The sequence below is a fragment of the Citrus sinensis genome, chromosome 4, assembly GCF_022201045.2.
Source record: "Citrus sinensis cultivar Valencia sweet orange chromosome 4, DVS_A1.0, whole genome shotgun sequence".
In the NCBI taxonomy this organism is placed as follows: domain Eukaryota; kingdom Viridiplantae; phylum Streptophyta; class Magnoliopsida; order Sapindales; family Rutaceae; genus Citrus; species Citrus sinensis.
In genome coordinates this window covers 25,420,255-25,637,910 of record NC_068559.1, presented here as the reverse complement: position 1 = coordinate 25,637,910, position 217,656 = coordinate 25,420,255, and the positions used below count along the sequence as shown (strand labels likewise).

At 35.7% G+C, this 217,656-nt stretch overlaps 31 protein-coding genes, 1 long non-coding RNA gene and 1 other non-coding gene across 60 annotated transcripts; 18 read left to right on the top strand and 15 right to left on the bottom strand.

Moving 5' to 3' along the window:
* The first annotated feature begins 1,413 nt into the window (after positions 1–1,413).
* Positions 1,414–4,800, top strand: LOC102616033 (pentatricopeptide repeat-containing protein At3g04130, mitochondrial). Of its 4 annotated transcripts, none has more exons than XM_025101625.2 (4): positions 1,414–1,577; positions 2,069–3,683; positions 3,963–4,060; positions 4,153–4,800. In XM_025101625.2, the coding sequence occupies exon 2, from the start codon at positions 2,114–2,116 to the stop codon at positions 3,659–3,661; it is 1,548 nt and encodes a 515-aa protein (XP_024957393.1). In that variant the 5' UTR covers positions 1,414–1,577; positions 2,069–2,113; the 3' UTR covers positions 3,662–3,683; positions 3,963–4,060; positions 4,153–4,800. The 4 variants fall into 4 exon arrangements, with proteins under 4 accessions (XP_024957393.1, XP_024957394.1, XP_006484038.1 ...); XM_025101626.2 differs by having other exon boundaries at positions 3,963–4,070; XM_006483975.3 differs by having other exon boundaries at positions 3,960–4,060.
* A 1,516-nt stretch (positions 4,801–6,316) lies between these two features.
* Positions 6,317–9,975, top strand: LOC102616512 (uncharacterized). The gene is made up of 2 exons (XM_006483976.4): positions 6,317–7,637; positions 8,520–9,975. Exons 1-2 carry the CDS (start codon positions 6,930–6,932, stop codon positions 9,807–9,809), a joined length of 1,998 nt encoding a protein of 665 aa, XP_006484039.1. The 5' UTR covers positions 6,317–6,929; the 3' UTR covers positions 9,810–9,975.
* A 1,066-nt stretch (positions 9,976–11,041) lies between these two features.
* LOC102616810 (lysine histidine transporter-like 2) lies at positions 11,042–13,353 on the top strand. Its single transcript, XM_006483977.4, has 7 exons — positions 11,042–11,211; positions 11,303–11,686; positions 11,806–12,199; positions 12,310–12,415; positions 12,531–12,622; positions 12,758–12,826; positions 12,925–13,353. The coding sequence occupies exons 1-7, from the start codon at positions 11,051–11,053 to the stop codon at positions 13,021–13,023; spliced, it is 1,305 nt and encodes a 434-aa protein (XP_006484040.2). The 5' UTR covers positions 11,042–11,050; the 3' UTR covers positions 13,024–13,353.
* Positions 13,354–13,885: 532 nt separating this feature from the next.
* Positions 13,886–19,572, top strand: LOC102617108 (uncharacterized). The gene is made up of 16 exons (XM_006483978.4): positions 13,886–14,053; positions 14,139–14,214; positions 14,453–14,584; positions 15,445–15,802; positions 15,887–15,982; positions 16,085–16,164; positions 16,567–16,642; positions 16,715–16,891; positions 17,381–17,485; positions 17,591–17,686; positions 17,766–17,858; positions 17,963–18,001; positions 18,097–18,138; positions 18,617–18,747; positions 18,838–18,964; positions 19,129–19,572. The coding sequence occupies exons 1-16, from the start codon at positions 13,978–13,980 to the stop codon at positions 19,285–19,287; spliced, it is 1,863 nt and encodes a 620-aa protein (XP_006484041.1). The 5' UTR covers positions 13,886–13,977; the 3' UTR covers positions 19,288–19,572.
* Positions 19,573–19,643: 71 nt separating this feature from the next.
* Positions 19,644–20,912, bottom strand: LOC102617404 (TLC domain-containing protein At5g14285). Its single transcript, XM_006483979.4, has one exon. It carries the CDS (start codon positions 20,576–20,578, stop codon positions 19,838–19,840), a length of 741 nt encoding a protein of 246 aa, XP_006484042.1. The 5' UTR covers positions 20,579–20,912; the 3' UTR covers positions 19,644–19,837.
* Positions 20,913–21,522: 610 nt separating this feature from the next.
* LOC102617700 (3-oxoacyl-[acyl-carrier-protein] reductase 4) lies at positions 21,523–26,503 on the bottom strand. Its single transcript, XM_006483980.3, has 11 exons — positions 26,115–26,503; positions 25,090–25,232; positions 24,784–24,837; positions 24,018–24,098; positions 23,881–23,926; positions 23,706–23,800; positions 23,595–23,627; positions 22,940–23,074; positions 22,727–22,820; positions 22,166–22,248; positions 21,523–21,805 (listed from the first exon to the last, which is right to left on the bottom strand). The coding sequence occupies exons 1-11, from the start codon at positions 26,287–26,289 to the stop codon at positions 21,773–21,775; spliced, it is 972 nt and encodes a 323-aa protein (XP_006484043.1). The 5' UTR covers positions 26,290–26,503; the 3' UTR covers positions 21,523–21,772.
* A 1,177-nt stretch (positions 26,504–27,680) lies between these two features.
* On the bottom strand, positions 27,681–29,287 carry LOC112499006 (putative F-box protein At1g67623). The gene has a single exon (XM_025101434.2). The coding sequence runs from the start codon at positions 28,583–28,585 to the stop codon at positions 27,764–27,766; it is 822 nt and encodes a 273-aa protein (XP_024957202.1). The 5' UTR covers positions 28,586–29,287; the 3' UTR covers positions 27,681–27,763.
* Positions 29,288–29,436: 149 nt separating this feature from the next.
* On the bottom strand, positions 29,437–31,824 carry LOC102617981 (protein Iojap-related, mitochondrial). The gene is made up of 4 exons (XM_006483981.4): positions 31,496–31,824; positions 31,201–31,294; positions 30,825–30,922; positions 29,437–29,760 (listed from the first exon to the last, which is right to left on the bottom strand). The coding sequence occupies exons 1-4, from the start codon at positions 31,778–31,780 to the stop codon at positions 29,689–29,691; spliced, it is 549 nt and encodes a 182-aa protein (XP_006484044.1). The 5' UTR covers positions 31,781–31,824; the 3' UTR covers positions 29,437–29,688.
* Positions 31,825–33,581: 1,757 nt separating this feature from the next.
* Positions 33,582–40,195, top strand: LOC102618260 (uncharacterized). The gene is made up of 6 exons (XM_006483982.4): positions 33,582–34,668; positions 34,802–34,910; positions 35,275–35,395; positions 35,509–36,264; positions 37,017–38,973; positions 39,492–40,195. The coding sequence occupies exons 1-6, from the start codon at positions 34,473–34,475 to the stop codon at positions 39,917–39,919; spliced, it is 3,567 nt and encodes a 1,188-aa protein (XP_006484045.1). The 5' UTR covers positions 33,582–34,472; the 3' UTR covers positions 39,920–40,195.
* Positions 40,196–49,034: 8,839 nt separating this feature from the next.
* LOC102618543 (ATP-dependent DNA helicase Q-like 5) lies at positions 49,035–56,685 on the top strand. Of its 3 annotated transcripts, XR_008054358.1 has the most exons (21): positions 49,036–50,153; positions 50,234–50,287; positions 50,396–50,508; positions 50,602–50,817; positions 50,930–51,008; positions 51,334–51,387; positions 51,483–51,557; positions 51,697–51,750; positions 52,234–52,278; positions 52,366–52,460; positions 52,542–52,671; positions 53,154–53,252; positions 53,528–53,583; positions 53,681–53,783; positions 53,916–54,044; positions 54,545–54,714; positions 54,938–54,962; positions 55,048–55,163; positions 55,489–55,631; positions 55,709–55,763; positions 56,426–56,685. XR_008054358.1 is itself a non-coding variant. In XM_052440337.1 (19 exons), the coding sequence occupies exons 1-19, from the start codon at positions 49,107–49,109 to the stop codon at positions 55,574–55,576; spliced, it is 2,748 nt and encodes a 915-aa protein (XP_052296297.1). In that variant the 5' UTR covers positions 49,036–49,106; the 3' UTR covers positions 55,577–56,685. The 3 variants fall into 3 exon arrangements, 1 of the variants encoding a protein (XP_052296297.1); XR_008054359.1 differs by lacking the exons at positions 54,938–54,962; positions 55,048–55,163 and having other exon boundaries at positions 49,035–50,153; XM_052440337.1 differs by having other exon boundaries at positions 55,489–56,685.
* Positions 56,686–57,262: 577 nt separating this feature from the next.
* On the top strand, positions 57,263–60,109 carry LOC102619129 (uncharacterized). Its single transcript, XM_025101375.2, has 5 exons — positions 57,263–57,730; positions 58,607–58,763; positions 59,100–59,150; positions 59,364–59,456; positions 59,767–60,109. Exons 1-5 carry the CDS (start codon positions 57,588–57,590, stop codon positions 59,842–59,844), a joined length of 522 nt encoding a protein of 173 aa, XP_024957143.1. The 5' UTR covers positions 57,263–57,587; the 3' UTR covers positions 59,845–60,109.
* A 58-nt stretch (positions 60,110–60,167) lies between these two features.
* Positions 60,168–64,825, bottom strand: LOC102618827 (uncharacterized). Its single transcript, XM_006483984.4, has 11 exons — positions 64,515–64,825; positions 64,012–64,094; positions 63,796–63,931; positions 63,130–63,623; positions 62,985–63,032; positions 62,548–62,722; positions 62,111–62,223; positions 61,923–62,019; positions 61,571–61,790; positions 61,072–61,225; positions 60,168–60,839 (listed from the first exon to the last, which is right to left on the bottom strand). Exons 1-11 carry the CDS (start codon positions 64,708–64,710, stop codon positions 60,411–60,413), a joined length of 2,145 nt encoding a protein of 714 aa, XP_006484047.1. The 5' UTR covers positions 64,711–64,825; the 3' UTR covers positions 60,168–60,410.
* A 4,955-nt stretch (positions 64,826–69,780) lies between these two features.
* Positions 69,781–77,064, top strand: LOC102619419 (cyclin-dependent kinase G-2). 5 transcript variants are annotated; one of them, XR_008054314.1, is made up of 10 exons: positions 69,782–72,052; positions 72,190–72,325; positions 72,423–72,511; positions 72,705–72,816; positions 72,898–73,004; positions 73,114–73,295; positions 73,368–73,494; positions 73,676–73,755; positions 75,093–75,178; positions 76,636–77,064. XR_008054314.1 is itself a non-coding variant. In XM_052440279.1 (6 exons), the coding sequence occupies exons 1-6, from the start codon at positions 70,311–70,313 to the stop codon at positions 73,211–73,213; spliced, it is 2,286 nt and encodes a 761-aa protein (XP_052296239.1). In that variant the 5' UTR covers positions 69,782–70,310; the 3' UTR covers positions 73,214–73,627. The 5 variants fall into 5 exon arrangements, 1 of the variants encoding a protein (XP_052296239.1); XR_008054313.1 differs by having other exon boundaries at positions 73,114–73,494; XR_008054316.1 differs by lacking the exons at positions 73,368–73,494; positions 73,676–73,755; positions 75,093–75,178; positions 76,636–77,064 and adding an exon at positions 72,598–72,611 and having other exon boundaries at positions 69,781–72,052; positions 73,114–73,156.
* LOC127901944 (uncharacterized) lies at positions 74,584–74,887 on the bottom strand. Its single transcript, XR_008054317.1, has 2 exons — positions 74,773–74,887; positions 74,584–74,674 (listed from the first exon to the last, which is right to left on the bottom strand). It is a non-coding gene; the product is annotated as an uncharacterized LOC127901944 (long non-coding RNA).
* Positions 77,065–81,277: 4,213 nt separating the features above from the next.
* LOC102620652 (uncharacterized) lies at positions 81,278–84,843 on the bottom strand. The gene is made up of 4 exons (XM_006483992.4): positions 84,044–84,843; positions 82,726–83,157; positions 82,148–82,454; positions 81,278–81,825 (listed from the first exon to the last, which is right to left on the bottom strand). The coding sequence occupies exons 1-4, from the start codon at positions 84,512–84,514 to the stop codon at positions 81,686–81,688; spliced, it is 1,350 nt and encodes a 449-aa protein (XP_006484055.1). The 5' UTR covers positions 84,515–84,843; the 3' UTR covers positions 81,278–81,685.
* A 3,057-nt stretch (positions 84,844–87,900) lies between these two features.
* LOC102623270 (4-coumarate--CoA ligase-like 9) lies at positions 87,901–91,042 on the top strand. The gene is made up of 6 exons (XM_006484276.4): positions 87,901–89,204; positions 89,763–89,952; positions 90,042–90,187; positions 90,305–90,372; positions 90,482–90,584; positions 90,681–91,042. The coding sequence occupies exons 1-6, from the start codon at positions 88,146–88,148 to the stop codon at positions 90,804–90,806; spliced, it is 1,692 nt and encodes a 563-aa protein (XP_006484339.2). The 5' UTR covers positions 87,901–88,145; the 3' UTR covers positions 90,807–91,042.
* LOC102620930 (lipoxygenase 6, chloroplastic) lies at positions 90,941–95,758 on the bottom strand. The gene is made up of 9 exons (XM_006483993.3): positions 95,279–95,758; positions 94,722–95,005; positions 94,370–94,607; positions 93,930–94,262; positions 93,573–93,658; positions 93,375–93,482; positions 92,607–92,908; positions 92,145–92,411; positions 90,941–91,966 (listed from the first exon to the last, which is right to left on the bottom strand). The coding sequence occupies exons 1-9, from the start codon at positions 95,664–95,666 to the stop codon at positions 91,207–91,209; spliced, it is 2,766 nt and encodes a 921-aa protein (XP_006484056.1). The 5' UTR covers positions 95,667–95,758; the 3' UTR covers positions 90,941–91,206.
* Positions 95,759–100,868: 5,110 nt separating this feature from the next.
* Positions 100,869–109,107, bottom strand: LOC102621210 (urease). 2 transcript variants are annotated; one of them, XM_006483995.4, is made up of 19 exons: positions 108,878–109,107; positions 108,525–108,695; positions 108,360–108,433; positions 107,955–108,000; positions 107,672–107,777; positions 106,769–106,911; positions 106,235–106,345; positions 105,130–105,293; positions 104,614–104,992; positions 104,404–104,512; positions 103,746–103,885; positions 103,458–103,595; positions 103,269–103,360; positions 102,672–102,801; positions 102,439–102,597; positions 102,137–102,304; positions 101,776–101,910; positions 101,303–101,374; positions 100,869–101,215 (listed from the first exon to the last, which is right to left on the bottom strand). In XM_006483995.4, the coding sequence occupies exons 2-19, from the start codon at positions 108,648–108,650 to the stop codon at positions 100,994–100,996; spliced, it is 2,514 nt and encodes an 837-aa protein (XP_006484058.1). In that variant the 5' UTR covers positions 108,651–108,695; positions 108,878–109,107; the 3' UTR covers positions 100,869–100,993. The 2 variants fall into 2 exon arrangements, with proteins under 2 accessions (XP_006484058.1, XP_006484057.1); XM_006483994.4 differs by having other exon boundaries at positions 108,525–108,706; positions 108,878–109,106.
* Positions 109,108–110,910: 1,803 nt separating this feature from the next.
* On the bottom strand, positions 110,911–112,991 carry LOC102621885 (AAA-ATPase At3g50940-like). Its single transcript, XM_006483997.3, has 2 exons — positions 111,602–112,991; positions 110,911–111,514 (listed from the first exon to the last, which is right to left on the bottom strand). The coding sequence occupies exons 1-2, from the start codon at positions 112,586–112,588 to the stop codon at positions 111,011–111,013; spliced, it is 1,491 nt and encodes a 496-aa protein (XP_006484060.1). The 5' UTR covers positions 112,589–112,991; the 3' UTR covers positions 110,911–111,010.
* Positions 112,992–113,419: 428 nt separating this feature from the next.
* Positions 113,420–117,184, bottom strand: LOC102622174 (adenylate kinase 4-like). Of its 2 annotated transcripts, none has more exons than XM_006483998.4 (6): positions 116,119–117,184; positions 115,542–115,687; positions 115,306–115,425; positions 115,042–115,209; positions 114,406–114,495; positions 113,420–113,753 (listed from the first exon to the last, which is right to left on the bottom strand). In XM_006483998.4, exons 1-6 carry the CDS (start codon positions 116,228–116,230, stop codon positions 113,652–113,654), a joined length of 738 nt encoding a protein of 245 aa, XP_006484061.1. In that variant the 5' UTR covers positions 116,231–117,184; the 3' UTR covers positions 113,420–113,651. The 2 variants fall into 2 exon arrangements, with proteins under 2 accessions (XP_006484061.1, XP_052295261.1); XM_052439301.1 differs by having other exon boundaries at positions 115,306–115,380.
* A 140-nt stretch (positions 117,185–117,324) lies between these two features.
* On the bottom strand, positions 117,325–126,353 carry LOC102622684 (probable pre-mRNA-splicing factor ATP-dependent RNA helicase DEAH4). Of its 5 annotated transcripts, XR_371199.3 has the most exons (17): positions 125,987–126,343; positions 125,615–125,707; positions 125,408–125,512; positions 124,910–125,127; positions 124,256–124,308; positions 124,026–124,142; positions 122,824–122,915; positions 122,033–122,119; positions 121,699–121,913; positions 121,242–121,334; positions 120,587–120,710; positions 120,060–120,207; positions 119,416–119,485; positions 118,588–118,748; positions 118,114–118,289; positions 117,711–117,964; positions 117,325–117,619 (listed from the first exon to the last, which is right to left on the bottom strand). XR_371199.3 is itself a non-coding variant. In XM_006484000.4 (16 exons), exons 1-16 carry the CDS (start codon positions 126,184–126,186, stop codon positions 117,802–117,804), a joined length of 2,115 nt encoding a protein of 704 aa, XP_006484063.1. In that variant the 5' UTR covers positions 126,187–126,343; the 3' UTR covers positions 117,325–117,801. The 5 variants fall into 5 exon arrangements, 4 of the variants coding, with proteins under 4 accessions (XP_006484063.1, XP_024956793.1, XP_024956794.1 ...); XM_006484000.4 differs by having other exon boundaries at positions 117,325–117,964; XM_025101025.2 differs by lacking the exon at positions 122,824–122,915 and having other exon boundaries at positions 117,325–117,964; positions 122,033–122,088; positions 125,987–126,344.
* A 441-nt stretch (positions 126,354–126,794) lies between these two features.
* LOC102623570 (uncharacterized) lies at positions 126,795–131,407 on the bottom strand. Its single transcript, XM_006484277.3, has 4 exons — positions 130,627–131,407; positions 128,815–129,090; positions 128,569–128,706; positions 126,795–128,475 (listed from the first exon to the last, which is right to left on the bottom strand). Exons 1-4 carry the CDS (start codon positions 130,954–130,956, stop codon positions 126,916–126,918), a joined length of 2,304 nt encoding a protein of 767 aa, XP_006484340.1. The 5' UTR covers positions 130,957–131,407; the 3' UTR covers positions 126,795–126,915.
* A 3,879-nt stretch (positions 131,408–135,286) lies between these two features.
* Positions 135,287–139,151, top strand: LOC102623084 (NADH dehydrogenase [ubiquinone] flavoprotein 1, mitochondrial). 5 transcript variants are annotated; one of them, XR_003066313.2, is made up of 4 exons: positions 135,287–135,490; positions 136,487–137,958; positions 138,316–138,355; positions 138,578–138,898. XR_003066313.2 is itself a non-coding variant. In XM_052439542.1 (3 exons), exons 1-2 carry the CDS (start codon positions 135,488–135,490, stop codon positions 137,942–137,944), a joined length of 1,461 nt encoding a protein of 486 aa, XP_052295502.1. In that variant the 5' UTR covers positions 135,287–135,487; the 3' UTR covers positions 137,945–137,958; positions 138,900–139,151. The 5 variants fall into 5 exon arrangements, 4 of the variants coding, with proteins under 4 accessions (XP_052295502.1, XP_024956645.1, XP_024956646.1 ...); XM_052439542.1 differs by lacking the exons at positions 138,316–138,355; positions 138,578–138,898 and adding an exon at positions 138,900–139,151; XM_025100877.2 differs by lacking the exon at positions 138,316–138,355.
* A 15,595-nt stretch (positions 139,152–154,746) lies between these two features.
* On the top strand, positions 154,747–161,094 carry LOC102623857 (uncharacterized). 4 transcript variants are annotated; one of them, XM_052439796.1, is made up of 10 exons: positions 154,747–155,080; positions 155,532–156,303; positions 156,790–156,876; positions 156,967–157,733; positions 158,026–158,305; positions 158,416–158,622; positions 159,467–159,640; positions 159,915–160,112; positions 160,236–160,349; positions 160,500–161,094. In XM_052439796.1, exons 2-10 carry the CDS (start codon positions 155,602–155,604, stop codon positions 160,833–160,835), a joined length of 2,865 nt encoding a protein of 954 aa, XP_052295756.1. In that variant the 5' UTR covers positions 154,747–155,080; positions 155,532–155,601; the 3' UTR covers positions 160,836–161,094. The 4 variants fall into 4 exon arrangements, with proteins under 4 accessions (XP_052295756.1, XP_052295754.1, XP_006484067.1 ...); XM_052439794.1 differs by having other exon boundaries at positions 155,524–156,303; XM_052439795.1 differs by lacking the exon at positions 154,747–155,080 and adding an exon at positions 155,166–155,187 and having other exon boundaries at positions 155,524–156,303.
* An 82-nt stretch (positions 161,095–161,176) lies between these two features.
* On the bottom strand, positions 161,177–164,093 carry LOC102623357 (OVARIAN TUMOR DOMAIN-containing deubiquitinating enzyme 4-like). Of its 4 annotated transcripts, none has more exons than XM_015531963.3 (6): positions 163,780–164,093; positions 163,067–163,188; positions 161,938–161,978; positions 161,760–161,858; positions 161,480–161,644; positions 161,177–161,367 (listed from the first exon to the last, which is right to left on the bottom strand). In XM_015531963.3, exons 1-6 carry the CDS (start codon positions 163,835–163,837, stop codon positions 161,352–161,354), a joined length of 501 nt encoding a protein of 166 aa, XP_015387449.1. In that variant the 5' UTR covers positions 163,838–164,093; the 3' UTR covers positions 161,177–161,351. The 4 variants fall into 4 exon arrangements, with proteins under 4 accessions (XP_015387449.1, XP_015387450.1, XP_006484065.1 ...); XM_015531964.3 differs by having other exon boundaries at positions 163,813–164,086; XM_006484002.3 differs by lacking the exon at positions 163,780–164,093 and adding an exon at positions 163,513–163,758.
* A 1,043-nt stretch (positions 164,094–165,136) lies between these two features.
* Positions 165,137–166,081, top strand: LOC102623859 (uncharacterized). Its single transcript, XM_006484278.4, has one exon. It carries the CDS (start codon positions 165,137–165,139, stop codon positions 166,079–166,081), a length of 945 nt encoding a protein of 314 aa, XP_006484341.1.
* Positions 166,082–169,911: 3,830 nt separating this feature from the next.
* Positions 169,912–172,182, top strand: LOC102620898 (AAA-ATPase At3g50940-like). The gene is made up of 2 exons (XM_052439965.1): positions 169,912–171,429; positions 171,511–172,182. Exons 1-2 carry the CDS (start codon positions 170,452–170,454, stop codon positions 171,784–171,786), a joined length of 1,254 nt encoding a protein of 417 aa, XP_052295925.1. The 5' UTR covers positions 169,912–170,451; the 3' UTR covers positions 171,787–172,182.
* A 357-nt stretch (positions 172,183–172,539) lies between these two features.
* Positions 172,540–177,276, bottom strand: LOC102620445 (U-box domain-containing protein 6-like). Of its 2 annotated transcripts, none has more exons than XM_006495143.4 (6): positions 177,028–177,276; positions 176,096–176,190; positions 175,551–175,736; positions 175,311–175,418; positions 173,774–174,945; positions 172,540–173,508 (listed from the first exon to the last, which is right to left on the bottom strand). In XM_006495143.4, exons 2-6 carry the CDS (start codon positions 176,144–176,146, stop codon positions 172,698–172,700), a joined length of 2,328 nt encoding a protein of 775 aa, XP_006495206.1. In that variant the 5' UTR covers positions 176,147–176,190; positions 177,028–177,276; the 3' UTR covers positions 172,540–172,697. The 2 variants fall into 2 exon arrangements, with proteins under 2 accessions (XP_006495206.1, XP_024950217.1); XM_025094449.2 differs by lacking the exon at positions 177,028–177,276 and adding an exon at positions 176,264–176,970.
* Positions 177,277–187,238: 9,962 nt separating this feature from the next.
* TRNAL-UAA (transfer RNA leucine (anticodon UAA)) lies at positions 187,239–187,321 on the top strand. Its single transcript has one exon. It is a non-coding gene; the product is annotated as a tRNA-Leu (tRNA).
* Positions 187,322–187,541: 220 nt separating this feature from the next.
* On the top strand, positions 187,542–190,858 carry LOC102624332 (proteasome subunit beta type-5-like). Its single transcript, XM_006484007.4, has 8 exons — positions 187,542–187,709; positions 188,069–188,191; positions 188,298–188,427; positions 188,827–188,933; positions 189,540–189,674; positions 189,761–189,864; positions 190,286–190,386; positions 190,476–190,858. The coding sequence occupies exons 2-8, from the start codon at positions 188,078–188,080 to the stop codon at positions 190,601–190,603; spliced, it is 819 nt and encodes a 272-aa protein (XP_006484070.1). The 5' UTR covers positions 187,542–187,709; positions 188,069–188,077; the 3' UTR covers positions 190,604–190,858.
* Positions 190,859–192,598: 1,740 nt separating this feature from the next.
* On the top strand, positions 192,599–196,653 carry LOC102624795 (receptor protein kinase-like protein ZAR1). The gene is made up of 2 exons (XM_006484008.4): positions 192,599–194,691; positions 195,954–196,653. Exons 1-2 carry the CDS (start codon positions 193,206–193,208, stop codon positions 196,589–196,591), a joined length of 2,124 nt encoding a protein of 707 aa, XP_006484071.1. The 5' UTR covers positions 192,599–193,205; the 3' UTR covers positions 196,592–196,653.
* Positions 196,654–201,132: 4,479 nt separating this feature from the next.
* Positions 201,133–211,510, top strand: LOC102625079 (pre-mRNA-splicing factor ATP-dependent RNA helicase DEAH7). 2 transcript variants are annotated; one of them, XM_025100704.2, is made up of 18 exons: positions 201,133–201,305; positions 201,523–201,590; positions 201,675–201,813; positions 202,634–202,849; positions 203,866–203,939; positions 204,171–204,423; positions 205,050–205,214; positions 205,332–205,477; positions 205,708–205,805; positions 206,207–206,315; positions 207,568–207,745; positions 207,859–208,088; positions 208,176–208,352; positions 208,753–208,824; positions 208,924–209,100; positions 209,342–209,403; positions 209,507–209,659; positions 209,742–211,510. In XM_025100704.2, exons 2-18 carry the CDS (start codon positions 201,585–201,587, stop codon positions 211,339–211,341), a joined length of 3,855 nt encoding a protein of 1,284 aa, XP_024956472.1. In that variant the 5' UTR covers positions 201,133–201,305; positions 201,523–201,584; the 3' UTR covers positions 211,342–211,510. The 2 variants fall into 2 exon arrangements, with proteins under 2 accessions (XP_024956472.1, XP_006484072.1); XM_006484009.4 differs by having other exon boundaries at positions 201,134–201,305; positions 201,531–201,590.
* Positions 211,511–214,179: 2,669 nt separating this feature from the next.
* On the top strand, positions 214,180–216,313 carry LOC102625368 (uncharacterized). The gene is made up of 5 exons (XM_006484010.4): positions 214,180–214,330; positions 214,430–214,471; positions 214,569–214,675; positions 215,243–215,277; positions 216,089–216,313. The coding sequence occupies exons 2-5, from the start codon at positions 214,469–214,471 to the stop codon at positions 216,154–216,156; spliced, it is 213 nt and encodes a 70-aa protein (XP_006484073.1). The 5' UTR covers positions 214,180–214,330; positions 214,430–214,468; the 3' UTR covers positions 216,157–216,313.
* Positions 216,314–217,656: the final 1,343 nt, after the last annotated feature.

The following is a 217,656-nucleotide window of genomic DNA, read 5'->3' as shown; positions in this document are numbered from 1 at the left end:
TCAAATGGGGGCTTCAACTTGCAGGGAATGTTTGTATAGAGTACTTGATTGTGGAATCAGATGCGCAAGAGGTTGTTAAGTTAGTTAACAATAGTCGAGGCTGCAGATCCGAGATCTTCTGGACCATTTCAGAGGTGCAGAGAGTTTTGAAGAGCTTTAGCTCAGTTTGTGTCCAATATACTCATAGATCTTGTAATGCAATAGCCCACTCTTTAGCTAAATTAGCTCTAGAGAAGCTCGAAACGATTATTTGGTTGGGTTCATACCCTCCCTACTTGTTGTACTTGCTTTCTTCTTTAAGGTGAAATGAAGGTACTTTCCATTCAAAAAAAAAAAAAAATCAACCACAATCATTTAAAGATGGTAAAATAATAATTTTAGAAATTATCAGAATTCATCATCCAATAATAATAATTGCAAGTCTGATGTGGCATTAGTAATTTTGCATTAATATTTCCAAAATATTGCAGGGAGTATAATGACATTTCTCGAAGAGGCCAATTATTGTTTAAAATTGGATCAGGATCCTCTCCTGATCTGATCTTCATTTGAGTAAGTGTTATTAATATGATTGGTGGTTAACAAATTAAAAAGAAAAAGTATTTAAATTTTAATTATACATTAATACTAAAATAAAGGTGGCACAATATCTGTAAAAGATCAATAGTGCTCAGATCACGAGAGAATCTCAGTCCTTTAAAATTATATGAGGTGGGGCTAGCGAACCTACTAATTTTCTTCAACACTCACTTTTTTAATCAATAATCATCATATAATAACTTATTATTTTAATTCATTAGTTCTCAAAAATTATAAAATTATCTTTAATTAATTATTTTCTTTTTACTGCAACAAGTATTAGAAACTAAACTAATTTTGCTTTCTTTTAATTTTTTTATTCTTTCTTGGTAAATTAACTTAATATTTCTTTTATTTTTCATTATAACATTGCCAAATTTACCTATTATTATCATTTAAACTTCAGACAAAAAACAAACAATTCTTAAGACTTCGTATAACTTTTTAAATAGAGTTTATTTAAGTATTTTATTAGTAGAGTTTTATAAGTAGAGTTTTTACCCAAAATATTTTAGTTATTTAGTTGTTAATGAGAGTTTTTATTAAAAATTATAAAATTACTTTTATAAATAAATTTTTTAAAGTTATATTATGAAAAGAATGAAATAAGACTGTTAAATAAGTAGAGAATATTTTAAATATTTTAATATTTAAAAAATTTCAATCTCTACTTTTAAAAATTAAGAATTTAAACTTTTATTAATAGAAATAAGATAATTTATATAATCTTTAAAAAAATTATTTTAAAAAATAAATAACAATAAAAACTTTTATAACTTTGAGCCATGAAAAGAACGTGCCAATTGTCAAGGGCCGCTCGAACATACTCATCCCGCGACACAATACAATGCACACTAAACCCATTGGAAAGTTGCACGTAGCAGCTGAGCTTAAAAACCTCTAAAATCCTTTCAATTAAGTCTCAAGCTCTATCTTGTACTCATCAGTCCTTCTCCGGCATCTCTATCGCTCGCTCTCTCTCACTGATCCTCACCAAGGTAGCTCATCTCTCTCCCTTGATTCTGTTGTCCATTTATATTTCCCACAAAAATGATGATCAGTAGCTTTCTTTTCTACTTGTTTTTTTGGTTCTTGGGAAAGATATAGTCAGTATTTCAGTCTCAGAGTGAGCTGCATTGTGTTGTTTTAGGGTCGATAATAGAATTGATTCATTTGGCTTTTTTTCTTCAAAATAATGGAATTCAATTGAAATTCGTTTAGATAACATCCCCAAATTGGCTCCTTACGTAGTTTATGAGTTGAAAACAGTACAATGTGATGTGATAATAGAGCTTTTTAAATGCTTTTGTAAAAGCAACCACTAAATAGGATTTAATAATTTAATCTAAACATGAAATCCATTGAATCATAATTAATTTCACGCCCTTTCTTGGAAAATTCTAGGTTTTTCCTTTTCTTTTTCCTGAAATAATGCATTTTTTTTTAAACTCAAGTTACAATTGTTTTTTTTTTTCCACTGGAAATGCAGGAGTGATAATAATCCATCTCAAATTCATATCCTTGTTTATTATACATGATCTGCCATCTCCAGAAATACCTTAAGCAGGCACGGATTCCCCTAAATCCATTAACATCTCGTATCCGTTTCCATTCTTCCTCCGAGAATTGCTCTCATGTAGTTTCTTCTTCCCCAATTGAATCTTATTGCTCTGATGGCGCTAGATTGGATCACCATCAAGTCCTATGTGTAGACTCACCAAGGCTGCCTGACATTGATGTTATTATTTCCAAAGTTCATGTTGGAAGCAGCGAAGATGAGGTTTTTCAGTCTCTGAAGCAAGATCATGTGTGTAATGCTATACAGCCTTCTCACTACCTTGTTAATAAGTTGATCCACCGGTTCAAGGATGATTGGAAATCTGCGTTGGGCATTTTTAGATGGGCCGGGTCATGCCCGGGATATGAACATTCATCGGAGATATATGAAATGATGGTGGACATATTGGGGAAGGTGAGACAAATGGATCAGATGAGAGCATTGTTGGAGGAAATGAGCAAGGGTCATATTGTCACACTAAACACCGTTGCTAAGGTTATGAGAAGGTTTTCTGGTGCTGGTCAATGGGAGGATGCTGTAAGAACATTTGATGAGTTAGGAACTTTTGGGTTGGAGAAGAACACAGAAACCATGAATTTGCTGCTCGACACTCTTTGCAAAGAGGGCAAAGTTGAGCTGGCCCGTTCAGTTTTCTTGGAGTTAAAATCGTGCATTCCACCAAATGCTCACACATTTAACATTTTCATCCATGGTTGGTGCAAAATCAATCGGGTTGATGAGGCTCAATGGACAATTCAGGAGATGAAAGGACATGGTTGTCATCCTTGTGTAATTAGCTACTCTACAATCATTCAGTCTTATTGTCGCCAGTACAACTTCAGCAAGGTCTATGAGCTTCTTGATGAAATGCAGGCTCAAGGTTGCCCTCCAAATGTTGTTACTTACACCACTGTCATGTCTTATCTGGCAAAGTCAGGGGATTTTGAAGAAGCTATACGAATAACTGAGAAAATGAAAATTGTTGGATCTAAACCTGATTCACGTTTTTTCAATTGCTTGATTTATACCCTAGGGCGAGCTAGCAGAGTCCAAGAGGCAGTTTATGTTTATCAGGTGGAGATGCCAGAGAATGGTGTTGCCCCTGATACTTCGACCTTTAATACGATGATCACAATGTTTTCTCATCACGGTCACCATGAGAAGGCCTTTCATGTCCTTGAGGAGATGAACAAGTTAGAACATTGTAAGCCTAATGTTCAGACATTCCACCCATTGCTCAAATCATGCTTTAAAACTGGAAAAACGGATGAGTGCTTGAGTCAGTTATTGGATGACATGGTTAATAAGCATCATCTGAGCCTTGATATCACAACATACACACTTGTGATTCACGGGCTTTGTAGAGCAAACAAATGTGAGTGGGCCTACCTCCTGTTTAAGGAAATGATTGGTCATGACATAACACCTAGGTACCAGACATGCCGCTTGATATTGGATGAAGTCAAGCAGAAACATATGTACGATGCTGCTGAGAAAATTGAAGCTGTAATGAAGAAATTGTAAATGCCCAAGTGACGAGGTCCAGGTGAATATATTGATGCTTAATTGCAATGTGATTTTTTGATTTCAACCCTAATGTGGTTTTTATTGTACCACAACAAACATATTTATAACCAAATTTGGCATTTGTTTTGTACTTGAGGCTTCAGTAGTCCTGATGTTTAAAATTATTTCAATGTGCGGTTGACACACATAATTGACTACACTTGGAACTGAAAAACATAATTTCATATAATATTCCATGAAAATAACATGTCTGGTGAAACACGTCAATTTAACGTAAACATTACTTCTGATGCAGCAGGTGTACCAATTATGAAGTCATAACATCTGAGGGAACGAGTCAATTTTACCCAAGCAGTGATCTTTATGCTGACTGAAGAACACTTGCAGCAGTTAGTGGTAAAGCAACGTGGGTTATGAATGTAGACTTTCTAGTTTCTATGCTATCTAAATAACATGCCACTTCAACATGAACACATCTGCTATTGCAGGTGTTAAAAATGATGTATCAGTTTTACCAAACTGGAAGTTGGGGCACAAGCCGCAGAGCATCTGCTGCAGGTGGTTACAGAAAAAAGGGCTGAGGAAGGGGGAAAATATCTGATTTTCTGCCGGCATTATCAGTTTATTACTCTGAACAGTGTTTGGTATTCTGATCAGCCTCCTACTTCATAACAGTGCCACCATTTTGTAAGTTCTTCTCCCCTGAGCAAACTGAAAACAACATAAACACACTTGTCTCTGGATTCAAGATCTCCCCTGTAACATTTTACCGTCTTTCTTATTAAAGTATGATTAGAAATTATGGTTATTGGTTATGTGTATTTAATCATCCAACTTAGCCTTGGGCTTCTCTTCGGCTATAAATTGTGCAGGAGAAGTGTACTACCTTGACATGTTATAACTGGTGCTGTAACTTGCACCCCATACAAAAATCATGTGGGTCCCACCACCTGTTACAACTTTTTAAGTATTTTTGAATGGGATGTAAGTTACAACAACTGTAACGTGGGAGGATTCTTTTTATATATATGTTGTGCTATTTTCTTCTCTAGCACACCTCTTCTCTAGCACACCTCATAGCCTAAGTAACAAAATAGTTAACAAGTCGCAATGAGATTGGAATTAGAAGCTTTGCATGAGTTGGCCCATGTGGGATTCTCTTATGTGGCTTTGTTATCAATTAATTACCTGGTGAGGCTTATCATTTTGCATTAAAAATGAGTCCAATTCCTGAATGTGTTTTTTGTGTGTATGTTTCTTCTTTTTTTTCAGAAGTTAGTTTGAGTCGTTTAGTGTAAATTGCATCGGATGCAGTATGTGTATCACGTGATCTTGTCCATTTGAATGCAGTAAATAACACTCAGAATCAGACATCTCGTGATCTAATGACGCTTTGATATATCTATCATATTGAAGTTAAATGGACCCAAACACAATAACCATGTGACAGATGGTCCACTTCATTCTACTTTAGACCAAATGTGCAAGCTGTGCTAAATTCCATAACCTAGATCTTTTCTTTTTGTATCATTCGGGGCCGAGTGATCAGACAGATCAAGCTTAATGACCCTTGTCTGTGGTGCTGCGCATGTTTTTTAATACTGAAGGTTCCCCGTTTGCGAGCTTTTCCTGCTTTTCGTTCATAGAAATTGTCAAACTAAATTGGGAGTGTTGCTTTCATTTTCATTCTACATATTGATCAATATAGAATTTAAAGGAGTGTTGCTTTCGGAAAGTCTGCAACGGAACACAAGCCAAAACTGGGCGCCAGGAAATAGGTACAAAAAGAAAACCACAGCAAAAAAAACACAATTTGACTCAGAAACTGCCAAGCGGCAGTGCTTGAAAATTATCGTGGCCGGTAATAGGAAGACTACAGAACTATCATACGTTTAAAGATTATTACAACGCCAGTTTGAACGAGTCATTGTCATTGACTCTTTTGGAGGTGATTGTAATTAAAACCCAGTAAAGCAGCGGCTGCATGAACTTAAAGCTTTGCATGTGCTTCAGATTAAAATGGTTTCGTACTTACCAATGGAGAAAAGGGTCGCCATCATGGATTGTTCCCTAACTACTAGCCGACTCGTCCATCCATGTAGCTGGGTCAGCAATGATGAAATCAAGCGTTCTTCAATTGCACCCGCAACAAGTTCGCATTAACAAATTAGCCTAATTGTGATATCGAACGACATATTTATTACAGTGACGTTTGGTTTGGTGGGGTTCATACGGCACGCTCAATTCCATTTTCAAGAAATAAAGGAACCACACGTCTTTTGCATTAACTCACCTTTTATTCCGATGGATTAATGAGACATAAGTTCGTGATTCATGCAATTACCTTTTTTAACATCTAATACAAACACTTGAGTAGTATATTCGCAAAAGACTCTTTGGATAGATTCACGTATTTTTTAATTTAAAAAAAAAAACCTTATAAATAGCATATAGAGGTGCAAAAAGACAATTTAAAATTATGGGGCGCGTGCAAATGGTATAAATTCCACATAAATAAAAGAAGATTTCGTGAAAGAATCCAATGAAACCAATGATTTCCCCACCCTTCTCTCCTGTTTCTTGTTTTCTTCTCATTTTCATTCTACATATTGATCAATTGCATCAGTTTCAGTGAAAGTTATCTAGTTTACACGAATAAGTCACCTAGATAATTATTATTTGTCTCTTCATTCTTGTTTTCTTCTCGTTTCCATTCTCCATATTGATTGATTGAATCAGTTTCAGTGAAAGTTATCTAGTTCACACAAATAAGTCACCTAGATAATTATTATTTGTCTCTTCATTGGCCTAAGCCTTTCACGGGCAAAGGAATCTATAGCTATATTATGTGCTCACTTTGTTTAAATTTTTTCTCCACCATGAATAAAAGTACAGTACCGATATTCTCATTTTCCATAAAAGTAAAGGCAACTAAAAATTTTCAATCACGTAATCGTTATCTTTTTGTTGTGGTCCGCAAACAGTTAAAAGTAGGTACTTTCTTGATTAGCTCTAGATTCTTGAATGTCTTTCTTTGCTTCAACTGGTCATTGAACAAGCATTAAAGGATTCAATCTCATGCAGTCATCTTCCGACTGTCAAACAAAAGCTCTCTAATTTTCTATTTCTTTCTCCTGCATTCCAAGATTCCTTATCATTATAAACCTTACCTTATAAAGAATCATTTTTCCCAAGCTCTAAGATAAAATCTCGATTGGGTTTCACATCTGAATCAAAAGCTTGTTTTTTTATCTTTGTTTCTTTGATGCCTCCTTCCTACTTTCCTCTTCGTTGGGAGAGCACAGGTGATCAATGGTGGTATGCATCACCTATTGACTTTGCAGCTGCGAATGGTCATTATGAACTTGTAAAGGAACTTCTCCACCTTGACACCAATCTCCTCATCAAACTCACTTCACTTCGCAGAATTCGCCGCCTTGAAACTGTGTGGGATGACGAGGAACAGTTTGACGATGTTGCAAAATGCCGTTCTTCTGTTGCAAGAAAGCTGCTCCATGACTGTGAAACAAAAAAGGGTCACAATTCTTTGATTCGAGCTGGCTATGGTGGGTGGCTTCTGTACACTGCTGCCTCAGCTGGGGATGTCAGATTTGTTAAGGAGTTGTTACAGAGAGATCCTCTTCTTGTTTTTGGTGAAGGAGAGTATGGTGTCACTGATATTCTATATGCGGCCGCTAGGAGCAAGAATTCTGAAGTGTTTAGGCTGCTTCTGGATAATGCTGTGGCCCCAAGGTGTTGCCTTAGCAGTGGAGGAGAATTCGAGGAAAAACTGAGTGACAGTTATTCAGTTTTTAAGTGGGAGATGATGAATAGAGCTGTTCATGCTGTTGCTAGAGGTGGGAATTTGGATATTTTGAGGCAGCTGCTTGGCGATTGTGAAAATGTTTTGGCTTATAGAGATGTGCAGGGATCTACCATCCTGCATTCAGCCTCTGGAAGAGGACAGGTTGAGGTAAGGGACCTTCTGCTTTCTAATTGTTAGATGCCTAATTGGTCATTTGTTCACACTGCAGAGTCTTTGATTTTTTGGCGAGCAGATACCTAATTAGCTAGCAAGTTTTTCCCTCTTTCTTGTTTACTGGAACCTTTTTATAGCTAAGTTTGTGTGATGGTTATGCAATGCATCAGCATTTTTAATGAAAAAGTCTGAGGAACACCTAGACAGCTGGGTTTTCCGAAGTAAATGTTGCCGGTGGTCCTTGTAAGAGACAATTTTGCTCTTGTTTTCAAATTTGAGTAAAATTCTAAACGAATGCTCATGTCTTTTGGAAGTATGTAAGATCGAAACTATAACATTCTATTTGAGTTGGGAGAGATTCGGAATTCGATTCATTCATTCTGACCAAGGAATTAAATGTTGCAATTGAAGTGCATGTAACTTTGTGTGCCACAGAGTTAGAATTCACTCTGTTGATAGGTGATGCTATCCTCATCTGCCTGATTGAACTTGCTAGGTCATATAAATGGTAAGCCCGAAGTGGTGAAGCTGCAAAATGTGTTTTTCATTAATGCGTTTCTTGGATGCACTGGAAAACCAGTGCAATGTCCCATTTGTTTTGGCTTCAAAAGTCTCCCTCGAAGAAAGAAAATTTTGACCACTGCATGACCAAGATTGGAAGACAAAACAGATTTCTTAAATTTGGATTGGAGAATTTAAGATAATTTTTTTGGCTGTTGCTTTCCATTTAGAATTACAAAACCTGCATATTTTTATGAAGCCTATGGGAGAACAAGATTCAGTTTGTTTTTTCTTGCCTACCGAAACAACACGCTTCATTGGACCACCAGCCACCTGAGAATTGCTACTTACATTTCTGTTCATCTGTTAATGTAGGTAGTGAAGAATCTTGTAGAATCCTATGACATCATCAACTCTGCAGATAGCTCAGGGAACACAGCCTTACATGTTGCTGCTTACAAAGGTTACTTGGCTGTGGTGAAGGTTCTGATTGCCAAATCACCCTCTTTGATCTCTGTAACAAATAGCTATGGCGACACTTTTCTCCATATGGTAGTGGCTGGCTTTCGGTCCCCTGGCTTCCGAAGAGTGGACCACCAGATTCAGCTTATGGAGCAGCTGGTGAGTGGTAAGATTGTAGAGGTGAAAGATATCATCAATGTCACAAACAATAATGGCAGAACCGCTCTACACTTGGCTGTAAGTGAGAACATTCAATGTAATCTGGTGGAACTTCTAATGACAGTGCCATCGATCAATTTAAACATCCGGGATGGTGAAGGCATGACCCCATTAGATCTTCTCAAGCAACATCCAAGATCAGCATCTTCCGAAATTTTAATCAAACAGTTGATTTCAGCTGGAGGAATCTCCAACTGTCAGGATAATGTTGCAAGGAACGCCATCGCTTGTCATCTGAAAGGGCAGGGCATAGGTGTCAGTCCTGGATCTTCATTTAGAGTCCCTGATGCTGAGATATTCTTGTATACTGGTATTGAAAATGCATCTGATGCAATTTGTGATGCAGCAAGTGTGGAATACAGTAGTTGCCTCAGTGAACAAAGTGACTTTGACTCAAGTAACACGCCAGATGATAAGAAGTCAAGTCCTATAGATTATGCTGCAAGGCGCCTCAAGTTTCTTCTTCGGTGGACAAAGAGGAAGGAAAGAAAAGCTACTAGCTCAGAGTTGGGAGATGGTGATACCTTGGCGACATCCAGTATATCTACAAATTGGGGAAACAGCCCCATTTCACTCAGGCAGAAGTATCAGAAATCTGTATCCCTTCCAAACAACAAAAGAATCCTTTCTCTAAGGAGTGATTTTCCAAGTCCAGACACCAAAAACAAATTTACTGCAGGGCTAATGCATGGTGTGATCCAGCCATTGCCACATTTAGCTTCTCCAACTCAATCATTGCCGAGTCCTTTATCTGGATCATCCATTTCTTCACCTACATCAATGGAGAAACAAAACGGTGTGGATATTTCAGAACCCTCTTGCATCAACGGAACTCCTCAAATGAACCGAAAACAGACTTCCTTCGATAAGAAGCTGATGAATCAGTATCTCTGTTTTGGTGCACAAGGGCTGGCTGGGGAAGATTCCATAAACAACTTAAAGCCAGGTAGGAGGTTCAAGCATGTTGGTTCTTTAGTTACTTGATCTGTCATGCGAGGCTTTGAGCTTCAAACCTGTGTTCTCTTCATCCGTTCCCACTTTTCCAGCTTTCACTTTCAGATTACATGCTTGTATTGTGAGTAAATTATGTATAAAATTTCAAGCACTTTTACTGAATTAACAAGGAAAATGCATTTTTATAAATTTGATAGCAAGTTTCTTCATGTTATAGAATGCCTTTCAAAATTTGGGTTAACTCTGGAACAACAACGAATCCAAAGACACGCCATATAATCTAGTTCTAATTTTGGGTTAGAGCATATTTGGGATTATTTTAGATTGACTAACACTTAAAATATGCTTGGTAAATCAACTTCAAAAGTGATTATTCAGCAGTTTGATTATTGAATGATCAATTTTTGTATTGATCCTTAAAAATAAGAAATTGTAGCTTTTCAAAAGTTGATCATCTGATAATTTTGGAAGTTTTGATTTCCAGTTCATGAGAAATTTGAGATTAAGGTATCAAAATCTCTCAATTTAATGGAATTTAAAATTCAATGGCAATACCAAACAATGGAAAGGGAAAAGGGTTTCACATTCCTTTCTCCTTCTCCCTCCAACTCTTAAGGTCTAACTGAAGGACTAGGGATTCCAATAACGACCGTGGTGCATTGTAAAGGAGGCTCCATCGCCAGTGGTGATCAATCTTTAATTTCTTAATAAATATTTTTTCAATTTTTAAATATGAATATAAACACAATTTAATTTTTATTCATTAGCACTTAAATTAATGTCTTTTTTTAACCATGAATCATGAATATGTTTAAAAATATAAGTAGAAATTGGTCTTATAAAGTCCCAGGAGAATCACAGAATAATGAATCATACTTAAAAATCCATACTAATAATAGGCAAGAATAAACACAAACGTTAAGTTGTGAGGGCCATTTTAATCATTCAGCAAACGACAGAATGGCTTTCTGAATGAACGGTTATCCAAGATTCAAAAGACGGTTGAAAAAGAAAAAAAAAGCGGGCCACCAATTTTAACGACATAATTGCCTATTTGGAGGAGTAGCATGATATTATTAGACATTAATATTCAGGGTAGTTTAGCAGTCTCTAGTCTCCATATTTAAACTTGCCCTCATTTCCGTAACTTACTTAAACAGGAGACACAAGATTGCCCCGCCCATTTATAAAAATACATTTCACAAAAAAATAAACAGGTCTGCCATAGTTGAATCTTGTTTGAAGATCACACTATGGCGCCTAATAACAACATGTCGCAGGAAGAAGAAGCAAGGCAAAAGGCCATTGATGATTGGCTTCCAATCACTTCTTCCAGGAATGCTAAATGGTGGTACTCAGCATTTCACAATGTCACCGCCATGGTTGGCGCCGGTGTCCTCAGCCTTCCTTATGCCATGTCTCATCTTGGATGGTATCGCAAATATATGTTTTATGTAATGTTCCTGTGCCGTGTTGATTGATCCGGTTACTAATTAATACAATTGTTTTACTATTCATCTTAGGGGTCCTGGAATTGCTGTGCTGATTATATCATGGGTTGTCACCTTGTACACCCTCTGGCAAATGGTTGAAATGCACGAAATGGTGCCGGGAAAGAGGTTTGATAGGTACCACGAGCTAGGGCAAGGAGCGTTTGGTGATAAGCTTGGACTATGGATTGTGGTGCCCCAACAGGTTATTGTGGAAGTGAGTACTAATATCATCTACATGGTCACCGGAGGAAAATCGTTCAAGAAAGCACATGAAGTGATTTGCCCCAGCTGCAAAGAGATTAAGACCTCTTATTGGATCATGATCTTCGCTGCTATCCACTTTGTTCTCTCCCATCTTCCCAACTTCAATTCCATCTCTGTTGTCTCTCTGGCTGCCGCGGTCATGTCATTGAGGTAGGCCTAACCAAATTAAATCGATATGCGCTAGTAATATAGGCTAGAATATTAGTGATTGGTGCTGGAATATGTATCATTGGTATGCTAACTACACAGTTTGATAATTTGTGTGACAGTTACTCGACCATTGCTTGGGTGGTGCCACTTGAGAAGGGGGTTGAGCCTGATGTGGACTATTCATACAATGCTAAATCAACAACTGATGCTATGTTTAATTTCTTCACTGCCCTGGGAGATGTTGCATTTGCCTATGCCGGTCACAATGTTGTGCTGGAAATTCAAGCAACAATTCCTTCAACCCCTGAGAAACCGTCAAAGGGTCCAATGTGGAAAGGAGTTGTTGTTGCATACATCATTGTTGCCATCTGCTATTTCCCTGTAGCTCTCGTTGGATACTACATTTTTGGAAACACTGTTGAGGATAACATCCTTCTCACACTTGAGAAGCCCATTTGGATCGTTGCAGCAGCTAACTTGTTTGTTGTTGTCCATGTCATTGGAAGCTACCAGGTAATCGAATCGTTAAATTAATAGACCTCAAACAAATTTAATTTGTATGCATGGCCACCACAACTTTTCTGACCTTATTGCTTCCTTGTTCTTGGGGCAAATGAATGCAGATTTTTGCAATGCCAGTGTTTGATATGATTGAAACTTTCCTGGTGAAGCAGTTGAAATTCACACCTTCTTTTATGCTTCGTCTTGTCACCCGTTCTTTATATGTTGGTAAGCTAGCTAGCTATGACGCGACTCCGACATTTCGATATATTCTTCTACCATTCGTTTAGCCAGTTAGCTGCATATATACTAATTAATCATTTGTTCTAATATTCATTTTCAGCATTTACAATGATTGTTGCTATAAGCGTTCCTTTCTTCGGTTCACTGATGGGATTCTTCGGAGGATTTGCTTTGGCCCCAACAAGTTACTACGTAAGAACTACACTACTTATTAACCTTATTGCCAGTTGACCTTTTTTTTTTTCATCTTGTTTACACACACACACACACACATATAATAAGAAACACATTATATGTGCTAGAATTAATGTTGCTCTCTTCGTACAGCTGCCATGCATCATGTGGCTTTGCATCTACAAGCCAAGGAGATTCAGCTTATCCTGGTTCGCAAACTGGGTATGTTTTGATTAACTCTTTTAAGAGAAATTTAAACTCAATTTGAGGCTAGCTTATTGAGACACTGATTATTAATGAAATACGTTTTACATTTCCAGTTCTGCATTGTTCTTGGTGTCCTATTGATGATTTTGGCACCCATTGGTGGGCTGAGATCAATCATCATGTCAGCCAAGAACTACGAATTCTTCTCGTAAATTCCTTGCTGCTTCTTAGATCAAGATTCAACAAGCAAGCAGCTGCTGCTTTGAAGTTGGACAGTGATGGTAGCAATATTGTTCGGTTAATTATTACTTCTCGAGCCCCCACCTGGTTGATCCAATAGTCAAATTAAAGCTTGACTTGATAGAATTTATATTGGCTTTTGTAAAAATAAATATTTGACTTTATCATTTCAAATGTTTAGAAAAATGGATCAGGCAACGTAACAAGAGAAGGAAGATCTTCTGTACTTGCTAGTCCTAGTTAAGCTTTATTCATCAATTGTAATCAACATTTATTGTGACATTGTGGTCCAATCAAGAGCTCCTTTGATGTTAAACTGGTTCACCTGTGTATTCTTTTATTCTTATTTTACCATTCCTATGCTCTTAATAAGATTGTATTATCTTTAAAAAAAAAATTTAATTTTATCTGTAGCAAAAATTATATAAGAATTTATCCCATTCACAGGTTTCAACCAGAAGCTTCCGTCAATATTATTTTTATCTTATCACATGTAAATCTTAACTCAATCAATGATGTAGCGGTAGATATAAGCGTGGTAAAAATTCAACGGATAAAATTGTGTACATCGAGATTCGAGAGTGAAGGTAATGGGCTAATGTGGCCAAGCGAACGAAGAAATGAGCTACTGGGAAGCATGAAGCCTGGCAAGGGGTATTCTGCCATAGCAGCACCCTTCACTCACTTGAATGATATTAATGTAAACATTGGGGCTTGGAAGTATTTTCACTTTTTATTTTGGGAAGTTGAAAAAGGGTATTTCCGTCACCGAAACAAAGGTAGGGGTATTCATGTAAATACCTACAACCGCGCGATATCCTTGACCTCATTTATTTTCCCGCCATTTCCCTGTGTAGCACTCCAAGGAAAATCAGTGAAACCCTAGACTGGAGTAGAGTGAGCGAGAGTGACAGACAATAATCGCCATGGAAGAAGAAATTAAAGCAGAATTCCAAAAGAACGGATTCAATTTTGTCGACGAGGGTGAAGTTCTAAAGAAATGTAACTGCTTTACCACTTTTGCCCTTGAATTCCACTCGAATTTTCAAAAGCTGATACTCCCGATTTTAATTATTTGTTCATTTAGGTCTTACTTTCTGCATCAATTATAATCTTAAGCCCTCGGATCTCGTCTCAAGCTGGGAGGTTTATTATCTTAATCGGTAATTTTTAATTTAGTTTCTTTATTAGCTAAAAGTTGCCTCTTTTAAGTTTATCCTTGAAAAAATTAAATTAAATTAAAATGAACTCTGTATTCGGTTAATGGGAAGATAATTTATCTGTTTTAGAGATTAGAAATCAATTAGGTTTTGTGTTTTATTTCTTATTCTGTTTTACTTGGATGGTGTAATGAATAACTTTTTTGAAATTTATGTTTGTTTAATCGATGATTTTGGACAGGCAATTGGATGAGTCGACAGTTAAAGATGATGAAATGGATGGGTTTATGCTGCATTTGCAAAATGAGCAGAAAGAAGCAATTATTAAAGAGGAACCCAGTTTGCATATCTACTCAAGTAAAGATGTGGACATGTGAGCAGTTCTGATAATTGTTCTTATGCATTTTGTTTGCTTGGTTGTTTGTTTAACTTGATAAATGGATGCTTCAGGGGTTGAATTAGGTGATGTTAGGTAGACAAGATTGTGGCCTTTTAAGATTTAGGGTATAATCTAGTCATAAGTTGATAAGTAGAATGATTCTGGAATCATTTATTTGTCATTTTTTTCTCCATGGGTAAATTATTGTTATTTTTGTTGTTCTGATCTTTTAATTACTATTTTAACAATCATAATAGTTGGTAATTGGTCAGCTCCTTCTTGTCTGGTAACTTCATTTGGAAGGAACTTGGAGTAAAAGTTTGTCAGTGAAAGAATTCTGTCCTCTTTATAGTAAAAGTTTGATGTCATAACAAAGCTCCAATTTTTCTATTGTTGAGCTGTACATTGTTAATTTTCAGATTTGAGGCAGAATAACTCTTAGTTTATTAATTCCTTATAGATGTGAATGAATAATTATGAACCTGTTGTGTAGGATTTTGAATGATGAAGATGAACACATAGCAGAAGATATTTATTTGTCATTTTTTTCTCCATGGGAAAATTATTGTTACTTTTGTTATCCTGATCTTTTAATTACTATTTTAACAATCATAATAGTTGGTAATTGTAGTCAGCTCCTTCTTGTCTGGTAACTGCATTTGGATAGAACTTGGAGTAAAAGTTTGTCAGTGGAAGAATTCTATCCTCTTTATGGTAAAAGTTTGATGTCATAACAGAGCTCCAATTTTTCTATTGTTGAGCTATATTTTGTTAATTTGCAGATTCGAGGTAGAATAACTCTCGGTTATTAATTCCTTATGATGTGAATGAATAATTAAGAACCTGGTGTGTAGGATTTTGAATAATGAAGATGAAAATATAGCAGAAGATATTTTGGGCACGCCAACAGACAATCTGAAGTTATATTCAGATGCATTAGATTCAACTTATAAAGCTAATGCGAATGGTTATTCTTCGGATAAACCGTCAAAACTCGCGACACCCTTTGGGCGACGAACAGAAAAGCTTGTGGTGAAATTCAACATCAATAATCTGCCCAATACAGAGAATGGATGTATTGAACATGATGATGAGAATACTGAAGATGATATCATTAAAAGGGTTAAAACAGGCGAGAAATGCTCCTTGATGGTACATGGATCTGGACCAGAACCAGGCTGCAGGTTCATGTATGACAGGACTGAAGACAGGGTATCTGATTTTCTTTATGGTAAAACAGTTCTTTTTCTTTTGCTCCATTATGTGTTCTGCTAATGCAATTTTTTGGTTATGTAGTTTAATGCACTTGAAAATCGCATTAGAAAGCATGCAAATGCACTTGTTTCGTCCGGGCTTTATGAGGAACCAACAGACCCCACAGTTGCTTCACAGGTAATACTTTTGCTGCCTTGTTGGTTCACTATGTCTCTGTTACTATGATGTATGTTATATAAAGCTAAAAATCCATGCATCTAATGGAATCTATTTCTTCAGAGGACTTTATTTGCAGTTGGAATGATCTGTTGTGATGGGGATGGTCATTTGAATGATAAATCCGTGTTGCTACAAAGTAGGTAAAATAACTTTTCCTTTTCATGTGCATCAAAATGGAAGCAGAACCTAAGGGGTGGCTTACTTTTCCTGACACACTGAGTGAATGAGAAAAAAACAACCGAATGGAAACACGCTTAACAATGAGGCCTTACGTATATAGCTGTAGGTGTCCAGGCCAAGCAGGGCATCAATGCGCCTGGTTTGTAGGTGTATTAATTTGTGTAAGACCAGATGATAAGCTTCATCTTATTGGATATGTTTATTTATTGGCAGAGAACTACTTGATAAGCACCTGATAAATCCAAAACCTGACCACTTGTTTGACATCTTTCATGAGTCGGAAAGGCATTACTAATCATAATATGGCATCTATCTCTTAGTGTCTTCTCGAATTTGAGTCTCATTCTGATCACATTTGACAGTGTTGAACATTCTGGAGGGCAACGTGTTCGTCTAGACTTGCATAAACTGGGCGAGTTTTCCCTTTTCCCTGGCCAGGTAAAGACATCGGCTAAATGCATTAAAGATCTTGATCCATTTATTGAAATTTTAAATACAGCATTGCTACAGGTAGTAGGCATTGAGGGGAGCAATCCAAGTGGTCATTGTTTGATTGCATCCAAACTAGTAGATCAAATTCCTTTGCCTGTTGATGCTGTTGTGGATGTGCATCCTTCAATGAAGCAAGCTTTGGATCAGGAGATCCATTCAACAGTTGTGATCTCTAGGCCAGAAGAGATATCAATGGTGCGCAAACTTATCTCCTACATCATTTCAAGACATTAAAATAACAGCATGTTTTCTGCTTAACCGTGTCAAACTGTGTCTCCAGTTGCATGTGTACACATATGTTGGCACATCCTAGACCAATAAGATTAAAACTGTGAGAATTTGAAGAATTTATGTTGGACCACAAAGTGATGCACAAATGACTTGAAATATTGTAGAAATATTCTAGGGATAATGATGCATCAGTAAGAAATGAGTGAGTTGAAGACCTTTTGAAGGGAAAGGGTGATTTAAAAAACCTAGAGTTAGCAAAATATATGAATTTAATTGTCTGACTGGAGATCGATTTTTCCCAACCTGAAAAGGCAGAGGGTTCTGATTGGCTGTGTTATATGGTTGAGAGATTTGCGATAATAAAGAAACCAAAACTCAAGCATGGTTCCTCTTTGATGTTCTGCGATTTATGTAGATCCCTGTGGAATCTTACATTTTTTATTTTCAAAATAGATTATTGCAGCAGGCCCTTTTACCACAACAGACAACTTATATTTTGAGCCTTTGAAGGAGCTTATATCATATGCAAAACGAAAGCAGCCTCAATTGCTTATTTTGGTATAGATCCATAACTCTTTAATTGAATGATCGTTTGAAGTAGATTGCAGTTTTTACTATGGAACCATGGAAATTTTACATCATGACTCTTTGACTTTTCTTCAGCTGGGCCCGTTTGTTGATTCTGAACATCCACAGATTAAGAAAGGAACTACAGACTCAAGCTTTGATGAAATATTTCATCTGGAAATTCTCAGAAGGGTATTGCTTTTATTTATTAGGGATAAAGCCTGGTTGTGTTTCTTTAATCATTGCAATTTTTTTGTTTCTTTTTTTTCAGTTGCAAGATTATGTAGAGTATATGGGTTCTGAAGTACGTGCGATTCTTGTGCCTTCTATACGGGATGCTAACCATGATTTCGTTTTGCCTCAGGTAACTTTAGTGCTTAATGAAGGATAAAATACTATTTTCTGGGCCTATTTTTGTGATTTTATATGTGCAACATAGTAATGACAATGAAATGGTAAATTGTGCAGCCTCCTTTTGATATTCAGCCACCTGATATCATACATCAGGTACATGATTTCATGTCTAGTTCATGTGAACTTGTCAGAGCTACCTCCATAATTTTCGATTATTTGTGGTCTCAAAACTTGTATTCTGTGTTCAGATAACCAGTCTTACAAATCCAGGGACGTTTGAGGCAAATCAGGTAATAGCAGCTACCTTGTTCAAAAAAATTTCGGTTCTTTCATGCTTTTATCCACTATTTATTTTTGTCCTTGTTGCATTTTCAAATGTAATGTTGATAATAAAATCCTTGATTTTGCTATTCTAAAATCTCATGGGAAGACCAAGACCTCGAAACCATAGCTATCTAAGAACCACTGAGCTTCTTCAGGAAATAGCTAGTCAAAGCTGCTACTACGCATACACCAAAATAAAATACCCCATATTAAACAAATATGCCATAGCAATATCTGTGATGAGTCTAATGCATTAAGTTCTTACAGTGGCTGTTACAGACCTTGAAATTTCCACACACTTCACAGTGCAGTCTGTCAGTTTACATTATAACTCAGATTTATGCATGATTACGCCTTGCTTTATTTCTTGGTTAAGTGATCTTACAATGTGCTAATTGGAGATACAAATGTGTGTTATTTACTGTTAACGGTTTGGGCTTTCAGATCAAAGTAGGTTGCTGCACTGTGGATGTCCTTAAACAGCTTAGTGGAGAGGAGATGTCAAGATGTTCCAAAGATGGAACATCTAATGATCGCATGGGTAGGCTTGCAAACCATATACCCAACCAGCGCAGGCATGTATAAATAGAGATCTATTCACTTGATATATCACTGATGGGTCCAGCGTTTTTGTAAGTTTTTAACTCTTTATGATTTTGGAGCAGCTTTTATCCTCTATATCCACCTGCAGAAGGCATTCCATTGGATTTTTCACTTGCTCAAGAAGCTCTTACTATCTCTACAATTCCAGATATAATCATCCTACCTTCAGACATGAAGTACTTCATAAAGGTTGGTAATTGAGTCCAGTAAATAGGGCAACGCAAATCAGATTCTATTATTACAATGATGAAAGATGGCTTTCAAGTTTCTAAAAACTCAATTTGATATCTCAAAAAAAAAAAAAAAAAAAAGCCCGACATAATGCATCCTATGTAATTTCTCTTTGGGTACAGGTGTTGTCCCTTGGTGGAAGAAATGAAGGGGAAGAGCAAAAGAAGTGTGTCTGCGTGAATCCAGGAAGACTAGCCAAGGGAGAAGGAAGCGGCACCTTTGCAGAGATTTACTACCATGGGAGTCCTGAGATGATGCATGCTTCAATTATCAGCATATAATTCCTGGAATGAAGTCAAACATGTCTACTATCGTGCAGACTTCTTGCAGTGATTCAAAGATGGGCCACAATATCCAACATTAAAGATTCGGGAAGCTGTTGAGTCAACCTTCAGGGCCAAACTGCTCCAGAGGCTGCAATTGACAGAACCAGCAGAAGCAATCGGATTGTTTAGTGGAGAGAAGAGGTATTTGTCATTGCCGCTTCTGCTAACAATTAACACTTCATACATTCTACAATACAATGTAATTATTTTTCCCAGCTAGTAGGAGTGGCCTTATAATTATTCATTTTGTTTCCTTCCTACGTCTATTGATTCTACTTTTGGAATAGCCATCTAACAAATAGTCCAAATCAGAAGCAAATAAGAGATTTAGACTGCACTGTTCATATTTACTGAAAATAGAAATCCCATTTACAATTCCACTTCATGTATTAACAACTAATGCTGAGAGTACAGAAGAACAATTCAACAATATGCATATAGATCCTAAAATGAGAAGTCCCCATGAGACGATGTTGCAGAAGCCAAATTGAAAAACCCGTTAGTTCTAGATCACTTTCTTTCCGGCACTGTAGCCCAGATTTCTATACCACCCAATCCAATTACTGAGAACCCACAACAGGCTGAGCAAGATTGCACTTGTAATCACAACCATCCAAGAAAGCCACGCCCAAATAGGAATCAAATTATCAGCAGCCCCAGAGATATAAAAGAGCCACAGCTTGTACACAAAGAGAGGTCCCAGAATTCCTCTGACAACAGAATAGAAGGTATAAAAAGGAGCAGACAAGAGGTCATGCAATCTGGCAGAAGCCGGTACATCAGCTTTCCAGAAACTGGAAAGAGACCACACATTCTGGCAAGGACTCGTAATTTCAGCAAGAATCAGAAGTATAAGAAGTTCAAATGCTCCGTAATGAACCACATAACGACAAGTCACAAACACGTACAGCGTTGCTGCATGGTGGAGTATGAAGAGGATATCACGAGGGGTGAATATTATGTAGTGAAGCAAGTCCATTAAGAAGTAAGCCATGCTGAATTCAAGAACAATGTCTTGGAGAGTAGTGTTTGGGGAGGCGAAAGTAGTTTGGGTGCTTGTAATTGCCGCATGGCTAGAGAGGAGAACTGCAGGTGTTCCATGAGCTAAGGAGATGAAGCAACTCGAAGCTTCAGCTCGATGTTTCGGCCAACCTCGGAAAACTACAAAGTAGGCAAAAACGTAAAGTGCATAAAACATGAGAAAGAACGTCGAGAAGTTTAAACTATTACTACGGAAGGGGTCCATGAAAACCCAGTTGCAATAAGAACAACTGCGGATCGACAGTTTACAGAAATTCGTGAATCTATTGCTATTAGGGAAGAGAATTCCCACTTGTAACTTATCAGTCTTCAGAAAGAACTGATTTGAATTTTGATAACAGGAGCCGTGAAGCCTAGTGCTCAATGCAGTTTGGCTGTCACGGGGTGTTGTTATTGGAGTTGGTTGGCTTGTGGGTTATGGCTGTCCCTGTCTGTCCACTTGATAAACCTTAGCGGTTTGGCCATTAAATTGAGTTCACGTACAATAAACCTTTTTGGAGTTGGTTGGCTTGTGGGCTGTGGCTGTCCCTGTCTGTTCGCTTGATAAACCTTATCGGTTGGACATTAAATTGAGTACACGTACAATAAACCTTAATTTTCGATATTTTTACTACACGAATACGCTATGCTTTATGCTCGAAGGATATTCGAATATTTTTATTGTTCGGGAGGTAACTATCTGCCTCCTCATTGTTTATATTAAAAAGGAGAAAAAAAAAACCTTAGATACTACAAATAATATTTTTCGTACAATTAAACAGCATCGCTTTGAATTTTCACAACCAATAGTTGGTTTAAGATATTGTTGATGAAATGCTTTTATCCTGAATTATAGATTATCTACAATACTAGCAAATAGCAATGTCATCGCATGTCCGCCGCTTCTACGGGAAATAAAGAACTTGCGTGGATTCTCATGATTCTAAAATTGGCGTTACCAAAAAAATATTACCATGCGCTTGATGAGATTTAAGTAAACAACTAGCCCTTCACTTATTTGAACAGCAGGCGGTGTCCAAGACCCAAAAAAAAAATTATAACCTCTATTATAAATAAATGAAGGCACGTTATCCAATATGCTCGGCTACGACTACCTAAACCAACTTAAGTTTTTGAAAGCAATTTGAAGACAACATATAGCAGAGTATGTATCACCCAAAAACTACATTCCATAATGCCAATTTGAAGTACAACAAATGTTACGCGCCTCATGTTTGGTTTTTGCAACATGCTTAGCTTAAATTCTACCAAAACTTACCTGAATTTTTATTTCATAACAACACTTTGGCAACATTTCCTCATAGGATCATAAAGCAGACAAAGTTTCAACCCAGTCGATCTTACATATGAGAGCTACAGGTCAGAACTGAAACTAAACCAGGCAGAATGGGTCACTGACCTACATAACCATTCCTCCGTCAATAGTAAGCACCTGCAAGATAATAACAAAAAACTGAGAAATCAAACGCATAAAACAGGATAAGGAAGACAGGTAAGGAAAATAAGAACAAAGGAGGATATAGTCACGACGTGGCTATGGCAAAGGATGGAAAAGCATGATATTGCATTGTCAAGTCAAAGACAAAACCAAGCATGGAATAATAAGTTATTCCATGCCAGCCACTGCATGTCCAGAGCCACCGCCACGACAAGGCGAGAATTGATTAATGGTGGGCTACATGTGTAGCCAATAAAATAAGTCACCCTGTGGGGCTGATCGCCTTCAAAAAATAGCTGAGATCCAACACCAAATAGAATTTATAGTAGCAAAATAATGAAATAGATTCAAAACCTGTCCAGTAATGTAACCGGCAGCGGGATTGAGGGCCAAGAATTCCACCAGTCCAGCAACTTCTTCAGGTTGGCCATACCTTCCTGAAAACATAATAAATATTGTTACTATCTTCAAGCACTCGATTTCATTTGCTAAACATATTTTCTGATATGTGAACTGTTTTGTAAGTGTGTTGTTAAACTTAACAAACTCTTGATTGAAGCAGTGAAAACAAGAAGGTGATAGAAGGGTTCACCACAAATTCTTTTCAAGCGCCATCAAAGATTTGATTGAAGCAGTGAAAACAAGGGAGTGATAAATTTGATGCCTTTAGTATCTCTATGTATAATAAATGAGGACACAAAAATATTCACATGAAAATTGCAAGTTTAAATCCGCTGCTCATGATGAATGCTGAGGACTATTTAGTAATATTTTCCACAGAAAACTTCAAATCCAGCAAAGATTCAGGCTCGAGAAGATTTTGCTTGACAAAAGACAAGGCAGTGAAATAAAAAATTTGAAGAATCAGAAATGGAAAATCAGAAGAAACATATAGCTTGTAAAATCATCTTTCACCTAAGGGGATTTTCTCCAAGATCTTCTTTTCTAGGTCTTCGCCAAGCTTGGCGGTCATATCAGACGCGATGAATCCTGGTGCAATAGCATTGACCTGAAAGAATGTACATAGATAAATGAGGATTTCATATGCAGCATCAGCTGCATGAATTTTTTAAATATATGATCACTAGAACCAAAATAAAAAAATAAATAAGGAATCTGGATACTCACATTAATGTTTCTGCTTGCATATTCCTTTGCAACAGTTTTTGTCAGGCCAATAACACCTGCTTTTGCAGCACTGTAATTGGCTTGGCCAATATTTCCAACCAGACCAACAACTGATGCTATATTGATTATTCTTCCCTGCAAAATCAAAAGTTGACTGAGAAGGGATATTTTAATGTTGAACAAACATACATAAAGCAAAACCACTCCTGTATTAATACTCTTCCCCCCCCCCCCCCCCCCCCCCCTTTTTGTGATTCTTAATACAAGAAAGCATTTAGTTCAGATGCAAGAAAACCAGTTGCCATTTAAAAGTGAGAAAGTAAAAGCCTTCAATTGTATAACAATGGTTCTAGTCCTAAGTTTGTTAAATTTGTTTAGAAAACAACACCATGTCATATTGATAAATCACAGTGGAAAGCCCCATAGTTCAATCTGACTGTATTTCTGCACAAAAGAAGCGAAGGAGCTCCGAAAAAGGAAAAATGCAAAAAGAATGCAGAAATCAAAAACATGGAAATCCAGAAGAGAAACAAGCTTAACAACCCCGTGTGAGAAAACAACACCATGTCATATTGAAACAAGCCTGTAGACAGTAGCTCAATTGGTTGATCTAACGGATCTATTGAATAACCCCAAGATGGACCCATTATTATACCTTTTTCTTCTTCATCATGATTTTGGCTGCTGCCTGCAAAGATAAATGGCCTCAGTTCCAATATACTTTAGCATCCATTAGCATAACTAGTAAGATCATAGGAATGTGCACCTGTGTACACAGGAATACACCTGTAAGATTCAGATCGATAACGTCCTGCCATTGTGACTTCTTCATTCTCATGAGCAATGTATCTCTAGTGATTCCTGAAAACATGGTAGATATTTAGGGCACTGGATTGAAAAATCTGAAACTCATGAGACATGAAGTGAGACTGTTGTATAACCTGCATTGTTAATCAATATATCAACAGTTCCCCAAGCATCGACAGCCTGCAGATTTCACAATCATCTCTCATGAGCATTCCATAAGTAATTGATGGCAATCAGAAAAACTTAATAAGCCAAGAGAACATTTGCTCACAGTTTTGATCATTGATTCCACATCAGCTTCTTTGGAAACATCTCCACCAAAAGTAAGAGCCTGACCGCCAGATGCCTCAATCTACAAAAATATTGTAAAAGCAACTCCATCAGTCATTTTAAATCAAGCAGGATGACCACCAAACGTCACTAACGCCTGAAGAACATGAGAGATGACACTAGCAGGTGCAGGAAATGCAACAATCTTTTGAGTATAAAGCATAAAACAGTGTGAATGAAATCTTATGGATAGAGAAAACAAATGCGATAAGAAGAATTGCCTGTTTTAACTTAAAAAAGCGGGGCACATTTGTCTTTCCTTACTTTTCAGGTTACACTTGACTAGTTCATAATACATGACATGCAGCCAAGAAGATGTAAAAAGCAACAGTAGAAAGTAACAACCAAAAGGATCCTGCTTTTCAAAGAGCCAAATGTATCAACTCTTTAAAATACATAGCATCATATATTTGGGTGACTTTATAGTATTCTTCTACTTATATAGGCAAAAGGACACTGCAGCTTCTTTAAAACTCTAAATAATGCATTAGCAAATGAAACATGCGGAAGTATAGCCTTGAATAGTTCAGAATTTACTAAACAAATTGCTGAATCTAGGATTCAGGAAATAATATCTTAGAACATGTGGAAGATCTCTTACGGTAGATTCGAGATGCATAATTTTTTAAGCATACTCATCTAGTTTTCTTTCAAAGACAATTTTCATAAGTACTTACCTATATTTCTTTCAATACAATTTCATTTACCTCTTTGCAAACTTCTTCGGCTTCCTTTGATGACCTAGCATAATTTACCAGGACCTGTAATGATGCAAAAGTAACCACATTCACTAATACAGTATCAAAAGGTAACAATACTAAAACAATCATTTAACATGATATTCGACAGAAGGCTTCAAGATACTGAATACTTGGCTTCAGCCATCGAAGGTTAGCTGGCTACAATATCACAGAGCTATTTATTTTCATTCTTGGGTCAGACCCCTGACCAATTACAGAGCGCCTGCATGTGTACACATGAGATGAGCCTTCTCTAGTTAATAACTCACTAACCTTGCAACCTGCTTTTCCCAAGGACGTCGCTACTGCTCTGCCAATACCCCTAGAGGCACCAGTCACCACAGCCACAGGAGCTTCCACATTTTGTGCTGCTTCATTGGTTGCTTGTTCTATGGTGGCAACCTGAGCTCTGATTCCTGCGTGAACCATTACAATCAATGAGATCTAGATTTAAAGATAATTGATTTTATCTATACCAAACAAAATTGCCAAAAGTGGAAGGATTTGGGACATGATGCGATGTGTATCTGTACAGAAAGCCTATATTGCAAACAGATATAGAAGCAATAGCATGCTCTGGATTAATTTCCCTAAATATTTGCTGAAGTGTTAGACGGGTCAAATCAGTAAACCCATTTTCTTTAAGAATGCAATCAACTAATTAACTTTTTTCCCCCCATCTCATATTGCGGCAGAAGTAGTGAACTTGCAAACAGCAGGTCGATCAGATGAAACTTTTTGCAACTATAGTGGCTAAGTAGCCAATCCAATTTTTCTGTTTTCCAGACTGCTCCCTTTAAGTTAAGGGAAATCCGACTGAGGGCAAAAGGACGGGATGATAGAACTTGATCAATTACCGGCCCCGTTCCGTACAATGTATAATTTTATTCTTCAACAAGATGAAATGGATTCAAAGCAGTTAGATACTGTAGATTAGTTGCATGTCACTGTCAAATGCACTTTCAAATAGACAAATTTGGTTGGCCTTTATTTCATATTGTCTGGGTAATAAAAGAAAAGAATGAAACAAAAAAATTGGAATTCTTCTTGAAGGAACACTTGAAAGATGGTCATATAGAGAAAACCTCTGACCATGAAATTACTCCCAATGCCTTCCAGAAACGTACTTGATAGGTGCCTTTAAGAAACGGGCTTTAATATTTTCGGTGTCAATAACATCCAAAAATCTAAAAGATATCACCGCATATATGCCTAAAACGAATGCAAATTTTGCTCCAAATAACACAACAAAACAATGAATTGAAAACATAGAAAACATGAACAAGAAGAAACGGTACCAGAAGAAGGGAAGGAGCTGTTCCATCTACTCTTGAGCTCAACGGAAGGGCGAGGCAGAGCCTTAACCTGAACAGGAGACCATTGACGAAACTGCGGGATTTTTCGGTCACCGAATTTCGCGGAAGTAGCCGCCGATTTGAACGCGACAATGTTGGATCCGGCGACGGCAGCCATGAGAGGTTTTCCGCGAAACGAAATAATCCAAGACAAGAGGGTAGCCAGAAATGAAGTTTTGTGGTAATGGCTTCGAGAGACGCTTCCTTGCTCGCTCCCTTTTATACAAGCCAACCAAAAAAAAAAAAAAAAAAATTGTTTTTGCTTTGGAAAATCCGGAGACTGTTTTGGAGTGGCGATGTGAACGAAGTTCGTGTGGCTTTTATGTGATGCGAATGAGGTTGCTGGGGAGCCACTGTGCTCTTCTGTATACTTACTTTTGTCTTGGTGGACAGTATCAGGCCTGTTTTTTTATTTATTTACCATGCACCCAATGGACCTTGTAGATCTCAGCCGTCAGCTACTTATTGTGTACGTGGCAAGATTGCAATTAGATGATATTATTATGACTTATTCTGCCGTTTCGGTAATTAGTAATCAAAATTAGTTGATCTGCTCATCTAATGCTCTTCTCCCGGGCATGATTTGAGAGCGCCCGGGGATTCTAATATTTTGATCTCAATTTATATTTTTATTATATGAGTTATTTATTAATAAATTATTAATTTTAAAATTATTATTATATTATCCAATAGGTAAGTACCGTCACGTTACAAGTTAAAATTTCAATGTCAATATTCCTAATATTTATTCACCCACCACAAAATAACTCTCCTAACTTCGAACAAATATTTTAATTTCTTTTCAATTTAAAAATAAAGAATTATTCATTTAACGATATAAAAAATTTGAGTGAAGCCATTGGCACCTCTTTATCAAACTAATAAAATCCTTTTTCTTTGGTAATTACATTTGAGGACACATGTAAATTTAGTTTTTTTTTTTTTTTTGTCTCTAAAATCACACACCCGTATAAATATAATTACTGTTGTTTAAGGTTTTTGGGTATTGATCATTAATCCCATTCCAAAGATCAGTTAATTGTTGAGTTTAAGGCATCTGAAAAACCAAAACAAAGAGTTATAAGGACGACAATCTTTTGTTTTAAAAAACCATGATTGTCCAATAGCTTAGCATAAATCAATGAATGGGAACTAAAAGAATTTTTCTAATAGCAAAATTGCAAGAGAAGAAAAACTCAAGAGATGGACCGAAAATTACATGAATGACTGGGCCAAAAACATGGCAATATTGCCGATGTTTATTGTAGGGTGTTGGAGAGAGAGAATCAAATTTAGAAGGAGGACAGTTTTGGAATTAAACTGACTACTAATAATAATAATAATAACACAATTTCTAGCATTGTTTAATGGGGTGTACTTATAATAGCGTTTTAAAAGAATATGAGAGGAGTGCCAATAGCTCCGCTCTGAAAAATTATGTCAGTAAAGATATCAAAACTAATAAAACCATAATGGCTATGTGAAAAAGAAATTCCAGAATTTCGAGGGGCATGACACCGCTTTCGCTTTGAGATGTCTACTTTCTGAACAAATTCTAAAATTTCGAAATACATATAATCAGTACTAAAATTCTAAAAAGACCACTCTTTACAGCAGGATGAAGACCTAAGCAAATCACAAAAGAAATTAACTTCCGTAACACACAAGCAAGATTCACAAGAACCAATAAGTTTATCTAATCCATCATCCCACCCTCTCATCCTTGTGCGCAAGCAGTCGCAGGTTTCGGCACTGTACTCCCCATGTTGATCAACAGTAATATTACGTATCCACAAGCTATTAATAACTCCAGCACGGATCTTCGTTCGGCATTCCCTGATCCCATAAGTACTCTTCAACGAACTCAAAAGCTCGAAACCCTGTTTCTTGAACTGACTCCCACAGCACAAAAGCATAATAATGGTGTACACATAGGTCGCCTCTGGGTGTTTCTTGTCGGCAGCTCGTTTCAGTAGCCTGAAACCCGAATTTGTAAGGCCAAGACTGAAGTAGTCGTGCATGCCTTGTCTGTAAAGGGCTTCAGGGTTTCCACTCTTTTTGCAGCGCATCAAAAATAAGCTAGCATGTCTGTCAGTCATAGGCCAGACTACGTAGAACTTGTCCAGGGATGCATGCTCGAAGACGAAGTCGTCGTCAGCAGCTTGAAGAAAGTATTTGCAACTCAATTTAAGGCGAGAAAGATCGACCAATGAAGTAGAGGCGACTTGAGCCATAACCTCTGTTAGCAAAGCGTGTGGAAGAGACTCAATGGACGTTCCCAATTTCTTTCGTTTTTTTCTGGTTCTCTTCGTTATTGAGAGAGAGCTACTAATCCAGGTGCCTTCAACTTTGTCTCTTTTCTTTCTGGTTCCCTTCATTATTGAGAGAAAGCTAAACATCCAGCTGCGCGCCATAACCGAAGCAGCTTGTTTAGTTTGGGAAGCAGAGAAGAGAAGCGGACTTAAATACAAATAAATATCCGGGATACTTTTGAGCCCGTTCAAGCATATAACCGTATAGCTTGAACCCTTTACCCGAGAGCAAATATATATGGACACTCTTGTACCAAACCAAACCGAATTTCTGTCGATTTCCTCTTCTGTTTTGGATTTCTGTCTATTTTCTGTCTTGTTTTGGATTTGGATTTATTATAAATTAAGAAATTAATTAGAATCCGCTATCTGTTAATTCACTTGGGAGGGGGGGAAAAAACAGAGCTTTTTAGGAGAATTTTTTAAGAGAATCTATCAACGATTCCAAAGCTCACATGAAATTTCAGTTTTCAATACCCTATGACTAACTACTTTCGACAGAAAGATAAGAATAATTTAAGAATTTAGAGAAGAGAAGAACTGAGAGGGAGAAAAGATTTAAGAGAGGGGAGTAGCTCAACACATTGTTAATTCTAGTCTAATCGTAACCCTAAATTCTAATTGCAATAAGAAGTCCTAACCCAGAAAGGAATTAAAATAAACCACGGTCCTAAAATACTACCACCCAATGATTAAAAAAAATGTGGGAGGTCAAATTCAATATCAACAATAAGGAAAATGACTTGTCTGTGAAGAGGTTGATAGTGCCTCAATTGGGAAAATTACACCTTTATTACACCAAAACCCATACCTTATCAAACATGTCATCTGTAAATAAATTTTCAATTTTTAATAGCAAATGCTGGTCAAAATATGAGCTTCCGCCTTAAAAAAAAAAAAGAAAAAAAAAAAGAGGCAAAATCATTACAAAGTAAACAAAGGCAAAGTTGATCTACGGCTTGAAATGAAAAGCTCCAATTTACTAAATATAATAATAATGAAAAAAAAAAACCGACAATTGAAAGTCACCAATATATACAAACTCTAGGAAGAGGCTACCAATTACCAGATAACATTAAAAATGTCGGTTCACATATCAAACATTGATCTTCATAATGTAAGAAGCTATAATTGCAAAGAAGAAAACTCAAACGACACTCTCATTACACCAAAGTGAGCGTGGCTTTTTGGAATTATTCTTGTGACTAAGCACTTTTTTCCACTGGCTTTTTGGAATTATTCTTGCGACGAACCTTAACAAATGCTTTTTGCAAATCCTGAACATGCCAATCAAAAGGAAGAATGTTAGTGAGGGAAACCAAACAACACAGGTATTTGACATCTATATCAAAGCATTTTCAACAGGAAACTAACTGCTGTTGGGGGAGTTTTTTTTTTTGGCCCCCTCACCAACTTGCAGTCTACACAATCTTTGAAAAAGAGAGTGGTAATAATATTTGAATTTCAATTATACATAGTTGACTGAGTCGAAATTGGTTACAAATTAATCCAAAAACTGTTTAAAACTTTCCTTAAGAGTCGTTTGCATTTATTTATGCTCAATATTTCAGCAGCAGATTGTATTCAGCTAGCCCAACATAAAAATCAACCAATTCCTTAGAATAGATACAGAGAATATTTCTCTTATTTCTGACTTCCATTGCTCAGATTTCAGTCAACCAAAATTTCACATTCATGCCATCATCTAGTTTCTGCTCTGAACTAAGACCATAATAGTAATGAATCTAACAAAAAGGATTAGTGCATGCTTTCTACACAATCCAAAATCCATTTAGATTTCTGTGATCTATAACTATATAAGTTGATGTTCAAATGAATTAAAAAAAATTAATAATATTAAGTAATCTTTTAAGATTTTGGCAAGTATATTGACATCATTATAATAATGGCTGATCAAAGGGAGAAGATGTACAGAATATTCACAATTACATATTGATAGCTCAGTTCAAAGGGATTTGATGTTAACATATCTATTATACTATGGTAATCGAGCCGGCTTCCCAAGATCAGACAATGTGTCAACAACAAATTAAAGGCCCATGTACATTCCACATCACAGGCCTCTATCCACATTGACAAGCTCTTAAGATGCTAAATGATACTTTGAAGTAATTAGTCTCAGTTTATCTTTCAAACCACATTGACAAACTCATAAGATGCTAGCTAATACTGTCTGTAATTTTTCTAGGTTCAGCTTTTATGCTGACAAGAACAATGATAGTTCAAAATATAAGGGATTCAACTTCCACATGATCGAGTAAACAGCTCAAAAGGCGAGAGATCAAAATAGAGTGTCTTTTTGAAGTAAATATTGACTTACCTGAACTGTTGCTGATTTAGATGGCTCTGAGGTCCAAAGGTCTTCCAAATTGTAGTAGGCTCTAGCATTCTCATCAAGTGCGTGAACAATCACTTTGCCTAATGAAAAGGGATATCAACAACAGTAACAATACATATGCATCATTATTACCACCACTTAGCTACATAATGTCAAGAATTAGCACTTATGACAAAACATTCCAAATTTCTAGTGAAACATTACAATCATTAAGTTACATTAGTCAATTTGATATTTCTATACAAAATTTAAATATATCATTAAGTACTACGATTGAATTGATTTCACATAATAGCAAGCACATCACTTCAAAGCATCTACATAACTGGTTATAAAGAGTTGATAATCTGACACAAACCAGAGTCGATGATAACCCATTTTCCTGTATCCTGCCCTTGAACACTGGGTAGCATCATCTGCTTAGCTCCTACCTCTCTCTGCCTCTGCTTAGCCTATTCATGCCAACAAAATATATCAATAACAATAACCAATACCTACTGCCCTAGTCGCACAATTAATCGCCAACAAAATATTAAACTATAAAAAAAAGTTAGAATTTTCATCTACATTTTAAAGAGCAATACTCAAACAGAATATTAGGGTTTTAAATTTTATTTTCTAAAAGAAAAAAACGAGGGAATAAATGAAACTGCCTTGTAAATAATGGCTTGAGCGATATTCTTGACGTGCCACGTGGACCTACCGGTGGCAATCACCATATAATCTGTCCAATCACATTTCTCTCCGACCGGTATCACCTTAACGTCGTCTGCTCTGACGTCAGTCAATATCTTCTCCACATCTTGTAAATTCAGCAACCCGTCGTCAGTTCCCGAAACGGTGGACAAAGACGATAATCTCAGACACAGCTCTTGCTGCTTCCATGATGATAGTGATTTCAAAAGATTGAGAGATCGGTTTCTTAGGGCCGCCAACATCTGATTCAGAACCCACACAGACACATCTGCACTGCGCCGGTTTTTGTATTTTAATTTTAAATCCTAAACCCCTGCGGACCCAACGACGTCGTTCTTCAATTAAAAATCTTGTTTTCGAGAAGCGCCCAACAAACGACGCAGTTTTTCTCTTTTGACTTTTAAAAACATAGTCAGCGATGATATTTACTGTTTACCTTGGGCTTTTAGGGAAACAAAGTAAAAAGTTAATGTGGTTTGTCCACCGTTGGATCTATTATTAAAAGTACGATTTGACTTAAGATCGAATGTCGGATTGACGACACTTGTCATTGAAGGACGCTTTCGAGCCAAAGTCTCACTTTCTTTAGTAACTCCCGTCATTTCATCATCATTGCCTTGTAGGCTTGTGGTAACTTGTACCCACCGAAGCCCACGGGCCTCACGTGTGATCCGAAAAAGAGAGTTGAAAAATGAGTTAAAACTGCGGTCATTGAATCATTGTCAAGGACTTCTCATGAATCAAAAGCACTATCTGTGAATTATTTTAATTTTATTTTCTTCTTAAATCCGACCATGATTACGAATGCAATTATTATTAAAAAGTAAATTAATGTACAGTATGAGATAGGGAATGAGTCGTATTCGCATGACGAGCCCACCCCTCTTATAAATTATTACCGTCCGGTGAATCTCTTAAGTTGAACATTACATAAAATTTTATAATCTTAATTTGATAAACCATCTAATGGTCTATCAGCAAATTGTTAATTTTGATATTAAATTATAAATAAAAAAAAGTATCTTATCAATGTTGATGTCACAAAAAAGGGTTAATTGGCAGATCTCGCGTCAACTTCTTGCCAAGATTTATCTTTATCCAAGCGACGTGACAATAGAAAGCTTACTAAAATAATTTAATAGAACAAAGTGCAGCCACCTAAAGCAAGGTGGTGCTAAGTGATAAAAGGTGATATGGACGTATTAATTAAACATATGCTTACTGCTTTGTCTTTCTATTTTCTTTTTTTTTTCTTAATTAAAATTTGGTCGATGATCAAATCTTTGGATACTATTGGAGCTGTTATCATTACTGTCAAGCATTTTTTAAGTTTTCTCCACCCACCAATTAAAACGACATCATTCTAATCTTTCCCTTATTTGAAAATTGGAACACTGCTAATGATCACGTAATACGTTAACATGATCACTTTACTGCTAATGTTACATTTTCCTTTCTTTTCTTTTTTTTTTTTTCATAATTTGAGACCAAAACATTCGACCGTTATCGTTAAATTATATATTCATCTAAAAACCATAGCTGATATTTACAAGTCACGCTAAGTATAATATTAATTAATTAAAACAATGATAAATGTAATTAATCAACACAAATTTCACTATTTTATAATATGAAATATAATATTTGTGAATTAGACTAACTGATTCTAATGTTTTATTTATTAATTTTTATTTTCCATCTCACAAGCTACAAGCCTCACAAAATTCCCCTGTTAAAGTACAGTGTGTATTGATGATACTCGTCAAATTAAATCATCATCATAAAAGACTGTTTAAGAGTTTTCGAGGGTACATTGGAAATGAGTAAAAATGAGACCGATATTATTAATAGGTTAGAATTAAAATCATCAATATTCAATACGGCAAATCAGACAATACTTTAACGACTCGGAGGCCTTTTAAAGATATGGTTGAGCATTTATTAACCTAAGCTTTCATTTTATCTATTTTGCTTCTTAAATAAAGCATTTATTTATTTATTTAAAATCAAAAAATGGAAGAAATTACCGCATTTTATATAAACTAAAATATAAATTAAGGGGGGGAAAAAAGCTGAAAAGCAAAAAAGAAAAGAAAATCACAGGAAGAAAAACGAAAGCTTTGGTAACGGAGGAAAGGAAAGAAGCAAATCTGAAGAAAAACAAAAGCGGCAACAGCAAAAACGAAAACGGGAAAAAAGAAAAAATTGAAAATGGTTTCAGTTCATTGAAACAGATCGATCTCGACAGAGAGTCAAGTAGTAATCGATCTGTGCCTGCATGACAACGCATTCAATGCGATAGATCCGAGTGGTTCGGTACGACATTCGTGGCAACTGTAATTGAGCATTTAAAGTTTAATTTTTTGTATCTCTCCAAAAATTTGAGATCTTAACTTTACTCCCGCCGCTCAACGAGCTTTCACATTATCTGTTTTGACTTCAATTTATGGTAAGTCGACCGGACTGACTCCAGCCTATCTCAAGCTGAGTGGGTAGTGTATTTTAGGTGTGTATGTATTTCACTTGTTTGTTTTGAAGTTTAGCTGGAGGCGAATTATAGAAGTTGAAATTTCAGTTAATTTAGGGTTTGGCTTTTAGTGACTGCCGGTTATCGGGATCTTCTGTCTGAGGATAATTTAGGGTTTCGAGATTCAGGGAATTAGCTTCGGGATTGACTAATGAGTGATTTGCGTTTGAATTTGGTGGCTAAACTTGGAATTTAACTAGTTTTGTTGAAGCTTGTGTGTTGCAGCAATTTGTGGAAATAAGCTGTTTCATTTGTAAATTATATCTGGATGTGAATTTGTGATTGTGAATGATGAGCTGTTGGGTTTGGTGCGGTGGTTTTTTTATTACGGATTGTGAGGGGTGGAGGGGGAGGTTGGAGAGGTGATTTTTGGAGCGGGTGGGTTTGGTTTGGCTTGGTTTACAGCGATGCCTCCTTCTCCGGCATTGAAGTGTTCTCCTGGGAGAGAGCTGAGAGGGGAGAGTCACAAGCGAGGGCGAAGTTTTGAGAGCGGAATACTGTTCAGAGAGAAAGATGATGACCTTGCTTTGTTCAATGAAATGCAGACCAAAGAAAAGGAGACCTTTTTGCTTCAGTCGTCTGATGACTTTGAAGACACTTTCTGTAATTTTCTAAACCGAGTTGACGTCTTTATTTGGATTTATGTTGCTACAAGTGGAACAATTTCCATTTTTGTCTGATTCCGCGGTCTAACGATGCTGAATTCTTCTGTTTTGTTGTGGACTGTTTTTTGCAGCTACAAAACTGAGACACTTTTCGGATATCAAGCTTGGAATCTCGATTCCTGTTCGAGGAGAGAGGAGTGACCTGCTAAATGCAGATGGGGAGAAGAATGACTATGATTGGTGGGTCATTTTTATTTTCTTCTCCTACTTTTATTTTGAGCAATTTTATCCTCGTATTTATTCTCCGGTTCTCTGACACTCAACGAACTTATTAAGTTTGCAAGTGACTGACCAAGAGATAAAGATTGCGCCTAAGTGAGTGTTGTGTATGCTACACGTGTAATTCAATAATGCATTTTCCGGCTATATATTTTTCAAGAAGATAAACATATGCCTGTCAGAAACTTTCAATTCCCAAATGCTTTAAAGTGAATTCTTATTATTTTACTGCTAGCACCTAGAAATTATCTCCCCTTTTCTGTTCTTAAGCTAATTATTATTATTCTTGGCATTGGTCGGATCCCTAACATCACTGATTTTGAAGGTTGTTGACTCCTCCCGACACCCCTCTTTTTCGTTCATTGGATGATGAGCCGGCACCAGTTAATGTTGCACGGAAGGGCAGGCCTCGGAGCCAACCAATTTCTATATCGAGATCATCAACAGTATGTCATCAGACTCTATGTCCTTCTCATAATTCCATAAAAAGTTGCTTAAAGTACTCAGTACATACATCTCTGTTCCATGTCTTTTACATCAGATGTGCATTTTTATGTAGATGGAGAAAAGTTACAGAAGCAGTAGGGGTAGTCCAAGTCCAAATCGCTTAAGCCCATCACCTCGATCTGGGAATAGTTCATTCCAGTCAACGAGAGGAAGGCCGTCTTCAGCGCCTCAATCCAGTCCAACTCCTGCTCTGCGGTCTGCTACTCCAACACGGAGGCCATCTCCTCCCCCAAGTAAATCCTCTACATCTGCACCGAGGTCTTCTACTCCAACTCCACGGAGGATGAGTACAGGTTCAAGGGGTACTGCAGTCTCACCAAGTGTGAGGGGAACTTCTCCCATAAGGACAAGTCGAGGTAATTCTGCCTCTCCAAAAATTAGGGGATGGCAGTCAAATATCCCTGGCTTCTCTTTGGAAGCACCACCCAATCTTCGGACATCCTTGTCTGATCGACCGGCCTCTTACGTGAGGGGTTCCTCACCAGCATCGAGAAATGGTAAGGATTCAACTTCAAAATTCAGCAGGCAATCAATGTCTCCTACTGCTTCTAGAAGTATCAGTTCTTCACATAGTCATGATCGAGATCGATTTAGCTCTCATAGTAAAGGTTCTTTCGCATCTTCTGGTGATGATGACATGGACTCTCTACAGTCTATTCCTATTGGTGGCTCCGACTACTCAGTGTCAAAGAGAGTTGGTGCATATCCAAATAACAGAGCTCCAGCCTTCTCTAAGAAATCACCAAGAATTCTGTCCTCAAGTTCTGCTCCAAAGAGATCATCCTTTGATTCTGCCCTTCGCCAAATGGTATTTTTATTGCTTGGGTCATTTGGTCAATGTGCTTGACTGCTGACAATGTAACTTTGGTCCTTTGTTTAATTGTTAAATTCTAGATCTAACTGGTTTATGTGCTTGCTTTGGGCAATGGTTAAATTCATAATTCTACCCATGAGCTGTTAGTTTCTTTAACTTGTCTTCTGAGTCTGATGTGGGTGTGTGAGTATGTGCTTGCCTTCTGTCTCAAGTAAATACTGAATAAAATTGGCTCTGCGTTATTGATGGCAAAAACAAATAGAGAAAGGTAACATAAGTGGCCGGTTTCCTTGCAAGGTTTCTAATGTATACTTAGTAACTAAATCACATGTAGATTAACATATCTATTATGAATAGCTCAATCTAAACAGCAGATGGGAAGCCCTTTGCATGTGTGCGTGTAAAGCTTGACAAGCTCTTTGTGGTATAAATCGATTCTAAATAATAAGTGCTGAATGCTGACAATAGTAATCATTGGTAGGGAAATGAAACAAGATTTGTGTAACATCAGAAATTTAATGGCTTTAATTCGTTTTAACATTTTATATAATTCACTTAAATACTTGATATGGTACATGGTCCATCTTCATGTATTAAGGGAAACAATTAATTTGGTCTTTGTAGCCAAATCCGTAAAAAATCTCATCATTTACTTTATTCTTGTGTTACTATTACACCCCTCAGAAAATGTTCGTCTATAGGTTTTGAATTTCAAGGATGTTACCATAATGAATGTTCTTGTGCAGGATAATCGAAGAAGTCCTCAGAATATGTTCAGGCCGCTCTTATCTAGTGTCCCGAGCTCCACTTTCTTTGCTGGAAAGAGCAGTTCTAACCATCGCTCTATGATATCCCGGAATTCTTCAGTTACAACCAGCAGTAATGCAAGTTCTGATCAAGGTATAAGTGTTGCACATGACACTGAAGGAAATGAACACTGCCAGGATGATGTGACAAGTGGTTGTGGGAAAGTACTGTATTGTGATGTTCAGGAAGAAGTGTTTTCCTTTGATAAGGTGGATTCGCTAGATGAAGAAGATAGGCATGAAAGACATGAGAAGTCACCTAACCATCAGCTTAGTGGCTTGGACACGGATCCTTCTACGAAATGCAATTCTGATGCCTTTGAAGAGTTCAATCATCATGGCACTGATATTGATGTAGATCCAACTTCCAAAGCTTTGACTCTTAGGGCTGATTCTTCTGAAGTTTGTAGTTCTGGAACTACTAGACTGTGTTCTCGATGTAATCTCCAGTATCGTGTCATTGAAACAGTAGAAAGGGACATTAATCTTTGTCCAGATTGCAGAAAGCAAAATGATCTTGTGACTGTCACTAATCCAGAGAGAGCTGTAATAGCTGCAGAAAATTCCTCAGTGTCGTCCATGAAGATTTCTGAAGATAATAAACCATTTGATGAATTAAACCCCCAAATGATCATATCTGAATTGCAGTCACAAGTTTCTGATACGGTTGAACCAAGGGTTTCTGAGGTAGAAAAAAATGTTGCAAAAAGCCAAACTCCCAACTCTGAGCAAAGCCAAATATACTGGCGTGAAAATTCTACAGCAGGTTCTCCTTTGGAATGGGGTGAAGAGAAGCGTAATTATCTGCAAGATATGGGACAACCTGATGTTGGTTATGATCTGGCTGATAGGGACACGGAAGGTCAGCGATTGCAGCTCTCTAATGACCATTTAGATATGAAAGTTTTCACTTCAGAAGGTGCTGGCATTTCCTTATTGCTGAAGAGGTCAACCAGTATCAAAGGGCCTGTTGTTCAAGGCAGGACTTTCACTGCTACTAATATACCTTATGAAGATCTGTCTTATGCAAGAGACAGTTCAAACAGTTTGAGAAGCTCTGTCGGACATGGAAGTGTCTCTGCTTCATCTTCAATTGATTTCAGCTCATCTAGACAATCAGACACTCGTGTACAGCGGCAGTTAAGTGGGAGGAAATTGGACATGGAGAATTACAGATGTGATTTGAACACAAAACCTCAAAGCATTGGGTCATCATTACCTGGGAGCTCAATCTATACTCATCAAGTTTTTGGTCTCGCAAGAAGCACACATGAAAATTCTGAGGCCTCAGTTGGTGATGTGAAACATGGTGTAGAAAGGATGCCAGTTACTTCTCAATCTGAAGTGCTTGCTTCGGAAAATAAAGAAGCAGGCATTAACAGTATAGCTTTTACTGACGTAGCAGTTCTTGAGGAAGGTATTCTTGGACATAATGAGAGCAGTAGAACAGTGGATGCTTCTACCTCAGAGTTTTCAAGCCATATGGCCGGTATTCAGTCAGAGCAAAATTCAGTGGCATCATTTCCAAATTATGAAGACCGTACTTCATGTGAAAATGGAGAAGAGATTCCAAAGATTGCAAGGAGTGCCTCTGATGTGGAAGCATCTGTTATCATTCCTGAGTCTTCTTACGAGGAGGAACATTCCATGCTGGACAATGGTCCTGATGGGATGGATGACGCAGAAGTTCCTTCTCATAGCGCTTTGGCTACAATATCAGAAATAGAAATGGAGAACAGCTGTCAGAATCCCCTAAGTTCACAGATGGCAGAGGTCTCTCCTAGGTCAACAAGCATCACGAATGAATTTCAGGAGCCTTCTGTTCCTACATCTTCAGATAAGGATATAACAGCTGTTCCAAACCTCAATATCTCAGATCATGCACATGGCATTTTAGGTATGCTTTGTCTTGCTGTTTTTTTCCTTCGAAATCTTACTAGGTTGGATTAATTTCCTCCTGATAACTATGGGATTTAATGTTCACCTGCGATAATTTAGAACTGATTATGATGCAGAACAGGAAATGTTTTTGTTGAATATGTATACTGTTAGAGTTATTGGGATTTTTTTTTGTTATTTTTTGGTCTATAATTTGAATTGGTTTTCATCGTTGCAGAGTTCTGGATTGGTGTGGTCCTAGGGAGTTCTATTGCTAGTCTTAGAGGACTGTTTTTTTTTTTTTTGTGTATTCCTCTCTCTTTGTTTCTCCGGGATAAAAACAGACACAAACACACTATTCATCTTGTTAGTCCATTGAGAAGAACAATGTGTCATTTCTTTTTTCATTGATAAATTTTCACAAAAGATAATATATTTTATGGTCTCAACATACTTTTATCTGTTAAAGCTTTGTTGTGATATAGGAGCTGTAAGTTTCAGCACTGTCTTGATAAGTTTTCTTTTAATGCTTGGTAGAGGAGTCAACTGTATTGGTAGAGTCTCGTGGAGGAAGTAAGGCAAGAAGCTTGACACTAGAAGAAGCAACAGATGCAATACTTTTCTGCAGCTCCATTGTCCATGATATAGCCTATCAGGCTGCAACCATAGCAATGGAGAGAGAAAGTTCGGTGCCATTGGAAGATTCCCGGCCAACAGTTACAATACTGGGAAAATCCAATTTGGATAGAAGGAACCTACGTGGTAGGGCTGTGGGTAAACAAACTTCGAAAGCCCATAAAGCCAGGCAGAGGCGAGTAGAAACAAATGAAAAGCCTCCCCTTATCGAGACTGAGAACGACGAGAATGCTGATGAATCTTTGATTCAAAATGTGGGGCTTCCTAATAAGGGGGATAATCTGAAGCCTCCAAAGCTGGAATCCAAGTGCAATTGCACAATAATGTGAAGTCTTTCGCTCAGACCATGCTAGCAGTTTCCACCATTGTTGCTCTGTTAGTCCGTCCGGACGGGAGGATGCTGAGATGAATGCTTGTATTTTATTGGTTTTGTGTTTGAAGGGCTGTTTGAATTATCGCCAATTGGTTTTTTGTTGGGTCCAATTTATTTGTAAAAAAAGGGGAAAAAATCAAAAACACCACAGGCTGTTGGTGGCATAATTGTAAAGCTCCTATTTTAGGCTGATGATATTAGTGAGAGGCATTGGCGGATCGTGTTTGTTCCAGTCGCCCCATTTCATTTTGTTTCAAGCCGTCTGTTACAGGTATAACTGGTAAATGCCCTCCTGGTCGATTGTGGGGGCAAGGAAAGCGTAGATTTGCTTGGGGGTAATAGAACAAAATCCGTAAATTAATCTGAAATTATTACATGGATGTACTTACAAATAATTTCATATGCGGATAAAAATAGGTATTTGAGTAAAAGAAGATTGTGGGTGCTGGTGATCTAAAATGAGGGATCAAATATGAAATTATTTGATAAATTTACGGATTTAGTTCTGTTATCCCCAAGCAAATCCATGCTCTCTTTGCCCCACGAATTCCATCACTATATGGCTATAATTTCATATGAGTCAGCAAAGCAATTATTAATGTTTTAGGTACCAATTAGCTAATATAGATGAAAATAGAACACGGTCAAAATGATGGCAGCACGCCAGTATCATTGCTTTTTAACATCGGGCAGCAATAGAAAACCAGTATAGGATAAAGAAGTCATTTGGAGGCGATATGAGAGTTTAGTATTCAAGTTTATTTTAAAGTTTTTTGGAGGTGGGGTGCATGAAAAAAAGGATAAATTAGGAATTAAATGTGGTATAATGAGATAAAAAAGTTATTTTAAAAATTTTTAATGAGATTAATTGAAAAATGGGGGTAAAGGAGATAAAATGAAGAGTCAAATATCAACGTTCATTATTAAGGATAAAAAATTAATTGTTTGACGAAAATACAGCCCAAGTTTTTTATTTAAAATGCTCCCACTCCATTGTTGAGCACTTTATTTCATAGTTATTCACTAAAATAAATTAAGAAAAAACATTATATATCACATTCCTTCTAAATACAATTTTAAGTGTGATTTATTAATTTTCTTTTTAGATGTTTTATTGAAATAACTAATTTTTTTTAATAGAAGAAATAATTTTTTTAAGATAAAAAAAAAATTTCAACCCTAGAGTGGTGGAGGATGTGAAATAATTAAGGCTCTTTTCGCATAAATTTTTAAATAAAACATATTTAAGTTGAGTTTTATTTATAGAATTTTTATAAGTATAGTTTGTCTTGAAAAAAAAAAGAAAGAAAACATTTAAGTTGTTCTGTTGTATACTTTGAAAGTACTACTACTAGTTTTGTTAGTATGGAAATGTGGGCCTTTTGATTGGACTTAAATTTTTTATCTTAATTATGAGGCTTCAACTCGTTATTGATTAGACCCAGTACACATAATCTGGCCCGTTATTGATTTGGCCCATGACCCCAAAGAGAGGTACTGTACTACTGACTACTGTACAGGAGATGATTTTTTGATCTTACGTTCTTGCTATCTTGTTTAATGAGGTGATCTAAAAGAGCTTTTAAAAGAATTTGGATTCGATAGGATTTTGTACCTTTTTCTTTTCTTTTCTTTTTCTTTATTTTTTTTTTAACAAGACTGTAATAAATTAATAATTAATCCTATTGTAACCATTGAGTTTACAACGCCTTTGTTTTAGAAATTTAACAAACTACTGATTTAATAATCCTAAATTAACTCTGCTGGTTTTTAACTTCATTGAAGTCATTTTCTCAATCAGTATGATTAATAGTTAAGATTCAAGACATATGGTTACGTAAATTAAATTTAAATCCCATATTAAGTTAGATTATATCATAACTAGTAATTAATCTATATTAAACCCATTGCCAATTTTTTCTTTCATATAATTAAATTCAAATTATCTTTTCTTATTTATCCTTGAAACTTAATTGCATCTCATATTTGAGCCATCCCAGGTCAATTATAAAATACAGGATTTTGTAATATTATAAAATATACCATACTTTTAAATTAATGCGCACTGTGTTAGTCATTTCAAGATAATACGCGTTACGTTAGTCAAAAAATCCATACTTATCTTTAATATTACTATTGAATTAAGTCGCTCTGATCTAATACGGAATAAGACGATGCTTGTTTTCTAATGCTTTAAAAGTATCTATATGCGTATTTACGTATAAATAAAATGCATGACTTGTGATTTTCATTCCCATAATTCCTTTAGCCTCTGGTATAATTTTTATAGCCACTTCCAAAATTGCCTGTATAAAAAAAATATGGGAAATTTTTTAAGTACAACCTTCTCGTTTCTTCATAAATATTTTCCTTACCGAATATTGATCACTTCTTTTACAAAACAAAATTGCCCATACGAAAGAAGTAGTTGCAGCTTATTTATTGCAATTTAATTAATTTATGAATTGAAGGCAAAACTAACAGCAGGTGTAAAATGGAACAGGTGACTTGAGCCCAAAAGGAGGATAATCCAAATCCTCACCATCTTGATTTTTTATTCTTCTAAGCTAAAATTATCTTGGAGTCAAAACAGAAGCCAAATAATTAAACAATCGAAGTCTCAGCTTGGTAAAGGCACTGGAACTTGAAGTGATCAAAACGACAATATTTTATGCTGTTTTGATTTCACTTAAGTTGACGCGTGAATGGCACCTGGTGGTTTGTGACACGATTTAAAAATGTTATTACTCCCAAGTCTAAAAGTGTTTAGTTATAATATAACCGGGTGAATCCCGGGTCAAACAACTGAGAATTTAAAAATCTAATTGTCAATTTGTTAAACAAAAACAATTAATTGCCGGAAAAAAATTACTATGAATCAATTTAAAAAAAACTAAGGTTATAGGATTCGTTCTCAGTATTCAAACTATAATTTTAATACTTTCTTATTTTTATATTTTGTCTCACTTTTACCAATTAATTTTTATATCATTTAATTCTCAACTAACTATGTGTGTGGATAAATATGGAATCAAGTACCTAATGTGCCACAACTATATTAATGTGTCGATATTATGTCAAAATACCATACAAATTCAAGGAAATCTATAAATTAACATGACATAAAAATAACCAGAAAAGAATAAAATAAACTTAAAACTCACTTGAGAAAGTAATTAATTTTATGATTTGAACTTTAAGCTTCACCCTTCACCTTAGCTTAGTAAAATTAGCCACTCGTATTGAAAAAAAAAACACTCTTTTTATTATTTGACAAACTTCTGGAATATATTACAAGAAAATTTATGCAAAAAAAAAAAAACAAGAAAAGAATAGAAAGAAAGAAATCCTAAGTTACACTCTATCCTCTCTCGGTTTAGCTCCTCTCTACTCTTGGCTCTCAGCTTTCTCGCTCCTGGCATCTCCTTGCCTTTTATAGGCAACGAATGCATCCTTCTTTATTTATTTTATTATTATTTTATTTTATTTTATAATATATATTTTTGAAAGGTGTGATGGTCAGGTGGCCAAGATGGCCACTTAACCATCATGAGCATTGTTACTCTCTTATTCCTTTTTTTTTAATTTTTTAATTTTTTAATTTTTTAATTTTTTTTTTAATTTTTTTTATTTTTATTTTTGTAGTATTTATTTATTTCATCTCCTTAATGATGCATTCCAAATTGCTCCAACAATCCTTCTTTGTTCCCGCTTTCAATTCCAATTTCCTATTTATTCCTAAAAAATATTTACAAGATAAAAATTAACATATTGCGAATTAATTTAACATAAAAAATATTTGAAGAGTATTAAAATAATTTAGAAATACTGAGCGCATTAATCAACATAATAAATGAAAAACTAATAATTTTATCCTTATTAAATGTATATTTTTTAGTGTCAGTCATTTTGGTTGTTGTTGGAGCTGATTTTGGCCGGAAATGCATTTAGTGACTAACAAACCTAGAAACAGGATATATAAAGCTGCTTCTAGTGCATTCTCATAGATTCCATTCGAGAAAGATTAGAGTGAAAGAGAAGGAAAGATTGTTTATTGTGTTCTTTGTAATCACTTTATAATCTCTGGGTTCTCTTATTGTTTTTTGTGTTTGTTTGGTTCTCTAATTGAGATCAAATTTGAGTTTTTTTTTGTGCCATTTGATTAATCTTGAGTCAGAGATAGGTCTTGCATGTATTGAATTTAGCAAACAAGGGGATTTAATTCATAACACCATAGAAGCTCCCCTTATAACTAAGCTGAAGGTGCTCAACTTATGCATGGAGAGGATAGACAAAAATTTCAATAGTTTGATCAAGAATTGTGATGAAGCATATCTTGGTGAAAGATTACAGGCGCTGGGAATTAACGACTGGATTTCTGAATCAAGCAAGTGAATGGATATTCTGAAGAATGAAGCCGGTCATTTTGAGAATGAACTGACCGCACTCACATTGAAGTTCAAAGTTAAGATTGCATGAACGTGGTTATCGATCTACTGAAAAAGACATATGAGTGCTGGAATGTGAACTAAATACTTGATTTTGACATGTCATGTGTCATTTGTTTGAAAGCATGATATGTCATTTAACAGAGCTTAAAATGAAACCCATGTTATTGAGGCTGTCATCTAAGACAATAAGCAGCACATAAACTCAGTGAAGTATTTGATCACTTGAAACGACTGAGAATGATGTCATTTCTTAAAGCCCTGTTATGAAGTCATGCCGAAAGCAAGTGGTCAAGGCTGTTAAGTTAGTTAGAATAAGCGGGAAAATCAGCTGGTAAAGAAAACCAAGAAACTAGGTTATAAAAGGCTAAGCTCTGGAGTCGTTCAGAAGTATCTCAAAAAATGAGTAGTGTGGAAGAGAAAAAGAGAGAGAGAGAGAGAAAGACAGAGAGTTAAAAGCTTGTATTCTCTGTATTCTTCTGATGCTCTTTGTAATCCTTGAAATCAATAAAGGAGAAAACATAGTGTTTGTTTCCAGTGGATGTAGGCACCATTAATTGGTGTTGAACCACTTAAATCTTGTGTGTTTTGTCTTCTTTTTGTTTCTAATTCTTGATTCATTAGAGCTACGTGTGTGTGATTTTTGGTAGATCTTATGTCTGAGTTAGAGGGTTAATTGGTCTTGGGATGAATTTGATCTCTACAATTGGGGTCAAATTCACAACAATGAGCTTATATTTCGAATGCTACTTTGTTACAGGTAGAGATTGAGAAGCTTATTGGTCTCATGTGCTTGTGTAGTATCAAGAAAATGGCTTTTAAACTTGCGCATGAGATGGCCTCATGGGTTTCAAATCTTTTATCGTTAGACGAAGACATTCTGGAAGAATTTGTGAGGATAAGATCGACATTAAACACGAATCTTTATGGTAGCGCGGAAAATTGTGTGCTTAAGAAATTCGTTTTTATATTTGAATATATGATGGCACGCCTGTAGGAAATGGAGCCTTCTCAAAGAGTATCCCATCATCAACTAATAGATCTTAAAGATTTGTTGAACAAATTCTTGAATGATGTTATTGAGCTAGACAATATTAATGAGTTCCATATCGAGATTGATGACGTCTTGAACAACCCTCAAAATGCCGTCAAGGTCATGAGTGATAGAATTCACCGTTCTGAAGAAGCCTTTCAAAAAAGGGCTTCTAGTGTTGCTAAATACATGAGTTCATTCTCGGTCGTGGAGAAACAGATGCAAAATTTGAAAGTAGTTTTTCTTATGCTTAGATTGTTTAGTAGAGTTGTACGCGTTGAGTTAGAAAATTGTTAATTTTTAGTTTTAAAATTCTGGAAACTTGGAAATTTAATAGATTGTATGTGGGGCTAATGATCCGGATAGAACTAGGAGTTTTTGAAGGCTCAAGTTTTAAGTGTTAGGCAGAGTCTCAGTAAATGGTCGTTCTAGGGAGATTAGTTAAGGATGAATTTGTATTAAATAATATATTTTTGTTTTTGATTATTGGGATGTGCTAATGACGTGTTAGATTAATAGGTGGAAGTTTAAGGGTTATTTTAGTTCGAGGTAAGTAGACGCATCCATGATGAAATTATGGTTTCATTTAAATGTTCTTGAAGTATTACTATTATTATTTTCAATCAAATTAATCATTTTTCTAATATGTTGTGTTGTACCATCTACTATTATAATTGTTAATTGCTGTAAGCCTTTTGATTTGTTGAATGAATGTTCATTTTTAACTAAATATTGTTTGCTCAAAACTTTGATAAAAGTCTAATAGTTGAAAAGTTATAAGCCTTTGGAGAATCTGAATGTTACAAAGTAAAAGAGAAACTATTGATACTCTTTATTATCTAAATCATGCAGCTTGAAATTAGTTTATTTTCATTTTGTTGTGTCCTGCAAAATTTTTACTGTTTTACTACGATCGTATGATTTGAGTACTTTTGCGTTTACTTGACTCCACTAAATGTGCACTTTTGCGCTAAATGTGCACTTTTAGTGACAAAATATTTCTTCGTTAAAAAATATCAAAATTTAAAAACTTTTTACCAGGTTATTTTCAGCAAAAATTAAGTTTTAGCGACAAATTTTAAATTTCATTGCCAAAAATTCATGTACCCTATTTATATATACATTTATTTCATTCTTTATTTTTCTAATTCTCTCATTCCCCTTGCGTTTATTCTTTAATTCTCTCATCTCTAAATATATAATTCTCATTTTCTAATTTAATATCTACTTATTTTCCCTTTTATTTTTAACATGGTGTAATTTTTTTTGCTTATCTTATTTATTCTAACTTATATTATTATTATATTTGTGTTTATTATGTTAACTAATAATTGTGTGTTTATCTGTAGGGAATATTGAAGATCAATTACATCAAGATGAAGAAAATCAAGAAATTTATATTCATTTGTAACAATTTTCTTTCAAAAATGGGATATTAAATTTTTTAATCATTTTTGTATTGTTCATCAATAATAATCATTCTTTTTAAATTAATTAATTCTTTTTTTATCATAATGGTGTTAATTGTCATTGTAATTTAGTATTAAAAATGATAATATTTTAACAATAGTAATTATAAATAAATGAAATAAAAACGATACCTTTTAATGATGAAATAGTTTTCATTGCTAAAAATACTTTTAGCTACGAATAGGGATGGCAATTTAACCCGGACCAGACCCGGACGAACCCGGATAATTCGGTTCGGATTCAACCCGTACCGGATTAAAATAAATCCGGTATCCGGATTAAATTTTATTGACCCGGACGTATCCAGGTCCGGTTCCGGGTTTGGATAAACCCGTATATCCAGAACCCGTACTCGGATATCTTTAATTTAAAATTATTATTTTTAATATAAATAGAAAAAAAAAGAGATGCCCTAATTTCACACTTTCACAACCTAGCCGCCACCTCCATTCTTCTATTCTCTTCTCATTCTTTTCCTCCTTCAACTCTTCTCTTCTCTTCTCTTCACAAATCATGCTCTTCTCTTCATCAAATCATCACCGTCACTCGTCATATCTTCGTTGTGTTCATGCTCATCAGCACCATCAGCCTTCATTTGGCCGCCGTTTGTCCACCTTTGCCAATCGTAATCGCGGCTGTGACGTTGTGGTCGTCATCATCGTCATCGTCCGCATCATCATCATCAATAGCCGACGTTTGTTGCTTCGTCGGACACCGATCCTTGAAGTTCATGAACTGAAGTCGTGAATCGTGAGTTTGAATTGTAGTCTGTAGACATGAATTTTGTATTTTGTGAATGTTGTGTTATAGATTTGTATTTATGAATGGTTTATTGCTGTGAAACATTGAATTGAATGGTTTATTGCTTTGAAACATTGAAAATTTTACAAATTGTATTTGATTTTTAGGAATTTGGGTTGTATTTGATTTTTGTAGAACTGGGTTTGTATTCTTTTTATTTGTATGTGATTCGGGTTTAAAAACCCGCAATCCGGAAACCTGGATTTTTTCGGGTTTAACCCGGACCAGACCCGTACTCATAAAAGGCGGGTTTAAATCCGGGTCCGGTATGACTTTTTGGTGTCCGGGTTCGGAACCGGAAACACCAAACCCGGACCTAGACCCGGAAATTGCCATCCTTAGCTATGAACATTATTGTTCATTGCTAAATGTGTACTTTTAGCAATGAAAAAGATTCATCGCTACAAAGTTTTTTTTGCGACGAAATAAGATTTGTCGCTAAAAATACTTTTGGTGATTAATTTGTTTTTGCTAAAAATACTTTTACCGCTAGAATTTAAAAATTCGACGTAAAAAACCTAACGCGACACTCTTATGACGACGAAATGGGGACAAAAATTCTAAATAAAATATATCTAAGTAGAGATTTTATTTACATAATTTTTATAAGTATAGTTTTTATTAAAATAAAAGAAAACATTTAAGTTGTTTTGTCGCTAATGAGAGGTTTTATTAAAATTAATAAAATTACACTAATAAATAAGTTTTTTAAAGTTATATTATGAAATAAATAAAATAAGAATGCAAAAAAGATTGTTGTGATAATTTAATTCTTTAAAAAAGACTCTACAACCTTTAATCTCTAAAATCTAAAATTTGAGCTTTAAAAAAATAATTTAAATAATGTCAAATAACTCCATTCAAAATGCAATCAAATAATATTAAAATTTAACTTATAAAATCAAATAAAACTTATGATTATCGATAAGATATTGTACAACACGAGAGATGCGCTAAGCCAATTAGTTAAGTTTACTGTTTAGACCATGTATTGCCACATGACCACATTTATTTAGGGTGCGTTTGAGATTGAGATTGAACAACTGTATCTTAAAAGCTATAATACTAAAGTATTTGTTAAACACTAACTGTTGTAATTTGAAAATTATCTTAATATGATTTTTCACTTGTGTAATAAAAAAATTATTATATTTTTAATAATTTTATTAAAATTATTATTTAAAAATTATATTCTTTTATTAATTTTTATTTCATAATTAAATTTTTTTTTTAAAGCAACAATATTTCAATCCCAAACAAACTCTTACACAATTGCACAGCCACGGCCCACGTAAAAAATTAAGAAATAAATAAATAAAAGATTTGGCGGGAAGAGTAAAGCGAAAAGGGTACATCTCAAAATTTCCCACGCATTGCTCCAGACCTCTGAAATGGAAACCGATTCAGACTCCGGCGGCTCTCACATCTCCGCCACTCCTCCCAGATGCCAAAATCCTCCGTCACCGCCGCCGCTGCAGACGAATACTCTCAGTTCCAGCAAATCTAAAGTTCGAGTGGCTCCATCCCATCTCTCAGAAACCAAAAAACCAACCAAATCTAAACCCTCTCAACCGGCCCCGCCCACACCGCCCCCACCGCCATCCGACGCCACTCCTCTTCCAACTCTACCCTTCCAGATCCGCCGTTCATTTTCGCAAAACCCCTCAATCTCTGCCTTTAAGTCCCTCGAAACCCTTCCCGCTGGATTCTGCTTTAGACTCGCTTCCTTCACAAAAATCCAAAAACCTTCTCTCCGGTTCGAGAATGACCAATCTCTCCCTACACCGTCAAATCCCCAAGGTATTAACGAAATCAAAAGTGATGCATTTGCTAAGAAGAAGAAGCAAATTAATTTAGTAAGCGTTGATGTTCCCTTGCCGCCGGCAAAATTGCGAAAATGTAACGGTGAAGGTAACTTCGTGAGGTTGAATCTGAATAACAATAAGCGTAAATTCGCTAACAAAGGTAAAAGAAATAAGTCATTTAGAGGTAAACTCTCTTATAGGAGAAGCAAGAAGAAGTTGAATAAAAATGAAACAGAGAGTAAAGGAGATGAAGATGAATACGGTTTGATTATTGAAAATCTTGAGCAGAATCAGAAGAATAGAAGAGCTGCTAGTGAGCTTGAGTTGGTTGAAGAGGCGGTGAGAGCCGTCAGAGACGAGGCTTCCGATGAGAATCTAGGGAGGTTGTTGAGGCTTGTGTATGGTTATGATTCGTTTCGTGATGGACAGCTAGAGGCCGTAAAGATGGTCCTTGATAAGAAGTCAACGATGCTGGTTTTGCCAACTGGTGCAGGGAAATCGTTGTGTTATCAGATACCGGCAATGATTTTGCCAGGGCTGACTCTGGTTGTTTGTCCCTTAGTGGCGTTAATGATTGATCAATTGAGGCATCTGCCTCCTGTGATTCATGGCGGCTTTTTGAGTAGTAGTCAGGTGGCTTGTTAATCTTTATCTTTCATATGTATATGTATTAATTGATTGATCGCTTGATGCAATTTTTTGTGTCGTATTAGAGACCTGAAGAGGTTGCTGAGACGCTAAGGCTGATTCAAGTAGGGGCAATAAAGGTGAGTTCTTCTACAATTTCACACACACTGATTTGTTTTAGTTAATTCTTTACTTCTTTCTCTGTTGCCAGAAGCTAAATATCTTCTTTTGGCTGACTTGTTCATCAGGTGCTTTTTGTTTCTCCAGAAAGATTTTTAAATGCAGATTTTTTGTCAATATTTACTGCTACTTCATTGATATCACTTGTTGTGGTTGATGAAGCTCACTGTGTATCTGAGTGGTAAGTGGTTGTGCCTTTTCTTGTTGAAAGTTTTGTGGATATTAATAGGTGAAACCTTCCATTGGAATTCAGTAAGAGTGAATCCATCAACAGGTCACATAATTTTCGTCCCTCATACATGAGGCTTAGAGCGTCCTTACTTCGAGCAAGGCTCAATGTTGAGTGCATTCTTGCAATGACTGCAACTGCCACAACCACCACTTTGCGTGATGTTATGTCTGCTCTGGAGATTCCATTAAGCAATCTCATTCAAAAAGCTCAATTAAGGGACAATTTACAATTATCAGTTTCTTTGAGTGGTAATAATAGGCAAGTGCAGATGCTTCATTTCTTTTCCTTTCCTTTCTCTTATCTTTTATCTTATATGGGTGATTAAATGATTTTTTTTTTAATTTACTGATTAATATCTTCGCTTTTCTAGAATGAAAGATCTGCTTATGTTGATGAAGTCTTCTCCTTTCACAGAAGTTCAAAGCATTATTATATACTGCAAATTTCAGGTAAGCATGTGCATAAATGCTTTTAACACTTTCTACATTGTTCCTGATGCTTATTGAGAGACGACCTCATAACCCTTTGAGTTGGTTATTCTCAAGGTGCTTTGGTTCCCTATAATGCCATTTAGGTCTTCCTGTATATTTGCTTCCGATATCCAGATTTATGGAATCTGCACCTAAATTCTGGTAGCAAGGAAACAGTATATTGTTTGTAATCCTCAGTGGACACATGTATATATCAGTGTAACGATGTTTTTTTGAATTGGGTCGCTGAGCTCTGTTTCTTGACAATGATTGGTAATTAATAGTTGTGTATGAATTTTTGCAGTTTGAAACTGATCTGATAAGCAGATATTTATGTGATAACAGTATCTCTGTGAAGGTGAGTACTCTTGCCCCCCCTCCCCCCACATTGGAATATTCTCCATTTAATTGTATTTTAATATTAAGTGGACCTGACATGGTTATTGGTTTTAGAGTTATCACAGTGGAATCCCTGCAAAGGATCGAAGTCGTATACAGGAGTTGTTTTGCTCTAACAAGATTAGAGTGGTGCGTCAAATTTTCTTGTAGTTTTGAAGCATGAATGTCCATCCTATTGGAATAATCATGGATATGTAACTCCTTTTTGTTCTAGAGTTTACACAACACTAGCAATGACAAAATAACTGCCTTCATTTTTTGGTGAAAGGTTGTTGCAACTGTGGCATTTGGCATGGGACTGGACAAGAGGGATGTTGGAGCTGTAAGAAAACTATACCCATGAGTACTATTTAGATTCAGCATTACGTTCACAAGCAACATTCGGGGCATCTAAGAAGTAGACATTGGTGCTGCATGCTGATTTCATTTTAAATCTTGTGGTTCACATAAGGGCAGGCCAATGTGGGAGGCTTCTCTGCTCCTGCTTTGTGATGGTCATCTTATACAAGTTTGATTCTAACAGGAGTAGAGTTTCCTGAAAATAAAATAAAATAATTGGCCTAGTCACATAATGGAATTAGTTTAGTGTAGAACTCCCCCGACTCCCCTTTCCCCTCCCTCAATATCTTCTGTCCTGTCTGTGCCCATGCTTTGGTAATTGTTTGATTATCCTTGTGGAATTACTGGTACCCTCGATTTTATTCAGCTGACATGTTTATCTGTCCGTGTAGATATCCTTGTATCAAAAGATGTGTTGATCATACATTCTCTTAGATATTAGCTGAAATACTTTGTTTTTTATCAGGTAATTCATTACAGCTTGCCAGAAAGCTTGGAAGAGTATGTACAGGTTCATATTTACTTCCAAAGTAAAATCTATTTGATTGGATTTTCTGTCTATCACATCTTAACAAAATAAATTGATGACATTTCATAGGAGATAGGACGTGCTGGACGGGATGGGAGGTTGTCCTATTGCCATCTGTTTTTGGATGATATCACATATTTCAGGCTCCGTAGTCTTATGTACAGGTGATTAACTCTTAATTATATCCTACATTGATTGTATTAGGGTTTAAAAACTCTGGAAATTGATTTTAGATCTTTTCTCAGTGACGGAGTAGACGAATATGCAATAAACAAGTTCCTCTGTCAAGTTTTCACCAATGGCATGAATTCACATGGGAAACTTTGTTCATTAGTCAAAGAATCAGCCTCCCGCAAATTTGATATAAAAGAAGAGGTTCTCTCCTTGTACTACTGCTGCATTAACATTATGAATGTGTATAATTCGCCAACAGGAAACTTTATGTTTCAGAAGTTATTGATTTGCTTCATATAACTTGTGTTGATAATACTCTGAGTTAGTCTTTTATTATCACACAACAATTTGCTACTGTTTCCATTTTATGTTTGTAGTCTGATGATTATCAAAAGACCTCTATTTTACTTTGAAAAAATGTTGACCGTCAATAATGTGTGCACATGTTTCCTTATTTTATGTGCTTTACTTTATGGGACCATGGCCACTACATTTCCATTCATAATTCATTGATAGATATCTTTCCACACACACAACACCATGCAAAATCATATTGGCGCCTGAAATTTGCTGTAAGTAGTGAAGGAAATGTTGACTTGCCTTTGACATATTCAGTAGTAAGGTTTGCTGTGTTTTGATCCTGCCAGGTGATGCTTAATTTTGCTGTGTTTTGATCCTGCCAGGTGATGCTTACTCTTTTGACATGCTTGGAGTTGGGTGAAATACAATATTTGCAATTACTCCCAGAGCTGAAAGTAACATGTACATTAAATTTCCATAAGGTAATGTCTTCATAATTATGTTGCATGTCCCATTACTTTATTATCTGGCTTGCATGCAATATCTATCTGGTTTAGCAATTGATATATCATGTTCAATTTCATAGAATATGCTAACAAAAACATAGATAATTTCGCTTCAAGTCTTAGCCTTGGAAATTTGTTTTTAAATGTTGGCAAAGAGAGAATTGATAATCCTCATTTGAACTTTTCATTGCATGCTATGATGTTATTGTATTTCATCTTGCAACACCTGATGGAAATTTGTAATAGTGCAGACCACTCCAACTTTGCTAGCTGATAAGGATAAGATGGTTGCAACAATTCTAAAGAAGTGAGAGTTCTTTTCACTTCTGACCATTTAAAGATGTCAAATCTACTTAAGATTGTAAAACTCTAGATAAATTCAGTAATAATTCATAAATTTTCAGGTCTGAGACTAAACAGGGGCAATATGTGTTTGACATACCTACTGTGGCAAATAGCATCGGAGCTACAACTATTGATGTATCAAACCAGTTGCTGAATCTCAAGGTTTGGATTATTCGAGAGTGTTTGTCTTTTTGGGAGTTGCATAACTTATTTTAGCGGAAGCTTCTTTTTTCTCACCAACTTCATTTTGAAACATAATATTTATGAAACTCTCTCTTTTGTTGGGTATCTTAGATGAGAGGAGAAATAACATACGAGCTGAAGGATCCAGCCTATTGTTATACAATTGTGGAAGTTCCTAGTGATTTTTGTGCTCTATCAGCACATCTTACCAAATGGTTGTCAGAGGTCGAAAATTGCAAGGTGATTGTTCTAGCATAGTCAGTTTCAAGTTGGTTTTCAGTTGCGTTATGCTGCTATATGGGACTCAAATATCAGGTTGTCTATAGGAAGTATCCATGCTGCCTATTAGGACTACTGTTGTAGACTAAACTTTTTTCAGTAAATGCTGTCTTCCTGATAATAAAATGATATGGTCCCTTCTGTTGCCACTTTTGTCCCAGGTTTTGTAAGCCAGACAAAGTATCAGGTTATTAAGCACCCAATATAAACACCTATCAGTTGTGAAGTCCTTTTCTCTTCTTTTGGCTATCTTTCTAAAGCTTACGAATTGATAGCAATGAGAGTTGGGGCTGGTCATTAATTAGGCATGATCACATAAGCATACACATACCAATAAATATGTTCTCTTCATGAATGCTACAGACTAGGTGATTGGCTTGTATTGAGTTTTTTTCTAGTTGTGTTTGTTTCTGTTTCTTTCTAATTATTTTCCTCAACCTGATACCCTCTTTTTGAGTTAGGTACGCAAATTGGATAGAATGTTCCATGCAGCAGTCTTTGCAGTGGATGTTTGCGAGAAGACGCACGGTTGCAATGGTTCACTGCATACCCCTTGCTTGCAAAAGAATATTTTGGATTACTTCAGGGGTGATGATAATTGCGATGTTCCTAATAAGATTGGCCAGAGCAGGTAAATACATTTTCTTCCAACTATATTTAGCATGCATAGATAGCAGAGAAGAAAATATTGATCAGCACTTGTTACTTTATTCCTAATGATATTCAATGGTGCTAGTTCTTGATGTAAATCAAGTGATCACCCCACCTGTACACTGAATTTTTGACATTCTTCTTTCACTTGTAGATGTTATTGATCTTACTGACTGAAATTTCATATATATATATATTTGCAGCCCATTTTTACGAGCAGATATAAAGGTGATTTGCTCTGTATTTATTTTCCATTCCCAAGGAATCTCATGCTTGGTAGTGTTGAGATATTTGTTCTTTTTCTGGATACCAGGTGTTTTTGCAGAGCAACTTAAATGCCAAATTTACCCCTAGAGCTGTTGCGAGGATATTGCATGGCATTGCAAGCCCAGCCTATCCATCCACAATTTGGTCTAAAACACATTTCTGGTATCTTAAAAAAGAAAACCATTTTATTTTAAAGCACATTTTTTTCCCCTTTCATCTAACTGAAAAATCTAGAATGCTGAACTATTAGTCTAATTAGTAATATGTCAGCAATAGTTGATATATCTAGTTGAAAACCAAACAGACGTCATATTGTACGAGCAATTTATTGATGTTGTTTTCTCATGCAACTTCTAACATAAGAAATGTAAGATTTTGAACAACTAACTTTGACTGTGTACTGTTGTGATTTGCTGAAAATTCATCAGAATAATTTCATGTTTCATCAATTGAAAGCTGAACTAGTTATGCTGATAATGGGTTACAGGGGAAGGTATGTGCAAATAAACTTCCAAGTCGTAATGGAAGCAGCAAAGGCTGAACTCCTGAATTTTGCTGGGAAGGATGTGCTCTAGCCGCTAAAGAATCAGTGGTACATTGTGTAGCAGTTGAATTGGAGACCATTTGAAGGTAACACCAAAATAGCACTGTGAACTATTGTTACCTGGTTGAAATAAGAGCTTTTTCCATCTGTTTTGTACTTTCAGATGTTCCTGAACTTGTCAGAGTCTCGGTAATCCAGAATTGAATGCACAGTTTAATGTAAGCATCCTTCAACCAGATCATATTTTAACAATGACTTGACTAATCAACTTGCTGGCATGTTAATATCTATGGGTGGTAAGATGCTTAACACCTCTGTTTTTATCTCTCTTCTCTGTTTTGTACTAGTTGAGCCTCAGCAACTGACCTAGTACATATGTCTGAAAAAACAAAAGAAATATAATCCACATAACATTTTCAGTTTTGAATCATGAATGAGTGGCAACATTAAAAAGTGTTGAGACTGTAAATACATTGACAGGATCTGCTGCAGGATTATAGCTCTATTGACTAGAAAATTGTAACTCCTGTGCCATTCATAGCTGTAACGATAAGAGTGAGATAAGCATTACTGGATTCTAAATACAAAATAGATCATTAATTTGAAAAAATCCATATATATTGGACTTGCATATTACAACAGTGAATTTTCACAATTTGATAATATTGCCTTTTCCCCGAAAAATTTTGTAACATTTTAAGAGTAAAATTATAGTCAGCAGCGGTATATTACAAATCACCGTAGAACCAATTATGTGAAAATCTATTCGAAAATGATATGGCAATAATCTTTCTAAGTTATTCTTGGCTTCAGTCAATATTATACAAGTAAATGCTTGAGCATTAAACACAGCTACTGATGGTGGATATTCAATGTGTAGTGAAGTGTTGACGGGCAGTGTCCCTGACTGATGATGCTTTAGCCTTGAGTGGCTGCCTCAGAACTTTGATATCGAAATGTCAGTTCATAGTTCCATGTTAAGTGACAGTAGCGAACGGTTGCCTTGATTAAGTTTGTGAGATGTAACTTGATTGTGTATATATTATTATTTACATGTTTTTAGTTTTTCAGTTGCCTTTAATTGGGAATGACTATTGAGTGAGCCAGAAACTATGGGAATTGGCAGTGTTTATACAGTGATTTTCCTTCTGATCCTATTGAGTTTTGATAACAAATCAAATAACGAAAACTCTATACTACGAATTTGTATATATTGTTGGAAACAAGTAAACAATTTTACCAGTTAAAAGCAATTATCAGTTCAGTTGTGTACGCAAAAGGATCTTTGGCAGAAGAAAATGCCTACAACAAATTAGACTAAATCGGAAGCTAGTTCTTTTTTTGGCAAAATCATATAGTTTTTTTTTTTAAAATAAAATAAAATAAAAATCCTATAACTTTGTAATAATAATATATTTGTTTATTTATTTACAAAATTGAGATATAAAAAATTCTCATTCCAAATGTAGTGCGGCCAATCAACAAGTATCACACAGTAAATGTCCATATAATATAATAAATGTTTGTTTACCAACGCCAACCTTATAACTAATTATTTAATACCAAAATTGAGGAACGCGTTGCGACTTAATTACAAGTGACAGAAGAGCACGTTATAAAAATAAATAAATAAATAGTTTATTATTATAATTCCGAAGAAGAGAACAAGTTGAGTTGGGGGGTGGGGGGGTTTATATTCGAGCAAGATTTGAACTAGTGAGCATATTCAGTCGGGTGAAAGAAGGCAACGACCGTTAGTTGTTTTTCCAAGAAAAAGTTTCCCCAAACTGCAGGCCTCAACAACGGGCACGGGCAACATCAACGAAACAAAAGAAGAAAGAAGAAACCAGACTCATTACTCTTATTAATTAAATATTTATTCTTCTTCTTCTTCTTATTAATTCTAGAACAGTCAAGCTCTCTCTCTCCCCTTCCGAAGAATCAAACTAAACACCCGCCTTTAAAGAAAGAAAGATATATCCAATTTTAACCTTTTTTTTCTTTTTAATTCATTCATTCATTGCAACCATTTCTTGATTGAGATGGATGATTTTTCTGACTCTGTTTCGACGACATCTTCTTCTTCTTCTTCTTCGTCATCGTCGTCTATAATTACGAATTTTCCTCTCATTTCAGCTTTTGTCGCCTTTACCATCGCCCAATGCGCCAAATTCTTCACTGCCTGGTATTTTTTTTTTCTTCCCTTTCTCTTCCTCTCAATCAATTGGGTTGTTTAATTTCGATTAACCTTGGAATTCGGATCTGGTTATGATCTGTTTGTTGGTTTTGGATTTGTTTGTTTACGAGATTTGTGATTAGTGCCCTGCTTACATGTGAATTAAGTTGTTTGTGATTAGTGCCCTGCTAGCAATTTTTATGTTTTAAAGGTGGTCTTTATTTTCTCGATTTAATTTGTTTATATGATTCTTGTAGGTAGAGATCAGTTAAAACATTGTCCAAATTTATTTATTTATTTATCTTGGAATTATGGCTTTGCTGAGATCTTGAAATGAATAAGAACTAATAATTATTTTGATTAGTCATGAATCAAACTCATGGGTTTCTGCTGGATAAGCCCGAGTTCTTGGGGTGGACGCTGTAATTCTTTTTTCACTTCAGAATACGGTCATAGGCAGCTTGCTGAATTGTGGGGTTCCTCAAGTCTTTTCTTGTTACTTTGAACAGTTTTTATCATGTTTGGAATCAATAATGTAGGGAATTTGTTGGTTATCAATTGTCTTTTGCAAGTGAGACTTTTCTTTGTTTTGCCTTTTCTCATTTTGGTGCTGTCTAATTATTGCAAAAAGCACCTTTTTCCTGGGAGTCCCAACCGTCTGTTTCTTGCGAAATGTTATGCAGGAGAGAATCCGTGCCTAGGAAACTTTACCTGATAATTATGCAAATGGGGAATTTCTTTGGTAAATTTTGCGTTATGATCTTAGTAACTTTTAGATAGCTACTTTCCTATGTGTATATGCTTACAGCTATACTCATATTGGTGAATCTTGCTTTTTTGTAATTTAAATTATCCTGAGAAGCTTAAGCTTTGCTAGACTTGCAGGTACAAGGAAAGACGATGGGATCTCAAGCAACTTATTGGATCTGGAGGAATGCCGTCTTCCCACTCTGCAACTGTCACAGCTCTAGCAATGGCAGTTGGGTTTCAAGAAGGTTTTGGTGGGCCGCTGTTTGCTACTGCTCTGATATTGGCATGTGTGGTACAATCCCTTTCTCCATCTTGTTTTACCTGGCATATAAGTCAACTGCTAATCAAAGTAATAATCCCGATATGACAGGGTCCACCGTGATTGACATATAGGTGACATTTATTTAATTCTTATAGAACAACTCTCAATGTTTTAAAGTAGTATTATTTTAAGATCTCATTATACCTAGTGTGAGTTTTTATATGTACTGCTCTCTCATTGTCAGCTGTGTGAGTGACATATTTCATACTAGGATGATTTTATTTTATTTGCTACAATCATGATGTTGTGGAAGATGTCATTCTTATTGATGAATATTGCTATTCTAATGTTGAATAATCATGGCAGGTGATGTATGATGCGACCGGTGTAAGATTACAAGCCGGGCGCCAGGCAGAGGTTTGATGCTCTTGCTGCTTTTAGTTTCTCCCCTGCTTCCCCATTGTCACCCCTATCACGAATCTTTATATAAGAGAAATGGCATGGCATAGAAGCTTTATTGGTTGATTGTATGCCTTGTCCAAGACTTATTATTTTATTAATATTATGAAATTCTTGTTTGAATTTTGCTTCATTTTTATTTTTCATGTATTTGAACTGGATATTCTTCAGGTCTTAAATCAAATTGTATATGAACTTCCTGCTGAACATCCTCTGGCTGAAAGCAGACCATTGCGTGAACTTCTTGGTCACACCCCTGCTCAGGTATGGTAAATCGCAACGAATTTTTTACCCATAAGTTACTGATGACTACACATTATATATCTACTGCCATTGGGTGTCTTTAAGTCTGTAGTTTCCCCATCCGTTGTGGTCAAAATTAACCCCAACCTTGTAGGCAATACATTCAATATCTGTAAGTACTTTAATTGACCTTCAATATCTATATATACTGATGGAAGTTGTAGGTTGAGAAATCTTTAGATATACATATATAAATTCATTTGCAGAATGTGTGAGTCTTGTATGAATCAATCTTTTTTTAAAAAAAATTGTTTATCCCTTTTAATTGCAGGTCATTGCTGGTGCGTTACTTGGAATTGTCACTGCAGTTATAGGCCATGCGATCATCCTAGTTTGTAGCCAAATTTAAGATCAAATAAATCCTTTATATCATCTTAAGACATCGATGATATTTGATCATGCCATATAACAGGACACTGGCTAGATCTATGACCGGAATCATTTTCCATTTCTAATGCTAAATCTCTGGTCTTTATCTTGGCAAGTTCTTCCAATGAACTACATTGAAATGATAGCATTTCTCAAATGTAATTTGATTGATTGTACTAGTTAATGTAATGGCAACGTCTGTCAAATATGAGCAACGAAATGGCAAAAATACGCAGTTTCGATCAGTATACACTCTTTGGAATGATATGCACTCGACTTTGGCCCCACGTCTCACCTTAATAATAATACCACTACAATCTTTTAGAAATGCTCTATAAAATTGGTTGTCTGAGTGGGGAAAAGAAAAAAGAGGGGAAAAAAAGGACATATATATTTTGACTACAATATTCTAATCTATGCGACTTTATTCCTCTATACTTGCATGCATCACAGTGCGTGGATAAGTAAACATGTGGGGAACAGCTCCTTCCATCGAATTAAGAAGTGGCATCAGTAAACATGTCTTCAAAGAATCATGGTTCATGGTTATGTTGTTCCTTCTACATTGACTGGCTTTATTCCCAGAACAGCGGAAAAAGCCATTTCCATCTCCAATTTGGGGTTTCCAGAAACACCTGATTTTGAACGCCAGGCAATGTGGTCATCAGGTCGGACCAAGATGGCTCCCTTGTCAGTCATCTTACAGATCCTCCACCATGACAATGAATCTGATGACTTTTTAACTTCTACAACATCTATGTAGTTCTTCCAAGGTGCCAATTCTGCAGCACTTCTGAATTCAACTTCATTCGTAGTACCAGCAGGCCACAACACACATACCTTAGTAGGAACTTTGAAATCCTCGGCCACCTTCAATGCAGCACGAGCAAGATGGTAGGACTCTTCTACTGGTGCTATTATGAGGAGGAATTCAACTTTATCTCCAGACACAAGATCCAGTGTAGAGATGATCTCCTACAATGTGACAAAACATGAATCAGTTATGCTGCCATCTAAAATGGGCTTGAATATCATATATGCAATTGGCCTTTTCAAAAATGATTGATTCCAGCTAATCAGTTGCTGAGTAAATGGAACTGGGAACTCCTGATTTCAAAAACTGTGAACTCTCCATGGATGAAAAAAAATGCAAGGCCAGCCATATATATAGAGCAATAAATAGTATAGAAAAGACTAGTTACATTACCCGATTTCTTACTGTTGACAACACCCTCACATTCATATGGGGCAGCCTTGATCCTGGATTTGCAGAAGGAACAAAGTCCCTCCGATGACCCGTAGGTGCCTCTGGAGCGCCAACCTCACAATCACTATCAGGAACAAGTGCTCCTTTAAGGTACCTTAAAAATTGATAAATAAAGACAGTAGTTCAGAAACTCCGAAATTGAAAGGGCTTGTCTGAAGGGAATGACCGAAGACTAATTCTGTTTCTCTTGAAGTGGAAATAAAACCACAGAATAGGGAGTTTGAAGGGTGAAATAATAGAGCTGATCTTCTGTTTAGAGGAACTTTGCATCACATAGCCATGTTAAGGGGACACCAAAATAAGCTGATGACCAAAACTCCCAAGTTTGTGATACCGAAAATATATTTTTTCAGAATTAGATTGATGTAGAAAGGAATTTGAGATTGAAGAAGCCGTAACGTGTAGAGCTGAAAGGTTATTATGAAAGTGAACGTGACACCTGAAACCAAGATCTTCAGCAGGAAACTGGAGTTGGAGACTCTTTCCTTCTTCAAATATATGCCTCAATTTGGCAAGCCTTGAAGATCCAAGAGGGTTGCTTTCGTTCAGAAGAGATTCTGATAGCTGTGCACGACCTACCTTAAAAATTCCTTCCAGCAATGCCTTCTGTAGTACAGATGGCAGAACAGAACCAGCCACTCTATTAATTAGTTGATGCACTGCAAAAGCAGAAAATGATAATATTTCACTAATATGTGGGGGTTGGATAAATGTTTGATGAGAAACAGTGGCTAGAAAGAAAGACGGATGACTAAGATGAAAGAATTAAAGCATTAGTTGTATTGGCTTACCGGAGTTTGCAATAGTTGGGTCAAGACCAAGAGCAGAAGGAACTTCCATGGCGGCTCTAAAGTTCTGAACACTAAGTGCAGTGTTGAATTCAGCAATCTGAAAACAGCATATCATGTCATCCATCTATGACATCCATCTATGTCAGAATAGAGAGAGAAGGAAGAAGGCAGAAAGACAAAATCAATACCGGCTTACGTTCTGTTTCGTAAGTATTTAGTATTGAAGCCGGGGCAATATCCTTAAGTACGGAAGCTATTTTCCAGGCAAGATTATGAGCATCCTGAACGCCAGTATTCATTCCTGCACAAAAAATTTTCACAAACTTTTTTATTGTTATACCAACCAATGTAATTAAGAACTTTTTTTTTTGTTCTTTCTTATTTGGTAATTCCCTTTAGTAGAGAATATGAAGCAGGATCTGGACTCTTCATTTCAATTTGCACCAAGGAGGCTTTCTACACCAAACACCATTTCGAATATGATTCTGAGGATCCAATGCAAATATATTTTTATTTTCTATAATTATTTCTCAATCATCAAGAGTTTAAAAGTGTAATGATTCAGTTGCTATCAGTTAACAGAATAGGAGGCACTTTACAGTGTGCACAAAATTTAACTACTAACCAAAACCACCAGCAGGAGGGAACCTATGACAAGCATCACCAGCAAGTATAATCTGATTGTAACAGCATAGAAACTTCTCAGCAACTTCAGCATGCATCACCCATGGCTTTATATCAATCACATCGATGTCTGAAAGTTCCCAACCAACTAATTTGAATATTAACTTCTCGCATATCTACAACAAGTTGTATCCTTCGAAGAATTACTAACAGAGGAGAGAACTTACTTATTTGCATGATGAATCTTATAACTACATATAAAATTGCCCTGCAGGCTTGCGATTTGTATTAATTGAGTTAATGAATTTCTGTCATTCACTTTATCTAACTCTTAACATTGTCATCCTTCACACTTTCCCACACAAAAGGAACTGTGAAGGATGGCATACAAATATTCAGTCTCAAAAAAAAAAAATATCAACAATGAAAGGAAATCACCTCGGGGCTGAAATCTTCAAGGTTTTGCTGAGGAGGGTAAAAAGGCACCTGAGATTATTAGCAACAAGTTACAGATAGTATATCACATTAAAGAAGTACAAATCAACACAACAAAATTCCAAACAGCTTCTACGGCCCACAATACCTGCAATATAAATTCTCCTTCCTTAAGGTCATGAGCTACTAGGACTCCAATAGCTTCAGTATTGAAAATGAAAAATAGCATTCCAGGTCGCTCATTGAGTAGGTAGTCTCCAAGGTCTTTGCTAAGAAAATGAACACTGACAAGCTTTTGCAAGTCTTTTTCACCTACTAGATCTATTCCTACAAGCTTCCTCACAGTACTTCCAGCACCATCTGTACCAATAAGAATATTGCACTGGATATTTCTCTCTGTACATTTCCCTTCCTTGAGAAATGAAGCAATCACATTTATACATTGATCAGTAGCACTGACAGATACACACTCATGCCCCATTAATATTTCCCTTCCCTGGAGCAAGTGGTTGTGAAGGCCCTCCGTACCTTCTGATGTACAAATTTTAAAGTTGAGCTTTTCCAGCTGCTTAAGTAGTAATTTGTTTAATTTGTACTGTGAGAAGTGTGCAACAGAGACTGGGCTGACAACTTTCTCAAAATCTGGTGAGAAATAACAACATAATCAATCAGCAAATTTACATTCTTTCGAAAATTATAATCAGAAAATAAACCATATCATACGATCATAAAATGTGACAAATCTCGTAAAGATGATAAATATGCCTTGTAGTCTTATAATCATGGTCCTATGATGCCAAGAGATGTATCATACCTTGAGGTTGCATGTGGTCCACTGACCCAAGAATTGGACCCGTTACTGATGTACAATATATGAATTTTCTCCACAAATCAACTGGCGGTTGTGACCTTTCAATCTCCTCTGCCAAGCCATCCAATTTCCGAAACACCTAATCAATAATCGCACCTCAATGAAGCCTGAAATCGTTTAAAGCAAACCAATGCATATCTTGCATACAAGAAAATCAACCTCCATAGACCGGTTATTGATAAAATGAGCCTGCGGGTGCGTAGAGAAGGCCTTGTTTTTCTCCAAAACCGAGCATTTTATCCCTACAAAATGTCATTAATCACCAAAAAAACGAAAAAGATTAGAACAAAACCTCCAGTTTTCCCTCTTTCCATGGTAAGAACATGATCTTTTAAGTCTGTAACTATCAATTTCTCTCTTGGAGAAACCAAATTTAAATGAAAACAGATTGAAAATATTATTTCAATTAGTAAATCCTAACCACTCGTGAGAGAAAAAAACTTAGAAGAAACAGAAAAATAGTAAAATGGATCATAAAGTCACCCAGAAGAAGGGAAAACAGAAAATGAAGAGCGTTCAATAACATTCTCAGAGACCACAAGTCAAACATTTTGCTGACAAAATGTTTTATTGCTTTCCTTCATTTCCACACACTTTTCTCAGCAACCAACCACTGAAACACGATTTAATGAAAATGGAAACCAAGAAATTTTAAAATATACCTAATTTTGTGAGAAGTATAGAGAGAACGAGACCGACGGGTCCTGCACCAACTATCAAAACCGGAACCACAGCTTCATTGCTAACGATAGTTTTGGAGTCTGATAAGGCTCTGCATGGAGTATACCCATATGGATATGGGAATGTTTTGATTCTGGAGAAACAGTTAAGTCTTCTCGTAAACGCTACAATCCTCATTGCAGAATTAAGAAAATGGTTTGTCGAAGTGAATGGTAATGGACGATGAAATTTGAAGGAAGTGAAGCTAAGTGTCGCATGGTTTTATAGTTAGTTGATTTTGTTTAATGCGCTCTTTTTTTTTTGTTTTTTGGGGTTCAACTGGGCTTGGCCCGGCTTTCTTAAATGTCCGGCTCTCCTGCCTCTCATCACGTGTGAAGCTTGTAGCTCACTTTAATGCTATAACTGTTGTAAGAAAATAACATGAAAATACTAATTGTAAATTAAAAATTGATGGTGTTTGATAAATTTTTTTCTTAAAATAATAATTTTTTTCATCAAATAACTATGAAATAAATTATCTTAGCTTAAAATCACATATATAAATATTTACTAAATAAAACCTAAATTTTTCTATTGCAATATCCCCAATTCTTTTAGGGTATTTTAGTGAAATTGTCTAAGGTCATCTTAGTCATTTCATTAAAGCAATGGTATTTTTTTTCCCCTAACTCTTAGCTAACCCTAGCCCTTAAGTATATCTAAAAGAAAAAGGACATCTCTATTTTTACAAGACAAAGAAATTGATAAAGAGATGAAGAAACAAAAAGAAAAGAGAGAGAAGAGAATTTCGCCATTGAAATTAGTTTTTAGTTATGCTCATTTTTTTCATTTTTTTTTTAATTTTGCCACCGAAATTCTTCTCCAGATTCAGTTGTGAATGAAGGCATGTTTACTGAGTAATAAAATAAGGCAGTGGTTACGGTGAAGCTGCTCCATTGTAGAGCACTGATAATGCCCGTCAGATCATAATAGTAAGTGCATATTTAATATTTATTTTTATAATCGTACGGTCATCAACAGTGCTCTACTGTTGCACAGTTCTAACACAGTCAGACCCATAAAATACAAGGTTGCTACTTTATGTATAAACAGTTACTTTATGGAATATTTTTTTACTATTACTGCCATGTATGTTGGTTGGTTCAAGTTTTCACGAGGCAAAGTTAATTTATAGGTATATTTTAGGGCTAGAATAGATCTAAACTTTTATTATTATTGTTTAGGGAATGAAATAGGGTGACCAAGATAAAGGTGTTTGCTCATACATTATCGCGCTCTCCTCCAGAGTAAAAGTGAGCAAATAGTTGAGCAGATCACCTCGAGCAGATCACCTTGACCAGGATTTTATTGGTCACCTCGACCAGAATAATATGTGGTGACCTCGAACAGATCACCTCGACCAAGATGTTATTGGTCACCTCGAGCAGATCACATTGACCAGGATATCGTTGGTCACCTCGACCAGAATAATATGTGGTGACCTCGAGCAGATCACCTTGACTAGGATATTATTGGTCACCTCGACCAGAATAATATGTGGTGACCTCGAGCACATCACCTCGACTAGGATGTTATTGGTCACCTCGACCAGGAAGTTACCAGAAAGCACGATTCAGTCAAAACATTTTCTCCGAAATATTAGGGACCATATTCTTAGTGGATGAAAACCGCTATAGTTTTCTATAAAAACCCTAGAAAAGGAAAGGAAAAGGGGTCTTGGGGCTAGCTCTCTCTCTCTCTAAGCAACTGAACCCATTGGACATTTTTCTCTCTCTACCACAGAGAAATTTCTCTTTCGCCTGTGATTTCTTTAAGATTGATTATTTTGAATTCTTTTCCTTTAAATTTACTTAAGAGCTTTTTGTTTAAAGCAATCATAATTAAGCCACATGAATTGTGGTATGGGTTTTTCCAAGTAAGACCCGAATCCCTGACTTGAGCGTCGGAGGGTTCTCGTCGGAAAAACTTCCGGCACCTCCTGACCGTTGGTTGTGTTCACCGGCTCACAGGTTATCTGCTCATGGATTGTCTGCTCATGGGTTATCTGCTCACGGATCGTTTGCTCATGGGTTATCTGCTCATGGATTGCCTGCTCATGAGTTCTCAGCTTATGGATCGTCTGCTCACGGGTTATCTGCTCATGGATTGCCTGCTAATGAGTTCTCTGCTCATGGATCGTCTGCTTATGGGTTATCTGCTCATGGGTTCTCTGCTCATGGATCGTCTGCTCATGGATTATCTGCTCATGGGTTTTCTGCTCATGGGTTTTCTGCTCACAGAACATCTGCTCATAGAAAATCTGCTCATGGTGCTAACTAATCATCAGCTTCCCACCAAACAAATTTAATGATGATGCAAGGATCTAAGATCTGACTAACTTATCCGGATTTCGGCATCAACAATTATTTTGTTTTTTATTTTGCAAATCTAAAAAATCTATGGTTTTAAAGTACATTTCTTTGTATATTAGAATTTTTCTGAAAAACCGTTTTGGCTTTTTTTGTTTTTAGGTCTGAGTCTTTCAGTGTGGTTGACTAAACATAATTATGAAGCTTTGATTAGTACTTGTTTAGTTTTAGATGTTAGTAACACACATAACATAGACTGTATATAAATGCATACTGCTTTAGACGTTAGCTTTCTGAATAATTCTTTTGTACTTGTAAGTGAAGGCTGAGAGATCGAAAGCTTGAGCACAAGAGCGATTGATAAACAAACTTGCAACTACAAGGAGAATAGCTGAAGAAAAACGTGCAAATGCGGAAGCCAAATTGAATGAAAAAGCTATAAAGACCTCTGAGAAAGCAGACTCACTACATAAAAAGGACTGGGCACGTGCCCTCTTCATTCTCTTTCAAGTTACCTTCCCTTTGTTGGTGTAATTATCTACAGCAGCACAACAAAATGCTCAAATCTACCAGCGACTGTTGTTTTATCTCTTGTTTTTTTTTACATAAATATGAGCTTGCATATTCACTTTGGTATTAAAATAATGCCTCTCCAATGAGTCAGTGCCTAGAATAAATATTGGAAATGGAAACCCCCCCACTCTAAGTTAGTCTTTCTACTAATAAAAAAGCATAAATCTTAACACAAATGATTTGTGATTTTTTATTTTTAATTGGATGCATATGCCTTTATAAGCGTTCCAGCTATTTCTTAAGCAAAACTGACTCTTAAAGGCAGCGGTAGAGCATTGATGAGGAATCTGTTTAGAGTGGGTTTTTACATTTATTACTATTAATAGATGCAAATATGGATAGCAAATATTTAATAAGGGTAGCAAGTCCAAAATCTTAAAGGCACCAGTAGAGCAAATTAATATGGGATCAGGCACAAAAATAAGGGCAGCAAGTCCAAAATTACGCAAAATGATTAATGACTAAGACTGGGAGGGATACAATATTCACAATTTCTTTATGTTGTAGTTCATGAGTCCATGACAAACCAATCATACAAAATGAATAATGACCTATCTTACATGGCGGAAATCATAGAATGACAATTTGCAGTTGTCGTCTCATGTATCCTAATTACCTAATGCTTTGATACTGATTAGCTTAGGTAATTTTATGAGCTTGTGTCTGTTCTGCTCCAGGAAATGGAGAGAAATAGAATGTCTTTTATATATACGTCATAAACTAAAATTTCATTAAACTAAACATAAGTATGAGTATAGTAGCACAACTCTCAACTCGCAGAAGCATACAACTAGTACAAACGATTAATGTATGTGGCAAATTTAAATTAGATGTGTGTACATCTAGAAATATCACTATACCTAAACATCCATCATAGATAGATAATTCTATCATGGCACCCCTATTTGGTCATTCACTTATACGAAGATCTTGACCTCTTCAAAATGTGTACTGACTGAATTTCCTGTAAAATCTTATTTTGGCAAATACACAACTACTACCAAGTTACAACAAAATATGAGCAGCAAAATTGGCAATTTGGATCGCATGCGATCTTATGTTCCCCTTTGGGATAATTGAGAAAAAGATGGTTAATATTATTTCTTGTGGCAATATATTCAATTCAGATTCAGAGACCACAAAATATGGCTTTATCCAAATCATCATAAATATTTTCAACCCTTGATCCATTAGAAACTAAAGTTAAAGGTGTATTCTAGAGGAATTAGACACATTTTCCCCATTTCATTTACTAATCATTTTGTAGATCTTGCTCATTATTCTATACTTCTCACATCTTTATATTCTCATTCTTAAATAATGTTTCATATTTTAATTTATAAAATATTACATAAAAAAAAATCATTTCCTTTGTTTAAACAAATTTAAGAAACACCACAAGATAATAACAATACCAAATGCACCTTTTAGGGGTTGTACCACATTATCCTATGCATAAGATAAGTTATAGGCATAAAACATAATATATGTAAGAAGAAAATAAAAATTATCTCTTAACCAACTCGGTAGCTCAAGATATTGGAAGTATAGATAGCCACCATGAGTTTTTTGTAACATTTTAATAGCCACCTCAAGTTTTAGTTTTATATTAACTTATCACTTTTGCATTAACTTCATTAACCACATTTAAAGAATTTAAGTTAAAAACTATTTTACTCTTGAATTTATTTAAGAAGATAAAATTTTATTTTGGGAGGCTCACTAGCTCAAGGAGTAAAAGGATATTTTATCTTCAATTATTTAATAATAACTAATATAGGCACAAAACATAATATATATATATATATATATATAAGAAAAAAATAAAATTATCACTTAACAGCAGCTCAAGATATTGAAAGTATAGATAGACGCCATGAGTTTTTTTATAATATTTTAATATCACCTCAAGTTTTAGTTTTATATTAATTTATCACTTTTGCATTAACTCCATTAACCAAGTTAAAGAATTTAAGTTAAAAAATTATTTTACCCTTGAATTACTTTGGGAGACTCACTCGCTCAAGGAGTTAAATAGTATTTTACCTTAAATTATTTAATGGTAACTAATATAGTTAACTAAACAGAAGTTGGTTGGTATAAAATTAGAACTTGAGCTAGTTTTGAGATATTATTATAAATGCATGATTAGTATCAGTATCCTAATGATGGTAAATTTCTCAAAAAAATGAACGAAAATTAATTAAGGCCTAAAATTGTAATTGTGATGGAAGACTGGAATGGACCAATGATATCATGCCAGCACAAGTGCGTCCTAATGATATTTTACCACATCCCATAATAATTCGAAAATAAAAATAAAAACCGAGAACCCATCATCGTATCGCGATCACAAACGCGACCCAAAGTAAGTATATCTATATCTCGTTGCCTCTTGATTAATTTCTCTCTCGAAGCTGCAGTTAGCCGCTTTCTCCCAATCTGTGCCTGTCCCGATTGGCAAGCGCGATCCAGTGTTATCTTCGTATGAGGGATCAAAAAGATTGTATCTTTCATTTTCCCCAACTTCTAGGAAGCGTTTTTTATTTGCTCTTTAAATTCTAGGGTTTCACTTTCGATTTCGCATTATAAAGCGGATAATCGAGTGATTTTCTATTCATATTTCCTTTCTTGTTATCCTTTCTGTATTCATAAAGTGCTTGGTTAGTTGATTTTGTGCTACCTGTAGATCTGAATTTGGGTTTGACTTAGGGTTTCATTTTACCTTTTCTCTAATTCTTGAAAAATTGAAAAAAAAAATATTTATTTGATTGTTCCCTAGAATTGGGGTTTTACTAGAGGGATTTGAATTGAAGTAAGGGTCTCCTACTCAAAGTTAGTTATTGATAAGCATATATGGCGGCTGGGAGACATGGGGTTTATAGAGATAATGAGTTCAGGGACCGAGAGTCTGAGCTTGATGTGTCAAGACGTGAATACACGTATTCCAAGGACGAATTTGCTTATGAGAGGATTAGGAACAGTAATCATGAAAGTAACGGGCAGGGTCATGTTCCTTATGCAAGAGATAGGGTAAGGGTTAGACAAAAGGATGTTAAGGAGAGGGAAGTGATAATAAATGGTGGCTTCTGCTCCTCTTCTAGTAGGAGTGATTCAGGTAGCAGCGGAGGTGGAGGTAGTGGTAGCCGTGGACTTCGGGAACCTGAGTTGTCATTGAAGGCTGTTGATAAGGAGCCTGGTGAGTTGTCAAGTGAAAGTGGGTCTGATGATGCAGCTGAAATTGAGTCTGTTTCAAAGGTTAAAGATAATGAGGTTTCTAAGGTGGTAGAGAATGGGAATCAGTCTCCTTTGGAGAGAAAAAGGAAGTTTTCTCCCATTGTGTGGGACAGAGATGATAGTGATATGGGTAAGAGTAGGCTGGTTGCGACAGCTCTTCCTCCTCCTCCATCTTTGCCTAAGGCATATTGGAAATCACCTACTGTTGTCCCAGAAGGGGGTGTGTGTGTATCCCCCATAAAGAGTAGTTTAAACAATAATTGGCAGTCTGTTTCACCAATCATTCCTCCTGTGGCTGCCAGGTCCGTTGAATATGCTGCACCTGAATCTCCTGTGGGTTTGGCTTCTTCCCCGCCAAGGGAGCAATGGCATAATGAGCAGGAAGTGGAGCATGTAGATGATGAAGATTATGCACCAACCCGGAATATATCATCTTCGAGATGGGCAGCTGGAAATAGCTCTCCTGCTGATGAAGGTGAAATTTCAGAAGATGAGGAACTGCCAAAAAGGAGGAAAAAAATGCCTGTTTCAGAGTCTTTGCAAACCAGAGCACGAAATAAATTTCTCAGTCCCGAGCTCAGTGAAATTAAGAGAATAGGGTCTGAAAGATCTAGATCAAGGTCATCTGAATCTGACGAACGAGGCGACCGTGCTAGGTCATTGAGTGGCGATGAGTATCATGGCCATGAATCTGAGAAGGGCGACTACATGGAGATTGATGAGGATCATAATAACAATGATAGTGTTGGTGGGTCTGATACAGATTCTGAGGATGAAAATGATTCTTGTGGGACACCAGAACCTGCGGGACCTCCTCAAAGAAGTATAAATATGCTTCAGGGATGTAGAAGTGTTGATGAGTTTGAGAGACTGAATAAGATAGATGAAGGCACTTATGGTGTTGTATATAGAGCTAGAGATAAGAAGACTGGGGAAATAGTAGCACTGAAGAAAGTTAAGATGGAGAAAGAAAGAGAAGGTTTTCCGTTGACTTCTCTGAGGGAAATAAACATACTTCTTTCTTTTCATCATCCTTCAATCGTGGATGTTAAAGAAGTTGTTGTAGGCAGTAACCTAGATAGCATTTTTATGGTAATGGAATACATGGAACATGATCTCAAGGGACTGATGGAGACAATGAAGCAACCATTTAGTCAGAGTGAAGTAAAATGCTTGATGCTCCAGCTATTGGAGGGTATTAAGTATCTTCATGATAATTGGGTGCTTCATAGGGATTTGAAAACTTCCAACCTGCTTTTAAATAACCGAGGTGAGTTGAAGATCTGTGATTTTGGGCTGGCTCGTCAATATGGGAGCCCACTGAAACCTTATACTCATTTGGTAGTTACCCTTTGGTACAGGTAAGCTGCATTTGCCCATTCCCTCCTTTCAAGCAACATTTTGTGAAACATGCTTTAGAATATCTTTTTCATATTCTATTTTGCTTGTAAGCAGACACTATTGACATAAACACTAAAATACACATCTGCTATTGCAGGGCACCTGAACTTCTATTGGGATCAAAACAGTATTCAACGGCAATTGACATGTGGTCTTTGGGTTGTATCATGGCTGAGCTATTATCAAAGGAGCCACTGTTCAATGGGAAAAGTGAATTTGATCAACTTGACAAGGTAAATTTAGTTCTTCAATGCCTCAGATGTAAGGTGAAACACCTTGATAATTTTCCTTTGGTCTAATTTTATTATATGGGTTTTTCTATTTGTTTAGATCTTTAAAACTCTTGGTACTCCTAATGAGAAAATTTGGCCTGGGTTTTCTAAGCTGCCTGGAGTTAAGGTCAACTTTATCAAGCATCAGTAAGTATTGACTTTTAATTATTTCTATTCAGAACAAAGTTGAAAATGACACTGAGGTTTTCTTATTGTTGCCACTGTTTTCCCAGGCGTCCAGCTTTGGGTGATTCTGATCTGGCTATCTGGCCTCCATTGGTGACACTTTCAGTTACAATGTTTTCCATGTTTGTATTAACCACTGACGTTTACCTTTCAGGTATAATCTATTGCGCAAGAAATTCCCAGCAACATCTTTCACTGGATCACCAGTTTTATCTGATGCTGGCTTTGATTTATTAAACTCACTGTTAACATATGATCCTGACAAGGTAATTATTGGTCCTCTGTAGTCTTTCTTTATGATCATCATGATTGCTTGATTGTATTTATGCCCATGTTGTTATTTGCAGCGGATAACAGCTGAAGCTGCACTTAATCATGATTGGTTCCGTGAAGTTCCACTTCCGAAGTCCAAAGATTTTATGCCTACTTTTCCTGCTCAACATGCTCAAGACAGGTATCTTGACATTTTGAATTCAGAAGTTGAAACGTCAGGAGCCTTAATCTTTTCTTGTTATTTTTGTCTGGATACTTTGTATATTCAAGTTCCTTTTGTGTTACGTTAGGCGTATGCGAAGAATGATGAAGAGTCCAGATCCTTTAGAAGAGCAGCGTAGAAAGGAGCTGCAACAAGGGGAACTAGGTACTGGTGGTTTATTTGGTTAGGAGAAATTAGTTGATTGAGCAACAATGGCAAAGATCCCTGTGCTTTAGATTTCTGTAGTCGTTTGCTATGACCATGGTTGAGGTGAGGGATATGCATTCAACAGAAGTTCCGAACATTGCTTGTCAGACGATCATTCATGCTGTTTTTTAGCAGGCATCCACAGTGATTTGTATGGAGAAATTGTTTGCACCATCCTGTCAACCAGATTTCTTGCAGGTTAACTTTGTTCAGTGCTGGGGATCATGTAGAAATGCATCTGTGACATTGCTTGCATCGCAAGGTGTGGCTTAACAGCTTTTCTTCTTTAATAGAGCAATTTCAGCTGGAACTTGTGTATGTAACATATCTTCATTGGCACATTGTAAACAATTATCTCGAAATTTGGTATTGAATTTGAAATATTCTGGATTTTACTGGCGGCTATCTTCTATCTGTTTTAATATTCACGTTGTGTTTGCAAGAGACGATTGGTGTGAAGTGGAGGGGACGTTGTTAGCTTTTCATTGATGAAGAAATTGACTGTAACCCTTGTGCTTTGAAGGTAATTTATCAATTTAATATCTGTGGAAATGTTAGGTGGGACTAGGATTTTGCTTTCCATCCATGAGGAGTTGTATCTTCATCTTGAAAATGATTGTTCTGGCATACTCCGGAATTCAGGAGTAGCTTTTCAATAGCTCAACTGTAAACAAATTTTTAACATTGCAGAAGAGATATTTTACATTTTCCGTGAACTTCTAGACTAGGAGTTGTCTTGAAATTAGTTCATGAAGCTGTGATAAAGTCATTGAACAAATTCATTGCATTTTATTTGATTAATAATGTTAGATTGTTCTGGCATGCTCCGGAATTCAGGAGTAGCTTTTCAATAGCTCAACTGTAAACAAATTTTTAACATTGCAGAAGAGATATTTTACATTTTCCGTGAACTTCTAGACTAGGAGTTGTCTTGAAATTAGTTCATGAAGCTGTGATAAAGTCATTGAACAAATTCATTGCATTTTATTTGATTAATAATGTTAGATTAGGAAAGAGAAAAAGAGGAGTAACTTGTGTTTGACAAATTTGTCACAAGGTGATGAGAACTATGGAAATACTGAAAAACTGGAAACCATTCCAAACCCCCCCCCACCACAAAAAAGAAAGAAAGAAAGAAAGATTTGTGAACTTTCTTCACTGGATGCACTCTCAATTCTTTACTACTTGTATGATTTAACCGTATTTTATGAATGAATATCTATTGATTGCTTATGATATCTGAAGTTCTAACTGAAAGGATTGGAAATGGAGGAAACAGTTTGTGCTAACTAACATAATGGATTTTCAATTTCTAACCGAGGCAGGGTAGAATTACTTTTTAAAAAAGAAAGGGGGGTGGAGATACTAATGTGCTTCTGGAGACCAATCACGTTATGATTCTTATTTGTTAATATGGTTCGATATTTAAGTAAAGAAGTGACCTTTTGCTACTGTTAGATGAGTTTGTTATCAAATTGCGTATTCTGCTTGTTCTTATCTTATTTGTTAATATGGTTCGATATTTAAGTAAAGAAGTGACCTTTTGCTATTGTTAGATGAGTTTGTTATCAAATTGCGTATTCTGCTTGTTCTTATCTGATTTTCACTGATATTGTTTTAACGTCCAAATTCACCAATGGACTCATTACTCAAATGAAGACAGAATGTCATTTTGCAAACTTATGTGACTATTTGTTCTCTTGGTAGAGCTTAAGTCACGTGCTTCTAGTTATGGTTCTCTGCTTTCTAATATTTATATTTATCCCTTTCTATTCTTTTTCTCTTTGATGGTATGAGAAGAGTCAAAACTTTTATTAGCTGCAGAATTTTTTATGACATTGTCTGCAAATGCCACTGCAGTCTCAAAGCAAGCAGGTTGAGGAGGTTACCTGTAATCCTGGATTTTATAGAACTTCCAATTAGTTGTTCCTTGAGGCTCACTAGAGGTACCATACAATTCTTGGTTTGTTTATCATGTGTAAGAGCGATATATTTGGTTCATTCTTATTCAATTTTTTGTAAGTATCTGTTTCTTGGCTATCCTTTGCTAGTATTTTTCTGACAACTAGTAATTCCTATGATGTGATTGGTTCTTGTCATCACCGTAATGAGAACTCTTGGTTTGAATACCTTACGGAGAAGACATGGAGATAAATTCTGCATTTTTTTTTTTTTGGGTGTGAACGTCTTTTAATGCAAAATGTTACTGCCAAAATGTGTTTCTGTTACCAGTACTCTGAAACTGGGAAGTACTGAGATTTGTTATTCAAGTTTTGTCTAGACAAATTCCATATTCTTGATTGGGAACTATAATGCCTTTGTATAGTACCTGCAAATACTTTAATGCTGAAATCACATAAAATAGCCATAACTAAAGTTGATTCAGGAGCTGAACAGTTCACTGTTGATACATCTCGTCATCAAGTTTACATAATTACATTCATAAATTTCAAATGTGAATTTAGTACGCAAACTGAAGTCACTAGTTATTAAACATATATTTTTCTGGGTATATGCCTTGGCTTCCCTGATATATTTTAGAAGATAAATGTCCAATTGCATGCTAGAGAAGGTAAGACATTGGGGTGGGACGGTGGGAAAAAGTTTGTAACACCAGAGTAAATTTAGCTTGAATTGATGAGGTAGAAGTTGTACTTCTGTATGTTTGGTTTTAGGTTTGCATTTGTAACAAAAATCTATTTAGAACATACTTTTGTGGTGGGTCCAATTTATAACAAAGTGGTAGCTCGTTGTAGACCAGACCAGTGAAAGTACTAAAAACTTTTTGGACTTAATAGTTTGATTAATTTGTAATTTGTTCTATCTTAATCACTGGGTTTTTATTCATGACATCCTTTCAGCTTGTTGAGTCCTTGAGAGTAAGGCAAAATTGGTGACCTACAAGTGATTTGGTTTTTAGTTTCATACCTTCTAGAAGTTGTGTGACAGACTCACTGTCTTTGTTTCAACAGTATCAATTTACTCGAAATGCTATCACATAAATTTATTATTATTATTATTTTGCTATTCCTGTTCTCTTCATTTATGATGACTGACATGAAGAAATGGAGTTAAAGGGAAGGCATATTTTATGTTATAGTTGAGTCACTAGCAGTGCATATTTGTCAGTTAGTGTATCTATCTATCTGGAACTAGGCAGGGGGACTTATTTTGTGAGATTTATATTTTGTCTATTCTAGTCTTGTTTTGTTCAATTCTGTTAGCAACTTAAATAAGTATCTACTTTTTGAGTGGGGCACTTCAATGTATTTCATTCTTCTGATGTAGTTAGCTTTGCGTTTTGAGGAATTGCTCAATGATTTCTATTCTGAAAGTAAAATTTTCTTTGGAGATGATTTATTTGGCTACTTTTGTTCATATGATTTATGTCATTTTATTTTAGGCGTGGCTGGAAGGATGGGTTGCTTTGGGATTGAAAACCATGAAAGCTTCCACTTCCCATTCACAAATTTTAGGATCTCAGAGAGTAAGTTTGTGATGCGAATTGAACAGAAGTAGACGGGTATGTCACCACATATTATGGTCATAATTTCCCACGTGGATTAAAATCTGGCAATATGATTAAGCAGTTTGTATCTGGGTTCCTTTAAACCCCTATCGAATCATTTTTCCCGTGGGTGGATGTTCACAGATTTTATCTTGTGTAGTCTGAAGAATAAACGTACAAGTGCAGAAGGTGTAAGTGCAGGTTTTCAAAATTTCTCATTAGACTTCTTATGTTCTGGGTTACGCCCCACTTTCTGAAGTTTTATGGTAGAATATCAAAATATGATTTAAAATTTGGAAATTTAAAGGGAATATTGGGACGGTTTATTAGTTGTTGAAAACCAGCATACATGACAATTCAAAGTAGGGAGCGGTGAAATAATTTTTCAACTTCGTAGTTGTGTTCCCAACTTATTTTGTAATTTTATAGCAGCTACCTTAAAGCACACTGCCGTTGTACCTGTCGCATTTTTGGAAAAAAGAAATGACAGTGGAACTGATACGGTCATGGAACCATTCTGAAGAACAGATATTTTACAGAGATCTGAGATTTTTGTTTTCCTGTAATTAGCAAATAAAGTTAAGGACAAGAAAGTATACCCAATAATTTTAGGGGGTTGAAGAGCATTATGACAACATTTGCATCAGCTTCTTGGTGGGTGGGTCCCGGACATTTCACGACGCCTCCAATTAAAGTCCAATTTTGGGCTCTCCCAAGCTTCAACGTTAACGGATGGTGTCCACCCTCGTCATCCAAATTTTGTGACTAGTAAAAATCATAAAAAAAGAGTAGTAGCCGAAATTCCAGTGCGGTATCTCCGGGTGATACACGTACAAGTAGCTCACAGTAGTGGGTACCTCAAGCTTAATCAACCCCTCTGCCTTAGGCCCGCTCCATGTGTTACTTGCCGATTCAATAACTGCAGCAAGCCTTAGGACTGCCACACATTTTGGTGCAATACCACGGGGATTGCTACTATCCAATTGAGTGTCTTGTTCAATAAGTTGTATCGTTCACAAAAGTCTGTTTATTGATTGCTGAATGTTATTTTCTGAACTTCTAAGCAAATGGAAACAAGGCAAAAGAGACCAAAATAAAACGCAATATATAAAACATATTAGAAAAACTATGAGCCGGCAATACAAAATATAGAGTAAAATTAGGGAGCAATCTATTATACAGTAATTTTATCCGTTCTAACTGTGTATAAAATAAATAGATGAGCTCTCTTTTAATAGTAGCACAAGCACTATATGAAATTAATGAAAATATTATAGATCATAACATCTTATGAGATAGTGGCAGTCATGGGAAAGTAAAGAGTTGCTGGTGAGGAGATTAAGAGACCTATATTATGAATATCCATATTTATTTTAATAAATTTATAACATTCCCTTTTTATGTTCATTATAAAATAAAAATGTCTCATTAAAACATTTACTAGAAAAAAAAAACTTATGGAAGAAAAATATTATTAAAGAAAAGAGCATATCAAATTATTTTGAAGACATAAAGTTGTCTCATTAAAACCTTATTAAGAAAAATGCAAAGTAAATTTCCTTCAAGATTAATTATTTTTCCCAATAAGTATACTTCCCCTTGTCTTGATGCAGAGATTTTAAGATTTCAATAAAAATCTTTGTGTTGACACATACCAATATATGTACCAATTTTTTTAATGTTGCAATTGATAGGAATTTTGTAAATAAATCTACAAAATTGTTACTTTGAGTGTATTTGTTGAATATTTATATCACCATTCGTTTAAAGCTCATGTGTACAAAATAATTTTGGTGATGCATGTTTGGTCCTATCATCTTTTATATGATCACTTTCAATTTGGGCAATGCAGGTTGCATTATCCTCATGTAATATTGTGGGGTTATTTTTAATTGACGATAATCCATAAATTTCTTAATATATGTTGTATCATTGATCTTAGCCAAATGCACTCATGACTTGCTTCATATGTAGCAAGTAATTATAAATGATTTGAAGATGTTGCAACCATTGTTTGTTTCATTAATCGCTATGATACAACACTATTACTAGAGGTAAATAAATAACCCATTTGAGATCGGGTTTTATGTGGATCAAAGATATATTTAGCATCTGCATATTCAATTAGTTGTAATTTTGATCCATTTGGATGAAATAAACTAATGTCAGTCATTTTGCAGAGATAGTGAAATATATGCTTTACACATTTCCAATGCCTACAAGTTGGTACAAAACTATATCTTGCTAATGAATTAATTGAAAAGCAATATTAGATTGAGTACAATTTACAAAATACATAAGTGCACCAATTGCACTTAAATATGGTACTTCAAGATTAAAAATTGCTTTACAATCTTCTTCATGATGAAATGGATCTTTTGTCCATAGCAAGTGGTCATACCACCATTGGAGTACTTAATGAATGGACTTCATCCATATAAAAACGCTTCAAAACTTTTTTAATATAGTTAACTGATGTAAGAGTATTCCACTTGGCAAATACTCAATTTATAAACCAAGATAAAATTTTATTTTTCTAAGATATTTATCATTTCAAACTTATTTTTCAAATAAGAAGCTGCTTTTGAAAGCTCTTTAAGAGTTCCAATAAAATTTAAATCATCAATATATATTGCAACTATTGCAAATATAATTTTAGATTTTTTAATAAAAACACAAGGGTTAATTGGATTATTTACATATATTTTTTTCAATTAATAATTGTTTAAAAGATTGAACCATATACGCCCATATTGTTTTGATCCATATAAGGATAGTTGTAGTTTCAAAAATATAAATTACAAGGTTTAAATTTGTTTTCTTCCAGCATTTTAAATTCTTGGAGGATTTTCAAGTCACAACATTCACAAGGTGCATATCAAACCCTTTAGAGGTTGCGACTTGAAGACTAGATGCACAATGCCAAACAAAATCATGTTCAACTTCTTTCTAGGAATTGCTTTTCCAAGAAAAAAATACACTCAACCTTTTTACAACTACAAAATTTCGTGAGTTTGTAGTCATCAATATGCTCAGAATAACCAAACCCAGATAATGTCCTATAAGAATCGCAAGTCTGTGAGTGTTTGATTGGAAAATTTGGTATTTCTTGATACTCTTCGGCAGAAGGATTCATGAGTGAAAACGAAGAACAATGGATTGGATTAAAACACAAGCACACTCGACCCTTACAAGAACCATACACCCTAACAACGCCATATGTGTCTGATGATCATAAATAAATCTTTTCACAATTTTCCAATCTTATAGTGGCAGCCAATTTGTCACCATAAACTGTTTCATCATCTATCAAGTAAAGAGATATAGTGCAGGGATGATAACAGTAAGGACAGAGGATGAGTCTTTTTTTCTGGCTCTGAGTAAGTAGGTGGGCTTTAGCAGAGTGAGGATTGGTGATTACAGCAAGCCATGACTTGGATAAACACTTGAAGGCATAGAGATTTGGCCGGTAATTTCAGGAGTATGTCCACGATGAGTTCTGATGGAAGTGTCGCCATCTCTTGGCTTGCTTTGATTTTTGTCGACATAGATTTTTATTGTCCTAGCTCTCCCTATCTCTCTCTGTCTATATATAATCAATTTATTTAATCCCAACTCCTCTTAAGGAAACCGAATCAACCATGAGTTTTTTATTCCCAAACAAACACTATTTAAATAAGTAAAGGCCATAAATCTATGTGAAGAAAAACAAGTTTAAATGAATTAAAATTTGATATGGGTTTAAAATATTGCTTTAATGCTCTTCATTTTTTTTTTTCCTTCTGATAAAACATTGAAAATAATTAGGGAATCTTCATCACTTATTAATTTCATTGTTCATAATAAATATTGGATCTCAAATTTGAATTCGAGAAATATTGGTACCTTTTTTCGATATTAATTTTCGATATTAATTCATTTCTGTTTACCATACGATATATCTCATTGTTTCACTATCAATGATTTCTTCAACATATATAAACAAACAGATCATTTAGCCTATGCAAGGGGAGTAACAATTAAATTAATGATCAATCACCAAATTGAGAAAGAACTGCAGCAACAGCAAGAAGTGGATTTTCCCCAACGCGCCTTGTAATAAATCTATGTACCTCTTTTTTTATTTTTATCCAAGGGATTATCTCCATATATATATATATATATGACAATGGAAGAGTTCATGCTTTGGTTCATGGGAAAACAGTGTTGATGATTTCCAAGACAAGTTCAAGATCTTACTGGGTGTTGCTTAAGCTTTATGATTTACCCAAGTTAAGATGACGACGATGCTGCCTACGTGACGATGGGCATCTTTCAAAGAACCCGACTTTGGAATCCGCTGGAGAAGATCGGCTTACACGTCAAAGATTGATGTTTATTTGTTCTTTGAAAATTATCAAAGGTTGATGATTTAAAAATCTCTCGGATTACCAGACGTTGAAAGTTGACTGAATTCTTTTAACTATTGCAGAAACCCTTTGGATCGAGGGGCTGCTTTTCTTGTTACCTCAATTGTGGCTCAAAGAGATTGATAAGCTTTTAACTTCGGTCCAATGTGGGCTATATTTAAGCAAGCAAAAGCGGAAAACTGGGCAGGATTTTTAAACTGCCCGAGTGTGTGGGTTGGCTGTATTGAAAATTTTTGACAAAACTTTTATCAAATAGCAAGTTCTCAGATTGTAACTTACAACAGTCGAGAACCTCCTCCTCACTGTCTCTCCACTTTCCGGGTCTGTCTTCTCTCTTCTCTACCGCTGCATGCAGTAGGCTAATATCGCCACGTCTAAGAACTGCATCATTAGTTACACCTGCAACTCACAACCAATGTGGTGGAAATTGCCTCAAAAGTGGTGATGGTTTCACCTCATAAATTTTAAATTGCGAAAGATTTTCCGTTGAGTTACACAGGGAAGGAATCGTTGAGCAATCATCATGATGTAGATGGTCAGTTGGAATTAACTATAGTCTTCCCAAGTACAAAGGTAACCAGAGAGAGTTCAATAAAGAAGATTGTGTTGATAAGAGCTCGATCAACTGTCCATCCAAATATGGTAATGCCCCCAGGATTTGCCTGCAAATACATAACTGCACAGAAGAAAAGCCACTTAAAACATAAGTTGCCTGCTTTTGGATGTTTGCCCAAGCATATGTGACAACCAATGAAATATATTTTGTTCTTTTCCTAATATCATATTGCAGTAGAGATTTAACAATATAAACAATTATCGTTTAGTCCATTCAATTCTTTCACTCATGTTGCCATGGTAATATTGAGACCCATATGCATAACCGTAAAGTAGACTGAAAATGACTGAATTTGATGATAGTGTAAGTTCTTGATTTTTCAATTGAGAGATAGTATTATAGGAATAGTAGGAATGTTATAGGACAAGATTTGAAACCATACCATAAGCTTGTCTCCTGTGATATGAGCACATATATGAAGCCAATTGTGTATTTGTTGGCATTGCAACATAATCTAAAGAGACCAAATCACTTTCAGAATAATTCATATGCACTGAGTTCAATGGACTGGAAGCTTCCAAGTTTCCGAAACTGTTTGAGACTCTAAGTTGAGATGAATCAGCAGAACTGCATGTTGCCAATGCATGCCATCTACTTGCTATCGATGCAATGTTTTGGGCTCTGTGGGAAATTTTTGTGGCTGCATGTAAGCAAAGAATTATGCCAACAACCTGCACAACTGAGGAAGCCTGGAAAGTTGTCGAGAAATGAGGGTAATGAGAATTGAATTATGATGCAGCCAGAACATAAAAGAGTGCAACAGTATGAAAACAATTGCAAAGGATCCAATTTTCTATCTGCAGATTGTGGATGCTATCAGAGTAATATATTTTTTAAAAAATCTCCAATCAATAGAGCTTTTAGACAGCTTTTGCAAATCCAAGAGCATGGAAGCTAAAACCACTAAGATCTACCCACATGGTTATTTAGCTAATATATAAATAAAAAAGAGTAACTCACTGCAAAATCACCACCGTTTATGAAAGTGATTTTTCCGCCATACCCAGTTGTCTGGAAAAGACTCACAATTTGACTGGCTGTGACAACCAAGAACTCTAAGAGAAGATAAATTCGGAATCTGTGGCTTATCTTAGACAGATGATAGCGTAGTCGCATATGCTCTTCTATCAGTACCACAACATCAGATTCCATTGCCAAGAGCTTTGCATAATCATCAAAGTGCATAACTTGCAAGTTGCAGACTACATGAAACAAGATGCTGGCTGATAGAGATATTGTACTCAAGTAAGTCCAGGATAGAATCAAAGCAAATAGAATAGCAGCAGATTGCCACCATGATTCATGATGTACATATAAAATGCGGATGATCTCTCGTGCAGTCTTCAGAATGAAACATGGAAGCGACCAGACTATAAGCAAGCGTAAAGAATCCTGCATAGATCGTAGCAAACCAAATATCTTATTACATACTGATTGCCATTTCCTTTAAGGTACAGAAATGACAGGAAGTGCAAAGACCATGAAATTGAATAGTTGAAAAAAAAAAATGCCATTTCGGAGGCAACATGGTACACAAATCATGACATAGACGCTTAGAAGAACTAGTATTCCGTGATCTTCATCCATGTCCAAAATTTTCAACAACATCAGAGGATGGTCCTGGAAGTGGAGGGTTGGAAATGAAGTGAATTTAGCCATCTATGTGTCCATATTTACTAGGACACCACTGTACTAAAATTCTAAAATACTTAATTAAGCCTTAATCATAAATCAGTGGGGATCATCTACATGCATCCCCTTTCCCAATCTGCACTATCCTGTGCTGGCCAAACAATGAAATATATGATGAAAAAATGAGAGTGGTTTCTAGACTCAGCTTCTGGCCTTTTTATGTAAGGTTAACATCATAATCTTGGTAAGCTTATCATAGACAGGGGGAATCATATAACCTTTACTACTAGATTCTTGTCTACAATACATATTCAATTCTACTATCCATTTGAAGGAAAAACTAAAGTTGGCAATTCAAACCCCAATATGTACACCATAAATCAGGATTCTCAAATTTCATGTCTAACATCACACACACACACCCCCATTTAGATGGAATTATTTTTTTCTGCAACCCAAAGACCCTAAAACCTTGTAACTTACAGTCAACACCTACCTCTCCAGTCTCCACCTTAACACTCGACGTTCAAATCATAATTCAAAACACATCATTTGAAAAAAACTACTCGAGAAAGCTGCAAAATCTATCTCAATTCTCAATTAAGCAAAACAGACAGTAAACACAATCAAACTTAGAAATGCTCACCTTTATTTGCTGAATATACTGGTAATGAAACCTCTCCATGTGGCCACTATGGCGATCAACAAAAAGGAACTTCCTGATACCATATTTACGCAGATTATGGGACATACAAATCAAAGAAATAGCCGCTAAACAAGCTTGGGAGGCCACAATACACAACTCAAAATCCTTAATTTGACCCTTCTCACATCCGGGACAATTAGACAACTCAAGTATCACGACTGGGACCAGCACTCCTGTTACTAAAAAAGCTGTCCAAGACAAGACGAAGCTCAAAACTGAAGAGTGGTTGAAGCCCAGAAACGTCAAAAAATATTCAAGCTTTTGTAGCGTCCGATCAAGATCAGTTTCTGGGATTTGGTTTTCCTGCTGCTGCTGTTGTGGAAGTTGAGTGTGATTTTGGTTTGAATTATTAAGAAGAGGTGTCTGAGCGGGAGGTGGGTCTGTTTGTATTTGTATATGAGGATCAGCCATGATCACGAACTTGTTTGAGCTAAAGTTCAGTTTTTTACTTCATCAATAATCAAAATTTATGATTTTGGATTAGGCCCAGCTGAGATTTTGTCAAGAAAAGTTTGATTGTTTAATTTAATTTATTTGTTTTTTTTGTGGGTTTCAGTTGCTGAGAGACAACTGGCTTGCAAACTGCAATAATAGATCAAAAGTAAAGTTGTGATCTTGTCTCGGTTCGTTTCTTGTTTAATAATCAAACCAGATCAATGATAGATGAAGAAAAGAATTAAAATATTATATTGAATCTCGACGGGTACAAAACAGGGGGGCATTGGGCAAATTTAAATGTTTTTTTTTGTCAAGTTTCAACAGAACATATTGTATTTTGTGTGCGCGTGTGTGTGGACAGATCATTCCAATGGTCCAATGGTGCTTTCTGCTAGGTGAAGGAACATGTACTATGATAGTGGGCGAAGTATGCGATTAAAATTCTAGATTGTGCTGACTCGTGTTTCAAAAAGCTGTGTCCTAGGAATTTGGAGTTTTTTTTTTTCCTTTAATGGAAAAAATATAAAAAAAGAAGAAACAGACAAAAAGACAAATATTACCACCTATTTAATTAATTGGGAAATCTATCCAACTTCTAGCAAAACTTCTAAAAATACACAAAATATTTGTCACCAGATCCATTTAAGTTTTTGGAATTGTATCAGAGTTTTTCGTTAATCCTGGAAGTAAATTATTAGGCAAAGAAAATCATGGTTTTTACTTGAACTTTTGCTAATATTTTAGTGGTTAGGTGATAATTATTCAAAAAGGAAAACAATTTGGGCAGGTAAATGGTCATTTTATCATTGCGACAGTGGTATACACTAATTGAGGTAACACGAAAATGGTTTAATTGTATACTTGACAAACTCTAGGTGGATCATTAATTAATCATCAAAAAATTCTTTAAATAAAATTATATATTTTTTATTTAAAGAGTTACATTAACGTTTTAAATTTCAAAAGACAAGTCAATTAAAATTTTTCAAAACAAGAGATAATTCTCCCTCTTCAATATTATGGAGTGCTTTCCTCATTTTCAATTTATATTTTATTAATTTTTATTGGAGGAAGAGAATTGTTTTAGTTACTATTTATTTTTTCTTTAAAAAGAATAGATATATTTGATTAAAATAATATTAGCTTATTTTTATTTCAAGAGTTTTTTAAAGGATAATATATATTTTCACTCTTCTATTTATCACATAAATAAGTAAATAAATATTTAAGGAGTAAAATTAGTAAAATGTTTTGGTCATGCTTTTAATAATTTTTAAAAGTTTTATGTATTTTTAAACTTCCAAAAAAAATTAGGTGGGTCACTAATAACATTTTTATTTAAAATTTTTTTCAAACTGTTTTTTTTTCATCTATGAATTATGGTTAAGTATACGTTTAAGATTGAGGTGCTCTAACTTTTAAGTTACAGTTGGGAAAAAAAATTGTAATTATGAAATAAAAATTAGTAATATATAGTAAATGTAAATTTTAAATAATAATTTTGATAAAATTATTAAAGATATAATAACTTTTTCATTATACAAGTGAAAAATCATATCAACATATCTTTTAAGCTACAACAATTAGTATTTACCAAGTATTTTAGTACTGTAATTTTTAAATTACAGTTGTTCAACTTTAATTCTAAACACTATCTAAGTCAAGACTCAAGATTTAAAAAAAATCTATATAATTATTTGATTATTAGATTAATATAAATTTACACTATTAAAGTGTGAAAAGTTAATATCTAGCGAGAGGGAACTGGGAAGTGCTTTGGATTGTAAAAACTAATGAGAAAATTGTGATAGACAAATTAATTATAGTGATCGGTAACCGCGTATATATGTAATTTAATGTCTGGATGGATCATTTATTGTTTTGTTCTATTTGGATCGTCTCCCACGAGGGCACGAGGACCTAGGGAGGAGAACATTATAGTATCACACACATCGTGTATTTTGAGTTACAAAGCACAATACACTTGTGAATGCACATATATATCAACTAAGTAGTAGTAGTAGTAGTAGTAATAGTAATAATAATAATAATTTCTGTTAATTAACTAAAGTTGGTTGATATTAGTAATTTGACACTCTCACTTCTTAAGAGAAGTCAGTGATTAGACACTCTTACTATTTTAGCCAGCACTTTACCTTTTACGGGCCGATCTGGTGCGAGCGGGGATTAATCTGGGTTGTGGTACGAGACTTAAATGTGCCTTCTATAGTTGGAGCTCACTCAGGACCGCCTCCTGGTTCAGAAAAAAAAAAAATCTGTTAGTTAAATCATTAAAAAAAAAATTAAAAGAGAAAAAGGGATTGAGTGACGATACCTATGTGAAGTAAAGATAATATTCAGACAGGCATTGCGAAAAAACGTTAGCCCTAAAATCAAGCAATTTAAAGCGTAGCTTGCAAATTAAAGTTGGGTCTACATTTGCTGTGTGTAATCTTCGTTTTTGAACGATGTTGAAGCGCACTTCAAAAATTCATATACATTCAAATTTCTTTATAGTTTATAGTAATATTTTACATATTAATAATTTTTTAGATAATCATAAAAAAATATAGTTTCAGTTTAGGAGAGTTATAAATTAGAATTAAGGACATGTTATTATAAGTTATAAGTTTTTCGGAATTCATCTTAAAACCTTATCTGCACATAATAATAATAGCTATATATCATAAAAAATATATGACACTAAAAGTTAAAAATATAATAAAATATTTCTTTTAAGTTGTTTGGAATGATGATCTATTTTTTACAGTTATCATTAAATATTTTTATAATATTTTATAAAAATTACATTGAGAGAAAATATTAAAAAATATAAAAATATTTTTATATTTTAAAATGACTTTACATATTACTAGGATCCAGCTATGGTGCCACAGTTGTATGGTATCACAGCTGGATCCAACCATTGGATCTAGCTTTGGTGACAACTGTGGGCTAGATCCAATGGTTGGATCCATCTGTGGTACCATACAACAGTGGTACCACAGATTTGTCCATATTACTAATAGCATGAAATTAATGTACGGAATATTTTATCTCTATAACACTTGAATTAAAATAACTAAATTAAATTAATAAATTTTATAATTAGAGCTCAGTAATAAAAATAATTTGTCTCATCATTATTATTATTTTTTATTTTAACCATGAGATATTCTAAAAAGGATCCCAATTATACGAGGCACCTTTAAGTCTGTAGCATAACCCCTGTTTGAATCAGAAGACACATATTCTCCTAACAAAGACGATTTCCTTGAGACTCGAAGCAAATACATTCAAGCCACTTAAGCCACTCAGGGGAGTCCACTGTATTATAAAGGAGTCCACTGTATTATAAAGAAGGTTTTGCTTGTCAACTAGTTTGTTCTCATATTTGAGTTTCAGATGAAAGCGCCGAAGCCAAAGACGGCACTGATCGTGGTGACGCTGATGCATCGTGAGGGAGAAACGCTACTGTGAGATTGTCCTGTCCCCTCAGCTTACTGGTGCTGGTAAAGTACATCATTTAATTATTTATTAAAATTCAAATTAGCTTAGCCGTGTTCTCTCTTACTTAAAATGAACAGACAAAATTCGAATTAAAATGCCAACTGCAATCTCAACAACTCCTCCAAATCATCCAATGGCGATCATCAACTCATTGTCAATGGATCCCAAAAACGGGTTCTGCTCCGAAACCAAGATCTTTCACAGCCTTCGCCCCTCCATCGCGTTCCCACCCGAAACGACGTCGGTCACCTCCTACGTCTTCTCCCTCCTCGAATCCCACGCTCCGCCGCCCGACACCACCGCCCTCATCGACACTGCCTCTCGCCACCGCATTCTCTATCCCGACCTCACCCTCCGCATCAAGACTCTTGCTTACTCCCTCAAAACCAAGTACAAGCTCTCCAAATACGACGTCGCTTTCCTCCTCTCTCAAAACTCCGTTCACGTCCCCGTTCTCTACCTCTCCCTCTTCTCCCTCGGCGTCGTCGTTTCACCTTGCAACCCTTCCTGCACCATACCCGAAATCCTCCGCCAAATCCATCTCTCCAAACCGGTCATCGCGTTCGCCACTCACGACACCGCTCACAAGATCCCCCAGCTTAAATACGGCACCGTTCTGGTCGACTCCCCCGAGTTTGAATCCCTCTCCGCCACCGATTCATTAGACTATTATGATGATGAGGAGAGAGTTAGGGTTTCAGTGTCGCTATCTGATCCGGCGGCGATCTTGTACTCTTCGGGGACGACGGGGATGGTCAAAGGAGCGCTGCTGACTCAGCGGAACTTGGTTGCCGCCGTGGCCGGAGGTCATGCGGTTCGTGCGGCGAGGAGCAGGCCGGCGGTTGTGCTGTGTACGGTTCCGTACTTCCATTCGTACGGCTTTACTTGCTGTTTGAGGTCGTTGGGGATGGGTGAGAGTTTGGTGTGCATGGGGAAGTTTGACTTCGGTAGGGTGTTGAAAGCTGTTGAGGAGTTTAGGGTTAGCCACGTGGTCTTGGCTCCACCCGTTGTTTTGAGGATGGCACGAGACGGCGGCACGATGGGCGGTTATGATTTGAGCTCGATTGAAGTCGTGGCGTCTGGTGGGGCTCATTTGACTTTGAGTGTGATTCGGAAGTTTAAGGAGAGGCTGCCTAAAGTGAATCTGGCCCAGGTTAGTAGTTTTGGTTTTACCTCTAATAAAGGGGGTGAATGCCTCCTTAGTCCTCAGTTTGCTCCGCTACAAGACTCTTTTTCTTTTTATTCGTCACTATCTGTCAGAAAAATCTGCTACAAAAAGATTCAGCTTAAATTATGTTTGATATTTTACACGTCATACATAAAGACAAATTCTGAGCTCGCATAATTGGCATCTTCAGATTTGGGATATGTTGAGTCAGTTGGCGTAGGTTTTGTCTTTTTTCGTCCATCTCCAATAATTTTTAGGAAACCAAATCTAAAAATACTACTCATCCTTAATTTCTCTCACTCTCTCTTTTATTTATTTATTTTTAAATTTAAAATTTAAATTTTGGTATGTTTTGCATTATGTGAGCAGTTGGCATCTTTAGATATTTACAGTTGAACCGTACTGTCAACCGTCAACTGTGCTTGGAATTCGGTGCACCTATCATCTCTCTTTCCAAACAACAAATTTAAAATAAAAGAAAAAGGGGAAAAAAAGGATGCTTTAATGTCGTAATAATTAATGATAAAATAAAATTTGATGAAGGGATATGGGCTGACAGAAACAACGGCGAGAATATTTGGAACAGTGGGTCCAAAAGAATGCCAAGTAGTAGGCGCCACAGGAAAGCTTTTATCAAATTGCCAAGCTAAAATTGTTGATCCCGAATCAGGAATTCCTCAGCCTCCTTCCACGCCTGGAGAGCTTTGGGTTAGAGGGCCTTTCATTATGAAAGGTAACTGCTTTTGCACTTCACTCCCATTTGGACCTGGACGATTGCTCTTTATATTTTCAGTTTCATAATGTTCATATATATATACATAGGCTATGTTGGTGATGAGGAAGCTACTGCAGCCATTCTGGATTCTGATGGATGGCTAAGAACTGGAGACCTTTGTTATATTGACGATGAAGGGTTTCTGTTTTTCGTGGATAGGATTAAGGAAATGATCAAATACAATGGCTACCAGGTTTAATTTGGAACCCCTTTTCTTCTCCCTAAATGTTATTTGATTTGTTGTCAGTCTGATCATATCAGTGTAGTATTAACAATCAAGTTTCATGTGCTCATGTTTGTACTGCTTTAGATTGCCCCAGCAGAACTAGAACACCTGCTTCAATCCCATCCGGATATAGTTGATGCAGCTGTGGTTCCGTAAGTCATCATCTATTTCCCTTATTCTTCTGTTTCATTATAATTTTTTTTAAGGAATATTGGTTCTTTTCGGAACAACAATTTAAAGCCTCATTTGATGGATTGGCAGGTTTCCGGATGAGCAAGCAGGTCAGATACCAATAGCTTTTGTGGTGAGAAAACGTTGGAGCATTATTGATGAATCACAAATACAAGACTTCATTGCCCAACAGGTATGCATGCGATACTTATTCTCTCATCTTCTGAACAAAAAACTGTATTTTGTTTGACGGATTTTTACCATCTACTTCATTTTTTTCTGCTTGTAGGTTGCTCCGTATAAGAGAATAAGACAAGTGACCTTTGTTGATTCCCTGCCCAAGAATGCCCCTGGTAAGGTGTTAAGGAAGGAGTTGATCAAACTTGCACACTCAAAGGCAACCTCCAAGTTGTAAACTTATATTTCTTAGCCAAAAACACAGTTGCTAAGGCAGAAAAACCAGGTAATAAGACCTTCTGAACAACTGTACTTCATTTCTTTCTCCTCTATGCAAAAGATGCACTGTTTCACTTTTCGTGGCCAAAGACAGTCAGAAAACGATATGTTCAATATAAGTTGCAGCATCTTATATGTTGCTTTACAAAGATCAGATCAGATCCAATATCATGATATTCCAAGTTTTCTGTGTCCTATCATATCTTTTACCCACAAATTACAGAGCTTTAATATCAAATACCGAACCCCAAAAGATCTATTGAAGGTCCATACAACCGCACAGCACAGAAATAAAATGGTATGCACTAACCGATAGTGACAAAAAGGCATCTACCAGTGTCTCAATTTAGCTAAGTCCATCAGATAGAAATACTATTGGGGATTCCTCGACCAGTTACTCCCGGACCAGAGGAAGGAAGAAGCAGTTCATATGGTGGAATGCCAGCACCACATCTGCCTTTAAGACGGAAATCTTTATTTCTTGTATTTATTATCTTTTCAATCTCCTCCAGATTAGCAGAGAACTTATCAAACATATTCAAAACTTCAGGGTCATTGATCCAGTGGCTGTGTAACTGGTTCACCTGACCTAGATACTCTTCATCAGGAGAGTGAGTGGACAGAGTGTCTTGGACAGCCATCACTTTAGTTGCTTGAAGCTGAGTGGGCAGTGAAGACAAAAAAGTATGCTGAGGGTTTAAAAGGAATTTCTCATAACCAGGATCATTTTCTTGTGGGACGAGTTTTCTCATAAGAGTAGGACGGTTAGGAACATATCCTCCAAAAGGATATTGTCCAAAGTTTATGGCAGCATGCTGACCTGATGCAGTCCAGATCATTATTGTAATTATCCCAGACAAGTCCTCTTTGGTTTCAAGTTTGGGCCACCATGCCTCATTCCTTTTGTCATGGTGCCCTTTGTTCTTAATCTCACTCCACCATGCTTGGAGCTCAACATCAGACGTGACAGAATTTGGTTCTGAGTAGAAGTGTGCAACATATGATTCTACCCACTCTTTTATAGCACACCAGATAAGAAGCCCATCTGCTGCATACGGGTAGTCTTCAATCACAAGTCTTACACCGCTAGGCATTGAAGGATCCTCCTCAGCCATACCCCTGACAATTTTATCACTAGTATCAGTCACTCAGTATGTTTGCTTTACCAGAAGGTAACATTGACCTTAAGGTAGAAGAGTTGAAAATGGTGATAATGCCACCAGAACAAGCAAACAAAAAGGAAAATTGGGTGCATGTAACTCAAGTTTTAGAGGTTCAAGAGTGATTAGGTCCCTACCTGCGCAAAAGATCTGCAGGCAATGCCTCCATGTCAAACCTCCAAAAACTCTTGTAGGCTGCAGAGCTTAGCTCCATGGCATACCTTCCTGGGCTGAAAGAAGCCTCAATTATACCCCCTCCGTTTATTAAACTTTGCCGTGCAAGTGCATTAATTTCTAGCGTGTAGCGCATGTGAGGATGAAGCAACTTATAAATGGGGTGCATTGAACTAAGCTGTCTGTGTGTTGCAATTATATAAGGCTCCATAGAAGCATGAGTCATCAACCTGAGAAATTCAGATCAACATGTTGGAATGATACCAATGTTTCATATTTTTGTTTTAACATCACTTGCTGTAGAAATATAGACACGGACTGCACCAATTTTAAATATCAATAAGGAAAAAAATTACATATATAGATATTAAAAAAAATTACTTGATTATGAAAGCAAGGCTTGAAATTAATTTTTTATTAGTTACCAGTGATTTACTAGTTGGTGGACTCCAGCATCATTTGAACAGACATGAGCTTTGGCCAGCTTCCAAATCCAATGTGTTGTAGCATCATGCCCATGAGTGTAAATGTGTTTATTCTGAGGCGAAGAACGTGTTGGAGGAAGGGATAGCTCTATAGCTAGTGGCCTCAGCATGCCAGCCTTGTTATAGAAGAAAACTGTCCTAGAGGCATATGTTTTTCTATCTGGCAAGGAGTTTATTTTCTCGATAAATGGCAGCAGCAAGTCATGATAATCAAGTATAAACAATCTCTTCTCCTCAATAGCCTGTATCATCAGATAGTAGAGTTAAAACAGGAATTCCCTACTTGAACAAGAGCCATACATATATTTTCCTTGGAAATATGCATTGTGTTTGGTGGTGTCTCAAGTAGACCAATAACATGATGAGAATCAAAGGAAAATCCTAAACGCGGGCTCTGCTATTGCCAGAAACTAAGCCGGCAGATATGATTAAGAGCATTTCTGAATAATTTGGTGCAATGGATAATGTTTTGTTTCTAACCTACAACTAGACCTGGTAGCCGACACCCACATTAAAATTTTGGGTCAACTTGCTGATATCAATAGGAACAACGCTGGAAAGTAAGCCAATATATCATAAGCACAGTTTACCTTTGACCACAAATGCACCTAATTCGTCTCACTTTTTATGTGTCCATGAAATGAAGCATTGGATTAGAAAGAAAGAGGATACAAAGCTGTTTAACATAGTGCATGTCAATATCAATACCTTTTCCACGCTCAGTCCATGAAGTTCTTCCTCTATTAATTCCTTGGTGATTGCTGATTCTGGAGGTCCATAAATAGCAGGGTCTAGTTTGCTGAGGATTGGAAATTCCTGTTGGAAAAATGTAACCTAAGACTTCCCAAAAGAGAAAATAAAGCATGATATAAAAAGTAACAGATAGCAGATTTACCTATATCTTACCTTCAAAAACTCAATGTTCACTGGGTTGACACCAGCCAAAGTCTGGCGTGCAAATTCGTTGTCTCGCAACCATGCAAATCTGTCCCCTGGAGACAATAATGATAAAAGGCAGAATGAAAATACTGTTCCAGGAATTTTTTATTCCTTTTCTTTTTCCTTTTAGACTGAGTTATGAATGCTATGTGTTCAAGGAATTGAGCTGCTAAAAAAAGGAATGTCCCAAGACTATAAACCCAGAATCAGTAAATGATGGTAACAAAGATTTGATCCAAGATTGTGATGTAACTGTATTCAGTCAGCATCGCTGTCAACTGTTTTGACATCTCTAGGAAGAACAATACAAGGTGAAAAACTTACTTCTTATAACTGCTGGGGTTTCATATTTAAATAATCTATCACCGACATTCAGAAACTGTTTAATGACAGTGGCGAGAAACAGCTTGCTCCTCCCATTTTGTTCATCATCATCTTTTAAGAGAAAACCACTATTATATAACTTATCAATATCGGAGAAGCATGTGAAGGGGATATCCGAACTTGACAATGAAGCAGCAATTGATGGTATAAGATTATGGAGTACAGCTTTCAATCTCCCAGAAGAGAAAGTGTTCTGCTTGATCTCCTCAAAAGTTTCATCCCGAGGTACATAGACTGGATGGGGCTTTTCAATTCTACTCTCACAAAGAGGATCTGGAAAAGGTCAACGGCATTAAACAAATACCCAATTACATGATGGTTACGCAAAAAGAACTGTAACACACATGGATTGCCCTACAATTATCTTGCAAGCAGAATACCTGTCTTGGTTGGTGGTCGGCCAGTTCTACAGCGCCTAGGATAAGGCCTTTCCTCACCACTCAGAACTGGCCGGGCAAGGTCTTTGTCTTTATCAGGATTACCCAAATCATTATAGACCGCATAATCATATATTCTCTCATGATGCTTTCTCTCGCCCTTTCCATTACCGCGAATACTCAGCAAGTCTTCACGCCTCAGATCTTTTATGCCAGCAGGTGTTTGTGATGGCAAATAGGCCTGTTTACAATAATGAAGGGATTAAATGCTTAAGCAAAACCATTCATCATAGATAAAGTGGAGGCCGCCAGACAAAAGGGGATAGTGCTCGCAATGCTCCTACAAAATTCTCACCTGATTTTTGAAGATTATTCTACTTTCAGCATTATCTTTCCGTGAATGGATCCATGTATTGGCTGGGAAGAAGACAGGGCCTCCATCAAAACCATGAACGACAATCTCCAACAAGTAAAACTCCTTGCCGTGAAGATTAGTAATGAGAATAGCCCCTGGGTTACCAAAATCAGATGGGACACCGAAATTAGCCTCATATTGAAAAATGTTGACATTGCTTGAAGTTACCGGCTTCGGCAACCAGCCCCTAACTGCAGATTCTACACTCTTCCCTGAGTTGGTAACTGCAAGAACAAATCTATTAATTAGTTTAAAGCAAAAAACCTGCCAAAAAATATCTTAAGCAACAGAGGAAGATGCAGAGAAATAGCCATGATGCATGATCGTCATTTATGAAAATTTTAGTACCGTTATCCTATCCAAAAAAAAAAAAAAAGAAAGAAATTTAAGAAAAAATATTTAAGCATTTGACCCAAAAAAAAAAAAAATTTCCCACCATAAATGCAAGAAACAGAAGATATGACGGCTTAAAAAATAAGAAAATAAAAGAAGCTAACCAGGATCAATGTCTTCACTTATAAGCTGAATCATGATTCCTTGTCCAATCCCATTTACAAAAAGCTCCCATTGATCCTCAATCTTTTCAGTGAGCTTTTCTTTCAACTTCTTCCTTATCGTGATCACTGCTCTCACATCAACTAACCCTTCCTTTGAACTCGAGCTACTAACCAATAACGACCCGTTAACGTCTTTTGCGTCCACCGACTTCGTAGCAGCCTCTGTAGCTTTGTTTTGATCACTGTTTACAACAGCCCGAATCGGGCAGAACTTGGACTTGGTCACTCGGGCCGGCCGGAGATTCCCATTACTCACAGCGCCGGGTATAGCCGGAACCCGCCGGAGGGCAGGGCCGGTCAAGAGCTGTGTTTTTAGAGCTGAAGACATTGGATTCACTGCATACAATTTTCTTCCAAGTCTTTTTTTAAGTCAACACTTCATGGACAGCAAAGAATGAGAGAAAGCAAGCTTGCGCATATTCTAGACGACCTCGTTGTCTTTCGCTAAGAGCCAGAACTGGGCTTTGAGAAAGACATTTTGTCTGTTCTCACCGCAAAATGAAGCACTTTCGACACTAAACGCGTGTGCGTAACGAACCAATGAATCATCAGAAAAGCGATACGTAGATCCGCACGAAGCTGTGCGAAGGTCACGTAGTATTGAAGAAGCCGGTGAGTGGTATAGGTGTAGTAAAATTTAACACGACTAGATTATCCAGCACCAACACCGTAGGAATAAAAAGATATAAGTCATTAAATTTAATATAATTATTAAATGAATTGGTTCCAGTCAATATAATTTTTCTTTTTGTGTAGGGTTAAGGTTAAAGTTATTAATTTATTTACTTAATTAATAATATAATTATATTTTTTGTTTTAAATTAATTTATAAATTCTTATCATCAAAACTCAAATATTAAATATGCTCTCTTTTTTATTTTTTTTGAAGGATAAACATATATATTTTATTTATAAAATTTTATATAAATTTAAAACTTTAATAATATAAATGTCTAAAATATTGATTGACATATATATATTTTATAATATCGATTTATATAACAGTGTGTGAATGTTTAATGTAAATTTTGTTAAATATATAAATATTAAGTGGGTTATTAGGTAATTTGTTTATTTTCTGTATTAGGTTAGAGTCTCAATATTTTGATACGATTATTAAATCAGTTGTGTTTGGATATATCTAAATTTGACAAGACACTAATTTAACATAACACGAACACGAATTGTTGACCCATTTTATCATTCCTAGAGTGATAGGTATTATGCAACTTTAACGCCACAATCACCCGTTAGTTAGAAAATTACTGTTATGAATAGCATGTGATGTTTCAAAAAAAATTATAGAGAGGAAATTATAATTATTTTTTCTCAATTATTTAGTTCAAATTGAATGGGAAACTAAGTATCAACACGATGATCCTTTATCATATCAAAATGAGCTGTCTAGAGCAGCCAATTTTATTATTTGAAGTACTTGTTTTTTAATTATAATAATAATTAAAAAAAATTATCATTACACCATCTTTATTTTATTTTTTGTTCATCAAACCATTATAAAATTCTAACATGTATTTTGTACCAACTTTTTTTTTTTTTTACATTTGTATCAACTAGCCACTTTTGCATTAACACAATTAAATAATTTTAATAAAATGACAATTTTACCACCAAATAAATTAAAAGACCATTTTATTTTATAAAAAACTTTAAAAAATAAAAAATTATAATGATAAAAATCCCTAAATTTAATAAAAATAAATCCCAAAATTATTATTTTAATATAAAATTATAATTATAAAAATAATTACAAAATTTTGGGATTTAATAAAAATCCCCTAAATTATTAAAATTTTAGGATTTATTCTTTTAAGAAATAAATTCAGTTATTTTAATAAAATTTTACAAAATTATAATTTTTTAATAAATAAATTCATTTATTTTTATTAAAATTTTGTAAAATTATAATTTTTAATAAAAATAATTTTTAAAATTTTGTAAAATCTAAATTTAGTAAAAATCAGTTGAGCATATCTATTTGGGATTTATTTTTAATTAAATTTAGGGATTTTTTTAATGATTATAATTTTTAATTTTAAAAGTTTTTGTAAGATAAAATAGTTTTTTAATTTATTTAGGAGTAAAATTATCATTTTATTAAAATTATTTAATAGTGTTAATACAAAAGTGGCTAGTTGATATAAATATAAAAGGAAAGGTGGTGCAAAATACATATTATAATTTTGTAATAATTGGATGAATATAAGATAAAATAAATGTGGTGTAATGATAATTTTTCTTAAAAAAATTTGAAAAAAAAAAAAGACACGTCTGCCATATTCTAATTTCTAAAGATTGGTATGACCCACAACAATTGGTTGAATAGTTTGAAAAACGTGGTTCAATTAAAAAAAAAAAAAGGGAGAAATTTTTTATGTGCCCTGTTTTTCCCACTCTCCCTTTATTGTATGCATTTTTTTAAGTGTGCCTTCCAGAAGTCTCAACATCTACTAACCTTAAACAAGTATTATTTAAACATGATTATGTTGAAAATACTTCATTTCACGTTTATTTTATAATATTTAATTCTTATACTGTATAATCGTTTTTTTTAGAAAATATATTTTTGTAAAACTGAGATCCAGAGGATTTTCATGCTTATGTCACGTTCAGATAAGGAATTAAATTAAGTTTCCCTCACCAAATGTATTATCCTAAATTTCTAATTAAAATTTTTATTAGACCATTCAATAAAATTGCGATACGAGTTTTAATAAATTACTTAAAAGAATTTTTTTTTTTTTTAAATTAGACAATGGCAAAATGAGCGGATGAAATGCTCTGACGAAAATGCCACCACAACAACACCACGTGATGTATAATTCTGAGGGCCGCAGACTTGCAGTTGGGTCCCACTTATCCAATCCGGCAAAGAACGGCGATTAAAATAAGCAACACGAGGGACGTACATGCAAAATGAAACAATAATTCACCGCTACGCCACCCTCAGAATTGTTTAATTTTATCGAAGAGATAATCACTAAATTATTGAAACATCACATGGTATTCGCAGACACGTATAATATTTTCTGGGGTCAAATCATGATCATATATTATTTATATATATATATATTCAAGTGATCTAATGTTGAAACACATGGAAAGGCTTTCCTTTCTACATAAAGTTTCACACGTACATATGATACAGGATTGTAAAAATAGATCTATGAAGACTTCGATTCATAGTCTCTGTCGTCTTTTTCACAAGTTGAGATTTGATCCAATTTATCGAGGAAAAAAGCTATTTATCTTGAATTTTAGTCCGGAATTTACATCTCTAAAGCTAAAACGCACTGTTTGATTTGATTTCATTTACTTTTCACTTTCTCTTACTAAATTAAACGGCGTGTTTTGACTTTCGAGACGTAAATTCAGGATCAAAATTCGGGATAAATAGCAGCACTCTTTATCAAGATTCATCGGTTTGTATGCACATTAGTTTAATCCAGCCGGGTTGATCTTTTAACTAAAAATCGGACAAATGGTTCAAAACAAGTACACCTTATCTTAGATGAAGCAACCAAGTTCACCAGATTAAGAAACTAAATTGGATTCATCTATTCAAGTCATAGATAATGTGAAAAACAAATAGAAGTCACCCGCAATGGTTAAATTAAAATTGAAACCTTTTTCTCTTACGAAAATGGTCCAAAGACAAACGCACCACAACAGGCACCGCCTGGTTCTGCAGTTTTTTTCAATTTGGAATCAATGATGGCTAATGGTCCCAGTTATCTTGTGTATACGTGGGCGCGTCACTAGAACTGATACTTCTCTATCATTAGGTAAAGTTAAGGAGAAAACAAACAGACAACATGCGTCACACGCACCAATGAGTCGAGACACCATTATCACTTGTTTATACATTGTACCACTCGTATCACATGTAAACCAAGCGCCACTTCATTAACTTCTTGACGTTGATTGATTGATTGTCTCTGTCTGTTGCCAACTCCTAAGAAAAAAAAAATCTTTCAATTAGATATGGTCAAAGACTACAAGTTGGGAAAAATAACAGTGGAAGCCCAAGGCCATCTCTGATATCAAAATTAACACTAAATTTATTTTATTATATTGATCAAATAATTTTTAAAAAATATAATTATTCATATATTTAGTTAAATATAATCATAATAAAAATAATAAAGGATTGAATATAAATAATATTTAATTTATATATCATTGTTTAATATTGTAGGAATAAAGGTAGATGTGTCGTGGATATTAGAATGATGAAGGAGATAATAGAATATTAAATTGATTTTACTCCTGCAATTATTTTGAAGAATATTTTATTATCTTTCTTATTTATTATTTTGGTGTAAAAATATAAGTTACAATATTTATTATATTTTTGAGAAATTTTATATAATTTATTTGTTATCAATACATTTTAGCCTTAAATTTTCATTTAAAAAAATTATTACTTTTTAAATGCTGAGTTTTAGAATTCATGACGGATCTAAAATAGATTTATATTTTAATTTTTTTTCGAATTTGGAACATATATATATATATATATATTTCTTTTTTAAATTTGGATATAGAGCGAAAAATATGGATTCATGACGGATCTGGAGCAAATACGGATCTTGATTTTTATTATAGATCTAAATATGGAGCAGAGTAGATCCAACTCATATCTACCTCATTGTCATTCCTAATGCTGGTTGTAGTGGAACTCTAACTATTATTCTGGAGGTTGTAACTGATTATGATCTTTGGATATGGAATGCATATTTTGGTTTGCCTGGTTCAAATAATGACATTAATGCGTTGAAGGCATCCCGTCTTTTTGCCAACCTTGCTTCAGGTATTGCTCATCCTGCTCATTATGTCATTAAAGGGAACAAATATAATATGGGTTATTATTTAGCTGATGATATCTACCCAAAATGGTCTACTCTTATACAAACTATCAATGATCCACGTGATTCTAAAAAGAAATTATTTGTCATAAAACAAGAAGTATGTTGGAAAGATGTAGAACATGCATTTGGAGTCCTTCAATCACATTTTGCAATTATTGTTGGACCATCATGTTTTTTGAACAAACATGTGTTACATGATATAATGATTGCTTGCATTATTATGCACAATATGATAATCAAAGATGAACGTAATGTTAATACAACAATTAATGATTGGATGCAAGCGCCAATACCAACCGTTGATATAAGGGTAGATGAGAATACTAAATTTTAAGAATTTCTTACTCGACACAAACAAATTAAGAATAAAGAGGCTCACATTGTACTCTAAAATGCACTAATTAATCATTTATGAGATGAATTTAGTAATTCGAATAATTAGAGTATTATTATTGTTATTGTATTTTTTTATATTAATGTAATATTTAATTTTCATAATGTCTTAATTTAGTTAATTAAATGTAAATTTAATAATTTTCTATATTTTTTTTGTTAATCGATATAAAATTACTTATTACTTAATTATCTATATTAATACTAATATTTATTGTGTTTATTGAATTAATTCTTGAGAATTAAAAGAATAAAAAGAAGAATATTTTTTTTGGGTGTAAATGGATTAGAGATGAAATAGTAATTTGGTGTGAAAAAGATACATTTTTTGTGTTGGTGTTACACCAAAATGGTGTTAAGCATTGGAGATGCCCTAAAAGAGGAAGTAATTTCTGGAAAGGGGAACTTTGGTGGCAGCAGAGCAAGTGAGAACTTCATTGTTTGCTGTAACTGTGTATGTCTCCGGGTCTACTGTGATGGTTGGGAGGGAATCATTGAGCTTCATGTCCAGTTTTGTGAGTTTCCTCACGTTGCTTACGGCTTCTACCCTCTTGTTCAGTCCATATGAGCTTTTTATTCCACATTCTGCAGCTGCCTGCTTGTGACAAAAATGAAATTTGCTAAAATGTAATAAACGGAAGGAGTGTAAGAGAGTGGGTTAATGCCAGAATGAGAGACGTACCTTGCTGACAAATGCAATAGAGTTGGCACTTCCAGCTCTGCCAAATGCTCCAAACATGGGCCTTGATAGAACCTGAAATAGATCATCTCTTCCATATATAAGGAACCAAACGTCATGCTGTAGAATTTAGAAAATCCGGTTTAAGTTCTAGCTAGTTGAGTATCCGTACATTCCATCATGCTCCAACATTATAGCAAATTTATGGTTTATGACCCTCTTTAAGTATAACGGTCATGTGTTCTTTTCATTTAAAACTAGTTTGATATTCAAATGTGACCAACAGGGGCCTCAAACTCGAACCGATCATCAAGGGACAGATTCTGATAACAGGCAATTTTGCATCATCAGATACCCATTAATAATTAAAGTGGTTAAAAGAAGTCAATGCCAGTGCTGGAGGTCTTAATAACAGGGCTAGCAGGTTAAGCTGACATGTAAAACACATGCTTAAAAGGATTATAATGATTACTTACCGGTTCAGGGGTGGGGATGCTTGCATTTGGATCACCCATATTAGCCCATGCAATTGCACCACCTTTAATAACCATCTCTGGTTTTGCCCCAAAGAAAGACGGTTTCCATAGAACAAGATCAGCCAACTTCCCCACCTGCAGAAACATAATTATAAATTACATAAGATTCTTAACACCAAATGTCAAATGCAGTGCCTGAAACTTGTGAAATAGCTGACAATTTACGGTTATCATCTAAATATAAACACTTCAATTAACCTGTGCTAAATGCCTGGTTAATTACATGATTTATACATATAGGCTGATTTTCTATTTTGGATGACTAAAATGTGATCATATCAAATATTTTAACACATATTACCTCCACTGAACCAACAAACTGGGAAAACCCATTAGCTATTGCTGGATTTATTGTGTATTTTGCGATGTATCTTCTGATCCTAAGGTTGTCATTGTCAGCAGCACTTGGACCAAATGATCCTCTTTGTGACTTCATCTTGTGTGCAGTTTGCCAAGTTCTGCTTATCACCTGGTAGAAAGAGATTTTAACTCATCTAAGACTTGGATCATTGAAAAATCTTGGCAGTTAAAAGCATTACTGACAAAAAGAGTATTCAATAAAATAACGCAGATAATTCTAAACCCGATGTGAATATCAATAACCTCGCCAATTCGACCCATAGCCTGGGAATCAGAAGATATGATGCTAATTGCCCCCATATCATGCAATATGTCTTCTGCAGCAATTGTTTCAGCTCTAATTCTTGATTCAGCAAAAGCTACGTCTTCTGGAATGTCCTTATGCAGGTGATGGCAGACCATCTGCAATTATTCAAAGCAACTAAGAATGACACATTCATATACACTGTATCATTACCGGCATTTTCCTTTCATACCAGCATGTCAAGATGTTCATCTATAGTATTGGAGGTATATGGCCGTGTAGGGTTTGTTGACGAGGGAAGGACATTTTTGACACCACAAACTTTGATAATATCTGGAGCATGACCACCACCTGCACCTTCACTGTCCAAGAAGTTATCAAATGTTAGAAACATAAAAAATCAGTAAATGTAATGGGATTTTCCGAAAAGAGAATATATGTTTTTATTTACAATTTTAAACACAGATCTAAAATAACAAATATATCCTTTCTTTACAAGCCGTAGTGCTTATTCCCTATGGCAAGTTATGTAATAAAATGTTCATCATATTCACAAGCCATATATCTTAAAGCTTACTGAGGATGGGCAGAAAAAAGTAGAAAAACCTCAAGCATGAACTGTAAATATTATGTACAAAATCAAATGCGTCAACAAAGAGGACAGCAACTAAGAACATTCTCTTTACATGCGAAATCGAAGTCACGAGGCATCTTGAAAGAAGGAATTTTGCTATTGTGAGAACAATATTGATTATCTAGTGGTCTAATGATGTGTTGGAACTCAAAGAATATCGAGAAACAAATTGCAGAGTATGCATGAAAATAATACCTGTGGTAAGTATGAATTGTTCTTCCTTTAAAGGCAGCGATTGTATGTTCCACAAATCCAGATTCATTCAAAGTGTCAGTGTGGATATTAACCTGCCAAATCATCATGCATAGAAAAGGATGGCTATCAATGCAAAACTTAAAACAGAAAAAACTTCTTTTTGTAAGATTCAGGAGAGGAAAAAGAAACCTGGATGTCATATTCTTCTGCAACAGTCAAACAATTATCTATTGCAGCTGGTGTACTTCCCCAATCCTCATGCAACTTCAATCCCATAGCTCCAGCTTTAATTATTTCATGTAGCTCATCAGGTTTGGCACTGTTCCCCTAAAGTAGACATGCATAATAAAGGAGAAGGAAGAAGGTGAAAGGTCATCTAGTTATCTTATAGATTAACAGAGGATAGCTCTGCCTCGAATTGGTCTGTAGAATAAATGAGCAGAAGAAAGTTCACAAGTATACAATCTATAAGTTTACTTTTCCTGTGAAGCCAAAATTTAGAGGCAGGTCATCAGTTGATTGCAGCATTAACTTCATCTGTGACGGAGCTGGTGTACAAGTAGTTGCTCGTGTCCCATCAGCAGGTCCTGTTCCACCTCCCACTAATGTTGTAATGCCTACAAAATGGTTAAAGTACTTGGAGTAAGTCTCGTTTAAAATTTTACAAGGATATTTGGTTAACATGTTTCTGTTTCTCTCACTCTTTTCTCCTAAAATGAGTTTTAAGAATTCCGATAAACACTGAGTCACAGATAACAGAATCTAAAATGCAACTCCATGTCCCATTATTAATGGAACAATCTGCAGGATGGTCACTATTGTATCCAGATGAGTTTTTTCAAGTGTTTTGGATACCATTTGAGCACATGTGATTATTCTTTCACATCTTCAATTGCAGGTTTAATATGTTCATGATCCTACATACTGTCTTTGTTAAAACTTAAAATATACAGGGTACAATCCACTCTACTCCCAACTCTAATCATTAAAAAGGAAAGACATGAAATGCATGAAATTCAATAAACTCACAGATATCTTCGACAGTTCAGATATTAAGGTAATGCAGTTTTATGTGTACATGCAAGTTGTTTATAAGAAAGACAGCAGCTAAAGTATTTCTAACAATATTGCTCACCACTTGCAATTGCATCATGTGCCAATTGAGGGCATATGAAATGCACATGACAGTCTATGGCTCCTGCAGTTACTATAAATCTTTCTCCAGCAATAACCTCAGTGTTAGCCTGAGAAAGAATGAGCAGGTATGAGTATGTCGCTAGAGACACAGTGGGGAATTATAACTTCTACACTGCTAACTGCTTTCACATTTCAGTATGAAACTTACCCCAATTATCATATTAGGATGGACATCGTTCATAATATCTGGATTGCCCGCTTTACCAAGGGCAACAATAAGACCATTTTTAATACCAATATCTGCCTTGAAAATTCCAGAATGATCTATAATCACAGCATTCGTTATTACAGTATCCAGAGACTTAGCATAGTGATGGCCACAGGCCTGGCCCATGCCCTCTCTTATGACTTTTCCACCTCCAAATACACATTCATCGCCATAAACAGAAAAATCGCTTTCAATTTCAGCATACAACTCGGTATCTCCAAGCTGAATTTTATCACCTGTAGTCGGGCCATACATGTTAGCATAAGCCTCCCGAGAAATGACAGTAGTGAGATAACGATCTTCTCCAGCTATGCCTACACTGCAAAATCACTACTAAGGTCAGCCACCTTTGTTCAATTCTTCGGTTAGACTAGGCTATCTAAATTAAGAATCTTATTGATAACTAGAATAGAAGTAAACAAGGTAGCAGAAATTTGCTCAGAAGAAATTCCAAACCTAGTGTTTGCTTCTTCTTGGTTGCCAAATTGTCTCAATTTTACAGCTTCCATAGCTGCTGAGCATCCAGCATCATCAGTTGGACCATCCACAATTCCATTTCCACCTCTGATCACTTTCCTACCTCCAATGCTTATAAGTTTAACAATTTTACTTTCCCCTGGCTGTCAAAGTAAAAAAATTCCTGTAAAAGACTTAAAATGCACAGAATGCTTTGACTAAAGAGATGAAGACGTCAAGCCCATGAATAAAACTAGGAAACACCAAAGCTTCAATGACATATTCAATGAACTACTAGTGAACTCTTCTCAAAACAAAAGACTAACTAATATTATTCAATCTTAACATAAAATCACAAATAATTTTTTTCACAACTATCAAACCAAATCCTCAGAGTAGGCTTGTGTCGGATACTTTCTCACATAATATCTCGATAGCAGCTCTCTTAAATCGTGCGTACCGACACAGCACAACTTATTTAAAAAAGGAAAATTATCATTCGTATACCCTTAATTTACTCCGTTATCAAAAATACTATAACACTTTGAGGGTGTATCAATCGTTCACCCTAAGTTGACAAAATGTATTTGCCGTCCACCAAACCGTTACTTGCTGTTTAAATAGGATGATATCAGAGGAGTAATTTGGTATTTTCATATGATACAAGTGATAATTTAAGGGTATACAAGTGATAATAAGAGAATTTAAGGGTATACAAGTGATAATTTTCCTTTACTTTAATTTAAGTTTCAAGGGTAAAATTGTCAATTTGATATAATTCCGTTAACTTTCAAATGGCAGCTAACGGTTTGGTGGTCGGCAGATAGCTTTTGACAATTTAGGGTGGCCAATTGATATACCCTCAAAGTGTTGTAGTATTTTTTATAACAGAGCAAATATAGGATATACGAATGATAATTTCCCTTTAAAAAATTGAGAAATTTGCTAGCAGGCAGCAGCTGAAACTTTTTGCCACGTGAAGGAATCAACAGGGCACGTTACTTCAGTAAATAAAACCACTTTTGAACAGAAAACGAATCTCTTAACATGAAATCATAACAAAGAATTATAACTTTCGTAAAAGATAAAGATTACAAGATTGGACCTCAAATCGTGTAGCTGTTCCTGCTGCTATATTCAAGCGCATCCCAAATGCTTTTCTTCGATCAAAAACCAAGTAGGGGTTCACCTCAATGAAGTGATAGTGGCTACCCACCTGGAAAAAAGAACGCTTAATGATTTATGTACAGAGAGGGTTTTCAAAGCAAAACAGCAAATCAGAGGTTGTCAGTTGTTAAAATATGATGCTTTTGGAATGCATCTTCACAGATTGCTGAATAAAACTAAGCTTGTACCACAAAATTATACATTAGTCTAAATAAACAGACAAATCATACAACTGGCTCTGGCCAAATCTTGCCCAACAGATAAATAAAAAGCATTTGATGTACTCTTTTAACTGACATAAGTAACCTTAACATTTAAACAGGTAAACTGCACAAGTTTCATGTAACTACAAAATAATAGAAACTTGATTTTGATAAGTAACTTCAAAATAATGTAAAATTAGTCCAAAGGTATAATTCAACAAGGAAAAAGTACATAACAAGAATAGAGGAATTCAGCTAAAGGCAAACACCTGAACTGGCCTGTCTCCGGTGTTAACAACTTTGAGGATTACAGCTTTCCTTCCATGATTAAGTGTAATACTCCCTCCTCCAGGGATAATCCTACCAGGAACATTATTATCTTCTATTCCAGGAAATTTGTCCATTGCAGGAACTACAAAATTAACACTCTTCTATCAATGTTATTCAGACTCTAAATGCAGCACAAATATACATATTTTATTACTAATTGTGGAAAACTCAAGTGTATGATCGATAAGATTATTTTAAACATCAACCGTGTTACAGAAGTTTGAAGAATGTTCATTAACAAATAAGCATAAGCTTGCAAATTTCAAGGAAATTGTAATTGGATAGGTAAATAAGGCCAAGGTTCAATTGTATTTTGGCACATGAAAGGGAGTTGCTTACATTGAATTTCAATCAATTAAGCTGTCCTAGATGATGAGTCATCACAATATTCTTTTGTCCAACCATCCAGATATTTTCTAGATGATTTTTCAAGTTCTCACAAGTCTTCCAGGAAATGACTTGTGGCTATAAATTGCATTAAACATACCCTAGGTATTTACAAGTTAGTTTCAAGCCATTCAAAACTACAATAATAGAATGGGAGTAGTAAAGAGTGGGGAGAAATGAAAATAACAATATGCAGAAAGCGTTTGCTGAGTGCAGATCATTGTTGGTGGGGGTGGGGGGGGGGGGGGGGGGGGGGGGAACTTATTGCCTAGCAGAATTGGATTATAAACCGTATAAACAAACCCTTGACTTTAAGGTAACTAGGTAAGGACAGGCAAAATACCTTTAATGAACATAAGATGATTAGCTGATAAAGCGAGTTCAAAAGTACAAATTGCAGAGGCCAAAAAAGAGGCCATTGAGGAATTCCCAATCACCAACAAAGAAGATCTCACCTGGCAGAAAAGAACCATGCAGAGCTAGCTCCAGATTTCCATTTTCACTTGCTATTGGATCATGTATGGTGATTAACTTTGTCCCATCAGGAAATGTGCCTTCAACCTGTATCCATAGTTCCTTAATAACTAAAACTCAAAACCGAAATGTTTTCATAAGACTACATGATCATCCATTCTGGCTATTCTGTACAATCAAATTGTAACTCAACCTACATTGTTACCACCCACGCATTCATAAAGAAGCTTTATTGTTATCTAATAACTAGGAGACACTTAATACCTGAACAGTGTCCAAAAGATGTGCCACAGCTGGGAGAACTTGTCTTCTGTTAACAGAACGAGATACAGAACTTTAGATTTTTAATTGCAAACTAAGGCTGCATTTGAGAATGTTTTACAAAAACACTTTTAATTCCTTTCCAAGATCCGTTCAAATTTTTTTTTTTAAAAAAGACCTTTTTAAGATTGTACTTATCAATAGTGTCTTCATAAAGTGCTCAAAGTGCTTTCTTCAATTCAAATAGTGTTTACTAAACAATCACTTACAAAGTCATTCAGGCCTTTTGGATCTCTGAAAAAAACCTTTTTTTATCTATTTTTAACTAAACAATACAAGATAGAATCAAAACTTTGTTAATTTAAAAAAAATGAATAAAAATAAAAAAATAAAAGATTCACATATTACCTTCCTAAAATTTGCTTTCCAATATCCATCAACTCAGCAACAGTCTTATCACCATCACGAACAAACTCCAAAGTCTATTGAGTGATTAAATATCATAAAAAAAATATGATCATAAAAAAAGCAGAAATTAAAACTTACTAAAATTGATTTGGCAGGAGAAATTACCTGAGTAGCTATGAGTGCAACAGCTTCAGTGTAGTTAAGTCTTAAGCCACGCGCCAATCGTTTCTGTGCAAGGTATCCTGCATTATGGAGTCCTAACTTCTCCGCTTCTCTCGGAGTCAACTTCATTTTTCAATTTTTCAATTTTTTTTTTTACGTCCAAACAATCACCTCCTAATCAAAAACTAAAATGAAAAATTCATATTTCAAATACATTCAAAATCAAATAATTTATTAAGCAAATTTAGTAAACGGAGGCTTAGCTGACGATTTATTTCAGAAATTAAAAGGAAAAACGCATTTTATTATTTTTAAATAACAATGACAGTAAATCAGAACGGAGCTTTTAAACCGACCTCAACTGGTGGCAGAAAAGCCGTTCATCGGATAACAATGAAAGACTACAGAGTCGCAGCGGCGAGTTTTTCGAGTTTAAGGAAGGCACCGCTTAAAATGCTCGTACTTTTGGACTGCAGTCTGCAGATGTGTGCACAGACGTAGGGACCCCCCCCAAAAAAAAAAGAGATGCTTGTATTTTTCAATTCATTTTTAACTTTTGTATTTTTCCACGAGTCATGATCTCGTCGTGTACATTGGAAAAGGCGAGTGGAGCTTGAAGACGTCAGCAAAATGTACTAATCAGCCGCATATCTACCAATCTGACACGTGCGATTAGATAACGACGGTGAAGAAAAGGATTTTCCGGAGTTGTTGTGAGGGCTGGTAATATGAGTTGATTTGATGCGAATTAAATAATTTAAAGCTTCTTCTCAAAATAATAATAATAATTTAAAGCTTTAAAAAATTGATTCGATCAAGAAACAAGTGAATTTGATTCGATGCGATAATTAAACGAAGCAGATTTGAATTCGAAGATATTGATTTCTTTACTCATTTAGTTTCATTTAATAGATAGATCATAAACAAATCGGTCTATTTATTTATAATTCATTCATTATTCGCTTAATTAAATTATTTATTATCCTTAAATATGTATTTAAAAAATTTTAAAGTTTGAAGGCTAATATAATAATTATAAATGCTAATAAGTTTGTATTTTGTAAGATGTTAAATTTGTGGTCTTTTTATATTTTATTATACTTAATTTTTGCTTATTAAATATATTTATTCTTATACAATTCGATTTGTGATAGATTCATTATAGGATAAAAAATAGTAAAAGAATCTAGATTCAATTCAATTCGATTCATTTATTAATTTTGCTAAACAAACTAAATATTTATTTAATAAACTAATCAAATTCGAATCTTGAAATTTTAGTTTGTTTAATAAACGTATCGAAATTGAATTAGCAGAGTTTTTACCCCTGTTCGTTTATAATTTGATTCGTTTATTTGTTTTGCCACCCCTTTTGTAACTTACCATTAGGTTTTTCCGGTGCTAAAAAAAAAAACCATAAAATTAGATGAGCAAGAGCAAGTAAGTGAACTTTATTTGGTTATAAGTTAAATTAAATGTAACATATGGAGACTCTAAAGAAACTTAGCAAGTGCTGACGAATTTTTAATCGAATCATAGACATTTTCGATACTTGAACTTGTTCGAAATATGAGTTAATATTGCTTTTCCCAAATCTGCTAGAACAATGAACAGTTACTTGAGTTTAGCATTCTTGTTAATTAACCCAGAGTTGTATGCAACGACCTTAAACCAAAAAGTTATATGTCATAACTCGAAATTGTTACTAGATTAGTGGACATAAATTTATCAAGATGCACAAAGTAGACCAAATTCCGAGCCTCTAAAGAATAATTTTCAGTGTAAGAAAAACAAAATAAGGTGGAGAGCCTCGAAGAAAGATTTTTCAGTGCAAGAAAAGAACAAGGCAATTTGATCCCTAGAATACAACAACATTGTTATGAGGTTGTACTCTCAAACATAATAGTTTTAACAACAAAAATAAATTAATGAAGAAATATGAGACAAAAAAGAGAGTGATAATTAGAATAATTGAATTATTTTCTTCTACTTTTGTTGTTGTATTAAACATCTTTAAAGTCTTTTTAGGTCTCTCTTATATCGAGAAACCTCAATAGATTGTTTCTTAGTTTAATTTTAATAAATCACTCGCTACTTTCTTATTTTATTTGAATTAATCATTCATGTGAGATATTCATATTTAAATTTAATTTATTCAATTCTAATTTATAATAAAAATAAATAATTGCTCTCATTTCCCTCCTCAGTTGTGAGATATTAGTATTTCAAAATACGTTACCACAAAATTTGCTTTGTTTTTCTTGGAATCTGGCTCCACAATCTCTGTGAAAGGGTTTCTTGCTCTAATTTTGATTGAATTTTTTTGGGGTCGAGTAATTAAATTTTTTTCCTCATGTAATTTTTTTAATCTACTATCTGTAATGCATAGTTGATTTAACTTAGATTTAATTATTGATTCCAACAAATCTTACATTACATATAAAAAAAGAAGGAAAAATAAATAAATCTTACATTAAACGCAAAAGATGTTAAAAACTCTTCAATTTCTTCTTCTTCTTCTTCTTCTTGTTGACGTTATTTCTCTTCTGACCAGTACAATCTTCCTCACTTTTCAGGCTTTCGTTTTCCTCTTCATTGCCTTGGGTTCCTTCATCAACTTTGGGTTCCTCACATTTCATGGTCTGCTCTTTCTTCCTCAGAAGGAAATCAACAAGTCCATTAAGTGCCACATCAGCATCCTCACTCTTCATAAACTCCTCAGCAACCTCAGCCGGGGTCACCTCCACCTCCTTAATCAACTCTTCAATTTCATCAAACATAGAATGAGACTTAATTTTCAGATAATTGAAAGCAAGAATTTTGAACCCGCCCGGCGTTAGATACGACATATGAATGTGCATGTCCATGCGGCCCGGCCTCAGCAATGCGGGGTCTAGTCTCTCCTTGTAGTTGGTTGTGAACACAATAATCCTCTCATCCCCGCAGCTTGACCACAACCCATCAACAAAATTAAGTAAACCAGATAGTGTTACCTGCCATTGCCATTAACAGAAAACAAACAATGAGACTTAGTAATTGCAAATTGCAATGCTAGTAGCTTCACTAACGCATGTACTCACTTGACTATTATTTTCGTCATATCCTCCTCCACACTGTCGATTCTCCAATTCAATGCTGCAATCAATATCTTCTATTACAAGAATTGATCGGTTTCCTGTAGAGACTAAGAGTCTTCTGAGATCTGAGTTGCTTCTCAAACTTGCAAGCTCCATGTCATAGATGTCAAACTTGAGATAGTTAGCCATGGCTGCAATCAAGCTTGATTTCCCAGTACCGGGAGGGCCGTACAACAAGTATCCACGTTTCCATGCCTTGCCAACTCTGCTATAGAACTCTCTTCTCTTCACAAATCTGTCCAAATCATCAATCAACGCCTGCTTGAGCACCGGGTCCATTGCCAATGTGTCAAATGTTGATGGATGGTCAAGGTTGATTGCATCTGCCGCGCAAAGCGAGTATAACTTGATCACCTTTTTAGTTTCTTTAATGGCCTTCGATCTTTCTGCTACATATGGGAGGTACTTGTTCAACACCTTGTCCTTGAATATCTTGCTGAAGCTGAGGTGAAATGATTTGTGTTCGGCTGTTTCCGAAGCATAGAGACCGATGTCGTAGTCAAATGATGTCTTCTGGTTTTCGGTAGTGACAAGCTCCCAAGTGAGCTGCATTCCTTCAAACGTGTCCACGACTTTCTGGCCTTTATTGATGGTGACTGAGAGGCTCTTCTCTCGCGGTGATTGAGAAACCCTGAGCTGCTGAATTGATGGGGTGATTCTAGTGCTCAAGTACAATTCGGCAGCTTGGTAGATTTCATTGACAGAGAATCCTTCAGATTGTTCAATGATGAGTGTCAGTTGATCGGAAAACTTCCCAAAAAGACCTTCCAGTTTGGATGATAAAATGTCTTGAAGTTTTTGGGGAATGAACTGGTTGGTTATCGTCTGGACTTCGTTAAGGATGGTTCGCACAAGCATTGCTGATGCGGCGAAGGTGGTGTAGGTTGATAAAACCGATGATGTTGAAGGCATGCTTGAGAGAGAGAACATGTTTGATTAGTGGGAAAGTGATTGTTGCGGAATAAAGGAAGTAAGTTTAAAGTTGTTTGTGTATTTGCTGGCTTGGATTGCAGCGTGCATATGTCAAATGGGTTTTATAGGTGGAAAGTAGCTTCCCCATGAAGCCGTTGGATGAGAAACAGCGACATAACCCAAATGGACTGGTGGACAATTACAAGGCTTCCACTACAATTTTCAAGCCTAGTCAAGTGTGCGTACTGTGCAGCGGGCAGCACATAACAAATAAGAAATTGGCAAGAATATCTCACCCACCATCACTTAGTCAATCTTCTTGAGCAATTCTCAGCAAAGAATGATAGCTGGGACATTCCGGCTCTATGGCAATTAAATCTCTCTTTTAAAAATCTCAATTCAACACTCCCAACTCTTTTTAGTTTCAGGTTTGACCCGCTGCTTGCGGTTCTTTTTACTTGGTCGTGTTGTTTTTCCAACGTTTGTGCCCTCTGTGTTGTCATTAGTCAATCGACGAGTAAAATTGAGATCCAATATACAGCTGGTGGTGACAGACACCAAGCTTGGGATACAATTTTCAACGAAAATATCCTACGCTTGATTGGTTTGGTTGTTTGAACAATAAAAATGATCTTACAGAACCAGGGCTAAGGAACAAACACAAGTAAACGTTTTGCATAAATTAAGGATTGTAAGCTGCTTTTTCGATACAGTTTCAGCTTGAAGAAGATAGGGTTTGACGAAGGGATAACCATTTGATGGGCACAATTTCATTTTCATACTAGGAAGTGATTGTTCAGAAAATTATTTTAATGTAAATAAAAGGAAAAAAAAAAGATGCTGCAACAATGACACGCTAACGATTGTGAAAAATAATCACTTTGGTATTATCACAATTTCCTTGCATCCACAGAAACTATTATTTTGTAATGAATGAAACGCCTCAAGATTTCGAAAATAAAAGCTCAGTCTAGCATGAAGTACGTGGCTAACAACCACTGATCAGCCAATCCAACAATGTGTCGGAATGAATACAGGCATGTAACCAAAAAAGGGAGAAAACAAAATAGATGATTCACTCCTATGAAGATAGAACCTTCTGAACCTCAACAGTGACTTCTTTTGGTGGGTTCTCTGCATGAAGTTGGGCAAGAACACCTTTCTTGGCATAATAATCAATTACCTGCAATTCAAATTTAGCATTGTAAGAGGGATGCTTACAAGTCGACAAAACGGGCAGGAGCAATATATTTTTCAAGAATTGAGACACCACTGTATAGAATGGACACACCACTGTATAGAATGGACACATGATATGCAAACAACCAGAAAGTTTTTTAGTTAAAAATATTTATTCCTTCTTTGATAGGAGACAAGCAAAAATCTTTCCATTCAAAGTAAAATGAGAGTATAAGACCCAAAAACCCCAAGCCTAAAATCATCATATGTAGAAATAACAGTCAAATTGATGCTGCAACATGATTACGAGGAAAGTACAAGGATATCATGTTGTTGGAAGAGAGTAAAAAGATGTCATGTTACTGATTGCTGGATATCAATCAAACATTTCCACAGACCCAAAACTTCAGAGGTGCACCAAGGTAGAAAGTATTAAATGTCAAATACAGGTGACACTAAAAAAAAATTAGAGCATCTCTAATTTTCCTTTACCCATCTAAGTGACATCAACTAGTCAGATACAACTTCAATCTATTAAGATGCTGCTTCTACTAGAATAGACAGAGTTGCTTCTATTTTATCTTGTGTATTTATTTTTGACGTAACTTAGCCACAATGAATTGACCCATTTCAGGGGGGAAGAATTAAAGTCCTACCAGTTCAGTCTGCTTGTGAAATGCCTCCAGCCGTGACTTGAGAACTTGTGCAGTATCATCTTTTCGCTGTATTAGAGGCTCTCCTGTGACCTACAGATTATATTAAATGTGCATTATTATTCATGAGAGTGGAAATCCCACTTCATCAGTCTGGTTACAGGCGTACAAATATAAATGGAAAAATAAGGATAAATCCAACTTGTAAGTATTTTGTGCATGCACATTTATGACTAATTTTCAGAATTTTCATAGGTACATTCAAAAGGTCGATACTGGCATCTTCATCAGCCATGATATAGAATTAGGTTAACTGACTCCATTCAACGACAGATCAAGCTTTGGCCTGAGCTTATTGATGCACTACAAGTTAGAAGTGTAAATCGGTTAATTGCCTTCATGCCTAATTGCCATAGATCTGAGCATATCAATGAATCACAAGTCTGAAGAATGTGAAGTGATAGCCTGGAAGGCACATTTTTACTTCAAGCACAATATAGATTGCCAGAAAGCCAACATGTTGTGAAGCTAATAATATGTCAAACTAAAATATTGTTAGTTCTCTTACCAATTTCAATCATTCATCAATTTATAAGTGAAACAAGAGATCAAAAAAAGATGGGACCAATGCCAACTTACATCATCAAAACCATAAACTTTGGGGGGTGCAAATTTAGTGTGGTAAGACCGACCACTGGCAGGGTGTATCCAACGACCTGTGATCCTCTCCTCCAATATGGAATCATCAATTGCAAAGTTGAGAACTTTATCAATTTCGGTTCCCTGCTTTTCCAGCATCTCATCCAGCTGTATCAATTTTTTTTCCCCAATAAACATATCATTAGAAATCAATGAGGAAACCTGAAGAAAAAAAATCAGAGATATATTGGGAAAGGGAGGAACCTTTTCCGCTTGTACCACAGTCCTCGGGAACCCATCCAGAATAAATCCTTTTTCACATGAAGGTTTCTTCATCGCCTCATTGATAATTCCAACCACCAAATCATCAGAGACAAGTTCTCCCTACATGAACAAAACAAATTTAACCACACAAACAACCTACCAACTAAATATGCTACAGAAAATGCAGGCACATGATTCAAACTGGATGTGTAGAATGAAATTAAAAAGAAAATTACCTTATCCATTGCTTCCTTTGCCTTAATCCCAAGTGGGGTTTTTGCAGCAACAGCGGATCTAAGCATATCGCCGGTGGCCAAATGGCACAAGCAATACTCGTCCTTAATCACTGGTGACTGTGTACCCTTGCCAGATCCCGGTGGACCTAAAGTATTCATTTCATCATAATTTAAGTGCATTCCTATTGGGTTAAGATTAAGACAGACTAGAAGCCAACTCACTTGCAATAAAGCTAATTGTTTAGTCATATAAAAAGCATTTGTACCACTGGGGCTTCAATGCAAGTAAAATCCAATCCTTTTTTTTTTTCAATAAAATTAACTGGGAAAATTTACGCCATATGGGAAAATTCATAAGCATCGTCACATTTGGAGCACAGAGAAATAACAGATCGAAAACCAAACACCACAACCGTAAACTTAAAAGCGTAGCAAAATATATCAACAAAGAGCTACTACTTCTCAAAAGTAACCCAAAAAAAAAAAAAAATTAAACTTAAACCTCATAAACAATCAAACATTCCCTCGCAATTATCAAATACCGAACAATCCCCAGATTAAAGACATAGAAGACTACCAATGAGAACGAGACGCTTGTCGGGCTTAGAAGAACACTTGAAGCGACGGAGTAGCTCCGTCATCATATCAACCGAAGGCACATCCTCCAATGCCACTGCAGAGCTCGCCATTTTGCTCTCTCTGTTCTGTTTAAACTTTCAACGCCTGTTGTGTAGTGGGCCTATATATGGTTATGCATCATTATATAAGTGGAAATAGAACAACTGAAACCTTTAATACAAAATTAAACAAAGAAATAAATAACTACACAGCAGAGATTATATAACTAATATATGGGTTGTGGCCTTGTGGGTAGGTGATATATATTTATCTAAGTTTTGGTGAGGTTTTAGCGTTGGTGAAATTTGGTGGGTTGGTTTTGGTATCTGATTGTGAACTATGTTTGGTCTGAATGTCTGATGATGTTTTGGCCTTTTGATTGGACTTCCCTGATCTCACATTGCCGTTTGGTAATCGGCTTTAACTCTTTTAATTGTTATCAGCAATGCAATGGATTGTGTCGCCAGTGGGTCAAAGGATTTAGCCAAGATGAGACGAAGCATGGAATGGATCCAGATTCCACTTCGCTCAAGCGCCAGCGGGCCGTCAGGTCAACCCAATTTTATATATTTACAATTTTTATCTTAAGGAAATGCAATCTACACAAGTACACTCTCTCTCTCTCTCTCTTCTCTCTCTTAAAACTAATTTCTTAGGGCTGTTCGCACTATGGACTACTGCTACATAATGCCACTTTATTTTTAATTGATCTCACTTGTTGGGTTCAATTTGGTGAGGGCGAAGTTTTGTAATTTGGAAGGTTCCATTCATCAATTGCATTGAAATTTGAGCACCAGGCTTCTTAGGATTGGGAGCGAGTCCATAGGATAGCTGACACATTGGACAATAATTTATTGGCTAATCTAGCTAGTCAAAAGTCCAAACAACGTAACAGAACTTTCACTGCATTGGATTGTGAACCTCGCTGCTTGGTGGTTTCTGGAACAAAACCTTAACAAACAAGTCTTCTTTTTCAGAATGGTGACGACAGAGTACAAGGGAAAAGAGTTGGGAAGAAAGGGGGGGGGGGGGGGGGGGGGGGCGCCGGGCTTGTGGAGTTTGAATCCACAGGTGATTGAGAACAATGACTTTTGACTACATTGTCGGTTAGAACTTTTCCACAGCATACCAATGACTCAGAACAATGCTACAAACCTCCAAAAGATAAAAAGAATTAGCACCGCCGTAAAAACTAGAGAGTCAAAAAGACTATTATATAGTACAGTTATATTGCACATTTTATACAATAAGATGTGTTTTTTTCCCCCTTTCAGTGGAGGTGTATCAGCATACGAGACTATTTCATGACTAGATGTCATCCCACCGCTGGCATTTGTAAACAGTTGATACAAAATAAGCCAGTCTTGGAACCCGGGAATTACTGCTTGGAGCTGAAAATAATGAATCACAACAATGAGGTTGCCTCACATCAAAGGCACATTAACTGAGTGCCACAAGGCCTGTAGATCACAAATGTAGAAAGGAACATAAAACTCAGGAGCAAAGGAAGGATTGGCAGTCAAAAACAGAGTTACTTAATCCAGGTCTCACCAACTTGATTAGGCCAGTGCTAATGCCTTCCTGAAATGGAGCACCAATGCAGCACCTACATGCCATCACTGGCTTCATATCATAAAACAATTTATATTTTACTTAATTTATTTGGTTTTCGAGCAAGAAAACGCTCCCTGGCTGCCTGAATTCTACTTTTGTGATCATTAGCAACCACAGCAGCATTGACCTCTGTTTCTGGCATATCTGTGAGTTTTTTCTCAGATGCCTCTTCCATCTGACCAGCTCCACCGCTGTTTCACAAAAGCGAAAAATTAAAGCTCAACTTGGTTCACACAAGAATTTTTTTGGGAAAAAAGGGGTCATGTTCATGTGTAAAGTCAGATGATCCACATTCTCGTTAAATATAACTCAAGAATAATCTCTAAGATTATCAATTTACCTCAGTTTGTTAATATCTATTTTTTCAAGCTTCTTTAAAATGGGCATGACCCATTGCATCTCCACAGCACACACATTGCGCATATATGGACGAGAGGTAGCAATGAGCTCATGGTAAACAACATAATTCGGGAGCAGTCCTTCTTCATCTGTTTTAAGCTCAGATGATGGGTGTACCTAAAAAAAAAGAACAATCAATTTACTTTCAGTTGTATTTGAAACAAAATTTGACTGGATTATTCAAAACATACAAGCAGCTAGTACTAGGATACTCCAAATGTTAAATGATTTCTAACTTAAATCAACACAGTTCTAGCATTCTCTTTCTTGATCAAATACAAGGATTTTGAATGTCATGTGGAGATGAACGTCAGTCATTCATAATGTAGCATCTACTTGTCTAACTGTATATTGATGGTCTCATAATCCGTAAACACAATACTAAATCTGGTGGATGATAAGATTAAACAAATACCTGAACCAGTTGAGGCTTAAAACCTAGAGTTCGATAGCCGTTGTGATGAATCATTCTTTCAGCAAGCTGGTTTGCATATCCTACACATAAAGCCTTCCTCAATTTCCTATAATCCTGTCGGCTTTCTTTCCATCTATGATTGGCTCGTACATCTAATGATCCTGGTTTCCCCATACAATACAAACTATTAAGGAAGTTAAGAAAGGAGAAAGCAGCTAAGGTAATAGGATGAAAAGATAAAAATAAACTTCTGTGCACACAGTACATAAATAGTATCAGTGCATAAACTCCTCACAGGTAATTTATTCTCCAAGTTGGAAAAGTGCCTCCACTGTTATACTGAATGCAGTAATTTCCAAAACAGAAAAGCACTATTTATAAGATATCATCCACAATTTCCATATTCATTACTGTTACAATTCCCAAACATGCTGAGGCATTGTGTACCTGGTCAAAACTACTGAGCCAATTTAAAATTAAAGGACTTTTCTGGAATATGTTAAAATTAGAAAAAGGACTTTTTTGATGGCCCCTTGTAAAAATTGAACAGGGAGTTAGCTCATGTCTGAAAGGGAATCTTATCCAAAATAAACAAAATGAAAAAAAGATTGTGAATGATGGACAGCCATTCCTCCCACAAAGTTACAAAGTTATGCACTTCTTTAGCAGATATAGAAATGAAACTTTACCAGCAACAGCCTCCCATATGGAACATTAGTCCCAATACTTGATCAAATGCCCTTTTAGGAACCAAAACACCATTAAGACATCTTAACACATGTAGCAAGTTTTATGCAAGTAGGCCCCTCAATAACAAAGTATACTGACCCTTAGCTATTTTCTGCATTATCTGACATAGCTGTTTCCGAATGTCTTTGACAAACATCATTCCTCGCACCTACAGTTGTACGTTCAAAATGTTATACAGCTTCAAATACTAGAGCAGAAAAACCAAAAATAAATAAATAAATAATGTGAGCACTAATTTGGTGCATTCCCTTAGCTTCATCACCCAAAGGCTGAGGTTGCTGGAAAGATACTCAACCATTCACAATCATCATGTATTCTCAACAGATTCTGCTACCTTGTCCGCCAAAAGGCAACTAACATCTACATGGAGTATAAATTATAGTGTCATACGATAGTCCCTACATAATTTCAACCTTCATGCTAACAAGATCACTACTCTACTGAGAATCTAAGGTTATTATGCTCATGGCTTGCAGTTTTTATGATTTTTGAGGATTATTGTTCCTTTTCAGATTATTAGAAACATCTCTTTTGGGAGTTGATTTTTGACGCCTTGTTTCTTAGCTTTCCACATTCTAGTTTAGCTCAATCACACTCCCTCTGAATCAACATACATAGGTTGTGCCCGCTTGGACCATTTTTTGTTTTCAGTTTTATAAAACTAAAAGGGTGTGTATTTCAAATATATCGCAAGCCTTCAGAAGCATAAAATAAGTAGGTACCTGCAGGCCATTATCCTTGACCCAATTGACATCATAATCACATTCATCCCAACACTCGTAAATCTGTAGCAACTGAATGTGATCACCCCAACCAGAACCATCAGGAAGTTCCAAGGGAGTGTGCTTCCGCTTTTTCTCAGTACTCTTGCTGCAGTTAAAAATAAAACTATCACCAATTCACTATTTCAAAACAGAATGTTCTTTATAGTGAGTTCAATTTTTGTCATTGTGATTTCAATGTATCTTTTTTCCAATTATCCTGCCAACCAAGTGGTATGAAACACTTTAGGCCAAACATACATAAACACAGGACCGCGTTTTTATTGATTCCTTTTTAAGTTTTTAACTGCAAAAAAAAAAAGTATCAAATATCCAATCAACTAATATTAGATGACTTTTATAAATTCACTGTACACTAATCTAAAAGGTTCACAAAATTTCCTAATAAACAATTTTACAGAGAAGCTGAAACCATCGATAGCATCTAAAGCAAAGGCCTACAATAAAAGGATTCCAGATGAACTAACCTTCGACCAGGAAGCAATGTGGTCTCTGCTGATAACATGGCAGCTACAGTCAAAGCCTGAGATAAGCAACCATACTCATTTGCCTCCATTAACATCCGTGAAAGTGAAGGTTCTAATGGAAGCTCTGAGCACAACCATAGAAAATACCCAATAAGCTCATATATTGAATTAATTGCAAGGTGAACTAAATCTATAACTATAATTATTATTTCAAAGATAGAAAAATTTGCATCTCCTAGACACGAAATTAAGAAGCAAAGATATAACACTCAAAAATATGAATTGCTATCAAGAAGTAGACTGCACAAAAATTTAGATGGGTATTTTAATCCGAGGCTATAAGTTAGAAAGTCAGATAGTTAAGAAGGATCTCAGCAATCAAAATAAACGTGCAATGTGGAGATATTTGGCTTTATGAGGCTCTGGAAAGATAAATTCTCATTATTGAACATCTAACATCTCTGAGAAAACTAATCAGTATAACAACTAGCTGATTCATAACCTTCTGTTTTGCAAGTTTAAAGATGTTGCAATAGTCAAAAGAAGTTAGCAAGAAAATTTGTGCAAATTCTCAAATGAAAATACCCTAACAAGGAAAGTGAGTAAAAAGCTTCTTGATCAAAGGACAATTATGGAAGGGCAAAAAATGAAGTACCAGCCATTGTTCTTCCAATACTTGTAATGGATCCATTTTCATCAATAGCATCAATCAGATATAATTGCTTTAGTGCATCTTCTAACGACTCAGCTGCATCAAAACATACAGATTTTAGTCCATATATTCAAGTTCACAAAGGAATGTAATGCCATCTCGACAACTTTCAAGATTGATTACAATAGGAATCCTAAACATGTGCCTTACCCTAAAGGCCACAGTTCATGTGAACAATAGTTATATATAGTACACATGAATAGTGATAAATTTGGTCACATGTTTAACAATTTTGATCATGAAATACATAAAAGTCAAATACATCCTCCCTCTTCTCTTTTTCCAGTGCTTTCAAGGAATGGTGGAAGATATATTGAACAAAGTATGTACCAGTGAACAATAAAATTAGCATGCATGAGAGCATAAACAATGAAAAACTGCAGAAATAATGCTTCCTTACAGGAAGGGGGATCGAGAAAATCAAACTTGAGAACATTAATATCAGAGAGGTCCAATGATTTCAGATAAAGAACACTGCCGGCGAGAGAAGATCGCTGTATTTCAGGTACTGTTACATCAAGAAATTCATCGTGGTAAACAGTGGATGGGTACAACCGGTAGCACTTTCCAGGGCGCGTCCTTCCAGCTCGTCCAACACGCTGATTAGCTTGCACTCTGAAATATTATAAAGTCAGTGAATCATTATAATTACAATCACAACAAAAGACATAAATCTGATAGCTAGAATATCTGAAACATGATACCAAAAGCATAAGTGGCAGTATCCAACTCACTTGCTAATTTGAACTACATCAAGGGAATACATGCCTGACGATGGGTTGTATTGCCGCTGCTTCACGTAACCACAATCAATAACATACCTGTTTAGTACCCATAAGTTCCAAGCATAAATAACTCAAATTTGACAAATAAATAATTTGGACCTACTAACCCAGTGAAATGTGGTGCGAGAAGGAATTTAAATTAAAAAAAAAACTGGATTTTCATAAATGCAGAAAATAGTCGGCGAGCCTAACAGGAAAGGAAACGGGGAACTCTTTCATAGAAACAAGACTTTTATAAAACTACAAGAGCAGCTAAAAACTTTTTGAGGCAATTCTAAATGCTCATCCCATAATTCACTTAACACTGTCAAGTAAAACAACTTCCTAATGGATTCTGACTTCCGTTTTCGTTTCTCTTTTCCACCAATCTTACTTTTCTTCTAACTACAACCTTCATATGTACAAACCTATTTATTTAACTAAGGGAAAAACAACTACCCCACCACAGTTGCTTCCATGTATTTTGCATCATCCAAAAGAATCTTCATCAAAAACATTTCAACCCATACTAAAAGATCAATAACTTATGTAAAGTTTCCAATGATTTCTCAATAAATCTAACCAAATTTTGAGTCCAACGAAAGAGTAATCACCGCATCTATAAGCTCAACTAAAAAGTGTAAGGCATACATGAACGAGAAAATGTGAAAAAAGAATTGAATAATATAGTATAACATGGATGTGATGGCGTGAATACAATCACCAAATCAAATCTTCATGCAAGTATCAAGTTTCCTTACACTACACCATCAACGGTCAAGGAAGTTTCAGCGATGTTTGTGGAAACAATAAATCGCCTACAATTTGGAGGTGGAGGACTAAATACACGCACCTGTTGGGTCATAACAAACATGAAACATCAACCACATAGAAAATTTATCTAGATTTACATATTCGAAAAATTAAGCGAAGTAGTTTCTTGATGGGATAGTCGCAACATTTGGTAAAAGCATATTCTCATGAAGGCTAAAAGAATGCGCGCATTGATTATATCTGAAATGTCAATAATTTTAATTACTAGTTGGTCAGTGCAGCGAAATTGTTTTATCCATAAGTATGGTATCTACATTTCTGCAATCACTTATAAATAAATATTATTATTGGGCATGGAGTCTCAGAAAGTGTACAAGCAATAAGTTCTCAAATTGGACACACTGCAATTTTGGTTTGACATTTACTACCAGTAACAATTTTTATTAAAAATTAAAAAGAAGAATTAGTTTATTAGAAATTGGCTTCATTTTTTTAAACAAAACCCTTGACAATTATATACTACTCCACAGAGGTACTTGGAGAAATGATTTGCTATTGACGAGGCAGTTAATAACTAGAATCTTTTACGTTTGCTACATATCTCACCCAATGAAAAAAAATTACACCACCAAATCATCATTGATCTGGTTTGAAATGGAAAAGACTTGTGATTTGAAGAATAATACATCATCTTCTATTTCTGCAAACTAGAACTTTACTCCTGTAAGACTATGCAACCCCAATGAGTTATTGTACAGAGTAACAAAATTGATTTAACATGTAGCATCACAGTTCCAGTTAGATAAGGATAAAGTTTATATTCCAATGGATGCAATTACTGTAGGTCTTTCCCCAGCTCTACCCATTTCAAATAACAAATATGCTACTGAGAAACAGCCAACAATGACCAGTCATGAAGAATTTTCTATGCCGTCAATACTGATACACAATGCCAATGTAACTGATAAAGGCGATGCATATCGCATGCATGCAAATAAGCCAGAAGCACACAATTATAAAAGAGACTGGAAATTACAAATCGAAAACCTAAATCTGAAAGGTGTGCCATTTAAAAAAAAAACTAAAATCAAAAGATACCTTGGATATATAACTTTACAAAGTTTCATCAAGAGATTTAAAAAAAATTAAAAAAAAAAAAGAAACAAAAAGCCAAAATTGACAAACTTGCCTGCATTTCGGGTGGCAAGGAACCATGAAGGGGAAGGATTACAGCATCCATGCAGGACCCTTCATCCAGGCTTTGAATTTTATCTTCTAACTTTGAAACTAGCTTCTCTATATCATCCTATGAAAGACAACAAATTACAACCAATATAAACATGCACAACAAACATTAACTGCAGTGCAGTACTTACTATGTAGATCTCATTCCTAAAACTGAATATAATCAAATCTTACCTGTCCAGTCATGAATATCAACACGTCACCTTCTGGTTCTCGAACATGTATATCTGTAAGCACAATTTGATAATAAAAACTGTGAAAAACGATTGGAACGTTAGAAACTACTATAAAATTTTAGCAGCATCAGTAACATAGTGACCACAAGATTTATCTAAAGGTTGAGATTAACATGAAAAAATTTCCATTCCTTTTTCTTTTCGGTAAAAAGGTGCTTCATTTTCTGCTCCCCTACCAATCAGGCAGCGAGCTCAGAAATATTATAAGTGACAGAGGATGAATTTCAACACTGAATGCACCATAGAGTGTCGCATTCTGTGCACATACATGCATAACATTTCAACACCCTCTATCTAGTTGTCTATCTAGGGCGATCGATCTACATCTTTCTCCATAGCCCTGGGGCTCTGTCTCGATCTCCTACGATGAAATCTGAGGGACTAGTCAAAATTCTAAAAACTAGCAGTAATACTGCACAACAACCCAGGTTTGACCAAGTTTAAATTGGAAAAAAAAAAATAGTATGTTCTTCTGGGCATTATATTTCAAAGTCTTTGCTCTATCAAGATCACACAAAACCAATACCGTAAACGACAGAAACAAACTGCTAAGCTTCTATACACAAGGAGTTGACAAAGATATCAATCGTACCAATTGCTGTTTTCAAAGCAGACTCAAGATAGCTTGTAGGACGCTCCTTGCTGTGCAATATCTCCACAGGATACAACTTTCCAGGGACATTCAATGTGGGGCAATTTGAAAAGAACTTGGAAACTTTTTCACCATCAAGAGTTGCTGACGTGATCAAAATCTTTAATTTTGATGCTCGCAAATTAACCAAGCGTTTCACAAGACCCAGCAATATGTCCCTACCAATGGATGCACTCATTAATATTGTGGATATAAAAAATGCAGCAGGTTGAAAAAATATAACGTCAGATGTTTTTTTATATGTACTTTGACAAGGAATGGAATAAATCAAGCCCCACAGTGACTAAATCTCAAAACCACTCATTCAAATGAGATATGATCTCACTTACCGGTGAAAAAAAAAAACCTCAATAACATACATACATGTAGTGATCAAAAATGGCATAGACATTTAAAACAAATGATGATACAAACTGAACAAAATAAACTAAGTCTTACGTGTTGAGACTCCTCTCATGGGCTTCATCTAATATGATAACTGAATACGGACTAAGATCTGGATTAGACAGAATTTCTCGAAGAAGAACTCCATCAGTAAGGTATCTACAGAGTCGAAAACCTAACATTAGCCACATTAAACTATGCAAAATATTAGAGATAACCGTATCAAAACCAAATCCAATAAAAAGCAGTGGACTTCATTACTTAATAAGTGTTCTTTCCGATGTTCTATCCTCAAATCGTATTGCATAACCTACTTCCTCCCCAAGCCGAACACCAAGTTCCTGTGCAACTCGTCTTCGTACAACAACATAATAAGTCAAGGAAAATCTTCCAATTAGGAGAACAAATAAATAAACACGGTGAACAAAGTATGGTCCACTAATTAGCAATGCAACATTTCAAATGAACTCCTGCAATCAATTTTAAAATTATAAGGTTTCAAAAAGTCAACGAAATTAACCTTAAATTTTCAAATAAGAACTTGTTACTCAACAAAAGAAAAAAATAAAAAAGACAGTTAGATTAATATAATTTAATTTATGCATAGAAGAATTAACATTTTGAGATAATAACCTGGCAACGGATACGGCAGCGACTCGGCGAGGCTGAGTAACGCCAATAATTCCGGATTTGGTGTAGCCATGTCGGTGGAGTATCTGAGAGAGCTGCGTGCTCTTGCCGGACCCCGTCTCTCCGATAACCACCACCACTGGATTCTGCTCCACCGTTTCTACTATCTTTTCTTCATATTGGAGAATCGGAAGATTCGCCATCGATCAATTAACTCGAGGTTTGGAGCTTTCGAGCAAGATTAGGGTTTTAGGATTTTATCGTGGAGGTTTTGATTTTTGAGTTCTTTTCGCTCTATTCGATTTTACTTTCTATTTTTTCCCGGTTCGCGCTGCCGGTGCCTCTGTACGGTCAATTAGCATAGTCAATGAATCACGGGGCAAATTTTACCGTTACTTTTTGTTGGTTTTTTTTTTTTAATTTAGAAGAAGAATAAGAAGTAAGTTTTTTTTCCTATTTATAAATCATTTTTTATTTAAAAATAGAAAAAAAAATCTCTTGGATTTCAAAGTATATATTTATATACTGTGATTTGTATAAATTTTAAATATAGTTTCATATATTTTGAAATGAAAAAAATTTCTCATAAATACTGATTTTGATTAATTTTAAGACAGTTTAATTCTTGAAGTAAAAAAAAAAAATCAATAGTGAAAAATTTTTTAAAAAAAATTGCCCCAAACATTTTTTTGACGCCCAACGACAGCGTGATAGCTGAAAAAAACATCACTCATTAAAGCTTTTAGTTTTGCAACCGTTAATTTTCTATTAAATTATCACTAAATAACAATGCCCATCACAAAGAAAAAGTTTGTACTGAGAACCTAAATTCTTTTTTAATTTTTTTCACATGCATAGAAAGGAGCAGCTATTAAAATACAATGAGATGAAGTAATTCTCCATATTGCTTGACAGAAATCAGACAAAACCGCTTACTTATGATTGACTCTTAATTGCATCTTGCCAAAAATGGCTTGCCCGGTCACAAGCCTAATCCCTCTAACCCACAAATCAGCCATTTCAAGCCCACCCTGGCACACAAAATGCACCTCCTTATTCTGTGTAGTCACAACATGAAACATTCCCGGTTCTTCAACGTCGAATTTCCTCCGGCGGTTCCATCGGAATGTGTCGCTAGGACCAACTTCAGCCGCCCTGCATACCACATTTCTCTTCCTTGACTTCCCCCACTGCAAAACGCCGGCGGACTCCACCATTTTAAGTAGTTTGACATGGGGTGATCCTTTGCCACACTTTGTGTGCTTCTTTACATAAGTGCCGTCTAACACAAGAGTTAGAGCAAGCTCATCTAGTATAACATTTTCAGCTTCATTTCCATTACCATTTTCCCTTGCAAGCGCAAGTGCCGTCTCATTTCTTGCATTTTCAATGTCACATTTTGCCCCACTTGAAATTAAGAGTTGGCACACACTGCCATGGCCACTCTTTGCTGCAAACATGAGTGGGGTGTATCCATCAGCATCTGAGGCATTTACATCGTAACATCTACTAACCAGTGTATGAACTAAGTCAAAATCTCCACGTTTAGCTGCTCGATGTAGGGCATAAAACCCAGCAGAACCCTTTTGACCTTCTTCCAGTGCATACTCGAGAATTACTTGTTCGAGAACTTCGCCGTTCCGGTTTAATTCTGCTAAGGTGATTGCTGTCTCACCATACTTATTCTGCAGCTTTATGTTAGCACCAGCATGAAGGAGCAACCTGAAGGCCTCTACATGGCCAGCTGCTGCAGCTATCATGGCAGCTGAAAATCCGTCAGCATCCTGTTCATCAAGATCAACGTCTGCCCACTCAATGAGTTTTTTCAAGGCATCCACATCATTTGCTTGAGTCACAAACATCAAAGGAGAAAATCTCGAAGCATTACTTGATTGAATAATATTCCCTGATCGAATTGAATCAACTACTGCTTGCTGAAAACCAAGAGTCCACCTACTTGACTTTGCAATTGAATTTGCACAGTGACCAGCATAATTGATCAATCCTAAATCAGCCCCTTCTGAGGCTAGAAATTTAAGGCACTCCTCATGCTTGTACCTTGCACAAATCATTGCTGCAGTTTCTCCAGCTGCTGTTCGGGAATTGATATTGCAGCCCGCACTGATAAGCCTTCTAAGAATTTTAGCGGATCCAAGCCTTGCTGCCAAATGAATGGGTCGGAGCTCTGTTTTTGAATATGTTTGCACCGGAAATTCTTTGTCAACAGCACAATTTAGCAGCAGCTCTGCTGCTCTTGCATTATTACAAAGGATTGCATGATGGATGAGAGTCCTCCCATTGTGAAGGATGTTAGGGGAAATGTGTTGGAAGAGCATGTGCAAAATAGCACCACTGGATTCAAAATACTCCACAGCACACCAGGTGATGCAGTAATCCTCAGCTAGTCCAGCACCCACCCGAAGTTCTTCTCCTGTATCCATGTCCCACGACCAGGCTCCCATTCTCACCTTGATGTCCGTCTTGACACCAGCCTGTCTCCCCATATCAAAGATAACAAAAATCATATACATTCTGCCAATAAAATTAGGCTCCCAATAATGGTGATTGATTTCCAAAATGCTTACCTGCAAGAGCAATCTAACAACAGAGATCTGTCTGCTAACAACAGCCCCAGCAAGTGCATTACAGTCAAAATTGGCATGAAGAGCTGGCTTGGAAGACTGAAGCAGCACCCTATCAATAGCATTGGCATCTACTCCACACTGCCAGCGATCAAATGCATCAATGTGATTTCAATACATCAACTCCAGACAGAAATATCTGACTTGATCATTGATTTTGAATTTTGGTATCCTATGTTCAAGAATTACCTTAATGAGTGTGTCAACTACATTGACGAATCCTCTGAAGCAAGCAGAAACAAGAGCGTGCACAGAAACTTGTGGCCGGATTAAGTCAGTAGCCATCAGCAACTCGGCAGGCCTGGCCTGCCCCAAGTAGCTGGTCTCCAACAAAGCCTCCTCGCATGCCTCCTGGCACGCACCTGCTTTGATGAGAAGATCCAAAATCTCCAAATGATCCTCCCTCACTGCTGCAGTGGTTGCATAGCCTCGGAATAGCTTCTGATTCACATTGGCACCAAGACTCTGTCACATTATGATAATAAACAAACGTTAGTAGTATCAAAAGGACATCCAAGCTATTGGGCTCCATCTAGAATTCTTACAAGGGGTAAGGCAAGTCAGAATCAGGCAATAATCTATCGTTACAAATATTGGGGCATCTTCAATGACCGGAATAAAGGAATGATCTAAATTCACGTTGAATCGAAAAAACACAGTGAACTTAGTAGGTTAACACTAGTCGATTTCACGAAATGTTGAGAATTAACTAAACTCAAAAATTCACACAGATCTTTGAAAATTGAAAATATTATCAAACTCAAATATAGAGAATGTTCCAAAAAATAAATCAATAACAAATAATCTTGTAAAAATTACATAAGACATTTTTTTTATACTATCTACCACATCATAAAGTAAATCACAATTTTTTCTATTAAAAAAACATTGTTGTTGTTTTCCTAACTCAAGGACCGTTAAATAACAAATGAGTGAAAGAAATATGGAGATGAACACTTTACTACTATATTTTTACAATACCTTACATTTTATATTACAATTTTGTTAACATCGTTATTGAAAAGATGAGATCATGCTAATGTCACTGAGGGTCAAAATAACTTTGCACTTAATTTTGCCTAAAATTGAAACATATCATAAACTTGAAGGACAAAACTATTTTCTTTCAAACCCAAGTTCGCCGCTATTTTTAACCCATCATATATTTAATTTTGCCCAGTAAAACGAGTGATATTCTCCATGTCATATCTTTCTTGTTCATTGAAGGTTAAAGTTTTTTTTTTTTTTTTTTAAGACATGAACAGAGCAAATTTGAAATTAGTTTCTTAATCCCCTATTTCACTTAATAAGATTACTTGAAAATCACTCACACAAAATTTTTTATTTTTTATTTTTTCTTCAGTCAATAAAGCTATACGGAGTCGTTTCTGGTGTTTTTTCTATTATTATTATCACTACAAACACATTTTGTTCGTGTAGTCCTTTTCTTTCTTGGGACAGTGACCCCATCCATTACAACACGTGCAAGAATCAATTAGGTGAAAATAAAGCCAAAAAAAGTTCTCTATTAAAAAAAAAAAAAGCCAAAAAAAGTTCTGGGCACGAATCATCCCAGCTTTGACACTCAGTAACAGTGAGATACGAAAATCTGCATCGTCAAGTCGCTTCTCAGGTGGTCAGGTTATCTGTCAGGATTCAGGAATACACATACACTGTCGTACAAACTTGTATAAAAAGATCACAAGATCTATAATAATAATAATAACCATTTATTCATAAAATATACAACAACATTGCCAAAAAAAAAAAAAAAGTTTCCAAATATTGTTTCAGATGGGATATATATCCTGTACAAATGAATAAATGATCATTAAATAAAAAGATCAAACCGTAGATATCGAGCATTAACTCCTTGATTTATCAGAAATTTTGAATCAGAAGTGAAAATCTTGAACGGTTAGTGGATGTTCCAAAAATGGATGGATATTTAAAAATTAAAAACCTTTTTCTTCGTATGAAAAGGAAAAATAAATGACGTACCAATAGCTTCCTGACAAGTGTAAGGTTTCCGGCGTGGGCAGCTAGGAACAAAGCGGTGACTTCGGTCTTGAACTCCTCGTACACGACACGAACTTCGTGAGCCGCTTCATCGTGCAAGACAAGCTCAGTCTTCTTGGCCCTCAAGCTCACCGTTCCGACGAAGTTAACATCGACAAAAGGATCACCTATACATTCGTTAGCTCGCTTAACGTCGTTAACATGCACGGCGTCAACGAGACGTTGTGAGACTTCCGCTTCGTAATCCAACGGAAACACCTGCTGCTTTCCAGCGAGAAACCCCGCGCCGGCAGGGTTTCCAAACATCATCATTTTTTATTTTTTATTTTTTATTTTTTAGAAGAAGATGATGAAGAGTGCAGACCGGACACACGAGTTGTGTTGTGTACGTCTTTGAAATGGTTTAGTTATGTTGTATTTGACGTATGAGACAATGAGAATGAGAGGAATTAAGGCGTGAGAGGGAAGCGACTCAGGGAGAAGGAGGAGGAGGGAACCCAGAGGCAAGCTTTTTATTGGGGGCTAATTTTTTTTTTTTTTTTTTTTTTGTGAATGAATAATTTATATTAACTTAAAATTTGTTTGACCAAGTCACAATTACGTTAACTCGTAGCGCCGGAAAAAGACATTTGGGTCCCTAATATTTTGTTTTTCTCGAAGGAAAACATATTTTGTTCATCTCTATTGAATAGGTCTCTCCCCTGGAGATTATTATTATTTTTTTAACCATAATTTTATAATCCACTGAAATTCGATACAACAACAAGGGTCTACCGAAGTCCAAATTTACCACATAAGTATGTTATGCGTAATAAATATAAAATCAATCCTACAACCATAAATATTTATAAAAGTTAAATATGAGTTTGAGATTTTTTTATAAGAATTTAAAAATCTTGTTTTCTATTATTATTATTTTTCATACCAATAGTTTTATTGGAGTACAACTTACACTCTTATTAGATGGAATAAGCGCAAAGATAATATAGGTCTCTATCCAATAATATTTTAACATGTATATTATTTTGGAGTTAATCTATCATAATGCAACAAAAAATCATGTAAAACATATGATATATATGTTCTGGATGATCCATTTGGAACCGCTTTTACAGGTCTGTGTCACTCTTATTACAAAAGTTACCAAGCTGGGGACCTGCTTAATATAGACTGAAAACTTATGTCGTTCTTTGAGAAATCATAATAAATCAGGAACCCAAACGCTATTATCTAGTACAGCATGAAAAGAGCGGACGATGAGATTGAGTGGGTTTTGGTACAGAATATCTTCTCATCTCATAAATTTGTACAATCAGTTATCACTGGCAAGATTTTGCCACAGGATCACACCAATAAAGAGATTTTACATGGATATGTTTCTATTTTCTATGAAATTATTTTACATGGAATTCTAAATTGACTTAATATAGGATAAGTTTCTTCATGAGGTGAATAAAATTGTCATAGAAAAGCAGTATATATATTTTTCCACATTGAGTTTTGAAAATGTTAGCAGCGGAATGATGGGAGGTAGTTACATAATTACATATTTAACAATTTAAAACGATCTTAAATATGCTCGTAAGCTGATAAATATTTGGCGCCTTTGTGTAAATTAAAGTAATTAAATGGATGGAGAGACAATTACATACATTTGGCCATTCCAATAGACCAATCTACTTCGGCATTGTCTCTATTCGAAAAGATACGAGTATCCAAAGCAAGAAACTTGTATCTATATTCAGCCGGATTCGGCCTGCCTTTTTTGAATAAGCTAATTGCTCTCTTGGGCAATTAATAACAATACAATTGACTCCCCAAAAGGAATGACATTTTTAGATCCCATTTTATACTAAGAAGTAGATAGACGTTGGATGGCCAGCAATTTCTATGTTTCTTGCGTTAGGTTTGGCCGGAGGTTCAGTTGTCTTTCTTGCACAAAGAGTTCAAGACAAAGATTTAAGAACTCTTCAGTTGATCAACCAACAAAATCTCACATATAATAGTTGTTGTTTGGGGGGAAATTTGAATGTTGACATGGGCTTATGAATTAATGACACGTGGCAAATAAAGTCAGTGAAGTGAAATTAACTTGTTTGACCGAATTGTAGTATAGCCCTCAAAGGTCAGGAGATAAGCTATTTGAGGAAAGGATAAATTTTGTAAATATGTCTAGTATCAAAAGATATTATCAAAACTCAAATTTCGTTGATTAGAGACAGCACGTGAACCGTGCACGCCATCATAAAAATAAAATAAAATATCTTCTTTTTGGCTAAGAATAAGGAGCCAATAAGAATAAAAATTATTTGAGTAAATCAATAGAAGCGGATCACGTCAGTTGTCCTTTGCACTCCTTAAAAGTAGTAGGACAACTGCACCAGCTTCTGTCATGTAGCAAAGAACAAGGAACACATAAAGGATAGAAGAATTACTTACTCACCAAGCTTTGTTAGTCACTATCAAGTGAATAAAAGAAAAAGATAATAATAGCTCCACTCGAGGAAGACAACACTAATAAAAAAACTCAATTTGGCAAAAATGATAAAATTGTCCTTAGGGCACCAATCTTATCATTAAGCTCAAAACACAACACATGAATGATCTTTTTTCAAATTTGATTTCTTGATGGGCTGTTTCGTCTTCTCCTTCCTTCGTTTTTACACCTTCACATAAGATTTTGCCCATCTCATTTCTCAAAGAAACTTTTCCCTTATTATTTTCTTAGAAAACTCTCTAATCTCAATAAAACTCACGTCTCCCTCTTGTTATTATTCATTATCACCAACCTTTAATAAGGTTTTGCTGATATTGTAAAGTAAAACATATAATACATCACATATATAATAAATTGGAGATGATCACTCCCATGGATGTAGCCCAAAGGGCCGAACCACGTAAAATCTTATGTGTATTTTTATGTTTATACTTATTTTCTGCTTATTACAATAGTTTTTTTTTTTTACCCAAATCGCATTTCCTTTATGAGTTCACATGAGTTATACTACAAGTCTCAAATAAGTTATCTGGAGCTATCCTCAATTTCACTGGAGTTATACATTGAGCTCTCTTGAACTTCCCACATCAACTCCTTAAATTAACCTCATAGAGCTCCCATGTTATTTTAAACTCAGAACACCTCAATTCACCTCCCAAATCACTTCGGCTCACCTCCCGAATCACCTTAGCTCAACTCTCAGATCACCTCAACTATTTCTCCTACCTTAAATAATAGAAATACACATTTAAATCCTAATCTTTGCTAGCCCAATCTCCTCCTAAACATAATAAATTTATTTGTTTTCATCGGATTTGACCTAAATCTGATGAGAAGCATTGCTTAGTGGTTCGAATCACATCCTAGCCAAAATTCGATTAAAATAGTTGCTATTATGTACTTTAATATGAAAATGCCGAAATAATGGTTATCGGTCTATTAGTATTTTATTTATCAAATTTCATTATTTGTATTTAAGAGGTTTCATCCTTCACGACGATCCCTGGTCCAAAATTTCACTATTGATCTCTTTTGCATTAGTTTTAATAATATTTTTTATATGATAGAAATACAAGAAAAGTGGATTTTACATTATTGACCCACGACCCATTACTACACATGTAAGACGGAGCATGTAGGGGGCCTCCGTCAGAGTCCGTCTATTAAGAAATATACACACTCACAATGTACGAAACTGATCAATTGAGCCCTTGGCCAATATGGCCATCAATTAATTTCAATCCCCAATGTCTTACACAACTGGAACACCGAAGCCACTTGGTGATAATTTTTTTCAGTCGCTTGCAGCATTGGACCCCTCATCTCTGGAAGCTATCGGCATGCAGATCAAACACAATGAAGGTGGCCAAAACACCAACAATTGTTTGTCAATGAACTCTTACAAAACATGCCCAAGACATTTCGTGTACTTCGATCATTATTATCGGTGCCATTTGTCTGATAAGACGCATCATACGCGTACTTTCTTCAAGGAATAGAGCGTGCCGCGTTCTTGATTTGCGCTACATTGTCTTCAACATTATCAATAGTAAATGACTCATGATTTGTTCCCGTGCCGTGAGATGTATATGTGAAGTTTGAGTACCTTTAAGTACCTCTCCTTCGCTGAGTAAATTTCACTGTAGCTGTAATTGTAATTTGTAAATATGACTTGAATGGACTTAGATTTGCTCAAAATGAGTTTAGACATCGAAATTATGATATAATGAGATCATTTCCTGTTATTACTTAACAAATATCTGAGTAAATGCCAGTAATTAAAGAAAGACCCAATCGCCCAAAATGATACTTACAAGGGAAAAAAAACATAAATCTACAAACTGAATCAACATTCTAATCATTATTATTATTATTATTATTATTATTATTTTCCAATTGCTGTGTCAAAAAAAATTGGTTTTCCCTAAAAACAATTAAAATCCAATTCATTCTATAATTTCAAATCGCCAAGCAGACACAATTGATTAGTTTTGGGTTCCATTCCAATTATTACAAAGGGCCGAACACAATTCGGATCGATCCAATTTTCAAAATAAGCCCAGCCCAACAAACGTGGTCCGCAATCCGCATGCATAGCTCCGCAAACAGGCTAAAACGTATCATCCGAAATCATCACAAGCCTTACCGACTTACATATCCACCGCCCGATTCATTGCGGGTGAGTTGATGTTCGCGATCAATAAATCTCCACCGTCCATCTAACAACTCCAGTGCTGTCGAGAGTAGGAAACAATTGCCTCCTTCAAATCTCCTCTCCATTTCTTCTGTGGTTTCTCGATTTTGAGCTAGAGCTTAATCGGCGACTCTTCTTCGACGTTTCATGCTATGGTACGCCATTAATTTTATCTCACTTCATCTTACATTTTTCGTTTCTTTGGAATATATATCTTTTACTGTCTTAGGGGTTCGATGATTTTTTGTCAAAATTACGATATTATCTACACTACAATACTGAATGATCGTGAAGATTATGTTGGTGTGAGATCTAATGTTGCTTTATTATCATTTTTCCGTTTGTCCTTCGTTGGATTGCTGGGAAACACGAGGAATTTAGAGCTAACAGTGACGAGGAAATTTGATTTTGACTATTCTTTTAATTTCGTTTCCGAATTGAGATACTTAGGTTAACTAAATTAATTTTTTTTATTTATGCTCAATCTGCGGGTTTTCATTTTCATGTTTGGCTACATTTATTTTAATGGGAGTTGAAATGAATGGCTAACAAACACAGCTTTGCAGCTTATCAAAATCAACATTTTCTAGCTAATTGTACTGGAATCATAACGTTTAAATAAGAGAGGGTGTTGAGAAAGAAAGTTTCAACTTAGGAAGTCATCAACAGACTCTTAAATTGTGTCTCAGATGATTTTTCTTGTCTATGAAATGGAATTTCTGCTTTCTTTTTTCCCCTCTGGTTATTACATTTGATCGTGCTTCCACAGGCCTTGTGGTTTACGGGTGTTATTGCTGCAGTTATGTTTGCAGTAATTTAGTTATTCTAAAATGGAACTGTGGATCTTGTTTAGTTAATATGGAATTGGCAACTCACATCTGGGAGCTTTTATGTTCCTATCAGATATGTCTCACTTGTCTTCTGTAATTTACTGTTCTTCAGTGTCATTGTCTTTCTTGTTCTTGAAATTTTGTGCTTCTTATGGTGAGGGATTTCAGTTCATCTAACTCTTCGTCATTGTGGCACAATGTGTGTGTGTGTGGGGGGGGGGGGGGGTTACGCGCGCACACACACACACATGTATTTATGATTTTTTTTTTTTTTGACAACATTTTGTAACAAAATAGTCATTTGTCCTATTATGGCATTAGGCACCCATGAAGGGCGTTTTATCCCTGCAAAGGGCATCATTGGTTAGATGCTACAGTGAGAGGTTGAGTGTGGGCTTAAGATCATTTAGCACTCAAGGTGCATCAACTGCCAGTACTCCACAACCTCCGCCACCTCCCCCACCTCCAGAGAAAACCCATTTTGGTGGCCTGAAAGATGAAGACAGGATTTTCACCAACTTATATGGGATGCATGACCCTTTTCTCAAAGGTGCCATGAAACGGGGTGATTGGCACAGAACTAAAGACTTGGTACTCAAGGGTGCAGATTGGATTGTCAATGAAGTCAAGAAGTCTGGTCTCCGCGGACGTGGTGGTGCTGGTTTTCCCTCTGGCCTCAAGTGGTCCTTCATGCCCAAGGTGTCTGATGGCCGTCCTTCGTATCTTGTTGTCAATGCTGATGAAAGTGAACCTGGAACCTGTAAAGACAGGGAAATTATGCGGCATGATCCACATAAGTTGTTGGAGGGCTGCTTGATTGCTGGCGTAGGAATGAGGGCTTCTGCTGCTTACATTTACATAAGGGGTGAATATGTAAATGAACGTAAAAACCTTGAAAGAGCGAGGCAAGAAGCTTATGCTGCTGGATTGTTGGGCAAGAATGCCTGCGGATCTGGTTATGATTTTGATGTGCATATCCACTATGGTGCTGGTGCTTATATTTGTGGTGAAGAGACAGCTCTTTTGGAAAGCCTTGAAGGTAAACAGGGGAAACCAAGATTGAAGCCTCCTTTCCCTGCTAATGCAGGTTTATATGGTTGTCCCACCACTGTCACCAATGTGGAAACTGTGGCCGTTTCTCCCACCATTTTAAGGCGTGGACCGGACTGGTTTGCCAGTTTTGGCAGGAAGAACAATTCTGGTACAAAATTGTTTTGTGTGTCGGGCCATGTGAATAAGCCTTGCACAGTTGAAGAGGAGATGAGTATTCCCCTCAAGGAGTTGATAGATAGACACTGTGGTGGTGTTCGAGGTGGATGGGATAATTTACTTGCAGTAATACCAGGGGGTTCTTCAGTTCCTTTGCTTCCCAAACATATATGTGATGATGTGCTGATGGATTATGATGCTCTGAAGGCTGTTCAATCAGGATTGGGAACTGCTGCTGTGATTGTCATGGACAAATCAACTGACGTTGTCGATGCAATTGCTAGGCTCTCATACTTCTATAAGCACGAAAGCTGTGGGCAGTGCACTCCATGCAGGGAGGGAACAGGATGGCTTTGGATGATCATGGAAAGATTGAAGGTTGGAAATGCAAAGTTGGAGGAGATTGATATGCTTCAGGAGGTGACCAAGCAGATTGAAGGGCACACAATCTGTGCACTGGGTGATGCAGCTGCTTGGCCTGTTCAGGGTCTCATACGACATTTTAGGCCTGAGCTTGAGAGAAGGATCAAAGAGCATGCTGAGAGGGAGCTGCTGGAGGCCACAGCTTAAATTTTTCTTCTCAGGTTGCTTCTTGGATCCTTTTTGCTAACATTACTTAAAGTGGACATTTCCCCCAAGAATAAATTACCGTGAACTTGTGTGATTTGGATAATTAATTATTACAAACATGAAATGTGTTTGGAAATATTATCTGGTTATGTATGCAATTCCATGATCGAGGCCATTCTTTTCGTTGCATTTATCCCTCAGATAATGGTTCTGTTTTTTCTTTGGCTGTAAGATGTTTGTCCATAATCACAGAATGGTATAAGGTTCTAAATGATGTATGGATAAATTGTCAAAGAATTACCTTATTTGTTCAAATAATTTGACAGTAATTTCAGGAATGTAATCTGTTTTCTTTTGCCCTCGGATGTCAGGCATCTTGAAGGGTGCTCCAGTGCTTTAGATGCCTACAAGGTGAATAGACCTCAGCATTTGTGAGCAAATTGCGGGCAAATATTATGTTTCGTACTTTCATGTAGTTAAACTTCATTTTCTATGTTGGTCTTCTTTTGGAAAGGACAGTATATCAGACATAACATATTGAATAAATGTTTCACATATTGTCTCACATTTTCTCACCTCCACTTTGGCAAATATGTGAAATTTAATACAATAATGGATGTTTGTGCTACGTAGGTAATTTTTTTCTTCAAATGGTCGATATTGTGGAATAAAACTGAGGAAAGCATCCCAGATATTGGGAGTAATTCAAGCATCTGAAGATTTTGTTAGAATTTGGTTTGTTTTAAGCTGTATGAATTATGGATTCTTCATTTACTGTCCTGGAGAAATGATGGTGTATGTATCCTCTGTATCTGGGCAGGGATGCTACCCTTTTTTTTTTTTTTTTATAAGCTGGGCACGGATACTTAAAAAAGTTGTTTCATGTATTTCTTGAACATGGCATTTTGGCTCATCTGAGGAGCTTTGTTAATATCTGCATATGTTTTGGTTTCAGATGCCGATCATATTTTCTGTCGTCAAATAAAGATGAAGCTGCAGTTGAAACGTCACTGAATAGAATTAAGAGTTGCACCAAAGCATGTTTAGAGAGCATAACATGGGTAAAGATCAAGCTAAGTAAAAACTTGGTTTCTGTGACCCGGAGGACTATTACTGGCCCAATATTTCATTCGGCCCTAACTCATTCGATTTCGGCTCATCAAATTGAAGGCTACTTTCAAAAAGCTTAATAAACAAATAAATTAAATATAGAACTTACCAGCGTAATTTGATTTGTTATTTGTGGAGAAAGTCTAAAACGAAGATCAAACAGTTGACAAAGCAGCAGAAGGTAAAAAGAGTGGGGGAAAAATAAGAGTCAATCGATCCAAAGGGCACATAATCAATCCAGTGGTTGAGGAATTCAATCAATTCTCATGTCTGGTAATTCGTCACAGCATATAATAATAAAGAACAAATTATATACATTTTGATTCCGTGTGATACAGAAAACACCAATCTTTGATAATTTTCAAATAAAATAAACATTAATCTTTGAGGCGTAAACCGATCTTCTCCAGGGGATTCCAGAATCGGGTTCCTTGAAAGGCACCCATCATCACTTTGGCAGCATCATCGTCATCTAAACTTGGATCAATCATAAAGCTCAATGAACACTCAGCAAGCTCTTGAAGTTGTCTGAAACTCTTAAGATTGTCTTGGATATCAGCGCTGTTTTCAATCTTGTGCAGTTCCAAACGAGCAGCTTGTCTTTGGGATTGAAGTTGAAGCAGCCTCCTGGTCCCAGTCGTGCTATGAGCTTTGTATTTTTCTTCTCTTTCGTGATGATGCTGTGGATTCTCTTGCAACTTCTTCATCACCAAAATCTCTCTTTCCCGTTTATCCTGATGACCTTTGATAGTTAGGCCAATAATCTTCTCCAGGGGATTCCAGTGTTGACCTCCCCGAAAGACACACATTGTCACTTTACTATCATCATCATCACCGTCTTCACTTATTTTTGGATCAATCATAAAACCAAAGGAACAACCGGCAAGGTCTTCAAGTTGCTTAATCGCCAGAAAGTTATCTTCGGCTTGAAGAATCGCATTCTTCTCCATGTTCTCCAGTTCCAAACGAGCGGCTTTTCTCTGGGCTTCAATTCGAATCTTTTTCCTCCTTGCCGCTGTTTCTTCATCTTCACGATCATGAACGCGGTTTTGGGCTTTCGAAATAATATCGGCAAATCTGAGTTTGAGCATGGCAGCGCGATCAACAACATCGGTGCCACAGCCAGTATAAGTAAGACTCGTCGTCTTGAGTTTCTTCTTCTTTATTGTTTCTTCATCGTGAGGATGTATCGAACAACTACGCTTACCAAAAGTAGCAGGCTGGAAGGGCAGAGGCGGGAGGGTTTGGGCTAGCATCATGATGATTAACGTAGGGTTTGTGAGTGAGATAAGGAAATAACGTTTCCTAATTTATGATGGGTATATATAGTGTATTTAGTTTCCTAGTCGATTTAGGTTATCCTTGACAGTTTAGGATTCAGTTAGTTTCCTATTCCATTTGGGTAATTAGGGTATCCGTATCCTCGCCAATTTAGGAAACATGTATATCCCGAGCCGAGGAGGAGTTGTTTTGGTGACGCATCTATGTGTTTTCCTTGAAACAAACTTCCAGGTTATGTAGTAAACTGGTGGCAAAATTGGAAATTGATTTTCCGGTGTTGCTTTTGTTTGGTTGAATAATGTAATGTGGTAACTTGTGGGTCAAGAAACTGAGTTTGTGGGTGGCGCTTTGTTTTAGCATCTGCTGCCAATCTGACGGTTGCCATTTCAGGAGTACGGCACGTGTGATGTACTTCATGTAAGTTTATGTTTGGATTGATAATGCGTAGTGATTTTATTGAATCGATAATATCCCTTAATTAATTCTTCTTGACAAAATTTTCGACACAACGATCTTCATATATACCAACATTCGCATTGAGCAGAACGGCTGACATTAAAATAAATATTAATAAAAGTTTCGCGACTAAACAAACAAAGTCAATAATAATTAAAAAAAATAAAAAAGATAAAAAAAATAAAAACTGTTACAGTGTTGGTAGGTTGTGGCCCCATCAGTTGAGAGCAGGAAAGTGTGATTGATCTTCACGGTTGAGATTTTTAATGATGCTTGAATATTTGCATTTGTGATCGTTCCTGGGGGCCACGAGTAGCATTAGCAGCAGCTAACTCTTCAAGATTCGCCATAGGCTTTTGAGTACGGCTGTTATAGTGTTTGCCGATTTAGGATGGCATCGAAAATCATTTTATATAGCATTCATTAGATCGAAAATCCCTCCCTCTAATGAGAGTGGGACCCACGTGCACACCCACCACAGGCGCCGTTGCCGCCCTGCTTGGTCGTCGTCATCGATATCATGGGCATGGCATCAGCATCGGTCTTATTATTAGTTTCTAAACGTTCCTACTTTTTCATATTCTTCTTCCCTGCATCTGGCAACAAAGCTGAAGGCTTCTCGGAGTTGAAGGAGATCATCATATCATTATTGGCGCCACTGCAGATGAGATTGGGTTCTACTTCTTCTGCATCAGCCCGTGCCAAATCCCATTAATTATGCAAGTTTTTATTGAAAGAATTATACTGAAATTTTATTTTTTTTTGGATTTTGTTTTGGCAACTTACTTACAAATAATTAGGAGGAGCAGCGTCTATATATATAGACCTACATCTTCTCCTTCCATGATCTGAAACGGATTTGGCCTTTTACTTGCAATTACCAATTTGCTATTCCCAATAAGAATAGGAATACTCTTTTCTTTTTAAAAAATAAAAAATTAAATGCATTCTTCATTGCCCTATATAGATTATGAGAACCCACATATTTTGTTATTATTAATATAATATTTAGGTTTAAATTTTAAAACAAGCTACTTGAGTAATTTCAAGGTTATTTTAAAATTTAATTGAGTCATTTTGTAATAATAAATGATAACTCACTCGTATCAAAATAATTCAAATTTAAAGATTAAATTTATATAGATTGACAAACTTGTACCAAACAAAAATAGTAAATAGGACAAACAGTAAGAATCCTATCGAGACTACTTAGTTAATAAATATGAATAAATTACTTTTTTTGAAAAAAAATCCTGCTGCATGTTTTATTTTCTCCTTGATCCTATGAATCTTTCTATTAACAATTATAGTGGTATGGTCAAATTTTAAATTTGTAGGTTCGAATGAATGCACATAAATTTTTGTAAGTGTTTGTTCATGGCATCGTTGTAGCAGTTAAAATTAAAGGCTTCTCAAACTCTTTTAAGCCCCATCTAGAGATAAGTGAAACATGCATAACGGCACAAGGTAATAGAAAAAAGGAGTCCATCGATCAAAAGGGCACATAGTCAATCCAGTAATTAATGAATTCAATCAATATTTCTCATGTCTGGTAATTCATCAAAGCATATGATAAGAAATGAAGATTACATACACTGGGATTCTATGTGATATATTAAACATCAATCTTTTATAATTTTCAAAAAAATAAATAAATAAACATTAATCTTTGGTGTATATGCCAATTTTCTCCAGGGGATTCCAGAATTGGGTTCCTTGGAAGGCACCCATCGTCACTTTTGCAGCAGCATCGTCATCTAAACTTGGATCGATCATAAAGCTTAAGCAACACCCAGCAAGCTCTTGAAGTTGTTTGATACTCCTGAAGTTGTCTTGGATATCAGCGCTGTTTTCAATCTTGTGCAGTTCCAAACGAGCAGCTTGTCTTTGGGATTGAAGTTGAAGCAGCCTCCAAGTCCTAGTCCAGCTATAAGCTCTGTATTCTTCTTCTTCTCTTTCATGACGATGATGTGGATTCTCTTGCAACTTCTTCATCACATGAAGCTCTCCTTCCAGTTTATCCTGATGATCTTTGACAGTTAGGCCAAGTATCTTCTCCGGTGGATTATAGTATTGACTTCCTTGAAAGCTACACATTGTCACCCTACCATCATCACCATCCCCACTTATTTTGGGATCAATCACAAAACTAAATGAACAACCAGCAAGGTCTTCAAGTTGCTCAATAGACAGAATGTTATCTTCAACTTGAAGAATGGTACTCTTCTCAATATTCTCCAGTTCCAACCGAGCAGCTTGCATCTGGGCTTCAACTTGAACCGTTTTCCTCGTAGCTGCTGCTTCTTCATCTTCATGTTCATGAACGTAGTTTTGGGCTATAGAAATAACATCAAAATATTTGAGTTTGAGCATGGCAGCGCGATCAACAACAATATCGCTGCCGCTGCCACTGGTCTTGAGTTTCTTGTTGTTTGTGGTGGTTTCTTGATGATGATGGTGAAGCAGAGAACAATTGTTGCTTCCTTTACGCTTACCAAGAGAAGGAAGCTGCAAAGGCAGGCGGGTTTCGGCAACGATCGTGATTCCAGGCTACTGGGCTTAATTAATATGGAAAATTGGGTTTCCCTTGAATGTCTGAGACAAGGGAGACTCTTACAAGCTTTCTTTTTAATAATAATAATAATAATTTTACATTCTCATCATTTTAACAAAGTAAGAATATCATTAACAGATAAAAAAATACAATCTTTTATTGAAATCTGTATATTTTTATATTTTAATATGCATTCTCATTTTTACAAAGTGAGGATACTCTCTCCAAAGAAAAATTATGTGTGTGTGTATAGAAACTAGAAGAGAGGAAACTAGAAGAGAGCACAAGATGAGCATATACTTTATCAGTATTCAAAAGGGTTTTAAGCAGTTTCCAAACAAGAATAAGATTTACCTACTTGTTACTATATTTATGTATTCTTCATAGAAGAGAAGCTAATCATCATCATCATTATTTTCAGAAGAGCTATTTAATTACTTGGAGGAAATTTTTTTTTTTAAAAAAGAAAATTTCCCTTCAAGTTTCCTAAATTATTTCATTCCTAATTACTTGGAGCAATTGTTGACTGTTAATCTGGTGCTCAGCACAAACTCTTCTGCTGAGCACCGAATCTGTTTCCTTTTGACTTTGCTAGCTACTCCATAACTAAAATGGAAAATATTAATTATTTCATTGTCATGTACGAATTGGGAAACCGTAGTTTATTTTGCTATCTTTTGTTGTTAACAATGAATTGCGTGACTTCTGATTCAGTTACCGGTTTGTGCTACAAAAGCAATGTAGCTTTAATTTTACATTTTGTTTATTTTTAATTGTTTCAACTTTTTAAAACACAGTTTTTTTTTACTATTATTATTATTAAAAAAGAATTAAGCTATTTAAGGTTTGAGAATAACGTTCCTAAGAAACTAAGAAATGTGTTAAAAAGATTTTTAATTTTTTTTTTCACATCCAACATTTAGGTCTGTATCCAATACATACATACATACTTATATATATATATATATATATATATAGACGACGACGAAATAAATTTGGTAATATTTGCAACACAGTGATATTGAACAGACTACATAGAACGTTGATAAAATTATTTAAAAAATAAAAAAAAGGAAAGAAAGAAAAGAAACGGGAGGCAAAAAATAAATCGTAAAATATTTTTTCAATTAATTTTTGTGGCGAGCAAGAAAGTGAGATTGATCTTCAGGGTTGAGAGGAAAATCAGCCTTGATTTCAAAATTAAGCAGCAGATGTAAGTGTAATAGTGTGCTGATTTTGCATGTGCATGGCATTATTAGTATTGCCATCTAAGCAAATGATCAGTTTCTGTTTAGGTCTTGAACGAGAACGAAAGATCTCCATTTGTCTGCGACTGTGTCTGTGAGTGTCACCCACAATAGGCTTATTATTAGTTTCTCGTTTCTTCTTTGCAGCTTGCTGCTGTTTCTTATGGAGGCGCAGGTATGTCAATTATGTCAATATTGGCGCCGAGCTCTTCATCAGCAGCGGCCAAGACATCGAAATAGCAGGCCACAGCTTAAATTTTTCTTCTCAGGTTGCTTCTTGGATCTTTTTGCTAACATTACTTAAAGTGGACATTTTCCCCCAAGAACAAAGCGCCGTGAACTTGTGTAATTTGGATAATTAGTTATTACAAACATGAAATTTGTTTGGAGATGTTTTCTGGTTATGTATGCAATTGCATGTTTGAGGCCATTCTTCTCGTTGCATTTATCCCTCAGATAATGGTTCTGCTTTTTCTTTAGCTGGAAGATGCTTGTCCATAATCACAGAATGGTATAAGGTTCTAAATGATGTATAGATGAATTGTCAAAGAATTGCCTTATTTGTTCAAATAATTTGAAAATAATTTCAAGAATGTAATCTGTTTTCTTTTGCCCTAGGATGTCAGGCATCTGGAAGGGTGCTCCAGTGTTTTAGATGCCTACAAGGTGAATACATCTCAGCATTTGTGAACAAATTGCGGGCAAATATTATGTTTCCTACTTTCTTGTAGTTAAACATCATTTTGTATATATGTTGGTCTCCTTTTGAAAAGGACAGTATATCAGACATAACATATTGAATAAATGTTTCCAATATTGTCTCACAGTCTCACCTCCGCTTTGTCAGATAAGTGAAATTTAATACAATGATGAATTTTTGGGATGCTTAGGTAAAACAATTTTCTTCAAATGGTGGATATTGTGGAATAAAACTGAGGAAAGCATCCCAGATATTGGGAGTGATTCAAGCATCTGAAGATTTTGTTACAATTTGGTTTCTTTTAAGCCGTATGAATTATGAATTCTTCATTTACTGTCCTGGAGAAATGACGGTCGGTCCTCTTGTGGCTGGGCATGGATTTTTTTTTTGATAAGCTGGGTACAGAATCCGCAGATACTTAAAAAAGTTGTTTCACGTATCTCTTGAACATGACATTTTGGCTAATCTGAGGAGCTTTGTTAATAATATCTGTATGTTTTTTAATATCAGAAGCTGATCCTATTTTCTGTCGCCAATAAAGACGAAGCTGCAATTGAAACATCACTGAACAGACTTAACAGAGTTACGCACGTTTGAGCGCATAAGATGGGTAAAGATCAAGCTGAGTAAATACTTGGTTTCTGTGACCCAGAGTACGATTATTGGCCAATATTGCATTCAGTCATAACTCATTCGATTTTGGCTCATCAACTTTGAAGGGTACTTTCAAAAAGCTAAATAAACAAATAAATTGAACATAGAACTTACCAGCGTGATTTGATTTGTTATTGGTGGAGAAAGTCTAAAACGAAGATTAAACAGTTGACAAAGCAGCAGAAGGTAAAAAGAAGGGGGAAAAATACAAAAAAGAGGAGTCAATCGATCCAAAAGGGCACATAATCAATCCAGTGGTTGAGGAATTCAATCAATTCTCATGTCTGGTAATTCGTCACAGCATACAATAATAAAGAAAAAAGTTACATACATTTTGATTCCGTGTGATATATAAAACATCAATGTTTGATAATTTTCAAATAAAATAAACATTAATCTTTGAGTCGTAAACCGATCTTCTCCAGGGGATTCCAGAATCGGGTTCCTTGAAAGGCACCCATCATCACTTTGGCAGCATCATCGTCATCTAAACTTGGATCAATCATAAAGCTCAAGGAACACCCAGCAAGCCCTTGAAGTTGTTTGAAACTCTTGAAGTTGTCTTCGATATCAGCACTGTTTTCAATCTTTTGCAGTTCCAAACGAGCAGCTTGTCTTTGAGATTGAAGTTGAAGCAGCCTCCTAGTCCCAGCCCTGCTATGAGCTTTGTATTCTTCTTCTCTTTCGTGATGATGCTGTGGATTCTCTTGCAACTTCTTCATCACCGGCATCTCTCTTTCCCGCTTATCCTGATGACCTTTGATAGTTAGGCCAATAATCTTCTCCAGGGGATTCCAGTGTTGACCTCCCCGAAAGACACACATTGTCACTTTACTATCATCATCATCACCGTCTTCACTTATTTTTGGATCAATCATAAAACCAAAGGAACAACCGGCAAGGTCTTCAAGTTGCTTAATCGCCAGACAGTTATCTTCGGCTTGAAGAATCGCATTCTTCCCCATGTTCTCCAGTTCCAAACGAGCGGCTTTTCTCTGGGCTTCAATTCGAATCTTTTTCCTCCTAGCCGCTGCTTCTTCATCTTCCCGATCATGAGTGCGGTTTTGGGCTTTAGAAATAATATCGGCAAATCTGAGTTTGAGCATGGCAGCGCGATCAACAACATCGGTGCCACAGCCGGTAGAAGTAAGACTTGCCGTCTTGAGTTTCTTCTTCTTTATTGTTTCTTCATCGTGAGGATGTATCGAACAACTACGCTTACCAAAGGTAGCAGGCTGGAAGGGCAGAGGCGGGAGGGTTTGGGCTAGCATCATGATGATTAGGGTTTGTGAGTGAGATAAGGAAATAACGTTTCCTAATTTATGATGGGTATATATAGTGTATTTAGTTTCCTAGTCGATTTAGGTTATCCTTGACAGTTTAGGATTTATTTAGTTTCCTATTCCATTGGGGTAATTAGGGTATCCGTATCCTCGCCAATTTAGGAAACATGTATATCCCGAGCCGAGGAGGAGTTGTTTTGGTGATGCATCTATGTGTTTTCCTTGAAACAGACTTCCAGGTTATGTAGTAAACAGGTGGCAAAATTGGAAATTGATTTTCCGGTGTTGCTTTTGTTTGGTTGAATAATGTAATGTGGTAACTTGTGGGTCAAGAAACTGAGTTTGTGGGTGGCGCTTCGTTTTAGCACATGCTGCCTATCGGACGGTTGACATTTGAGGAGTACGCGCGGCACATATGATGTACTTCATATAAGTTTATGTTTGGATTGATAATGCGTAGTGATATTATTAGATCGATAATATCCCTTAATTAATTCTTCTTGGTAAAATTTTCGACACAACGATATTCATACATACCAACATTCGCATCGAACAGAACGGCTAGCATTACAATAAATATTAATAAAAGTTTCGCGACTAAACAAACAAAATAGTAAAAAAAAAAAATTAAAAAAGAAAAATTGTTTAGCGTTGGTAGGGTTGTGGCCTTATCAGTTGAGAGCGGAAAATTGTGATTGATCCTCAAGGTTGAGAGTAAAATCAGACTTGAAGAATTTGTATTTGTGATCATCACCTGGGCACCACGAGTAGCATTAGCATTGGCAGCAGCTAACTCTTCAGGATTTGCCATTGGATTTTGAGTAGCAGCTGTTATAGCGTTTGCTGATTTAGGATGGCAACGAAAATCAACTTATATATTTTTGGTTTAATCGAAGACCCACGTGCACGCCCGCCATAGGCGCCTTCACCGCCCGGCTTGGTCGTCATCATCGATATCATGGGCATTGCATTGGCAACGGCATCAGCGTCAGCATCACTCTTATTATTAGTTTCTAATCGTTTCTAATTATTCATATTCTTCTTCCCTGCATCGGGCAACAAAGCTGAAGCTCGCCTTCTTGGAGTTGGAGGAGATCATCATGTCATCATTGACGCCGTTGCAGATGAGATTGAGTCATCATGTCACTTCTGCTGCATCAGCCTGTGCCAAATTCCTTTAATTATGGAAGTTTTTAATCAAAGAATTATATTGAGTTTTTTTTGTTTTGGATTTTGTTTTGCAACTTAAGTACAAATAATTAGGAGCCGAGCAACGTCCATATATATAGACCTACGTTTTCTCCTTCCATTATCTGAAACGGATTTGGCATTTTACTGGCAATTACCAATTTGCTATTCCCGATAAGAATAGGATTATTCCTTTCTTTTTTTCTTTTTTTTTAAAAAATAAACGCATTCTTTATTGCCCCGTATAAATAAGGAGAACCACATACAGTAGAATTTTTATAAATTAATAGAGTTGGTACATATAAAATCTATTAAATTAAAAGAGAAACTAAATGATCGATAAATTAATAATTTATTAATTAATCAATAAATTAATAATTGATTAATTTATAAAGTTAATCGACAAATTTATTATATAATAGAAATTACTAATTTATCATATATTAATTTATAGAGGTTCTACTGTATTTTGTTATTATTAATATAATATTTGGTTTAAATTTTAAAATAAGTTAAGAATGTTATTTTAAAATTTCATAGAGTCATTTTGTAATAATAAATGATAACTCTATGGTATAAAATAGTTCAAATTTAAAGAATTATATTTGTATAGATTGACAAACTTGTATCATATACAAGAATGATAAATAGGACAAACTATAAGAGTCCTGTCGAGACTAACTAATAGATATGAATAAACTATATATTTTTTTTAAATCCTATTGCATATTTTGTTTTCTCCTTGATCTTATAAATCTTTCTATTAACAATTATAGTGATATGGTCAAATTTTAAATTTGTAGGATCGAATGAATGCACATGTATTTTTTTAATTGTTTGTTCATGGTATCGTTGTAGCAGTTAAAATCAAAGGCTTCTCAAACTCTTTTAAGCCCCATCTAGAGATAAATAAAAAATGTGAAACATGCATAACGGCACAATATAATAGAGAAAAGGAGTCCATCGATCAAAAGCGCACATAGTCAATCCAATAATTAAAGAATTCAATCAACATTTCTCATGCCTGGTAATTCATCAAAGCATATGATAAGAAATGAAAATTACATACATTTAGATTCCATGTAATATATAAAAGATCAATCTTTTATAATCTTCAAAAAACAAAAGAATAAAATAAACATCAATCTTTCATGTATAAACCGATTTTCTCCAGTGGACTCCAAAATTGGGTTCCTCGAAGGGCAGCCATCGTTACTTTTGCAGCGGCATCGTCATCTAAACTTGGATCGATCGTAAAGCTTAAGCAACACCCAGCAAGCTCTTGAGGTTTTTTGATACTCTTGAAGTTGTCTTAGATATCAGCACTATTTTCAATCTTGCGCAGTTCCAAACGAGCAGCTTGTCTTTGGGGTTGAAGTTGAAGCAGCCTCCAAGTCCTAGTCCTGCTATAAGCTTCGTCTTCTTCCTCTTCTCTTTCATGATGATGATGTGGATTCTCTTGCAACCTCTTCACACCAGAATCTCTCTTTCCAGTTTATCCTGATGGCCTTTGATAGGTAGGCCAATAATCTTCTCCAGGGGATTCCAGTGTTGACCTCCCCGAAAGACACATATTGTCACTTTACTATCATCATCATCACCATCTTGTCTTATTTTTGGATGAATCATAAAACTAAAGAAACAACCAGCAAGGTCTTCAAGTTGCTTAATAGTCAGAAAGTTATCTTCGACTTGAAGAATCGCATTCTTCTCCATGCTTGTTCTCCAGTTCCAAACGAGAAGCATTCCTCTGGGCTTCAACTTGAACCCTTTTCCACCCAGCCGCTGCTTCTTCATCTTCATGATCATGGTTTTGGGCTTTAGAAATAATATCAAAATATTTGAATTTGAGCATGGCAGCCCGATCAACAACGACATCGCTGCCACTGGTCTTAGAGTTTCTTGCTGTTTGTTTTGGTTTGTTGATGATGATGGTGAAGTAGAGAACAAATAGTGTTGGTTCCTTTACGCTTACCAAGAGAGGGAAGCTGCAAAGGTAGGCGGGCTTCCGGCAACGATCGCGATTATAGGCTACTGAGTTTAATTTGGAAAATAGGGTTTCCCTTCGCTATCTGAGACGAGAGAGACTTACAGAGCTTTCTTTACATTTTTTGTTTTACAATGTACGAAGTTTATAGTACCACTACTAGAAGTATATGTATGTATGTATGTATGTATTTATGTATGTGTATATACATACACATATATACATATAGCGAGAATGTCTTTACTAGAGAAAAACAATATATATGTGTGTGTATATGTGTATGTATATAAAAACTAGAAGAGAGCACTAGATGAGCATATACTTTATCAGTATCCCAAAGAGATTCAAGCAGTTTCCAAATAAGAATAAGATTTACCTTTTTTTCTGTTTTTGAGAAGAGAATGAGCTTTACCTAGTTAGTATATTTGCATATTCTTCAAGTAAGAGAAGCTAATTATTCTTATTGTTATTATTTCAGAAGAGCTATTTAATTACTTGGAGGAAAAGTCGAGAAAAAACGAAATGAAATTCTCCCTTCAAGTTTCCTAAATTAAGTGAACAGCGCTCTATTGCTAGCTACTCCATAACTAAAATGGAAAACTATTAATTATTTCAGTGTCATGTACGAAGTGGGAACCGAAATTTATTTTGCTATCTTTTATTGTTAACAATGTATTGCGTGACTAATGATTGAGTTACCAGTTTGTGCCACAAAAGAAATGTGCCTTTAATTTTATATTTTGTTTATTTTAAATTGTTTCAGCTTTTTGAAACACAGTTTTTACTATTATTATTATTATTAAAAACAGAAACCAAGCTAATTGAGGTTTGAGAACATTATTCCTAAAACTAAGAAATGTGTTAAAAAGATTTTTTTTTCACCTCCAACATTTAGGTCATTTTAAAAAAAAAAAAAAAATGGTTGAGTTGATCATTCATAGACGAGGAAATAAACCAAAGTTGGTTGGTGTGAGCGGTTCGGCACTCTCACTCCTTAAGAGAGGTAAGGGGTTCAAGCCCTGCTCTCGTATGGAGTCACCACTTTGGCTAGCACTTTACCCCTTACGGACCGACCCGGTGCGAGCTGTGATTAGTCTAAGTTGTGGTACGGGCTTAAAGGTGCCTCCCACAGTTGGAGTCTACTTAGGACCACCTCGTGGTTCAAACCAAAAAAAATAGATGAGGAAATAAATTTGATAATATTTGCAACACAAATATATCGAACATGCTACATAGAACATTATTAAGATTATTTAAAAAAAAAAGGAAAGAAAGAAAAGAAAAGGGAGACGAGAAATAAATTATAAAATATTTTCTCAATTAATTTTTGTAGCGAGCAGGAAAGTAAGAATAAGATTGATCTTCAAGGTTGAAAGGCAAACCAGGCTTGATTTCAAAAGGTGCAGGCGTAAGTGTTATAGTGTGCTGATTTTGCATGTGCATGGCATTGTTAATATTGGCATCAAAGCAATTATTCAGTTTCTGTTTTGGTCTCGAACGAGAACGAAAGATCTCCATTTGTCTGCGACTGTGACTGCGTGTGTGGCCCACAACAGGCTTATTATTTTAGTTTCTTGTTTCTTCTTTGCTGCTTCTCATTCTTCTCTCCGGCATTCCTTTTGGAGGCGATCGAGATGTCAATTATATATGTCATTGGCGCCGAGCTCTTCATCAGCAGCAGCCACGACATCATCGAAGTATATATTACTGCCGCACATTCAAGAGTGGCTGACGGCAACTAGCGTAGGTGAAATCGTGGCTAAAAGTGGAACAGAAATTTGACACTTCTTCCAGGGACAAGCAGATAAGTCAAACCTTTTCTTCAAAAGCCATCAACGATTTCAATTTTCAAACCTGCTTTTCTTCTAATTTCTTTTACACGATTTTTAGTTTTTTGGTTTTGTAACATATATATATATGTACGATCGAGGAGTATATGGCCTCTGTACATATATATGTATCTGTGTGTGTAGGTAGCTTGTCCTTTCAAACCTTTCCAAGTAAGATGAATTACCTGCTTAATTATAAGTACTAATTAATTGTTCATGTTGGTTTTGATTACGATCTAATTAATTAAATTGTAATTGGCATCTGCTTACTTTATTAGTTATTACAGGTGATCAAAATGAACTGTGCGCACTTGTATTATGCCTCTTTGAAATTAATTGGAGAAATTACGACGTGGGTAATATTGTTAGCATATTGCATACAACTCTCCATTGAACTGTACTTCTTTCGAAAACTCAGTGCGCTTGTCTCCGCATATCATGGCACTTTTTTTGGTGAGAACAACAAAAGAAGGCATTGAGAGGCCCACGCGGCCAACCCTAGACACTGTTCTCGGCAAGCGATGTGATACATAATTGTAATTTGTTGATTAGTATTATCAATTTAGTAATTAAAAAAATTAAAATCAACCAACACGATAGGTATATATAGTATAATATAATTATAAATTTTTTATTTATTTTTATTACTTTGCATGGGCGGAGATTCTACTCAAATATCTGCAAAAATATTACTGATTAGTCATTTGGGTTCGGTTCTGATCTAGCGAAAACAAAGAATTTGGTTTCACCGATTAAAACTCACACCACTCTGCGATAACCATAATTTACATTGACATTAGTTCTCACCACACATATGTATACCTCTTGAGAAAAAAAATAAAATTAATAATAATAGTCGTTGGACTATTTACAATAGTAATTAACCATCTAACTGAAATTCTAAGGCGGTAATGAAAGCGACATCATACAAGAAAATCCATGCAGATGCAAGTTTTAATACCTAAACACATTTATCTCCGTGAAGATTTATCAACACCTAACACTACGTGACAAAGAAGTTTTCCTAACTCAATGTGGACACTTAGCCATTTCTTTTTACTTAAAATCTTTCACAGTTTCTACAAAATTTTCCGTCCAATAAGATTACTAAATGGTTTAATTAGTCATATCTTAAGTGAACGTACCGATAAGAAATGAACTGATCACCCACATGTTAATTTCATTTTTAGAACATAAATGCAAGCCTTATACTCTTTTCCTGTTTAATTAACATTAAAATTACTAACAAAAAAAAAAGATGTGAACTCGATGTGTGTATTAATCATTTTAAAATTAATTAAAGTGTGTTTAGTTTATAGATTCGGGAATGAGAATGAGTCCCAACATTTTCTTTACAAAATTGAATTAAGGAGCGTGGGATCCACAAAAGTAAGGAACGGTAAATAAGGTTAGGAACGATTCCCATTCCCATAACTTGCTATTATATTCTCATGGAAATTTAAAAAATAAAAAAAAATCCCTAGTTTGTCCCCATATAAATTAAATTTTGTGAGTCCTAAATATTCGAACACCCAGTTCATTGTGCATGTTCCTCACCGCAGCTGCTCCTCTCATCACTTCCAATTGTCTCAGATTCCGCTATTGTATGGTGGTTCCATTGTGGTTTGCTAGCATTACTGGTGAGGATAAATGGGTCTCGGCATTTTGGATATTTCAAGAGAAATTCTAAAATATCTCTAAAGTATCATTTGAGCCATCATCGTAAATGAAGTTATGGCATATGTACATTTATTTTTAAAAAATCAACATGTAGATGGTGATTATATAAAATTTAATCACACATGTCATACATGTACTAACTGGCTGTATTATTTCTAATATATTCTAAAATTCCTCGTGTTTCATTGTTTTCAATTTTAGGTTTTAGCAATTAGGTTTTGTTATTTAGTTTTTTTTTTCCATTTCTTTAATTAAATTAATTTTTTTAAAAAATGAAGCCAGAGTGAAAGTTAAATTGGACTGGGAGAGAGGTGGCTGGCCTTAGGACCGTGGCCTTGGGTTAATGTGTTTAATTTTTTTTTTTAATAAACAAAAGTTAACATAATTAAAATAACAATAATATAAATTTATTATTCAAAAAATATAATATTAAGCTCAATGTTATAATAAACATGGATATATTTTATTTTGAAAATATTTACTTATTATTTTGTTAATGAATAAATACAAAATTTTAACCAAAGGTGTTTTTATAATTTAGAATAATTTATTTTAATTCATTCTAATTTCAACACGAAATAAATATATTAATAGAAATGAAGCTCATCTCAATTTTGATTGGAATTTTAATTTTTATAAATCAAATAAATAATTTATTCCAATTTCATTCTCACGTCCGTTCATTTAATTCTAACCTATTTTAATTAGAGGTCACCTTAATTCTGAAGAAGTAATGGCACCATTAATATAACTAGGATGCACACAAAATCACTTTTAATTTAAATAATTCTATGCTTTGCATGTACGTACCCCACTGCCAGCCACCGCTCACCAGCCAAAATGACAAAAAGTAAACGACAGACACCTCTACCTCTACCTTTTACCAACGCACTAGACAACAAGGCACCAACAACATTCTTATTCTTCTTATTAGTCCTTTAATTTCTCTTTCAGTCGTAGTTACTCTTCCAAAACTGTAATGTTAGTACAAAGTAATCTGCATTTCCATTCTTTTAAAGCTTTGATCTTTCACTTTGTTTCTTTTAAGTAGTTGCTTTCTGCAGCTTCTGGAGCTTTGCTTGTTTGTTTGATTTCTAGTCGCTTTTTACTGGATCCGATGCTATAAAGTCATCAACTTGTTTGATTGCAACTAAGCTTTGATTTAAGGTAAAACCTTTTTTCTTTTCTTTTTTTCCTTTTGTGGGAACTGGGTTGGATTAGATATTTAGCTCGTATTATTCATTTGGCTACTCATTTGTGGAGGTCCTCTTCAGGTTCATATAATTATACAATATCATTAGTCTTGGATTCTGCTTACTTTATTTAATGAAAATGCATGAACTGATTGTATATTAATATTTTTTGTTTCTGATACGGACCCACGTTCTGGTATAATTTCATTTTTCATTATTTTTATAATCCGAACATGTCATTACTTTATTTTTTGGTCAAATGAACTTGATCACGGTTCTTTATGTTCAGATTCATTTTCTGCATTTGAAGTTATGCTCTTTCGCTTTATTTGATTATCTGTTGTGAAACATGCAATTTCGATTGCTTATGGGGAGTATTATCTCTGATTCTGCCATTTCCTTTTGTTTCTGCTTTAGCATTTAAGGGTTCATGAATTGAAGGCTTTGTAAATTAAGCCTTTCCACTTAAAGCAAGATCACCGCTTTTTTGCAATAATGGTTCTTGGACTAAAAACAAAGAACAAAAAGCGCGGTTCAGTTCAAGTTGATTATTTGATCAATCTGCAAGAGATTAGACCTTGGCCTCCATCACAATCTTTAGTATCTGTTCATTCTGTGTTGCTTCAATGGGAAAATGGGGATCTGAATTCTGGATCCTTAGCATCCAGTGTTGGCGGTGGAAAAATTGAGTTTAATGAGCGATTCAGAATTTCGGTTACTTTATATGGGGAAGCATCAAGAAAAGGCATTGCTAATGATAGTTTTCAGAAGAATTACTTAGAGATATACTTGTATGAAACTGGAAAGGAGAAGCGCGTTAAAGGTCAACTCTTGGGATCAGCTGTTATAAATCTTGCAGATTATGGAATTATCAAGGAAGGCATAGCCATAAGTGCTCCGATTAACTTTAAGAAGAGTTCTAGGAACATGGCTCAACCCATTTTTTATCTTGTTATTGAGCCATTTTACAAAGACAATTCCTCCGCGGCATTAAACAGCAGCTTGTTGAAAGAAGTGTCTTTGGACAAAGATGGGAGTGAAACATTCTCAGAGTTGACGAATGAAGGAAATGATGAGGAATGCGAGATTGCCTCTTTTACGGATGATGAGGTGGATGATGTTTCCTCACATTCATCACGGACAATTTCATCTTCAACCTTTGAGATTACGGGGGGTTCACCTGCTCAAAATTATAAGGTACTCAAATTTATTATTTTGATGTATTCTCTGATCCCTTTACACTGACTCTCTATGCTCAGCAGCACCAAGATTTTTGGTAATTTGACCTGAAAAACAAGTAAACTTTCAAACTGGAATACATTGTCTGTGTCCAAACAAAGAAAGCATTAATATGTTCAAGTTTGATTGTAACCATATAAATTTAGCTCTGCACAATTAGGTATTATGTTTTAGTTTCTGGAAACTTTTATCAGGATTTTCTTTGGGATGAGTAAACCAGCTGCACATGTGACTCATACATATGTCAATCTATTCCACCTTTGCTATACTTGTGAATCATATTTGGGTTTTGAGCTGATAGTGGACATTAATTTCAAATCTGTATGGATGACATCATAGTACCACAGATTTACTGATAGGTGTTTTCCTTCTGTTTTGGAAACTGTACTTGTGTAGCTTTGTACAATAGCAATTTTAAATAACATTCTTCAAATAAGATTGTAGAATAAAACATATTCAGTGAAGGATGTCACGAGAAGGGTTAACAGGGACCCTGCTCTATCTTCACTTCTAGTGCCAGCAAAGGAAGAGGTGAATCAAGTGGTTGGACTACATAAAACTAGTAATGTTGGTTCATCCTCTTTGTCATCAACTAATCTATCCTCAGACATGCATATTCAGGTGGGTACAGACACAGATCAAGTCAGCTTAGAGGACTCCCTGATCAATCTTGAGGATGCCAGAATAACTGGAAGGCGTGGAAAAAATGGTTTAGATGTAGTTGGAGCTGGTAGCTCAAATATTGGTATTTTGGAGTACAAAGAGAAAAAGGATCAGGATGGAAACGGACAGGACAAACAGAACTTTGAAGTAAAGAAAAATTCTTTTGATGACAAACTAGGTATTAAATTTCCAGAAGGTACTTCAAAAAGGGAAATTAAACTAAGGAGTAATACTCTTGCACATAGCCGGACATCACCTGAGGCACAGAGAGGTATTGCTACAGGTGATAAACTAAAGCATGTGAAGTCTCAGTTGCACTTTGAGTCTGCTAAGAGCAATAGGCTGCTCAGTAGTAGTGAATTCATGGGGAAGGAGAAGAAAAATGATATTTCTAAAGATGTTTATAAAGCTGGCATGACTAATGCTCATAATGGATGGGAAGAAACAACCAAAGGACTTTCCACCAGGAATGTTGGATTGGAATTTAAAATTGAAATGCTTCAAGACGAATTGAGGGAAGCTGCTGCTCTTGAGGTTGGCCTTTATTCAGTTGTTGCTGAGCATGGGAGTTCTACAAGTAAGGTACACACTCCAGCACGGCGCCTTTCTAGATTCTATTTTCATGCTTGCAGAGCAATGTTCAAAGCTAAGAGAGCAAGTGCAGCGAGGACTGCTATTTCAGGATTAGTTTTGGTTTCTAAAGCATGTGGGAATGATGTTCCAAGGTACGTATTCAATGCTTAGTGAGAAACTCTTCAATCTCAAGCAAGTTGAGTTCCAGTCACTTTGCCTATGTAAGACTTTCATCATAGAGATTTTACATATTGTAGAATCAAGAAGTCCAAGTATATGTGGTATAAAGGCATTTAGTTGTCAATTCGTCATATAAGTCCGGTCATGGAATACATGCTTGTTTATGTTTCTGTTTTATATGCATAACCTGTATGTAAATAGATAATGGACGTCTGTTTTCTGATCTGTTTTGTGGAGATTGATTATTCTGTTTTCTTCTTACAGGCTGACTTTCTGGTTGTCAAATACAGTTCTGCTTAGAGCTATTGTCAGCCATGCTATTGGAGGAATGCAATTGTCCGACGGACCAAGCACTAACAATGGAGATAAAAAGGGATTGGCGGAGAGGTTTACACCAAAAAGGCAAGAGTCTATCAGTGAGATCGAAAAAAATAATGTGATAGGTGAGTCTGATGATTGGGAGAATCTGCAAACATTTATAGTTGCATTGGAAAAGTTGGAAGCTTGGATCTTCTCCCGAATCGTTGAGTCTGTGTGGTGGCAGGTCAAATTTTTCTCTTTTTCTGTCTGTTGCCACTGCTAAATTCTCCTACTTTTAGCTTGAATGAAAATTCTTGTCATGCCTAATGTGGTTTCCTTTTTCAAACTCTCCAGACTTTGACTCCCCACATGCAGTCTGCAGCTGTGAAAGGCTCAAGCTCAAGGAAAGCCTCTGGAAGAAGAAATGGATTGGGTGATCAAGAGCAGGGAAATTTTTCTATCGAACTCTGGAAGAAGGCTTTCAAAGACGCATGTGAAAGGCTTTGCCCGGTTCGAGCAGGAGGACATGAGTGTGGCTGCTTGCCTGTGCTGGCTAAATTGGTATCATTGCTTCTGTTATTTCCTTTTTTGACATGCATATGAATGAGTTTAATTTCAAGATTAACTAAATTGTCTGCAAACAAATGTGTTCCTTTTTGTTTTTATTTCTTGAAAGTGTACTGTGGTGGGATGAAGCTCTTCCTAAGTGAGTTCTTTATGAGTTATTTTATATCTCCAAGAGTTTTGTCTATGAATGTGAGTCTCTTCAAGGCAATCTTAACTTGTTATTTGATTATATTCTAGCAGCATTGTAGGTTATGGATGTAATTCTTGGTAACTAAGTGATCTTCCATCACATGGCGGAAATGAGATATTTGGCCATATACCTAAAGAACTCCAAACTACACCTGAGAGTAATTCTGTTAATTCTCTGTTATGATTGGAGTTATTAAAAGATAGCAAAAAAGGAACTTCTATCCTACAGTTGGTTCTGAATTTTATGTAGTCTGAACAGGTTGGGTTCTGGACGACGTTGATTCTAAGCATATATAAATTATCTGCAATATGCTATTTTGCTTGATAGAGCTTGCGGTGAGCAACTTAGCAACCTACTATTTCTGGTCATTCCTAAAGAACGCTTTCTTCTGATGGTTTATGCATATGATCTCTAGTATAATTCCAATATCATGTGCAAGAACAGTTGGTCTTGAGCTATGGGCCATATCAGCTGTTTGTACCCTGTAGTTTCCTAGGAGACCTTCTCGAAGAACTTTCTGGTGTATCTGCTGGTTTATGTTGTATTAAAGCAATATAATATGCCAGCATGGTTGGATCTTCTGCAGCATGATTGACTGTCGTTGAAAAGCATTTGACAGAAATGTGCTTTTGCTGTTGTTTTCTCTAGGTAATGGAGCAGTTGGTGGGTAGATTAGATGTGGCAATGTTCAATGCTATTCTTCGTGAATCAGCTGAAGAGATGCCAACAGATCCTGTATCTGATCCCATAAGTGATCCGAAAGTTCTTCCTATTCCGGCCGGAAAATCAAGCTTTGGGGCTGGTGCACAACTAAAAAATGCTGTGAGTACCAGAAAGTTTGTTTTATGAGTCTAGTTTGGTGTTTGTCAAAAGACGGGATTTCATATTTACGACCCCAGTGTGCAAACCATGCATCTATTTCCCAATTTTACAAGGATTGTCTTTTTTGGCATTCTCTTTTCACTAATGTTCCTTCGTAGAGTCGCATGTTGGACTCTCCCTGGAATATGACAACAAAAGATAGTCACAACTTTTATTTACTTTGTTTTTATTTTTTGATTTGAGGATTTTTCTCTTCTTGTTTTTATGTTTTCAGATTGGGAACTGGTCCAGATGGCTTACAGATTTATTTGGTATTGACGATAATGACCCTCTTGAAGACGTGAATGAAGTTTGTGATGAGAAGGGCATTGAACGTGATAGATCTTTCAAGCCTTTTCAGCTCCTTAATGCATTGAGTGATCTCATGATGCTTCCATGTGAAATGCTTGCTGATAATTACACAAGGAAAGAGGTGAAATTCTTGACCGTACTTGGTGATATATTCATTAATGATTCAATTTTTGGGTGCGCAAATCTGATGGTTTCCTTCTTATTCCCTCAGTAATCTCATTTTCCTTAAATTTGGTCTTTGAAGGTATGCCCTACATTTGGTGCACCATTGATTAAGAGAGTTCTTAACAATTTTGTTCCTGACGAGTTTAACCCCGACCCAATTTCACCCTCTGTTTTTGAAGCCTTGGATTCTGAGGTTAGCTGATTTGCAAGAAGCCAGTGTTATTTTTGCAAAATGTGTTTATTCGCTAGTTAGCATTCTGCAGACTCTTGAATACATGGTATGTCCATTATATTTTAGAGAGAGAACCATTGCCTGATCATTTTGGTTTTGATCTTGATTTAGGTCCCCTGTGAGGATGAGGAAGGATCTCTTACAAGCTTCCCATGCATGGCTACTCCCACAGTCTATTCACCAGCTCCTGCAGCTTCATTGTCTGGCATTGTAGGAGAGGTCGGAAATCAAGCTCTGCAGAGGAGTGGATCAGCAGTGCTTAGAAAATCATACACTAGTGATGACGAGCTTGATGAGTTGGATTCATCCATTACTTCAATTATTGCTGACAACTCCCACCCTTCTCCTTTATCAGCAGCTCCCAACTGGATGCCTAAGGGACAAGGTGGTCGAAAAGTTATCAGATATAAACTCCTTCGGGAAGTATGGAAGGATGGGGAACAGTGATTCTGTTTTCATACCTCTTTGTTACATGGTTTGTATATAAATGTATGTGTGTGTGTGTTCTAATTTATATGATTCTATATATTAAATTTTTCACTCTTTTTTTTTTAGAGTCCTCCAATGTTCACTCCAGTTACAGTTTAACGGAAACAAGTTTCTTTCTTCCGTATGGAATGTTGGCATTTCACCTTTGTGTACATCAATTATTAGCTTTCTTTCATGATTTTCAATAGAGCTGTTTTTGGTTTGTCGTTGCTTAAAATCCTTTTCTTTCTGCCGTTTCCACTGCTTCCAAGGGAAACTTTGATCCGTTCTCGGAACATATTAGAGGGTTGCAAGATTCATTCTGTAATTACATGCATTCATCAAGTATGCACATTAGTGATTATCACCAAATATTCATTGTATACACGATAGGAATTCATCAACTAATAGATAATCTCATCCATGAAGGATGAAATGAAATTAAACAGCTTAGGAATCTGAGCACTATTGTGACTGCCTACATAATCATCTTCATCATCTTTTCTTGCACCTGCCAATACCACCAAAACAAGTTTTTAAGACTAAAAACAAGTTTTATGCCTTATTTGATGTTCAGATAGAGAGAAAGATAAGATTCTATGATATGCGGTCAGTCATCTTACAGCCTAGATTGTGTGGTAGCGTCATGACCCCGCAACAAGTCGTAGTGTCCATAACCATGATACAGAACACGGATAGGGTTTTCTTTGCCATATTCTTGACCATATTCAGATAAATTTTTGAGGCTGCCGGAAGTTTTATCCCGCATATAAACTGTGATTGGCATCCTGAAAGTAGAAGTCATAAGTACTGATCAGTAGGCAAGAAACTTTGGTATGTTTACAGTTAAAAAGAGTGTCATTTCAATCTAATAGCAAGTATGACTTCAGGATTGTGACTTACTTGAGTACATGAGAGGACATTAGCAGCTCAGGCTCTCCTCCCCAACTGTGTGGCTGTCGCATCTGTCTAACATATGCGTCGAAATCACCTTCAACAAACCTGCCAACCCAAGAAGTTCTTCAACTTATATCTTCCATCATATGACAACATAATATAGGCTTTTCTCAAGAAATTTTACCATTCAGTTTCTGCCCGTCTCAACAAAAATTCATCGGCAACCTGTCCCAACAACATCATGTCCTCTGTAAGTTAGGTGAAAATGAAATATATGCATTTATGAAGGTAAACACAGAAGGACAAGTGAATTCATATTGATGAATGTAAACAAAGGAGAACCAACTAATCAAAGAAGGGCTGAACGTATCAGGGCCGGCTTTGGAGTTTGGAGTAGGAAAAAAAAATTTGTGGCGCCTCTTTTTCTTTTATAATTTCAATACTCAAATAAACATAAAAGTATTCAAAATTCACTCCATCTTTAATTCTTAAATTTTAACAGTAATAAAAAGATAATCAAGAAGATATATTTTTTACTTCCACTAGAAATATTACAAAAATAAACAAAAAAATAAATAAGAACAATATTATTTTCAAGTAGAATATTTAAAATGATAGCACATAAAAAGTTGAGATGGTAAATTGATTATCATATAATAGATATGAGTTTTGTATTTCAATAAACTATTTTCTTTTTCTTTTTCATAAATGAAACAATGAATGTGATAATTTTCTTTGTAAAGAAAGGAGTAAGAAACCATTTTTTAATCTACTTTTTTTTCTTAGATTATAAGGTTTTAAGAGAAATTAAAAGAAATATTAAAAGTTAAAGATTTCAACAGTAAATAATCAATTTTTTTACGAAACTGAAAAGGTAAATAATATAATTTTTTTTTTCAAACAACTAATAATGAATGAATTATTAGTTAAACAATATTTTTAATCATATCTTTTTAACATTAAAGTTATCAAATATTAATTTTCTATTAAAAAATTTTTTAATTGTAAGATAGTTGTTAATTATAAAGATGTCTAATAGAATTTTTTTACCATACATAATTTTAAAAAAAATTATTAATTAGAAAATTACTAAAACAATACTCAAAAGACATGACGCGTTAAAAAAATATGGAACTTTAAGCAACTACCTTCGCCCCCTAGAGCATATAACAGAAACCGAAAAGAAACAAGAAAGCATAATCAAAATACAACATCAATAGTACCCAGGCAGAAGATTGAAGCATGCAAAAGTTAGAAGCATACTTTAGTCTCGTTAAAAATCAGGGAAAGAAGAAAAAGAGTTAATTCTGTACTTTAGCTCTAAGCTCATCGGCAAGTTCTCTTTGGAGGCTGTCGCTTGGAGATTGCCTTCCAGCTCTCAGCCAAGCACCATGAATGACGGACCGGAACAAGCATCTTCCATCACCAGCTATGCCTGAATCAAGCTAACAAAAATCCATTCATTAAGCGATCAAGACGACAATTAAGCTTTTAGCTATTCAACATATACATCCACCCAACCATATAGACATGCACATATATATTTTAACTACGTACTCATAAAAAATTTATCAATGGATTAATATTTTGTCCAACGATGTTAACGCAATTTCAAAACTATACTTTTCCAACACTCATGTTCCGGTTTTGTATCTTTGAAAAAAAAAATAAATGCAAACAAACCATTGCCAAGAATTCAAAGGCTTCCACACATGGCAATATAAAAGAAAATACAAAGACAGGCGAAAGATGAGCAAACCTTCGGCATTATCCATAATTAACTACCAGGGTGGTCTTTACAAAGAGGTAAGAATAATTTAAAAATCACCCCATCCCGACAACAACGAGATAACTTGAATACTACCAAAAGCAAAAAGAAAACAGGAAAAGCAAGCAAAGAATAGATTTGTTATCAATTTCAAGAAGAAAAGCATAAAGAGGAGGGAAAAAAGCCCTTCTTTACTAGAGAACGCATGCACATTACAATTCTTTGTTAAAACTAAGCTAATTTAAAAATTAAACATACGGACAGTAGTTTGAAACTGGGACGAGTTGTTACCAACGGAAGTTTGTCGTTTCAGCATTTTGAGTTGCAAAGTTGGAAATTCGCTTTTGAGCCCTGATTCATTGTGAAGTGGAATTCGAGCTGTGAATGAATTTGACAGTTCAGCTGGCAAGTGTTAATAAGAGGACACCCAGTGCGTGAATTTGCCTTTTGGAGTTGTGGCGTGTGAGTGAGAATCAGAGAATAGAATAAGATGCTTCGGCTCCTTTTCACATCCGTTGATGGAAAATTCTTCGAATCTTTACTGACAGACCGAAAGTGCTTCTGCGCAAAAGCATTTTCAGTTTCTGCTCTCTGTAGAAATACTCAAAAAGTTACTTGTGACAAACCTACTTGAAATTTGTAAACAGTTTCAGCAAAACACTCATCTAGTCTCTCTTTTATTTATTTATTATTATTATTATTAAAAAGTGAAAGAATTAAGAATGTTTACTTGAAAATTGGAAGTGTCTTGAGCTCCTCCATGACTCCATCAATCGGGCGTGTCACAGTTACATTCAGCCGTTAGATGCCAATGGACTCCACCAATCCAAGTGCATCCAACGGTTGGATGTAACTGTGACACGGTACCACAGTTGCACCGTATCCTGATCCCCATCAACGTCTACATATTACTAATAATCTAATTATTTTACCTTTGATAGAGTTGATTTTACACGTGTCATATTTTCACGTGACTAACAGTGCAGGACCATCGGCGAATCAAACCTTCCCGAATCTGTTATAAAATCGTTTTTGACAACCATAAACTCCCGCTAAATTTTATAACAGCCGTTTATTTTTCCCGCATTTATCGCGAGAGAAAATCAGAATAGAACACAAGTCTTATATAGGAATCAAATTAGTTCATTTGGAAATATTTGATTTTCTATTTTGTTTTTGCACCAGTAATTAAGTTCGTGGACTTCTCTTCTTTTACGCCAAAGGAACAAAAATAAACCAATCAATTTTTTTTTTCAGGGAGTTTTTTGAGCTCTGCAACAATTTTCTTTCTTTAAGGTACGAGTTTTAGTCATTTCTCCAAAAGCAAGGAAAAAGAAAATTCAATTTCTAAGTTTTTTTGTATGGACCAACAATGTCCTTGGCTAAAACTTAAGATTGTTTAGCTGAAATTCAATGATGCTGATTAGCTAAAGAACAAAACTGCATTATCATGTATAAAAGTCCTGTTATAATGTGTGTTGCTAGCACTCGGCGTCGACAAAAAAATATGTGATTACAAGTTGAATCTCAAGGTGATGATGATTGATTCTTCGTAAATTTTTGACAAATTTGGATTGATTTTCTCAGGGTTCATTGTTCAGCACTAAGCCCCAGAATGAGCTCTAGACGCCGCCCGTTGCATACAGGTGGAGTTGCTATATTATCAATTGCTCACATGGCCCACACAAGGTCCAAAGATTTCAGCGGACCAATAGGTTCGCTGGCTAGAAAATTAACCAGATTAGTCGAATTCGCCGGCCCGGTAGTCTATGCCCTGCAATATCAATTGTTAGTAACCCTCTCCTTTGGTGATGATCTTATCCTAGCCATTGAGAAAAGAGTTGAGACCATATTCCCACCTTCAAAACATGTGTTTAACACAACAGACAAGCTCATTGAGATCACAGAAACTTTGCCCCAAAAATTTGATGATGCTATAAAAGAATTCCCCATGATTATTCACCAATATTCATTGCTAGATTGGGCAGTGAATCTGGTCATTTCATGGCTAAATTATTGGATCTCTATGTTGATGCATTGGGAATTTGAACACGCTAAAGAGAAGGAGATTAGAGTCGATACACACAGCAATGAGTGCAACAATGAATCACCATCAGCAAACCAACCTGTAGAATCATCTCGTCCTAGTACGGCTCAATCATCGAAATCTGATATTGACAATGTTAATGTCACAGATAAGCAGGAAGTGACATACAAGGAAGCACTTCTAGAGAAGAGGAAAAAAGAAAGCATGGCAAAGAATGAAAATGGCTTAGAAAATGGGGGTCCGAAACGTATTGGCAGCAAAGACGGAGAGGAGGAGACAAATGAAAACATAGCAAACAAAGATGATGGCAAAATGCAGGAGACTCAGAAACAGGATGTTTGCGAGGATGAAGATCATAGAAATGTGGAAGAGGTGGGTACAAGTAAAACCGATGAAAACATAAGTAAACGCGATCAAATTTTGGAATTGTTTGAGTCAGGATGGCTGATGACACCACAAAAAGAATGTAAGAAATCGGGTTGGCTGTCGCGTTCTTTTTCATACACCAAATGAATGAAAAACGTTGTAAAGGTGCAAGCAAAAGTGATTCTTCAATCTTAATCAATTCAGTACAAATTTTTCTAATAAAGGGAACGCATAAGCTGCCTGTTTGCCAGTATATTTTGCACTGACCGTTGCGTAGTTTAGAGAATACAAAGAATATGAAATTATAACAGTTGGCGCATTTGTGGTAGTAGTATTTGACTATTTGTGTTTCACTGTATATACAATTCTCTTTATCACACGGTCACACTCACAGAATACAGCTTTGAAACACATAAGGTGCGTTTGGTACACGTATTGTATTATACTGTATTGCATTATTTTAATGCTGGTGTATTGTATTATGCTGTATTGCATTAGCACTGTATTATAATAATGTTGTACAATGTTTGGTGCTACACAATACTGTATTAATTTTTAGTAATGTTATGTTTGGTGTTACACTGTACTGTATTAATTTCTTTTGGTGATTAATTTTAATTATATATTTAGAAAATAATATTTACTAGTACTTAGAAAAATATTAAATTTAGAAGTGTTAAATTTAAGAATTTTTACATCAATTTTTTTGTTTAAATAAAAGAATCATAATTCTTTTATTTAAACTAACAAATTGTAGAAGAAGAAAGAGAAAATAAATAAAAGTGGGAAATTATATTAATAACTAAAAAGAAGGTTACGGTCGAGGCTGAACTGCCAATTGCGACAAACAGAAACGTAACCTCACAATATGTAATTTCTGTCATCCAGTTTGTTGCCAAGCGCCAAAACAGGGCTGTAATTTCAGTTACTCTTGTTGAATTTTGCAACTTCCTTTCTAATGTAACCCCTGTAATTGATTATGCCTTACCTCATTATTAACATGTTCTCCCAAACAAAAAAACAAAATCCATTTTCATAGACAGCTAAATAGGTTACCAGCTTTAACAAGCTTCTAATTGCAGAGGGTTAACTGATTTATGACTCGATATTATAATTCGATTTTAATCACTAATTTATTGTATTATTGTATTAATTGTCGTATGAATAAATAGTGTAACAATAATGATATTGCTCAAATTGCCAATCATACACTATGAACCATACTACTTTTTCATATGAACCTAACAAAAAAATTGACAGGAAAAGCATGATTTGAACAAATGGATGACCAACTTTCTAAAAAGAAAGAAAAGGAAAAGAACAATAAAAACTAAAAGCAAACGGATGATCAGGACCACAACTTTTCCATTTTACTGCAGCATTTCACACACACATATATAAAGTATATGCAGAGATGTTATTCCTTTGTTCTCATATAATCCAAACAGGGGCAATTTTCTGCACTTGGCTAAAAACCCAGCCCCAGCAATTAGCCCCTTATTTTCCATAAAAATCAATTGCTACGAATGTTTGATTATAACGGAAAAACATGATTAAATTGAAAGCAAATAAAATAAAACCCTAATCTAGAAATTAAACCTAAATTAAAAAATTAAACCCAAATGAAATATCAAACCTTAGGTGGTGAAGGACATGGAGAACAATTGTACTGCACAGTAGAGATGGTGTTGCAGCGAAGGTGGTGTCACGCCGTGGGGTGCAGTGGAGGTGGTATCACGCAGTGGGTGGGTGTCGCACGATGAGGTTACGGTGGAGTTGGTGTCGCACGGCAAAGGCTGTTGATGTGGTGGTGGAGCATCGTGGAGTTGGCTCTTGTTAAGCCACTACACAGGAGAAATCACAGATTGAACAAGGAGAGCTATTTTGGTTTATTTGAGGACAAGGTGAGAACGAGAGGGAAGTCTAATTTTTTTGGTCTGAAATAGTTGCAAAACCCGCTTAAACCCGACCCCCCCCCCCTCGGGTTTAGTTTATGCGTGTTTGACCGCATAAAATTTGGAGTTGACCACATTGTAATACTATGTGATGTAAGTACCAAACATGGTATAATAATATTCTAATACAATGAGAGCTCTTATACCATAACCAAACATGCCCATAGCAAACAACCAAGTTTGATTAAAAAAACAATAAATGCAGTAGGATGTTTAGTATCTAATCTGATTTGCTCAATCCATCTAATTCGTAAAAATCCAATCTGTATATTGGTTGTTCGAATTGAATTGCAAATTGAAAAATCTGTAGTCGGTGGACATATATATATATATATATATATATATATATATATAATAGTTTTCTGATCCGGAATCTTAAAGTGTGAACAAAATTTGGAAAAATTTTAAAACTGTGGGATTTTAAAGATTTACAACTTGAATCACTTAAACCGCACAGTTTATGTGTTTTCCGGACGTTCCCGCACTTTATAATTCCGAATGAGAACATTTCTATATATATATATACACAATATTTCTATTATCCGAATGTCCGGATATTAGCTATCCTCTGCATGTTGAATATAAGCGGTTGGATCAAACTGGGTCAATCCAACGCTCTTAAAGTCTTTGTGCGCTAAACTAGTAAAGTGCAACAAATATAATATTGATTTATTGCTGTAAAAGAACCCTAGTTATATAACTAGTTGTCTGCCTATTAACTAGTTGCCAAGCCAAAACACTAATTATCATCGACTTTAATTTTTAATTTTGATCGCTACTGTTGGCGTGTTCTCACAATTAATAACAGGTATGCTAAATTCTTTATAAAATATATGTGTTTATTATTTTGCTCATGAGTTATGAATGTAATCAGACGCCTTTTATTTTATTATTTGCATTGTTCTATTCTTGTCTGCATCTTTCTAATTTCCATGTAGGTAAAATCCATTTTCACATTAATTATTATAGATCGTGATGTTATAATGAATTTTTTTCTTGTTTGATTTATGAAGAGAATGAATGATATTGGAGTAGACACTGGGGAAAGTTATGAAGAAGCCATGCAAGAGCAGAGAGACAAAGTTTACAAACCCGTAGTCATACCGCATGATCATATGCCCAGGTTGGGACAAGAAATTGTCTTACTAGATGACGTTCATGAATTTTATAATGAATATGCAAAAAAGGCTGGTTTTAGTGTGAGAATCAATTTTAGTAGGAAAAGTCACACAGGCAAAATTGTAAGGAAGGAGTATGTATGCTCTAAAGAAGGGGCAACCACTAAAGAAGTAGTTGAAAAAAAACGACGATGCGGTAAAGTGAGAGAGGGTTGTAAGAGCGTTGGATTGACTCAATTTGATCCAACCGCTTATATTCAACATGCGGAGGATAGCTAATATCCGGACATTCGGATAATAGAAATATTGTGTGTGTGTGTGTGTGTGTGTGTGTGTGTGTGTATAGCATGTTATATCTTATCTGATAATAATAAAAAATAAAAATAAACAAATATAGCTACCTAAACAGTTATTTTTTATGTACTGATTTAAACGAATGAGATTTTTTCTTTTTGATGTGTTATATTTTAAAATTTTGAATGTATTTTCTAGTCTTATTTAAACAATTAATTAATTTAAATCTTGTTTACTTTTAAATTTGATCGGTAGTAAAATTATTTTTGATATTAATATTTTTATTTACTTAGTTCCTAGATTGGATAGAATTAAAAAAAATTAGTCCACAAAACAATTCACAGAAATGGTGGATTGGATATGGATTGAGTCAAATTTACATCCCATCCGCAGACGTATGGATTAGATTTAGATTGAATTTAACCAATTTGTTGATTGAATTAGATTGAAAATTTATAATCTACAAAATCTTGGATTGGATATGGATTGATATCCAATCCGCAAATTTGATTCGTGAACACCCCCTAAAATGTAGTGACATGAGTAAATGATGTAGATCAAAACTGGAAATTAAAGCATGTTCTATTGAAATTTTAAATATAAGCTTAATTTTGGCCTTTCTTATAATTTGTGCAGAAGATTGTCAATGCTTAATTTTTACTTTTTATTTTTTCTAAGACAGAGTCAACTAAACTTATTGCAAGAATTCCTTGAGACGATTGTTCCCAGCGTGCATGATTCTGATTGGTTGAGTTGACTTGGATTGCTCTGACTCTTCTATGCAATCGAATCTCCTAATCATTGATCAGCTTCCGATGGAAGCTTATGAAAATAGGACACGGCTAAGTTGCAGAAGCTGCAACTAACAGCCTTGGCATTTTGACCTTGCTTCAACAGCTCCCTTGCCTAGGTTGCATCAGCACCAACACCAGTGGAAGATTCCCATTGACTATGTTACTTGCAGAAGCTGTAACATAAGCAAGCTCCTATGAAAATAATCTGACTTGGTTACTGTATCATCAAGTAGCTTCCAATGGAAGCCTGTCTTCTATTAAATCATCCAATTTAAATTTCCCAGAAGCCAAGCACGCAAAAACACCATAGAGCACAATTCTTCATATCAAGAGCAAAAATATTTTCTCTCAAAGGCATGCCCTCAGCTACATCAGTTCTGTCAACATACACCGCCTTCGCAGCATCAGCAATGCTAGTTCGGACAGTGATCAATGAAGTTCAGACTTTGACCAGCCAGATCATTCCCAAGCAACTCCAAACCATGATGTTATCGAAACTCGGAGGCCTTTTCACAAACCATTCTTCTCAAATGACTCTCATCATTGATGAGTACAATGGCTTCTCCATCAATCAATTATATGAAGCTTCTGAACTCTACTTGAGCACGAAAATCACTGCATCTCTGGAGAAACTCAAGGTCTCCAAAACTACAAAAGAGAAAAACCTGTCAGTGACAATCAACAAAGGTGAGAAGATCAGTGACATATTTGAAGGAATCTGTCTCGTGTGGGAAATGACTTGTAAGGAAACCGAAGAGCGATCATCTCAAAGGGGAAAGGCCGAAAGAGTAATTGAGCTCAGTTTTCCTAAGAAGTACATGGAGAGAATATTGAATATATACTTGCCATATGTAATGGAGAAATCAAATGCCATCAAAGAGCAAAACAAAGTGGTGAAGCTCTATGCAGTAGGACATTTCGGTGGAGATAGCGATAGAGGAGGAGCTTGGGGTTCAACAAATCTTGATCATCCAGCAACATTTGACAAGATTGCAATGGACCCGTCCATGAAGCAGGCCTCGATAGATGACTTGGACAGATTTGTGAAGAGAAGGAACTTTTACAGAAGAGTTGGAAAGGTTTGGAAACGTGGGTACTTGTTGTTTGGCCCTCCTGGTACCGGAAAGTCAAGCTTGATTGCTGCCATGGCCAACTACTTGAAATTCAACATCTATGATATGGAGCTTACAAGCGTTTACTGCAACTCAGAGCTAAGAAGACGGTTAGTGTCCACTTCAAACCGTTCAATACTTGTGATTGAGGATATTGATTGCAGTGTTAAGTTGCAAGATAGACAAAATGGAGAATGTGTGGAGCAGAGTGAGTACAGCAAGGTGAGTTTGCTAGCTAATTCTTGAATGAAGCCCCCAGTATCCTTGCTCTAATTACAATTATCTTTTGATGTATTTTGACAGTTAACTTTATCTGGCTTGCTTAATTTCATTGATGGATTATGGTCAAGCTGTGGTGACGAGAGAATTATTGTCTTCACAACCAATCACAAAAACAGGCTAGCCCCTGCATTGCTAAGGCCAGGCAGAATGGACATGCACATTCACATGTCTTATTGCAATCCAAGTGGGATCAGGATTCTCGTTTCTAACTACTTGGGCATCAATGATCACAACCTGTTTCCTGAAATCGATGAACTGTTAACGAAAGTGGAGGTAACGCCGGCAAAGATAGCGTAAGAGCTCATGAAAAGTGAAGTTGCTGAGGTTGCTCTTGAAGGATTAGTGGAGTTTCTCAAGAGGAAGAAGACGGAAGTTGCTGAAGTTGGTAACAAACAGAAGGCAAGTAGGGAAGCTGAAGGCGATGAGAAGATTGGCGAGTTTGTCAGAAAGGCGAAGAAGAGGAGAAGCAATACGAAACGGAATCGAAAAGGTCTATAAGCCAAACATGTCCGATAGCGTGGTCGTGACTCGTGCGGAGAGACAACCAACCTGGCAGCCACTTGCCTGCCTGAAGTTTTATCATGTGCTTGCAGACTTATTGAATCCTAATTATTCATCATGTAATGGATATGGTGTGATTTTAAATGATGAGCCAACCTTTTAATACAGTAATAAAAAACCTCAATGTTTGTCTCGGTATAATGTTTATCCATTTGTCCAAATTTGAAACCCATAACCGAACGAGAGCACATGGGCATACTCCGGGAGTAAGAGATCTGTTTTTCCCATTACCTTCGCCGGGGAAGCGGATCTCTCTTATCAAGAGTCAAAAACCGAACGCCCACCGTGGGGCTCGAACCGTCGACCACAAGCTACTAACTGAGCTAGACGGGCTTGTTAAAGCCCGCCGGCCTTTTTTTTTTTATCTCTTTTAACGGTGTCAACTTTCACTGCAGAGACAACCAACTTGCATAGAGAGGCGAAGTTTAGGGCATCAGATATTCAGATCATCAATCGTGAGTATAATGTATATGTCCTCCTACCCAGAAGTTGAAGATAAGGAAACTAGACCAAAATCCATTGATTACAAGGGCTGTACATCTCTTCTCTACGAGTAACAAGAAATAAATTATGCCCGCGGTAGCAGGACAGAAAAGGAAATAGAAAAGAAGATACAGGGAAAATTTACAAAGCTAAGGGCGCCTATTTTAATACTGGGAAACTGAATAGCTCTTGCTCTTCCACAAGAAGCTAAAAGCTTTTCCCATCTTTCTTCTTGATATAGATTTACATAGAGGCTTTGATTCTGGAGCATGGTCGGGAGTGGGAGTATATGTTGGTTTCAGCTTCTCACTACTATCATCATCTTGTTGTCCGATATCAACAGGTGGATGATCCCGTTGCCTCTGCTCCCGAAATAACATCAAAAGTCTCTGTGCCTTGTCTCTCCCTCTTGTACTCCCATTCACTGAAATCGACACAAGTGCAGGAATGACCCCTTCTTGTAGAACCATTTGACAACATTTCTCATTCCCATTACACAAAAGGAAAAGACATGAAACAGCTTGCTCCTGCTCAATGAGTTCACCAGTGTCCAACACCGTTGCCAACCCAGAAACTAAGCCTGGGGTTGAATTCATTTCTTCTTTTCCTGCTGCACTTGCAGCTAAATTTAACAAAACTGCTAATGATTTTTCCGTCCACATGGGGTCACCAGGTACAGCAAGAGATTGTAGGCCACTGATAATGCCAGCTGAAAGAAGGTTTGGAATGTTGGAGGGGATAGTGGACAGGTTATAAAGAGCATGAAGGGCATCAAGCTTGCATTGGTGTTCAGTTTTGCCTTTACAAAGCTCAACTAAAAATGGGACAGCATGACTTGAGCCAATGATAGGCTTGGCATCATCAAGGAATGAGAGGTTCAGATATAGTGCTGTTGCTGCACCATGAGAGTTGGAGTTCGAGATCATTTTCTCCAGCAATGGAATCACTCCAGCAGCTAACATCAATTCTTTGTTTCTGTAATTTGAGATTAAAAAAAAGGAGAAGAAATTAACATCTATGTGATTCACAAATAAATGAAGAATAGGAACAGAAACAAAACATTCCACAAAAAGGTAATTTCTATTTGTTGATTCTTATGCACGGTAACCCCCATCATTGTTCAATGTATTAAATTCCTAATGACTATATCTATGGCTAAAATACCATCAAAACCAATACCAATACTGAAGCCAACACAGTTATACAGTGCTTTAAGAAAACATTGAACAAGAGCACAAACCTGTTATTGTTGACTGCAAGGTTAAATAGAGCCATAGCCCCAATTTCTTGAGCATATGAATTCCTTTCACACACAGCTGACTCTAGGAACCTCAACAACACTACAACAAATCCATTTGCTCCCGTGAAAACCCTGGCCTCCTCATCATCCTTCAGCAGGAGCCTTATTTGTTCTACAATATTGCATTTTTGCCCCAAGTTTTCCCCTTCATTCAGGACATTCAGGAAATCCTGATATCTTTCAAACACATTGGTTCCAGACTCATCCTCCTGTGCATAAATATTTTCAATATCATTGTATTCTGACTCCTCAATTGTTCCACTCACCTCCAAAGGAACAACCTTCATCTCTTTCAATTTGCAAGAGCGGACAATTTCATTTGATTTTGAATTGGTGGACTCCTCAGACAAAGCCAGCCTCCAATAGTTAAGGTCAAGAGAATCAGGAGGACTGTCGGGAACAGAAACTCCATTCATTTCGCACCAGCTAGCAATGAGACCCTTAACACAGTAATTTGGTGTTAAACAAAGATGAGGCAACTTCTGCTGAGTTTTTGGGCAGGTACTGTGCCCATCACTTAACCATTTTTCAATGCAGATCCTTTCATATGTTTGTCCAGAAGCAATTATGACTGGATCATACATAAGCTGTAATGATATCGGACACCTCAATTCTTCTGGCGGAAGGGGCATCTGCCCTGATCTCCTATTGTTTGGCCTAAAATTGAAAGAACAAAGTTTTGATAGCTGGCGGTCAAAGGCATGCTCATTGCCATTGTGCACCCCATCCTCAAAAGAACATTGAACAGTTGGCGAACAAGGAGTTGAACCTTGTGAGTCATTGTCATCTATCATCTCACTTCTAAATAACTTGGAGTATTTTCTCATGAGGTGTAAAAGATAGGCCACAATGGATTCTTTCCGCTTATCTTCCTCCACACGAGCTCTCTCAATAAGTTTTTTAAGAGCTCTTCTCTCGGTAAGAGCTGCTCTGGAGGAAGTGATACCAAGTCTAGTAGCAGCCTGGTGAAATGATTCAAGCTCATTATTGTCATTAGAGTCGTTAAATTTTCTACCCTGCTGGAGTAATGCAATTATATCATCACCAACTTGTTTCTCAGAAGGATCAAGTGAAAACGCAATTGTCTCGAGCTCATTTACAATCTCCAAAATCTGAAAGTGTTCCGATAAAAAAAATAATTAAAAATCACTAAACAGCAAGAAAAGCAAGTATGGCATTTGGTAACCAATTCATTAGAAACTATAATATCAAATTGAAGAAGAAACACCCATTACATAAAGAGAGAACTTCACTGTAAAGCATGGCAACCCACTGGCAGATAGTAAAAAAGAATTAATTATTTAGAAAACCACCAAGCACAAAAGCAACACCAATCAGCTTAGACAAACTTACAAAACAATTCCACACACCTAAATTTCCATTTCACATTTTTTATCTCTGATTTAACTACCTGTTGCAATAACACGAGAAGTTTTGTTCAATGCCGGACACAAAATTGAACTGGAAAAAAGTTTACCTGACATCCAATCGATTGAGGAACAATATCCTCAACTCGCCTAAGACTCTCAGCAAGAGCACTGCGTGCTTTTTCAAATTTTAAAAGCACAGAATCCCCAGTTATAGCCTACATGATAAAAGTTGTAGCATTAGTACATTCCTCCCCAAAACCTCATACTTCGCCAGACATAAATATAGTAGAAAAAAATTGACCAAAAAATTGAGGCTAACGTTAAATATTGTATCAAAATGTTCATACCAGGTAAAGTTTACTACATTCTGAGCAGTGATGAAGAATATTCTTGGCCTTCTCAAGTGCTATGTGTAATGAACATAACGCCTGAATGCCAGATTTGCTCCTAGGCCGTGACGCTTCCAAGGAAGGAAAAACAGACAATATTTTGCAGTAAAGTGCAGAGAGTTTCTTGCACATGTCTCCATGTAACTGCATTAGAATTGATATTCAGTAATGACATGAAACTAATGTTTGAAAGACCAATTTGATAAATGTAACCGTATATTGTACTATAACACCCTCATTTAAAATCAAATTAGCATAAAAATCTAGAGAGTCTTTGTCAACTAGGGATAAAACATTTGATCTGAAATGGGCATACATAATGCATTAATGCATAAAGACACAACTACCAAACATGTAAACAAAAATGCCCCCTTGTCAATGAAAAGTAAAATAGTACTATTTAATAAGATAAACAATAAGCTATCCAAAATCCAGTGAAAAAATTCAACAAAATTGCCAAATGCACCATTCAAATTCAATCAATTGGTATAAACAGTTCATACCTTGGCATCACTAGCCGCAAACAGATTTTCTTCGACTTCGGCAATATCCATAATCCCCGTTCACAGTGGAAAACCAAATTGCAAATCTATATCGTCTGAAATGATAAAGTAGAAGAAATCATAATCACCAACTGACAAAGGAAAATGTTTTGAATATCTCAAGCAGACCTATACTTGTCCAAACAAGCCCCGGTTTCTACTTTCTTTTGCAATGACTGAAAATAGCAAGCCAATAAACCGAGTCTCGTATAAAATTTCGTCTGGATGAATTTTCGATTTTTAATAGAAAGCCAACTCAGCTACGCTAACGAATTGCTTTTGGCTTGATTGATTGATGATGTAGTTTCCCAGTTTCCAATTTTCTTGGAAACCAAACAGGGAATTTCGAAAAAGAATTACAAAGTACGATTTCATTTCACAATTCTCATGATCAAAGTTGATCTGGACATAATTAAAATATAAGAATACAAAATTTAAAAACGATATAGTACTAGCGTTATACAAGAAGCAAAAAATTAAGAACTATGCAAAAATAAAAGCATTAAATCTGATTTAGACATTTTATCAAGCAGCAGGTATTCGTGATTCGGAAAATGATATTTTCATTAAAAAAAAAAAAGCATCTTACAACCCAAAGAAAATAAGGAAAATGATTTCTCGAAAATGACCCCCGGGATGAAATCTTAACCGAGACCAGACACAAAAATCTCTATCAGCTAATCGACACTCGCAAAAACAGAATAAAACGCGAGTCGCCGAATTTATAGGTAACTATAAAAACAAATAAGGCACGTTGCCAACGCGAATTGCCAACGTAAAACTGAAAATCCCCGAAAAATAGATATATCAAAAATAAAGGAAATACGGAAGGAAATTTATTCATTTACTTTAAAGTGGAAAAAAAAAAACTGAGGTTTTGAGCCAAAACGTACCGGGAAAATCGGTATGAGCCAAGGAGGCTTCATAAAAAAGCATTTACAGAAACTTGAGGAGCCAAACAGGGACTTTGGGATAATACGATCCGTGAATTAGATTTAGGTTCTTTTGCTTCAAATTTAGAAGTTTTAAACTTCAAAGAGAGATATTTTGGCGAGACTGAGAGGATGGACAGATGAGAGTTGAGTTGATGTTCGGTTCGGTATTATTGAGTGAAGGTGTAAATAGAAAGGAGTAAAGGAAATAGTTTATATATATATATATATATATATAATTTGTTTTGAGTGGGGAAATAAAGTAAATAGATAAACAGTGAGTGGGAGTGCGTTATTCTTTAATGATTAATTAGTTTTTTTTTTGTTTGAGAAGAATGATTAATTAGTTAATAGGTTAGTTATTGATTATTGGAGAACAAATTGATGTTTTTGAATTTGAAAGGCTTGGAATTTTCGCCGCTAATGTCTCCCCAGTCCACCGGCCGACAGTTGCCGACCTCCTCGATTGTCGGTACACAGATGACAGATCTGTCATAAATTTAGTACAATGACCGAAGCGTCCTTTCAAAAGTTTTTTTTTTTACCCCCTCATAAGTTGAAAATGAAAATTTGCTTTCATCAGTTTCACACCTCTGAGCTTGAAACCATTTCAATAAATATAATACAAAGTAAAATATCATTTTAACATTAAATGAGATCCCATTTGGAATTGAGATTAAATATACATAAACTGCTTAATTTATAAGTTTTGAAAAAAATAATATTTGATAAATTTTTTAAAATATGTTTTTTTATTTTAACTATAGTTTCTAAAAATAGGTAAAAGACAAGTTATCAGATAAGTTACTATACTTTTATAAAATTCTTATTATAATTGTAACATTTTAATAAAAATATAATTATGTGTTTTTTTCATAAATATTTATATATAAATAAAAGACAACAAATGTTAAACTTATGTATATTTTAATCATTATATAATAAAATAACATTTTTGTAATAAAAATTACCAGACACTTGTATACTAATTTTCAAACTCACAATTACTACGATAATCAAATTTACCAAATACAAAGTTATTGTTTTAATAAAATAACTTATTTTATTTGCAAAACATAAGCAATTTATTTCATCGGCTACTGCAATCTCAAAATGGTCCTAAGTGGTATTATAGTCAAACTTTTATATTTACCAAATGTTATGAAATTGAAAATACTATTGATTTTATTTGAATATACTAATTGATCGCATGTATTAAATTAATAATATACATTTACAAACAAACGTTAATTTAGTTACATTCAGAAAATATATTTTGTTTGGCATCATTCATTTTAAATAATATAAAAAATTAACGTACCTCATAACAAAATACATAATAAAATATTCATGTTTTACTTGGTAAAATTATATGCTTAGTGTGCCTTGAAAAAAAAGAAGAAGAGAGAGAGAGAGATTGATTTCAATACTATACATAATATTATATATTTAATTCAAACTTTACCATTATTAACGAAGTATTACATAATTGTACTGAGTGCATAGTTTCTTGTTAGATTATATATATATAGTCATTTTGTAGTGCGAGACCATCTTTTTTTTTTTTATACAAATATGCTTTTAAGTCTTACAGTTTAAGAGAGTTAATGTTTAGTAAACCGCATGACTTTATAGTTTATTGAAAAATAAGTCTATTAAACCCCACGACTTAAGAGCGTGTTCACATTAAAAAATAAGGTGCGTCCCTCCACTTAAAAATGATTTATACACACACACACACACACACACTAATGTTTAGTAACCTACACGACTTTATAGTTCATTAAAAAATAAGTTTATTAAATCACACGACTTAAGAGCGTGTCCACATTAAAAAATAAGGTGTGTGCTTGTACTTAAAAATGATTTATACGCGCGCACGCGCACACACACAAAAATATAGGGTAGGTTCCTTCAACTTAAAAAAATGGCTTAATTTTTCATCTATTAGATCCACTAAATCCAATAAGAAAATTTTGAAGTTAAAAAGTAATATTTTTGTCTCCACTCATCTCACTATTTGATTGAGTGGATCCAATAGATAAAGATTTAATTTTTTTTTTTTTAGCTCAAAATTTTAGGGTAAGAGAACTCTCCCCATATATATTAATATATCTATTACTAAAAAAAATTGAAATTATTAATTAGCACTTAGCATAATGACTAAATGGCTTGTAGATACTGATTAACAAAATCCATTTGTAAATACAATGATAAAAATAAATAAAGGGTATTTTCGTCAGAGTGGAGGTAAGCTGATTTCATTGGAAGCGGATGTCCCCCTACAGGAGTACGGAGGTAGGAATTCGGAATTCCGCTCTACAGTGTGATTAAAATAATGTGGCTTCACCACCCTTCCACGTGGTCATGTCTTTCACCACCAATTTTAACTGACCCTACTCTTCTCCAATTATTACCCGCCACCCAGATCCGCTTTTCACGGGAATGTTTCTGTAGTTTTCCCCCCCCCCCCCAATCAACGGTTTAAAAACGCTTTCATCCCACAGCCAAAACGCCAAAACCCCCAAAACGCGCGGTAAACAACAAAAATAACCCAATCGATTCCCAATAGTCCAAGATGCAACAAATTATGCCGCGCGTGCGTCAGACGCTGTCAGTTTCAGCGTCAGTAATCCTGGCCAAGTCTAATCCTTTATTTTAACATTTTGGTCGTCAGATTAAGAGTTAAGACGGAACCCTTAACCTGTTCTGCGGTACGCATGTGCTGGTACACGTGTCAAGGAACTGCTGGATTATTCTGTTTGATTATTTAAAGGAGTTTTTTGGAGGGCTGGCTGCAATAAGACACACAGCATGCGAGGATGTTTACTAAATGTAGCGTATGGTACACTTGTGGATTCATTGATCTTTTCGGATGAATCCAAGCAATGAAATCCAAGAGAGTGATTGTAACAAATTGTCTGTACCTCGTGGTCCAACAATTATAATTTCTTTTGGCCATACTCCCGTCGTTTTGACGAATTTGAGATGCTCGTGCCTTGAAATTCCAAAATGCGGACGAAACGATGGTTTCAATTTTGTTGACTTCAGTGTTTGTTGGCTTTGCTTAAGAGGAAAGTTGGAGAGTTTTGTTTGAATATTGCAGAAAGTAGAATTTGTTCAAAGGGATAGAATTGGACTTTTATTGTTTTTTGGCTCAATATAAGATATGGAAGTCAAATTCTTCGATCTGTATATAAATGTCCATAGAATTTCGTTATGGAAGATTTTAAATGGAGTAATTAGTTGAGATATCAACATTTGTAATGAGAATTTGACTACGACTAACTAACAAACAGGAAATGGTCACAACGAAATAAGATCACGTTCTATTTATCTTGAATGTCCAATTTTATAAATAATTACCTCGTGCAATATTAATCAATTAAAAAAAAATTATCGAGACTATGTACGCTAAGAATATCTCAAATTTATCAATCGATATTCGAAATAACCATATTATTCATCACAAAAATCAAGAACAAAAGTTTCCTTCCCAAGGTAGCATCTTATTGTGGGGAGATGGTTGAGATGTTTTAATGAACTGCTACACATGTTGCGAAGTTTAACATCTATTTCCTCAGATGCCATTAAAAATTAAACAAACAGCACAAAAATATTGTAAAATCTTTTCAAATAATTTCCTATCGTTTGATCATACATATATTTATATATATTTTTAAGTGATTAAAATTACATTATAATCTTCTAATATTTATAATCAAAGTTAAATGAGTCTAAGTCAACACTATGATAATATAGCCAAAAAAAAAAAAAAATCTCTCACTTTGCTCGAGTATGCACGCCAATAAAAATGAAATTTACGTCCAATACTAGCATATACTTTTGGTTATTAAAGCAGTAAATCAACTCACACTCACAGAGATAACTGTCATTTTGGATGAATAAGAAGTTGAAAAAGTAATCGCCAATGTTCTGATAAATGAGAAGTTAAAATAATAGTGCACATATATTGATGTAACATAGCTAGCAGTACCCAAGTTCTCGGAACCTGGAATAAGCGCAAATTTTTTTTTTTTTTGAAAAGGTGAGCGCAAATTTTAAAATAGAAACCTCAGCCCCCCCTCGATGTGGCATTAATTGATCCCCATGAGAAGTTGATAATTGTGTGTATGGAGTTTCATCGAACAACCAAAATTTGTTTGGATAAGTTCCCAGTATGCTGGTAAGCTATTAACATCAATTAGCACATGCACGTGGGTCAAAACGTGTCGTCATAATTGGCCGTCCATCTAGTGGGCAAAGTCAGATATCTCGCTAAACGATAGCCGAGATGCTCATTTAAGGGAAAAAGAAAAGAAAAAGAAAAAAAATCTTTACCTCCACTCCAAGATAGAACATGATGTCAAAACACACAGTCGGAGAGGATGAACACTTCGCTTTCACTCCACCACCCAACTCTTTTTAACAATATTTGGCAGGTTCCAGGCTGCTTGGTCCTGAGTTGTAAGGGTTCAATTAATAATATAGGTACAGCATTAGAAATAGAAGAGCTAAAAATCTTTGGTCCCATTGTCTTCTCAAATGTAATTGGTAACTTGATTATTGGACGAGAATCTTTCATTTCCAGAAATATCAACTTTAAATTCTTAAAGCTATTATCATCGGTTTAATCAAATCATGGAATACAGTTTACCCAAATTAGTGTTTAATTTATGAGAAAATTTAAAAAATATATATTCAAACTGTCCCAAAGCCAAACAAGCATTCTCGCTTCTCCGTAAATCTCTCTCTCTCTCTCTCTAGATGAAAGAATATAGAGACCCCACTTTCTTCTGATTCTCCATCCCTTGTATAGTGCTTGGAAAGTGAAATAACTCACTTTCCCTTGCCCTTCAGCTATTGGGAGTAATTGATTTTTTGAAAAAATATGTGGCACAATAGAATTGATGGTGAAAATTCACGTGGGTCCGATGAAATTAAGGCGAAATTGATTCAGTGCAACTTAACAAAATGACAACATATGTGAATTTGAGGGGCCGGACAAAATTGAAATAAATGAATTGGTGAATCAAAACTACATTTGTTCTTATATTATATTAAAAAACAAACAAAAAATCATTTGACCCAAGAGACAGATTTTGACATTAAGATTTAATGAATATGAGTTATTTATTATTATTATTATTTTTAAGAAAATAATCCTTTCATTCATTTAAATTATCGATCAGACACAAAATATCAATTGAAAACTCATCCCGCCAGGTAACAAATTCTGAACTTTGTAGAACTCTTTTGGCTAGAGGGTGAGCAATAGTATTAAATTATCTTAGTACGTATTAGAATGTAATCGATTGAAAATCTTACTCACTGTCGTAAATTTCCATATATCCAAGTTCACCTAATGAAACGCTCCATTTGATTCATTAATTTAGTTCTCATGTGAAAACACGCTCGTAAGTACCCTCGCAATAGAGTTGTTTGAGCATGAATAAATTCGAAAGAGGTCATGCTAAATTAAAATTTAAATAAAGCAAGCGGGCTTTATGTGCTTTGACTTTTGGTGACCATTACTTCAGACATCAAAAGCAAAGCAACAAGTTCCAATTGGATTAATGATAACGTTGTTGGTTAGAGCAATAAAGCACGTTCAATCCCCACCCACCATCGATCGTTAATGATGTTCACTTTTTCTAAGTGCGCATTATTTTATATTTACTCTGCCTATATTTGTACGCTGACGGTCCACTTTATTAGCCTAATGTTCAACTTTTAGCAATAAAAAGTACTATAATACTGTTTTTTATCATACCATATTGCGTATTATATATATACGTTCAATTTGTATATGGCCATTTCAGTGGGAATGGATTATGGTTGTCCATCTTAGTGAACAACGCCGCACGTACACTCTGCTATTGATACGATATCTATTATTAGATTCCATAATCTTTTGTAGTCGCTTCGCATATATAATTAAAAGGGTTTAAGGTAGTTAAATTCATCGATATTACATACTTGTTTACATGAAAGTATCTCCTTTTTACAAAAATTATGGTATAGTTTCTTAATCATCGGATAACTACACTTAAAGCACTGCTACTTTTGATAAATCCATTTGTGCCAATAGAAAATTAGCAACCCTTGGGTGCGTTGAAATGCCTTTAATTAATTAATTTTTAATATTGCAATTAGGTTCTGGGGATGCTGTAAATGGTGTGGGTTTGGCCTGAAAAGCAGAGACTTATTTGTGCTTTATTCTTTTTATTTATTTTTTTTGCGCCAAATTTTTCGTAGGTTAATGTGATATGTGATAATATTTGTGTGATTAAATGGTAATATGTAGAAATCATGGTTTATATAATATATCACAAAGTTGATATATTATGCATGTCATATAATACATCCGGCACATCATACATATTTCAATTTGATCACATAACTTCTTAATAGTTAGTGGAAGTTATTTCTTCAAATTTAAACATGTAACTGATTTTTTATTGCCTATATAAAGGCATGACTACATCATAAGTAATTAATTTTTCTAAGACACTCTAAAGTATTTAACTTATAGGGTTCTGCATGTAGCCACCAGCCCCACCGATGTATATCGATCAATAAAGTCTTATATAATGGACTTTAGGTTTGTTACTAAAAGTTAAAAAAAAAAACGAAATTATTAATTAACATGGCATGAATATTCCTTAATTTTGCAACTGCACAATTATTATATAAAGATAACTTTTCTAAATAATAATAATTATTATTATATTATTATTCACCTATTTTTGAAACCCCTTGCATAGTTGTCCTAAGAATATCGTAAATCTAAATGTGAGCTTGATGCGTGCCTGTGTGCGTCTCTTGTGCATTGCCATAGCCAGCACCCGCGGCACCATTCGCGTTAGGCTCGTTTGGCACAGTTGAAAATGTGGAAGAAAGGTAAGGGCACACGAGTAATTTCAAGGTTGGTAGTTGGATTTGAATTTTGAGCGAAGAATCCAGCAGCTGAAAACGTGGGGTCAAGATCCACGAACAAGATTAAGTGTCGAAATCATGGTCTCTGATCTAGGGAGCACAAGAAAACAAACGTGTCACGTCTTTTAGGCAACTGCATGTTAAAAGCAAAATTAAGCTTGAATTTTATTTGCTAGCTCTTTGACCTAAAGCAACCAAATTATTATGTTCCAAAAATAATAGGATTTAATATCCATAAACATGTGACAATTAGATGGCTCTTTGTAATCCAACGCCACGTTTCTGATGGTTTATTCATCATTCCACCAACCGATATTGACTCTTCGATAGTATTATGTGTACAAATAGGTATTATTAAATTGTATGACCAAGAGGACTAGACCACATGAAGAAGTCTTTAAGAAGTGACGATGCTTGGAGTACCATGATTATGTTCAAAATGTTCTCTCAATCATGAAGATTCCTAAAGCTTTTTACAAACATAAATAGATTGCTAGTAGAAGAAATAGATTTGTCTATTGAATATTTATTGCTCTCAAAATAATCTATTGCATGTGTGTGTATACACATTTCCTAGGAGAAATTCTTTGTTAAAAAAAAAAGTTAAATTAAGAGACATTATACAATATAGACTTTAATGTACAATAGAACCTCCAAATAAAAATATTCTACATCGGAATAACCTATTTATAATAATAAAAATTTATGGTCCTAACTTGAAACCAGTTATAATTAGGAAAAAACTCCATACTGTAATAAGTTATATTTTTTGTAGGTTCCGTCTTAATAAATTTACCTCCATATAGTAATGATATTTCAAATATATATGCTATATTACATTAAATAATTAAGATGAAACAAAATATCTTTTTAAAGTTGTTTGTGATAGTGATTTGTTCTTTACAGTTGCAACTACATCTTTCAATTGGTATATATTAATTGGTCAGCATAGGTACTTAATAATTGGTCAACAAAATAATTAATTTATTAATGTCTATACATTGAATTTGACTGACTTATTAATTTATTAATACATGACATAATTTACCTCTATATCACTTGCATTAGGGATAATTAAGCAAAGACAATAATTTTTGTATTATACCTCTATTGAGTTATAACATCTTTATAAAAATAAAATTTTCCAGTCCCAACAATATGACTATATAGAAGTTTTATGTAATATTTTTAATTTTTTAGCATATTTAAATTCTTTTTTTTTAATTTTATCTTTTAGCTTGATCTCCATCTTATTAGAATGAGATCTTTCACATTAGAAGTATTGTGAAAATAATACATTTAGAAAAAAAATCTCCTTTAAATTATTTTAATTGAATTATACTTACTTTTAGTAAGAATGTTGCGTTGGGATTATGTGCTCTTTAAAGCATATTGATTTATTTATTTTCTTATTAACAAAATATTTGAGCACATTTTCAGATATTTTAATTGCATAAATATTTTGAATAAGGTCTGTTTAATCATATTATATGTATTTTATGTGACCATCATATGGATTTTACAAAAAACATGAATACAAGTTATCTTATAATTAAATAAATTGAGTTTGTAGTTGATAAATAAAGTTCGACGCTTTATTTTTATTTATACTGTAGTAAATTAATTGAATGATTTGTCTTAATCGTGTATAAATTTACTGATGTTGTTTAACTATATTGAATTGAATTACATTAATTAATCTTAAAATGACTGTCAGACTTATTAAATCTCATAGGTATTGATTTTATTGCAATTTCAATCTTAAGTTAATTATAATTTCATATTTGTGATTCTCATTTTGTTTGAGTTACTGATGGGCGGAATATAGTAAAAGGCATTGTTTAGAATGAACCAATTATGGTATCATCATTTGTGATTATTTTTTACCATAAGGTAAACTAAATGGTCAAAATTTCATTACATATGATGGTGAACGGTGATCTTATGCATCTTCTAATTGTGCCATGTCAGTCGTAACCCATTAATTTAAAAAATTAGGGCCTGTATGGAGGAATCAATTAAAATGGGTGTGTTAGGCAAAACCATCATTACTTAAGCTTCTTATTACTTGAGAATAATTTTGAAATGCCGACATCTTCAACCACATTCATAAGTTTCGAACTGTTTTTTGTCACGCAGTGGGATTTAAAAGCTAAGAAAACGACAGTCAAAGCATGTGAATGTCAAGTGAAAATGCTTTCACCCCATTAATTACAAAACGTCATCTCATGACAAGAACTTGGCAGCTAGCTGCTGCCAGCATCAAACAAGGGTGGCAAGAGTTAAAATTTAGAATCATCACAGCCGTACATTTCTTGCTCATCGCCAATCATCACAATTTCAAGTAAGTACGACCCCCCCATATTATTTTGATCTTGAATTTACCAACCTTAGATATTATTTCCAAAGGCCAAAGCGCAGCAGTTAAATTTATCCCATACACATCCGTAGCACCACCACATTTATCAAATTGTCTGGGCCGTACCCTAACATGACAAAAAAAATAGAATAAAATAAAATCAAAAGGGGTCCATGAAGACATGACCTAAACTTAGTCTTATAATGACACAGTTTGAATATCTTAGAGATGCATGTTGAGATCCAAAGCAAATTTATAAAAACAGACTGCAGAACCAGCACTCATCGGCAACGAGACCCAAATTGTAAAGTAAAATGACGATAACATATTATTGTTAAGCATATGACCAAGGTAGCAAGTGATCAAGGTGTGGGTCTAAGAAATTGCTGTGCGTGCCTATGGCCGTGGTATGGGCAATAATGTGAAAGTCACTTAATGCATGTGATCTTTTAATTGTATTGTTGGTTGAGTCCACGTTCTCCGCATGAATGCACACTACAGCTTAAGCAATTGAAATGAAACATGGTCACGATTTGACTGCAAAAGCCTAAACCTAAAGGCGATGGCTCTTTACTTCTGTGTTAACTGTTCTGGCGGGCTACTTGGGGGGGACCATTATGTATCCTATTTCGGGCCACCTTTTTAATGGAACGATTGCCATCTTTCTTTTTGTTTTTTTTTCCGTTTGAAGGATTTTTTAAGTCAATTCAGGAACTGAAACCCGCTTGTGCTCGGGACAATGGGACCGATGAAAACAAACTACTCTCAACGTTTTCGCGGAAAAGCCCTGGCCCCCGCCTCCTTAGCAAAATAGATGTAATTCTACACGAACAGATGTGATCTTGATTTAAATTTCTTGATGTTGTCAGCATCAGCTGGTTTGCCCGAGAGGTTAAGGGGGAAGACTTAAGATCTTCTGCACATAAGTGCGCATGGGTTCGAACCCCATAGCCAGCATCCCATGAAATTGCAATTTTATTTCTTAAATAATTTAAAGGATAACCTTTTTTTATATAAATAGAATATAAGTTGCCGCTTGACTCGATACATTACATTATTTATGTCATCATTCATGCATCCAGGGACAAGGGCTGGGCTGTGTAATTCGTAAGGCCCAATTGTTTCACTTATCACAACCCGATTCTTTTCGTTATCAACAGAATCTTAAATTAGGCTCGGCCCACATTCATCCAAACTTGCCCGTGGCACAAGAAAACTCTTTTCGGCTTCACAAGATCATTATTTATCAAAGCATTCCCTCCAATTTATTTATTCTCACTGCAGCTTTTATGCTCGATTTCTGCTCGCAACTCTTAGCTACATTGTCGTTTAATCTTAAATTCAGGTACCTTTCTAATCTCCAATTTGATTCAATTAATCTTTGTTTGATTTCAATTAGTGAAAACAGTATCTGTAAATGACCTAGGGCTTGTACTAAAGGTGATTTTAGGTTAAAATTGTTTTTCGACCTTCGTTTGATAATTTCAGTTATTGGGATCCTCTTTGTGGTTTTAAACAAAGGATTAAAGAAAATAAATTTTGTTTTTTTAATTCTAAGGGTTTCACTGCCACCGATCTGAGTTAGTCTTGAGAATTAATATTCCTAATGTTAATATAAATCGTTTTCTGCCTCAAATTCGTATATTATGCCGATTTTTCTTTTGCCTTCTACTAATTTTGAGTTTTTTTTCCCCCAAATTAAAGTGCGTAGACATGAAGCTCGACACTAGCGGTCTTGAGTCCACTTCTCCATTTTTCGGGTCAGGCGACGAGCTCTGTCCTGAGTTATCAGCTGCACCATCATTTGCTCTACCTCTTTCTACTGATGTGAGTATGCTCCGGTTACATTATGATGATATTCCTTCTGAACAGCAGTAGAGACATTTAGTTTATTTAATTTAATATATATATATATATATATTTTGGGTTTCAGTTTGATGAATTTCAAAAGGACACTAAAGCTACACTGAAGCATGCCAAGGGGACAACCACACTTGCTTTTATCTTTAAAGAGGGTGTTATGGTGGCTGCTGATTCTCGAGCTAGCATGGGAGGCTATATCTGTATGTTTCTTTTTCCTAGTGCTTGTATTTTGTTAATTTAGCTGAAGTTATGAGTGGACTTTAGGATTAATTTCAGCTATTACCTAGTTTGGACTTCTTATTGCATGTTTCATGTGTGCGTACAAACAAATGCATCTTTTCTGTGTGTTGCGTTAAACAGAAATTGATTTGTGTGATGAATTTTTGTAATGGGATGTTGTAAGTTGAATTCTCTGCACATTGCTATTTGAGTGAGCATATAAATATGTCGAGAATGACCTACATTAGCTTAAGTGGATTGAGATGCCGCTTCTATCCTATTTGTCCTTGCAACTTGTAGACTGTAACATTTGACCTTCTTTTTACACCTTTTAATATAAATGATGTTAATAAATAAAGAGTTTTGTTATTTTGTTTCAGCATCACAGTCTGTGAAGAAAATTATAGAAATCAATCCTTACATGCTTGGCACAATGGCTGGAGGAGCAGCCGATTGCCAGTTTTGGCACAGAAATCTGGGCATTAAGGTAACGTACTTAAGTTTTGTCTCTAAAATGTAACGTTATGTTATGCTTTTATGGTCACGTTATAGCTCTAGCTTATATGTTATGATTGTTTTCTCTGACCAGTTCTCTTTTCATCCTATTGAATGGAATGGACAACAGTCTTTCCCTGTTGACTCTGAATAATTGTAATTCGATCTTTTGAGAATAAACCTTTACTAAATATATGTTATGACTACTTTTTAGATTGTATTAGAAGGGCTGCTTACACCTGATTCTTAGTTTCTACTGTTCGAGTTTGAGGACTTTGATATATTTTTACCCATAACATTTTAGTACTCTTTCTACTAGTCGCTTTGCTGCTAATTTACAATATGACTATAAATAATTAAAATTGCATTGTTTCAAATAATTAAGCTTTTGGGTACTTGGAGATATTCTAGAGGTAACTAGCTAGTAGCAGTTTACTTTCTTTTAAACAAGCATGAAAAATGCATTGAGAACTGGATGTCACTCTAGGTTTTTGTTCCTTCTTAGGTGCTAATATAACTAGGAAACCTGTAAGGCCGAGTCTGTTGTATTTTTGTTCACATGTAAAGTGCTAAACTGTTACTTGTTTGCATAATGTAGTGCCGACTACATGAATTGGCCAACAAGCGTAGAATTTCAGTTACAGGGGCATCAAAGCTGCTGGCCAACATTCTCTACTCTTATCGTGGAATGGGGTTGTCTGTTGGGACTATGATTGCTGGATGGGATGAGACTGTAAGGGAATTCATGTTTCAGGTTTTTTGTTTTGCTTTTGCATCTCTGATTGCGTCTCTTTTAAGCTCTTTGTCCGTGGGTTGCAGGGTCCTGGGCTGTATTATGTGGACAGTGAAGGAGGGAGGCTCAAAGGAACACGGTTCTCTGTGGGATCAGGTTCACCATATGCTTATGGTGTATTGGACAGCGGGTGTGTGTCTATATCCCATGTTTTTATGCTCTTGCTTAATTGATGTTAAAGCTTCTGTTTCATAGTATGAATCTTTTTGTGTATCTTCTGAAACTTCTTTCCTTGGAATCATAGTATTTGTGAATTATTGATACGTCTTTGGTGAATTATCAGACATAAAAGTCAAATAAAATGATAGATAACAAACATGAACTGAGCGGGGAAGAAGGGAAAGGGGTACCAGATGCTCACAAGAATGCTTGTGTTTGTTAAGTGACTCCATTTACTTCTGATAGCACTTGACCCTCTCCCTGGGCAGCTCGTATTCTTATGAAAATATTATTAAAAATTTTTTGTGCTTGCATTTTCTTGTCTGTGAAAAATTATTTGGCATTCCGTTCATTATTGTGTATGATTATCGTTCTATCCAAACTCGTACTAGGTACAAGTTTGACATGTCTATTGAAGAAGCTGCGGAGTTGGCTAGAAGAGCTATTTATCATGCAACATTCAGAGATGCAGCCAGTGGTGGTGTTGCAAGCGGTACATACTCTCTTTCGTTCTCCATCTATCTCTGTGTGCCACCTGTATTTGTGAGCTTTTTTTGAATTACAATCTGTTATTTCACCCAGTTTATTATGTGGGACCAAATGGATGGAAGAAGCTGTCTGGTGATGATGTTGGAGAGCTTCACTACCATTATTATCCAGTCACGCCCAGTACGGTGGAGCAAGAAATGGCTGAAGTCGCAGGGGCATAATTGAGTCTTGCTCAATTTGGACCAGGTTTGAGATATTCCTCATATTCACAGATCCAGTGGAGGACTTTACGGATTTGCTTCTGAACTTTGTCAATGTACCTTGGGTTGATCCCGGCGATGACTTGTGAATTCAACCTAGTTAAGTTGATGCTTTAAGAACCCTGCATTTTCTTTTGGTATTTTCATTATGACAAGTACAGTTCTATTTTCTATTAAGCATTTTGTTATAGTAATTTAGTTCCTGAGATTGCGATTGCATAATCTTCACACAGAATGCATTTAGATTAACATATTTGCACTTAAATTACGTGTGATGTACGTGGTCGTAAAGACTTGATCCCCTGGGATTTGAGAGTGGGTACAGGGGGGTTACTGTAACTCCAAGAGAGTGGTGAGGTCACGCCAAACAGGGACAGGGCATCCACCATGTCACAAACAAAGCTACTTGTTTTAGATAAGATATATATGTTAAAGAGACCCATCATCTTTTGGCATAATATTTAATGACAGTCTTTCACCTTAGAAAAAAGGGATAAGTTAGAAAACGAAAGTGGGAAACTGAACTTAGAGATTGGAGCACTGATCGGCTAACACTGCCATATGCTACAGTAGCTCATTAGGATCTATCCTTTCCTTAAAATGATTTGAGAATTGTGGTAAATGGGACCCATATTCCTCAAAAGACCAAGTTGAATAACCAGAGTATAATATTATGGTTAGAAAAATCCAATCCGTGCGCCTATTCCCTTGGTTGCAAAGCAAAGGATTCTTTTCTGCTGCCAACTTCTTCCCATTCTTTTAGGCTTAGGAGTGTTGCCTTGGAAAGAACTTTTATAATAATAATAATATGTATCCTTTTAGGAGCGAAGAATGAAGCCATCACGGTAATGGCCTATATGAATTTTGGCCTGTATCTTTTGTGGTGGAATGATTTTCGTGGATATTTGAGATGCTTGCTAGTCATTACAACTTGCCATGTGTTAATAATAATAATAACAATAATAAGAATTGTGCTCTCATATACAAGTGATTAGCACAGTGTATATTCCTGATTTTCAACTGCTTTTATTAAAAGAGAAAAAGGGGAGTAAACACAAGTAAGCAAGCAAACAATAATACAGACTGGAATCAAGAAAGCTTTCTCTCTCTAAACTCTTATACTTTCGGTTGCTTCTAAGCATGTTTTCATGATGGGAAAAGTAGACATAAAAGCATCATTAACAATTCCACTAAAAGAATATCATTAGTTGTGTTTTGAAATCAATTGTAAAATAATCAAGGACGACGATGAAGAACTCATTGTCTCTGCTGGAAATTAACAGAGCGCACAAATTTAGTATCAATGATACGTCGAAGTGGGAACATAATTAACAATATATGAGTTTCAACATTTTATCAAGTGTAAGAATTAAGCAAAAGGGCATCAAAACTATTGCCTACCTTCATTGAATCATCGAGGATAATTATTAATAAATAATAATGAATTACTGATAGGAAACTCTACCGTATTACTAGTAGTATTGCTCTGAAAATTCCTCTTTCGGGAGGGCCCGATATTGACACTGATTAAGAAACGTATAGTTGACGATATGTGATGTTAGGTTGATTACATAGTAACTGTTGACATGAAACGTCAAGACTTATACTATGTTAATGATCATACATGTGGTAATATTGACAGAACAAAATGGTTTTCGTGTGAGTATCGACCGTACAGAGAGGTCCCAATAATACTATATTTCATTTTCATTTGATCGTGGTGATTACAACACCCCCCCACCCCAAAAAAAAAAAAAAAAATTTGAATATCAGTCGATCCATGGGGATTGCCTAAGCTTTGTTCAGCAAAATTCTGCATAATTTTTAGTTGGCAGTCTTCCATCATAAAAATTATAAAAAGCTAAGAAAAGCTGTCAACTACAGAAAATGTGAATTGACATTTAACTATAATTTGAGGTTATTTAAAAAAAAAAAAAACAATCTCACTTGAGAACAAGCCAAACAAGAGCAAAATTGCACATGAATTTTAGAACATTTTCATATGTAAAATTGTAGCCATGAATTAATCAGACCAGACAACACCGTGCGTTAATCTATAAATTCACCCACTAAACTAAATTATTACTGACAGAGAAAAAAACAAAGGGAGAAAACTCCAACATATGATAAAATTCATGGTTAGGCTCCTGAAGCAGATTAAAGAAGAAAAGATGAAAAACAGGACAGAGCATACGACATTCAGACATCAACATCACGCATGAAGGCAACACAGAAAAGCACTTTGTTATTGCTTTTCTTCTACTCCCCCTTTTCTGAGGCAAAGCCCAAACTACTGAAAACTAAAACTAAAAGGCAAAAAGCCTCCTCTCTCTCCCCACCTCTGATCTCTCTCTTTTGGGCGGGAATGGACCCCACTCCCCAATCAAAATCTCGTCTTTCTCAAGTCTCTTTCTCATAAATTCCTCCCCCCTCCCGCCAACCACCACCCTCTCCTCTCTTCTCTGTAAATATTACTTAAACACACACTCCGCCCCCTATTTCCCATTTCATTTCATTTCTTTTCTTTTTTTCTTTTCTACAGCAAACAAAACCAAATCCGCAAATGAAAAACAGTTTCTTCTTTCCATTCTTTTTATATTTTCTTCACTTGTGTTTCGCTCTTTCACCCGATGGCCTCACTCTGCTCTCACTAAAATCAGCCATCGATCAAACTGATACTTCAGTTTTCGCTGACTGGAACGAGAACGACCCCACGCCCTGCCGCTGGTCCGGCATTTCCTGCATGAACATAACCGGATTCCCGGACCCCCGTGTGGTCGGAGTCGCCATCTCCGGGAAGAATGTTCGCGGGTATATTCCTTCCGAGCTCGGCTCTTTAATCTACCTCCGAAGGCTCAACCTTCACAACAATAACTTGTTTGGATCGCTCCCTGATCAGCTATTCAATGCCACTTCACTTCACAGTATCTTTCTCTACGGTAACAATCTCTCCGGTTCGCTTCCTCCTTCCGTCTGTAACCTCCCCAGATTGCAAAACCTCGATCTTTCTAACAACTCCTTTTCGGGTTTGCTTCCTGATGGCTTAAAGAATTGCAAGCAGTTGCAGAGATTGATACTTGCTACGAACAAGTTCAGCGGGCAAATTCCTGCTGGGATTTGGCCTGAGCTGGAGAATTTAGTGCAGCTTGATCTTTCTGCTAATGATTTCAAAGGGCCGATACCGAATGATCTCGGCGAGCTCCAGTCTTTATCGGCTACTCTGAACTTGTCTTACAATCATCTATCGGGAAAAATTCCGAAATCTCTCGGGAATTTGCCTGTAACGGTGAGTTTTGATTTGAGGGGCAACAATTTAAGCGGGGAAATTCCTCAAACAGGGTCGTTTGCTAACCAAGGGCCGACGGCTTTTCTTAGTAACCCGTTGTTATGTGGGTTTCCTTTACAAAAATCTTGCAAAGATTCAACAGAGAGTCAGCAAGAGACTCAGAATCCATCTCCGGATTCTGATAAGAGTAAGAAGAAAGGCTTGGGTCCCGGTTTGATAGTTTTAATATCAGCAGCTGATGCGGCTGCTGTTGCGGTTATTGGTTTAGTGATTGTTTATGTTTACTGGAAAAAGAAAGATTCAAATGGCGGCTGCAGCTGCACTGTGAAGAGCAAATTTGGTGGAAATGAAAATGGCAACTTCTGCCCTTGCGTTTGCGTCAACGGCTTTCGAAATGAAGATTCTGAAGTTGAGGGTCAAGAGAAAGCAGAGAGCGGCAAGGGGGAAGGAGAGCTGGTGGCAATTGATAAAGGGTTCACGTTTGAGCTTGATGAGCTGCTTCGAGCTTCTGCTTATGTGTTGGGCAAAAGTGGGCTGGGGATTGTGTATAAAGTTGTGCTTGGTAATGGCATTCCGGTGGCCGTGCGGCGGCTCGGCGAAGGCGGAGAGCAGAGGCATCGGGAGTTTGTTACTGAAGTTCAGGCCATTGCTAAAGTTAAGCATCCGAATATCGTCAAATTGAGGGCTTATTATTGGGCTCCGGACGAGAAGCTTCTCATTAGTGACTTCATTTCTAATGGCAACTTGGCTAATGCTCTTCGAGGTCAGTTCTCTATTTCTTTCAGTTTTTTTTGTCAGATTCTGAACTTTTACCTTTTAGTTTCTAAATTTGAGGTTGGTCTTACATTAGCTCGGCAATTTGTTGTGAGCGTCAATCTAGGCATGCAATTGATGTATGTGTGCATTGGAAAGTTGTGATCTTCCGTGTTTTAGTATGAGTGATATATGAGTGATGTTGCGGGATCAAGTTGCAGAGTTGAGCCCTGATTGGTCCACGTGGCTTACAGAATGATGATATTGCGTCAAATGGTCCATGTGCGGTAGCTGTTATCATTTAAGATGCCCACCCATCATAACCCATTAAACATGGAGTAGGACATGGCCATTCCTTTATTATTGTACCCTAGAATTGCCCAATCTTTTACCCTCGCATTAGCATTTATGGGAAATCCTTTGCCAGTAATCTGAAGCTTTCAATATGCCGGCAATGCAATTTTCTCTTTTAACCTATGATCTTGACTTTTGATGAAGTCTATAGCAGAATCGCTGCCCCTGGTGACTTAACTAGAAATAATTGAATATGATAATGGTACATGCATAGTTAAGGAAAATTTTGTAGGATTGGTTGCTCTGTTACTTGTAAATGAGAGATCTAGCGAATGATAAATAGGTTCCTCATTATTGGCCTTTTGGCTGGCTACCCAAACTGCTAAACAAGTGTATTCATGAAGAGTTGACAGAGAGAGGCAGTTACTGCAGGGCTGCTGCATTTCCAGATCTCCTCTGTCACAGGGTAATGGGTCATGATTCTCAATTTTCCTTGCTTTTTTGGTTGAGCCTTCACTCAATTAATGGCCCCGGCCCCACGTTCCAACCTCTTGGTTCCAGACTAAGGTTAATTTACACTTTCCCATATTATTTATATTATATATATATATTACAGGATGGCACACCTAAATTTGGAAACTGTTGAAGCAGCTTTCTGATGGTTCCTTCCTCGGTTGTTTTTTCTCTTTAAACTTTTTAGAAACTTTAAGCAAAAAAGATAGGCATTCTTTTCAAGTTTTTCCTTTTCAAATGGAGACTTTCTTAGTTACTTCCCTTGGGAAGTACTGCTTGTGTCCCCCACTCATCAGAGTATTCAGTTACAAGTTTCAATTAGAAAATTCATTCAACGCGATCAATTATGACATGCTAGCTCTTCAGCAATTTCCTACTACGAACTTTAAGTTAATATTTTTTACAATGTAAGTACCCACAACAATCTGTATCTATTCCTGATCTTAAAAGAGATTAATTCTACAGGAAGAAATGGTCAGCCATCAACAAGCCTCTCATGGTCAACAAGGCTTAGAATCGCTAAGGGCACGGCCCGGGGATTGGCCTATCTCCACGAATGCAGTCCGAGAAAATTTGTCCATGGAGACATCAAACCATCTAACATCCTCCTCGACAATGACTTCCAGCCTTACATATCTGATTTTGGCCTCAGTAGACTCATTAACATTACTGGCAATAACCCATCCTCTTCCGGTGGCTTCATGGGCGGTGCCCTTCCATACATGAAGCCAGTCCAAACTGAAAAAACCAACAACTACCGAGCACCAGAGGCTCGAGTCCCCGGTAATCGCCCGATGCAGAAATGGGATGTCTATTCATTTGGAGTTGTGCTGCTTGAGTTGCTTACAGGAAAATCTCCTGAGCTTTCACCAACAACGTCAACTTCCATCGAAGTTCCAGACCTCGTTAGGTGGGTGAAGAAAGGTTTTGAAGAGGAAAATCCATTATCAGATATGGTGGATGCAATGTTGCTGCAAGAAGTGCACGCCAAAAAAGAAGTAATAGCAGTTTTTCATTTGGCCCTTGCTTGCACTGAGGCAGACCCTGAGGTTAGGCCAAGAATGAAAAATGTATCAGAAAATCTTGAGAGGATTGGCACATAGCAGATATTGGTTTTATTTCCTGCTACTTAATCATGCAAGGAGCTGAAATTTTCTTCAGTTAACCATGCAATGGCTTGACATCCATTTCACGGTCTATCAAGAAATCTGCGATATTAGATGAAATTTTGATTCCAACATATTTCAAAATGTCCCTAGGTTTTGCTGAAAATTTTAGCAATTTTTCGTAGAATCACGGGAGCATTCATGTTTTAAAGTATGTAGGTATTCATATTTGTAATTTAAAAATTTTATCCAATTTTTTTATTTTAGGATGCGCTTGTAATAAAATGGTAATTTGTTATTAGCAACTTCGATTGACCATCCATTTTACCATACATTTGTTCAATCCAATGGAATTGACTTTAAGTTTGCGAGCCCAAAACGATCAACTCGCGGGTGATGCTAGATGGCCCTGCTGTTACCTAAAGAGCCCTATTTCTAAGTACACCCAATAAGAAAATATCGCAAAGATATAATGTTGCGATATTTGTATACACCGCACCGGCAATCCCAAAACTACCATTTCCTCGTGCATAAGTTACTACTTACTGGTTACCATCCTCCATGAGTAAAATACTGTAACGTATCTTTTCTTCTAATCTTAAATAATGTAATATTTATTAATTGAATAATAATTTTTTCGATTGTTGAATAATTTATTTCATATATGTACGTCGTGTTATTTGAATGAATCTTTTTATTTAAATGTAATTTGAGATATTTTAAAATAGACAACTTTATTGATTTAAATTAATATGTTATTTTAATATTTTACTCGAATTAAATATCATTTTATAATTAAACTCGAAACTTTACTCACAACTCTATTTTTTAAGGTAAAAGTAAAAAAAAAAAGAAGAAAGAATCATTGTTTAAAAGACACGGGGATTTGTCCGTGGCATACCCAAAAAAAAATGGTATTTATCTAAAAACACTCTCATACTCTAAAATTTCTCGTATATACTTTTTTTAATGTGCAGTTACGAAATTGTCCTAATTAAAAACCTAAATCATCTAAATTACCCTACACAATCAGTCACAAAACACAATCCCTAATTCTCTCTCATGACCTGCGCACACAACACCCATTTTTGCCAAATTTAAACCTTCCTCAAGATTGAATCCAATCCAAGCAAGCAAAAAAGAGTGAAGAGTTGTTTGCCAGGCTCAATTGCAGTCCCTCTGAAGCGCCATTAGATGAGGTTAACGCCAATGATGCTTTGCTGTTGTTACTTCACGCCTTTGTTGCCCTTTGTTCTAGCCCATAAATTTGTTGCCTTGAATTGAAATTGGGCGAATGAAAGGTGATTTACCACTCAAAATTTGACTGTTACACCTTGTTGAGTATGATTTTATCGAATATATGCTTTGCTAATTTGTGTGATTTGTTAGTAACATTAGAATCTATCTTGAATAACCTGAAAATTTGGTACAAAATCTCAAGTATTGGAGTTGTGCTTATGTGGAGATATGGGTTACAGTTTTAATGAAAAAAAACCTGTATTACATATATCTTATTTCTTATTTTCAACAACTGAACGATGTTATTTAGGAAACTTGTACGAGATAATTTAATTTTGGACTATTGACATTATATTTACTTAGAAGTGGAAATAGTGGGTGGATAAATTTAGTTTTTCATTAATAATTGCTCAAGAGGCAAGGGGATTAGTGATAGATGGAGAGTTTGTGTAGAATTGCGAGGCCATTTGATTACTGCAAGAATTATAAATTTCTTGTCTTTATGTTTTTCTTATTCAGCAATTTAATTTGACACAAGTTTTGTTATTTTTAATTTTCAATACATGTGATTTAGTACCATATGATTGAGTCAATTGAATAAAGTAATGATTGGTTACAAAATGGCCAACTGTTTCAACTGCAATAATGTGGAAATTTGTGGTTTATTGTTTGGAACTATAATTGTAAACTGTTATCTAGTATGCGGCTTCGTGTCACTATAAGTTACTCAAACTTGTGTATGCGTGACATCCAGACTCTACTGAGGTTATATCGAAAATTCCTTGGCCCATCGTGCAAGTGCGTGACATCCCGCAACAAAAATCAGGGTATATACTATACATATAATTTGTTTTGAACATAATAACAAGAATGATGATTTTTAACAATTGATTTATATGAATTTTTTTAGTGGTGATTGTGGAGCATTTTTGTTGTGGTACTTGGAGGTCCTAGCCCATGGACTTGATGTCAATTCATATTGCCAACAAGATCATGTTACACAATTTCGAAAAGTCTTGGCTGTCAAATTATTTGAGCATAGGTCATGAAAAAAAATTTTATAGTGTACTACCCTTAAAAACTTTGTTGATGTGTCATTTTTTGGACCATGAGATGTAATAGTTATAATGAGGATGTTGTTGATATTTGATGTCATTAAAGATAACTTGACATCATTAATATGTTTTATTTCTTTGTTAATTATATTAATGATAGAGAAGATAGTTTGTACAATCTATGTGATATAACAAGATTGTCATTTATGCTCAGGGAATACTTTGTGAGAAAATACACGACTGCAGTTGGGTATTTGCACAGATACACGACTACAGTCGAGTATTTACAAATATACATGACCAGCTCTCTGTAATAAAATACACGACTACAGTCAGGTATTTTCACAGATACACGACCGCAGTCGAGTATTTGCAATTATACATGACCAGCTCTCTGTAAGAAAGTACTCGACTACAGTCGGGTATTGTATAGATACACGATTGCAGTCGAGTATTTGAAATTATACATGATCAGCTATCTGTAAGAAAATACTCGACTGTAGTCGAGTATTTACAAATAAACATGACTAGCTCTCTGTAAGAAAATACACGACTGCAGTTGAGTATTTGCAAATAAACATGACTAGCTCTCTGTAAGAAAATACCCGACTGCAGTCGGGTATTTGCACAGATACACGACTGCAGTTGGGTATTTGCAAATAAACATGACTAGTTCTGTAACAACCATAATACACAATTGTACTCAGGTATATGAACACAAAATAAAAAAATCACCTAAAACATTCATTATATTGATGACACAATCAATATAGACTTTAACATATCAAACTTCAAATAAATGAAACTAATTGTAGTTTGGTTGCCTATCACACAACATAAATCCAATACTTATTCGAATCGTAAATAAGTCGTAATACAATAGAAATTGTTTGACAATCATCATAATTTTTTTTGCATCTTCAACCCAATCTTATCTGATATCACCAGGCCTAAAACAACATACGTTGTAGAACGAGGCACCATGATCCCTCTCGCCTCCGTACCATTAAATCTATAATGGCCGTTTTGCTCAATCCATTCACCACAAAACATAATAGGCACACGTATTGAAGTCATTTCTTGTAATAATACAATAATTGATTATACAATAAATACAAAAATAAAATCAAACAATGTATATAATGAAGTGTGGATATGTCTGCTTGTTTACACGACTGACGTCGTGTAATTGCTAGTTTACTCGACAATAGTTGTGTAACTTGTTAAAATACACAACTATAGTTATGTAAACAGTCATATAATATATTTAGTAAAAAAAACTGTAATATTTGTACTAACAGAATGCTAGGTGTCATAATATCTATTATATCTTTCAAACTTGCACAATTATTGTCGTGTAAATTCATACATACATGGCAGAAGTCGTGTAAGTTGCAAAAATACATAACTTAGTAAATAATCAGAGGACATATTTCTTCTTAAAAAAATGTTAGGATCTCATAACAATTGAAACATTTTACATATATACACAATTACAGTATGTAAGTTTATACGTACACAATAATAGTCGTGTAACTTATTAACACACACGACTATAGTCCAGTAATAATAAAATGATATATATAGTGAAAAAAATATATTTTTTACACCAATAGGATGATAAGGTGTCATAATAATTGGAATCTTTTGCACATTTACACGACTACAATCGTGTAAATCCTTACATACACAACAGCTGTCGTGTATGTCAGGTGCAGAAAAAAAATTTGACAACAACTTTAGGTTTTAACCAATGTAGTTATAAAATCCATCAAATAACAGTCATATGATGCAAATGTAATGAAAATATGAGTTGCTTTAGTGTTTATCACAAACCAAACAAAACCCTAAAAATAATATAATGTCAACAAATTAAATAGATAACACAAAATAAAAAAAATTCAAATATCTTATTCATGGGATGAATAATACACCTAGGTGCAAACAAAAATCTTAATGCATTAGCTGTTTGTGAGTGATTTTAAATGTGGCCTGAGTTTTTGTTATGTGGACTTAAAAAGAGTGAGAAGTAAAGAGTGTTGTGAGTTGTGTGTGTTTTATATATATTTTTAAGAATATGTTAGATAATATAACACATAAAAAAATATATTTAAATAATTTTCAAACATGAACTAAATACCTACTTTTAAGGCATATTTAATTAAAAACCCCTAAAAAACAAAGGTCGGTTAACCGCAACAAATAAAGGGCCTAATGAGCCAAAGTAAAACTAGGTTGACGGTCCAAAAATTTAAAAAATATGTATTATTAAACTCGGCAGCCTTTTTCTTTTCTTTTCTTTTTGCAATTCTTCAATTTCTGTATTAAAAAAAAAAAATCTCGGAGTTCTTGTTTAGCGAGAGCGAATCCCTCCGACGTTCACTACCCCGTGACTTTTTCACTCTACACTGCAGCAGGTATGCTATAAGCAAGTCTCTCGATCTTAATTCTTTTTAGAGTTCTCGATTTCGCCGTGATGCGCCCCGCATTGAATCAAAGCAAGATTCTTGCTCTTTTTTTTTTTAATTAGGGTTTTGTGATGATTTCCTAATTAGTTAGGATTTCAATTAAATTTTACTTGTTCCTTCACGTATTAAGCATGGGTAACGTAGTTTTAATTTGGTTATTTGAAAGTTTTGCAGGCGACCCGACATTGTGGTAGAAGTTTCAGATTCTTAGAATTTCAGTTAATTGGCATGGAGGTTAGTCAGAGTAGTGATTTCAATAGTTTGTGGATGTTTTGTATTATTGGCGAATTTTATTTATTTTATTGTTTAATTTTTTAGAAAGGAGCAGCAGCTAAGCTCGTTGACTTGGATAAAACAACTCAGTTATTGGAACCTGAAATAACTAATGGTGGGGGATTATTTGTACCCAATAAGGAACGGCCAATATTTAGAGCTCCTGGGGCAAAAGCACAGTCAGGTATTATCTTTTATTGGTATAATCGAATTAGCTGGTTCCTATTTGTAAATATAAGTCACTTATTACTTCAAAATATTAGTTGTTTTTCGTCACTTGGTGAACTTAAATGCCATCATGCTAAAAGCGGGAATGATTTATGGAACAAAAATGAAATCTCTAAGGGAGGCAGCTTGGTTGCTTCCTTTGTTTCATAAACTAAAGTCATGCTGTTGTCTGATTTGAGCTCAAACAAATTGAAATGTGACCGGATGGATCATGTTGTTGGATTTGACATTATTTAATTTTCCTTAGCAAGGTTGCCTTGTAACTCCTGAGAAATCAGACTCCCATTTCTGTTGCCTTAGTTCTGCTCTTAGTGTTTTTTTTTTTTTGGGCCTAGGTATGCAATTCCCTCCTCAATGATTGTTTTAGGGCTTAGTGACATTGTAAAGGACTGATTCTACTCGAGAACAGAACCCATTAACCTATGAGAAGGTGGAGAGGCAGGTTTGTTTAGGTCTTGGGTGCCATTTGATTAGCTTCAGGATTTTTTTTTTGGTGGGGGCATTCTTATCTATGCTATATGTGCTATACTCCAACTTCCGTTGTGGTCTGCTTACTTGGATTCCTTTGTCAGTTCTTTTTTTAGTTTTTTTTGGCCACATGGCTGTCCTTAAAATGGAATTCAACTTGGTCTTTTTGTGTAATCTCCCATTTAGTTGTTTTTTAAAATTTATGGGATTGCCTTCTTACTATTTGTAAACATGCCTGTAAAAATTATTCTTTTATTATGAAAGTACAAACTTTGGTGCTTTTTATTGATCAAACATAATTGTAACAGGGTTAGGTGTCCGTGCTGTTGAAAAAGGGGGAGGTTCTCAGATTGATGATGGATTCAAGGTGCCAAGAGTTGCTTCCGTTGCAGCATCAATTGACGAGGAGGAGAAGTCTGAATCTTCTGGAATAGACGAGGTAGTGAGTAATGCCACAAATGGAAAGCGCAGCCATGCTAGTAGACGGTATCGTGAAACTTCTGCACGCGATATAACTGATGCAGGTAAATTTCCTTCTAAGTCTTGTAGGCTAAATAAATGCATTCAATGATTAAACTGAATAATACTTTATCTATTTATCCAAGGAAATGAGTTGCAATGTTAACAAAACTTGGAATTCCAAAATCTCGACCAACCAAGAGAACCAATAAGTTTCTTATGCCAACTTATAGTTGAAGATTCGTAGATTAGTGCTATTTTCCTGTCCCCATATTTTACTGATATTGAGCATAATAATCTGTAAATCTCTCTCTTTGAATTTTAGTGCTAAAGGTACTCAGAACCAACTGAGAATTGAATCTGTTAAGAGCTGTTACACTTTACCTGTGTTCATTGAGGAGTCAGGTCTTGTTGGAAGGAATGAAATGTCCTTGACATGTTAGAGTTGTGGAGTATTTAAGTTACATTGCTAGTGACATGTTTCAGCCCTTGTTTGGTAGTTACCTTACACGTCATAGGTGGCTGTGGAATGGATTTCTATCTTCTCGAGATATATTTGATGTTTGTTTATAACTTCAAAGAGCAGTTGCACCAATAGATTGTGTGCTGCTGAACATCTCCGTAGTAAGGTGAAGTGCTCTTACAGGGAGAGAAACCCGACTCACATGTTTTGAATTAGAGGGAGGTGATGTTTGGGAGATGTGGTCAGAGTAGTTGCAATCTTTGGTTGTAACATCTCCATAGTAAGGTGAAGTGCTTTTACAGGGGGAGAAACAGGACTCAAATGTTTTGAATTAGAGGCAGTTGATGTTTGGGAGATGTAATCAAAGTGGGCAGTGTCAAAACCCATATTGCTTGTACCTTCTTACATTTAATTTTTCTTTTTCTTTATGGGTGGGGGTGGGTGGGTTCTCTGATGGTGTTAAACAGCATTTTCACTTGTAAACTCATTTTAGGTGCTCTTCTGATTCAATTTTATTCGAAATTTTATTTCCTCCTTCTTCCACTGATTATTATTATTGTTATTTTGAGATAAAACTTCTCATATTACAATTGTATTTTGTTATTTCTTTTTTTGCAGAAAATCCCATGGCTGTTGGACGGGCTGGAGAGACAGCTGGGACTCATCGCTCAAATGAACATGCATATGTAGAAGTAAGCATTCAATTCATATCCATACTTTGCTGTTGTCGTTGTCAGTATTTAGCTCATTTCTTAATTCTTGGTGCTTCATGAAGTGGGGCCGTTTTTTGTTTGTGAAAGTGGAGGGGATCTGTTCATTTCGTTGAAATTACTGATTCATGAGATTAGAAATAATTGGCATTGCATAGTTTGTTAATTTAAGTTGGAACAGCACTTTGTTCTGATTTAGCTTTTGAATTGAAGGTTTCATCTTCTACTGGGAGTTCCTACAGTGTCTTATCTACAAGTTCCAGGCATGACAGGGATGACCGAGGTAGTGAGAGAAAGTATTTGAAGGATGACACCAGAAGTGAAAGTAGGGGGTCAAGCAGGAGAGACAATTATGATAGCAAGGGGCGGTATCGTGGAAGGGAAGCAAGAGATCGAGATGAACCAGAGTATGGTGGAGAATATGGAAGGAAGCGTAGTAAATATGACGGCACAAGGAGGACACCAGGTATGTGATACTTCATCTTTAGAGTGTGTTTATTTATTTTTTTCTTGAATGCTTTCCATTTGTGTAAATATAGGGTACCGGCATCAGTTGGGACTTGGTGTGTTGTTGGCATGTGTTTTAAAACTTCTTTAGTATAATTGTATTATATCCTTACTTATTGAGAGACATAACTGATTTGTATCTCACTATTTGTTTTATAAATTTAGAATTAAACATCAGGAATTTTTTCATTGACCTAGTCAACAGAAGTTTTTTTATTTTTTTATTTGCTGCAGTATGTATACTTCGTCAAATTCTTTGTTTCATTCCCATCATTGTCGGTTTTGAGAAGTCACAAAAGTTATAGAAACCTTATTGTGGACATGTAACATAGGAAGTCTTAGATGTAAATTACACAAATCCAGATATGTGCATATGTATATGTATATTTGATATCTATTCTTTATTTTTTTGGTTCACTTTGGAAACTATTTTCCATTAATTACAGTGGAATAAACCTTTTATTCCTTCTTTGGAAGGAATTGTAGTGGCATGTTACCTGGTGAATAATATGTATACCTAGCCGAACTCGTCTAAATTAATAAGCATATTGTTCTGCCTAATTTTGACGTTTGGAAATCTTGCAGGCAGGTCTGATTGGGATGATGGAAGATGGGAATGGGAAGATACGCCACGCCGGGAAGGCTATTCTAATTCCAGTAAACGCTATCAGCCTTCGCCATCCCCGATGTTCGTTGGGGCCTCACCTGATGCTCGATTAGTTTCTCCCTTGTCAACACCTCGTTCCAATGGTATACTTGGAGCACATGAGATCTTTATTTTAGATTTGAAATTGCATGTTTAAGGTGACATAGATGTCTATAATCGCTACCCTTTTATTAATTTTGGCTTTTACTTTTACTCAACAGGTTACGCTGCCTCTCCCTGGGACCACATCTCTCCTTCGCCTGTTCCAATACGTGCGTCTGGATCCTCAGTTAAATCTTCAAGTTCTGGGTATAGTAGGAGGTCCCATCAACTTACATTTTCCCGTGAAAGTTCACAATCATTTGAGGTATTGTGTGCTTACCTTCTCCTTAGGATTGTTTCCTTTTTACTTCTTTCTTTTGGTAGTCGTTTGAGGGGAAAGTGGGCTAGTTCTACATATGAAATTTTATCTATAAAAGCTCACCAGATTTCATTTTCAATGATGGTAATGCTCATTGATTTTCAGCATCAAAAGCTATGTTTCTGATTGCATACTATGTTATAGTATTTGTTAATTTTACGTGTATATGTTTGCAGGACGGAGTAGCAGATGAGACCAATTCTGATAAAGAACACAATTATGAGATTACTGAAAGTATGCGTCTGGAAATGGAATACAACTCTGACCGAGCATGGTAATATATATTTTTTGATAAAATTAAATTTAATAATTTATAATTAGATTCGTGTGCGCCATGCAATTTATGGATTAAAATTTGTGATTCTATTTGATGAGACTCTTAGGGTCGTTTCTCAAGTTTTCAGACATCTGAATTTTTGGTCATTGTTTTGATTGACTTGCATGGTAGACAATTTTTCTGTGTGGATAGCAGATATTAATGAGTTCTTAAATGGGTGGAAACTCCTAGCTTGTAATTCAGGTTTACAGTGTAAGCTCTGTTTAGGAGTTCTTTTTAGTAGCCGACGCATTATTCCCATTTGACATTTTGTTTCCCTTCTTGTTTTGGTCGTGATATTCATATATGCTGCCTCGAGGTTGACAAACTTTTGACAAATATAAATTTTTGCTACACAGGTATGACAGAGAAGAAGGGACCACAATGTTTGACACAGACAGCTCGTCTTTTATTCTTGGGGATGATGCTTCATACCAAAAGAAGGAGGTGGAGTTGGCTAAAAGACTGGTATGTTTTATGCTTGTGAATTTCATTTTATGCTTCTGACGTGCATTTTTGGCAACTCATTATTCCATTAATTGTTTGATATATATGAAAAACTCATGACAACTCTCCCCTTTTTTTTTTGGTTGGGGGGGCACATCAAGGTTGGATTGCCACATATCTAGAAATCAGGAATCACATCTATGTTACTATCCGGACAATTTTCTATGTTACTACGTACCAGAGTATTTTGAAACCTATTAATACTTTTTTGAAATATTTAGTTAGTTAACACAATTTTAGGATTCCTTCAGTTATTTATGCAGTTTGATCTTGATAGAAATGAAATCATACTTCTTTTTTTCAAAAAAGTTCTGAGAAAGTCCAAACTAGAAAGTGTTATTTGAAGTTCTGAGAAACATGATTACTTGGAAGTTCTAAGAAGCTTTAGTTTCGGAAAGAAAAAAGAAAAATTGTTTCTTGTTAGTAACTGTGTGATTGACACTTGTAGTGTCTGTTTCTGTTTCATCTCATCAATTCTTTTGGCACTTGGATATCTTAATAGATTTTTATTCCTCTTAATCAGAGTGTGCTTAACCGCATGGGGCTCGATCTGAATTTTTTTGGTGCCATTCTGTCCTACTTGGGGTTAAACTTGTATGTAGCATTAATCAAACTTGAGAATACACGAACATTGCCAATGACATAAGTAGTCTTCTTCTAGTGAATGTGGAGGATTGGGAGTTATTCCAGGGATGACCACTAATCCGCCAAATTTTTTACATAAGTAATGCTTCTTGCTATTCGATTGTGTTAGATGTGCTTACAGGAATCAGGAAATTTTCTTAAACTTTTCAAATCTGAATGCCCTTGCAGAGTTAACATATTTTTATTTATGAGACGTGAAGTTTTAATGACCTTAAATTCTAGGAGGTTAGCACAAATATGTTATTGTTTGCTTGCAACTCTTCCAGATTCCCAACAAAATAAAATAAGTATATTAGATGTAGGACATGTGCACACTTTGGTACCTTTCGGTGGGAGTAGAGGTTCATGAGTAGTGCATGAAACATGCATCATATTTTGGTTTGCATGTATTTCTGTACCTGTAACTTCTCTGAAGTATGTTCTTTTCCCTTTTTCTTTTTGGTTGGAATCGATTTGGATGGGATATATCAATTGTTTGGGTTTCTCACATATTTGGGTGCTATTTTGGATGTGGTTAAAATGTTAAGTGAATATTCTTGTTTAGTAACCTGTTGCACATCTGATGCAGGTTCGAAAGGATGGATCAAGGATGTCGCTGGCTCAGAGCAAAAAGTTGTCTCAGATTACAGCTGATAATCACCAGTGGGAAGAGAGACAACTTTTGAGATCGGGAGCTGTAAGAGGTACTGAGTTGTCGACTGAGTTTGATGATGAGGAAGAACACAAGGTTATTCTTCTTGTACACGGTAAGGGAATATTATGATAGGCATTTTTAATCCACTAATGGAAGTGCATCTGACTTCGGTTGCGCACAGATGACTGCTATATCATTTAGCTAAATATTCTATTCCTTGTTCAGATACAAAACCTCCTTTCCTGGATGGCAGAATTGTTTTCACCAAACAAGCAGAGCCAGTAATGCCCATAAAGGATCCCACATCTGACATGGCTATAATTTCACGCAAAGGATCTGCTCTAGTTAGAGAAATTCGTGAGAAACAAACCCAGAATAAATCACGCCAGCGTTTCTGGGAACTTGCTGGCTCACAGATGGGTAATATTCTTGGTGTGAAGAAAACAGCAGAACAGGTATTTTCCATTATAAGTGCAAAAATTAAATCTCTTTTTCTGACAATATGGCTCATCCTGGCTTAATCTATTTGTGTTCTATGATAGGTTGACGCAGATACAGCTGTAGTAGGTGAACAAGGTGAAATTGATTTCAGGGAAGATGCAAAATTTTCTCAACATATGAAGAAGGGGGAGGCTGTGAGTGACTTTGCGAAGTCCAAGACCTTGGCAGAACAGCGGCAGTATCTACCAATATTTTCTGTGCGTGATGAGCTACTGCAGGTCTGTCTCACCATTCATTTGGTTTCATCTAGGAGAGATTTTAAGAATTTGGAAGGAGTAATGATATCTATAGTATAGTCTTGTGATCTTAGTTTAGAAGGTCAAAATTCCATGAATCCACAAAAGAAAAAGATTATAGTTAGGAGTCTTTATTGTCTATTCTATTCGTCTTCTCTTTTGTATCACATGGGGAGTAACATATTACTGTCAAAAGTAGACTTAACAGTATGTCATTGCTTTTTTCTTTTTCTTTTTTTTCTCTGCTTTTTTTGCCCATCTTATGCCTGAAATGCAACAAGAAGTTGTTTTAATTTCAGTTCAATGATTATCATTTTGCCCTTTGAATCAAACATCATAATGGGTGTGTTTCACTAATCTGTTTTGCATGTCAATTGGGCAGGTAATTCGCGAAAATCAAGTGGTGGTGGTAGTTGGAGAAACTGGCTCCGGAAAGACTACTCAACTGACACAGGTAACTCCTTGCATTGCAATAACCTTTACTTTTACTTGTTTGAAGATTGTCGAGATTGTGCCAAATTAACTGGATCTGACATGTGGATTTTGGTGACAGTACTTGCTTGAAGATGGATACACTACAAATGGTATAGTGGGCTGTACCCAACCTAGGCGTGTCGCAGCCATGAGTGTTGCAAAGAGAGTCAGTGAAGAGATGGATACTGAGCTAGGCGATAAAGTTGGATATGCCATACGTTTTGAGGATGTGACTGGACCAAGCACCCTAATTAAGGTAAGTGGTTTTGTTCCTCTACAAAGCAAGCATTTTCATCCAATTATATATGTTGTGCTTTTACTTTTATTTGAGCACAAAATCTCTTGGCATAAACCGCTGTAACTGATGATGGACTCTGCCTTGATATTAATAACAACTGTTAATTGGTTGTTTGCATTTCTCATTTCTTCAATCATTCCGAGTGGTTTGGTTGTGATATCTTTTTACTTGCTAAACGTTTTCATCTTCAATTTTACAGTACATGACTGATGGAGTACTTCTACGTGAAACTTTGAAAGATTCTGATCTTGATAAATATCGGTATGGGAATTTATTTATTTATTAAATTTTTTAAATATCTTTTTCTATGTTCAATCTGCGATCAAAACAAAATTATTCATTGTCAATGGTGTTACTGCTGCAGAGTTATCGTGATGGATGAAGCGCATGAAAGATCACTAAGCACAGATGTACTCTTTGGAATATTGAAAAAGGTGGTTGCCCGCCGTCGTGATTTCAAGCTTATTGTAACATCTGCAACTCTGAATGCACAGAAATTTTCTGATTTCTTTGGAAGGTATTTTCTTTTTCACATTCTACGATAAAATATTGTTGTCTCCTGCTTACATAATAGAGGTAATTCTGAATTTGTTTTGCAGTGTACCAATATTCCACATTCCTGGACGAACCTTTCCTGTGAATACTTTGTACAGTAAAACCCCATGTGAGGACTATGTTGAAGCTGCAGTAAAGCAGGCTATGACTATCCACATCACCAGCCCTCCAGGCGACATCCTAATCTTCATGACTGGCCAAGATGAGATTGAGGCAGCATGTTTTGCCCTTAAGGAGCGCATGGAACAGCTCATCTCCTCCACCACGAGAGAGGTTCCTGAACTCTTAATACTGCCAATATACTCGCAGTTGCCAGCTGACTTGCAAGCAAAGATATTCGAGAAAGCTAAAGAGGGCACTCGCAAATGCATTGTTGCCACCAACATCGCTGAGACATCGCTGACTGTAGATGGAATTTTTTATGTCATTGACACAGGTTATGGTAAAATGAAAGTTTACAACCCTAAGATGGGTATGGATGCTCTTCAAGTGTTCCCTGTCAGCCGTGCTGCTGCTGATCAGCGAGCCGGACGTGCTGGTAGAACTGGGCCTGGTACGTGTTATAGACTATATACGGAGAGTGCATACCTGAATGAAATGCTGCCCAGTCCTGTGCCGGAGATCCAGAGGACCAACCTTGGCAATGTGGTGTTGTTGCTTAAGTCTCTTAAAATTGATAACCTGCTGGATTTTGATTTCATGGACCCACCACCACAAGAAAACATCTTGAATTCTATGTACCAGTTGTGGGTCTTGGGGGCACTTAACAATGTTGGGGCTTTGACTGACCTTGGCTGGAAAATGGTGGAGTTCCCGCTGGACCCCCCACTTGCTAAGATGCTTTTGATGGGTGAACAGCTAGGATGCCTAGATGAGGTTTTGACAATTGTATCTATGCTTTCAGTGCCATCAGTATTCTTCCGGCCTAAAGATAGGGCAGAGGAGAGTGATGCAGCGAGAGAAAAATTTTTCGTACAGGAATCTGACCACTTAACTCTGCTTTATGTTTACCAGCAGTGGAAAGAGCACCAGTATCGGGGAGATTGGTGTGAGGAACATTACTTGCATGTTAAATCATTACGAAAGGCCAGAGAGGTGAGATCCCAGCTGCTGGATATTCTCAAGACGCTTAAAATCCCGCTAACATCCAGTGGGCATGATTTCGACATTGTCAGAAAAGCCATCTGTTCTGCATACTTCCACAATGCTGCAAGATTAAAGGGTGTTGGGGAGTACATTAATTGCCGGAATGGAATGCCTTGTCATCTGCACCCGAGCAGTGCTATTTATGGTTTGGGTTACACTCCGGAGTATGTGGTTTATCATGAATTGATCTTGACGACAAAGGAGTACATGCAGTGTGCAACGGCTGTGGAGCCCCAGTGGCTGTCAGAGCTGGGACCCATGTTTTTCTCAGTAAAGGACTCAGACACTTCAATGTTAGAGCATAAGAAGAAACAGAAGGAATCGAAAACGGCAATGGAAGAGGAGATGGAAAATTTGAGGAAGATACAAGCAGATGAAGAGAGAGAAAACAAAGCGAAAGAAAGAGAGAAGAGGGTGAAGGAGCGGCAACAGGTGTCAATGCCAGGTTGGCGGCAAGGCTCTACCACTTATCTGAGACCAAAGAAGTTTGGTTTGTGAATGTAAATTTTGCTTTATGACATTGTTGGAGGATATTTTTATTTCAGGAAGAAAAGCAGTATCCTGGAGATAGGAACAGAGTCTCCCATTTGTATGTAACACTGAAAGAATTTATACAAAAAGAAAAAAATAAAAATAAAAATGTATCAAGCTTCCTTCTTTTCTTCGATTTTCAGCCTTCTCATCGTGCTCCCTACTTTCTTCCCTCCTTGATGAGACTTGAGAAGCAGTAATGCAGTATTTAGATTCAACAGTTTCGAAACAAAAGCGCCTTGCAACCGCAGTTTCGTGACTGTCAATTCTATTCTACAATAGTGGTGCTAATTAGGGAATTGGAATTTAGAATTGAAGTGATCTGTGTCTAGCAACCAAATTAGGAGGAATGGGAGTTAAGCGTATGAGATTTACATATTTTGGGAATAGGGAATAAGATCTTGATCTTTAAGGGAGATGGGAATTCTAGGAACTACTTATTTTATTCTATTAAATTTTTATAATCGCTAAATTATTTTAAAGTGAGTGTTATTTTTATATTTTGATACCTGTAAATTTCATAAAAATCCCCAAAAATTTTGTAATATTTATAAATCGATTGTTCATTATTTTTTATTATTAATAATAAATTTTGATAATAATAATGTTACTATAATAATAGTGGCATTAATAAATCATCATCATTATTATTGTTGTTGTATTAAAAACAAATAAAGTGATTTAAAGGAGGGATGTAAGGCTGCCTGGTTATATTTGGCTTCAATGTCAAATGAATTTTGAAGCTATCAACAATGGTGAATATACTCTATAAAAAAAAAAAAAGGAACGAAAGATGAGTAAGTAATGTTTTTGAGTGAATGGAAGATATCCTTGAGGTTTTGTGGAGTGTGCCCAAGGGTTGTTTTGGTAATTTTATACATGCGACGCTTAGCTAATGACTGTTATCTCTCAGAGGAGGACATTTGTGTAATTTGATTTGTGGTCCTGAGATGGTGACATTCATAGACTTGGAAAGTAAGAAACCTCCGGCCACCCTTTTGCCTCCAAGATCGGGTGGGCAACCTCTCCAACTTGTGGTTTTGCTGCTTTAGGGCACAACAAAAGGTATTGGACATGGCATTCTTCCATTGTTCTATCAAGGAATCTTCATTTCTATTGGTTCCTCATTCTTAGCCAAAGGTGGATATTTTTAATTTCTCACATGATGGCGTTCAATCTGACTTTTCATAATGCCCTTTGACACTGTGTATTTTACTGGAACTACACTTTTCTTTAAGGAACTTATCTCTCAGTTTTCTATGAGCTATTTTAACATTTTAGTCAAATAAAATAACTTTATTTGATTAACTCTTTTTGCCACGTGTCATTGCATTATTGGTCCACATTTGCACCCATATTTCCTCCTAAATAATAATAATAATAATAATTGTTATTATTATTGTTATTAATATAATAGTTATGAGGGTCCAGTTATGGTGCAACTGTGATATCATACCACAACTACACCTAACCATTGGATTCAACTATAGTACATGTGTGCAACTGAATCCAATGACTAAGTACAACTGTGGTATGGTACCACAGTTGCACCATAATTAAGTCCTAGTTACGAATAATATTAAGTATGACAAGGATCAAGCTATGGTACCACAGTGGTACCGTACCGCTATTTTTGTCTTTTGTGCCAGCACAGCTGTAAATTTTCATAGAGCCAATTTTACTAAATTTTATTTAATATTTGCTTTACAAATATTAAATTAATTTCTACTGCATCCATATGAACATTTTACTTAGCACCTTAAACTATTTACTATTTACACATTTTTATTCTATATTGCTCATACATCACAATACCCCTCTCTTTATCACAATACCCACAAACCCAACCCGGATTTCATTTCTGTTTTCGGCCACTCCTCCGACCAAGGTTGGTACCGATCGGAAGCTCGTGCAACACCGGTCATCTTCATGCCATCCTTGTCGCAAAAAGAACTGGTTCGACCCGAACCCTCGAACTCGACCCGAATTTCGTTTCCTTTTCTGGCCACTATACCGACGAAGGTTGGTACTGATAGGAAGCTCGTGCGATGCCGGTCATGTCCATGCCATCCTTATCGCAGGAAAACGTTTGGAAAGCTGCCGATCAAAGCTGTGAAAAGCTGCGGAATTGCCGCTTCAATTCGCCGCGATTTCGCTGGTTTCTGGTGACGGAACCACTTGTGCTTTGTTCCCCACAATTCCCTTTGTCTTTTCTAACCAACCACAGCCACCGGGGGAGCCGATTTGCCATTGATCGGCCGTTGAAGGATTAACGGTTTTGGGAGAAATTAACTTAATATTTGTGAAGCAAAGTTTAAATAAAAATGAGTAAAAAGGATTCCATGAAAATTTACAACAGTGCTGGCACAAAAGACAAAAGCAGTGATACGGTACCACTGTAGGTGAATCCGTATGACAATTAACAAATGACATTTTAATAATTTGTAACAATTCATTCTTATTTCAAAATAAAATAAATAGATAAATGAAAATAAAATCTATTTTGATTTCAATTCCTATAACTCAAGTAAACAATTTATTTGATTATCACTTCTCATTTTGATTTCAACTCATTCCAATCTCATTTCAATTATCAATATCTCAATGCATCATAATAACATGCATGCTCAAATTCAATTTTAAATCTTACTCGATGAATTGTAATGTTACTTTTTCTTCAAAATCAAATTATTTTAAAAAAAATCCTTCAAATTAAAATTTCTTCAAAAAAGAAATTCAAAATCTAAATTAAATAGACTTTTTTGTTCCTTCTATTTTCTCATGAATGACGTGGCGTCCACATTGGAGCTCTCTCTTTTTATTTCTCTACTTTTTATTTTCTCGCTTCATATCAACTCGCTACTAGCTCAATACGCGAAAAAGAAAATATTAATCTCGCCGTTGGACATTCGGAGAGCACTTTGGAATTCGTTATCATTCATTCTAAAACTCTACGGTATCCCAAATCTCGTCTTTGCTTCACTGTAGCTTCGATTGAGATGATTATAATTTTTTTTTGGTTAAATATTCGTCAGTAATGTCTGTCATTTTATAGATCTGAAGGAGAAGTAATCAAATTAAGGAGATCGCAGGCATGGTAAAGTAATTCTTGGTGTTTCAATTTAGAGAGAGTAACGGTTAACTTGGTTTGATAAAAAAGAAATTGCTGAAATTACATGTTCTTAATTTTGCAGTCGGCACTCTTCAATTTCCATTCCTTTCTGACGGTTGTCCTGTTGGGGATTTGTACGTGCACTTATATAAAGATGCAATTTCCAGCAATTCTTGAACATAGAACTGGGTATGTCTTATGCCAATTTAATTTGTTATGTCCAATTCATTTGGTATTTCATATGAGATGTTACATTGGATTTTCTTGCATTCCTTTACTCCATTCGATTGATGAATGCTGAAGATATGTTTTTATATCTGTGAACCTACATATGTCATTATTTGAGAACTTACTACAACCGTCCCTTCGGATGGCCTCCCACTTTTTGCCCTGAGTTCCTCTCTGGCATTTTCTCTGCCAAGCTTTTTATCACTTGGGGGCAATATGCTCCCCTGTATTCGTGTGGTAATAGAGGGTAAGCGTTGGTGTTTAGTTGCTAAGGCAATATCAGGCCTTTGGTCCTTTGACTTACCCCTTTTTTTCCAAAAAGAAAAATGAAGTCTTTTGCTTTCTTTAACAGAACTTCATTATGAGTTGTCAATCAAAGATTTCACGTAGCTATGTTCAGAAGGGGTTAATGCTTTTATGAGATAGTTACTTAGTTTGCTTTAATATGTTTGATTTCTTGATCACCCCATTGATTTGCTGAAATTTGGTGGCAATAGGACTAACAATTATAAAATGCTAATCTGACAGGTTTCGTGGTTTCTTCTGGAAAGCAGCTAGGATTGGTAGGCTTCCTTGACTAGAGGCTTTACCATTATGTTATGCCTTTTTCTTTTGCACAGTAAAGAACTTTTTTTTTTTTTTATAAAATCATTTCCTTAAGTTATATTAAGTCATACGAATAATTTTCTTTGTTAAGGTGGACTATTGTATAATAATTAGTGGAAAGAACAATATGAATGCAAATTAAAACGTTCCAGAGCCTTTTTTTTCCCCCTTCTTCTATGAAGAAAAGGACGGCTGCTGGCTAGTGGATTAGATGGTGATGGATTGGGGTGGGATGAGGTTAAGGATCAAGTATTACAAATAGTAAAAAATAATGTAAAAATAATTAAAATTTTTGAAGATGAGGAGGATGTGCCACATCTAAAGACTCCATCAGACGTGGCAACTTTATGCAGCACTCTGAAAGCTAATCTATGTGTAGGGCTGTCGATGGGTATAATGTTAATGCACCAGGTGATTACGGGAGTTTTCTGGTGCTTGAAAAGTCCATGATTTCAGCTATCATTTGGGTTCAAGTGAGCAGGCTTGCACTTGAGTTTTTTAAAAATATGAGATCCTCCTGTGTGTGAAAACATAATCTAGTAATGGAGGGCCTTCTATTTCTTAGTCTTACTGGAGTTTAAAATGTCTTAATTAGTGTTCATTGCAAACCACTAGGTATCTACTGATTCTGGCCCCAAAAGTACATATGGGTTTTGAGCCTATTAGCAAAGTTGGACTTGGTCTTATTTTGTTGCACCATTTATTGCCTTGATGTGCATGCTTTATAATCTACCAGGCTGAAACTAACTTGTGCGGATGCTGAAACAGGTGAGCGTTTGAGCCCCTGGGTTGCTGTTGGATGCTTTTCAATGGGGCTTTCAATAATCTTTTTCTAACAAAGAAACATCTTGTCTATTTAGAAGTAAGGTCCTTCTTCTTACCATTTCTGGTATTTTATGTATATGTCAGCAAATGTGTACTTCCTTGAAATTCAATATTATTGAATCGTTTGTCTGATATACGAGTATTTGTCAGACACTATTTTGTGACTCATTTCTTGTTTTCTAGCCATAGTAGCATTCTTTAGAAACTTTGTTTACTGATGTGCAAGTGTTGTGCAAAGAGCCATCTGTTTTAGAATGTCTATACTATGAGAAATGGTCTTTGGAGGTTCTGTATGGAGTGCATTTTACAAATTATTGATTAACTTGATCTGATTTTAATTTTAACCAGAATATATTATACTTGCTTCTATTTTAAATTTGGGAGCTTGGGTGATGAGAATTTGTCATCTGCCAACTTGGGTCAAGAGTACTGTGGATGTCATTTTTATTAACATTTTCAATATGTTGGTTGAATTATTGATTCTGATTGATAAGCTTCATCAGTGGAAAAATATAATTTTTTTTACCCCTTCGAGGATCTTCCTGGTTTTATGATTTTTAGGTCTGATTTTATGTGGATATAGTGTGTGTGCTAGGAGAGAGGAAAGAGAGAGAGGAAATGGTTTTAGTGAGTCTTTGTTCTAAGTAATCACACTTGTTATTTACATAAACATGGTATGAGTTGATGCAAACTCTAACATGGGAGAAGATGAGGAAGAAAAAACACAAGATCAAGCAGAAATTAGTGCAGTGGGGGACTTCAAGCCTGCAGGAAGACAAGCAATAATGTAAATTGTGAATTTATGCTTGAATCTTCTCAAGACCAAAACCTTCCCTCCTCCCCAGTGAAATATAGATAGGAGTATCTTCTTGACCGGTTTCTTCTTAGTGTTCTTGTTAGTGATCGTCATCTCTTCATTGTTTTCTTCATCTTCTCCTCCCCAGTGAAGAGGATAGCTCCTCAAGAAAACCCTTCTGTTGTTGTAGTCTTTGTTACGAAAGCTCCTTGTTCTCATCCCATTTTCCTCCATGCCTTTCCTATCCATAATTTGATAGTTAGTGTCAATGGTGTAATGAAGAATGGCTCTTATATAAGAGAGAGAGAGAAAGCGAGAGGAGGGAGCTCTATCTATTTGCTAAAGGACATGATGCATGCGGAAGAAAGGACAAAGGAGTGATAATAATAAAATTTGCTAATTGATTACTGATGGTGAACCCTTGTATTTGGCTTTTCCTTTTGTTTCAAGATTAATAGAATCTCTTACGTTGGATATTTAAAATGCATTACTTTATGATCACTTAGTTTAATAGGGCATTGTGTCTGTACTTTTGCGGATCTGATGCTGTTGAATTTTCATTCTATCGGTCATATCATAAACTATCGTCAAGTTTTGTAGTATATAGTGGAATAACTAATATATTTGTGAAAAAAATGTTCTTACTGAATTCTCTTTGCATAACTGTATAGTTTCTCCTTGTTGAATATGCTCCTCTTGTTCTTCTCACAAGAGC

Coding starts and splice junctions, on each gene's coding strand:
- LOC102616033 (XM_025101625.2), top strand. CDS start 2,114: ATGATCTGCCATCTCCAGAAATACCTTAAGCAGGCACGGATTCCCCTA.
- LOC102616512 (XM_006483976.4), top strand. CDS start 6,930: ATGCCTCCTTCCTACTTTCCTCTTCGTTGGGAGAGCACAGGTGATCAA. Junction 7,638..8,519: donor CTGGAAGAGGACAGGTTGAG/GTAAGGGACCTT, acceptor CTGTTAATGTAG/GTAGTGAAGAATCTTGTAGA.
- LOC102616810 (XM_006483977.4), top strand. CDS start 11,051: ATGTCGCAGGAAGAAGAAGCAAGGCAAAAGGCCATTGATGATTGGCTT. Junction 12,200..12,309: donor ATGTCATTGGAAGCTACCAG/GTAATCGAATCG, acceptor AAATGAATGCAG/ATTTTTGCAATGCCAGTGTT. Junction 12,623..12,757: donor TGGCCCCAACAAGTTACTAC/GTAAGAACTACA, acceptor CTCTTCGTACAG/CTGCCATGCATCATGTGGCT.
- LOC102617108 (XM_006483978.4), top strand. CDS start 13,978: ATGGAAGAAGAAATTAAAGCAGAATTCCAAAAGAACGGATTCAATTTT. Junction 16,165..16,566: donor TCCGTGTTGCTACAAAGTAG/GTAAAATAACTT, acceptor CACATTTGACAG/TGTTGAACATTCTGGAGGGC. Junction 18,748..18,837: donor CATATACCCAACCAGCGCAG/GCATGTATAAAT, acceptor ATTTTGGAGCAG/CTTTTATCCTCTATATCCAC.
- LOC102617404 (XM_006483979.4), bottom strand. CDS start 20,578: ATGGACCCCTTCCGTAGTAATAGTTTAAACTTCTCGACGTTCTTTCTC.
- LOC102617700 (XM_006483980.3), bottom strand. CDS start 26,289: ATGGCTGCCGTCGCCGGATCCAACATTGTCGCGTTCAAATCGGCGGCT. Junction 25,233..26,114: donor CAGCTCCTTCCCTTCTTCTG/GTACCGTTTCTT, acceptor TGGTTCACGCAG/GAATCAGAGCTCAGGTTGCC. Junction 23,927..24,017: donor TGGAATCAATGATCAAAACT/GTGAGCAAATGT, acceptor TGAAATCTGCAG/GCTGTCGATGCTTGGGGAAC.
- LOC112499006 (XM_025101434.2), bottom strand. CDS start 28,585: ATGGCGCGCAGCTGGATGTTTAGCTTTCTCTCAATAATGAAGGGAACC.
- LOC102617981 (XM_006483981.4), bottom strand. CDS start 31,780: ATGTTGGCGGCCCTAAGAAACCGATCTCTCAATCTTTTGAAATCACTA. Junction 30,923..31,200: donor ATGGGTTATCATCGACTCTG/GTTTGTGTCAGA, acceptor CCTTTTCATTAG/GCAAAGTGATTGTTCACGCA. Junction 29,761..30,824: donor CTAAATCAGCAACAGTTCAG/GTAAGTCAATAT, acceptor TGGCATGTTCAG/GATTTGCAAAAAGCATTTGT.
- LOC102618260 (XM_006483982.4), top strand. CDS start 34,473: ATGCCTCCTTCTCCGGCATTGAAGTGTTCTCCTGGGAGAGAGCTGAGA. Junction 36,265..37,016: donor ATTCTGCCCTTCGCCAAATG/GTATTTTTATTG, acceptor GTTCTTGTGCAG/GATAATCGAAGAAGTCCTCA. Junction 38,974..39,491: donor TCATGCACATGGCATTTTAG/GTATGCTTTGTC, acceptor AATGCTTGGTAG/AGGAGTCAACTGTATTGGTA.
- LOC102618543 (XM_052440337.1), top strand. CDS start 49,107: ATGGAAACCGATTCAGACTCCGGCGGCTCTCACATCTCCGCCACTCCT. Junction 51,009..51,333: donor TTATATACTGCAAATTTCAG/GTAAGCATGTGC, acceptor GAATTTTTGCAG/TTTGAAACTGATCTGATAAG. Junction 53,784..53,915: donor ACCAGTTGCTGAATCTCAAG/GTTTGGATTATT, acceptor TGGGTATCTTAG/ATGAGAGGAGAAATAACATA.
- LOC102619129 (XM_025101375.2), top strand. CDS start 57,588: ATGGATGATTTTTCTGACTCTGTTTCGACGACATCTTCTTCTTCTTCT. Junction 58,764..59,099: donor CTCTGATATTGGCATGTGTG/GTACAATCCCTT, acceptor TAATCATGGCAG/GTGATGTATGATGCGACCGG. Junction 59,151..59,363: donor AAGCCGGGCGCCAGGCAGAG/GTTTGATGCTCT, acceptor GATATTCTTCAG/GTCTTAAATCAAATTGTATA.
- LOC102618827 (XM_006483984.4), bottom strand. CDS start 64,710: ATGAGGATTGTAGCGTTTACGAGAAGACTTAACTGTTTCTCCAGAATC. Junction 62,723..62,984: donor TTGAAGATTTCAGCCCCGAG/GTGATTTCCTTT, acceptor AACTTGTTGTAG/ATATGCGAGAAGTTAATATT. Junction 62,224..62,547: donor CCCTCCTGCTGGTGGTTTTG/GTTAGTAGTTAA, acceptor TTTTTTGTGCAG/GAATGAATACTGGCGTTCAG.
- LOC102619419 (XM_052440279.1), top strand. CDS start 70,311: ATGGCGGCTGGGAGACATGGGGTTTATAGAGATAATGAGTTCAGGGAC. Junction 72,326..72,422: donor AATTTGATCAACTTGACAAG/GTAAATTTAGTT, acceptor CTATTTGTTTAG/ATCTTTAAAACTCTTGGTAC. Junction 72,817..72,897: donor TAACATATGATCCTGACAAG/GTAATTATTGGT, acceptor TGTTATTTGCAG/CGGATAACAGCTGAAGCTGC.
- LOC102620652 (XM_006483992.4), bottom strand. CDS start 84,514: ATGGCTGATCCTCATATACAAATACAAACAGACCCACCTCCCGCTCAG. Junction 83,158..84,043: donor AGTATATTCAGCAAATAAAG/GTGAGCATTTCT, acceptor CGATCTATGCAG/GATTCTTTACGCTTGCTTAT. Junction 81,826..82,147: donor TCACAGGAGACAAGCTTATG/GTATGGTTTCAA, acceptor TCTTCTGTGCAG/TTATGTATTTGCAGGCAAAT.
- LOC102623270 (XM_006484276.4), top strand. CDS start 88,146: ATGCCAACTGCAATCTCAACAACTCCTCCAAATCATCCAATGGCGATC. Junction 89,205..89,762: donor CTAAAGTGAATCTGGCCCAG/GTTAGTAGTTTT, acceptor AATTTGATGAAG/GGATATGGGCTGACAGAAAC. Junction 90,585..90,680: donor AAGACTTCATTGCCCAACAG/GTATGCATGCGA, acceptor TTCTGCTTGTAG/GTTGCTCCGTATAAGAGAAT.
- LOC102620930 (XM_006483993.3), bottom strand. CDS start 95,666: ATGTCTTCAGCTCTAAAAACACAGCTCTTGACCGGCCCTGCCCTCCGG. Junction 94,608..94,721: donor GAATAATCTTCAAAAATCAG/GTGAGAATTTTG, acceptor TATTGTAAACAG/GCCTATTTGCCATCACAAAC. Junction 93,483..93,572: donor TGAACATTGAGTTTTTGAAG/GTAAGATATAGG, acceptor TTTTTCCAACAG/GAATTTCCAATCCTCAGCAA.
- LOC102621210 (XM_006483995.4), bottom strand. CDS start 108,650: ATGAAGTTGACTCCGAGAGAAGCGGAGAAGTTAGGACTCCATAATGCA. Junction 102,598..102,671: donor ATGAACATCTTGACATGCTG/GTATGAAAGGAA, acceptor GAATAATTGCAG/ATGGTCTGCCATCACCTGCA. Junction 101,216..101,302: donor CTATTGCATTTGTCAGCAAG/GTACGTCTCTCA, acceptor TGTCACAAGCAG/GCAGCTGCAGAATGTGGAAT.
- LOC102621885 (XM_006483997.3), bottom strand. CDS start 112,588: ATGTTCTCTCTCTCAAGCATGCCTTCAACATCATCGGTTTTATCAACC. Junction 111,515..111,601: donor ATGACGAAAATAATAGTCAA/GTGAGTACATGC, acceptor TGGCAATGGCAG/GTAACACTATCTGGTTTACT.
- LOC102622174 (XM_006483998.4), bottom strand. CDS start 116,230: ATGGCGAGCTCTGCAGTGGCATTGGAGGATGTGCCTTCGGTTGATATG. Junction 114,496..115,041: donor AAGTTTATGGTTTTGATGAT/GTAAGTTGGCAT, acceptor TATAATCTGTAG/GTCACAGGAGAGCCTCTAAT. Junction 113,754..114,405: donor TTCACAAGCAGACTGAACTG/GTAGGACTTTAA, acceptor TTTGAATTGCAG/GTAATTGATTATTATGCCAA.
- LOC102622684 (XM_006484000.4), bottom strand. CDS start 126,186: ATGGCGAATCTTCCGATTCTCCAATATGAAGAAAAGATAGTAGAAACG. Junction 124,143..124,255: donor TGATATTCATGACTGGACAG/GTAAGATTTGAT, acceptor TGTCTTTCATAG/GATGATATAGAGAAGCTAGT. Junction 121,914..122,032: donor GATGTAGTTCAAATTAGCAA/GTGAGTTGGATA, acceptor ATAATATTTCAG/AGTGCAAGCTAATCAGCGTG.
- LOC102623570 (XM_006484277.3), bottom strand. CDS start 130,956: ATGATGATGTTTGGAAACCCTGCCGGCGCGGGGTTTCTCGCTGGAAAG. Junction 129,091..130,626: donor CACTTGTCAGGAAGCTATTG/GTACGTCATTTA, acceptor ATAATGTGACAG/AGTCTTGGTGCCAATGTGAA. Junction 128,707..128,814: donor TAGTTGACACACTCATTAAG/GTAATTCTTGAA, acceptor GATCGCTGGCAG/TGTGGAGTAGATGCCAATGC.
- LOC102623857 (XM_052439796.1), top strand. CDS start 155,602: ATGGTTCTTGGACTAAAAACAAAGAACAAAAAGCGCGGTTCAGTTCAA. Junction 158,623..159,466: donor TGCCTGTGCTGGCTAAATTG/GTATCATTGCTT, acceptor TGTTTTCTCTAG/GTAATGGAGCAGTTGGTGGG. Junction 160,350..160,499: donor TTGAAGCCTTGGATTCTGAG/GTTAGCTGATTT, acceptor ATCTTGATTTAG/GTCCCCTGTGAGGATGAGGA.
- LOC102623357 (XM_015531963.3), bottom strand. CDS start 163,837: ATGCTGAAACGACAAACTTCCGTTGGTAACAACTCGTCCCAGTTTCAA. Junction 161,979..163,066: donor CCGATGAGCTTAGAGCTAAA/GTACAGAATTAA, acceptor TTGTTGGGACAG/GTTGCCGATGAATTTTTGTT. Junction 161,859..161,937: donor AGACGGGCAGAAACTGAATG/GTAAAATTTCTT, acceptor TTGGGTTGGCAG/GTTTGTTGAAGGTGATTTCG.
- LOC102623859 (XM_006484278.4), top strand. CDS start 165,137: ATGAGCTCTAGACGCCGCCCGTTGCATACAGGTGGAGTTGCTATATTA.
- LOC102620898 (XM_052439965.1), top strand. CDS start 170,452: ATGCCCTCAGCTACATCAGTTCTGTCAACATACACCGCCTTCGCAGCA. Junction 171,430..171,510: donor AGCAGAGTGAGTACAGCAAG/GTGAGTTTGCTA, acceptor GTATTTTGACAG/TTAACTTTATCTGGCTTGCT.
- LOC102620445 (XM_006495143.4), bottom strand. CDS start 176,146: ATGGATATTGCCGAAGTCGAAGAAAATCTGTTTGCGGCTAGTGATGCC. Junction 175,419..175,550: donor AATGTAGTAAACTTTACCTG/GTATGAACATTT, acceptor TTTATCATGTAG/GCTATAACTGGGGATTCTGT. Junction 173,509..173,773: donor CTTGCAGTCAACAATAACAG/GTTTGTGCTCTT, acceptor CTCAAATTACAG/AAACAAAGAATTGATGTTAG.
- LOC102624332 (XM_006484007.4), top strand. CDS start 188,078: ATGAAGCTCGACACTAGCGGTCTTGAGTCCACTTCTCCATTTTTCGGG. Junction 188,192..188,297: donor CTCTACCTCTTTCTACTGAT/GTGAGTATGCTC, acceptor TTTGGGTTTCAG/TTTGATGAATTTCAAAAGGA. Junction 189,675..189,760: donor TTGCTGGATGGGATGAGACT/GTAAGGGAATTC, acceptor CGTGGGTTGCAG/GGTCCTGGGCTGTATTATGT.
- LOC102624795 (XM_006484008.4), top strand. CDS start 193,206: ATGAAAAACAGTTTCTTCTTTCCATTCTTTTTATATTTTCTTCACTTG. Junction 194,692..195,953: donor CTTGGCTAATGCTCTTCGAG/GTCAGTTCTCTA, acceptor TTAATTCTACAG/GAAGAAATGGTCAGCCATCA.
- LOC102625079 (XM_025100704.2), top strand. Junction 201,814..202,633: donor TGGGGCAAAAGCACAGTCAG/GTATTATCTTTT, acceptor TAATTGTAACAG/GGTTAGGTGTCCGTGCTGTT. Junction 208,353..208,752: donor TGCGTGATGAGCTACTGCAG/GTCTGTCTCACC, acceptor TCAATTGGGCAG/GTAATTCGCGAAAATCAAGT.
- LOC102625368 (XM_006484010.4), top strand. Junction 214,676..215,242: donor ATTCTTGAACATAGAACTGG/GTATGTCTTATG, acceptor CTAATCTGACAG/GTTTCGTGGTTTCTTCTGGA. Junction 215,278..216,088: donor CTGGAAAGCAGCTAGGATTG/GTAGGCTTCCTT, acceptor ATGCTGAAACAG/GTGAGCGTTTGAGCCCCTGG.